The sequence below is a fragment of the Cupressus sempervirens genome, chromosome 3 (assembly GCF_028749045.1).
Source record: "Cupressus sempervirens isolate cs-2001-9-10 chromosome 3, ASM2874904v1, whole genome shotgun sequence".
NCBI classification, from domain to species: Eukaryota; Viridiplantae; Streptophyta; class Pinopsida; order Cupressales; family Cupressaceae; genus Cupressus; species Cupressus sempervirens.
Window position 1 is genome coordinate 503,984,739 of NC_143120.1, and position 273,839 is coordinate 504,258,577.

At 36.0% G+C, this 273,839-nt stretch overlaps 1 protein-coding gene across 3 annotated transcripts; it reads left to right on the forward strand.

Moving 5' to 3' along the window:
* The first annotated feature begins 53,982 nt into the window (after nucleotides 1-53,982).
* Nucleotides 53,983-199,695, forward strand: LOC149567388 (ankyrin repeat domain-containing protein, chloroplastic-like). 3 transcript variants are annotated; one of them, XM_089820570.1, is made up of 8 exons: nucleotides 54,007-55,106; nucleotides 74,204-74,280; nucleotides 126,877-126,975; nucleotides 127,255-127,353; nucleotides 145,725-145,823; nucleotides 145,905-146,003; nucleotides 198,814-198,948; nucleotides 199,477-199,695. In XM_089820570.1, exons 1-7 carry the CDS (start codon nucleotides 54,086-54,088, stop codon nucleotides 198,943-198,945), a joined length of 1,626 nt encoding a protein of 541 aa, XP_089676696.1. In that variant the 5' UTR covers nucleotides 54,007-54,085; the 3' UTR covers nucleotides 198,946-198,948; nucleotides 199,477-199,695. The 3 variants fall into 3 exon arrangements, with proteins under 3 accessions (XP_089676695.1, XP_089676698.1, XP_089676696.1); XM_089820569.1 differs by lacking the exon at nucleotides 199,477-199,695 and having other exon boundaries at nucleotides 53,983-55,106; nucleotides 198,814-199,289; XM_089820572.1 differs by lacking the exons at nucleotides 145,725-145,823; nucleotides 145,905-146,003; nucleotides 199,477-199,695 and having other exon boundaries at nucleotides 54,005-55,106; nucleotides 198,814-199,289.
* Nucleotides 199,696-273,839: the final 74,144 nt, after the last annotated feature.

The window sequence follows — 273,839 nt, forward strand, 5'->3', positions numbered from 1 at the left end:
TTAAATCATTTCTTACCTCCATCCTCTTCTTTCAACTTGTAAACCCATTAATTTTGTAAAGCTCTTTTACCTACAGGCAACTTGCATAAATCTCGTGTCATATTTTTCCACAAAGAGTCAATTTCTTCTTTCATTGCAGACTCCCACTAAATCTTTGTATCCACCTATACAACTTCATTATAACATTTAGGTTCACCAATATCAATAAGTAAAATAGAATACAAAGAAAGAAAAAATATTTTTGGAGGTCTACATAGCCTTGTTGACCATCTACCATTCATTCGGGTGTATGGTATTTGTTGTTGCGGTTGTTGTAAATCATGAAGAACTACTAGAACATCATCTTTTGGAGTATCATCCAACACTACATAGTCATTTTCTTTCTTCTCATGTTGCTGCAACAAATCTTTGCACAACACTTTCTCATTGAATATGACATCCCTACTTCTTAGAATTTTATAATTTTCAAAATCCCAAAGCCTTCTTACTAGTCCATGCTTCCTCTGCAATACCATAACCCAAAGGAGTTGAGGGACCTCTATTAATCAGATATACAATAGTATTGATAGCCTCTACCCACATGTTTAAGGGCAACCCAACATGTAACCTCATGCTCCTTGCATGCTCCATTATAGTCCTGTTCATGCATTCAACCACTCCATTTTCCTGTGGAATCCTTGGAACAATTTTCAATTTATGAATACCATTAGTGGAGCAATAATCTTCAAATTCATGATTGCAATACACATGACCATTATTAAATCTAAGACATTTTAATTTCTTACCAGTCTTATTTTCAACCAAGCATTTCTATTTCTTAAAAGTTTGAAATACGTCAGATTTCTATCTAAGGAAACAAACCCATACTTTTTTAGTCGCATCATCAATAAATGTAACATAATAATGAGAGCCACCGAGGGAAGATACCTAAGCTAGTCCCCCTACATTTGTATGCACAAGCTCTAATTTCTCACATTTTTTTTCCTTCCCAATCTTCACAAAACTTGCTCTCTTTTGTTTTTCGTGTACACAACTTTAACAGAAATCCATATTAACACATTTGAGACCTAGTAAAACTTTCTTTGAATGAAGTACTTTCATACCTTTCTCACTCATGTGCCCAAGTCTATTGTGCCATAGCAGTGTATTAGAACCTACAACCATTGTTTGTTCTCCCTGCTCAACTACAACAGCTATTCTTGAACATTCATTTTTTGATGAAACAATCAAAGTAGAAGGAATAGTATGACCTATACAAAGATATAAGGTTCATACTTTCACACCTTTTTCTGCTCAAGGGAACCTTTTGAAACCTTCCAATTTTTGTCTCTAAAAGTAACTACACAACCCTCATCACCAAGTTGCCCTGCTGAAATTAAATTCCTACTCAGCCTTGGAACATCTCTTACCTCATGTAGTAGCCAATGATTCCCATTCTATAACTTAATCTTAACTTTTCCCTTTCCAACTATTTGTCAGGTTTCATTATCCCCCAAATAAACAAGCCTAAAATCCCCTTGGACATAATCAATAAAATAACCTCTATAAAGTGTAGCATGAAATAAAGTACTAGAATCTAAAACCCATGAATAATCAACACTTTCTAAAGAAAGAAGCAAAGCATCCTCTTCGTATTTGTTACTCACAACATTTACCTCCTTGTTTCCTTCCTGTTTATATCCTTCATTGTTGTTTCGAGTCCAACAATCTTTCTTCTTATGCCTTGGTTTCCCACAATGCCAGCAATCTCTTAGTCCTCTAGATTGAGACCTCTTCCCCTTTGATTTTCCTCTTGATTTCCCACAATTTCTAGAATTATTTCCTCTTTCGGTTGTTTTGCCTCTGCTTTGTGCGTTCAAAGCACTTCCTAATGTAGATCCACTTGAGGTTTTCCTATGAGTTTCCTCACTTAGAATAACACCAATCACATCATCAAATTTAAGTTTATTAGATCCAAAAGCATAATCACAACCATTACCAAGCCATTCCAGCTTTCAGGCAAAGAACAAAAAATCAAAAGAGCCCTAATTTCTTCATCAAATTTAATACCCACAGAAAATAATTGACTAGTAACAATATTAAACTCATTTAAATAATTTGTAATAGAACCACCTTCTGTCATCTTCATATTAAATAAACACTTCATGAGAAATACTTTGTTTGAATCAGAGGGCTTTTTATACAATTTCACTAGGGTTTACATCAACTCTTCTGTCATCTTCACTTTTGTAATGTTAAATGTCATCAATGGTGTCAGGCATAATAAAATGCTTCCAAGTGTCTTCTATCTAAAATCTCCCAGTCCTCATCTATCATAGTTCCTTGTTTCTTCACTTTTCCTTCCAATGACTTCCATAAATCCTTCTGATAAAGATAGCCTTCCATTTGCATCTTTCATAACTAAAATTTTTTACCATTAAACTTCTCAACCTTCAGCTTACCCTTGTTTGCCATCGCTCCCACTCAACCATGAGACTCCCACTCAATCGTGAGACCTTATAGCAGAGGATCGGTAAAAAAAAATGATGATGGTCTGGTTACAGAAAAATGATGACCATTTGGCTCTAATACAACTTGTTAGGATTAACCTCAAACAGAAATATTAGTTACATGCAAAGATAACCAATATCAGAAAATGACAGACCGCACAAAAGAAAATACAAGACACAAAGATTTAACATGGTTCGACCATTGACAACAAGTCCAATATTATTATTATCCAATGATTACAATCTACAATCCCTTAGAACTCAATACCATTGCAAGAAGCTACAATATCACCATTACATTATGAAATCCCTAAGCCTAAACCTTTTTATACAAGCTTTTTCCACTTACACAATTAGGGTTAGAATAAGTTGTCAAATAGGAAAATAGAAATTGACACCTTTTACAATATAAGGTCATTTTTGGCTTTGGGGGCACTACCCCAGGACCCTACAGGGACGCTACCCCTTGACCCCATCTTGGGGGCGTTGCCCCCAAACCTCTGTAGAAATAATATGGGGAGAAAATCACGTTGAATAAACCTCTGAGTTTGATTAGGCTCCACATCACAACATGATATAGAACGTTAGTTGGGAATAAAATAATCATGACAAAACAACATCACATAAAAGCATCACAAAAATAACCACTTCCCAAGCCTTTGGTAAACATGCCTATTTGGTCAAACTACTAGGTTTCCCTCAAACCCACCACAAAATAAAACATGACATCTCAACATGCATTTAAACAAGTGTAGTTATTTAGTTTTTTTTAAAAATGTAATTCATAAAATTTGATTTGTGTCAAATTCAAGTTTACATTTGATAACCGTTTCAGAGTTGGATAAGGCTATCAATCATGTATTATTAGCATGTTATTAATTTAAATAATCTTAAATCATGAATGATTTTATTAATAACATAAATATATATTATTATTAGATTAGATCTTAATATCAATTTCATTTCTAAAATATTAATTTGACTTCTATTTAAGTCTACTATTAATATTTACTTCTTTTTTTAATTCATAATGCAACTCAAGATAACTCAAACTTGAAATTGTAATTATAATTAAGTTACTCTACAATTTCTCTCAGAATATTAAATATTCATAACTAGATGATTATATAGTGAACTCAACTATAACTTCTCTTTAAATATAACTAAATTATAATTATTTATTTATTAAGTTCCCACTTGCATTAATACATATAAAATCATATAGATGCAACTAATAGTTTAACTAAACTTAATAGGATATTGAATCTTGTAGACGCCATGTCTAGGGTTGTCATCAATAGGGTGCTTGGTGAAGGGGTCTTTAATTATGATTACACTTGGAGAACCAATAGTAATGTCTTAGGTTCCTTTATTGGTTGTTTAGCGAGGGCCAAGGTTGGGAAATGAGAGATCATTCAGCTTTTCTAGAATATTTTCAACCTAGTATGGTTGGAGGGTTTAGAACATGCAGTCCTTAGTAGTGATGAAACATTGAGGGTTCCCTTGCCTGAAATCTACATGTCCCATCCACCCAGGAGTTTGGAATTAGCTATCATGCCTAGACACCCCTCTCTAGTCATTCAAGAAAATATCCACTTCTTCTAAGAGTGGCCCAAGATGGAAACCAACATTAATTTCCTGCTTCGTCGGAGAGGAATTATGAAAGACCCCAACAAGAATTGGCTTCTCTACTATCTCCAGACATTTGACGCCTACATCTAGCTAGGAGCGGTTTTTGATGATTTCAATAAATTGGACTTCAACTTCCCAAATTTGTTCAAATCCAACAAGGAGAAGAAAACCTTCATCTTTCCACTTGGCTCTAGGGAAAACATTCTGGACAAAGCTGCCAAAATCATCATGGTATCTTGGAAATCCGAGGGGTAATCTTACTAGGGTTCTTACCTAGGGTGGGTTTCTAGTGGTTTTTTGTCTCGATCTATGTTGTTTGTTTCCTTACCTTTTGATCTTTTCGCCTAGCCCTGTTTTTAGCAAGCGAGCTCTGCTCTCTTCGGTCACTACGTCTATGTAGTTTTTTGGTTTGCTTTATTGGCTCCCTATCATGGTTGAGCCCTAGTCAAATACTGTAAATATAATGAATATTAATAGAAGATATTTTCATAGATTAGATTCTTGCATCTATCTATGGTATCTCATCTTTAGATCTCTGCAACATTGCAATGCTATATTGTTTTCATTTTAGTTTTAACCTTTGCTCTTTGTATTTTAGATTATTTCGGTTGCAGTATGGTTCTTTAATCTTTTAACTATTTATACAAACAATTTATTCAATATCACTAATTTAGCCTTATCTCTAATCATTCTGAATAGTTTGTCACCTTCTTTCATTCAAATCTATCTCATCTCGACATGGATTTAGGTCGACTTAGTTTTCCCTTTCAGTGTTAGCACTGATCGTCCCTTTAAGATTTGATTTTAAAATTGCTAATATAACCTTGTAATTTCAAAAATATATGCAAACAATATTAACATTTAGCATCATCCTATTAACAAATGGAAATATAAATCTCTGGCTTAAAGAGATTAATTTCTAATAAATTTAAAGTTATATATCTATTTATTAACTACAAATATCAACAAATGGAGCAAAAGGAATATACGAGATAAGCCTATTAATGTTAATAATAATCAAATAAAACTAATTGGAAAAATATGTAAACTAGTAAGATAACATATTTTGGATTTCTAACATTTCTAACATGCTTAAATGAGTTTGGAGTTATTAACAATAGGAAGGAAGAGGATAGCTAATATCATTTCGCTCGATATGAAGGCCTTGATATCTTTTGATCCCATCCATCATCACTACTCACAAATTATGATCTATCCTTTATTGCTCCACTATTATTGAAAACTAGCAAGCAGATTCTCACAAACTTAATATTTGATCAAATTTTATTAAAGATTAAAGACTTCCATGTAAACTGGTGTATGCCCCTTTTAAATTTGTAAAAGTGTATAAGACGAAACTCCTAGGTAAGCATGGAGGTTTTCTTCTCTATTCTTTCCTACCAGTGCCCGTTTGAATGGAGTTGACACTATGCAACTTTTCCTCTTTTTAATATATATATATATATATATATATATATATATATATATATATATATATATATATATATATATATATATATATATATATATATATATATGGCTTCAGCCTTTTACCAATAAAAAAAAAGTTTAACTAAACTTAAAGATTCATAAATACCAACATCCACTTTATAACTAAATGAGTAAAATTAATTTAATTTTTGAAATTAACAAATAATAACATTTATAAAAAAAAATTGTAATTTTTTTTAAATTAGGAATTAATATATAATTTTTATTTTTTTTGTAAATAATAAATCTAAAAATTGAATTTTCAAAATTAATAAATAATCATTAAAAGAAAGTTTTTTTTTTTTAATAATTTTTTTTATAATAAATAAATATTAAAACTATATTATAATTTTATAAAATAAAAATAAATATACAATTAGTATTTTTATATGCATTTGATCTCTTAAATCATGCAACCATATTATACTTAGTTTTCTATCTTTAGTATATTTGTTTTCACATGCATGCATAGGTTTAGTTACAACATGTTTTCCTCTCAATTAATCTTTTGTTTTTCCTATAAATTTTGTAATTAAATCATTTTAGATATAAGAAGAATATTTATCTTTATTTAGAAAGCTCATGATAATCACAAGACAGATTTAAAGTTCAAACCCTAGTTGTTCAATTTGTTGTTTTCTTCCATTTTTCTATAATCAAATTAGAAAGGGTTTAAAAAGAACACAATCATATTAATTTTCTATATTTTTATATAACTTTCCTTAGTGGCATTTTCTTGATTAACAAGTTTTTCCTTTTCAAAATCTACAACATAATGGGTTTTGAAACCCTACCTAAAAACCACAGCTAAAATCTGAGACAATTTGTGAACACATGCAAATCAAAACCCTCCAAAACTTTCAACAAATTTTTTTTGATCCAATTCTAAAGTTTGCTCCCCAAAATCTATGTGTGGAGAAATGAGCTCTAATCTCCTAATAAAGAATTTCTCAACCTAGGGTTTCAGTTTAATGAACAAAAGCCTTTCTTTGTATTATTTTCATTAATATAATTCTATGTGCATACTATATGCATTTTAATTATAAGAAAGTTTATTTAAAATTTTCTCACTTTATTTTTATTAAATAATAAGACATATTTAGATAGTATATTTAATAATTTAACTAATAATAATATTTAGAGTTCATTATTAAAATGAAATTTCTAAGTTAATTATTATTAAATTAAATAAATATAATTATGCTAAATTTGGACTTTTAATTAAATCTTTAAATTTATTTCCTTTATTGAATTAATTATTTAATTAATTAAATATAATTAAAAATTAATTTTTCTTTATAAAATTTATTAGATTAAATCATTTAATAATATCTTTATTTGATTTAATTATAACTAGAAATCACAACAGACTCACAAACCAAATAAGAAAACCCATCTAACAAACAAATTATAAATTCAAGCTTAAGGGTCAAAATCTTGTATTCATGTCACTTGACGAATTTGGAAGGGTACAAGACTCAAATAGTTGTCCTATATTTTAGGACAATTGGCTCAGGTTTAGGATTTGGACTTGAGAACTATCTCCCCTCTTTTACCATTGAGATACTCCGATAGGGCACACTCATCTTGGCAATTCAAGGAAGTCAATGCCCAGCACCTACAATCTGCATAAAAGTTGAACATGTACATATGCATACAAATCTAAACTAAACAAGCAATGTTGGAGAGTGGCACATCATATAGATCACAACTAACAGGTGACTATGACTCCCTCCCTCAACCGCATCAGAAATGCTAAACATAAAGTAAAATATACATGTACACCATACACATGCAAGTATGGGATAAGTAACCATAAAAACCATGTATAAATCATCCATCTAACTATAATCATGAAACAATTGAAATCACTATATGAACATACAAAGCATCATCATCGAAAGAATAAACATGAACACATGAAATAACCTAGTATCAAGTAGCTCATCAACTAAATAACTTAGTATGGAATAACATCAATCAAATCAAGTAACCAAGTACCATTACATCATAACACACAACCATAAAGTTGGCCTATAATAATTTGACAATAAAACATGAAAAACAAACTAGGGGTAGGCACTACATAGCTACCACAACTTGTGTGGAATGAACACTATGTACTTTCCTTTAATGAAATAAAATATCTTTTGTACATGTATTCCTTCTTATTTTGCTGCAAACTTTGAGCCTTCTAAAATACTTTGAAAGCATGTTCAAATCCATTCAATAATTCAAATTAGCATGAATCAATGCAATTTCATAACCTGTTATGCTTAACCAACAATGATGTATGAATTCAATCTGAAGCCATTTTTACATAGGCAATAAAATTAAGCAAACTTTAGAATATTTCTCATATGTAGTGAAAATATTTAACGAAATTACCATTTCTCTAAATTCAAATATCTTTCTTAGATCTAACCATCATAAGATGTTAATTTATTTCATAAGTCACCTTTTATGATAACACCTCTAATTCCTACTGTTTTCTGCCAAAAGTCAAACATGTTTTGACCTATCGTGAGCTTCCTCTAAAATCTTATCCACAATACTTGATCTTGATCATTGTGATATATGAAATCACCTCCATATGTATATCTACATCATATGATTACAATTGATTTATTAAAAGTCATTGCAATCATGACACCTTTCACTGGTATGAGTCTAATTGATTGTTACTAAAGAATACATTCTTTGGGAACCTGTCTGCCACAACTTCACCGATCATCGCCCTTAACCTGAAATTCTCTCCCCTATCATCTTTCCATTTTACTTGTAATAATAATGAGTTATAATCGTAACTAAATCAACTTAAATAACTAGTGTTTACCCTCTTGTGATCGATCCACTCAATTCGTCATGGATTTGATAAACCAATCAAATTACTTATCAATTGTCACTAACTACTCATAGTAGTTGCACTTGATACTTCACTAATCCTTTCATTCTTCTCTACACTAGTTGCATCCACTCAATTATACTTTGTACCATACTAAGAACACTAATTTAGTAATTGGCATCAAAGACAATGCAATAACTAATCATCATGTAATCAAATAATCACTTATTCTTTACTCTATCACATTGGCACCTATTCTATCAACTCCATTAGTTATGCCAACAATCTCCCCCTTTTCATTTATTACAACACATAGAATATGTACATGATTTATACTTCTATGTTAGCCTTGACTTACCTACTTATCTTCTTTTTTATTCCTCCCTTTTTATTTTTCTTTCTTGTACAACACCATTTGGATAGGTTTGCTTCTATAATTCTCATTCTATGCAATGAGTGACTTTTACACAATCTCTCCAATATTCTATACTCACTCTCTCCAAATTTTTTTATATCATAATCTCCCACTTTGATAAAAAATATCAAAGGTGTAAGTGTAAACAACTTAGCTATCATGTTTCTACGAGTTTCTTTGATCTACTTGTCCCTGTTCTTCAACTATGCTCGTACTTTTTATACCTGTACTTTTATTTGCCTCTTCTTATTCTTCTATTTCTACCTATTGATCAACTCTCTCTTTTTCCATCAGTGCACTCCTTTTCATTCCATAACTACTCCCCCTAAGGAGTAGTATCCACACATCAATTCAAATCTTCAAGATGTTCAATGATTGCACTTGAATCGATGCAACCTTCATCTTCTTTTAGTTCAACTCAGGTGAGGGAATAACCCCTAGCCTTCCTCTCAAGTAATCGAACATATCCTTGGATAATGTCTTTGTAAATATATTAGCTACTTGTTCTCTAGTTGGCACATATTCCAACCTCACTTCCTTTTCATGAACCTTCTCTCTAAGATAGTGATACTTGATGCTATAGTGTTGGTCTTAGAATGCATCTCTAGATTATTTGAATTATTTATTTCACTAGTGTTAACACAATAGATAACCACTAGTTCATCAACCTTTTCTTGTATTCATTCCAATATTTTCTATATCCAAATTACCTGTGTACAATTTATTACAACAATAATATACTCTACTTTAGTTGTAGATTGAGATACAAACTTGTGTTTCTTACTTTTCCATGAAATAAGTATTTCTCCTAAAAATAATGCACCACCACTTATGTTATTCCTATCATCCACATTACATGCCCAATCAACATTGATAAATGTACTCCATGTGGAATCTCCATTATGTCCATACCATAATTTAAATTCATCAGTTCACTTAAGATATATGAAGATTTTCTTGACTTCAATCAAATATGATTCCTTTGGACTTGAGGAAAACCTTACTACTAATCCAATTGTCTATTCTATACTGGTCTTTTATGCACTATATATTGTAGCTTACTGATCATAGATTTATACAAAGGCTCATCTACTCCCTTTGTATCATCTTCCTTAGATAGCTTACAACCATTAAGCATAGGAGTACCAACTAGTTTTGTCTCTTCCAAACCAAATATTTTTAATATTTGTTTAATGTACTTGGTTTGAGTGATGTATATACCATCCTTAACTTGGTAGATCTACAATCCTATGAAGAATATTATTTTTTTGATCATAGACATTTCAAATTCTTTCTTCATTTCTTCTGAGAATGTAATGCTCATCACACCATTGCCTCCAAAGGTAATATCATCATCAAATATTTTTGTAATCAACAACTTGTCTTCAATTTCTACCTTTAGGTATACATTAATGTTAATACTTGTCCTTGTGAATCCAAACTTTATTAAGTAGGAATGTAATCTCTCATATCATGCTTTGGGAGATTGTTTGAATCCATACATGACCTTCTGTAGTTTGCACACCATGTTCTTCCCCTTTGAGTTTTCAAATCTTTCATATTGTTCTATGTAGACTTCTTCTTCTAATATACCATTCAAGAATGTTGACTTGACATCCATCTGATAGACCTTGAATCCTTTGTGAGTGATAAATATAAGTAATATTTTGACTCCTAGTTTTTTTAGATGTACAAAGGTTTCTCCATAATCTAGTCCTTCCTATTGCTCATAACTTTTGTAAACTAGCCTTGTTTTATTTCATTGATCTTATTTTTGAAAACCCATTTTATTCCTATCACATTCTTGTCCACTAGTTTGGGCACTAGAGTCCATGTTTGGTTCTTTTCTATCTATTCCAATTCCTCTTTCATGTTCTTTACCCAGTCTTCTTCCTTTGAATCATGGTTGTTATACAATGAAGTTTGATTGCAATGTGTAAAGTCTCACCCTAGAGACAATTTTTGGTGATCAACAATTATTCTTCTTCATGATGGATGGAGATTAGGGTAAAAAAAAATTGACACTTGGACAACTGGAAAGAAAACTCTATCAGTTTGGTTCACCACCATCTTTAGTGTGAGGATGGTATTTGAGCACTAGGGCAAAATTTGAAGCATGATTCCTTCAACAATTTTGAGGTCATTTACTAAGTGCCCTACTTCAGGGATGCCTCAACCACCTATTCTATCTTAATAGGATGGTAGGGCTTATTTGAATAAGATGTTCAATTGACTTATAGGAAGAGATTGAGAGTGTGGTGACGGTTATGGGGTTTGGTTTGTAAAATAAAATTTGTGAATTATCAGAAGTTACTGATGAAAAACTTGAGCAATTTTGTTGTTTGATATGCTAAAGGAAGTGGTTTCAAATCCTTCGAGGTTTGTAGAAGAAATTTCAAAGGTGTAACGTTGGTAGTTGTTCTGTGAAAAACTCTTTATCCACCTTGAATGAGGACCTCTATCACCACATAACATGATGATGAGTCATGCTTAAGTATTTTAGTTTATGAAGGTGAAAGAGCCTTAGTTGAACACAACAATCTTCTAGGAAAGTTTGTATTGAGGGAGATTCAAGTTGCCATAGCTAGTGTCTAAGATTAAAGTTTTCTTTGAAGTGAATACATGAAGAATTTAGAATGTCTCATCCCACTTTAAAGGAAGCATAACACACAATAAGATTGTCATTGCCAATGAAAGTGAGAGGCTGAGTTATGAAGTGATTGAAAAAATGCTAGCTACATAAAAAATTACGAGGGAGGAGGAAGAAGTGAGGCAAAAGATTGTTGTTAGAAACACCCTTAAGTATTACATGACCAACATGAAAAAAAATGGGTGGCAAAAGAAAAATTTGGAGAGACATAGAAGTAGTACTTAAGAAGGAAGTGATGAGGAAAGAGGCCACCAATGTGTACTTCACCACTCTACAAATCGTAATTTTGGAGGGCAACAAGTAGGGCACCACCTAGAGGAATATACCATTCACAATACATCCTGCAATAACTTGAAACTCATGCAAGGACTAAAGCATGTCAAATATGTTAGACAAGAAAATATAGATAATTTGTGACAGAAAAATTAGCCTCCTTGACTGTGGGAACATAACTTCATCACCAATGAGGCATTTGATGCTTTGTCTATATAGGAAGAATGGTGTATTGACCATTTGGCTCAACCGATCCTATGAAATATGCCCAATGAAGGGGCAACTTCCACTTCAGAACTGGTAGTGGAAGACAATAGTTTCATGGGAGATATTATCTCTTTAATTAAATATAGTATTATTGTTTCATTGAACTTTGAAAAACTGTTGTTGTTTTAATATAAAATGGTATTAATTTATAATTATTTAATCTAAATAAATATTTTTAAATATAACTAATTATATTAAGTTGATCTAAAATATAAAAACTTATTCAAAAATATATAATGTCAAAATTGAGCTTCTTGTACATTTCTCTTTTCGTTTGTAAATGGTTAGAAGTATAGGTTCATTTAGTGTGTTTGTTTTGTTAGTGTTCTTACTTGAACTTTCATACGATAATTTTTAAAAACTTATGTCCTAAAATAATATCCCGTTTGTCTTGTTTCTTAAATATTTCTTTCCTATACATGTAAAAAGTTGTAACTTTTTTAATTAATATGAATTATATTGTTAAAGTGTAATTTTTTCTTAAAAAATTGCATGGTCAATTGTTTTCATCAAGTTTGATTTGAAGGATAGGAAAAAATGGGAATCCTCTCATTCAAATCTTATATAATTGTTACTAAAATTTATTTAATGAGAAATTTGTAGGTGATCATAAATTATTCTTCACAAGAGTAAATAAAGATAGTTTATTTATGTTTATTTAATATATACAAGTTTATATTAGTCACAAGGAGAGTAAATGAGTGAAATATTCATAAATCAATTAATCATCAATCTAAAAAATGAGGAACAAAATTATTAGATTGTGGAAATCTATTCACTATCCTTAATTTTGCAAGAATTTTTTTTAAAGAATAATAACCTAAACTATTATTTAACATTTTTATTTTAATAATATATAAAATTTAAAAAGTATAATATATTTGAACCATTTTTATTATTATGTATAGTTGGACTAATAATGAATTTAATATTGTTAAAATTTACAAATTAAATATCATTATAATTAATTTATAAATTTTAAAATATTAAAATAAAGAAAGATTTTAAAATTTTGATTTCTTTTTATGATATTAAATATATTATGTCACAAAAAATTATTAAATATTATTTTCAGTATTACACAAAATAATATTAAATATATTAAAGATTTTTAAAAATTGATTTCTTTTTATGATATTAAATATATTATGTCACAGCCAATAGTGGCATGTTGTGATGGTTAAGTTGTTGTGTTGTTATCCTTACCATCAAGGTTCAAATCTCATGGGGATGAGGTCCCCCGTTTGTGGCCTCACTGGTTCATAGCTCCAGGTCAAAGCGTTTACCCCTCTTAAAAAAAAAAAATTAAAAAATTTTTTTTTAAAAAAAAATATATATATATATATATATATATTTATATATATATATATATATTATGTCACAAAAAAATTATTAAATATTATTTTCGGTATTACACATAAATAATATTTTTAAGTTTGACAAGAATATATTTAAAACTTTCTTCATTCAAATATTTTTAAAATTAGCAATATGTATTAAATAGGATATTGAATGCCATTGACTTTGAAAATGATATTTTAATTTGTAAATATTAGTAATATAATATGTTAAAATTTACGATTATACATATTCCAAAATAATATAAAATCTAAGTAAAGAATATTAAATTTACAATTCCTATATGAGACAATGATAAATAATCTTCTCAAAAATGTTGTAGAAAATTTTGCATTTTCATATTAAATATTTAAAATAAATATTATAAAAGTGATACTTTATTAAAAAGTTAAGAATGTCCACAAGATAGTTGATACTAAAAAATGATTAGTCATATATCATAAAGTTAGGGTTAATAATATGATTATATATAATTTGATTTGTTTGTAGATCTTATAACAACTTTAATCTTAATTTTAGAAATTTTTATTACTAATCTAATTTGTACCTCTTATTACTATTATATGTTACTATCGGCCTAACTATTGCAATCTTCTTTTAATGCAAATGCTAGTTTACTATTTTTGGTTCAAATTGAGATAACATACATGTACTTTCGCTTGCTTTCCTTCTAGTCAACACACCAACATATTTATCACCAATTATATGATCTAGAGAATGATTAAGCTTGACATATCATAGAGCTTCCTTAACCAATTGAAATAGTTACTATATGTTTTGATATTCTTCCACCGATTGTGCTTTGTCATTTTGTTCAATAGGTTGCATGTAGACAAATCCCGTGTAGTCTTTTCATTTTTTATCACTAGACTCATCATTTTGTTTAGAGTAATCATCAATTCTTACATTAGCACTTCCTACCATCTTTTCCATCAGACTCATCATCGATAACACCTTCTTCTGCAATATAGGATGTCTTCTTATTTTCCTTGTACCTTTTTCTTTCTCCATCTTCCCTTTCTTAGGACAATTGATAGAGAGATGTCCAATCTTTTTTCAATTAAAGTACTTCAAAGGCAAGATACTTTTATACTTTCCTTTTTCCTCTAAGCAATCTTTTAGCAAGCAAAACCTCTAGTTCTTCCTATTCTCCTTACCCATTTAAAATTGACTTAGTGTAAGAACCAACCCTACAGAAAGATTGTCCAATCACACAAGAATGCTAAAATTTTGGAAAAACAGCACCACATCATACAATGCTGAAATAAGAAAAATCAAGCCTCTTGTATATAAAAAGTAATCAAGGTTAACAAGTTGTTAACTCATAGTACAAAATCATAATACAATGTTGTTTGTAATCATGAGAATACAATTAATTAATGAGAAATTCAACACTAAATGAACTCGCTAGTTTTTTATATATGAAAGAATCATTACATCACGAGAACTATGGTACTGAAATTGAATGTATATGCATCACATACCCATCAAGAGTGTGAATATAAATATATAACCAACTTAAAGTTTAATAACATCTGATAATCAACATTACATCAATAGAACAATATAGTACATCATCGCTAAGATGAAGTTACAAGACCATAAGAAAGGTACTGAAAGGTTGATAGATGTTTTGAAAGTACATCTGATCTCCAACACCTTCAAATGTCGACCATCTGCTAACTAAGATGGAAGTGTGGCCCAGGTGCTTTTACCTCGCCAACCACGGAGTGTTAACTTTCCCAGGATTCTTCCTGACAATGAAGAATGCCCCAACCCTAGCATGACAAGCCTAGCTTCCTAGAACAAGATGGATCAAATGGATCTGGTGTAGCCGTGAAACATACTACATGCATCCATTTGCTTAGCAGCCTAATCACAGAAAGTGACAGAGAAAAGAAAAGAATACTACATTTCCAATCATATGCAGAATGATCGATCATTCACAACCCATAGTCAGAGGTTTAATCCCCTACTATCAACAAATTCACAACTATTTCCAGAATATGTGGTTGTATGGCTCAAATGGGAATGACCTATTTTTTTTTTTTAAGTCTAAACTTTCAGGATTTCTAAGCATGGAATAATGAAAAGAGATTATTGTGTTAAAGAATTCAAAGTCTTCCAAAATAGGTGAAGCATTTTTTGATGTCCCATTAAAAAAAGGTTTTCTGACATTAAATATACAAGAGCAAAATAAATAAGACCCTACAACTTGGTTCTGTTCTAACACCTTCCACAATGAAAATTTGTAATGGCAACCTTCAACACATGATTGAATTGTCCAAGGTTATCATTAAATTTACTAACATCCGACTATCTTAAACCAAGTATAAAAAATTTAAGGAAACTAGTCAGCTAGAAACATTTGTTTTTAAGTTATACTAGTAGATATAAAACATTTTAAAATAATAACAACAATTTAAAAAAATGTTTTTGACCAGTCCTAATAAATGTAAAACGATTTAAAACAATTATCAGCAATGTAAAAACATTTTTGACCAGTCTTAGCATATGTAAAATGATTTTAAAAGAATATCAGCAATGTAAAAACATTTTTGACCAGTCTTAGCAAATGTAAAACATTTTTAAACAAAATATCAGCAATGTAAAAACATTTTATGAGAAATACCTACAACTTTAAAACATTTTTAACTAATCAATTAGTATGCTATAGGAAAGAACCTAGAGAGCTCGTGGTAGCTAAGTCCCAAATAGCCCTAAACAACTTCCTAGCAAGAAAGTGAAATTTATGAGCTCCCACACTCCCAATTTACCAGCAATACTTCCACTTCTGTATCTGCAGAGACTTAAGAGATACAATCCCCTTCAATGTTTTTTTTTCCTTTAGCAAAACACAAAAACTAAAGTCCCTTTCCCCAAACTCTAGCTGTCGATACTCTCTTCCTTCCCGTTCCCTCTCTTTTTAACCTCTCCCACACGTAACTAACCTCATTTATTCTTTTTCCCAATTTCTGGCTAAACAAAGTGATGGCCCGCAATTTGTTCCATAAAAATCATATTTTTAAAACAATCAATTCCCAATGTTATTTGAATATGTTATTTACAAAACAAGTGAAACACTTAACCATATATTTGTTACCTTTTTCATGTAATTTCATTTTTTTCTAAGACTAAAATAGAGTCAAGATACAACTATTTTAATTCACATCTCTTCCATTTGAAAATAACATTATTAATTTAAATAAATACATTAATATTTCCTAAAACATTTAAACTTCTACATGGTGTGTGGGCTGCTAAGGATGATATGTCTATCCCCTTTTGGAAGGCTAACCTTCCCTACCTCAACCACACCCTCATCTTGTCAACCTACAATCACTCAAACACTCGCAACCAAAATAGAAGTCAATATCCATCAATTTGATAACCAATTTGACATCATAACATAAATGTGATAACATAAGCATCAATATCCATAATACAACATCATCATGTAACATAAGTCATTACATTATCATCTTAAATGAGATTCATCATAACATAAAACATTATGAATGATATAACCAAGGTTTTCCAATACCTTTATCTATCCATCAATTTATACTAATTAATGCATCTTTATGCAGTAGTTAACCTTAGCCATTAATTACTTCATGTTTAAAAGTCATGGTTTGACTAGGTCAAAATCAACAAGGTTGATGCATTGCACTCCATTTTCAGGGCACCTAGGGGTAAACAAGATGATGGCTGATTTGAGACCTTTATACTTTTGGTCGGGACTCAAACAAGATGTGACAGAGTATGTTGCCCAATGTTTGGAATGTCAGTATGTCAAGGCTAAGCATGTCCATCCAGCAAGTCTTCTATAGCCACATGAGATTCTGTAGTATAAATGGCAGGTTATTAGCATGGATTTTGTTCAGGTTTTACCCATCACTCAATGCAAGCATGATGTCATTTTGATCATAGTTGACAAATTAACTAAAGTTGCCCACTTCATTCTTGGCGGTCTAAAGGACAGATCTCTAGTTTTGGCAAGGAAGTTTGTCCAAGAGATTGCTCGACTGCATGGTATTCTAGAAACCATCATTTCTGATAGGGATACCTAAATGACTTCAAGGTTTTGGACAACCTTGAATTTTGCTTTGGGTACACGCTTAAACTTCCACACAACTTACCACCCTAAGACTAATGGGCAAACTGAGAGGGTGAATTATGTGCTTGAAGATTTGTTATGCATGTACTGCATGGATCAACAGGACAAATGGGAGGAGTATCTTCCATTGGTGGAGTTTGCCTATAACAATTCTTATCATTCTTCTTTGGGTATGGCTCTATTTGAGGCTCTTTACGAATAGAAGTGTCAAACTCCTATCAATTGGGATATGATAGAGGATAGGGTTATTGTGGGCCCTGAGATGCTAAAAGAGATGGAAGATCAAGCGATCTTAATTCCTAGTCAACTGAAAGAGGTAGCAGATTGATAGAAGAGTTACCTTGACAAGAAATGTACTTTTTGACAATTCTAGATTGGGGATAAGGTATTTTTGAGGGTTAGACTGCATAAGAGTTTGATCTTGTTTGGCAAGAGTTCAAAGCTTACCCCAAGATTCATTGGCCCTTTCTAGGTTTTGGAAGCTATCAAACCAGTTGCTTATCGGCTTGCTCTGCTACCTACTTTCACATCTCTTCCATTTGAACATAACATTATTAATTTAAATAAATACATTAATATTTCCTAAAATATTTAAACTTCTACTTGGGCTACTAAGGATGATCCGTCCATCCCCTTTCAGAAGGCTAACCTTCCCTACCTCAACTAGACCCTTGTCTTGACAACCTACAATCACTCAAACACTCGTAAACAAAATAGAAGTTAGTATCCATCAATTTGATAACCAATTTGACAACTTCCAAAACCTCAAAAGGGCCAATGAATATCAGGGAAAGCTTTGAACTCTTGTCAAACGAGATTGAACTCTTATGCAGTGTAACCCTCAGAAACACTTTATCCCCAATTTGGAACTATTAGAAAGTACATTTCTTGTTAGCGTAACTCTTCTGTTGATCTACTACCTCTTTTAGTCGACTACAGATTAAGATCACCTGATCTTTCATCTCTTTTAGCATCTTAGGGCCCATAATAACCCTGTCCTCTACCCTATCCCAACTGATAGGAGTCTGACACTTCTGTCTATAAATAGCCTTAAATGGAGCCATACCCAAAGAAGAATGATAAGAATTGTTATAGGAAAACTCCACCAATGGAAGATACTCCTCCCATTTGTATTGCTGATCCATGCAGTACATGCATAACAAATCTTCAAGCGCCTGATTCACCCTCTCAATCTACCGATCAGTCTTAGGGTGGTAAGTTGTGCTGAAGTTTAGGCATGTACCCAAAGTGAAATTCAAGGTTGTCCAAAACCTTGAAGTCATTCAGGTATCCCTGTTAGAAATGATGGTTTTTGGAATACCATGTAGTCAAAAAATCTCTTGGACAAACTTCCTTGCCAAAACTAGAGATCCATCCTTCAAACTACCAGGAATGAAGTGGGAAACTTTAGTTAATTTGTCAACTATGACCAAAATGACATCATGCTTACATCAAGTCATGGGTAAAGTCTAAACAAAATCCATGCTAATAACCTACCATTTATACTGCAAAATATCATGTGGGTACCTACCAGATGGACATGCTCAACCTTGACACGCTGACATTCCAAACACTGGGCAACATACTTTGTCACATCCCATTTGAGTCCCGGCCAAAAGTATAAAGGTCTCAAATCAGCGATCATCTTGTTTACCCCTAGCTGCCCTAAAAATGGAGTGCAATGCATCTCCTCAAGAAGAACTTTCAGCAACCCTTCATGGTTGGGAACATAAATCCTATTCTGGTACTTAAGCACACCATCATCATCAAAAGAATAATCATCAAATTGTAAATCAGACATCAGTCTTCAAAACTTACTTCACCCATTCATAATGGGTATCTCTAGGAAGGTATTGAAGAATATACTCTCTCATACAAGTTTGAGATATAGTTATATCAGTGATATGCCTCTTGTGACTAAGTGCATCTACTACCCTGTTCTCCTTACCTTTAATATACTCTATGTCAAAATCATACTCACTAAGAAATTCAAGCCATCACCTCTGTCTCACATTCAGATTAGGTTGAGAGAAAATATATCTCAACCCCATATGAACAATCTTAAGCTCAAATGGATTTCCCAATAAGTAATGCCACCACATCTGCAAAGCATGTACTATCACAACCAATTCTAAATCATCACAAGCATAATTTACTTCATGCAATTTGAACTTCTTGGACTCATAAGCAACAACCTTACTATCTTGCATCAGTACACCCCCAAGGCCATCTCCTGAAGCATCTATTGTGACAAAAAAGTGTCCATTAGGATATGATATAATCAAGATAGGAGCGGTAGTAAACCTTTTCTTAAGCAACTAAAAGTCTTTGTCACATGTTTCTATCCACTCAAATCTTTTACCCTTGTGCTGAAGAGATGTAATCAGTGCTGTTATAATGGAAAGTCCCTAAAAAATTTTCCTATAATACCCAACAAAACCCATAAAACTCCTTACTTCACTTACATTATGTGGAGTTGGCCATTCAAGGATGGCTTCAATCTTTGCATGGTCCACGACTATGCCATCAGCTGATAAAATATGCCCCAAGTAGTGGATCTCCTTCTGATAAAATGAAAACTTAGAGAGTTTCCCAAATAACTTCCTCTCTCTCAAACATTGTAGAACTATGCGCAAATGCTCTTCATGCTCTTCTAAATTCTTGGAGTATATTAAAATATCATCAATAAATATCTCGACAAATTTGTCAAGACAATCTTTCAAAATGTTGTTCATCAGGTTCATGAAAGCGGCAGGTGCCTTTGTTAATCCAAAAGGTAAAACTACAAACTCATAATGCCCATACCTTGATCTAAAAGTTATCTTAGGTATGTCTTCCTCTCGAATTCAAAGTTGGTGATATCCGGATCTTAAATCAATTTTAGAGAATACGGTCAGTCCCTTCATCTGATCAAATAGTTCATCAATTCTTGGAAGAGGGGATCGATTCTTTATGGTCACCTTGTTTAGCATGAGACAATCAATGCACAACCTTAAGGTGCCATCTTTTTTCTTGACAAAGATTATTGGAGCTCCCCACAGTGATACACTAGGTCAAATGAAACCTTTATCCAAGAGTTCTTGCAGCTGAGTGTCCAACTCATACATCTCTATGGAAGTCATGCGGTATGGAACCTTTGATTGCAATTATGCTCCTGGCACAAGATTTATGGAAAAATCAAACTCCCTCTTATAGGGTAGTTCAAGCACTTCATCTAGAAACACATCTCTGAATTCCTGTACGATAGGATGATCCTCTAAATAAGGTGGAACCTCTTCCAAATTCTTGACACGTGCAATATATAACTGACAACCCTTCCTCTTTGCTTTCTTCAATTGCATTACTGAAATTTGTCTCAATTCAATTGATCATTTGACACCATTTACAATCACAAAGTGACCTATGTCATTGAGGCATTCAATCACCTTATCCTAACAGTTTACTAAGGCTTTATGCTCACTTAACCAATTGATTCCAAGGATGACGTCGTATGAGCCCAAAGGCACTACATATAGGTTGACCTTAGTTCAAAGACTAGGTAGTTCCAACTCACTACAAAATAAGCATTGCTCTACCTTGCGTTCAACCCTATTACCATACTCTATAGTCTAAGGTTCAGCCATAAAACCAGCCCTAAAAAGTATCTTAGCAACTACCTTAGGATCTACAAAGCATTCAATAGCACCAATATCTATAAGAATGGAATCATGGTATCTAAAAAGTGTACCAGTCATCTGTATAGGAGTGGCTTGATAATCTACCTGTCTATGATCAACTGTAGCATGAATGTGGTGTTGTGGTGGAAAATCCTTCCTGTCAGATCACTGTGGACACTTGGTGGCAAAATGGTTACTGCCACATACAAAGCATCATGTCCTAGGGCCTCTCCTATCATCATTCCTATTCTGATCACCCCTATTGTTTCCATTTCTTCCATTTCCATTTATGATATTTTGATTCTTGTTGTTGTTCCAATTTCCCATGTTCTTGTTTCTATCGAAATTTGCCTAATCCTTATCCTTCATGTTCTCGATTTGTTTCTTTCCATTTCCCTTTTGCTTGTCATCCTAATATCCCCTATTATCCTGATAAGACCTATTATCCTGGAACTTTCTTTTATAGTTTTGGTTGGAGGATTTAGATGAGGAAACATCCTTCAACCTCTATTCCTGCTTAAGGGCCTTACGTAATGCAAATTCCATGGTCTCAAGCTCCTGCATTTCAACCTCACTATAAATCTCAAGTTTCAAAACCATCACAAATTTTTGGGTTTTGAATAGCTCATCATGTTAGTACTATGGAAAATACTTCACCAAGTGACAAAAATGCTCATGATATTGTGTAACATTCATGTTCCCCTGAACTAGCTTGTAGGAATATGATGATTTCTTGTCATAGAATAGTTGTGGTAACCATAATTTGTGAAAAATTTGCAAAAATTCTTCCAATGTTACCTCCCCATGCTGAAATTTCTTTTCAGCCATCACATTTTCCCACCAAGTAGCTGCCTCACCCATCAGCTGAAATGTCGCCCAAACTGCTCTAGATTTCCCTATATAGTTCCAAACAAGGAAATACTTCTCCATGCTAGTAATCCATGCCTAAACATCTTTCCCATAAGATCTACCATGAAACATGGGTGGTGTAACTTTCTTGAGATCTTTGCTCAAGTCAATTGTTATCTGTACTCTGTCGATATTAATGAGAGCAACCTGATGGTTAGATTCTACCTTCTTCTCTACCTCAAATCTCCTAAGAGAATTAGCCAACTGCTTATCCTCATGTTTCTTCCTTAGTTCTTCTTCTTGATTACACAAGGCCTTAGTGTGTTGATCTTTATCATGCTTTGTTGCCTCTTCTTCAGCTTGTCTACCTCAAGTCTCATGCTCTAGGTTATCCATCCTTTGAACTTGTTGCTACAACAAAGCCCCCTGCTGGGTTAATAGTGCCATAATCTGATCTAACCTCTCATTAGGTTCCTCAGCTTGTGCACCATTGTTGGACCACCTCTATGGTTAGCGTTTGTGACCATGGTGATAATTCAAACATATGACATACATAGGGCACAAATTAGCACAGTAGCCCAAAGGCATAGGCTTTAAACTAGGCTTTGATACCATATGTAAGAACCAACCCTACAACAAGATTGCCCAATCACATAAAAATGCTAAAATTTTGTAAAAATAACACCACATCATACAATGCTGAAATAAGACTAGTCAAGCATCTTATATATAAAAAAGTAATAGAGGTTAACAAGTTGTTAACTTATAGTACAAATTTATAATACAATATTGTTCATAATCATGAGAATACAATTAATTAATGAGCAATTCAACATAAAATGAACTCATTGATTTTTTTAATGAAAGAATCATTACATCATGAGAACTATGGTGCTGAAATTGAATGTATATACATCACATGCCCATCAAGAGTGAACATAAATACATAATCAACTTAAAGTTTAATAATATTTGATAATCAACATTACATCAATATAATGATACAGTACATCATCACTTAGATGAAGTTACAAGACCATAAGAAAGGTACTAAAAGCTTGACAGGTGTTCTAAAAGTACATCTGGTCTCCAAAGCCTTCAAATGTCAACCATCTGCTAATTGAGATGGAAGTGTGGCTAAGGCGCTTTTACCTCGCCAACCACAAAGTGTTAACTCCCCTGGGATTCTTCCTGACAATGAAGAATGCCCCGACCCTAGCATAAGAAACCTAGCTTCTTGGAACAAGATGGATTAGATGGATCTAGTGCAACCATGGAACATACTACATGCATCCATGTGCCTAGTAGCCTAATCACAAAAAGTGTTAGGGAAAAGAAAAGAACACTGCATTTCTACCCATATTCAGTGAAAGAAAATCGTAACATTTCTACCCACATGTACATTTATTTTAATAAAACATATCTACACATATGCATGATAAATTGAGCAAAGTCACACACTTATGCTACATGTCAGAAAACAACATACTTAAACGCAATAAAAATTTACTTGGCCAAGAATTAGATTCGTCAGATTCTGAAAGAAGAAACAAAATGCAATGAATCCTTATTATCAGAATCAGACATGTTGAGGGAAGCAAAGCAGAATGCATCCATATCCACCCTCCCCATTTGTCACAATGCACCAACCTTAAAGGAGATAACTAGAACAACATCAAGGTTTTAACAGTCACACAGAGTACTTCATTACATTTAATAAAAGATGGAATACAATTTTGCATTCAGTTATAACTTATAATATAGTGCTCCTAAATAGCCTAATTCAGTAACATAAATTAAGCATAAGTGGCCTCTATATATAGCTTATCTAGCATACAAAACTAGTGTAACATCTACATGAATAAACTTAATTAGTAGTAACCTATATTAGAAATTACAGCGCATTTTTCAATCTAGACTAGCCACTACAACCAACAATACAGAAAGGATCTAATGGATACCAAAATCAGAAGATTTGAGTTATAACTCAGCCATTACATGTATTTACTTTGGGTAGAACAAGTCTAAGAGAAATAAAATGATGAATTTATTTAGGGCACACATTAATTTGTACTATATTTCATTTAATTCAATGCTCTGTCCATGCATCACTAGTCTTTGCTACAATAGGTATAAATGTTATAACTTTTGAGGTTTAATTAAATTAAGTTTATGTGAAAGTTCCTCTTGTTGAATCCAGTCACTCCATATCTGTTATATACTATTTACAGCTTATAAGTTCTTCCTAAGTCGTAAAGGTTAAAAAGGTTACATATGATTCATCAGTTGATTTAGTCCAAAGCAAAAATAATGCAAAATTTCCAATCATATGCAAAATGACTGATCATTCACAACCCATAGTTAGAGGTTTAATCCCCTATTGTCAACAAATTCACAACCATTTCCAGAATACGTGGTTGTATGGCTCAAATGAGAATGTCCTATTTTTTTTTAAGTCTAAACTTTCAGGATTTTCAAGCATGGAATAATGACAAGAGATTCTTGTGTTAAAGAATTCAAAGTCTTCAAAAACAGGTGAAGCATTTTTTGATGTCCCATTAAAAAAAAGGTTTTCTGACATTAAACATACAAGACCAAAATAAATAAGACCCTATAGCTTGGTTTCACTCTAACACCTTCCACAATGAAAATCTATAATGGCAGCCTTCAACACATGACTGAATTTTCCAAGGTTATCATTAAATTTACTAACATTTGGCTCTCTTAGACCAAGTATAAAAAAATTTAAGAAAACTAGTTAGCTAGAAATGTTTTTTTTTTTTTTAAAGCTATGCTAACAGATGTAAAACATTTTAAAACAATAACAACAATTTTAAAAAAACATTTTTGACTAGTTCTAGTAGATGTAAAATGATTTAAAACAATTATCAGCAATGTAAAAATGTTTTTGACCAGTCTTAGCAGATATAAAATGATTTTAAAACAATATCAGCAATGTAAAATCCTTTTTGACCAGTCTTAGTAGATGTGAAACATTTTTAAAACAATATTAGCAATGTAAAAACATTTTATGAGAAATACCTACATATTTAAAACGTTTTTAACCAATCAATTAGTATGCTACAGGAAAGAACCTAGAGAGCTCGTGGCAGTTAAGTCCCAAACAACCCTAAGCGACTTCCCAACAAGAGAGTGAAATTTCTAAGCTCCCACACTCCCAATATACTAGCAATACTTTCACTCCTATATTTGTAGAGACTTTAGAGATACAATCTCCTCCAATGTTTTTGTTTCCTTTAGCAAAACCCAAAAACTAAAGTCCCTTTCCCCAAACTCCAGCTGTCGATGCTCTCTTCCTTCCCGTTTCCTCTCTTTTTAACCTCTCCCACACATAACTAACCTCATTCATTCTTTTTCCCAATTTCTAGCTAAACAAAGTGATGGCACCCAATTTGTTCCATAAAAATTGTATTTTTAAAACAACCAATTCCCAATGTTATTTGAATAAGTTATTTACAAAAGAAATGAAACACTTAAGCATGGATTTGGTACCTTTTCCATTTAATTTTATTTTTTTCTAAGACTAAAATAGAGTCAAGATACAACTATTTTAATTCACATATCTTCCATTTGAACATAACATTATTAATTTAAATAAATACATTAATATTTCCTAAAAAATTTAAACTTCTATGTGGTGTGTGGGCTGTTAAGGATGATCCACTCATCCCCTTCCAAAAGGCTAACCTTCCCTACCTCAACCACACCCTTGTCTCAACAACCTGCAATCACTCAAACACTCACAACCAAAAGAAAAGTCGGTATCCATCAATTTGATAACCAATTTGACATCATAACATAAACGTGATAACATAAGCATCAATATCCATAATACAACATCATCATGTAACATAAGTCATTACATTGTCATCTTAAATGAGATTCATCATAACATAAAACATTATGAATGACGTAACCAAGGTTTTCCAATACCTTTATCCATCCATTAATTTATACTAATTAACACATCTTTATGTGGTAGTTAACCTTAGCCACTAATTACTTCATGTTTAAAAATCATGGTTTGACCAGGTTAAAATCAACAAGGTTGCCACATAAGCAAAATAAGGAAAATTGCAAAATGGGACATGACAGTTAGATCATAAGTAGATGATTCATAACTAGAAATTTATTTTACCTTTCTTATAGAAGCAAGAGTCATCGATACATTGAAAGCAATTTCTATCTTAGGCATATTATTTTCAAAGTTACTGAGCTCAAAAGTTATCAATTTTCCTATCAATGAATCCAATGTAACTACACCAATACCTAAAAATCTAACCTCTTGAATAGAAGAGAATCTAATAGCATATTTGGCTATCAGAGTTAGTAGAATTTTTCTTACCACATCATTTTCAAGAAGAATTCCACTAGCACCTTTTATAAAAATAATTACATCCTTGATCCTTCAATTATACTGCTCAATATTTTCATTCTCCATCATCTTCATCTCATCATATTTTCCTTTTAGATTGTTCATCTTTTCCTTTATAACACATGAATCTCCTCCATGGATTGTCTTCAATTTCTTCCACATGTCATAAGCCATATCCAAGTCTTTGATACCAACATATTCTTCATCTAAAAGTGTACTTGCAATGACAACCATTACAACTACATGTTCTTGTTGTATCCCCAATTGATCTACATTTTGAGCTCCTACAAGAGCGATATATCGTGAAAAAACATGATACCAATATTGCTCTCCCATACCCCTAAGTTATAATTTCATCTTCCACACCATAGTGGATAGTATTCCCTTAAGAACATAGGAGCCTTATTCTTCATCATTTTTTTTAATCTTTACCTCAAGATATTAACCTTTCACCACACTTGAGGACCAAAGCTATAATACCAATGTTGGTCCTAAGTAATGAAATTCTTGAGAGGGGGGTGGGGGTGAATCAATACTATGTATTCGAGTAACTTTTTCTCTTTTCAAACAACTAAATAGTTATCAAACTTAACACATCAAATGAGACATCAAAGAAATGAAATCATCCACACATTGGACACAAATATTTTGGTTTCGCAAAAACCCAACTTAGATCAAAATCGCGATGGGGATTAGCACCAACAAATGATTTATACTTGTTTAAAGTATGTCTTGTTAGGAGCTTAAGCTTGTTAGGAGTTTATAAAGACAGAGTGAAGTGTCACCATATTAGGGGATTTACCTCTAGCCTGATTAAGAGCTTTACCTTGTTATGGGTAGCCTTGTTAGAGGACTCAAACATTAATTAAAGTGCCACCTTGTTAGAGGATTTACTATGAAGACCTATCAGGATCCACCCTGTTATTGGATTTCACCTGTTGCAGATGTTAGAGAACAACAAAAATAATGATATGTGAAATAACACATCCTTCAGGTATTCATATTTATTTTAGCTCTTTTTTTCTTCTCTTTTCACTTCTCTTATCTGGTTGGACCATTCTTTCCACTTCTTCACACACTACTAGATCATGATCAACAACAACAAAACATGTCATTTTACCTATTATACTAGTTTTTTTTGCTTCCACCAACTTAACAAAAAAATAAACATATTATCATTGGAGATATCAAATATCCCACTTAGATCCAACCACCATAAGATGTGAACTTAGTTCATAAGTCACCATTCATGATCACACCACTAATTCATACTATTCTATGTGAGAAGTCAAACACATTTGAACTGTCATGAGCTTTCTCTATAATCTTATCCATAGTACTTGATCTCGATCACTGTGATATATGACATCACCTCCACATGTATATATACATCATACAATTACAACTAACTCATTATAAGTCATTGCAATTGTGACACCTTTCACTAATTTTAGTTTAACCAATCATTACTTAAGAACTCATTCTTTGTTAACCTATCTGTCACAACTTCACTTCTCACCATCCTTAACTATATCACATGTCATATTTCCACTTAACTTGTAATAACAATGTGTTATAATTGTAACTAAATCAACTTCATTGACCAATGTTTATCCCTTTTGTTTAATCCACTCAATTCATCATGGATTTGATAAACCAATCAAATTACTTATCGATTGTCACTAACTACTCATAGTAGTTGCACTTGTTACTTCATTCCTCCTTACATACTTCTCTACACTAGTTGTATCCACTCAATTATGCTTGGTAACATACTAAGAACACTAGGTCAATAGTTCATATCAATGACAACATAATAATTGATTATCATGTGTAATCAAATTATCATTTGTTCTTTAATTTATCACTTCAACTCTTGTTCTATCAACTCCATCACTTATGCCAACAACACATGCTAATACAACACTCACATTTTAGAATTATAAAATTAGCATCACCTCCTAGGAAACCCTGATGCTTCACCTCTATAAGCATCACCTAAATGTTTCGAATGCTAAGTGTTCCATTCATTTCACATTAGAGATGGGTTCTATTGAACCACTACTCATGAAACACGTGAGTCAATAACTTTGTGTAATGCCCCGCCCGGAGATCCTTGGAAACAAGGATTCAAATCAAGCCAAGATATTTTTTTTTACAAGTATGAATGCACATGACAACATCATACATGGATCACAAAGATCGCAACGAAAGAGTTCAACACAATTCTGGCAACCAACGAATCTCCAAACGCCACTACCAAACTGACACACCCAAACAGAAGCCAACAACCACCACAACAAGATGAGGGCACAAGAAACAACCACTCATTAGCAAAACACCAAGCTGGGGTAAAATGTAGAATCCCAAAATTTGGCTAAGTCTGAAATCCTAAAGCCCTGAAAATTGGCTAAGTCTGGATTTCTGAAGCCCTAAAATTTCCTAGAATCTTTATCTTATCTCCGAGAGGTCTGAAACCTATCTCAAAAGATTTGTTGCATATATTAAAATATATCTTAAGTATAAGGAATTAAATATACGTTCAACTTATACTTAAACGATATATTAAAATGATATATTTTAAACCCCAAGAGACTAAAACAGAAACACAAACTGGATATCAAGAGAAATTGACAGAATACAAAATGCAATAACATAGGGTCGAAGAATGCCCAAAAGGGTATCCAAAACCACTCTCAAAAAGATTGGATCACAAAGAAAAGTGCCCGCTAATGGCACACGCAGGTTTTTCACAAAAACCGTGCGACACTTTTTACTAAGAGAGGGCGACACTTCTCCTTAAGGCGTGCAACACTCTTCCAATGTCGTACGACATTTCTCAAGAAGGTGTGTGACACTTTTCAACATCGTACGACATTTCTCAAAAAGGCATGCGACACTCTTCCAGTGTCATACAACATTTCTCAAGAAGGCATGCGATACTTTATAGTGTCGTATGACATAGTTTGCATGGGCGTGCAATACTTTTTAAAGTGTCGCACCATGCTGAACAAATGTCACCCATAGAAAACAAAGACACTTCCAGAACTCAAAAAAGAGAAGAACAGACCAAAGAACCTCCACACCAGGGAGTACCGGATCCACATAGATCAAGGAGTGAACACTCGAGTGCAAGAACAACACAGAATGAAGAACATCTATCCATCTAAACTATAGCAGCAAAGAACACACTAAATTAAACATCGCAGTGAACATAAGCAACATTGCAATGAAGTGAACAACCAAACTAATTATGCGGTTCCTCCCAACCGTCAATAGCATCATAAGACCATCGTGGGTCCTAGCCATCCCCCGCATGTAACATCCCAAGCCACCGACCAGATCGTCGGTACTATCATAATAGGGACGTCACTACTAAACATGCTACCAACAAAAGCATAAGGAAATCTAACATGCTAGTAGTAAAGCATAAGATAATCCTACAGTAGATAACATTACCTATCACATGCTAAACAACAATAAGCAACAAATATGCTAATACAACAATTCACAGCATCTAATCATATGCTAAACATCATAATAAGGAAATTCGTCAAATAAAATAACATCATCTAAACATGATAAACAAGCATCCCAAAGAAAGCGTAAATCGTAAGAAAGCCTACTCCGAAACTCGAAGTACCAAGTGAAAACATCCAGCAACGGTCGCACTAGGACAAGACCGTCTCTGTACATCAGTCCCTAGCAGTGGTGAAGGTAGTTATGCCTCCCAACCACGTGGCACCCATAGGTCCACACTCACCGTGCTGATGGAGATAATGATCCAACCACAAACACACATAAAGCACAACATCCATGGCTAACACTCACGCCAGACAGTATGATGGTTGAAACCAATAACCTAAGACAATGCAAGGAGTACAGGTCCTGGTCAGACACTCAAAAGGCTACTAAGTAGGGACTGACATCATGGAGAGTTGCTTGGCATTGAAAATCCCAAGCTCGAATATGTGTAGCTCAACTCCCTCAACGGAAGGCCAATACACAAAAGTACCATTTTATTATCTTAAGTTTTATTAACAGTCACACATTTTATTTAGTTATCACTTATTTAAAACTTCCTATCCTCCGCCAACCCTATGGGACTAAGGTCACCAGGATGCGAGATAGAAGCCCCCTCCATATCCTACCCTACCCTACCCTACCCATGCTCATCCTACGACAAGTGCCTGTGGGCATGCATACTCCCATCCCAACCCCAATGATCATAACTTTCGAAAAAACCACAGAAGATCGGGCCTCGCAAGTCACCCGACAAACGTACACACATGTACTCGTGTGTGGCGCACCACCATCACGAAGATCACAACACAAGGACATGATGAGAAGACAATGCAAAGAAAACACCCAATTGAAAGCAACACAGGAAGGACACATTATACACGAATTCCAAAGCCAAAAAAATCATACATCATGAAATCACTCAACTGACCTCAATCCGAGAGTATGGATTCTACACGAATCCCAATGATGTAACGAGACCAAAAGTCATGAACTTACGCAATTGGCCTCAATTCGAGAGTATGGATTCTACACGAATCCTAGCATCCATGAAACAAGGCAAACATCTAAAAGAAACAATAATAACAGGAATAAAATCACTCAACCGAACACAACGTTGGGAGTATGGATGCAACACGCATCCCAATGCAAGATAAAAGTGCAAGAGTGGTCTGGCTGATATCCAAACGGATCATCCAAGTCCATGACCCACATTGTGCCAAGAAATCTCGAGAAAATAGGGCGGCATGCAAAACAAGGTAAAAACTCTAAATTTTAGAAAAATTTCAAAATTAAAACCCATTTGGCCTTTGAGTTCAAAAACTCCAAAAATTCAAAAATAAATGGAATCGGACACCATATGCAAAAACGGCCAGCATAAAAGTGCAAAACTCCAAACCCTCACTCCAAAAATAGGGAAAATGTCCATACCCGACCAACCGGGCAGAACTAGCAAACATAAACGGAGGGGAACACTAGTTCTCAGCCTCCTAACATAATGCTACAAGAAACGAAAGCGAAAACGGAGCAGAAACAATAAAACAGGAAAGCCCTACCTCACAGCCAAAAGGGCAAAACAGGAATCTAAACCATAAAATAAATATCCCGCAGAAGTAGCTGAAAATCGCGGCAATCCAAGGTTTCCCCAAGTTGGATCCAACGAGCTCAACCTCGCGACGATCCCACGCCCGTAGCTCCCACAACGAACAAAACAATAAATCCTCATGAAGAGGATTTTTGAGTTTTACTCTCCAACTTTCCAATTTGAAAGTGAGAAGTGAGGAATTAAATTCCTTTTTGGATACTTATTCACTTTTCGGGTGAATAATCGATTAGGGCATTTAACTAGCCAATCTAGTTAAACCCCGAATCGACCCAAACGAAAATAGGCTATTCCTATAAATAGGAATTCATCTATGGAAAAGCTGCCAGAAATTAAAATAAATCAATTAAAAAGCCCGAAAACCCAAGAACACATAAATCTCCTTAACAACTTTCGCGACAATGCGAACCTCTAAAATGCACAGACACGCTTACTGGTCTAATCACATAATGCAAATGAGTTTGGATTTAATAATCACTGAAAGTTTTAAATTAAGCATTTAATAAAGGATACGTCGACCATATAAGGACGACATTGGTAAAATATGAATGGCTCAATCACTAACTCCATGTGCCACTGCCAGGGATATAAATCCTGCACACTAAACAACACGATCAAGTGCAATTGTATATAATAACATAGCCGAAGCAATAAATGTATTAAATCACCTAATTTAACCATTTAATTAATTATATTAAAATAATCTATTTACATCACTCACGTTCACATAAAGCATAACAGCGCAAGAATGAAGTAAATAACCATAGCATTAAATCCATCATATAACGAAATCAGAGGTATGTCCAAATACTAGATAACCAAATAACCAGATATCATCATAAAACACACTGTCATCTCAAAATGGCATCATCATGCAATATGATTAACTGAATAGCATAGTAGTCTAATATCTATGATATTGGAATCAAAGAGTAACATCTGACCCTCAGGTCATCTCAAATGTAAACATAACATGAGTAACAATTATCTCTCTAATCAGAAATATAACAAGGTAATGTCCGCAATACCTAACCAAAGAATCCAACATGAACAATCCATTTAATTATTTACGCATTTAATAATGATTGATTACTTTACATTAAAAAGGCACTTAAAATAGATAAGCAAACACAGTCATAAACATGACTAACCACTGCTATAGGAACCTAGTCCAGTGTAGCATAGTAAAAAGTACACAGTGCAATCTCTGCACACATCTCAAGGTAATCATGGAACAACCTCATGATACCGCATCAATCCTGGTAACCACTGGCACAAACCTCAGTGAACCAAAATCACATCATAATCTCATAGGTCAGTCAAAAGCATAATCAAAGAAACTGATACAAAAACATAAATCCAAACACCTCAACGGTGTAGACCACTCAGGGTCACAATCATGATCCATCACAACAAAAGATCAGCAAGGTTGCATCCATCAGGATGACTAACAAAAGTCAAATGGGAGAGGCACTACACTTTGACTAAAAAAATAACACAATTGAATCTAGATAGCAATATCACAATTTGATCTGCTATGGAAAATATCATATAGCAATATCACAATAAAACTCACTGTGAAATATATATCCTCCTGATCAACATTCAAAATGCTTAGATATAAATGAAAATAATAAAAACTAAACATATGATTCAAATGGCTTGGAAATTTTTTGACTCTATAATAGTCCTAGGGCCCCCAAGGACATATGTTGTCATGAAATGTGTCGAGAGGGGTCATAGGTTAACAAATTGGAACCAACCAAATGCATCCCTAGGGGCCCTAGGGCCCTTAGGGACATATGTTGTCATGAAATGTGTCGATAGGGTTCATAGGTTAACCTATGACCCCCTCTCGATGCATTAGAACCAACCAAATGGGTCTCTAGGGGTCTGAGGACCCATAGGGACGTATGTTGTCACGAAATGCATCGTGACACATTAGAATGACCAAATGAGTCCCTAGGGGTCTTAGGGCCCCTAGGGACATATGTTGTCATGAAATGCATCTCGAGGGGTCATAGGTTAATCTATGACCCCTCTCGACACATTAGAACCAACCAAATGCATCCCTAGGGGTCCTAGGGCCCCTAGGGACATATGTTGTCATGAAATGCATCGATAGGGGTTATAGGTTAACCTGTGACCCCTCTTGACACATTATAACCAACCAAATGCATCCCTAGGGACATATGTTGTCATGAAATGTGTCAACCCTCTTGATGCATTAGAACGAAGCAAATGCGTCCCTAGGAGCCCTGGGCCCCCTAGGGACATTCGTTGTCATGAAATGTGTCGATAGGGGTCATAGGTTAACCTATGACCCCTCTTGACACATTGGAACCAACCAAATGCGTGCCTAGGGGCCCTAAGGCCCCTATGGAGATATGCTATCATGAAATGCGTTGATAACCTATGACCCCTCGGGACATATGTTGTCATGAAATACGTCAATAGGGGTCATAGGTTAACCTATGACCCCTCTTGACACATTAGAACCAACCAAATATGTCCCTAGGGGTCTTAGGCCCCCCAAGGACATATGTTATCATGAAATGCGTCGAGAGGGGTCATAGGTTAACCTATGACCCCTCTCTATGCATTAGAACCAACCAAATGCATCCCAAGGGGTCTTAGGGCCCCTAAGGACATATGTTGTCATGAAATGTGTTGAGAGTGGTCTCGATGCATTGGAACCAACCAAATGCGTCCCTAAGGGTCCTAGGGCCCCTAGGGACATATAATGTCATGAAATGCATCGATCCCTATGACCCCTCTCAACACATCAGAACCAACCACATATGTCCCTAGGGGCCCTAAGACCCCTAATGACCCATTTGGTTGGTTCTAATGCATCGAGAGAGGTCATAAGTTAATCTATAACCCCTATCGACGCATTGGAACCAACCAAATGTGTTCCTAGGGGCCCTAAGGCCCCTAGGGACATATATTGTCATGAAATGTATCTTTCGATGCATTGGAACCAACCATATGCTTCCCTAGGGGCCCTAAGGCCCCTAGGGACATGACACATTCGAACCAACCAAATGCTTCCCTAGGGGTCCTAGGGCCCCTAGAAACATATGTTGTCATAAAATGCATCGAGAGGGGTCATAGGTTCACCTATGACCCCTCTCGATGCATTAGAACCAACCAAATGCATCCCTAGGGATCTTAAGGCCCGTAGGGACATATGTTGTCATGAAATGCATTGAGAGAGGTCATAGGTTAACCTATGACCCCTCTCAACACATTTCATGACAACATGTCTCCTTAGGGGCCATTTGGTTGGTTCTAATGCATCGAGAGAGGTCATAGGTTAACCTATGACCCCTTTTTACGCATTAGAACCAACCAAATGTGTCCCTAGCCCCTAGGGACATACGTTGTCATGAAATGCTTCGAGAGGGTTCATAGGTTAACCTATTACCCTTGTTGACGGATTAGAACCAACCAAATGGATCATAGGTCATAATAATAATAATAATAACAGTAATAATATGTGTTGTCTATACTATATTTAATAATTATAATAAAAATCATAATAATATAATATAATAATCATATATATATATATATATATTAATATATATATTATATTTATAGTTTATAATAAAAATAATAACATATATTATTATATTTAATAGTAATATAATATAATAATATAATATAATAATCATAAATAAATCATATATAATAATAATCATATATATATTAACCATATATAAGTTAATGAAATTTGTTTACATTGCTCATGATTCCCTCCAAAATTTTGGAATCAATATCGGATATCTGATATGATATCAAATATCTGATTTAATATCGGGTATCCAATCTGAGATCAGATATCTGATTAAATTGGCATGATTTTTTCAACATATTCTCTACCACTGTAGACCCAACAACATTGCTTTTTGTGGGTCATTTTCACAGGTTTTGGGAAAACTAACTTTTTGGAGCCCAAACAATCGAAAAAGGTTCGATAATATATCATTAGGTGTTCGATATTATCATCTGAATGGGGAGCAGTACTCGTCGAAAGGCTAAACACAAAAGGAAGCTATCGAATGAAGACATTGTGGCATATAGGGAAAGGGACAAGGTAAATTACCAAAGGAAAAGACAAGGTATGTTAAATGTGAGTCAAGTTGACAATGTATTGATCGAAGGTGAAATCATAGAGTTAGATAATGAATATGTGCAATTGGGGAATGAAAATGTACGAATTAATAACGATAATGTCGGGATTGAAAATTTAGAGAATGAAATTTTGGAGAATAAAATGCTACCAGGTCATAATGTAAATTGCATGATTGACCATGCCGAACATGAAAATGCACAGGAACCTTACATATCTCCTAATTATAATTGACATGAAGGTTCTAGAACACCAAAATGGATAATTAAAATTGATGAAATGATTATTACTGATTTGGAAGGGAAAAAATCAGAAAGAACCATTTAGTTATGGGCTTCAAGACTATATAAGATGTTTTTCGGCAACAAGACAGTAGTGGAGCAATGTCAGCTTTTTATGCACTTATTAAAGATGCAAAAGATGAGACCTATGCTTTCCAAATTGAAGATTTGTGTCAATAAAAAATTGGAAAGAAATGTCATTATTGTGAAGAATCTTTTCAGTGCTCTTAATAGCATTGGGAAAAATAGCAAGGAGAAGGATAAGAGAGTTGCTCGAAAGGTTATTACAACGTCTTTGGTAAGTCATCATTTGAGAAAGGGTAGATATATGAGAGTAACTTGTATTGACTTGAACCTAAATCATATTACTTTGAGAAGAGCACTTAGTAGATGAGACAGAATTGATGATCCTCTTCAAAATGAAACATTGGCTTTTAGTGGGAGACTTCCATGTTTTGATAAGAAGCTATCTAATGGTGTGAAGGAAGAAATTACAGAATTTTGGCACTCTAACTCAAGAGTAACACCCAATGCTAAAGACATGTTAAAGTTGAGAATTGGAATCAGAGACCGCATGCCACATCCTAAACATTATTTGGAGGTAAGTCAAACAATGTTGTTCAAACAATTTAGAGAGAGCCATCCAAGTCTTCATATATCACAAAGGGCTTTTGAATCTTTGAAGCCATTTTATTGTGTGCCACTTAAAATTTGAAATACATGTTGTTGCAAATATCATGTTGAGTTTTCTATGCACCACAAACTATTACATTCTATCCATTCTACTTTGCATAGTAAAGAAATGTTGGAGAATTGTGGTGCTAGTGGTCTTCCAAAATCATCAAGAGACTTGCTAGATCAATTTTTATGTCATAGAGTTGATGTTTGTTTCTTTTATAGAAATGCTTGCTTAAATGTGAAGTGTTTAAATGTGGTGGCTTGTCCAAGTTTGACACATTTTTCCATGAGGGGTGTGAACAAGATCTTGGGAAGACAATAGTAAAAAAAAGGTATATGAAACAGTGAAATGCACATTGAAGAGGGGGGGGAGGGCTCTAGATGTGAATTAGTTGCAAAAGAAATTAGTGTGGCTAGTTTTATTTCAGATTTCAAGACAAATCTTTTCTATATGTATGCAAGACATAGTCATAGGTCTTGGTGGTTGGATCAACAATTTAGAATGTGTAAGGAGATTTTTCCCATTGGCAATATTATATCAGTTGTTGACTTTGCTGAGAACTACACATTGTAGCCTCAAAATGAGACACAATCTCAATATTACAACTCCATTCAAATTGCTATTTTCATCCACATAACATGTAGACATGCCCCTGATAGTGCGGAAGATAATCAAAAGATTATTAGAGTCTCATTTTTATATGAGTGATGATAGATCTCACTCTCACGAGTTTGTGCAACATTGTTTCAAGAATTATTTTGATTTCTTACAGAAGCATGCAATTGCTATGGATAGACATATTATTTGGTCAAATAACTGTACAGGTCAATTCAAGAATGCTCACATGTTTTACTGGTTGTGTAGGATGCACATTAAGAGGGGGGTGCCTCATATTTGGAGTTATTTTGAGTCTGACCATGGGAAAGGGGAACATGATGGAGTAGGGGCATGTGTGAAGAGATCTCTAGTTAAGGAGTAATTGAAGATTTCAGGAGTAGAGCTTCTTAATGGTCGTAATATTGTTGATTGGTGTAGTTCAACATTATCATAGGGGGGGGACTCTTGATTCAATAGTACGCAGGTTCTTTTGGTTGGTTGAGGAAGGGTCCATAGGTGATAGATCAGATTGTACTATAGTGAGAGACTCATCAAAAATGCATTCATTCCAGAGCTTTGATTCTAGTACATGGACCATTTGGACACGACAGCTAGCTTGCTTTTGTCCTAGTTGTTTTCAGTGTGATTGAGATCATTGTGAGTTGAGTGAGTGGGTGGACACATGGGCTCCACATTATCTTACTCCATTATCTATCATACCCTCTATCAAAAATGATGACATGAAAATTTTACTTAAGCATAACCATCTATCAGATCTTCTTCAGCCAGGACATGTCTTTGCATTGGTTGCACCACAGGGGAATGATGAGAAATCATATTATTGCTTAGCATGTTGTGTAAGAGGTAAACAAAAGCTTGCACAACTGATCATAGATGATGATGAATTCACATATCCTATTGGTTCAGTGGTTGTCGTTGGAACATGGTTGCAGACATACATGCTTAGAAGGAATGGAATTCCTATATTCAAAGACTATTAAAAGCACACAAAAATTCTCATATATTCACATCTTATTATAGCAACAAATCTAAAGTTGTTGAAGCATCAAGGAAGACCAAAAGTAAAAGAAATTTTTACTATTACTAATGCTGATCATGAAGCCCTGTTGGAGATCCTAAAATAGAGAGAGAACCCTATTGGAACACTTGACTAGGTATATTTACTTCTTATGCTATTTTGTTCATAATGATTCAGTGAACCAATGATTATCTTGTTTAATACAACAAGTTACTAATATTTTTTATGATATTGGAATGTAGGTACATTATGAAGAGTATCCATGCATAAAGATAAAAAACTAAATAAGGAGCGGAATGAAGAAAAATCTATTCTATTTTTGACAAGTACGATTTTTGACAATACTTTTACTGACACTACGATTTTTGACACCACTATTTTTGACACTAAAATTTTTGGTAGTTGTGTATTGATGTAATAATGATGAAACACTTGATATATTGTAAATGTAAACTTGTTGATTCAATGCAAGAAAAAAAGATGATTTTACTTAATGCAATTTATGTGGAGGGACCCAAAAATGATGATTTTACTACATACTAACACCAAACTTGCATTGTGCCCGATGCCAAAAACTTAGAGAGGTAAAAAATAATATTTTTGCTTTTAATACTAGCCCTAGTGACACCCTTGTTCCAACCGCAGAGAACCTCCATCATCCGTGGCCACCTTATACCGAGGAGTCTCCAAGGTGCTCTAAGTGTGTGTCAAGGTTGATCTTCCGAGAGTCGTAACTTAGAGCTCATGGGGGCTATTGATGAAACATTGAATGCTACAGGATGGTCATGCCAAGGCCTCAAATAATCTCTCATTTTTGAGAGATCACATTCCATGTGAATTCGACACAACGATCTCGCTCGATGCAAAAACTTGCAATGTGCCTCAGTTCATAGGTGAACCACAACATAAATTTGAAACTGTTGATCTTGGAATCAAATCATCAGTGCCATTAGCTTCAGATGGGCGGGTGAACCCTGGTGACACCCTTGTTCTAGCCACAGAGAGCCTCCATCATTCGTGGCCACCCCATACCGAAGAGTCTCCAAGGTGCTCTAAGTCCGTATCGAGGTCGATCTTTTGAGGGTCGTAACTCAAATCTCGTGAGGGTTGTCAATGAAATGTTGAATGTTACAGGACAGTCATGCTGAGGCCTAAATAACCTATCTTATTTTTGAGAGATCACATTCCTTTTGGATTCGGCACAACAATCTTGCTTGATGCCAAAACTTGCAATGTGCCTCCGTTCATAGGTGCACCACATCTTAACTTTGAAATCACTAATATTGGCATCGAATCATCAATTCCATTAGCTCTAGATGGGCGAGTGAACCCTAGTGACACCCTTGTTCCAACTATGGAGAGCCTCCATCGTACGCGGCCACCTCGTATCGAGGAGTCTCCAAAGTGCTCTAAATGCGTGTTAAGGTCGATCTTTCAAGGGTCATAACTCAAAGCTTGTGGGGGCTATTGATGAAATGCCAAATGCTATAGGATAGTCATCTCGAGGCCTAAAATAACCTATCTCATTTTTGAGAGATCGCATTTCGTTTGGATTTGGCACATCAATCTCGCTCAATGCCAAAATTTGCAGTGTGCCTCAGTTTATAGGTGCACCATAGCTTAACTTTGAAACCACTGATCTTGGCATCAAATCATCAGTACCATTAGCTCCTGATGGGCAAGTGAACCCTAGTGACACCTTTGTTTCGATCGCAAAGAGCCTCCATCATCCGCGACCACCTCATATTGAAGAGTCTCCAAGGTACTTTAAGTGCATATTGAGGTCGATATTTCGAGGGTTGTAACTCAAAGCTCGTGAGGGCTATTGATGAAACATTGAATGATATAGGATGGTCATGTTGAGACCTAAAATAAACTATCTCATTTTTGAGAGATCACATTTTGTTTGGATTCAACACAACGATCTTGCTCGATGCCAAAACTCGCAGTGTGCCTCAGTTCATAGGTGCACCACAACGTAACTTTTGAAACCACTGATCTTGGCATCAAATCATTAGCATCATTAGCTCCCAATGGCCAGGTGAACCCTAGTGACACCCTTGTTTCGATCGTGGAGAGCCTCCATTGTCTGCGACCACCCCGTACCGAAGAGTCTCTAAGGTGCTCTAAGTGGGTATCAAGGTTGATCTTTCGAGGGTCATAACTCAGAGCTCGTGAGGGCTATTGATGAAATGTTGAATTATATAAGATGGTCATGCCGAGGCCTAAAATAACCTATCTCATTTTCAAGAGATCACATTTTGTTTGGATTCGGAACAACAATCTCGCTCGATGCCAAAACTCGTAGTGTGCCTTAGTTCATAGGTGCACCATAGCTTAAATTTGAAACCACTAATCTTGGCATCAAATCATTAGCTCCATTAGCTCCACATGGGTAGGTGAACCCTATTGACACCCTTGTTTTGATCACGGAGAGCCTTCATCCTTCATGGCCACCCCGTACCAAAGAGTCTCCAAGGTGCTCTAAGTGCGTATTGAGGTCAATCTTCCAAGGTTCGTAACTCAGAGCTCATGAGGGCTATCAATGAAACATTGAATGTTATAGGACAGTCATACTGAGGCCTAAAATAACCTATCTCATTTTTAAGAGATCACATTCTATTTGGATTCGGCATAGTGATCTCGCTCGATGTCAAAACTTGTAGTGTGCCTCAGTTCATAGGTGCACCACAACATAACTTTGAAACTGTTGATCTTGGCATCAAATTGTCAAAGCCATTAGCTTTGGATGGGTGGGTGAACCCTAGTGACACCCTTGTTCCAGCTGTGGAGAGCTTCCATCATTCGCGGCCACCCCATACCAAAGAGTCTCAAGATGCTCTAAGTGCTTCTTGAGGTTGATCTTCCGAGGGTCGTAACTTAGAGCTCACGAGGGCTATCAATGAAACATCAAATGCTATGGGACAATCATGTTGAGACCTAAAATAATCTATCTCATTTTCATGAGATCAAATTTTGTTTGCATTCGGCAAAGCAATCTGGCTCGATGCCAAAACTCACAATGTGCCTCAATTCATAGGTACACCCTAGTGACACCCTTTTTCCAGCTGCGGAGAGCCTCCATCGTCCATGGCCACCCCGTACCGAAGAGTTTCCGTGCTCTAAGTGCGTATCGAGGTCAATCTTTAGAGGGTTGTAACTCAGAGCTTGTGAGGGCTATCAATGAAATGTCAAATGCTATAGGACATTCATGTTGAGGCCTAAAATAACCTATCTCATTTTTGAGAGATCACATTTCGTTTGGATTCAGCATAGCAATCTCACTCGATGCCAAAATTTGCAGTATGCCTCAATTCATAGGTACACCACAACGTAACTTTGAAACCATGATATTGACATCAAATCGTCAGCGCGATTAGCTCCAGATGGGTGGGTGAACCCTAGTGACACCCTTTTTTTGGCCACGAAGTGCCTCCATCATCCGTGACCACCCCATACTGAAGAGTCTCCAAAGTGTTTTAAGTGCGTATTGAGGTCAATCTTCTGAGGGTCGTAACTCAGAGCTCGTGAGCACTATCGATAACCCCTTACCAAGTTCGGTGAAAATCATCTAATTAATAATTTAAAGTTATAGCAAAAATTGCTCAAAATTGCTTTTGCAACTTTTTCTTGCAAAGTGAAAATGAGTGCAAAGAGTTAGTTAGGGGTTTGAGCATGACCATACAAGGTTGGAAACACATATATAAGGTGTGAAATGATAGAATGCATTAATGAAGCTAGTTTACATAAAAGTTGCATTATATGCAAAATATGGTCCAGAAGGCTAATCATGGGAATGTAAGGGATTATAGGGTTTGTAGTACTATATAGGGTGGAAAATGTCTTATTAGGGCCTTTAGATGTTGATTAGATCAATAATGGGAAAACAATGTATGGTGTATGATTAATAAGAAGTAATAAAACAAAGTTTCTTTTTGCAATTTGTATCATTTTCCATTGTTACACTTTGTTGGTAACATATTTTTAATGAGATTGTCAAAGGAAGATTGTTTTGTCACAAAAAAATTAGTGCTTTTGTGGGGGCCATATCTCAATTTTGCCACCATTGGATTGGCCTAATTTTTGCATGTATTATGAAGGGTCAAGTGATCTAATTACTCGATGGTGTAAGGAAACTTGGCAACAAAGAATATAACCATTTCCACATAACCCATAATAGATCTGAAATAAACACGGAATTAAAATCCACATGCAAGAGAATAGAGAACATACCCACAAAATGTGATACAAGATATACCCTCATTGAGGGAAAAAACTCAACCTCCAAAAACATCCATCACCACGTATTATTTAGCAAAAATACCATTGCAATACAACCATGGAAGCCTTCATGGCCATAGCCACAACCGAGCAAACTATGTGAATAAGTATGAATCCAGACATCCCATGCCATGCTTTCAACCTTCACAAATGCTCCCTTGGCTAACTTGTCAAGCCTTGTCCGCTCGACTCTTGCCTTTCTCACTCTTTCTCTACAACAACTACCGTTGTGGCTGCTTATATAGTAGCAAGTCCCACAAAACCACTAAGTGGTATTACATAAACCATGTGCTACCTAACCCAGTGACCCCACATTTAATATTGGGCATTTAATTCTTTTCCCCAATATTAAATAATTACATGAAATATTATCACAATGTTACAATACAACTCGTCAAGAATATTCCATGGGAATCTTTACATGTTGCATGTCCATCTAGGCACAACATTACATAATAAAATAAAATAATAAAATATAACAATATTATGCAATGTGTGCAACACCCATTATCTCAATAGATGGTTGGAATGAGGAAATGAAGTATGGTCCAAAAGTTATGAATGATTGTGTTTGGGTCTACACAGAGGACAACAAAAAGGTATGTTTTGGATGATTTGGTTCCTAAGTTTTGTTAAGTGAATCAATATGGGTAATCTGATCAATGTGAGAAATGTATAGATGTTATCCATATGGATATGGTATTGGGGAACCAAGTTAAAAATGTTTGATCCAATCAAATCTCTTAAGTTGGGATATTTTGAGGTTATGTTGAAATTGAAAAGTTGTAGTACGAGGATAGTAACAAAGTGAAGAGCTAGTTATCAAAGATTATGAATCTAGGAATGAGTTCATGGTTGGGAATAGAATCCATGGTTGAGGAGTGGAGTCCTTAAGTGTGTTGAGATTAGATTTGAAGCCAAGATTTAGTTTCAAGGTTGAAGGTGGAGTTTAAAATCAGATTTGGGGTTATGTGAACCTTGTGTAGGAGGTTTAAAAGTGTGTTGATGTTATTGTCTAAAATGCCATGGATCTTTGTTGAAGCCTTTGAGTTCATCCCAATTTCTTGATAGACTACCATCCTTTTGTGAATCCCCTTACTTAAATTACTATTTATTAAAGGTGTACCAAAGGGCTCCGCATCATTCTGCCAAGATAAGGAATAAATCCAATCTAAAACTAAAAACACAAGGAAAATAATGGTTTTTTGTATGTCATTCGTTTCTATGGTTTCTCTCTATAAATAAGGTTTCCCTATTTTGCTTACTCTGAATCACATGATAGAAAGTGAACTCTCATATATTAACTATAGAATTTTTGATAGAAAAAAGATATAACTCATGATAGCATTTCAAATTAAATGTTGCATCCAAATTGGATAATAAAGGTTGTTAAAATGTTATTCACAAACTATTGCATTTGAATCAAATATAACAAATATGATCAAAATTAATGATATTCCATAAACATGGAAAATACACACGATCCACGATAAATTGAACAATACTAGATACAAAATTAATATGTATATCATTGTGCACATAAATGACAAAAATATATATCAAAATACATGTATCCATAGACAAATTACGCAAATATATATCAAAATTCATGTATCCATATAATAATTACACAAATATATATCAAAATACATAGATCCATATACAAAATGTGGCTGATCATGCCATCAGAATGTGTATAATATCAATGTTTCTATAAACAATGTGGCATATGCCATCTCAAAATGTTTCATGATGCATCCTATGAGAACTATACTATCCTAGGTTGCTGGTGGATGATCGAAATGCAGCCTCTTCACTGCACTAGGTGGATTGGATGCCTCCTACATAAACAAAAAAGGAAAACCTAAAGTTAGACTACTAAATTTATATGATTCTTTGTATCTAACATTGAATTACTTAAATGCATAATGATCTTTTTTTTAATGAAGATTTAAGCTATTAAACTTTGATCATAAATGCCTCTCTTGTCGACCTCCTATGCCGGTTAGGAGTCCTCTCATATGTCATCGACAATGCTTGTACCTCACTGATTGTGGCCTATGTATGTTCAAATATGTTTGTCAGATGAATCTACAACTCAAACTATAACATTATAATTCATAGCATGCTAAATTTATAACATATAATCAAGAATTAAAACTACAACTTACCTGTGTCAGCTCCTCCTCAGGATATAGTGGCTGCATCATCAAAGATACAAAACTCTGTTGTCCAACCTCGTGTGCACTAGGAGTTTCCTATGAGATACAAAATACTAGTTGTTAATATCACGGCAATCGGTTTTGAATTTATTTATGAAAATAAGGAAAATAAAAAATAAATGATACTTATACATACAATGGGGCTCTCAGTGCGAATGGAAATGCTAGAGTGTCTACGACACATAATTTGCATGGGCTCATCGCCAGTAGCCACGCCCTATACAATAAAGAATGTAATTAAATTTAATTACCACAAACATTTTAAAAGAATACATTGATATTTAATCAAATAGAAAGCACCTAATTACCTTTCCCTTATCAATGGGTCCTGGCTCATCCCCCGCACTTTGTCCCCCAGGGACAAGTGATACTTGCAAGAAAAAAGAAAGATTAGAAACCATATATGCTACAATATCAAATAGAAAAAATAATGAGAACATAACATAATGTATCGTAGATGTCTCAAGGCCAAATGAAATAGCTGAGAGCATGGCATCATCAACCTATCTCAGCTCCTTCTCAATCATCAACTAAACATGAATGAAGATCACATACATGTATAAGTTAGAATGGCTTAAAAATGAAAATTACTCTATTATAAAGATTAACTTTAAATCACATATGTCCTAACAAAAAAATGTATACATGTACCGACACAGAAGGAGTCCATGCCTCTGCATGCCCCTCCTCTCTCGCATCAAGGTCCGTAGCCTCTACACGCGCATTTGGTGTATCCTTGTTAAATACAAATTGATACTTAGAAAGATCACCTATGGGACCCAGACAAATATTCTTGCACGTTATGCAAGTATGGGACACAAAAACATGTGATGAGCTCACCGATGATGAACTCATGCCAACATCATCAACACGGGGAGGCAACACTGACCTAGCCTGGGATATCAATACGCTATTCAATCTATGGATGACTCTAATAGTTCGAGAGCTAGCCTCTGCAATGATATCAAGATGTTGCACTCAAGGAGGGGGGAGACATTAGTAGGTTGGATAAAAGTGTCAGCTTTCTTCTACTGGGAAGAGGGTCTATCCTGAGGAGCTCCTCCTCCCACACCCATGTTGGGCTTCATGCTCCAATAGTTCACCTTGAGGCCCAACACAAATTCTGCATACAATTTTTTAAGGAAATAAAATGGCACCTCTAAATTGCTATGTGGAGGGATGTCAAAAACCATCTACCAACGATCCCAAAAGTTTGCATGTATGGCTTCATTTGTGCACCATTGAATCGATAGTTTGGGCTTTTTGTGGTTGACTTGTAAATCGATTTTTGGGTTCGCAAAAAGGGCAACCAAATCATCTTTACTTATATTAAGAGCCGCAACCTCATCTTATTCCAACCCATCATCAAACATCTCATGCATTTCATCATGCTAACGAAGAGCGGTATTTTGTTTATTGGTAAGTGTTTCAATGTTATCCATTATGGCGTTTAACGTGGATAACCTAGGAGCTAATGCACATACAATATTATATGTTGTTCGCAAAGCCCTCAATTCGGTGAGATTTTCAAATATCAAATCCTTGATTCGAGGAGGGTTTTGAGGGGGTAGGGGATCATTTGGTGGACAATTTTGAGGGGGGGACTGGATTATTTGGTGGGGAGTTATGAGGAACAATATTTCTTGCCTCAGTATCAGCATTTCAGTTAGCCATACCTATTAATTCGCAAAACATAATTTCTATTAAAAAGAACTTAAATTTTAACAATTTCTATCAAAAAAATCTAAAATTTAACAAATTCAATTAAAATTAACAAATTTATAATAAAATTTAACAAATTTATATAAAAATTGATTGAAAACATTAAAAAAAAAAAAAAATCACTAACCTATATCAAGTATCTATTCTTGGATCAAATATCGGAGCTCAAAACACAAAACACAATGTGAACAAATAGCCCTTGGGTTTTGCTTCTTTTAAAAAAAAATCACAGTATAGGTATCAGTATCCAATAATATTAGGTATCTGATATGAAATTGGATAGCCAATAAGGATTGGGCCTACTTTTTAGCTTTGGTATCAAGATGGGTGGAAAAAAGTCAGAGCAGATTTTGAAACGCTTTTAGATGTTTTCAAACTCTATTTTTTTCACATCGCCACTTTTTGGCACATCGTGATCCTACACATACCCCTTTGTTGAATCTCTTTTGCTAAAAATGAATTCAACTTCATTAAATTTGGGTGAAAATATCTCTCATTCAATTTCACCAATTTTAAAGTTGGAATTGCATTTGTGATGCCCTTCCAAAAATCCATTTAAAGTAATAGCTATTTTTTAGTCCTTGCTTATATATAGGCAGGGAACTAATGTTTTCATTAGACACTTCCAATTAATTAGCATGACAAATGAAAAATACAACTCTAAAGTTCTGATAATTATATTTTTTAAATCAAGTTTTGAAACAAAATTTCATTTTTCTTATTGGTTAAAGACATTTTTGCTAGGAGTTATTTTGATTTTTCAACCAAAAAAAAAAAAAAACAATATAAGATAAGAAGGAATTTATTGCTATGTCATAATTCCAAAATCTAGATACTTCCAGACTCTTAGGATAGAGTTGGCTTTTCATGTCCTTTTGACATGTAGCAGTAAACTATCAACATTTGCTACTCCTAGGACAAGTTGTGGTAGTGTTAATTTTGGATTGGTCATATTACTCCGTAGAGAACGGTATAAAAATTATTCAAAAAATATAAGGAGGAAACTGTGGAGGAAACTCTGTAGTTAAGCGCGCTCAGGCTGGAGTAGTACTGGGATGGGTGACCTCCCGAGAAGTCCCGGTGCTTCACCCCTGTGAGCATCACCTAGATCCAATGAGTGCTAAGTGTTCCATTTATTCTCATGAGAGATGGATTCATGTTGAATCACTACTCATGAAACATGGGTCATCGAGTTTGACTCAAAATCACACAGTTAAATCCTGATATTCACATCATAATTTGACTAGCTGTGGAAATCATCTCCTACTTATCAATTGATGAGCTTAAGGGGATTTCTAATGAATGGTTCATAAGGCACAACACTTGGTGAAGGTTTTGCAAATGGGGTTGCAAGCTTTGGGTTTAACTGTGGAGGAAACTCCGTAGTTAAGCGCGCTCAGGCTGGAGTAGTACTGGGATGGGTGACCTCCCGAGAAGTCTCGGTGCTTCACCCCTGTGAGCATCACCTAGATCCAATGAGTGCTAAGTGTTCCATTTATTCTCATGAGAGATGGATTCATGTTGAATCACTACTCATGAAACATGGGTCATCGAGTTTGACTCAAAATCACACAATTAAATCCTGATATTCACATCACAATTTGACTAGCTATGGAAATCATCTCCTGCTTATCAATTGATGAGCTTAAGGGGCTTTCTAATGAATGGTTCATAAGGCACAACACTTGGTGAAGGTTTTGCAAATGGGGTTGCAAGCTTTGGGTTTAACTGTGGAGGAAACTCTGTAGTTAAGCGCGCTCAGGCTGGAGTAGTACTGGGATGGGTGACCTTCCGGGAAGTCCCGGTGCTTCATCCCTGTGAGCATCACCTAGATCCAATGAGTGCTAAGTGTTCCATTTATTCTCATGAGAGATGGATTCATGTTGAATCACTACTCATGAAACATGGGTCATCGAGTTTGACTCAAAATCACATAGTTAAATCCTGATATTCACATCACAATTTGACTAGCTGTGGAAATCATCTCCTACTTATCAATTGATGAGCTTAAGGGGCTTTCTAATGAATGGTTCATAAGGCACAACACTTGGTGAAGGTTTTGCAAATGGGGTTGCAAGCTTTGGGTTTAACTGTGGAGGAAACTCCGTAGTTAAGCGGGCTCAGGCTAGAGTAGTACTGGGATGGGTGACCTCTCGGGAAGTCCCGGTGCTTCACCCCTGTGAGCATCACCTAGATCCAATGAGTGCTAAGTGTTCCATTTATTCTCATGAGAGATGGATTCATGTTGAATCACTATTCATGAAACATGGGTCATCGAGTTTGACTCAAAATCACACAGTTAAATCCTGATATTCACATCACAAATATAGGGATGTGATTCGAAAAAGTGAACTGCAATAGGTATGGTCCAGCTACTGAGAGAGCCCATCTGCCTAAAGGCCAAAAAATCAAGTTTATCATTAATAACAGAGGAGCAAGATGTGGGAATTTTTTTTATCATGACAATGGATGAGACAAACTACAAAATGACAGTCTTCCTTGACATCGACCACACAATTTGATTTTTTTCCAACCCAAAAAAATTTCACGGCCTAAATCCTCAAGAAAATAGAGGAAGTTCCCATGCCCATGTATATCTTAGTACTTGATTCCAAGGCTATTTCACGACTTTAAGGATTTTGAAATATGATTAGATAACCTTCAGATTCCCTTAATCTCCTGTCATCTTCAAAATTTATGGCACAGAATAAGAGATTTTGAATTTCGTTTGGCTTCTTCAAGCAAATATGAAAGAGGTAAAGGCAAGGAGTAGGCTAGAAAATTAGATTGCTCATCCCATTACTGGCTAAAGATGATCCCCAATTTAAGAAAAAAAATCAAATCCAAAACCCAACCTCATTGAATGAAAAATTAATCTCTTTGAAACAAAAAGATTTTTCCTCTGACATACATGGTTTTGGCATATGATTTGACAGAGATTCAAATCGCGCATGGTAGTTTAATAACCATTTTTCCCCATTTCTTCTAAATAATGAATTCGAGAATAAATTTATTACCACACAATAGTTGTTCATTGAAAGGAAATTTAAAGTTTTCATATTAACTTTATGAATAATTGAAATTACTTCACACCAAAAATTGAAATTACTCTTTAATTTTTTCAATAAAATTACTTCACACCAAAAATTATTTTGAAGTGTTGTAATGAAAATAAATTATATGTAATATATTTTATTTCTTTATTTTTTATATGAGAATATTTAATTGTATGAAAATTGATCAATTTTTTTTTAAAAAATGTTAAAAATAAGAATAAATTATAAAAAATAAAAAATAATAATATTTCACCATTGTTTTAATTTTAATTTTATATTAATTTTAATTGATATCTTATAAATTAAATTTTATTAAATCTATTTTGGTACATATGAATGTTTATTAATATTTATTTCATTTTAAAAATTAGTCTTGTATTTAAGTATACAATAATTTTTTATTCACTATGGATCATATATTTTAATATTACTTTAATTTTATACATTTAATTACGAAAATTTTTGTAGACAATAAATAAGATCTACATAAACTTAATATAAAAAATTGAAAGATTTGAACTTGAATGCATGCAAAGGAAGGATAACGTGTCTGAATGTTATTTTAATATTTTTAGCTTATTTTTAAAACAAATTGTTAATTGTCTAACTTTCCCCACTACCTTTCCATGTTCGCACAAAATGTCTTAACCAAAGAGAAAATCTTCCTCCCCCTTTGACAAGAAGTAGGGACTCTAGCTCCATTAGAGCTCTTGTTATAATAGAAAATTTTACTCTACAGTTGAAGGTTACAACAATTCTTTCATATTTTTCTTACCTCTTTCCAATTTTGTCCATGATAAGCAACAAAATTTGACAATAATTTACCACCGTATTTTGTGATAAACAATTGCCACACTTAGTTATGGCTTTTTAATTATGGTTGTATCAGTATAGGGTTATGATGTGGAGTTAAGTAGCTGCAGGTTTTGTGTTTTAATTCCCAATGATTTTTACAAAGTCTCGCACGGATTTTGGGTCTATTTTTCCTTTATGATTGTGGCTATTCCTGAACTTTCCTTCACTTGGGAGTTGCAGAATAAGAAATTTGAGAGTTTAGGTGCTTGGATAATGGGAGGAAAGAGGAAGTGTGTTGAACCCGTGAGTTGCAGAGAATGGATGAAAAAGGACGAGGTGTGGGAAATTTTGAGAAGGGGTATCTTCACTGGGTTTATGGAGAGGTTGAATGGTAGCAATCCTACCATCACACAACAGTTTATAAAAACTTGGAAAGAGGGCTCAGTCATGGTGGGCAATCAACGTATGGAGGTATCTACGGAGGTGATCGCTGAGGCTACGAGTTTGGATATGGAGGGCCTCAATTTCTACAGGAAGCAGAAATTGTTTGACCAAGCCGTTGCAAAGTTTGTGGATTCTGAGACCGAGAAGAGCCGTCTATTTAAAATTGGTAAGTCTTACATTAATCTGGCCTTTTCTCTCGTCCCTGGCGGTTTGTTATGTATGTTATAATGGAGTATTTAACTTTGGATGGGAGATTTACAAAATGTTATGGTTATCACTTCATGTTGGCCAACCATTTTAGGCATAGCGTCAAAATCAATTTCCCTTACTATCTAAATCAGTCCCTTAGCATTTTTGTTCAAGCTTTACAAAAAGACCCTAATGGCAATCATGTCTATCATGAGGGTCTAATGGTGCTTATAATGAATGTTTTAAAGTCCAAAAGAATTGTGAGGAACAGAGGTCGAATTAAGGATGTGGATTATGATATAGAAGGGAGTATGTAGGAGAAGGGTTATGATTTTGAAACCCAGGATGAAGCTGAAGGGGGTGATGTTAATACAAACAAGGGAATTGGGAATAGTTCTAAGAAGAAAAGAAGAGTGGTGGGTCATTCTGACTTTGACAAGGAGAGCGATTTTGTGGAGGATTTGGTGAGGGACTATAAGAAGAAATCTGAGCTTAAAGGTAAGAGGGTTAAGGTGAGTTCGGGGGTGAGGGCTTCTTCCCCTTTCGATGATGAGACCCTGGCCCATTGATTGGAGAAGAAAAAATATCCTTCAAGGCACCTCGAGAAAGATTTAGGTGATAAAGGGGAGTCGGGTGATGAGGACACTCAGGAGCAGGGGACATGGGAAGATTTTGATGACAAGTTTGATGTTTCTTCTAGACCTCTGAAAGGGATGTATGGTAATCCGAGGGCTATTCTGAAAGAAATTGGGGTAATGAAAGGACAAATGTAGATACTTGGTAGGGAGATGCAAGAATTAAGGATGAAAGTTGTGCATGCCAGTAAAATTGCTCGTGGTGAGCGCACTCTCGACCAACATTTTGACAGGCTCATGGAGGTGGTTGGAAATGCTGAAGATGTTAAAAACTTAATGATGAAGATCCCGCAGTTGGAGGCCAAGAACATGGCTATGGAGAGAGACTTCAATGCGAACCAAGGCAAGGTCACCATGATGGAAGCCAAGATAAGTAACCTTGAGAAACTGATAAAACAATTAGCTAACAATGTGGGTACTTTGATTAAAAAAATGGAAATGGATAAAGGCCAAAACCCCCATAGATGGCTGATTGCCAAGGTCCTAGTAAGCACACCAGGGCTCAATCCAAGAAGACTGATGACACGAGAACGAAGGATGAGGTGAAGGCAGTGGTGGACAACATGCAGATCCAGGCTGATCAGGCGCTGGATCTGATCAAGGCTGCCTAGCTAGGTCTTTACTATCTTTTCTGTTGTCTTTTTGCTATTTCTTTCAGCAGTTCTTTCTTTGACCTCTTTTGTGTTATTTTTGGAGTTCTGTTTCATGTATGCTTCTACTTTCTCTATCTTTTTCTAGCTTAACTTGTTGTACTACAGTTTCGGGTCCTTAAAACCTGCTTTTACATAATCAAAACAATTGCCACACTTACAAACATAAACTACACAACTCAGGGTCAATGTCAAAATTGTGACAAAATGGAAAATTAATCAATGACATAATTTTGTTAATAATGCTTACCTGATAATTTCAGTATTTGAAGGTGTGGTGAAAAAGAAAAGAAAACAAATGCCAACAACAAAGAAAGACAAATAATATAACCCTAGCCTCATGTAGATACACAAAAGTTATATTATTTTTTAACAAACCCTTAACACATATACAAGTCTATTGTTTAACCCTAAACAAAACCTTAGGCCACTGGTATCAATGTGTGTTTATAGCTAGAATGATATGATTACATTTCAAGGCATGTTCAATGAATTGATTGCAAGAAATGAGTAAAACAAATTTTGAAAAGGTTTTAGAGAATTTTGAGCCAAAACAAATTTCGTAGGTATAAAGAAAATTCTACAACCCTTTTCAACATTCTCCCTATGTGTATCAAGCTAAAAACTTCAAAACCAAACATGAATATGAGCATGCTTCAAAGCATAGCAGTAGGGGATATTACTCAACATCAAAGCATAAAAGTTAAGTGATTCAATTAGATATTGCAGTTTCAGGTGCTCATGCAGAAATGGATGCAAGGCATTCACAAATCAAGCATACGCTTTGGGCATAATAGGTACATAGTTTATTTGACTTTGGCATAGCCAAATTGGTGGGCGCAGGTCAGATATGGACTTTTACAACAACTTGATGAACCATAATGTATATGACTTCTAAGTGGCATGACGATTACTATGAAAGTATATGTGTATAGTTTTGGAGATATGTTGTTAGAAATCATCTGCTACAAGAAAATGTACAATGAAAACCTTTGAGAAAATGAGAATATCTAGTCTGACTCGATGTATGATTGTTTGAAAGAAGGAGGGCGTTTCAAATTGGTGGAGCAACAACAAATGAGTGGTATAAATTCAAGACAGTTGGAACAAATAATATTGGTGGGTCTATGGTTTGTTCAGGATGATCCATCTCTGAGGTTGTCCATCAAAAGGGTCGTTCAACTTTTGGAAGGAATGCTCGAGATTCCTGTGCCATCGCATCTGGGGCTTTCTTCATAGGTTTCCCTCTCATCCGCTTCGATTGCAAAGCATATTGAATTAGCGATCTTTGTCGGAAGTTTCTAGAATGAAGATGTTTTTATTTTTGTTTTTTTTGAGTAAATAAATAATTAAAAGCCTTTTTTGCATTGTGATGAGATCACGAAGTGTGATCCGAAACATTGATGTTAAAAAATTGCCACACAATCAAATCTAGAAGCTTATAATGAAAATTCTTATGCACTCTGAAAATTTGATTGCATCAATTAAAACCCTAGCAAAATTCAGATCAACTAATGAAAAAATAAAATAAATGTTTATAAGTATATTTTAAAAATAAAGAATTTAAAACTTTAATATATTAGATTCTTTTAATTGTAAAAATTAATTGACATTCCCTCCTAATAATTTAAATTTTGAAGTAGAAATTACTATTCCAACAACACAATTCACTAAACAGAATTACAGATCGTAGCCTGAAACTGTTTCACTTTCCTTCTCAACGACCCTTATCTCTTGAAAAGGAAAACAGTGGTATAAAAAATTCCTGGAGTGAACTGCAGCAGTAAGCCATGATAAGTCACAAAACTGCCTCTTCTCTCTTGCACCTGCGCAACATCTCGCCAAACTCTCTTCGTCGTTCTCTTCGCTACAAACTCCACAAATTGCAGCTCAGCAAATCATGTCGCCTCAGAAAATCTCTTCAACTCCGCAACTGCTTTTCTCATCAAAATTGGACGGACTATGGCCAAGATGACAACATTCTTGGCGACTGCATTGTTTTCGAAGATGGCATATTTGAACAACCAGAAATTATAAATACTCATACAATAAATATTTCAGAGGACGAAGAAGAGGAAGAAGAAAGCTTAATACCGGAAGAATGGCGGGAGCTGCAAAAGGAGCTCAACATCCCGAAAAAGGAAAGAAAGAAAAGAAAGCAGAGTGCTGAATTGGCCAACAGTTTTCGGAGAAACAGAGAAAATGAGCTCTCCAGGGACGGTTTATTGGAAAATAATACCATTACATTGCCACAGTTGAAATTTACACAATTGAGAAGAATTTCTGATGATCAAGCGACGGAGATTTCATCTGCAGAGGCCGGGGGTTCGGATGGTATTTCTGTTACGGATGAATTGACGGTAATTTCTTCTGTCAAGGACGACAGTGGTGAAAATCGCTGCATTGAAGAGGAAAAGGTAAAAGTCTTGGAGAGTTTTTCTGGTGGTGAAACGGGTATAAGTTCTTCTCAAACGCCAGAAATTTATTCTTCTTCTGTGAGCGAACGCAATGGACAAATTAGTTGTGCTGAAGAGGAAAGTGGAAAGCCCTACGAGAGCCTATATGTTGGTGATGAGATTTTGAGTCCACCTCAATTGACAGAAGCTTCTTCTCCTGTTAGAGAGGGGAATGATGAAATTCATTCAAGAAACGGTGTTCATAAAGTTGAAATGTCGTCAGAGAGTTCTGTTAATGCAAGGGTGGTTCCAAGGAACCCTCGGCTTCAGATTGTCGGAGCGGGATTTGAAGAGATCTCCAAGAGGCTGGATGAAGAGTACAAAGTTGAAGTAGATGTAGAAAATCGGCCACAAGGTGCATTTTGTTTTGAAAGTTCTTGTTTATTGGGAGTTGTAACCTAGTACATGAATCTCAAACCAGAGGTAGTACACGTTTTGTTTTTGTAATTGTCCGTGTGTTTTACAGTCATAAACTAATAAATGAAATTTCAGATCAAGACAATAAAGTGAAGCTCGGGAGAATTTTAATTAAAGTCAAACAGGTAGTGTCTAAAGGAGAGAGTGCGGAGGCTTTTATGGTATTTGTTGCTATCAATTCTGACACACAAGGCAGAAAAATTGGAGAAGGCGACAAAGAAAGAGGTTTTACAAACCACCATTCTAGCTGCTGTCGGGAGGGATTAACCTGTCCATTTATCAACTAGATATGTGCAGGCAAACTCTGTCCCCGTGTGTGTTAAACGTTTTAATTTGCCATTTGTGATGCAGCAGAAAACATAACCCTTCTTCAAATTGTTAGGAGAAGTCTTGCGAGACAACTCAAATTTTCAAGTTTCCTCAGTTCTGACTAAATCTAAAACTGATCCTATAGTGGAAATATAGGTAATATTTACAGGTGGGGGTTTGCATAAATGAAGATAATTAAATACCTTTGTTTTTGGCCTTGAGTGTATTTGCAGGACTACTAATAATCGAGTCTCAGCAACAATATTTTTTGTTTTTGGCCTTGAGTGTATTTGCTCTTCCCTGGAGATAGAGACAAACACTAAGAACAACTAGCACAATTCTGAGGGAAAATCGTCAAACCCTCCGAACGTTGCAGGTGATCATGATGCCCCAAAATAGACTGCAAAAAATTACAATTTTTTTGGAGAAAAATCAATGAAAACCCAACACAAATTTTAAGGTGAAAAATTGATCAAAACCCAACATGATTGTTGAGGCGAAAGATCAATCAAAACCTAATAGAGTTCGAGACATGAATAATAGAATACAAAATTTCATTTTTGAGGTAAAACCCAACAAATACTTTTTAAGGTAAATTAACAAACCCACCAGATAATTTTTGAGGAAAACATTATAAACCCACCAAGGAATCCCACACAACTTTGCGAATTACAGAGTCAGAAAATTTTAAGAGAAAAATTATGAAAACCCCTCAGAATTTTTTTAAGGGAAAAAATTATGAAAACCCACCAAACTTTTTAAGGGTGACAAAACACGAGACTTCACACGGGAAACCAGCACATGCAACTAACATGCAAGTAAATGGAAGTAAATGCAATAAATATGCAAGTACATGCAAATCTATAAAATTAGAGATTTTTGTTGCAACCAAGAAATCATGGGATCAAAACCCTTAACTAGGCCGGTGTTTTGTAGCAAAATTCCTTGAAGACGAATCACAAAAGTTTCATAAAATACCTCTAATGAATTTTATTTCTAAAAATTGAAAAATGAATTTCGGAAAAAATTTCTAGATAAAAAAAGGCTCGAATTTTCTTTAAACAATCCACCAAATTTAATGAAATCCCATCAACCTGTTTTGATACTATGTTATGATAAATCAATGTTGTTGTAGTTGTATTAAACAAAGGAGATGAAATCTCCTTAAACAAATTTACAAAGACGATGTTTTTAAAAGAAACAATTGTGAACTAAAAACGAAAATAGAAACTACTTAAAAAACTAAAGACTAACTAAGATGACCATTAAAGAAATATTCTAATATTCTAATAGGGAGATCGAGAATTTTCGGGTATGAATCCAAATTAGATTAGCAAGGCCCAAATGAAGGGTTGCCAATATTGAATTTGAATTGTGGAAAGGAATACAACACAAGGAAATACTCTTCGTCCCATGTGTGGGAATGTGTATGCAAAGTTGAACTAATTGACTAAGTAATGTAAATTTGGATGCCGGATGTATACAATCAACCCAATTAAGATATATGCTAAAATTATGAATTGAAATAAAAGATAGACGATTCATCTTGAAATATGTAGAGGAAAGTGTGTTTTTTCTTTGAAAAGTATGGATCTGGACCTGTGCCTTAAAATCTAAATGTATAAAAACGCTCTTTTTAGTCGAGGCTCAGAGAATAGGTCGACTTGGTGGAAATCCTTCAGGATGCTTTTCCACGAAGTCTTTGTCTTCTTGAGGCACTATAACTAGGTTGACCTGGATTTTTTGGAGAGCTTTTGGGGAGTTATTTTCAGATCTGCAACCACAAATTCACTATCCTTGCTCTTGCACATATTAAATTCGGTTTTTTGTTTTTGGTTTGATGAGGGCTTGCCTTGGTTAAGCCCTAGATTGAGGAATCAACCTTGAAGTGAAATGTAATTGATAAAGGGAAATGCTAACATATGGTAGGACTGAATATATCAAATGAAAGATACAACTACCTTGGTAGATGCAATTAAATTTAAGACATGATCAAGTATGTGAATGTAATAGCTTTGACTCAAAGAAACCAAAAGGAAATCAAAGAAACCAAAATTCTCATGAATAGGAATGTATGTGACATGTCATGATGAAGGATAAAAGAACTTGATGGACTTGGAATGATGAATATCCTCCTTAGAAGCCAAACTCCACTACCTCCTTGAAGGAAGAAGCTTGATCTAAGAGGGAAATGCTTGAACTTGATGAATGCTTCAAGATGCTTGCTTGAATGCCTTGAGCTTGCTTTCTAATGGATTGAATGTCTTGTTCCATTTCGACACCAAGACCAAGAGAAGTTACTTTGTGCAACTTTCTAGCTCAACTTGGCAGCTTGCGACTACCTTTGCCATTCTCACTTACCTCCTTGTCCTTGGAAAGAGACTATAATTGGGTTACTTTGCTCTTAATGGTAGGGGCCTCCTGGGGTTCTAGCTACCTTTGTGGTCATCCTAGAATGGACCTTAAATGCCATTATGTTGACCACCTCATAATGCCTCATCTATTCCTAAGCCTTATGGATACACTATACCTTAGGTCTATTCATCCTATCAATATATGCACATTTCATTTATATTTTAACAAATGAATGTTGACCTTGAGAGATATGTTTTTATAGACTTAATCTTTGCAAGGAATGCAACTAACAAAACTTCATGGAGAATGTTAATAGATTGATCTGATTATAATATGAGAATCATAGAAATAATAATTTTTTGTGGAAATGTTCTAGATGTTTGCTCGAGTTGATACGAAGCCATTATTTGCTGATTCTGATAAAATTTCCTTAGTTACTGGATTCGTCTCTTGGAGGGTGGATCCGGACGGATCTACTGTCAGATATGAGTGGGTGCACAGCATGAGTGAGTAGGCATGGTGGAAGTCATGTGTGTGACTCCATGACTTAAATCTTATGCTTTTATGGTTCACCCTCTAGGAGTAGCTATAGTGAATATTGTTATGATAAGATGACAATATTATGCTGATAAAAATTGTGATAAGATTTTTTATTAACACTTTTTGGCTGCAGCCCCTTTGTGCTTGTTAGGTTGAGACACACTACACCATATGAATAATCTCTCTCTTGCTAAGAGGGAGTGCTGAAATTATGGTACATGCAGGACAGATTATTCTTACCTATGCTGAAAATCTTTGCATTTTCTCTCCAATTTCTTCATATTGGTGCTTTTAATTGTCTTGGTGGAGCTAGTTTTGTTTGTGCTATATCCTAAAGCTTCTCCTAATTTCTTCAAAGACCTTCATAGTTATTTATTTTATTATCTTATTTATATGACAACTTATATGCAGGTGAAATCCTTGTGGGAAGTTCATTTCTTCTTTGTTGACTCTATATATCCGTGTGTCTTTATTCTTGCATTCTCGGTGCCATGTAACAGTTGACTTGGATCTAGGGTTTCATCACCATCCTTGCTGGTAGTTTGTATCAAATGGTCTTTTCTCATGTCATCATGTAGAAGTTGGTATTGTGTGTATGATGTATGAAGTTGACAATTTCTTCTCATATGCGCTGATGCATATTTCTCCGTCTTCCATTCTCCATTATGTGGTGTCATTGCATATCCTACCACTATCAAGTGTCCTTTATATTCGTTGATGCTTGGTGCCTTATGGCATCTGTTCATTTTTTTTTATCATTCAATATTATTGTTCATATGTGATGATATTAGTGTGGCCAACGTGACAAACTTCTACAATAGTGTATGTTTTCTTAGCAAAATTTATTCCTTGTTTATTATAGAGGATGTTTCATAGATATATATTCAATTGATACCATGTGTGTTTTCAAGGCGATGTTTCTTTAGAACATACGTATTCATCTTGCCAAGTTTGAGATAATGCTCAATGCATGAGAAAAACTTTGTGTATTGAGACAAAATTGTGACTGGAGAGTTGTCTAGTATGTCTTTGATCAGAATTAAGCTGGCATATTATATTAAGTAATGACTTTTCAATTTTCAATTGTCCATTCAATATCTAATGAGGATTTAAATGGCGTGACCTTTCAACTTCCATGAAGATGTATAAAGAGGCTCAAGATGAATTGAACAACAGAATGATATGGACATACATCTCATTTGTTGAGATTGCCAATTTATATTAGACCTTAAATATGGAATTCATGGGCAGACAATCTCAACCACGGGATTGCCAACTCCTATAGAGTTGATGGGCATACATCTCATTTATGGTATAGCCCAACTTTTATGAGCTCGGACACACAACTCCTCCACGAGTTTGTCCAAATTTGATTGTATGATCTGCTATTGACATGTATATACTAAAGTTTCTATTTATTTATTTTTTCATTTTTCTTCAGGTTGCTAGGAACTTGGCTTTGATAGCAAATATAAACTCCAGATTATCCCAAGTGAAATTTAGTTGATAAATTCTAATATTTATAGATAATAGTTATTCAAATAATATATTATTTCAAATACATTAATTTACTTATTCATCTTTTATAAAGTTGTAAGACATAACAATAATTGCATAACAAATATTTAAGCTTTAAACCTTAATAAAATGAATCTATAATAATAAATGGCTGCAATATTAATACTTATCTGTATATATCATGAAGAGATTTCCATTGGCACAAAAAGGTTTTCACAGGGAAAGAATTAGTTATAGGTCCTAGCTTTTTCGTGGGCAAGAAGCATTCACAAGAGGACACGGTTCTTACTCAGAATCCCACATACCTTCACGATATGAAACACATGCCTCACGCATCAAAATAACACAGCCCTAGCCAAGACTCTCCTAGGTCTGTACTATACCCTAAGTCGGACACACATTGTATGCCCCTTCTCCAATGCTCAAAAGCCCAACCAAGACCCTCATTATTCAATCTGTGTTTCCATTGTATAAATTCTTTTCTTCTTATTTTATTTTCCTCTTCTCTTGTCCTTTCAAGAGTAATTTGATTCCTTCTTCAAAATGACTTATACATCTTTTTAAGGGCTAACTTCCAAACCATCACACCCTTTTGAAAAGATAACAATTAATTATCTTTCAAAAAATATAATCACTCTTCTCTTTTAAGAGCATTTGTGGTAAATATTTATCTGTATTTTTTAAAATCAAAGGATTTTAATATTTACTTTCTAAATTTATTTTCTCTTGGAGAAAAAGTCACATAACACATGACCGCTATACTAAACATTGCAATATTACTTTAATAACCTCCCTTAATGGTCATTCTACTAACTACCCTACAAAGACTTGACATAATGTGCATGTCATTTTCCCACAAATGCATAGAAGGTCAACTCCTCTTGAGAACGATTTGCAAAATGAGCCCCCTTGTTGGACTTCTGATCAGCCAACCACTTTGTAGCGAACTTCCTTATTTGATTAAGAACAAAATCAAGTTGAGTGCCTTCCAACCAAATGTTGGGTAACCAAGCCATCTGTCCTATTGCCCATAGACATGAAAGCCAAGATCAACTTCAAAAAACTTAGATTCTCGTTGATAGAAATTTGGTGCAAAAATCATCAAAACCTTGATGCAATGCTGAAGTCACACACAATTTTGTGGGAAAAATCGTTAAAAACCCTTGTTTTGTAGAACAAACAACAAAAATAACCATGAATTTCGGGGAAAAATCAAGAAAAGGCTCCTCACTATTTTGGGAAAAAAATCACAAAAACCCTCCATTAGTTTTGGGGGAAAAACTGTGTTCCTCCGAGTTTCCGCGACGAGGACGGGGACGGGAGGACGGGTTTTCGGTACGACATTTTTTTTGGGAGACGGGGGGTGGGGATGGCAAACGGGGACAGCGATATATATAGGGAAATTTTAAAATATACACTAAAATTTGCAAATATGCATGTCATTCATATGAAACTAAGCACAAAGCATGTCATTTAAACATTATAGAACCTTAACATACAACATTTGAATGCCATCTAGGAAAAAAAACTGATTTCAAGACTCAATTGTCAATATGCATATCAATATGTAAACAAAAATATTTAAATATAAGATTTAGCAATGAACAATATCATAAAAATCTGAAAATCAAAATATGCCCAAAGGCTAGAGGGCTGCCATAACGTATCAATGTATCATCATGTTCAAGTTGAACATAGAAAAATGAAGCAGATTACTACTCCTATTCTACCTCTCCTGCCATGGCGTCAAAATCAGAGTCCTCTTCACTAGCATCCTCCACAGGATGTGTAGTCTCATCTAATGTAATCCCAACCAATTTTGGTGCTGTGTCATCCTCATCTATTTGGGCCACATCCTCAAGCTCAACATCCCACCGCAAAGCTGGTGTCTACCTATACTCTGCAATTTGACAATCCGCAAGTCGAAGAGCATGATGCATTGCCACTAGCTTGTTTCTCTTGATGGAGTGGATAAATGAATATGTGTACCAATTCCTCTGCAACTGAGAAACTAGCAACCTGTGCAATGAGGCGAGTGGCAAGTATTTTTAACTCGGGTGTATCTCTCTCATGCCAAGTCCACCATCCAATAGGATCTTTCTGTGCCAAAACAACTCTATCCAACCTTGCTTGTGGCTTACCCAAGTTTGGGCCATGAAGGTCAGTAAGGTCAAGGAACTGTGCACGAAGAGTAGAGGCTTCTTGAGCTGAATACATCTTATCAATGGCTCTTGTGAAGCCATCCAATACTTTGGGATCATCACATTGGAGGCCCCTTTCACCCAACTGTGCATACCATTTGGGATTTAGAGCAAAGACTGCCATATGAAGCGGGATATTCATCATGTTCCACCTCCGCATCACAATAGGCCCAATACGCTCCTCATATGATGCAATAGTTCTTTTCATCTTTCTTAACATGTTGTCAATAGTCTCATATATCTCTCCCAAGCTAGGAATGTCAGTATCAATATATCTAATGATATCTACAATGGGTGATATGACAGAGCAAATATATCTGCAAGATGAAAGCAAAAAAAATAAAAAAATTAGAAATTTAAATTTTTGAACACTGTTAGTGTTAGCATGCAAATCAGCAAGCAAAAGATTAACATTAAATTTAAAAATCAGCAACTTACCTCATTGTGGACCACCAACTCTCATCAAGGTTCCTTTGCTTCACTTCTTTTCCTTAAGAAGACTTAGAATTGGGCCATCGTCCCCACTCTGGATTTATCACCATCAATTGAAGGGCCTCATACACTTCAATCATCCTCTCCATCAAGATGAAATATGTGCAATACCTATAACGATTATTATAAATTAAAATATTAAAAAAGTTAAACATTAATGATTAAAAACATCACATGTAAGTTTGTAATATTTATAAATAAAAATAACTTAAAACAAACTAAAAGTAAACTATAATTAAATTGACATACCTTGTCTCGGCTGGTTTGAGGAACTCCTTAGAGAAGGACATGAATAGAGCAAGTGAAGTGTGATGGTTGCAAATAAACATTTGCACTTCTCTAGCTTCTAGCACCACCTATTTCACCCATTTAATCTTCCTTATGTCCTTCAATGCATTGTTCAAGGAATGAACACAAGGGTCCAAAAGATGTGCCTATAAGCATCCTCTATCATCATACTAGCTAATTTGCACATAGGTGTAGAATCTGTGATAACCTGTACAACACTAGATGACCCAACCTCCTCTATGACATCTCTCAAAATGGTGAACTGGAATTTTGCATCCTTCTTTCTTGAGTAATCTATGGCTTTCAAAAAATAAGAGCCACTGGGGGATGTGACAATGATGCTGATGAGTGGTCGATGTCTAACATTGGTCCACCCATCCATCACAATAGAGCAAACCGTCCTAACCCAAGTGCGTTTTATATCCTCAAACAATAAAGCAACCTTTGAGTACTCTTCATCTAGGATTGTGGTTCGTAGCTTATGGTCACTAGGGGGTACAAATTAGGGATTCATAGTCAATATATCTTTTACCATTTGTTTAAAATAAGTGGAACAAGCTACATGATATGGGATACCATTAGCAACAAAGAATCTACCAATACATGCCTCACACTTTTCCTTTGCTTGTGCATTAAACATACTTTCCACCAAGCCCTTCTCAGATCTACTCATTTTGCTCTTCCCTCTAGATCAGTAGGGCTGCCACTAGTACCAATGACAGATGACATATGCCTAGATGATTGTGATGGAATAAATGGTGATGTCACTGTCAAATTTTGCCCCTCCATTTTAGCCTCTAAGTGCAATCTTTGACATTCCAATCTTTGTTCATCAGTCAAGTTAGGACAAGCTTTGACTTCATGACATGCAACACCTAAAAAGTGTGACTTCACCCTTGTATAGCTGCCCCTAAAATCATCAAGACAAACATGGCAATCCCACACCCTAGTCCTTCATGAATTCTTTTTATCTTGGCTTAGGTGTAACATATTGGAGAAGAGGTTTTTTCCTATTGAAAGGTTTCTTTGCAAAATCCTTCATAATGGTGGAAGGACATATAAACAAATTAGATTTAGGATCAACTCTTTTCCTAGTCCTACAACTAGCAACATCACCCCCAACCACATTTTCTTCTTCATCACCACTATTACTAGTACTCCCACTGTTTCTCATTGTGCTTTGTTTTGAGATTTAAATGTGCAATGGAAATATGAGCTAAAACAATGAAAAAAAATAAAAATCAGACTGTTCAAGCGGCAAATCTATTTAAAAAATGGAAAATGGAAGCATAAAGAGTTCTATACTTGGTGCACAAAATGGAAGCTTAAACCCTTGGTCAAGCTCTTGGAAACAAAAAAATCACCTCATCTTTTTGCAAAATGAAAACCCCAGCCAGTTGCAACACACTCCAACTTCACTAGCAAAACCAAACAAATGACAAAACAACAAAAATGTGGTCTCTTTTAACCTTTTAGGGCATTTGGAGGGGTGGGGCCCACTTGGGCGACTAAGTTGGGAGCCTTAAATTTTTGTTTTAATGTTGACTTTTTTAATTTTATGCATGCAAAAAATTGGAGACGATCGGTCGTCCCTGGTATGGTCGGGGGATGTCCAGGCGTCCCCTTTCTGTACTGGGGACAACAAGCTGTCCCCATTTTCTTTCCTAGGCGTCCCCAAGTTTCGAAGACGTCCCCTGCCTACATGGACATTTTGGGGACGGCTGGGGGATGTCCCATACTTGTCTCCGTCTCAGAAACATGGTTTTTTTGCTGTAGAGAAAAAACAATGCAAAAATCGACTATGCAAAACCCTCTTAGATCAGAAAAATCAATTATTTTGGGAAAGCAAAGTGCAAAACCTTATGAGATTAGAAAAACCAGCAACCCTTGGTCACAAGAACAAAGAACCCTTGCAGATCTAAAAAACTTCCATTTTCTCATGAAAAACCAGTAAAGAAATCTCTAAAAACCATGATTTTTATTTAAGAAGATGCCAAAAACTGAAAACTCTCAATTTTATTGAAAAACATTGAGCAAAAGATCTTATAATTTGCTCATGAAGTGTTCAAATAAACTCTAAGTTGTCGGATTTGCGTATCGGATCCCGGATTTGGATTTGGGTCCGATTCAAATCTGGATCCGCGTGTGGATTTGGGCAAGATTCGTAATCCTGCCTGTGGATCCGTCAGGATTACGGATCATGCTCGGATCCGCGCAAATTTGCCTAGAAAACAAATAAAAAGTGGGCCCATTCGATGTTTTTAATGTTTTTCTTTGCCTAAACCCTAAAAATGACCCTCCGTCAAGATTTGCGGGCCGTGGATCTTGACGGATCCATAGGTAGGATTACGGATCCTGCCTAGATTTTCGAGGATCCACCGTGGATCCGCGGCAAAGGAGCCAAGAGAACAAATAAAAAGTGGGCCCATTCAATTTTTTTGATTTTTTTTTTTTGCCTAAACCCTAAAAACAACCCTCTAAGTCATAATCTAGAATCTGTAATGTTCCCGTTATAAAATAAATAATAAATTAAACTTTTGTAATGGGCTGATTGATTTAATGTATCTCGGACCCATTTTAATTTTTGTTTCCGTAGTTTGTGTCGCCGTCGGCTATCTTTGTACACCCTCGGAACGGTTTCCCGACGGCTATTTAAGCATGGCTTGTAGGAAGTCTGTAGGTATGCTTTGGAATGTATTTCTTTGTACTGCGAATTCCTGTTGGAGTTCTTTGTAATTCGCCATTTCGGAAGTGAAAGATCTTTCCTATTTGGTTCGTGTGGTTTCGGTGGGATTCAACTTTCACCCTATTCTGTGGTTGCATGTATTACTTCGCTTGGATTTGGCAAAATCGGAGCATTATCTTTTGGCAATTATTATTTGCATTCAAGTCTCTATTATTGTGTGGATTTCATCAACTGTTTCTGTGTTTGTGCATGAACAAGATTGTGTTTCGTATCGGTCTCAGATACATACCTGTGGGTTCTCCCGTGCTGCTCATTCCTCAACCGTACAACCCTCATCAATCCATTTGTACGACATCCTTAAGTTTCCTTTGTTGCACATTTTAGCTGACCGTACGACCAACTTGTGGCATGGTCTCTTGACTGTATGGCCTTCCAGGCGTAGACCCACACCCACCGTACACTCCTCACACCCTTCCCAGTTGGTGTCACATACCCGTACGACCCTCCAATGGTTGGCTTGCCACACCGTACGGCCTAATCTCACAGTACGACTTAGTACACCCTCATGGGCCATCTTCCCTCACATGTACGAACTGTTTCAGCCACCGTACGACCATAACAAGTACGGCCCCCTCTCTTGCTCACCGTACTATCACTTTTTCAGCACTATACGACCTTAGGTTAGGGTTATACATTGGTTTAAGGGAGCATCACAGGTATGGAATATTATAGTGGTATCAGAGCGCTTCGATCCTGCCAGCTTGTGGACAGTGAATGAGAGTTTATAGCCAGAAGAGAAGGAAGACACATTCCATTGATCAAATGGCTGTCGAACTGGAACTGACAGTTGCCGAACTTGTGGCACTTCTGAGGGAACTTGCTAGAAATCAGGCACAGATCACTGATACGCAATGACTCATAGAAAAAACTTTCAAGAAGTTGGCGGACAACAAAATATCCGGAGAACAAAATGGTCATAGTGCGGACTCGGTGTCAGGTAAATCAAACCCTTAGCTAGCATGCTCTCAACCTTCCATGCCGGCTTTTCCACCACGGACGGAGGCACAACATGGAGGGAGACAACCAACCTTCGAAGAGATGCAAGAACAACTAAGAGAAGACTAGAAGAATGCAAACCTTGAAGAAGAGATATCCTACAAAGATTATCGCGGATTTGAGAATGAGATATTCGGGAGGCGGAAACAGAGGATACTTTAACGATGATTTTAGAAGAAAGTTGAGTGAGGTAAATCTGTCTCCATTTGATGGATTTGGTTCCATATCTGCATAAGCATGGGTAATGAAAGCTGATACATACTTCCAGCTGAATCCTATGCCAGAAGAAGAAGCAATGAAATTTGCTGCGTTGCACTTGGAGGGAGTTGCGCATGATTGGTGGCACCACGACACCATCACATTAAGGCATGATCAAATAAATACTTATGCAGAATTCACAGAGAGATTGATAGAACGATTTGTTGGTAAAGATCCGGAGCTCAATTTCAAAGATTTGACACAACTGAGACAAACTGGATCGGTCGATCAATTCATTGCAGAATTTCAGAAACTCTCTATTTTGGTCACGAACATTTTCGAAAGAAGACGAGTAGTGCTCTTCATGGAAGGACTGACCAAACCTCTGAAAGGTTGGGTAAAGGGGTTCAATCTTGCCACCTTGTCGGAAGCAATCAATAAAGCACGGAGTATGGCATCATCATCGTTATCATCCTCTTGAAGTTACTCTTATTCTAAACCGTCGACATTTTCAAGGGACAAACCTTCGCTCAAGAAGCTGACGTTGGATGAAGCTACCAAACAAGAACTTCGAAGGAAGAAATTGTGTTTCAATTGCAAGGGACCTTGGGAGCCTGGCCACCAATGCCTCAAAAAGGAGAAGATCCATTACATTGAGGAGGTGTCCGATGATGAGGACGAACAGGAAAAATGCCGGCTGAAGATAACCAACCCCACAATGACACTAACATCAGTTGAACTGTACGGAGAGAATTGCCGCTTTGGTACAACACGGAGGAACCATTGCCTTGGTCGACAGCTCGAGGTGCACAGTTTTTCGTGTACGGGGTACCTTTCAAGGACAAAGGGTTACGATGATGTTGGATAGAGGAACTACTCTAAATTTCATAAACTCATCCTTGGTAAAACAAAGAAGTCTACCTATGGAGGCGCACGCAGGCTTTCAGGTCAAGGTTGTTGGAGAGACTCCTACCTTGCATGCACCTTGTTCCTCAACTGAGTATCACAATGGCGAATCACACGGTGACTGAGGACTTCTTTATAGTGGACCTGGCTGACATGGAAGTTATTGTTGGCATACAATGGATGGAGACCCTTGATGAATACACTCAGAGTTTCAAATGGATGGACTTCACTTTTGTTGTTGATGGAAAGAAGGTTATCTTCCGAGGAATGGCAAATGAAGCTTCGAAGGAAGTGTCTGCACATCGGATGGAGGTAATTTTTTGGCACAATGACGTTGCATGGGTTGCGCATTGTTTTATCTTAGTGGAACCTATAAAGGGGTGTCGAACACCTCCACAGGATGATGAACTTCAGGATATTTTAAGTAGACATGGTAAAGTTTTCATGGATATTCCTCCTGGAATACCACCTCATCAGGGGTTTGAACACACTATCGAGTTGGAATCAGGAGCAAAGCTAATCATAACCACATCGTACCGCCACCCCAAGAAATTCAAAGATGAGATCGAAAGGACGATTCAAGAATTGCTAGAGAAATGATGGATCCGTCCCAATTCTAGCCCATTCGCATCATCTGTGGTATTGGTCAAAAAGGACGGGACGATGCACACGTGTGTGGATAACTGTGTGTTGAACAAAAAAAAGTAAAGAATAGATATGCCATTCCAAGGATAGATGAGCTGCTGGATGAATTGCATGGCGCGATCTATTTTTCAAAAATAGATCTCCATTTTGGATACCATTAGATTCGCACGAGGGAAGAAGATGTGGAGAAGATGACTTTTCGTTGTCACTACAGACATTATGAGTTTCTGGTCATGCTGTTCGAATTGACCAATGCACCTGCTACATTTCAATCATGCATGAACCGCATCTTCAACAAACAATTGCGTATGTATTTATTGGTATTCTTTGATGATCTTATTTATAGCAGGACATGGGAGGAGCACCTGAAACATCTGAATGAAGTTCTAAGTATCATGGAGGAACAATCCTTGTTCGCTAAGTAGTTCAAATGTGAATTTGGTATGACAGAAATATTGTACTTGGGGCATGTTGTTAGTAAATACGGAGTTTAAGTGCATCAAGAGAAGATTCAGGCTATCCTTGACTGGCCTCCCCCAAAATCACTCACGGATTTGCGAGGATTGTTTGGACTGTGCAGTTACTATAGGAGGTTTGTTAAAGGATTCTCTCAGCTCAGCGCACCCTTAATGGATCTAACAAAGAAGGGGTCTTTCTTGTGGAATGAAAAAGCACAACTCACCTTTGATAAGTTGAAGGAGGTCATGAGCACTTGTCCGGTACTTGCGCTACCTGATTTCACTCGACCATTCATTTTGGAGTGCAACGAGTCTAGGGAAGGCATTGGAGCGGTATTGATGCAAGATAGACACCCCATCGCTTATGAGAGCAGGAAGCTTATGCCAACATAATGCCTATATTCCATTTACAACAAAGAAATGTTGGCCATCGTTCATGCATTAACCAAGTTCCAGCAATATCTGGTGGGTGCCAAGTTTGTTGTCCGTACGGATCACAAGAGTCTGAGATATTTTCTGGAGCAACGGAACTTGAACGAACGACAACAAAAATGGGTAAGCAAGGTTCAAGCTTTTGATTTTAACATTGAATATGTGAAAGGGAAAACAATGTGGTTGCAGATGCCTTATCCCGGAAACCCACTATCTGCTCACTAGACTAGATTTTAGTTGACTAGAAGACACATCTGTTAGTGGAATATTCCAAAAATACATTTTTCTGTGAAATAATGGATGGCCACACCCACGATGATTGGTACAGAGTGGTGGATGACATCATCTACTATAAAAACCGGATATATTTGGTGCCAGAATCCAAACTAAAGCAGAAAATCTTGAAGGAAGTACACAACTCACCCCTAGTTGGACACCCGAGTTTCCTCAAAACTTACAGAAGTCTTCAGGAGAGGTTTCATGGAAAGGACTTAAAGGGGACGTGTTGCAGTATGTAAGAGAGTGTGCGGTCTGCTAGCAGAACAAGTCCGAACATACTTTACTTGCCGAGCTGCTACAACCTTTGCCAATTCCCGAACGTAAGTGGGAAAGTATATTGATGGATTTCATAACAGGGCTTCCTAAGGTGAACGAAAAGGATTGTATTTTTGTAGTGGTTGACAGTTTGACAAAGTATGAACATTTCTTCACCATCCCCTCCGATCTTCAGGCAACACAAGTTGCCGATCTGTTCTTTAGAGAAGTCTTTCGTCTGCACGAGTTACCCCAAAACATCGTCAATGATCAAGATGGACGATTCATTAGTATCTTCTAGACAGAACTGTTTTGGATGGCAGGGACAAAACTATCACCAAGCACAAGTTACCACCCGTAGACAGACGAACAAACAGAGATTGTGAACAAATGGCTCGAAGGCTACCTTCGGAACTACGTTTCGGCACAACAGCCAACGTGGGTAAAATGGATCCATCTGGGGGAATATTGCTACAATACTACGTATCACATGTTCATCGGAATGGCACCATTCAAAGCTCTGGATGGGTATGAACCCCTCTCCTTCATCGATACAGTTTTGGTTGACAGTTGCGCACCAAGGGCGAGGGATTGGTTTCAGGAGGGACAGGACATACTGAGGTGCTTGAAAGAAAACCTATAGCGAGTACAAAATCAACAAAAGATGTATGCTGACAGACATAGAATAGAGAGGCGTTTCGAAGTGGGGGATTTGGTCTATCTTGGACTCCAGCCATACCGACAATCCTCATTAAAGGGAACAGGAAAGAAAAAATTGAAGCCATGATTTTATGGCCCCTATCATGTGGTTCTTCGCATTGGTGAAGTAGCGTACAAACTAGAACTTCCGGAGGGAAGCTGTATTCATAATGCCTTCTATGTTTCTTGTCTGAAGAAAGCCATAGGGAAAAACGTCACGGTTGCTACCGACCTTCTGCCACTCAATGAAGAAGGAAAGCTCATTTTGCAACCAACCAAGATCCTCGAAGTACGTGAAAAGACTCTACGAAACCGCATTGTGAAGGAATACTTGGTACGTTGGCGACACCTACCGTTGGACGATACAACATGGGAAGGCGAACACATTCTCCAGCACTCGGCATTGCATTTGCTTGAGGACAAGCAAACTTTGGGACGGGAGGACTGTAATGTTCCTGTTATAAAATAAATAATAAATTAAACTTTGTACTGGGCCGATTGATTTAATGTATCTCGGACCCATTTTTATTTTTGTTTCCGTAGTTTTTGTCGCCATCGATTATCTTTGTACACCCTCAGAAAGGTTTTTCGACGGGCATTTAAACATAGCTTGTAGGAAGTCTGTAGGTATGCTTTGGATTATATTTCTTTGTACTGCGAATTCCTGTTGGAGTTATTTGTAGTTTGCCATTTCGGAAGTGAAAGATCTTCCCTATTTGGCTCGTGTGGCTTCGATGGGATTCAACCCTCACACTATTCCATGGTTGCATGTATTACTTCGCTCGGATTTGGCAAATCAAAACATTATCTTCTGGCAATTATTATTCACATTCGAGTCTCCATTATTGTGTGGATTTCATCAACTGTTTTTGTGTTTGTGCATGAACAAGATTGTGTTTCGTATTGGTCTCAGATACCTAATTTTGTGTTCTCTCGTGTTGCTCATTCCTCAACCGTACAACCTCCATCAATTCATTTGTACGACATCCTTAACTTTCCTTTGTTGCACATTTTAGCTGACCGTACAGCCAACCTGTGGCATGGTCTCTTGACCCTACAACCTTTAAGGCATAGACCCACACCCACTATACACTCCTCACACCCTTCCTAGTTGGCGTCACATACTCGTACGACCACATTGCACGGCCCTTCAATGGTTAGCCTGCCACACCGTACGGCCTAATCTCACCGTACGACTTATTACACCCCCCCACGGGCCATCTTCCCTCACCTGAACGAATTGTTTCAGCCATCGTACGACCATAACAAGTACGGCCCCCTCTCTTGCTCACCGTACTATCACTCTTTCAGCACCATACAACCTCAGCTTAGGGTTGTACATTGGTTTAAGGGAGCATCACAGGTACGGAATATTACAGAATCATAGATTCATACTATGAAATGATTTAGTTTAGAATTATATTTCTCTTATTTTTTAGTATATATATATATATATATATATATATGCATGAATCCTCCATGAATCATATATATGCATGAATCCTCCATGAATCATACTTGGGGAAAAAAATCCCGAATCCACGGATCCGATTCACATGCCCGAATTGGATTCGTGTCACAAATCGGCAACTAAAAATAAACTGTGAAATTTTTTCTTTTAAAAGACATGCCAAAAAACCCATGATTTTTCTTTTAAAAGAATGAGGCAAATAAGTTATATAGATTTACTCAAAATTTCTAGCTACTTTAACCACAAATTCTATTGGAAAAATTCACCAATAACCAACCTTTTCTCTGATACCATAAATGATAATCAATTGATATTCAATATTAAATATAGGAGAGGAATATTCCTTAAATAAGAAATTAGAAGGCCTTTCCATAATGAAAACGATCAAGAACTAAAACATAATAGATTGCTAAACTAACTAAGCAACTTAAAAAATAAAAAGTTACTATAACCTTACCGACTTAAAAGAAAGTAGTTGCATGACCATTTTATTAAATATTACAATATTACTTTAGTAGATATTAGGGATAAAAGGAACATCAATAAAGAGTGATTCATTGTAGTCAGAATAAAGTAACTATTATGTTTAGTACTTGTAAGGCTAGTCGGGCTGGGTAGTTAGGAGGTGAGAGAATGCGTCGGTTGGTTTCCAACCAACCGACTTTTCTATAAATATTTGGAATATTGTCAATGTACTCATGTTGATTTTTGGTATTAATAAATAAATCATTTCCTCTTGTCTTCTATTGTCATAGAGGTTTTTTCCACTTCCTGCCCTCTATTGGGAATTCCAAAAACCCTACTTATTTCTTCTGCTGAATAAGAAACTATCACCTATTGCTAGAAGTGCTGTACTATAGATTTATGACATGATTTCTTATAACCTGTAATTAAATTTCGCAGTATAGGCTCAAATTCTTTTAATTCAAAAATTGGCATAAAAATTATTTTGTCTACTTTTGTTGTGCACAATGCTTTTTTTGGGGATGATCCGCTTTTGCTTTTACCCAGCAAGCCCTGCCCTGCACTCACTTCCCATCATACTTTCAAATGTAATATTCTTAGCCGTGATTGTGATTTTTTGTGCCATTTTCCCTTTACTTTTTGTCATCTTCCTTATTTCCTTTTTGGCTTTTAGTGCCACAGGTTTCTTCTTTTTGGAGTCAATAATGTTTCCTTTGCTTGGATTTCCTATGCTTAATTTCACCATGGTGTGTTGAGGCGTCAATTCCAAGATTTCTTTAACTATTTGTATATGCCACTTGTACGACCCTTTTTGCTGATGTGTTTGCTTGTAACCAACTTCCACTGAACGTGTATATAGATTGCCACAGTACGACCCAAAGTTTCTTCCTATCTCGGAGATGAGAGGCGCCTCTGCTGTTAATGTCCCCTGTCTTACATGTACGAACAACCTCCCTAGAATGAAATTCCGTACAACTGCTTCTATGAATTCTCTATGTACGGACTCCCCACGTACGGCTGCCTTCTGTTCTCCCTTCTTTGCCTTCCGTATAGACTCCTTTCGTACTTGTACGAATGTTGTTTGCCGTATGGCAGTGGATGGTTGCTGCCATACAGATACCTGCCGTACGACTTTTCCTTCCTTCTGTACGGATGCTTGCCGTACGTGCACCTTTTCCTCCTGTACAGATGTCTATCGTATGGCCTTTTCAACCTCCCATACTGATTCCTTGGATGCTTGTAACTGTCATACGACATCACCACTTGCAGAGGTTTGCTGCTGTACGGGCGCTTGCCACGTCTGCCCTACGGACACCTTCCGTACACCCATTCAAGTCATTATCGTAAAATGTGTAAAAATGTTGATTATGAATTCATCATAGTCAAAATGTTTAACTATCTTCATGATGAGTCATGTTAACTGAATCAATCATTTGCAATTATTATAGTATATTAGAAATAATAATTACTATTTTTCAGGATATAACAGTTCACCTGTAGTGTAATGGCCAATATTTTTAATTTGGGGTTGTGAGATCAACTTTTATTGCATTTTTTTTTCATAGATGTGTGTAAAGTCACCTTAAATTTATAGCAAACACACCTTTGTCTCTTTGTACTGGATCGAGATGGTATCTCCTCTGGTTCTGAGGCATCTCTCTTTGTGATATTCAACAAAGATTTAGCTCATTGTTTTTTGACTAGATGATAACTTTAAAAGTCGATTTATTTCTCTTATTTTTAAAAGAGAACATTAATATTTATTGCCTATGTAAATTTCAGAGCATCGCCAGTTATTTACACCAGATGAGAAGATTCTCTTAAATAAGCGCACACCTGATCTTCAACGAGCTACATCTGTTAGTTGTCTGAACCTTTTATTCTTCTGGAATTTAAAAATAATTCTATGATTCATAGTTTAAACTTGAGCCAAACAATTGTTCTACTTTTTGTCAATGCACACACTGTATTTGAAGAAAGGTCTGAATGTTGTATTCCTACCTGTGCCTGATTTTCAAAATTAAGAGCTGTATTGACTGTGTAAAAATAAGGGAACTTATGCTTGAAAATTACTTGAAGTTTCACCTACAAACTAATTCTCTTGTTCATGAGACACGGATTTAACATTGAAGGCTTTCAATTTCTGTATATAATGTTTGAATCTCATAACAAGTTGTTTGTGAACAACTTGCTTTAATTATCAAATACTTAAAACAGTGCTGTTTGAGAGTCAGATTGTTTTTTGTCCTCACTGATCTGCAAGTGTATTGCGGATGTAATTGCAAAAAATTATGGGAAAAATAGCTTTCAAAAGGCTTAAATTACTGGCGTAAAATACTTGATCATTCAGTGACAGTAATGCGGAGAGGAGAGCACATGAGGTCAATGAGCATGCCAGTCAAAATGATTAAGATAAATTGAATATCCCAGGAGTGAGGATACTCGGGATGGCCAATTATTGCATTAGTTGAGAGAAAAATCTGGCATTTCAACTGAGCATTTTCGATTTAGAAGTAGTGGAAGAAACAGAGTGGACACAAATTGTAAATGGAAGATAAAAACAAAATTGCACATTTTGGATGAGAAGTGTCAAAACTGGTAGTAATGAAAAAGGATGACAATAACGTATGTCTAGACCTGATCTGCCATCCTACTCAACCAACTCATCATTGGTAAAGGGTCAGTTAATCTCCCATAAACAGGATGGACAAAAAGCATGTAAATCTCTTTGACCCTAGGGCCAACAAGACTTGATATAGAGGGGGTTGTTGGGTACAACCAATTATCCGAATCATTTGCATGATGCAAAAGTCTTAAGCATAATGCTAAACTATTAAATACATGAAACATACAGCCTAAGGTAAATTGGATAGTCCAAGGATAACATGATTGTCTAATGTCACACTGACTTGATATTTTACTCCTTGTTTGACATTGTCTACATATTAGGTATGAGTTATGATACATCTCATAGATGTACATGTGACAGGTCATAGGGATGCTATCACAAGGGGGAAATTTAACACCTTAAAAATTATAACTTGACATTTTTTCTGTAACTAGAAAAATAAATAAAACATTGATGCCAATCCAAAATAAATCAAATTGTGATAATCAAAATTGCAACCTTAACGTGGATATCATGCTATGGAACTTGCAGTCAAATTGAAGAACTGCCAAAATTCCACCATCCTCATTTTTGTGCTGCAATAATGGAATTGATGCGCTGATCTGCAGCGTATGTGATGTTTGCAACCCTACTTGGTCGATTGAGCATGTTAAAACTATTTGTTTTCTAGTGATTAAACCTAGATGTTGTGTAGATTCCTCCCAAATTCTCTATTCCTCGTTCATATATACATGTGGTGATTTGCAAGGTCATGACTCAAAAAGCATGTGAATTTTGGCATATGAGAGACTATTCCTGTAAATCTGTCCATTCTTCACTTTACTATTTTTTTTAAAATTTCAACTGTGCAGGCTTCTAACTCATACCAAACTTGAGAGTAAATCAAGCTCTACCAATCCACCTATATAAGAGCCCTCGATATATGGCTGTCACTTGGAGATGTGGGGGTATAAATATTAGCACGAGGATGGGGATGCCATTTGAATAAGGGTACATGAGTAAGTGAAAAAGAGTATGACAATCTTCTATTTAATTAGGCATCATAAAATTTGCGAATGGGTATAGAGACGTGGATGGGGATGGAGTCCTCGTCCTAGTAATAAGTACCTAGCAACTATGACCCATGCACACACATTCATCATTCGGAGGCGTGAGTGAATACATGCATGTACCATAAAGTTTTCAAAGAATTGATAGGGCATGTACTTGGAAAGTGTAGACAATCAAGATTCAGTGAGAAGAGTGCACGAGACATGTAAATATAATATAGGTTATGAAGGGAAAGTATAAGAATTTCAACATAAGCTTGGCTACATTGATGCACTCCATTTGAACCATGCAAGTTTTAGTGACTATGTATGTCATATGTCTAATGTCATAATATGTATCATACAATATATATTTTTTTTGGGCAAAACTTTATATTTATATTATATAAAAAACCTTAGTTACCCAGTTCTCCCCTTGGCCCTGCGAACTAGGGGAATTTTGAACCAGTTCTTCGCCCTGGTCCCAGTTCCCTTTTGGGTTCCACGTGGATTTGAACCCAAGTAGGTTTGTTCCTTAGGGTCAAACCGAGGTCGAATTAGGACAGACCTAGGTAGATTGAGTGCGAACCAGGTACAGTTCCATTGGGAACATTCTATAATTTAGTGCAGAAAACAATTATTACAGAATTTGAATAAAGATTTTTAGCATTACAAACAAAATTTTTTAAAGTTCAAATATTTATCACATCAAATTAAACTAGCACTCAAGATTTCTTCCAGTGAAATTTTTATATCCAGCTGTTGATACCGGCCCCTGTGCGAATAATTGGAAGCTTTGTATAGTGATAAATCATATTTGAAACATTAAACATCTTCAATAGGTGAAGAGAGTTGCAAGCTACTTATATAACATTTTTCAAGTAGGATGTTAATTACAAACAAACAAGCTCTTTGTACAATGAAAAAGTAGTAAGCATTGGAGGACAACTTGGAAACCAGGAATGTTATTAGTGCAGTTGATCCCAATAACATTGACAATGTTAATGAACCAACTAATGCCTTCGATGAAGAAGAAGAAGAAGATGAAGGTTTAGATAATCCATTAGATGTTTGAAACTTAGCATAAGGTTCTAATTGTTGAAAGTCTAAACGATGATACTTGAACTCGTTATTATTTTAATATTTTGGTGTTGCTAATAGATATGATGCTAAGATTACAAGTTTATAGTGTTTATGTTGTCTTTATGATACTATGTGGCATTTTAATCTTAATTCATTTTTCTAGGCTGCATACATACATACATACATACATATATATATTCTTTTACATGTTTTTGTACTAACGAACCAAAACGAACCCAAACCCCATTTCAAGATTTTGACATACCAGCAAATTGATTCTTTGAACCCGAACTTGACTGGGTAACTTAGTAAAAAAATGGTTCAAATAGGGCTCTCGAGGAAAAAAACCAGTAAAGAAAAACCCCAGTCATTGCCAATATAAAATACAAAATATTCAGCAGGAGTTTAGCATCTGCTGTTTGGCCATCCAAAAGTAACAGTATAGAAGAAAAGCCCCCCAACCTACATCATAAAATCCTTTACAAAAAGATTGAATAATGATCCGAATAAAACCCCCAACCTAAAAACCTAAACCTAAGAACTAGCCCATACATCCAAGAAGCCAAAAAGCATGAGACAATGGATCATTCTACTTGACAATGAAAGCCACCACGCTTTCCAAGCAGCCACTCTAGATTTTATCTGATCAATAACTGTGTTCCTATACCCCAGCTTATTAGACCCGGTAAAAAAGGGAACTCCAAGGTAAGTGGAAGGCAAATCATCTAGAGTAAAACCCATATGTTAACAATCATAGAACAAATATGGGTGAAGTACTAAACACATAAATTTTGGACTTGTGAGTGTTAATTTTTTGTCCCGACACGGATGTATATAAATCCAAAACATTTTTTATCTGATTAGCCTCTTGAATAAAAGCCTTAACAAATAGAAATGTATCATCGACAAATAATGGGTGTGCAATTGAAATAGAAGTTTCAATAATTGGTACACCCAACCATTGACCAACATCATGTCTAATAGTGATTAGACAACTAAGTGCCTCAGCCGTAATAATGAAAAGAAAAGGAGACAGGGGGTCACCCTGCCTAACCCCTTGGGTTGAAGTGAAACAACCTGCAAGAGAGCCATTAATCAAAACGGAAAAATTTGCACCAGAAATACAATCTCTTACCCATTTACACCATTTTTAGGAGAAATAAAATTTGTAAAGCATTTGAATGAGAAAAGACCAATTAAGCCTATCGTACACTTTCATCATTTCCAATTTTATAACAAAAAATGGGATTTTATGAGAGTTTATGGAGTGCAAGGTTTTATGTGCAATTAAAGCACCGCCATTGGTTTCCCTACCTAGAACAAAGCCACCTTGCTCTAAGGACACGATTCTTGGGATGACATATTGTAAACACAAATATATAGCCTTATTGATGATTTTATAAATTGTATTACATAATGAAATAGGTCTAAAATCTGCAAATGATTGAGGATCATTATTTTTTGGAATCAAAACAACATTTGTTGCATTAAAATTCTTTAGAACCACTGAATTTTACCTTGATTCTTCCAAAACAGCTAAGAGATCAAAACAAATCACATCCAAACACTTCTGAAAAAACAAAGCTGTAAAACCATTTGGACCCGGGGCTTTATCAGGAGGTGCAGAAAATAGAACAGTATGAATTTCAGCCAATGTGAAAGGAGCCATCAAACATAATTATCTTGTGGAGTGACAAGAGTAGTAATAGCATCTAAAAGTTCATTAACAGAGACATCTGCAACCTGAACATTATTAAGAGGAGCAAGAAGATTAAAGAAGAAACTAATACCCTCTTGTTGAATACTATGGGCATCTGAAGTCAAATTACCGGAGGCATCCTTGGACCTTAATTGAGAAAATAGTTTTAGCTGCCTTTTTTTGTTTAGCTGACATATGAAAAAACTTAGTATTATGATCACCTTGTTGAAGCCATAATTCATGTGATTTTTGTCCCTAGTACTCTTCTTCCCTAGCACATAACTCAGCCCACTCAGATTGCAATTTCTTTTGTTTGTCATATGTTTGTGAGTCCAACCACTGCTGAAAAATATGGCCATTAACTTCTGATAGCTGAGCCTCCACTAAAGTTTTTTGTTCAAAGATATTCTTGAATACATTGACGTTCCAGGCCTTAATAAGGTTCTTAAAATATTACATCTTCTTAAAGAATTGGAACATCTGAGTCCCATCTTCAAATGGGGCAGGCATCCACCAATGTTTGAGGAGAGAATCAAACTGTCGATGATGATATCACATGGACTTAAATTTAAAGGATGATAAAACGAAGAGGCCACCCCACTATCAACTACATCAATTATAAGTTGAATAGGAAAATTATCTGAATCTGATACAGCTAAGATTTCCAAAGATAAATTAAAATTTTCCAATTTCCAAGCTTGGGAGGATAAAAACCTATCCAACTTAACAACAATTTGTAAAAATCCTGATCTTCGGTTCATCCAAGTAAAAAACCCATTCCGTGGTAATACATCAAACAAATCATTACCCATAATAAAATTATTAAAATCCTGAATTGTACGAGTGGGGGGAGATATACCACCTTTTTTATAACTAGGACCTAGGATAGCATTAAAATCACTTGCTACCACAAACTTACATCCCAGAAACTGCTGAATTACATTAGTCAAGGTGATCCATAAATGATGTTTATCAATAGTAGGAGTGGGCTCATAGACATTGATAAGAAAGAAGGAAAGGCTAAATGTTGAACGTTTACCAATTGCCAATTAGATCCATGTTGCAAAGGATGAACAATTACTTTTTTAGAATCCCGTAAGATAGAGAGGCCACCCAATGCACCAGTGGCTGAGACGAAGGAAGATTGCCACTTAACCCATTTACCCAAATTCTTATTAAAATATTCAGAGGACAATTTAGTTTATTGTAAAATAATAATATCACACTGAGATTAATCAAGCCTCTGCTTGATCCTGTGTCTTTTGTCACAGGCATTAATGCCTCTGACATTCCATGAGAGGATCTTCATTGCTGACAAGTAGAACTCTTTGTTCTCCTTGTCAAACATTTGGTTATGGGGGAATTACGTTTGGTAATGGGGGCATTACATTTGGTGGTGGGGAAATTCCCATCCAGAGTTGACTGAACACCAGCTTCAATTTCCCTTAAGGCTTTGGTTACTTTGGATTTTCTACCTTTAGGCTTAGAACCTTTCTTCTTAATCTTGGGAGAGCAGGGAGTTTGCAAAATAGACAACTGTGAGAAGTCAAAATTCATAGAAGGATTAGGAGGTTCTAAAAGATTATTATTAACAGCTACTCCAGTAACATCAACATTTTCAGCAATAACCACACCATTAACATGTGATGCATCCTGATTCACATCAATATCTTCAATGGTATGTTCAGTCTCATGAGGAGAAGAAACAAGATTATGGGATACAAAAAAAATGACTAGGACATCGGGATTATGCTGCGGAGCAATAAAGAAAACATTCAAACCATCAACCTTATTCATCCCCTCTTCCTGTTCAATCCTATCATAAACCTGGGAGGCAACTAAATACATGATTTTGGTTGCCATAATATCAGCATGTTCTTCAGTTAATGCTTTGAACTTAAGAAGATTCTTAGAGAACATTAATTCTTTAATAATTGCATCAAACTTGGGAAGGGGGAGGGGGGGTGTTTAGATACAAAATTTAATACCTTATCTGATCGCAATGTAACTGAAGCAGAAGTCAGTGACATCAAACAATTAGATGCATCGGGAGAGATAAATATGCTATTAAGGAACCCAATGATAACCGTGAAGATCCTTAGCATTTTAACGAAAAACTTAATTGAGAGGAAGAAAATTGGAATTTTAATGGCGTCTTAGTACAAACTAGTTGCATAAAAGTCACTGGAGGAGAAATGGACACATTCATAGGATTAATAGGAATCTTGCCATCTAATAAAGGATCAGAGCTTACATGCTTATGCTTACTGACAACTATATTCACAGAAGAAAAATCAATGCTATCTTTTACTTTGATGAACATTATTGTGTAAACTAAAGGCACATTTGGAAGGGAGGGATGATCGATCCTTACATACTAATGTTATGGGACTCGGATTCGCCTTTGACTCGGAAAGTCAAAATTGGGCTCGGACTCTGACTCTGACTCGGCAAGGACTCGAAAAATAAAAAATCCATGAAATTCAAAGATTTTTAAGGATTTAAATATTTTTTCATGTATCATTTAGTCAATTAACATCAAATACATAATAATTGAGATAAATAGAAGCTACTTAAGACTCATACACAATTTTGCATAGATCACATAAGTATAAAAGTGAATTTTTGAAGGAAAAAAACTAAATAACATAACATAAAGTTAAACATAGTGTCACTGTCAAATGTCTAAATATATGAAATCCATGGAATCAAAGGTTCAAAACATATATCAAAATATCAGCTAGAGTATAGAAGACTAAGGCTCATAGTAGCCTATGCCCTCCTACAAATATGCCTAAGATAAGTGATGAAAGACTCTAGAGCCATCCTCTCTCCTTGTGTTCAAGGTTGAACCTCAAGGGCATCCTCATCCTCATCCACACCCACATAATCTTCATCATTAGACTCGGATCCATCACTCCTAGCCTCAAGCTCTTGCACTCGGTGTCCTTGCGCTGTAGCCTCCTCGACTGCCATCGCTACTGCTTCTGCCTCCCAATCCACCTAATCAGCCCACTCCACATCTTCATCATTGAAGACAAGATCAACAATCTTTGTGTTCCACTCTGCACGTGGATCAACAATCTCTAATACAATCGGTGATATATCGGTGCCTTAGATCTGTCTATGGAGAAAGCGAAGGTTGTAGTGAACAAACTACAAAGACAAGATCATTCAATTTTTGCACAAATAATGGAAATGCAAGTAAGTTTGTAGAAGCCTTCTCCAATGCTTCCTTTAGCTCCTCTCAATACTTAAGTGCAAGCTACAAAGTTGCACAAACAATTAGCAATCGAAATGGGAGAGCCAACCGGTTTGCTAATTTCTCTCTCAAAACCCCAAGACTCTTCTCTAACTCTTTTCTCTCTATCACAAGCATTAGCAAATGATGGAATGACCTTTTTAGGTAAAATAGATGTTATACAAAGCACAAACAATTCGCTTAATCCTTTATTTTATTATTTTTTGCACTTTATGGGTCATGCTGCCAAAGAGAGTCCAGAGCTTGGGACTTTGCAAGTCCATGCTGACTCTGCCAGGACTCGATCGAGTCTGAGTCCAGAGGCCATGTGCCCCGAAAATTTGGATCTTTGCATTGATTTGTGTAATGTCCTAATGAATCCACATGCTTAAGAAAAGTGTGTGAATCTTGCATAATGATCTCCTAAGTCCGGGATCCCCAATGAGAGTTAAAAGTGATAATAGTTAGAAAAGGTTTAAGAAGACTCAACAAAAGATATACTCTAACAGGAAGATGGGGCTCTTCAAAGGGAATCAGATCATGCCTAATAAAAATACCTAGCTTATTAGCAATGGATTCAACAATATCAAGCTCACGATATTCCAAAGGTAAGGATGGAAGTTCCACCCAAAAGGGCATGAGTGCACATGCAAACTTATCAGCCTTCAAATTCGGCACCCAAACATTATGTATAAACCAATCCCTTTACAAAACTAATTTTTAATTCTATGAACATCATTATGAGCAACATATGAATAAAATATTGCAATGAAGAAGGAAGATCCATTATCTAAATAAAATAAATCAGTCAAACCTTTCCGGTTATCTTTAGTCCATGATTGTAAATCAGCAACTGGAACAAAGGACCAAATCTTACTGATTGATGCCAAGTCTTGCATATACGATACCCGTGGAGCCAAAAACCCTTTATCCAAATCCAATTAGTACCTAGAGTCCAAATTACCTTGAGGGTGAGATGCCGATGACACATTTACTGGTGCAAAGGAATCATTTGGATGAGAACCCTGCACATCCTTCGTTTTCAAACTTTGATTTCAGATTTGTTTTGCTGAAACCCTTGACCATTTTGGCGAAAAGCAGGAACATCAATATGATTGGGACCATAAAGGAAGGTAGGGTTTGAAATAGATAAGGTATTCGGCTATTTGATATATGAAGGAAGAAATGGATTGTAGGATCCAATATTTCTGCCATCAGTGGACAAAATCAACATGGGATGCAAAGGGCCGTGACAAATATCGAATACAGGTCAGACTGTGGTTTGTTAAATGAAGCCCTAACACGATTCTTGGGAAATGAAACTCTAACATGATTTTTGAGAAAATGCTTTCCCACATTATCTAATCAGATCTTCTTAGAATCATGAATGGTGGAAAACCCCAGATCAGATCGTATTCGATCACCATCACTTTGTGCATTATTGGAATTATTGCAACTTCTGTTGCATTGAGATCTGAATAGGTAAATTTTGCAGATCTCCTTCGCAAATATTCATACAACCTCTCTTCTTTGCTATGAACATCAAATTTACATCTATTTGCATCTATACCAATCTCATAAAGTGTGCATATAAACATTATCTCAATACAATACGATGCCATAGTTCACTTAATAAAATACTGTCTTTATATCATATTTCTTCATAAGTTGGCCTTCTGTTGCTTGATACTTTGCTAAATCTTCAAATAATCTTTTGCCACGTGTGGGTTAGCATCTAGGATGTCATCCCAACCTTGTCAAGTAATTATTTTGGTAAACTAAAACAATTCCTTCACCAGATGTCATTATACTGCCTTTTATTCTGTTTTGTCCAGTCAACCTTTACTTGGTAAATCCGTATTAACTCACACTGTAATTGACACAATCTTTAGTGCAATTACCCACATGCTATATACAATCTATTTTACCTTCCAACAAGACCGCATAACCTCAAGTGTCTTTGGTGAAGTGTGCCGAACCAAAATGTCTGACTGTTCATTGTTTCCCTTTACCAAATGTGGACCTTTTTCTAGGTTTCTTTACTTCAAACTTATTCTTATCTTCTACCATCTCAAAATAGACTATATGGTGCCATAAATGACAACCCTAATACATAACCTTAGCCAAATTGCCAACAATCTCCCTCTTTGGCATTGATGGCAACATATGGGAAAAAATTGGTTAAGTAACAAAATTTCAAAATTGTAGAATCTCTGTAGTGTTTCACATGGCCATCAAAATTTCAAAATTTGTGGATCATTAATCATTCCTATTAATATACCATCTTCTACATATATACTATACTCCCCCTTAGACTATGCTCTAACTTATATCTCCCTTTACAACATACATAATACTTACAATTTTTCACACTATCACTCCCCTTTTGACATCAATGACCAAGGTGAGTCAAAATTGTATATACAGGTCAAAATTGTAGTTCTACCTTGGAGTCATCATGCTGTATGGGTGCTGAGAAGTGTCATGCAGTCACCAAAGTGCTTCTTTAAGCTGCCAAACTCTTTATCCCAAGAGTCCTTCACTGCATCTGCTAAGCTGGTTAATGCACACAACCCGTAAGTTGCAACTTCTGCTGCATTGAGATCTGAATAGGCAAATTTTGCACATGATTCCTTTGCCTCTAAGCATGTGTCCAACTGGCTTTGAAGAATATCAATCTTTAGAGTTAAGTGTTCTCTTAGTAATCAGAATCTCTTCAAGATTCCTTCCCTGTTCAACTCAAGTAACCTTAACTCTTCATAGATTTCACTGATTCTTTGTTCAATCTCTATAATCTTGTCCTTTGGATTTTTCAACTTATCTACTATTTTCTCCAATTCATCTTGTTTATCCTTGATAGCCGTGGAGATGTTTGGGTAAGTTTATGTGGCAAAACACATTTTCCGTATAGGTCTTTACCCTCAAAGGTACAACTCAGTTTTTTGATGCAAAAGTCCAGTGCTGTCACATCATTCCTAATATTTCCGCAGACTGTTGAATAAATGTGCATCATGTTCTGCTTGAACTTTCAAAAGGCTACATCCTCAAGTGTAGAAAAGTGTCTATCAAAAGCTTCCATTACTCTTTCTGCTCTCTTTCTCCAAATCTTGCTCAGTTATCTGTACATGTATAGTGCTTTGTAGTTTATCAGTCACCTTCACTAGAGTGCTTTGTGCACTTTTACTCATCTTGGTAGACTTTTCTGCAATCTTAGATATGGATTTGCTTGAGCATAGATTCTGAAATCAAGACCCATAGGCTTTTAGAAATATAACTTTATAATAATTTATTGCTGCTTTTCATAGATAAAATGGGGAATCTTTTGATAGATAAATTGAGGGATTCTTTTGGGCCTCTGACTTGTTTTGGGAGAACTAAAGAAAATATTACAAAAGAAAAGGACCAGCTACCATTATGTAGTATGGTTGACAACTCCATGATAGATTCTATTGGGTTCCCAAACTGCTGCTCCACTTCCTAGAATGAAATCTCATTCACATGGCCCTAGTTGCCATCATGCAAGTGAAATCAGTTCATCAACAAACGAGAGAGGATTGTAAGCTAATTCTATGCGGGTGGGTTATCTCTCCTATGCATTGAGCTCAACTTAGATAAGCGGGTGCTTGTTTAATGCCGTACCTTGTAAATTACACAAAAAGTAATAATACAGATGGCATTGTGTGCCAGATATAGAAGTAATAATATATATATATATATATATATATATATTTGCTCTTAAATTCATTACAGAGAAGAAAACCAGAGATGGTCAGCCAACGATTATGATTCTATACACCACCCCCTTCCTTGGTGGTACACAACATATTTAAAGGACCCAACAGTTGCCAAGATGAACACAACCGACACAACTACTCGAGAGAAACAACTAATGAACAATTGATACATTGACGACACAGTAAAACGGGGACGTGCCCCCCCATTTTGCCCCACGTCCCAGATATAGAGATGTATCGGGGACTTGGGGACTTTGTTCCCTTGTCCCTAGCGGCGCCTCCAGATTCTGCCACCTGTGCTGAGGATGGGGGGATGTCTTGGTGTTGATTATTTGTTGATTTGGCTATTTATGTTCAATGTTCGATGTTCCAATTCAATGCAATGTTCAAGTTTTTTCTCTTTTACATCTTTATAACCTATATTGCAACACATCGTTTCATAACTAACATTTTAACTACCATATGTATAGTATATACAACCCCTTCCATCCCTCGCCATTGTTTACCGCGTAGATTAAGTAATGCACACAGACAATGAATAAGAACCACAACCATAGTACTTCTTTATTTGCATATACCAACAGGTTACATACAGAGCATCAGATAAGATAGGATGCGATAAGATGATTTACAATGAACCCAGACGAGTTATAAATACTTTCCGCCGAACCTTCCTGAAGGGGTTCGTCGGCTACAAAACAATCCTAATCTACCTATCGGCTACAAAATCTTTATCGACGACAACACCCTGTCGGCTACAGTTTTTATCGACGACATCATCCCCCCCAAAAGAAAAAGTCGTCTTCGGACGACAATTACAAAATACAATTACAACATATCCAGGACAAATTAACAAAACAGAATACACTAACTGGTCTTCAAAATGTGTTGCATCTGCAGCCTCTGTGAACACAATACTGTGTCCTTAATCAAGCTGACCTTGATAGCCACACGTGCCGCTTTCTCTACTTCCAACTGCTGGGTACCCTGAGTCAAGCGTCGCTAAATTGCCTTCAATTGGATGATCAACTCCTCCCGAGCTCTCTGTGCATCCACCAAGACAGCCTCTCGTCCAACACCCACTCCAAGTGCCTCTGGTACACAAAGACTCCATGCCTGCAGCAGCTCCAAGTCTCATCAACTGGTCACATTTCCTATGACTGATATCTGCAATGACTGGGGGTCTAGGGGGCAGCGGCCCCGGCGGGGTCGAGGGGTAGTGCCCTGTGCGCTCCCTATTGCAATATAGGGCAGGGTCAAGGGGCAACGCCCCTCGCCGCCAAGACCAAATTAGCACTCCGAAATCCACACAAAATTGCACGGAATACACCATTCTGTCATTTTCTTCCAATTCTACACTCTTTCTGGCAACTGCTTATGTCTACCCTTCCCTTTGGCATCATGCGTTACTCATTCCGAACTGTTTCAATCTATCGTCGCTTTTTTTTTTTTCTGCAAAATTTTTGTGCCTTACATGAACCCAACGAATGAAAACAACTATCATTGCCTGCGATGAAGCTGTCTCTTCCTTCCTCTTGTGCATGGATGCTGAGGACTATGATTTATTCTGTCCACAAAGGATTTAAAAGATAACCATCAGCCCTGCCAGTGATTGCTCTTTAACTCACCAAACAATTTGCTTTGTTCGTGGGGTAGAACAATAGCTCCGCGGAGGAACAAAATACACCTGTGGGAGAGAAGAACAATACTGTGGAAAGAAAGTCAGGGAATAAAGGTCAGGAACTCGTAGCAAAGAAGACCATTTCGCGGGAAAGCTAAGGCATCCGCGGCAACGAGAACATCCGTGGGAAACAAAAGAAAGAGTCTTCGCGGAAACACTAGAGCCCGTGGGGAAGCTGTTTGCATGAACTGAAAGTCGTCCACGGGGGCTGTCCGTGGGACACCCTGTCCGCGGGCCTTCTTTTTAAAAAAAAAAAAAAAAAAAATACAACTCAACTTTGAACAAAAAAGTACAACTCAACTTTTCCTCTAGACTTCGATCTTACGATGACGAGGGAAACTATCGGGCTTGGTCATTTCGCAACGATGACGAGCTCTTCCTTGTATGGTACATCTTCAACTTCGACCTGTTGACTGCCTGAGGCACTTCTTGCCCATCCAAGGTCCACAATTTTATTGCTCCATTATCACCTACCTCCCGGATTTGGTATGGCCCGACCCACTTGACCTTAAACTTGCCTGGTTTATTTCGTCCATCATACTTCAACACCAACTGCCCTAGCTGAAACCTGTTCAGTTCCAGGTGCTTATCACGCCACGCTCTGCGTCTGTTCTGTGTCACCTCCGTGGCCCATTGTGCCTGCAGTCGTTGCTCATCTAGATTATTTCCTTGCTGTCGGCACCCTTCAACTAAATTTTTGGTGCGGTGTATTCTTTTTTTTCTGTGTGCTCCATTCACCATGTACCGAACGGTGGGATCTTTCCTTTTTCTGGGTTCATACTGTATGTTCTTCTCCTCAGCTTCAGCCGTAACCTCCTTTTCTTCTTCCACTTTTCTGTATTCCTTCGGACATTCATTTTCCTCTGTTTTATCACCTTCATCGACCCTTAACATATAACAACTCGGAAACAATTCGTAGTCTTCTATCTGCCAGTGGAAAAGGCCATTCACCGAGTCTAGGTCGTTGTCATTCGATCTTCCTAGTCTCAATACTCCTCCTTTGTCCGGTTCCATTCTCCTCTTTCCTTCGTCGTCACTTTTGCCTTCACCTTCTGAATCTGACGATGCTGCCTCCTCACCTATCATTTGTGTGTGCAGGTCAATTATGAATCTTTTGCCTCCGCGCTCCATTGATAGGGTATTTCGTTTCCAATCATGTTTTACTTTTGCTTGCACCAACCAATTCTGTCCTAGAATAGCATCATATCCTTTCCTTTTCAATGGAATGACCACGATGTCCAATAAAAATGGCTGCGTTCCAATAGTTACTGGTTGCGCCCTCAAGGTTCCCAACGGTTTGATCCCGTGCTGGTCTGCCATGAGCAACTAGAATGTAGGTGGCCACAATGTCGGCTGCCCCAGCTTCTTCTAGGTCTCCTCGGGTAAGACATTTATGCCGGACCCACCATCGACTATTGTGTCTGTCAGAAAATGTTCGAGGATCCCCATCTCGACAATCGTCAGATACCGATCGGATGTGAGGGCTAGCAACATTTGGTCTTCTCGACCTGCATTAGTTTCCTTCCCTCTACCTTGTTCTCCTGGTATCCTCGGAGCTGGTGCAATATTTGTGAGAGCGGATCGGAGCTGGGACATTGTAAGAAGCAAATCATTTATCTTGACTGGTACCTCCGTCTACAAAATTTTCCGTACTATGTTTTGTTCTGCGGAATTCCTTGCCGAAGTGTCGGTGGTGTCCTTCAACTGAGATGTTTCTGCCTACGATGCTTTTCCAATCTCCACCTGTGCTTCCTCAAATTTTCTCTTTTCTTCGGCGGGGTCCGGGTATTCCTTTGCTTACTTCCGTGTGATTGCCAGAACCTCTTCCTCAACCGTCTTGACAGTGATCAAGTTTACTCCGGATTTTGGACACTTGGAATCTTCATGATCATCGGGTTCGCACCATCTGCATAATAGTTTGGTTGTATTCGCCGTTGGACACTTTCGGGCAAAGTGCCCCCACAAATTACATGCGCGGCATTGTACGATCGGCTGTCCGTTCACATCATACTGGATTTAGCTTCTACTGGTATTGTTATTGTTATTGTTGTTTTGCCCACGTCTATTATTCCTGTATCCTCTGAATGTGGCACCTGCACTATTGGTGTTCCCGCTACTGCCCGACGGGGAAGCCTCTTGTGCAAGAAGCACCTGCGGAGATCCTCTCGTTTTCATGTTAAAGGGGCATTCCTTTGTCGAATGGCCCATGATTTGACAAATGTCGCAGAATTGGTTCTTTGGATAGGATCCTTTAGTATGATTGTTGGTCTTACACTCTGTGCACCACAGTGCACTGCCTTTTGTCTCCTGCATATTTTTAAACTCCATCATGCGAATCATGTCCTGTAGGGCGCGGACCTTCTTGCTACTATTTTCATCATCACTGGTATCCTCTCCTGAGGACTCATTGTCCTCTGAGTTGGAGGAACTATTCTTCTTCTGCTCGCTTTCCAAGTTCAGTGCTTTGTTGTACGCTTCCATGTATGATGACGGCGGCACAATTTTCATTTTCGTCCACAACTTCGGGCGTAAGCCTTCCATGAACCATTTTTTTTGAAGTCCGTCCGCAGGCTTATTTTCCATTTTATTTATCAATTTTTTTAATTTCCTGGCGTAGACGCGGACAGTTTCATTCTTCCCCTGCTTGGTATTGAAGATCTTGCCAACAATTTCATTATCATCGCGCAACAGTTGAAATTCTGCGAGAAACTCCTTTTTAATGTTATTCCAACTATCTAGCTTCTGCGGATCTGTACTAGTAAACCAGTCAATTGCCACTCTCCGTAGGGTGGCTGGAAATTGCCTTATCTAGTCGTCTTCATCAGTTATGCCATTTGCCCTCCAGATCGTTTCAGATGTTTTATAGTGTCGAATGGGATTGGCCGTACCATTGCCATCGAACTTTGGTAGCTTTTCTTTTGGTCTCGCCATCACTCTTGGGTTCTGTACACGAGCGTTGTTTGTTCCTGCAACACCAACGCTGTTCACTGCAACACCGTGGCTTTGCACTCCCACACTGGCGGTCTGCACTCTTGCACCGGTGATCTGTACTCCCGCACCAGCGATCTGCACTCCCACACCGGTGATTTGCACTCCTACACCGTCAGTCTGCACTCCCACACCAGTGATCTGCTCTCCCACACCGATGGTCTGCACTCCCACACCGACGATCTGCTCTCCCATACTGGCAGTCTGCACTTTCACACCGGCGGTCTCAACAGTTGTGAACTTTGGTGAAGAAGGATCTTCTGAAGTTGTCTCCCGCGGAAGTGTATCCAGGACGAAGAGTTCACTCCACGCTCGTGCTCTCTCGGCACTCCGAGCCGTGCGAGTCGATGCTCTTCCGTTTGAATTCTCTTCCCTCGGCGAACACAAATTCAAAAACTCCTCCTGTGCTTCTTCCACTAATGCCACCCGCTGTCGAGTCTCCTCCAATAATTCCTCCGCACTCCTATTTTCGTCGGCAATCTTCTGGAATCTCTTTTGGCGCTCTGCCTACTGTGCCAGAATTAAATTACCCTGAGCTGTGCGAATTTCATCCTTGTCCTTCAGCTTGTTCTTGTTTTTATTTAGCTGATTCGGCATCAGATTTCATTCTAGCCTTTGTTCCAGGTCCATCAAGCAACGGCGCCAAATGTTTACCACATAGATTAAGTAATGCACACAGACAATGAATAAGAACCACAACCGTAGTACTCTTTTATTCGCATATGCCAATAGGTTACATACAGAGCATCATATAAGATAGGATGTGATAAGATGATTTACAATGAACCCAGACGGGGTATAAATACTTTCCGCCGAACCTTCTTGAAGGGGTCCGTCGGCTACAAAACAATCCTAATCTACTTGTCGGCTACAAAAAATTTTACCGACGACAACACCCTGTCGGCTATAGTTTTTACCGAAGACAACCATTGTCCCTCTGCCGTCCCCCCATTGTCCTCCCACCACCCCAAATAAAGGCCCCTCTGTCCCCCTATCTTGGGAACTTGTCCCCTTGTAGGGGACGGTGTAACTATGATTGATGACAATTAATACATTGACAAATAACCAATATTATTTAACATAACAATTGGCTTTGTATTGCAACCACATTGCTCTTAAGGATATACATTAATGGGTATTTAAATAAAAAATGGATAAGCACAAATGATTACAATCAAATATAATTGCATTCATGACCCTAAATATTGTTCAAGGAAATCCTCCCCGAGGGAATGTAGGTTTTCTTCACTTCTCTTCACTCATGGAATATCCCCCCACTTATGCTCTTCCATCACCAATTCCTTAATGTTTTCATGCATATGTTTTGTCAGAACGAATCATTGTCATGGTCTCTTGGATGTAACTGCTTTGTTAAACACCACTGTTGAATGGGATATCATAGAGGATGCCATTATAAATTGCAAATAAAAAACTAGAAGAGGTGAGGGCCATAAAGGGACAACCCCTAGAAAAACTTGCACACCCATTAACATGAACACATAGATTAAAATCCTTTACCAATTTCAAAGTGCCCCAAAAATCATTTGCCAAAATATCAATCTCCTAATGTCATTGCACTGGGCAAAATTTCTTTTGACAATATTCTCCATTTCGTGAGTGGAAAATATATGTTTTAGGGTAATGCTTTCTTTTATGGTGGGAATCCTTATGTATCCCTATAGAGTGGCCTAATAAGGCCAATCCAAATGAAATGATGTTTCTATTTTCAAGAAGAATCCTAGAGTGGCTACCTCATTGGTCAACATGACATTATTGCATAAGCCTCTTTGGAGCAGTGGGTGAATGAGAGATGCTAAAAGTTATCTCACATGCTTTCCCGTTTACATTTCTTGTGATCATGTTGATTATAATTTCAGAGTTTCGTTGCACAACGAACTTATCCACCCTTGAAGACTCAACAAGTTAGTGCCCATCCATACCCATGCTTCAAACTCATTATTTGTTCCCTATTGAAGGAAGCAAAGGTGAACACAAAATCTCGACAATGAGATTGAATAGGGGAGTCCTTTCCATTCAAACTAGGATTGCTTTGTGAGGTCCTATCAAAATTGATTTTTGTTTCCCATGGTTCAAGGAGACTAACTCAATATTGATTGATACTTGTATTGAATTCTTCTCTTGTTTTCATAGCATAGTATAATTTAAAATTTTATTCTCTCTCTCTCACACACACACACAAAAGTGTGGGAGAATGCCTTCATTCTTGTACATGAGTTTCCTAGTCTCTAAAATCTATGTTAGAAAGTCACAGAGGAAAAAAATATTAATGCCCAAAGATGACCAATATAGGTTAATGCAAATACTTGACAATTGAGCTGTTAGTATTAACATGAGCAAATAGAAGCTACTAGTTAAACTAAAATAAAAGGAGGATTAACACAATCACATGGATGAACATAAATCAAGTAATCTCTAAATGTTAATAAAGCCATGCATTACAAACATTAGAAATGTACATAAAAAGGACGATTTGTCACCAAAGAAAATTGTAAATAATAGCATTTTTTGCCATTCTTAACTATGCATCTCAAATCCTTCACCATCAATAATTATGTAAGAGCCCATGTCAGATTCATTATAGCAATCTATTGACACGATGAGACAAAAATGTAAATCAAATTGAATTACCTAAGTTTAAAATGGGAAAATTTCTCAAAAAACCGTGAAGTATAAAATGAAAATTGTATTTTTAGAAATGGAATTATTCTTGTTTTTGTTATGATAAGTGAAATATAGTGCAAATTAATTAAACAAAAACATATTGCTTTAAAAGATTCCAATTATCCAACTACAATTAGTTTTTTTTTTTAAACAATTATTTTTACTTTTATTCAAGAGGGTTCATGTGAAAAATATATGTTTGGTCCTACAATAGTAGTCAAGTGCTATCATCATCAATTGCAACGTCATTGTAGGGTTGATCCTAGCATTCTATATTGAACCTTCATTAGGATATAATTAAAACCCTGATTAGTGTTTAACATTTTGAAGAGGAAACTAAATTAGGTAGAGCCAAACTAAAAAAGTTAGAATTCCATAGCTTTGTTTAATTTATTGGTTTGCTGGATCATCCATGAGCAATACCTCTTATAGCTCTCCCAACCATAAACAATATATTTGTCTCCCTCGAGCACACACACACACACACTATCACTATATATATATATATATATATATATATATATAGATTGATTTTTATATTATCATTCAATATTATGTGTATATTTTGAATGAGATCCCACATCTCATTAGATATATGTGAGAGATGTCTTTACACCAAGGGTCATCACTCTTCATATGTTGCCCCATTAATTAAAGGTTAATTATATATTTATTAAATATGTAATGAATATGTATATTGAATAAAAAAGAATGGCTTTGCTTTCTCTCGTAAAGGCAATTGTAAAAAACAAGAAGCAAGCAGATTTTTTCAGCAAAACAAATACTATGATCATCATTTTGATCAAGGAATTCTACAAATACGCAACAAATTCGAGATACTATCTTAGAGTAACCACGAGTCAAGATCTGATAATAAAAGAGGAAATAAGGCTATGATTCCTCCAAATAAACAAGGGGCCTTTTCTCCCCAAGTTCAACCTAGGGTTTCAAGGATCTCATCGTTGAGGAAAAGAGATTTTCAGCCTAAGGCAAGGCATAAGACTCCTGCATATGCTAGCAAGGCTATTGGACGGAATGGAGGACAAAGAAACCCTAGCTCGGTAAACTTCTTAGAAAATTCCCTTGGGGAAGATGAAGAAGGTTGGCAAGTGGTGAAGGGGTTGTGACAGAAAAGAGATCTAAAGAATAAGGTAGAGCAAAATAATGTTGGTATTGATTAATAAAGGGTTATGGATAATCCGTATTACAAGAAAGACTCTCAATTGCACATTTGGGGCTAATTCAATTCCATTAGGAAGAAATTGAGTGCAGGGATAGCAATGCCCTATACTCAAAAAAAGTTAACCCCTTTAACACTCAACAGGTTTGTACCTTATAGGGTACAAATCCTCTGACATAAAGATAATTTCGTAAATGGAGAATCTTATTTGGTTCCCAGAAAAGCGGAGCACCATGAAAACCGTAATTCTTTTCAAAACCCATCCGACAATTCAAATCATGGAGGGAACCAACAATCAGCCATGGAGTTTAGAAATATGATAACCATTAGCAACGCCTATAGAAATGGACTTTGGAAACATTGCAAAAAGAACAACGTGCTTGCTAAATGGTGTGGATATGGCTCCTCTGTAGAAAGCATTGTGGGATAGGTCAAGGAAATGTTCGGGGTCAATGTAATGTCCCTAGTTTTTTTGTGTATGCAATCTCCTATTCAATCTGCAACATGTATTAGTACTCCAACAAAATTTATATATAAAGATAACTTATTGAAAATTAAAATCATAGTTGGCATAAATGTCGACTATTCGCCGACTTTCAACAAATCGCCGTGTTTTGGAAGATGACGAGTTTTTGGCAAGAAAAATCACTACTCGCATAGACTAAAAATTGCTGAGTTTTTTGGGTTTAACAACAGAGTTTTTACCGACTCAACCGCATGAACAGACCACCGATAAAGGCCACAAAAATCATTTTTTCTTTACCAGTTTGTGTTTCAGTTTTTGGAGTCTTGAGGAGTGGAGAGATAAAGGGTTCCATGGCATTCTTAGGTGATTGCAAGCTATTGAAGGCAGATTTGAGTGGATTTCAATTGGTTTTAGAAGAAAAATATCTTTCACACGTAAGTTTGTTGAGATTGTTTTTATACTTAAAAAGAATGTTCTATTGTTTTTTTGTTGCATGTAAATGAATTCAAATCATTTGAAAGCATTTCGACTCTATGTTTGAATCATTTGGAAGCATCAACTCTATGTTTGAACATTTTTTTGAAGAATATGTAGTTTAAAAAAACAAAAAAATTCTAGTAGTTTGTGTTGTTAATGTTTAATTTGAATGACGTCTAAAAATAATCAAACTAATTTACCTAATGTCTATTTCTAAGTTCTAACTTTGTTTAATTATTTTTTTATATAAATTTTAATTTGTGTTTTAAATTTATGTGTAGGGCAGCGGTTAAGCATTAAATAAGCATGACAAGTTCACAGCAAGAGTGGCCTCAAACACCATGCCCATCTGGATATATAGGCACTCGGCCTAGAAGTGCAAGAGATAAGGCATGGTGGTATGCTTATGAAGCTCCAAATAATGTTGGGAAGGTTATATGCATTCAATGGGAAAAAATATTTCTGGAGGCATAAATTGCTTCAACTACCACCTTGTAGTTATAAAGAAACATGATTCAACTCCTTGTCACAAGGTAATTGAAGAAGAAAAAAGACTCATTAATGCCCTACTTGCAGCTACTGAAAAGACAAAAGAATAGGGAGAGGGGAAAATTAGCTATGAGGCCAGCCATAGCTAAATCTTAAGGAACTGCTATTGATGTTGAAGAAGAAGAAGCAACACTCGAGAAATAGTGAGATCTCTTTGTGACCCGTGGATCCGCAAACAAAGTGCCTCTTTTCCCAGTTCCACTCCCTCTTCTACATTACCTAGTTCTTCATCACCATTGACATCAAGGTTAGGGAGCTATTTTGTGTTCAGGAACATAGCCAGATCACAACCATCATCACAGGGCACTAGATGGAACAAGGAGGTGCATGAACAAATTGATATTGCATGTGATGATATTTGGTTTTCCAACAATCTCTCAATGTATGTGGCTGATAGTTCCTATTAACTGAATTTGGTGAACGCAATTACAATATTAGGCAAAGGGTACAAGCCCCCTTCTCACTAGGATTTGAGTGGAAGGTTAGTATTTAGTAACTGTAAATAATTGAAATCCACCTTGAGTTCATTTTTGCATTTTAAATTTTAATTGTTATTTCCCATTTATTACCAATACTTGATTTCACTTTAATTTTGTAAGTTGTTTGACAATGCGGTTGACAGGGCAAGAGTAGTGGTGGAAGAGCAAAAGAAAGAGTGGAAGAAATATGACTGCACCATTTTATTTGATGGGTGGACAAATGGGAGAAGTAGAATCATTACTAATTTCTTGGTTGTTTGCAAAGATGATGTGTTTTAGAAATATGTTGATGCCTCCAATGAATTGAAAAATGCACACACATTGGCTTCAATGTTAGAGAATGTTGTCATGGAGACGGGAATAGAGAATGTGGTGCAAATCATCATAGATAATGCGACAACAGGTAAATTTAATTTTTTATGTTCAATATAAATCATGATTCTAATTCCATGGTATTGTTCAATTTAGATTTGATGTAAATTTGGAAAGTTTGCAATTCATTATTGATTTTTTTTCTAATATTTTAGGTAGAATCCTCGAAGAGAGGAACCCCACACTTTTTTGGTCACTTTGTGCAACACATGTCTTTGACCTTCTTTTGGAGGACATAGGAAAACTTGATTGGGTGAGTCCAGTTGTGAAAGATGCAAGGTGAGTCACTAAGTTTATCTATAATCATCCATGAGTTCTCAGTTTCATGAGAAGGATCACTAAAGGCAAAGATTTGGTGGGACCCACTATCACAAGGTTTGCATCGATGTTCTTGACATTGCAAAGTATTATCAACACAATATTGCCTTTGAAACAAATGTTTGTGTCTTGATTAGGTTGCTTTACCTTACGCAAAGAAGCTTTTAGGAGAGGCTTTCACACAATTAGTCTTTGATGATAGTTTTTTTGAAACGGCTGCCGAGATTGTGAAGGTAACTTCAAGAATCAAAACATTAATTTTTTTAGTTGATTCAAGTTTCATTATTAATTTGTAACTTACTATGTTAGTAACTAATTTGTATTTTTCAAAATTCAAATGTAGATGTCTATGCCCCTGGTTGCATATGTGATGGGTAACAATCCCTTATGGGATGCCTTTATAGGCCATGGATAAGGCCAAAGAGGTTGTTAGAAATTACTACGATGCAGACAGACCCATATTTGACCCCATTGGGAAATGTCATATCCCCATTTTAAGATAGAATTTTAATAATAATTAGATAATAAAATGTTATTAAATAAATAATGATAATAAAGTTATATTTATAAAACTAGGAAATAATAATTATTTAATCTATATTAGTAATGAAATAATATTTAGTATGATATTTTAAATAATTAAAAAATAATAAATTTTCAAAAAGTAAATAAAATAATAAAATAAAATACAAGAGACTATTTTTTTTTGATTGGTAAACAGCCGAAGCCTAGATTAATTATTCTTATTTGTTGTAATTACCACATGAGAGGCTCACAAGTTACCTTTGTGTTGTAGGCTCTTGCCTATACAAGAGACAATATTGTAGAAAGTATGTTAACTTTCTAAATATAATTTCATAATAAATAATAATAAACACAAATAAGTAAGTAAATAAATAATATAACATAGAATAATATAAATTAACTAAATCTAGTGAAAATTCAAGAGAGATTTAACAAATAGACATGACTCCTTAAAATTAAGATATAAAAGGGAGGAGAGTTTATTTTAGAGAGGGGAAAAAGAGGAAGAGGAGAAGAGAGTAGTTCAAAAAGGAAACATGGAAGAGGAAAGTAATATCATGAAGAAAATAAAGAAATGACTTTTTGAAAATGTATGAATGATATTGAAAGGATGTGAACCTTTGAAAGGGTCATAATTATGAATAGTTGTGTCTCTTCAAAAATATTGTGATTATGAAGTATTGAGATTTTTTCAAAGAATTTTAGTTATGAAGTGTTGTGATTTTTCGAAAAGATTATAACTATGAAGTGTTGCGACTTTCCAAAGGATTTGTATTATGAAAGGCTGCGACTCTTGGAAAAGAAGGTGGTAAGAAAGGTATGTTTATGAATTATATATTTTTAATTATGTTTATGAATTTATTTATATTAAGGAACCATACCTGTGGATATTATTGTGTTAGCTCATGGGTTTAACACTATGGATATTAATGTGAACTTGAAGCATGGAGCACGTGAGATATTAAGATCTCTATTGTCTGCCATGGCCAAGAATCGATATTGAAGCATGCAACATGGAGATATTAAGAATTCCATTGTCTGCCATGGCCGATAATCGATGTGCTAGAATATTCCGATGTTGTCAAACATATGCATATGTCATTGGCCTTGGATAGAGGATGCCTGTCCAAGAAGAACCTTAAGGGGTGCCCTCCCGGGATGATGGCGAGGTAGCTATGAGCTAAGAAGCTTGATTTGGGGACGTCCTTAAGATTGGGGTTAACTTAGAGGTTAGAATAATATAGTTAGTTTTATTATTATTGTGATTTTAACATTTATTTTGCAGGTATTACTTGTCCCTAACTAACCCTATTAGTGGGGACAATGCAGTGGTATCAGAGCATGATCTTGCCATCCTATAGGGTTAAAGGGGATTTAGAAAAATAATTTATATGTTTAATGACTATTAGAAATGCTTCAAACATATCCATGATAGCAACCTAAGAATTTGGACTAAAAGAAATATAAATTTCAACTCAACAGAAGAAGTTATATAATTGCTTGTGGACAAGCAATTTGAGGAAGGATCCCCATTTTAAGATAGAATTTTAATAATAATTAGATAATAAAATGTTATTAAATATATAATGATAATAAAGTTATATTTATAAAACTAGGAAATAATAATTATTTAATCTATATTATAAATGAAATAATATTTAGTATGATATTTTAAATAATAAAAAAATAAATAAATTTTCAAAAAGTAAATAAAAAAAAAAAATAAAATACAAGATACAATATTGTAAAAAGTATGTTAATAAATAATAATAAACATAAATAAGTAAATAAATAATATAACATAGAAAAATATAAATTAACTAAATCTAATGAAAAGTCGAGAGAGATTTAACAAATAGACATGACTCCTTAAAATTAAAATATAAAAGGGGGGAGAGTTTATTTTAGAAGGGAAAAAAAGGAAGAGGAGAGGAGTTCAAAAAGGAAAGATGAAAGAGCAAAGTAATATCATGAAGAAAATAAGGAAGTGACTTTTTGAAAAGGTATGAATGATATTGAAAGGATGTGAACCTTTGAAATGGTCATAATTATGAATAGTTGTGACTTTTCAAAAATATTGTGATTATAAAGTATTGAGATTTTTTCAAAAGATTTTAGTTATGAAGTGTTGTGACTTTTTGAAAGGATTATAACTATGAAGTGTTGTGACTTTCTAAAGGATTTTTATTATGAAAGGTTGTGACTCTTGGAAAAGAAGAAGGTAAGAAAGGTATGTTCATGAATTATATTTTTTTAATTATGTTTATAAATTTATTTATATTAGTGAACCATATTTGTGGATAATATTGTGTTAGCTCATGGGGTTAACACCATGGATATTAATGTGAACTCGAAGAATGAAGCATGTGAGATATTAAGATCTTCATTGTCCACTATGGCCGAGAATTGATATTGAAGCATGGAGCATGGAGATATTAAGGTCTCTATTGTCCGCCATGTCTGATAATCGATGTGCTAGAATATTCTAATATTGTCAAACATATGCATATGTCGTTGGCCTTAGATACAGGATGCCCGTCCAAGAAGAATCTTAAGGGGTATGCTCTTGGGATGACGGCGAGGTAGCTATGAGCTAAGAAGCCCGATCTGGAGGCGTCCTTAAGATTGGGGTTAACTTAGAGGGTAGAATAATATAGTTAGTTTTATTATTATTGTGATTCTAACATTTATTTTGCAGGTATTACTTGTCCCTAACTAACCCTATTAGTAGGGACAATACAGGAAATAATTGATAGGAAGTGGAACAATATGCTCCACCAATCCATTCATGTAGCAGGCTACTTAATCAACCCCCATTTCAGATACTACGATTCTCCTTGAGATTATACTAAGACTTCATTTTACTTTATTTTTTAAGGTTGTGTACTAAGACTTGATTTCATTTTTAGTTTGTTTTAGGGTTGATGTTTCCTATTCAGATCCTAATGGAGAGGTCATGGAGGGTCTCTCTAGATGCATTGAGAGGATGACATCCGATGAAGCAAAGAGAAACCTTGTTGTGACCGAACAATAAGTCTATGTAGAATCAAGTGGTAATTTGTTCTCTTCTATGCTAGCAAAGAGAGCAAGTGACACTCAAGCCCTAGGTAAATCGTAAAAGTTTAAACTTTAAAACATTTGCATATTGATAAGTTATGTTTTCTGATTATCTTTTTTCATTTCTTTATAACTTATTATATTTTTTTTGCACATGGTTGGTGGGTGACTTCGGTTGGCGATACCCCCAATTTAAAGAATTTTGCTCTCAGAGTCTTGTGCCAACCTTGCAGTGCATTCCACTGTGAGCGCAATTGGAGCTTATTTGAGTCCATCCACACAAAGAAAATAAATATATTGACTTAAAAATGGCTCAATGACCTTGTTTATGTGCAATATAATCTTAAGTTGTGCATTAAAAGGGCACAATGTTCAGTTTTTGGTCCACTTGGTCTAGATGAGATAGATCCTTATTTTGATTGGACGATAGAGGAGCCAGGTGCATTGTTTTCAGCGGATGAGATCGCTGATTTGGAGAGGCAGGCCATGGAGGGGGAGTGCTCGAATGGATTTTCATTTCACAATGGATGACATAGAGGACAAGGACGATGAGGATTTAGACTTAGAGGAGGATTTAGATTTAGACTTAGTTTCCCCTTTGAAGAATTTGATTCGACTTTCTTAGCCTTTTGTATTGATTTTCCATGGTTTGTGGTTCTAAGGGATTTACTACAGCTTTGATTAATTCTTTAAATCCTTCAACAAATAGATAAGTGAGTCTTCTTTGGGAGAGGTTAGGAATTATGGCTACTAATCTTTGGAATTCATTGGAAAAATCTCTATAGTTTCATGTTGTGTTAGTTTTGTTAGTTCCTTTAAGTACCTTTTAGGATGCTTTTGGTCAAATCTACTAATGAGCTTTGAGTAAATTCACTATAGATGGCTATATCTTTATGGCCTTGAGTGATGATGCCACCAATTGTGGGCTATCCCAAATAGGTGGAGGATGAAAAATTTGATAGTATTTTCCTCGACTATAGGGATAAGGGATAGATAGGTGTCAAGTTTTTGGACCCATGATTGTGCGATAATTTTTCAGGAACCATCAAAATACAGTAGGTTTATCTTATTTGTTTTTGAGTTGAAATCTTTGTTAGAATGAGCCTTCCACCTAATTGGGTTGGCTTGGGTATTGACTTCATAATATTCCATAAAGGGTATACAATTTTGTATTACTGGCTCTTATCTAGCATGAAGACCCTCTACACTACTTATGATTTGATCCTCGTCTTCCATGATAGGTTCTTCTCTTGTTAGGAACGGAGGAATGGTTGGCCTAAGGATGAAAATTTAAGTTAAATGTTCGTTCTTAGAATGATTTGAATGAGTGTTTCTTTTTGAATTTGGAACAGGTCTTTTAATAAGACCATTGTTCATGCTTTGAATAGGTAATTGATTGGTCCTTTTAAATCTTTCATTAGTCTTTTCCATGAAAGTTTTGAGTTTGTTGGCTAAGTGCCCTGCAATGGCAGCTGTGCCCTTCTTCTGTTGATAGCTTTGCATGAACTATCTTCACAGGATGGCAATATTATGCTCTGATACAATGACAGTTTCCCTTTTTCCCATCGTGCCAAGAGATAGGTACAATTTCCTTATAATCCAAATCACAAGATGCTTATTTCCTTAACTTTTACTAAAAAATGAATTTGGAGAGTGGCAATTGCAAGTCAATTATCTGCAAGGATTAAATTATCCAATAATACTTGAAAGGAGATGATGATTTTAATGGTCAACCGTTGACAATTATATATTCCTTAACTAGTGGAAAATGGTGGGATGCAATTTCAATAGTGAATATGCTGATATGTATCAAATATAATATAATTGCAGTGGAATGTTGTGTGCACAATATGAATACTATGGGGATAGGAGAGCTTTATTCTTGTATTATGTAAGAGCATGAATCATGTAAAAACAAACATGTAATTATTAACTCTGTTATCTTTTTGGACATCTATGCAGTTGACCCCCAACTGATCTACCTGAATGAATACAGATATTAATTCTATTTGATGATTGTAAATCTTACGTTGATCTGAATATGTTAAGAGAAAAGATATGATTTGATTTCTGAATTCTATTTCAACAAGTTCTTGTTGTGATTCAACTGCTTGTCTATACTTCTCGTCAATCCTTATATCTGCTATTTTTGTATTTCTTTTATTTCTCTCCCTTTGTTGTTGTTATGTTGCTATATCTTATATTGGAATGACTTCATATCTCCTTATTCATAGCATATTTCTACTTTTTTGCTGGCTTGCAACATGACACTTGGTCATAGTCATCCTCATACCATTGCTGTGCTTCATGGTTGATCAAGTTATCATTGCTGACAAACTTTGTTTGACTAATACTCTTTCTTGTTCCCATGCCAAGAGGTAGTTAATAATCCAAAGCACTTTCTCCTTCTGTTCACAGACTTATCCGTTGTTCTCTTCATATCTGTCTACGTATTTGTGATTGCTTGTGTTGTCTCAACGTTGTTCACACTGGCTTGCAAATTGCTGCAGTCACTGTCGACTGATACGAATCACAATGGTTTAGCATATTTGATTATTAACATTCATATATGTTTTATTATTATTATTATTAAAATGTTATTTTTTATTTATTAATTTCTATTTCATTATTATTATTTATTTAATAAAATTCTATTATTTAATTATTAAATCCAATTTCATACAGGGACATCACATGCTTCCCAATAAATTTAGAAGATTCCTGTCCTCAAACCCTGTTTTTACCATCCTATAGCCTTGATCAATCTGGTTGATCATTTCCCTTTTCCAAGATAATCTTCATACCATTCTTCCATACAAGAATCGGTTAAAGAATTTTTTCTTGAATGATGGCATATATAGAATGTAATTAAATAATTGATTTCTTTACAGTAGAATAAAGTCAGACTCGAACAATGCTTCGACTGAATGGAAAGTACAATGTCCCAAGTGAACTGAACAGCCCTAACTAGTATGATGTTGACTTGGATGGTAAGCTATGATCAGGGATGCTATAGTTATGGATTGATATGATAGTCTAAACCTAGGAAATAGATGTCGAACTAGGTCGTAGACTGTTAAGATATTTGTCTTTACTGTCCAGTGCAGATACTAAAAACTAAAAAGAGAGAAATGCAGCAATATGGTTTACACAGACTTATATATTAAGTAAATCATACATGATGCTAACAAATGCAGGCTCGGCAGAAATTTAACTTGTTTATAAATTCTCGACAGAGAGTTAACTTATACTCATGCACACCTCATGTTGGATTGAAGGGTTTTTTTCATGCTCGAATGTTCTCCTAGATTTTTATACATCGACACTATGACCTATTGGGGCCCTCTACATATTGCAACACTCATTAGTTCACAGAAGTGAAAAGTTAAGCAATGGAATGATTTTATTTGCAGACTATGGATTTCCTTCATAATAGTGGAATGGAATTGTTTATTAACCAGATGACAGATAATACTCCACGGGCCCATCACCAAGTATCTGATGGATCATTCTATGTGCTCTTCCTCTGTTGTGGTGTACGAAGCATTGACTTCTATCAGGCAAGTATTCAAATTGTGATGTTTGGTTCTAGCATCTACTCTGTGTGGCTCTACCATAGACTTTATTGGATGCAAAATTCATGTGGAGATATTGCACTTGTGAAAGACCCTAGAGTCATATCCTTCACGGGAGCACACATGAATAAGGATTCTTGATATTGTGGTATTAGTACTTCTGAATATTGCAAATCAAAATAACTTTCTGTTGTGGCCAAATGATGTATATGGGATTCTCATGCATTTAAATTGATTTGTCTTTTAGCTTTAAGCTGCTTCATCATTGATCGTTTGTATATATGTTGTTTGTTTATGCACACACAAACTGCTTTAGTTGGTTTGATATTTTGGTTGGTGGAATTACAAACCAATTTAAATTGTTCAGCAGTTTTCTAACTACATCTACACCAATAGAGACAAAGCATAAATTATTGAAAATTTCTGATAGAGGTGTGTGAGGTAGGTGTAAGGGAAATGTGTAAGAATCAGTAATTGTTGATTTATCATTTCATGAAAATCTGAATGAATGAGGAGTGCACGTTTTGAGTGGCAGTAGTGTGAAGTATTGCTGATGAAGAATTTGGTAAGAAGATCTTGATGAGACTATGAGGACGTGTGCAGTGTAATGCCCCGCCAAGGGATCCAAAGAATTTTACTAAGTTTGCCAGACAATTTTTTTTTAAACATGAAAGATAAAACCATTCATAACATTTGTGGAAGCAATAGCAACTATTCAAATGAAAATAAACATAACATATATACATAACAGGCTACATTCTTTAAAGATCCCTTAACGTTGTATCACATCTAAATTAACTATTCATCTAACATCCCATCCTTATGAAATAACAATGATACATCCAATGTACTTAAACAATATACAAGTGTCCTTTTGTAATTATATTTTAGTTTAGCTCAATCATCCACTGTACATATCACAGGGTATGAAAAGCTTAAAAGAATAAACATTCAAGTAAATAAAGTACATCATCATCATCTAATATTAATCCATGATGCAATAACATAAATGAAACCACATATCATACATGATACATCATCACAAAAGATATAAACATCCATCACAAAAGATAACTATATATCACAAACATAAATAACTAAGTGCACGGTTCCTCCCAACCGTAAATAGCATCATTAGATCGTTGTGGATTCTAGCCATCCCTCCGTGCGCAACATTCCAAAGCACCAGAGAGATCATCGGTATTAACATAGTAGGAATGTCACTCCTAAAACATCCTACTAACATGCAAAGTAAAGCATAATAAATCATCAACTAACATATGCAAAGTAAAGCAAATCATCAATATAAGAAACATACCAGTAAATACATCCATCATAAGGTATATTATCTATCATAATGCTCCAAAAACATAATGAAGAATAAATACCAACCAAGGATACTCCAGCCACAGTGTCTCGGACGGATCTCAAATGATAAGAGTGAAAATACACTACCACCCGACCGCGTGGAACCTAAGTGGTCCACTCCCACCGTGCTGAGGAGATAATCTCAAGTCCCAAACAAGATATCAATTCACGAAGCACAAATCTCTATAAGTCCAGGAATCCTAAAAGTATACTAACTCAAAGGTTCCATCACACAAAACCGACATCTAATTCCTAGAGGCACACAAAGACATGTAGGAAACTTACTCTGCAAGCGGGAAAATGTCATCGCAATTATCACGTACAAGTTACCCTGGCAGTTAGCTAAACTCCACAGGTCCATACTGATCTCATGCAGCCACTAGTATCCTCTCATACTGACGAGGCATACTACGGAATGCAAGGTCGCAACTCTGCGTTCTCACTACTCCCATCCTAGCCTGTACAAGCACTCAAGGCATGGGCGAGAACCAAAACAATTATCTTTTTAGGTTCATTTAATCCCCATTTAGTGTGTAAATGTTATCACTTATTAACCAAACTTACAATGAGTTACTCTGGCAGCCACTTCGGGCTCCGGCCCCCATTGCAAGCCATTTCCCAACACTACAAGTAGATTACCTACCCTAAGCTCATGGAATCATACATCTCAAAATCATAAAAGATAATCCATAATAAAATCATCAAATATGCATAAAAACATCAAATATCCAAGATAAGAATCATCAAATCTCCAAGATAAGAATCATCAAATCTCCATGAGCATCTGAAAAAGCATCCATAGAAAATCATGACTACAACAGTTCTCTATTGGCAACTGAAGGCATCACTGATAATCATAAGTATCAATTGGTTCTCAATAACCAAAATATATCTCAAGATAAATGGTTCTCAACAAGCAACCAAGAATATCTCAAAATCATACTGATCGAAGACTCTAAAATGGTTGAGTCAAAACATGTCACAACTTGACATCATCAAGAAATATATCCACATTTTAGTCCCATCATGGCGATTAGAAAATAATCCAAGGATAACTGATCGATGACTCAAAAATGATTAGCTCAAGTGTCTCATACACATACCTCTCAGCTTCACACATGAAGACTGATGAACAATAACAATCAGTAAATACAAACATTTCATAGAGCATACGATCACATAACCATGGTTGGGCTTATAAAGATCGAGACCAAATAAGATCAACATGCCATCATATCTCATAACCCCCGAGCCTCTGGTAACATCCTAGGACTGGTCAACACTAGTCAACCCAAAACCCGAAACAAGAAGCATATAGAATACACGATGCAAACACATGTTTTGGTTTACTAAATTCACATAGTTGAATAATGTGTAGGGGTTTTCAGTTTTCAGTTTGCAAGTATACTTCAAGTGTTTAAAGTTATCATTTGATCTACCAGTCAACCCATTTGTTCCCCGATAGCATTATTCTAAGAATAACTTAAGGATAATTATTTACTCATTAAACTGATCATCACTGACCTTTAATTAAATTGCTTTCTTTATTTAACTAAGATCCATATTCTAATTAACCTTTCAACTTTATTAGGATCATTATTCGTTATATTATAAGAGGACCAATTATCATTCTTCGAATAAGAGATTATAACTTAATTAAAATGATCAATTTAATTTACCAATTAACATAAGTACATGATTCCATGACTTTTGTCATTTAATAGTTTTCAATTCAATATTACTACGTCTCACTATTAAATATCTAAGATCATCATTCAAGTCATAAGAATAAGACCTATCAACTCGATATCAATATTTCTACAATCTTATTAAAAGAATTATATCAATTAAATCTTCATTACTTAACTTAATTGTTAATTAAATCTAATTAACTCTCATTGATTGATTTAATTAATAATTACATAATCATAGCAACGTTCCAATTAATATCAGTTGACTAATAACTAACTATAATTCTGTATGATAAAAGTCAACTATAATTCAATACTCAAAAGATCATATTAATAATTCAATAATAATTATTGAAAATCTTAAATGACCATATTCGTCATCTTTCAAAGAATACCAACATTCCCTTAACAAATTCGTATTATCATTAATCTTTTCAAATAAGACTCTATCGCACAACTTAATTATTAATATCATAGTTATAATATCAACTCAATGAATATCAATTGATTAAAAATCAATTATAATCCTACTCCAAAAATTTATTATCTTTTACCAAACTTCAATCAATAAATAATCTCCACTAGATTAACTCTAATCAAATTTGTTGATATTTATTTAAACCATTATTTATTAATAGTTTGCTAGTCCTTACAAACATTAATAAATAATAAACTCCTCAAACTATACATACTCAATCTATAGAATCTTTCCATAAACTCATTAGTTAATATTTAACTAACTCTTAACTCCATTAAGGTATTCAAACGTATTAACCAATAACATAATAATTTAGTCTTAATTCAATATCATTCAGAGTTTCTAAATTTAAATCAACATAATATAAATTATCTTACAATTATTTAATCAATATTAAAATCAACCATTAGACTCCATTTTCTAATTGTTCTAATAATATTTTGTCTATATAAACATTGTTTGAAAGAGATCCCTATCACAAACCAATAAGACTCATTGTAGATTTTAACATGAATAATCTTCAAATTCTTAACATTATCATCTTCATTAAACAACTCTAAAATTGTTTAATATATATTAAATAGTATTCAATATACATTATAAAAAGTCCACTATATAAACTATATTTAAATCTCTTTTCTTTTAATTTTCTCTCATCCATTTACTTAGATTGACTAATAATTAATTACACTTTTTCTACTATTAATTAATCTTAATTAAATTTGATTTAATTAGATTAGATAATAAACCATATAAAACTAATGCATATTAATAAGATTGTAATAAGAGAAGATTTCAATAATATTTTAATTCATTCCATGCTTTGATATATATAATTTTTGTGAAGTTTAAGCATAAAGAACTCTTGGTTATGGGAAATGAAAAATATCTGTCTTTGAATAAAACAGTTCCAGTACGACGGCCATATCTCCCTAATGAACCGTTGGATCGGGCTGAAATTTAAATATGTTGGAGAGGGCCAAGTTGCGCCAATTCTGACCGGAGCGATCGAATAAATTCGATCTCAATAAAAAGTTATGAATGACTGAGTTCGGGTCTATCCAAGGGGCAGCGACAGGTCAATTTGTGATGAATTAAGAATTTCCTGTTAAAATAATTGTTCTCTAAATTTAACCATAAAAGGGTTTGTTCATATGCATCTAAAAATATAATTTGATAGAAAGATTACATCTAATCATATGAATTTTCGCCATAAAATTTCTATTTTAATTCCAAATCTTGTCTATCTAATTTCACAATATAAATTCGAACCCAAACCCGATTAAGATCTAATTATTTCTCTTTAATTGGATCTAGGATTTTTCTATTGTTTTCTTCTCATCCAAATAAAATATCTAGATTCCAATTTCAAATACAGAGAGTATTCAGACACATAAAACAGATATGATGAAGACAGGAAGAGAAAGAGTGCAAAGGGAATATGAGAATATCACGAGTGCACCTGGACACTGATGCTAATTTGCCATGCCTCAGAAGTCCATAGAAAATCCCTTCCTTCTCCATCATTCACAATTCTTCCAATAATCCAAGCCGATTGAATCCTCCAAGTGATTAGAAGAGCTAGCAGGAGCATAGAAGCAAGTAGAAAATATATGAGCATATGAATCTTCTCCCATGCATGTAAGCTTTGAAGTTTCTATTTTTTTTTAGCTTGTAGCTCGAGGCTTCCATTAAGCTTGTAGCTTCCATTAAGCTTTTCATTTAAGCTTCTATGAATGCCTGAATATCAAGAGCTCTCAAGAAACCTTTAGAATGCTTCTTGAAACCGCTGAAAGGTGTCACCAACTAAGCATGCGTCTTTTCCAATTCTTTTTGATGAGTCATAGAATTGTAGACACCTTGTACTTAATTGATGCACTAACCCCCGTGTTGTTGACACATGTTAATTCTCATGCAAACTTATAACTCCAATTTACTTTTTAAATAATCTCTATTTAAATTTTATAACTTTAATTTTAATTTTTATAACTTTAATTATTATTATTTTATTTATTACTTTATTATTATTTTATAATTATTATAAATTTTAGTTTCTAGTTTTCTTTTATTTAATTCCTTTTCCCCAATAATTCACATTTAATTAATTACAATCAAAATATCAAAGATCATGATATTTTATTAATTTTCTCAAATAAATAATTTATTAATTAAATCTATTTATTAAAACTTAATTAATGGAAAATTCACCATAGACCTCCAAGATAAAATATGAAAACCCATCATAGAACAAATCATACAAAATAAATCTAAAGGGTTGAAAATCACGAAATATGTCATCCGACACATTCGGTGGGTATTCAACTTAGATACTTGTCCTAATTTTCCAATTAGGACAAATGACTCAAAAGGTTGGGATTTGGACTTGAGAATTTATCTCCCCTCTCTTATCATTGAGATAATGTGATAGAGTACGCTCATCTTGGCAATTCAGGGAAGTCGATACTCGGTACCTGCAACCTGCATAAAAACCATGCATGTACAAACACAATATATACTAACTAAATAGACAATGGTAGGAAGTGGTGCATCGTGTAGATCCCGACTAGCAGGTGACTACGACTCCCTTCCTTAACCACATCAGACACGCCATACAAAAGAAAACACGCAAGGCAAACACGCACACCATACACATGCAAGTATGGGGTAAGTATCCATAAGAAAACACATATGATAATAAATCATCTTACTAATCATCATTAATAATTGAAAGCAATGTAATAATCATCATCAATAATTGTGAACACTAAAAATAATCATCATACATACATGAAATGTAGAGTCTAAATAATCACATCACATAATAAACTGAATCCATAGCACAATATCTGATAATCTCAAAAGAATGCTGCTAACCAACAACATAAAACTAGCTCTAAAAGAGTTCAGCAACGATAACAAAATGCGAACTAGGGGTAGGCACTACATGCAGAGGTTTGCAAATATCTTTCCTTAAGATTATTCTGAGTTTGTAGAAAAAAAGATCTTGATGATTGTTGATAACAGACATAGGCTTGATGTTCATCTCCAAGTGTTTGATGGTCTGACAATTATAAGAAATTAGTTCTTCTGTAAATTCTTGGTTCTATTGGCAGCATGCAGTTCCCAGAAGTGTTATTGCAAATCCTTCTTATAGTAATAAGCAATTCTACACAGAATAGTTGAAGGTTGACAATATTCAGATTGCAGTAACTTGCTTATATATAATTCTGATATTGTACAGTATAAAATTTTTGAGGCAAAAAATCAGTTGTAAGTTGTAAATGTGTTTAGTGCTGGGTTGGTGCTCAGACTGTTGAGTGGGTGCTTTTAGAATAGGGGTTTGCTGACTCCTTAGGATTGGTGCACTTAAACAATGTAATTGAATTATTTGTGAGGCTGGATTAGGACAGTAGATCCTACTTGTGTTTTTCATTGTGGTTTTCCCATCGTGGGTTTCCACCTAAAAATCTTGTGCATTGTGTCTTCATGTAGTTACATCACTTTCAGATTCTAGCAAAGTTGCTTGGATACGGGTACGGATTCAAATATAGATATATTATTGGGAATAGATATGGGCATGTTTTAAGACCCTCAATATGGATACGGATGGATATGACATTAATAAATAACACATACAGTTATATTTAACATAGTTTTCTAAGTTATGAGTGTTAGCCCCAATTGATAATGTAATACGTAATGCTATGAATGTATGTAAGAGAGTCATATCAATTGTTATATTGTCATTGATGTCAAACTCTTAGTTGGCTAGACATTATGCTAACTCATTAGAGTGCCATATCATTTGATTGATGAAAAAGATTTGAAGAAAATATGATGAAGATATAATTGATAAGTATGATATTCAATGGGTACTTGGACAATTTGGAATTGATAATGTGATATTGGTTTTGATTGTTTTACAATCATATATTGTTGCAATGTATTGAAGAATACAAGATTAGCCGAGTGAGAAGGTTAATGAAGGGATACTCTATTCGCTGAGTGTCGATAGTATTGTCTAAGTGATTGGCAAAGCAAAAGGAGAAACACAGTATTGCTCGAGTGAGACAATAATAACTGAGTTCAATATTACTCGAGTAAATGTTATGTTTACTGAGTAACAATTGGACGAACAAGATTGGACAATTGGAATCTAAGGCCAACTTTTGATGGAAATTTGGAAAGTTTGAGATAGTCTAAGACACAAGTCAAAGTTTGTTACAAGATCAATGACTGGGAAAAATAAAGATCTAATGATGGAGATTGAAGAAGGCTAAGGATGTGCATAAAGTTCTATGAAAGTTAATAATTTTCGAGTGTCTAGATTCATTGTATGAAGTTTTGAATCTGGAAATTTGGTATGAATCTAAGATCGACGATTGTGATTAAGCGACAAAAGATGGAAGAATTTGGAGGTTTGGAGATGACTATTTAAGGAGGAGATTAAGACAATTTTAAATTGGTGGTTTGGAGTCGATTATGCTAAAGTTGTTGATCGAGTGCAAGAGAAGAGATCAAACGGTGAAGTTGTTGAAGGTAAAAGAAGATAGTTGAGCTAGGTGAACCAAGCAGAGGAAGGAGAAAGATGTGTTAATCAGCTAGTCAAAAGTATAGATTGAAAGGAGATCTAAGAGAGAGATTAGATAGAGAAAGAGCAAGGAACAAAGATCTGAACAAGCAATGGTAGTTGTTATTCTTAACAGATCATTTCTACTATTACTTTTTAACCATTGTAGCAAAAAATCTCAGAAGAACCAACCTAACAAATCTATGAAATCCTATATGGTAACATCGATTAGTGGTGTTTGTAAGTCCTTTAAATAAGGCCACTCTTTAGTTAGGAGCAAGGAGTGATAAGGTCTAGATGATCTTTTGGCAAAATCCTGTAACAAGGTCACATTAACAATGTGTATGAAACCTTTAACAAGGTTGGTTCCTAGCAGAGCTCACTTCAAAAGAGTGAATATTTTTGGGTTGCTTGTCCCAGGTGTTTTTTCCCTTCACAGGTTTTCCACGTTAAAACCATGGTGTCAAATGTGTGAATATTATTTGCATAGTAACACGGGGATGCACCCCCACTGTTTTTGGGTATTGCACCCAAGACAGGGACGCACCCAAGACAGGGACGCACCCAAGACAAGGGGACAATGTTCCCACATCCCCAACGACGCTACCAACTCGCTGCCAGGAGGGGGACATCTCTGCGTTGCCATTTTGGGACTTGGGGATAGGTACACATCCCTCGACCTAGCTGGGGATGACCGACAGTCCCCCTTTTTGGCACATAAAAAAATGCAAAACAAAAAGACTTTTAAAAGGATTTGTTATGTTGTTTTTTATTGTTTGCTAGCCCTAGGGTATGTGGGGCCCATTTCAAGGTTGAAAGCCCATAAAATCTCTATGTTTTCTCATTTCTATTCATTTCATGGTTTTCTAATTTTCGCAACAAGAAGAAGAAGAAGAGTGAAGAGCTCATAGAAGGGTGGTTATTTGAGTGAAGAGAGTGTGTGGAAGGCGAAAAAGAGTAAGAAGGAGCAAGAAGAAGAGAAGCAAGATTTTTCATCTTGTTCAAGAGATTTGTGAAGCAAAAAGTAGGGATTTTCATAGTTTTTTAATTTTATTTATTTATTGTGCAAGTCAAGATCATTGTTTATTGTTTCTAGTTTGTAGCTTTTAGTTCTTAGTTGAATTTCATTTCTAGATTTTAGTAGATGTTTCTTGTTTCATTTCCAAATTTTTGTTGCTTTAATTTTACTTCAAAAAATTATGATTTTGAAGAAGGGCATAGGCTGAAAGCATGTATTTATTTTATATTTTTTTCATTTTGTGAAATGTAGTGTGAAAATGAGCTCCCAAGGTCATGACTCAAGTGGGTCAAATCACAGTGATGATGAGATGGTTTTAGAGGCCCATTCTAATAGTGATATCAACCAAGAAGATTATAACCCTGAGGCTAAGCATGATGAAGAGAATGAAGAAACAAATTCAAAATCAACAGAGAATTGGCCACCCGATCCACCAACTACAGATTGCCCCTCCACTCTTTTGGCAAACTGGGCAAGGGGTAGTTATGATCCTAAATCTCCTCTTGAACAATTTTCAACAAGGATAACTACATGAACAACTACAAGTGGTGGTAGAAGGAAGTGGAAATGTAACATTTGTAAGACATAATGGTTTGGGAGCATCACTAGAGTAAATGCACATTTCCTCTTTTGGACAGGAAAAGGCATGGGTCCATGCAAGTTCTTGATGGAAACAAAAATTTGCATTACAGGATTGAATTCACCAAGCTTTGGGGTGTTCCAGATGACTTGAGAGTTGACATACCTACATCCTTGACTGGTAGGCAACAGGTTCGAAGTCTTCAACATGCTTATGAGCAAGAGCAGCCACAACAAAGACCTACATCATTTGGAGGTACAACCTCGGGTCCTTCTACATCTAGAGCTATGCCTGACGCACAAACTAGCAAGGGAAAAAGAAAGGTGTCATTTGAAAGTAACCCCATTGCTGATTTATTTAATGCCCGCTTTTGAGAGGAGATAGAAGAAACTGTTGGTAGATTTATTTTTTTCAATGTCATACCTCTTCATGTGACATAGTCTCCCTATTATAAGGAGATGATGCAGCTGGTGGCAAGGGGAGGGGGACCATCATTTGTGCCATAGGTGAGCACAAATTGCGGACTAGAGTCTTGGATAAAGAGTATGCCAAGATTGCTTTAGAGAAGGAGAACTTGAGGCTTGTTTGGGTGGAGTATGGTTGCAGCGTCATCATGGATGGGTGGACGAACATTAGGAACTGCCCACTTATCAATATCATTGTTACATGCACAGAGGGGCCATTTTTTCATAGGCCTATTGATTGTTTAGAGCATCGAGAGGATGCTGATTTTCAGTTTAATATACTTTGGGATGCAACACCTGTGTGTAGAGCTACAGGGAGGCTTGTTGAGACACCTTACAGAAATATTTGGTGGACTCCATGTTGTGTGCATGCCATGAACAATGCACTAAAAGACATGGGGGAGATTCCTTGGATTAAGGGAGTAGTGAGCGATGCTAGAGATGTGCATATGTTTATTTGCAATCACCACATCACATGCCCTTTTCAGGAGCTTCACAAGGAAGGAGTTCGTGAAACTAGTTGAGACCTAATATGCGTCCTACTTCATTCTTTTGGAGAAAATGATTGAGTTGCAGGAGCCATTGCAACTCATGGTTATGATAAATGAGTGGAATAGGTGGGATGGGTCTAGGACAGAGTAGGGGATGAGGGTGAAGGGGATAGTGAAGAGCAATGTATTTTGAAGTGACGCAAAATACATTGTCTCTTTCATCACTCGAGTTTTCCAAGTCACCAAATATGGGGATGGGGATGCAACTACTCTTGGAGAGGTGTACGAGTGCATTGATGCTATACTTGGCTAGATGAGGGCAGTTGTGCGAGAGAGGGACCTCAGTTTAGCATTTTACACTAAGCAGATTCAACCTATTATTTAGTGTAGATGGGACAACCTCAACACTCCTTTACACATGACTACTTATGCATTGAATCCGAAGTGGTACATGCCTAAGCTTGGGAGAGTTAAACCACTGAATGATGATGAGGTAATCTAATATTAATTTAGTACACTTGCACTTATGAATATTTAGTTTTTTAATTTACTGATTTTAAAATTTGAATTTCAAGTTAAGGAAGGATTCTTCAAGTGCATTGATAGGATGTATGACATTGAGATAACAAGGAAGGATCACACTGAGTGGACCAAATCTGCTACTCTTAGGGGCTATCTAGCTAGAGTAAAGGCCGACATAAAAACAATGGCACAAGAGGATCCTATTTTGTGGTGGAATTGTCATGGACCCAAATCAACAACTACCATACTAGCCATCCGTCTCTTGTCTCAGGTTTCTTGTTCTTCAACTTTAGAACCTTTACTTTTCACTTTCAATTTCACTTTTAGTTTTAGTCATGAATTTCAATTTCAATTTTTTGATTCTCATACTAGTCATTTGATTGCTACTTAGATATCTAGTTCTTCCGCTTCTGAGAGGAATTGGTCTACTTATAGCTTCATCCACTCTCTTAATAGGAACAAACTTACCTCTAAGAGAGCAAAGAAGCTAGTGGATGTAAATTGTGCCTTGCATATCAAAGATTACAAGGCACATTTGTACAAGGAGAGCCTTGCAGGATGAGGGGATGTAGAGCCAGAGGAGCCCTCGTAGGTTGATGAGGATGCAAATACTTCTGATGCAGGGTTGGTTGGTATTCCTCTCGCGGCTCTTATCCTTGAAGAGGCCGAGAGTTCGGAGGATGAGTTTGTTGAGCTCGAGCCTTAGGTTGACATGGATGATTAGAGGCCTCTAGGCAGCCTCTATTGCATTTTGGCAACCCTTGGGCCATTAGTACTTGACATTTTGTCTTTTGATTTTGTAGTTTGTACTTGAGACTTGGATAATTGAAGTTTGAAAGTTGAAACATTGAACATTGTGATCATATCATGGTACTTGATGTAATTAAGTTTATGATGCCATTGAATGATTGATGAGATAATGATACTCATACTTTTGCTAAATTGGTAATAGATATCGACGACTTTTGAATTTGTTTAATTATTTAATTTATTTGATAGAAGTTAGGAGTTAGATCTCTTTTATTGTTCATGAATCATTGTTCAATATTCAATGCAATGTGAAGCTAAACTAGCAATAGTGGTCCTGTTGAACTTATACTTCATATTTATGTCTTATACTGGTATACATATTTTTATAATTAGCATTTTAAGTATCATATGTATAGTATATATTATATATCCCCTGTCCCCCCTCTCGTCCCCCCCCCCGCCATCCCCAAATTGAGGCCCCTTTGTCCCCTCGTCCCGGAAACTTGTCCCCACGTTCCCTTGTCCCCCCGCTCCCCAGGCCGGTATAACTATGGTTTTTTGTTTTGCAAGTTGTTTTACATGTTTTACAGTTTACTGTAACTTGATAACAACTAAGTTTATGGTCGGTTATAACTAAATAATTTTACTGACACTTAGTATTGCAAATAATAGTAAGTTAATAGTTTGGAATAAAGTGATTGAAATAGTTAAATGATAAGTTGAATTGTTACACCAAGTGATTACTGTTTAAGTTTATGAAGTTTTATTGGTATTGAATATATTCAAAGGGACTGTATGATAACTAGACATAACTGATTCACCCCCCCTCTCAGTTATCTGAAATTAGAGGAGATTTTTATTACTTCAAAAGCAATATTGACACATCAATGCTACTTAAATATTTATTATTTTATTTAATAGTTTATAACATTCAAAAAATAGTAGAGTTGCATTAGAATTTTTTTCCTCAATTGTTGCAAGTTTTGTTTATACCATTCTTAAAAAATTGCATCAATGAAGTTTATAAAATTAGGTTTGGGAAGAATTATGTCAAATCTTTAAAAAAAAATCACATAGTATTTGTCACAATTGGAAAACCAGTTTTTTTAGGTAGACATGGGTACAATATTTGACGTGTATCTGTGTAATATTAGATACGTTCCCTATTGGATATGAGGATACACGCACCCAAGGAGGGATAGATGAGTTTTTGGCAACTCTAGATTCCAGTTTCAATTTTTTTTAGTTTTTGAGATTGGAGTTTGACAAGTTTCATTAAAGATTTAAATTGGCTAAGAACTAAAGTTCATATCTGCTACTAATTCACCCTCTCTCAATAGTAGAAGTGTGTCTTACATAGACAAGCTGATGATATGGAAATGGTGGACACCTAAACCTTAGCAAGAGGACAATCCTAATATTAACTAATAAAAGACAAAAAGACTTTGTTTTTTGGAATATTTTGACTTTTTTGCATTTTAGGTTTTTTGAAAGCTAAGCTAAGGATAGAAGAAAATCTAAGGCTCGATAAGCATAAAGTCTTCATTTGGCTTCAATTGGGGATCTTCTAATTTAACAATAACATATACAACAACCACAACAACCATAACCTATGAATGATTTTTCTTGGCATTTGAGTGATTCCAAAATAAATTTGTAATACCCTACGATGTATTGCAAATGGGGACCCCCTCTTTTATTTCTTTGCTTAGGCTGTTGTGGTAGTAGCTGGGTTATAAAGTTTTGGCATTGTACTTGAGTGTAATGGGATGAATTTGTGTTTGGAATGAAATAGAGATTTGGCTAAGTTTGAGAGCTAAACAAAATTGGGAGTGATGCTAAAGAAGAGCTAAATCCAACTAATTATAAAATGCATCTTGGGCCGAGACTTATTTTGCTACCCATGCAGAGGTTGTTTCAAGTTGAGACATGTTTCACTACCCATGTAAATGTTGTCCCATCTTGAGCTGAGACATATTTCGCTACGCATGTAAATGTTGTCCCAACTTGAGCTGAGACATATTTTGCGACCCATATAAATGTTGCCTCATCTTGGGCTGAGACATACTTTGCTACCCATGTAAATGTTGTCCCATCTTGAGTTGAATCATATTTTGCTACCCATGTAAATGTTGTCTCATCTTGGGTTGAGTCATGTTTTGCTACCTCTGTAAATGTTTTTTCATCTTGAGTTGATACTTATTTCGCTCCCCATGTGAACTTTGTTTCATCTTGAGATAAGACTTGATTTTATACCTATGTTAATTTTGTTTAATCTTATAGCCAGGCCTTTTACCTTGTCTCTAATTTTGTGTCTCATTTCAAGGCAAGTGTAGGAAGTATCATTGGTGTAGGAGCACCTAGTCATAAAGATATTGGAAATGATCCCAAGAAATATTTTAATTATTTTATGTAATTCCATATGTTTTTATGTGATATTTCATGTAATGGAATCAGTGGTAATGCCTAAAGGCAATAAATGTGAAGTTGTCAAAAAAGTGCAAAACTATAAGTTGTAATAGTGCAAAAAGTGCAAAAAGGTTTAAAAGCACGTAATAGGGTGGTTGGAAAATTATAAACCACCAAGAACCACTATAAAATCATTGTAATGGTCGTTACAAATAAATGAATGAGAAGGGGAAGAAGAAAACAGTTTGGATCTATTTTGGAGGCTTTTCTATATTGCTGTTTTGATTGGTTTTTCAGTTTTTGTGTTGGTTATAGGTCTTGTATGGCCATGTATGGCTTGGAAACCATGTAAACTCTGTATATTTGGATAGTAGGATAAATAACCTTCCTTTTGGTTTTGGTTTGGAATTATTATGTGGAGAAATGAATAAGTTATGAGCATTTCCATAAAAAGTGGTTGTTTGCAGATTTCAGATTCCCTGACAGCAGTCATGTTGCAGCACTTGGTACTGACACATATGGAAGAGTTACGATCTCTAAATGGATTCATTGGAAAGATACGTAAATACAATTTCATTTCCTTTTTGTTTGAGTTGTTTTCAGTCAGATTTATGGAAGTTGTGGATGTATTAGTGGAAACTGGATTATTTATATCTTCAATGGAGTTGCAGGCATAAATTTGCATGCATGTAATGATTTGTGGATTGGAATAATGAATGACTTACAAATTTGGAAACTAGACTCAAGAATACGTAATATGAAATTGGTTTGGGATCGTTTGGTTTTGTATTGTGAAAGATATTGGATTCCCTAGGAAGGGTTACCAGTTTTGCTTCTGGTTTATGACAATGAAAATGTATCGGTATAGAGACCATAATTTTTAATTGGTGGACTAGATTGTACTGAGATTTGGATATGTTTTGATATGCCTAGTTTTTAAAAATTACTCCAAAGGGTTTTTCAAGAAAATATCAGAAACAAAAGTTATGTATGATGTTCTACGGAATAGAAAGAAGGCAATGTAAATGGTGAATTACTGGTAAAATTTTGTTGAAGAGTATTATGTTTTGCCTCATGAGATGTCTAAGAATGGAATTTATTTCATGGATTTGAAATGGATCAAAATGGATTTTGATTCTTGTTATGCAAGTTTGTGGTTGCAGATTGGTGCCTGTTCATTCAGTTGCAGTAGGTGGACAGGAAGATCTATCGAAGACCATAGGAGATGGTTTTGTGTGTTGCCAACAGTCTTTGGGAGAGAGGCATGAAGGGACTCCCAAGTGAGGGACAAAAGTTGTGTCGCAGCATGGACGAGTGGACTGTGCAATGGCAGAAGCACCATTTAAGGCAACTAGCATAAACTCCATTGATAGGAATCATTTGAAAGCAATAGAGGAAGCATCAGAGGCATCAATCAAGTGATGAAGACAAAGAGGCAAAAGATTTGTTTATAGATTCTCAACAAAGCATTTCCATGGGATATGAAAATTTTTCAAGCTCGGGAGTATGGTGCAGGAGCACCTAGTCATAAAGATATTGGAGATGATCCCAAGAAATATTTTAATTATTTAATGTAATTCCATATGTTTTAATGTGATATTCCATGTAATGGAATCAGTGGTAATGCCCAAAGGCAATAAATGTAAAGTTGTCAAGAAAGTGCAAAACTACAAGTTGTAATATTGCAAAAAGTGCAAAAAGGGTTAAAAGCATGTAATAGGGTGGTTGGGAAGTTACAAGCCACCATAAAATCATTGTAATGGTCATTCCAGATAAATGAATGAGAAGAAGGAGAAGAAGAAAACACTTTGGATCTATTTTGGAGGCTTTTTTATATTGCTATTTTGATTGGTTTTTCAGTTTTGTGTTGGTTACAGGTCTTGTACGGTCATGTACGACCTGGAAACAATGTAAACTCTGTATATTTGGATAGTAGGATGAATAACCTTCCTTTTGGTTTTGGTTTGGAATTATTATGTGGAGAAATGGATAAGTTATGAGCATTTCTGTAAAAGGGAATGTTTGCAGATTTCAGATTCCTTGATAGCAGTCATGTTGCAGCAGTTGGTACTGACACATATGGAAGAGTATGATCTCTAAATGGATTCATTGGAAAGATATGTAAATCTCTAATTTCATTTCCTTTTTGTTTGAGTCGTTTTCAATCAGATTTATGGAAGTTGTGGATGTTTTGGTGGAAATTGGTTTATTTATATCTTCAATGGAGTTGCAGGCATAGATTTGCATGCATGTAATGATTTATGGATTGGAATAATGAATGGATTACAAATTTGGAAACTAGACTCAATAATACATAATATGAAATTGGTTTGGGATCATTTGGTTTTGTATTGTGAAAGATATTGGCTTCCCTAGGAAGGTTACTAGTTTTGTTTCTAGTTTATGATAGTGAAAACGTGTTTCGGTATAGAGACCATAATTTTTAATTGGTGTGTTGGATTGTACTGAGATTTGGATATGTTTTGATAGGCCTAGTTTTTAAAAATTACTCCAAAGGGTTTTTCAAGAAAACATCAGAAACAAAAGTTATGTATGATATTCTACGGAATAGAAAGAAAACAATGTAAATGGTGAATTATTGGTAAACATGTTTTGAAAAGTATTATGTTTTGCCTCATGAGATGTCTAAGAATGGAATTTATTTCATGGATTTTGAAGGGATCAGAATGTATCCCATTTATTGGTTGTTTCTATAATGCTTTGCATCAATCATCCCAGCTCAATCCTTGGAGTTGCAACCCTATCTTAGAGCAAGGATCTTTGAGCCTTGAAATGGGAAGTTGAGCCTCGAAGTTTGTTGCAAATGTGTGTGGCCTCTTTTATATATGGCATTGGGCCCAAAATTCAACCTTAGAAAATAATGCATGAACATGGGGGATTAAAACGCCTTGATTATATATTTATAAAGAATTTAATTCAAATTGACGTAAGACTCATTTTCTAAAACGAAAAAAATCAAGATCAAATTTTTTTGAGAGAGTGACAAAAATTAGAAAAAAAAGAAGGGTTTTAAATTGAAATGAGATTTAATTTTACCTCGATTTTGCAAAATATCGAGTGATTTTAAAAATTAATTAATTAATTCATCCATTGTTGCAATGAAATTATCCAAATGACATCGATTTTAATAATAAAAAATTGAATGGATGGAAAATAAATAATAAATGGTAATAATTAAATATTTTCCAATCAAATTGCGTTACCCTGTTATATTATTTTTTGTTGAAAATTGAAATGGCAAGTTTGGCATGATTTTCTTAGTCTTATTGCAATTATCATTTAAAATTTGATAATTATTTTTAAAGAGGTTGTTTGCCCTACAGGATACATAACACATTTCCCAAAGTGATGAGGCACCTTTGTGTACAATGGGCTCTCTTCTCATTGATCCACATGTCATTCATCCTTATCAAATTGTTATGGATTTGAATTTTCTCATTGGCCCATGAAGGCAGTGCAATTTTTTCATTGGCCCACAAGGATGTGCTTAATTGTAATTAGGTGAGCATTTAATGATTGTAGTAGGTTGATATGAAACCTTAAATAGGGATGATGTAGTTAATCTTGGCCATTGATTTCAAATCAATCTTGGTTGTTCGTTGTACTTGAGCTCCCTATCTAAGGATTCCTCCTCTTATTTGTAAACGAGGGACTTGTTGGGGAATTGTTACTAATATAATGCCAAATTTGCTCTACTTTTCATTGTTGTGTCTTGCATGGTGAATTGTTGTGATCAAGTTTGCATTATTGCATGGTGATCTATATTTCCTCACTTAGGATTTCATTTCATATTGTTCAGAAGTAGTTTAGTTGGATGGAAGTCATTGTGGATGTTCACTTGAATGACTTGACAAATCTAGGCCACTAGCCTCTTGCTGATGGTAAGCGTGCCTTATGTAGTAAGTAGATGATTAAATCCACTTAACTTCAATTGATATCCAATCTTCAGTTTGCATCCATTGATGGGATTGAAGAGGGTAGATATTGATTTTAAAACCATGTGAGGATATCCTTAGAAGCTTGCACTAGGTGGGTGGAGTTGTTGGAGAGATTACATCTAGTAGAGTCCAAGTCCATCCATGATTCCTTGCATTCATAGTAGAAGTAGGAGTAGAAATAGAGGTTAGAAGTTTAAGTTGGAGTTCAAGAGGAAAAGTTGAACTATATTTTCATTGCATATTGTAGAGCCAAATCTTTAGAAGTGCAAGAGTTGATATCCATTGAATGAACAGCGTAAGTCCCTTTGTGATAACCAACATATCATATTATTTCACCGAGTGAGTATTTACAATAGAATGAACCTTGAAGTCATCTCATGATCTTACTTTGCAAGCTTAGAGATGACCTTATTTCAAGAGAGGATTGAATGTTTGTTGTTTCATCCTGGAACATTGAGTATTTGATTTTGCACGTTGTAGTGGAACAGAACTCACATCAACAATATCAAACAACTAAACATCACTAATATGAAATTTAGAATCATCTGCCATGAAGAGAAAGTCTTCTAGAGCACCTTCCCTTCTTAGGCCCCTTTTTGCCCTTGCATCTGTGCTTTCTTCTTCTCAAACAATCTTGAATTTAATTGTTTCATCAATATCTACTACATGATATTTTCTTTTTCCCTTTCTTTTGTTTGAAGAAAGTGCCTCTAAATTTTCTCTACATTTGCAAAACTAAGTTCTTTAAACTCTTACCTTCATTACATTTGTCATGTTGTTGCTTGTTGAGTTTTTCCCATGTCTACTTTTTAAGCTTGTTCTTTGTATGACATTTACAAGAGCTTGTTTGTTAGGTGCAACAAAAGGCTCCTTTTAGGTAGTTTATAAGATTACTTAAGAACATTTGATCGAGACTTTCTTTCATATGCAATATCTCCTAACAATTTTACTAAGGATGAAATCCTTTAATCATGGCTCTCCCTAAATGTTTTTCTTTCAACTATTTTCTTCCTATGTCCTCTTTTCAGATTGAACCTTGAGAAATACTCAATAACCTCGTTTCCATTCTTCTATTTTGCATGTAACAATGCCAAACAGAGATAGACATTGTAACTTTTTTCACCCTTGTGTACTTATGATTTATCGTCTCTTAAGCTTCAAAATAACTAATGGAATCAATCTCGTGAGGAGTTCAGATGCTAAAGAATTATACTTTATATTAGAACTTTTGCATTTCAAAGGTTCTAGTCTTCTAAGGTAATGCGATCTAAATATTGTGTTTATGATTTGTTCATAATTCAGTATGCATTGTGGTATCTTTATGGTTATGTGGTTTTGGGGTCCTCACTTCTAGAGTTGGATTGGGCTTCAGTCGAGAGTCTCGATCTTGCTTCTTCGACACATCATCTGGTGCCATTGGTCCACCCCTCACAGTTTTATTTTCGCTAAGTTTGTGGCTCATTCTTTTAGACTCGAGGCCATCTTTGATTTGGTTTGGTTCCTTCATCAGCTTTGGAGCTTCGCTGACTCTTCTAAGGGACTTCACAGATACTCATATCTAGCCTATTGCTCTTTTGAGGCGATTGCGAGCACAAATTCTGCTAGTAAGACCCATTGCTGCTTGCCGAGTTCAGAGGGGATTGAATGGATCGTCTTCCCCCCTTTCAGTTCTCTTGGGATGTCCTTGCTCATCTCCTTCCTCCTCAAAAAGAGCTGAAGGAGCGTGTCAGGCTCAACATTTATAGATAGTATATTTGCACGACATGGAGTCCCTCTCCCAGGGGGGGCTTTGACCGAGGATAGCCTTTTATGCTGAGCACTATATGGATATTCAGGATGGGATTATCGTATGCCCCTGTACATTGTTTGTATTTGGACTCACGCCCTCTGCATCTCCTTGGGTTCTTTCAGAGTGGGCTCCCATAGGCTATGTATTCATACAGATTGTCAGAGTGGATTGGACCTACCGTCTTTGTCCTTTGGGGGAGGCAGAAATTGAGACACTCTTTATTTTATGCTGTCTTTTTTACTATGAGACTAGGGGGAGATTTTCCTATCTGTTCTGTGAGTGTAGACCCCTTTCGTCATTTTTCAGTTACACCAATCATTGGTGCCTTGTTCTTTACCTCTGGTAGGCCATGCAACTCCATGATCACACCTTCCAGCTTCAGTTCCCATTAAGACAGGCTTCGGATCAGCTTATCACCTCCTTCAAGTCTATGTCTATGGCTCGGGGCACGAAGTGGTTGCTCAACCCTCGTCTCTTGGGATACACCAGGTCTATGAGGCCTCGTAGGGCGTTACACTTAGCTACAACAACCCACCTCCAGTGCTTCTCTAAGATGGCATGGGGCCCACCTAAACTCCTAGACTACTTCTCCTCGACTAGGAGGGCTTAGTTGCTTCTTGTTTTTTTCTCTCAGACTATTGGTTGGTTCTTTTTTGTTTGCTCTTTCCCTGAACACTATTTGGGTTTCCTGTTGTTGGGTGTGGCCTTGTTGTATGTTTTCCAGTCCCCTAGACCCTCTTTGTGGTCTCTTGTTGGAGATTAATAAATTTATCTTATCGTATCTTATCCTATCCTTGTCCTCTTTCCCTACCCATATATCCTGTTTATAGATGACTGCAATTGCAATGAAATACAAAAAGAACATTTAACAGTACGAATAGCAACACAAGGATCTTTGAAGGCTCCTTACCTCCACACAAAGAAGCCTTTTGTTAATTCTTCAGCCTGGCACATTGAATTACAAGAGGCATTTCCCATAATGAAGTTGTCAAATTGGGCTAATTACATAATTAAGTCTCAAAGTAATGCAACTATTGGTGATGTCATCAATTTACCCCAAAAATACAAGATATTCATCCAAAATTTCACTGTCACATGATTTTGTAGTTTTTGTATTTCTTAAAAATATTAAGCCTCAATAGTATTTGAAAATCCGTTAAATTTATGTTGCATCAACATATCAGATCACAATTAGTGATCCATCCTAAGGATGAGAACAAAACAAATGAAAAAAAATGCATGTAGCTACCAAGCTACATGATGTACGGTGGTAGTTCTCACCTGTTGGTTTGAAATGGGAAACAGAGCAAGGTGCAGGTTAGAGTGCAGTAAGACATCCCAACTGCCTCAAGCTAATCATAAATTCCAGATAGACCTTACATCTATATCATAGCCCCACCTTGGGACTAGGAAGACCCATATCAGGTCCTTGAATGTGCCCTGCTGCCTTCCTGGTTCTTCTGAGTATCACTGATGGTGAGAGTTTGAAGCATCCTATTCTTCTATTCATGTTGTGAATCTTGATAGAAACTTTATTACTTTCAGGTACATAGATTATAAGTAGCATCAGTTGTTGTTTCTGACCAAGATGCCTACCCTGAACAACTATTTTGCACCAAAAATAGCTCCTAACTATAATCTAAGCCAAGACCACTTTTCTTTCTGGAAAGGGCACAAACATTCAAAACAATCAGAAGAAGGCTTTGCTTCCTTTCTTTCTTCTGTACCTAATAAAAGTAATCTAGGAATCATTTTCTGGCATTTGTAGTCAGGTACTAAGGGAACAGGTACACCTAGCCTTGACATTTCTTGGTTTGATGTCCATATAATTTTATATATGATTTTCTTTTCAAAAATTAAAGGCATAAGCCCTAAGTTTTTTTTTTTATAGGTCCTGCAAGATTTTAGAAATTAAAATATTCAAAGATTACAGAGATACGCAATTTCTAATTTGTTGGTAAAAATGTTTGTGAAAATTTGTCCCTGCTCTTGAGATGGCTGCTATGGAGAAAATTGCCTTACTGTTTATTAAATTATTATTAATCAGTGATTTCTTTGTTGTCACTGCTAAACTCTCTTGTATGCAACTAAATTTTCAGCCCATGCTTACTTACCTATCTTGGGTTTTGTTCAAGCTGAAAAAACCATCCAGTTTTGGCTGCTTTCAATGTATGAAGTAATTATAGTATATTGATCCTTAATTATGGGTCACCAAAATTTGTAATGGCATGTGCCCTCATAGTAGAAGTAATTATAATATATTGATCCTCAATTATGGGTCACCAAATTTTGTAATGGCATGTGCCCTCAGAGTAGATCCTGTAAATTGAAAATTCTAAATAAATATAAGACTTGACATTTCACACTTGCACGAATCATTTTTGTAAGTTTTTTCTCATCTCACATTGTAACTATGGAAGTGTCTACAAAACTGTAAATCTCATCATTCAATCATGATGGGCAACTAGCTGTTGCCCAAAATGCTGATTTGAGTCCCCCACTTATGTAATGTCCATCTATAAAAGCTCTTGAAATTCACGGATCAAGTAGTGCATTGACATAATTTGTAATTTTATGTTAACACACGGGCAAATGCATTTCAGGCAAAATGGATACCTCTGCATACATTTGCAACAGCAGGTCAATCTAATCTTTTGGACTTCCTTCTAAGGCATGGTGTTGATATCAATGCTATTGACAAGGTAATTTCCATTATTCTACATTGATGATACATAACTAATGGTGTGCATATATTTTTTGAACTTCTAAAATGATGAATTGTGCAAATGATTTTTAAATATTTCCTATCATCTATCTTTTATCTCTGGATACATGCCTCGTACAACTGAAGACAAAATGCAACTTTAGTCTCATTTCTGTTCTGAATCTACAATTTTATTGAGAGCAATTGCAGCTAATGTTATAAGAAATCTTGTAAGATTGTCATATTTTGCTCACGCTGAATTGTGAGTATTTTGCAGGATGGTTTGACTGCCCTTCACAAAGCTATAACCTGCAAGAAAGAAGGCACAGTTAGCCATCTTCTTAAAGCAGGAGCGAATGCTTTAGTTCGTGATAGGGTATGTATGAAGATATTGGACTGTTCAATTAAGTGGTTCATAAATTTTGGAATATGCTAAAAGCCTTTTATTGGTTTGGTGCATTATTGTATTGTCTTGTGTTTGTTAAATGAAAATGTGAAATCATGTTTGGAGAATTTTCTCTTAATTATTAGTTAATTAATAATTAAGCAATTACTAAGTGAGCAAGCTTCAAGTTCAGATTAAGAGGATGTTGTACAGAAAGAAGGGACAGAATTGCCAAACCATTTAGTTTAAAATTTCTGCCTGTATTGAACACATCTCCTGATATACATGATTACTTAATGGACAAATTTTGTTTACATGACAATTAACATTATTTTTAAAAGCTAGGAGTGCCTTAAAGAACATTTGTTGGCTCTAGAAGATTTAAGCATCTTAACAAACTGTTAGAAGTTGTAATCTTTCCTTGGTGTATTTATAAACCAAGGTTAGAACTCCGTTCTTTATTGTTGTAATATATTAGGATATAAGCCAAGGTATCCTAATATATTTCTTTTTTGTCCTTTTTTCCACTACATCTTATTTTGTCATCTAGTGGAATATGTGAGGATAAATATGTATTGTAATTTCTAATTTTAGATTATTCCTCCTTAAGAGGAATCTCACACTTGGCCTCACACACATTTGAATGGTGGCATTCATAGACATGGGAGTTACATTCTAACTCCTCTCTCTCATCTCTATTTAAGAGATGACCCTCTTCTCTCATTCAACAATGAGGTTTCTTCCTCTTCTTAATTATTGTATAAGCATTGCTCTCTATCTCTCTCTCTCCTCCTTCTTAGGCTTTTGATGCCTCATTCATAATATCACAAGGGGTTTTCTTTGCTTTCCCCTTTCCAAATATCTTGTCTCATGGTGTTGGAGCTTGAAGCTTTCTCTCTCCTATTTTATGGTAATATCTTTTCATGTATTTACTCACTTAGATTCTTTCCTGGTATTGCTTATTTACAGATTTCTTTTTCCATTTCTAACATGGTATCAGAGTAGTTTAATCTTTGTTTTGAGTGTTTGCATGAAGGTATGATTCGAAGGAGACTCTTGAGAGAGATTTCACTAATTTCTTCTTTAATCTTCTTAAGATGGAAGAAATTGAATTTTTTTTGTATTTGGCTGGTTTACCGCCAAACCCGATTAACTTTTGTGTGCTCTAATTTGTGCAGGTTACTTCTTATTTTATATTAGTTTATCATCTAACCCCCTTTGGCAGGCTTGCCGCCAAAAGGTTTTCCTATCTAGATATCATTTTTTTTTCTTGTTTTGATATATTGTTAATAAAGAATTTTTTTTTTTTTTTCAATTTTTTCCTATGCCTAAAATGTTGGCTGTGCTTGCAAAGCTCGCAGGCTGTAGAACTATTGTTCTTCAATTTTTTTTTACGCGGGCCAAATGACCGGTTCATCCAGATTGTATTTTTTTTGGTTTTCCGTTCAAAATTTTCGTGTTCTGATTTTTTGTTTTGTTTCTAGCATGGCTATGCTCATTTCTTCTCTGGTTGAGTTTTATGTTTTTTCCTTCTCCTTCTCTGTTGGTGCTGATGACTTCACACTGTAATTACTTTTGTGTTTTGGACTGTGTGTTTCTCCGTCTGCAATTGTATCTTCTAATTTCCTCATGTGATTATAGTCATGATAAGTCTTGTTTAAATTAGTTGGGACTCAGATAATTCCCTTGATTGTATCCTACTTTGAATGCCCATCTAGTTTGGTATTTACTTTTTCACCATGAGATTTTGGATTGAGATGACCCATCCTGCAGCTGATAAAAAAGTACAGTCTTGCCACCTCCACTTAATCCTACAAGCAAAATAGTGTCTGCCTTCTTGCGTCTTACTGTCCTTATAACAATGAAAACTAGAATAGAGGTAACAAGTAGGATTCCAATGGTGACATAAAAATCCAACCCTAATTCTAGAAACTGCTGCATCAATGCAACCATTTTCATTTCCCCGTCACTTTCCTGCTCTCCTCTATGTGATTATCCAACAGTAGACCGTTGTTCTGATGTAGAAGTCACACTATAACACGCGGTATTTAGCCCACAGCAATCATATGCTGTTCCCAGGCTTACTAAAACCCTTGCCAATGGATATGCTATCTGATCATTGCCACGATTCCTCAAGCCTGAATATGGACCGATCCTGCCAGAAGAATGTTTTCGCAGTATGTGCGCGCCAGATGCTTTCTACAGCCACAGAAATCGATGGCTTCCAAGGATACTGCCCCAGAGCCCACTGATTTGCCGTTCCTTCCAGCGATTTGCGAAAGGGAATTATGTCTTCTATATTCCGCCAGAACTCGGGGAACTCGAAGCCCAGATAATTTTCACGGTTATCTCTGAAACAAGGTTTCCCTTTGAGATGGAGAGGAGGAACTCTCTGATGACCCTCTTCTCCCTGTTGCTCCATCTGCCATACCAGATCTCATGGACATTGATGGCCGATGTGAGAACAGGACCCATGTGGTACCTCATCTTCACGTAAGGCGATGACCCTTCATTCCTCTTCGAGCTTCCAAACAGAAGCCCGAAGGACTGCTCTGTCGCAGTATGGTTTACAAGACCAGAGAGACAATAACAACAATGCTGTTGCCCAGACACCCATTTCTTTTCTCAAGTTAAGTGGGTTCAAAATACAGTGTTTAGCAAGCCACATTGGCCCCTAGTTATATAACTAATGCCCTCCTCAAGCCTTCTTCTACTTATGGAATCGGTCATATGGATGAACGTAGGGCTTCCCTGCCCACTTGGGATGGAGTGCAGCGAGGCTCTCCCTGCTCCTACCCATAAGCGGCTTCTAAAGGATCTATTTATTACAAGGTTTTGTGAATACTTCCGTTGATGAAGTCTTAGTAGGAGAAAGAGGATGGTCGATGCTGTGTATGGCTCACAATCTAAAGAAATATGGCCTCAGAAAATTTCTGTTCGTTAAGGTTCATCATCCTGTTGTGCGCTTTCGTTACGATGTCAAGACTCAAATCCGGGAAAGCTTTAGTCTTCTTAAATGGGTCATCTTTCCTTGCTTTGTGGTGAAGGTGATTCGAGAAGTTCTGCGGATCATACATCTTCATGAAGAATCCTCGTAGCACACTGCAGCAATTCTTATAGCCATCCTTATATCATGGCTTTATTTGACAACTGTTTTCCTCTCTGGGTGTGTTCTATTCAACTTGGTGTGCAAACTTCAAATTGTTCATATGGAAGATTTTGGAAAGCTTTTAGAAGGAACATCTGATGTGCCTATCTTCTTAAAGGAGCACATGTACCTAGGCTTCCAGCTTTATAAAATAAGTCACAGATTTCGTTTGTATCTTCTTCTTGCCTTATTGCTGGTGACTGCTAGCCAGTTGATGATTTTTTTCAAGACAGCATATTACAGTGGAACCATTACTTTTATCAATGCAGGCGATTTTCTGGTATTGTCGGCCATGCAACTTGTTGGTGCTTTGCTTTGTTTATGTATGCTTTCAGGAGAAGTTAGTTATATTCTTTTCTACAACTATTTCTAACAGACCAGAGAATCGCCCTCGCATGTATGGCTTCCGCACATGGTATAGCTTCATATATTTTTTTTCTCCCTCAATTTGCAGTTGCTGGTCTTTTATTTTCAGGTTCTTTTTTTTAGATGATTGCTTGTTATGTTGAGAATTTTAAAAGCAGAATCAGACTGATTGCTGCTCTCTCACCTTTTGTCAGTATGCTATGACATATCTCTACTATTCCTAGTAACTTTTTTCTTGTCTTTTCTTGCAAGATTCTTTTTCTTTTTTTAGCTCTTGACAGAGGCATCATTTATTTTTATTATTGCCTCTTGTCAACCTATTTTTGGCATGAAATCATTCATTGTCAGACAAGTGCAATATTCTATTTTAAATCTCTCTTACTCATTACAAGCTTTTATTCAAACTTTTTTTAGAAATTTTTTTTAACTCTTTTTAGTATATTCTTATTTGCCAGATCTGACCTCTATCATTAATTACTAAGTTGTTTTTAGTTATATCTTTCTTAATGTTTTATTTCAAAAAATTCTTTTTGAATTACTTCCAATCTTAAAGACATAGTATGAGAAAAATGGGGAGATCTTTTCTTGCCCCATGACTTTATGTTCTTATTACTTTGAGGTTATATTTTTGAACCAAGGTAAATATTGTAACTTTCCAAAATATTAAGTATGGAAAGGTGATTATTTTCTTTAACCAATCTATTTTCATATATTTATTTGAGTATATATGGGGGCTCACATATATGCCCAGATAAATATATAATTTATGACTATAATGATTCAGAAATTAATATATATACCTTTGCAAAATGAATTAAATACTCATGTTTACCCTTAATGGAGTTTTATACCTGATATCTATATTTAGTTGATCTTCGTTATATATTTACTTAATTGGATTATGAGTAATCTTACACATTTGCCTTCATTTTAATATTTTGATGTGCCCATAGTTGCACTTTTATGCTTTTATAGCATTATTCTATGCCCATGTTGGCACTTTATGGTTTTATACCATTGATATACATGATTTATATAATAATTTTTTTGAGTTGCATAGGGAGCTTAATATTTTTTCAAGGATAACTATGTAGGTCCCCTCAGTATAAATGATACATAGTTTCCTTATCTGGCCGATGGAGTATCCCTCCATCCTATATTGGTATGCACTCATTTTATATGGAGTTTCCCTCCATTTGATCCTATCTATTCCATTTTGATAGGATAATATTTTTATGGAGTTTTCCTCCATGTTGTTTCATTTTTGTTCCTCCATGAAGCGGATGTTATTATTGGAGTTTTCCCTCCAAATTCAAATGATTTGATCCAATTTGAAGGCAATATGTTGTTATATCCTCATACTCCATTCTTTTGATTATCCTAACAAAAATCATGATAATTCTACTTTGATCAGCATGTCTCTCCTTTATGTTCTTTTCATATATTAATGTGATAATGATCTGCATACATTATTGCTTAGATCATGAGTCATGCATGTTATGGAGGGACGCCCCCAATTAGCTTGCAGTGGGATGATTCATTAAGTGGACTGTCTATATCCACGTGATTGATGCAAGATTGATGCACGTATCATTAGTTGGCCTTGTCTGTGGTCATTTGTGCATTAGTATAATATACTTTTCATGAGAGCATTGATCAAGCTTTTTACTCAATTTGTCCTTGTTGACAATTTTTTGAGCATATACTTTATCTTGATATCAGGTTATCTCCATTGTTTTGTGGTAACATGTTTTACTCATTGTTTCTCTATGAGAGTTTTATTATCCTTATTCAAAAGGATTTCGAATTTGCATATATGATGACATTCTACTTGTGGATATTTGTCTTGTTGTTCTCTTTTTTTCAGGTGATCGATCAAGAAACCTTCTTGGTTTTACACATATAAAGAGGTGTCTATGCTTCCACTTGATCACATTCAAAGGACTCATGTACTTCTCTTGGATATGCAAATGTACCATATGGCTTGAAGACAATCAAATTACTTCATATTGAAGATTAAGTTACAGATTTTTGTAAAAATTATGGGTTTAATACCCTTTGATGTAATTACCCCAAGTAAAGATTAAAGGGGGGTGTTAGAAGTTGTAATCTTTCCTTGGTGTATTTATAAACCAAGGTTAGAACTCCGTTCTTTATTGTTGTAATATATTAGGATATAAGCCAAGGTATCCTAATATATTTCTTTTTTGTCCTTTTTTCCACTACATCTTATTTTGTCATCTAGTGGAATATGTGAGGATAAATATGTATTGTAATTTCTAATTTTAGATTATTCCTCCTTAAGAGGAATCTCACACTTGGCCTCACACACATATGAATGGTGGCATTCATAGACATGGGAGTTACATTCTAACTCCTCTCTCATCTCTATTTAAGAGATGACCCTCTTCTCTCATTCAACAATGAGGTTTCTTCCTCTTCTTAATTATTGTATGAGCATTGCTCTCTATCTCTCTCTCTCTCCTCCTTCTTAGGCTTTTGATGCCTCATTCATAATATCACAAGGGGTTTTCTTTGCTTTCCCCTTTCCAAATATCTTGTCTCATGGTGTTGGAGCTTGAAGCTTTCTCTCTCCTATTTTATGGTAATATCTTTTCATGTATTTACTCACTTAGATTCTTTCCTGGTATTGCTTATTTACAGATTTCTTTTTCCATTTCTAACACAAACGTTTACAGATTTAGCAGGTACATATAGAGAGTTCTGTTGTAATTCATCTCCGACATTTCATTATTGAGCATATTGATGAAGTATTTTGAAATGATCAAGAACAATTGCAAATAAGTATTGTCTAATATCAGAACAGATTTTTGTCCATATAGTCTGAAACATACGCTCAATGTTCGAGGAGGGTTAACTATTTCTATCACAAACTTTTTTTGATGAATTAATGGGAGATTTATAGCAGGAAAATATCATTTATGAAAACATGATCACATTTGTCAGATATAAAAAAGTTGGTATTATATCTACATGAGTGAAAAATCAAAATATGGAATGGTCATTTACTAATATGGGGGCAAGCAATTGGAACAAAAATGCTAGAGAAACTGACTACCAAACCCAGCCACAAGGGAGCACCACAAACTACCACTACTGCCATCAAAAGGGAATAACAGGAATGGAGTCTTAACAGACTCTTCATCTGTCCATGCTACTATCTCCATCCAAATTCTAGTCTGCAAGGTTCTGCATTTCACAAACATTCCTTTCTTCTCTACCAAACCACAAGAGGGACCTGGGCCAAGCTGTCGAACCATATCTTGAATGACCTAACCAGCTTGCCATCTTTTTGTGCAAAATTACATTCCCAGAGAAGATGGTTTACATTTTCCCCACTTTGCTTACAGAGTGGACATCTTGATGGTCCTTCAAATCCTAATTTTTGAAACCAGCATGCTGTCAAAATTCTCTCTTACAGAGTTGCCCAAAGAAACAAAACTTCTTTCGAAAGGCAATTCTTGTTCCAACTAAGGTGAAAGGGAAGATCTTTGGTTTGAACTTACTGGCTCTTGTAATTACATCTATATCCTTCTTTAACTGTGTATTCCCATGCTCTCTTGCTTGTCTTTTAGATTTATGTTTTTGGTTTTTAATATATCTATCAATTCTTGTTTTTCCACATTCATTAGGGGGGTGTTATCCAAATTTTTCCATTGTCTAACCGAGCCTTGATTGTCATGCGGGGTGTACACGTAGTCACAAACCTTTGATCCCCAAAGTCCTTTCAGAATTTCAACGGTTCTTTTGTTAGTAATGGTTTTCTCAATGTTGGTATAGCCACCCCATGAATCTTCCCAAAAAAGTGCAGCATCTCCTCTGCCTAAATCCTATGTTAAATGTTCTTAAATGAATTCTCCGCATTTCAAGGTAAAGTTCCACACCCAGGAATCCTTTTGTGGATTTTTAGTATTATCATTTGGTTCCAAATATTCATGAAAAAGGATACTCGCCCATTTAATTTTACTATCCTTTTACAGTTTCTAGAGTAGTTTAGACCCTAATGCTAGATTTTGACTTTGCATATTTTTAATGCCTATACCTTCATGCCTCAATGGTTGACAAATGTTACTCCATTTAACGAGTGCTAATTTCCTCTTATTTTCCGTTCCTCGCCAAAAGAAATCTTTGAATCTCTTTTCTATCGAAAGTTTGGCCCTCCTAGATAAGGGAAGACATGACATCTGGTATGAGGGAAGAGCAGAAAGGATTGATTTTATCATAGTAGCTCTATCAAACTTTGTGAGCCACTTGTCTTTCGAATTATCCATTTTTTGATCTATTTTATCTAGAATATGATTCCATGCATTAGTCATTTTTATAACTTTCTCTGTTGGGATACCTAAATATCGACAAGGAAAGCTCCCAATCTTGAAGCCTAGAATTTGGCTAATTCTAATGCCCACTTGTTCTTGTGCATTAAGAAAGAAAATCTCTGATTTATTTGCATTCATTTTTTGGCTTGAGACTTTGGTATTCCATTAAAATTTGGTGATATCTTTTAGCTTCACTAATACTGCTCTTGCTAGGAAGAATAGTATCATCAACAAATTACTGATGTGTTATATTTTCAACTCTTTCAGGTTCCTGATTCCCAAAATCTGACTATCTCTACTTGCTGACATAATACTTCTTCCAAGGCTTCGGTCATAATCACAAATAGGAAGGGAGAGAGGGGGTCTCCTTGTCTCAATCCTCGAGATATTTCAAAGAATCCTATAGGAGTTCCATTTATTAGAACATAAATCTTTGGAGTTGAAATGCATTTCAAGATGGGTTTCATTGGAGAAACCAAATACCTCCAGGCATTTACAAAGAAACCTATACTTTGTCAAATGCTTTTTGAATATCTAGCTTGATTAACATGTTGGGATCCTTAGTTTTTTGTACAATATGGACTAATTCCTATATTATGATGATCTCGTCAAATATTGATCTACCTAGAATGAAGCAGTTTGCTCTTCTGAAATAATTCTTCGTTGAAGGATTTTGAGTCTATTGGCAAGGGCCTTTGATAACACTTTATAAATTGTATTGCATAAGGCTATTGGTTTGAAATCGCTTGGATCCTCCACTTTGATCCTTTTTGGAATTAAAGCTAAATATGTATTATTAACCTCTGTTAGAATGTGCCCTGGTTTTCTTGCGTTTTCAATTGCTTCCTAGAGTTCAGTGCCAACATTTTTGGAAAAATATTGTTTGGAAACCATCAGGGCCTGGTGCTTTATCTAGATGAAGGTCAATGGCTTTTGTCACTTCCTCTGTTGTTAACCCCTAATTGAGAAATTTGTTGTCTACATCATTTATAATTTTAGGTATGCTTCTGAGCATTTTCTTTTGTGTTGTTAGACTCGATCTATCTAATTGGTTATATGCGTTTTTGAAGATATCACCAATAATTCTCCTCACTTCCTTAGGGTCTTTTGTGATAGTCTTCTTCTTCTTTGATATGAGCTATTTTGTTTATCCCTCTTCTCACTTTGGTGCGGTAATGCAAGAATTTAGAGTTCTTGTCACCTTCTATCAACCATAGTTCTCTTGATTTTTGCCTCCAATACACCTCTTTTGATAATAGATTTTCATGTTTATGAATCAGATGTTTTTCTCTGGAATAACTTTCATAATTAATTTCTCCCTTCGTAATCTTTTCTTCTATTTCCTCTAGTTCTTTTTCAACTTTCACTTTTCCCTTAAATATGTTTCTAAAAGTAGTTCTATGTAATGTCCCCTTTTTGGAGCATTAGGAATTCCCAAATTAAATTCATATAATATTAAATTTGACTTATGATAGTTTAAAGCACATTTATAAAATAGGTCAATTTAATATTATAGAGGGAGTTAAAAGAGGAGAAGGAAGGAACAAGACAGAGAACAAAATGAGAAGTTGAAGGGTCATTGTTTGAGCAATAAAAGGGGAAGTTCCATTCATTTTCGGGGGCTTGGAGTTGAGATTGATTTTGTGATTTCTCTTTGGAGAACGCAAGGAAGCTTCGCCTTCTATTCAGGATCTAAGGACACAAACCCTTAGGTTCTTCTTGGGCGGATTGGACGTAGCCCCGATTCATCTTCTGTGGTGGATTCACATCAGAATTCATAGTTGAGATTACAGATGCATTTTTATAGTTTCTTTCTAATTTGATTGATTGCATTGTGTTTAAGATTGGACTAGATGTTATTCATGTTATTGTATTACTAATGTATAATGCAATAACTTATTTCGAGGTATTTTAATGAACATTTACTGGTTCATTGCTGGTTTATTTTGTTGGTTTTATTTGCAAAAGATGTTTTCTAAAAATTATTTGAGTAAATTTGGTGGAAATATCCTTCTAGGATATTATAGTGGTATTAGATCATCGAACCTGTTAGCTGCGAGATATATCCATGGGTTTATTCCTTGCTAGAAATTATGTAACCTCCCAGCATGTGAGGTTATTTGAAAAATAGAAATTAAAGCATTTACAAATCTGTAATATTTTATTTGGTTTGAAAAGACTGTATCATGGCGAAATTTCTGGAGTGGAGCATTATTCTGAGTAGCTACTGCGTTGCCGAGAAGAGTTCAAATATTTCATAGCAGAACAACTTTAATTAATACATGGTATTGTTGACACGATTCACTGAAAGGAGGAAATGTTTCAAGAGCCTTTATTTGATTAATTGGTGTTGCAATTGGGAAAGCAATATTAAAATTATTGACACTTTGAGGTTGTCATGGATTAATATAAATAGGAGTATACAGATTAATATTATTTGAGGCCAAAATGGCTGAAGTTTAAAGTTAGGGGATATATTTTTTTGAATATTAAAACCCTGCGGAGTATTTGGCAAATTATTAATTTGTTGCCGTGAGAATTTTATTTATCAAAATCATTGAGCCTCACTATTCAAGGAGACTTCTATTTGCTGGGGAAGTAATGTTTATTGAGGGAAATTAATAAAGTTCTTCTGTATTAGCGACACTCAAAAAGAGTGAAGGCAAATATTTTAATAATGTGCCTTATTTGATAAGCAACAATAATTTGCCATCATAATTATCATACAAACGAAGATGACATTTTGAGGCGGATTATATTTGTCTCTAAGGCTATAGTGGTTTTTTATCTGAAAGATGACACTTATAGATTGGTACATTGTTGGGTAGAGAATCTTGTAGAGATATTAAATTGGAATGGGGTGTCACAAATATGTGCGGTGTGGCTTCCCTCAAACATTTTGCAGTGCCGTCAATGATTGTAGAAGGAATACCGTCAACTAAGCAATCGTGATTGCTCAGGGAGGAGGAAGGATTGTCATAACTAAGATTGGAGTTCAATTACTATTAATTGTAGTTTATCTGGACTGTTTAAAGTCGATAGAAAGCTGATTTAAATCACTAGAGGAGTTAGATAAACCAAAGTTTTTCCTTTTTTTTGTGTGTGTTGTATTTGAATTGTGAGGTTATTCCTTTGGATGAGATAGATAGAAGCAACATGATCATTAATTGTATTTGTAAAAGTCATACCTGTGAACAAAAATGCTATATCCTGAGGGATTGTGGGGGAGTGTCAAAGAGATTTTCGAATGAACGAATTGCTCCTCAGAAGGGGTCATGTCTCAACTTTGCAAATTGGAAAGCAAGCTCCGAGGGTCATCATCACATCAAGGGGCCAAGAATGCATAAGTGGTAGAAAAGTAAAATGTATGAGGATTGTTAGGGTGTCATGCATGCATTGAGACATGGATTTGATTGTCATAACTGGGATTGGAGTTCAATTACTATTAACTGTAGTTGTAGATTGGAATATCACACAGTCACAGGTATACAGAATAATCCAATTGATACATAGGAAGTGAAACTTAGAACATTCTATTCATACCACAATACCAGTAGGCAAGGAAATGATTTCTTTATTAATACCAAAAACCAACATGAGTACAATACCAATGTTCCCGACACTTACAGAAGGATCGGTTAGTTGGAAACCAACCAATGCATTTCCTTACCACCTAACTACTCAACCCGACTAGCTTTAACAAGTACTAACATAATAGTTACTTTATTCCGACTACATCTATCCCCCCCAAAAAAAGAAGTCGTCTTCTGGACGACTGTAGAACATGAAACTAACAAAATCAACTTTGACTTCAAGAGGAAGGATGGGAGGACATCCCTGTGCTCGGACTTCCCCTTAGCCGTTGCAGGTTTGGCTCAGTTGTCTTCTGCTTTGTTTGAACGCCCTACAATACCTAAAGCACGTCCATCTTTTTAGCTTCTGCCACGGTGACCTTGCTCTCCAATTCAACTTTTTCTTTATTCTAGGCTTCCTGCATAGCAACTTTCTCTGCTGCCCACTGCTGTTGAAGACTCTTTCTTTCTAGCCCACAAACTTTAGCTAGGTTTTTCTCCTTTTGAAGTTTCAAAAGGGTTCCCCAAAATGCAACCTCCATTGCTGTTAGCGCCTCTAGGAGAGGCGATTGTTCCTGTCCCATGGAAATGATAGAGCCGTTCGTCCATGTGGTAGCCATGTTCTCCTTTGAATAGCCACCCTGTTCTAGTAGTCCCCAATCTGTGTGGTAGTCAGTCTGCATAAAGGCAACCAACACCTCTGCTACGGTGATGATGGTCTCCAGATTTTAAGCCCTAGCTTGCTCCACAATCTTCCAAGTAGACTGTTCCATGGCATGAAGCTCAGCCATCCCCTCCCTAATAGAGCATTGTATCCCTTCTTCTCTAGAGTGATAATCACAAAATCAATAAGGAATTGTTGTGTACTAACTATGACTTTTTGTCCCATCAGCATCCCTATACTCTTGATTCCATGTTGGTCCACTCCCACTAGTTGAAATGTTGGAGGCCAGAGTGTAGGTTTCCCTATTTCCTTCCATGTTTCTTCTAATAATACATTTACACTAGAACCTCCATTCACAATAGTTTGAAAGTTTACACTCTATTACCTCCATCTCTACTACGACAGGTGTTCTCCCCATCCCTATGGTGAATAATGTATTGTTGTTTGTGCATACTTCTCCCTCCTTTTCTTTATTTGGGGTTACCCCTTTCAGGTTTACCCCCTGTGTTAGCGCTACCTGCAATCGGGGTATTGTTTCCAATAGATAACCTATTTTCACTGGGATAGCAATTTCCAGGACCTGCCGCACAATATTCATTACACCTCTATTTGAAGTAGGCTTCTTCGATTTTACCTTTCCTTCGTCTCTCATGCTATCTTGAATGTGTTTCTTTGTTTCTGAAATGTTTCGATTTCTGTAGTAGCATCTGGATAGGTTAATTTACTGGCCTGCATCCTGGTGGCTGCAAGAATCTCGCGTTCTGGATCATCAATGTCTAGCATATTTACTCCCTTTTGTCTTGGGCAATTTGCATCCTCATGGTTGCCTGGCCCACACCATTTGCAGAGCATCCCTCCATTTTTTCCTCCTTCGCTTTGACAAGCTTGTGCAAAGTGTCCCCTTTCATGACATCTCCTACATTGAATCATCGACCTCCCCTTGGAATCATATTGGAGTGGCCGCCACGGTGTGTTGTTATTGCTATTATTATTACTATTATTGTTGCTTCCTCTCCTGTTGTTTCTATATCCCCCTGGGGAGGCTTCTGTATTTGTGTTCTTCGACAAAGTGGAAGGTGTGGATTGCCCCCATTGGGTGAGGAATACTTGGGCGCTCCTTGTTTTCAAATTATAGGGGCAATCTTTAATTTCGTGCCCCAATACCTGACAAATCTTGCAAGATGCTTTCTTCGGGCATGCTCCCTTAGTGTGGCCTTCTTTTTCACACTCCGTACACCAAAGTTCTCTCCCTTCTTTCTTTTCTTCCTTGCTCCCTGCCACCTCCTTGATTAAATGCCTCAGGTCTTTTCTCAGGGCTTGAATGGTTTTAGATTCTTCTTCGCTCTCCTCCGAGCTTTCACTTGAAATTCCATGCCTTCTTGCCTTGGAAGTTTTACTCTCGCTTTTTATGTCCATGACACGGGTACATGCATTTGCAAAGGTCGACGGTGAGACTATCTTCATCTTTCTCGCGAGAGATGGTGTTAATCCTTTGATGAACCATCGTTTCTTTAGTCCATCTGCCAGCTTATTATCTAGTTTTCCTATCAGCTCTTTCATTCTTCTACTATAGGGCTTGATAGATTCACTCTTCCCTTGTGATAGATTCACTCTTCCCTTGTCTTGTGTTATAGATCTCCGTTACTATTTCATCGTCATCTCTCAGGAGTCGAAATTCTTCCTCGAAGGTTGTGCGGATGTTATTCCATGTGTTTTTCTTTCTTGCCTCCAAGTCCGTATACCAATTAATGGCAATACCCCTTAATGTGGCCGGAAAGGCTTTTAGCCATTCCACCGTGTCATTTTGTCCATTCGCCAACCATATTGTTATACATGTTTTATAGTGGCTAGCAGGGTCCTCCGAGCCATCCCTTGTGAACCTTGGTAATTTTTGTTTGTCTATTGTCATTATGTGAACACCTCCCGATGTAATGCCTCTCGATGGAACACCTTTGGATGGAACGCCTCCGGATGGAACACTTCCTCTCGATGGAACACTCCCTCCTGGTTGGAAGTTCGTTCTCAAGGAGGAACTACTGAAAGTATCCCCTTCTTTTTGACTTTGCTCCTATTGGAAGTCTCTTCCTGCCTGTGTCTCTGGGTTTTTGTATCCCAACTTCCTTGTTTGTGTCTCAGAGATGACCAAATTTGCTATACTTTCAATTGTATTCTCGACCAACCCTTCTTGGATTCTCGTGGAATCCCCTTGTCCTCCTTCCTAGTTACGACATCTCTCATGCTGCTGTTGGAGACGTAGTATCCTCAAGGCAACTTCTTCCTCAGTTTCTTTTCCTTGTGCCTGTCTGGGATATATATTAGGAATTAGGGGCATGAGTCATTTTAATGTTGGTTTCCCTTTTTGGAATCTTCATGTTCTTCGTGCTTCCGTCTTCCTTTTCGCAAATTGTTGTAGTACTTGTTGTCTCCTCCTTTCCCTTTGTGTCTCCGCTCGTTCCTCATCCACTCGTAACAAATTTCGTGCTAATAGGCGAGGAATCTCTCGCAGGAGATTGTACACTGTTGGTGGTATCGAAAGTTCGTTGCGTACAATACCTTCAGGGACCATTCTCTCATGGGCTTCCCATTGTACGTACTGATCAACCGCAACTTCCTAGGTAGTTACCATATCATCTGTCAATTGATCTTCCCTGGTTATTTCCTCCTCTTCTTTGTCACTATTTGTTACTTGGATGAGCGATACAAAGGGCCTTCCCATTACTCCATCCTGCCAACCTCCAGGTTCAGACTCAAGCAATGACGCCAAAAATGTAGATTGGAATATCACACACTTACTCATAGGTATACAGAATAATCCAATTGATACGTAGGAAGTGAAACTTAGAACATACCATTCATACCACAATACCAGTAGGCAAGGAAATGATTTCTTTATTAATACCAAAAACCAACATGAGTACAATACCAATGTTCCCGACCCTTATAGAAGGGTCGATTAGTTGGAAACCAACCGACACATTTCCTTACCATCTGACTACCCAACTCGACTAGCTTTAACAAGTACTAACATAATAGTTACTTTATTTCGACTACAGTAGTTTATCTGGAATGTTTAAAGTTGATGTAAAACCAATTTAAATCACCAGAGGAGTTAGATAAACCAAAGTTTTTCCTTCTGTTTGTGTGTGCTGTATATGAATTGTGAGGTTATTCCTTTGGATGAGACAGATAGAAGCAACATGATCATTAACTGTATTTGTAAAAGTCGTACTTGTGAGCAGAAATGCTATATCCTGAAGGATTGCTGGGGGAGTGTCAGAGAGATTCTCTAATGAAACGAATTGCTCCTCAGAAAGGGTTGTGTCTCAACTTTGCAAATTGGGAAGCAAGCTCTGAGGGTCAACAACACATCAAGGGGCCAAGAGTGCATAAGTGGTTGAAAAGTTATGAGGATTGTTAGGGTGTTGTGCATGCATTGAGATGTGGATTTGATTGTCATAACTAGATTGGAGTTCAATTACTATTAATTGTAGTTTATTTGGAATGTTTAAAGTTGATGTAAAGCCGATTTAAATCACTAGAGGAGTTAGATAAACCAAAGTTTTTCCTTCTGTTTGTGTGTGCTATATTTGAATTGTGAGGTTATTCCTTTGGATGAGACAGATAGAAGCAACATGATCAGTAACTGTATTTGTAAAAGTCATACCTGTGAACATAAATGCTATATCCTAAAGGATTGTTGGAGGAGTGTTAGAGAGATTTTTGAATGAACGAATTGCTCCTCAGAAGGGGTCGTGTCTCAACTTTGCAAATTAGTAAGCAAGCTTTGAGGGTCAACATCACATCAGGGGGCTAAGAATGCATAAGTGGTAGAAAAGTAAAATGTATGAGGATTGTTAGGGTGTCGTGCATGCATTGAGACGTGGATTTGATTATTTGTTTCGAGACCATAGTTGAAGGTATTCTGGGCGTAGACATTATTTGGAGGTGCCAGAATATTTACTGTTGGAATGTTACATGACTCATCGGGCTTAATTATGGTAGTGACAGTAATATTTGACTCGATTTGGAGTAGGAAGGAATATTTTGGGCGTAATGACATCCCCTCAAAATCTCATATGTATTCAAAGGAGTTGGAGGTAACTGAGTGATTCAATCTGAAACCTTTAGAGTTGTTGTGGTGACTCATCAGTAAAGATTATTATAGCATCATGCGGTGAGGAACAACGACAAGATTGGAGTCATTAACATTCATGGAAGAATTTAGAATCATGGGAATCTGAAGCAGAGTATTGAATATTCAAAAAATTTAAGTGTTTTAATGCACCATTTTAAGTTCCTGAGCGAAACGAAGGAAGACTATGATGAGCGTTGGGAAAAATTGGTAGTTTAAATATTCTTATCGAGCTACATTATTTTTTTGAAAGCGCTTCTCAGGAGAACACATTCTAAAATTAATGTGTAAAGAATTCATGCCAGTGGTTGCATTACTTTCTATAAGCACATACAAGGTGACGAGACGAAGAAAGATGATAGTGAAGATCATCGCTTAGGACAAGGAGACACTGGATTGCTGTGTATTGTCTTGCTGGTTGCACACATCTGATAACATACAGAAAATCCTAGAAACAAGGAACCTGTAGAGAGAATCATACCATGAGAACTGGCGGATGATCAGGAGTTGACGACAGCAGGCACTAAAATCCAGCCCTTTGTGTTTGTTATCAGAATATGTTAAGAACATTGGCTGTTAATTAATGTTTTAGAAGATCAGAATATCTTAAGAATCAAGGATATATGAATAAGAATTGGTGGAATATTTTGAGTGGTTTACTACCTGAATTTTTAAAGCTTAAATGTGAATTTAGATATTGTAAGATTGGATGGCTATGCTGCCATGGCATAAGAAAACATTTTCATTTCTAACATTGCATTCATATTTTTTAATGTTTTTTCCTGCCAGAAGGTTAGTGTCCGAAATCACTGTGCTCTCACCTTGTCCACATCAGGATCTTAATTATCAATGTTTGTTAAGGTTTCATAATTGTTCTTTGTGAAAGTGAAAATTTAGAGAAAACTCAGTTTGGGACAATTTCTGTGAGCTGCCCTCAGACTGACATTAGAGGTGTTACCCTGGCCCTTGGAAATGTTGTCCTTGGACCCCCGTCAAACTTGTATGATGCATTTTGCAGTTGCATTTATAATTTGGCATAAAATTTATTGGTTTTTTCTAAATAATTGTTTTTAAGTTTTGAGTTTTGGCCAAGCCAATTTTTTTGTGGCTTGTTGGGTACTCTCTGAGGTTGCCAACTACAGAATGCCTTTATTGATAGGCAAATCATGTTGTACATGGTCTCAATGCACACAGCCTAACTAGTACAGGATTTGACAATGGACACAAGATTGCAATCACGAAAAATCTCAAGACAACTTGTACATCTAGAAAGAGTAAAGGTAGGTGTGAAGGGTCTAGGTGGGCTGAGTTTTGGCCAAGCCAAATTTTTCTGGCCTGTTGAGTACTCTCTAAGTCCAAGTCTGCAAACTACGGAATAAACTTATTAATAGAGCAAATAATGTTGTACATGGTCTCAATGCACAAGGCCCAACAAGTATAGCACTTGACAATGGACATGAGATTGCAATTACAGAATATCCCAAGACAACTTGTACATTTACAAGAATTGAAAAGGTAGGTGTGAAGGGTCTAGGTGCCCACTACCTTCATATAACTCAGCATTTAGTGAACTTAATTAAGTACATCATGCAATAGGAATATTATGCATAGCAGAAAATTAGCAATGACCATGATAATCTGTGGTTAACAGTGAATACTTGGCATGTCAGTATTCCCATGCTAGTTCTCATCAGCATGCCCAGTTCATCCAAAGCTGGTCAAGGCCTTGTCAAATCTGGGTCAAATTTTACCAGTTTTAGTTTGTGTAATTGAATTCCATTTATCCTTAAGAGTGTGCCCTGCTGTTGCTGTGGAAATATAATGCTACTATGGCAATATGACATTCCATTATCAACTTATTTTTCTTTTCTATTGCATATACTATGATCACAGAGTATTTCATCTACCATGGGTTTGTCATCCAATAGAATTGATCCCCTATTACCAAATTCCATTCTCGCTTTGTTTGTACCTTTATTGCTTCCTGCTTCAGTTACAGAAAGTGTTGTCAATGGTTGTTGATTTTGATTGTGCCCTTGGTTCAGGGTTTTCATCCTAGAAATGCACCTTTTTCTGAGTGCCATGTCTGTGTAATGATGTGAATCTCCTACATATTTTTAACCTTTATTTTGGTAAATGGCAGGATGGTGCTACATTGATGCATTATGCAGTTGAAGTTGCAGCAATTCAAACAATCAGGCATTTGATCCTTTACAAAGTGGATATTAATGCCCCTGACAATGTGAGCATTTTACCTTAAGAACCGCAAACTATTGAAATCCATTACTTATCTCATATTTAAATGCTCTATTGTACTGTGCAGTATGGATGGACTCCTCTACATCTTGCAGTTCAGTGTAGAAGAACAGATGTAGTGAGGCTTTTACTGATCAAAGGTGCTGACAAAACCATACAAAACAAGGTATTTTCCAGGCTTTTCCCCAATTAATCTAGTTTCTTGAGTTCCATCATATTTTTAGTTTCAGAGGAGTGCACAGAAGCTGTCACTGCTATTTCAAATCTAACTTGCCCTTCATGTGAAGGTTTACCTTTTGTAAATAAAACAGTACCAATAACTAGCTTCTAATAGACTCTAGCGTGTCTATAGAGCTGATTAGCAAGTTTGATGGATGTGTTTGTCTGAGCCTCCAAATCTTAGGCTTCAATTGGTTTATTTCTATGTTCCACAATGATAGAGGAGGGGCCAGGGGGATGGTAGGGGAAGTGTTTCCTGGGATGTTTTGTAGACGGCAAAAAATAGGGAACGGTAGCGGATGGCGGAATGTGTGTGTGTGTGTGTGTGTGTGTGTGAGAGAGAGAGAGAGAGAGAGAGAGAGAGAGATGTCAATAACTGATGACAACAATATCGATATGTAAATAAATCATAAGAGGAGCAGTATAACAGCATAATAAATTAATAAAGCATTATAAAAGCACTCTAAAATCTCAAAAAACCATGGTCTATCAATATCCTAAAGTCTCAAACATGTATCCAGAAGTCTCAAACATCAAAATATAATACTCTATGAAACTAAGAATCCTTTGGGCTATCAATATCCAAAGACATAGAATCATCCTAGTCACTATCCCGCTCTAGCAGAAGTGGATACATTTGAATTGGGTAGCTGTTTTGATTCCCATATGTTATAGAAGCACTATATATATTGTTACTGGATAGCATTGGGTAGATCTCATGAGAATGTAAATTGTATATGTATGTGAGTGTATGTTTTACATACACTCACATAAACATACACTCACACACATATACATATAATAATCAAACTAATAATATGTTTTAATACTGACCAAGCACTTTCATATCAAACTGAAATGATATACTGTACATATACACACACACACACACACACATTCAATGTCAAACCTAACTGTCTTGTAGATTGATCAAATATGCCTCCGAATGTGAATATATAACAGTCACAATTAGTTAGTATTAACTAACTAATCAGATCCTGTAGGACATCAGATTGATTAGTTAATACTAACTAAACACATAAGCAAATTGTGACTCTTGGCATTGAAAGATCGTGACCTATCTTGAGAGGTGTCTATTGAATACAATATATATGTGCATCAATGATTGTAGTATTGACATTGAAATCAATAAATGATCAGTACTTACAGCAGATCAATATCCTTCCATATTGCTCTACATTGCTCTACATTTCATCCTTGCATTCTAATTTGTATTGGACTTACAGATCAACCTACCTGTGTAGTCTGACAGACCGACAGTCATACTTGGAGATTGATATTACTTGCAGATCATATTCACTACACAGTGCGATTCATATATTACAGAATATTAATAAGGGTGAATCTACGCATACAAGAGTAAAACTGTCATCAATAACCAGTGGTAAATTTAAAGGACCTACAGTTTGATATAAGTTTACTCACTTACATGGTATCAGAGTCACGGTTATAGGAGACCCAAAGTTAAACTTGAGAATTCAGATTGCATACCTTTAACTTATCAAAATTTATCTTTCAAAAGGACAAGTACAATCAGACTTGAGGGAGCCAATAACTTAACAGCATGGAAACTACGAATCATGATGGTATTAGATGAAAACAAAGTAGATTCATTTGTTAAAAATGAAAGTACAGAGCCTGAAAAATCGCAATGGATTGAAAACAATAAGAAAGCTATGAAATTAATAGTGGATTCTATAAGGAATCACATTGTGCCTATTCTAGCAAAGAAAACAATTGCATACCTCATTCTCAAGTCCTTAGAAACACATTTGAGGTAAATAATACTTGAAGAACTCTTGCACTAAAAACACAACTGAACCACATAAGCATGAACAAAGGTGAATCCGTAAATGCCTACTTTATGAGAATTATAGAATTAAGGGATCAATTGTCTAACATGGGGTATGAAATAGACAGCAAGGAATTATCCCTAACGGCCTTAAGTGGCCTCCCAAGTTCATGAGAACCATTCAAACAAGGCATTAGTGGAAGATCAAAACTCCCAAAGCTAGACTAACTAAGATCTGACTGTCTACAAGAAGAAGCTAGATTGTTACCAAAAGGAATCAAACAAAAATCCTTAGATGAAGACATACAAGTTTTTAATACAAATACTAAGAAGAAAGGAAAGAAGAAGAACTTCAATAGAAAGAAGAATTTTCATGGGAAAGGAAAATATAGAAAAGATGCTTCACAAGTCCAATGCTTTAGATGTGACCAATATGGGCACTATGTTGTAAATTGTCTTGACAGAACAAAAACAAGCATCTTATGCCAAACCTGGAAAAGTAAACTCACAAGAAGAATCTAAGAAGTTTGTATTTTATTCAACACAATCGAATCAAGTATCAAACAAATCAAGCACCTGGGTAATTAATAGTGGATCATCAAGACATATTACTGGATTCCGAGAAAATATGGAAACTATGGTAGAAGAAACTAATGAAGAAGTGACAATCGGAGATGATTCTGCACATCTTGTAAAAGGTGTAGGGACTTGTAACATCAAGCTAGAATTAGGCATGATAATTCAACTGAAGGATGTACTATACGTACCTGAAATCAGAAGAAACTTAATATCTATATTGGCTCTTGAAGATAATGGATACAAGATGACATTCATGGATGGGAGAGTTTTGGCATGGCACCAATCCGCCACATTTAAGAAAGCCAAACCTATAGGAATAAGGCAAGGTTATCTATATAAACTATGTACAGATCCTAAACAAGCTCTCATTCACAAATCTCCCGATATAAATGAAATCTAGCACAAAAGATTAGGGCACATACACTTTCAAGCCTTAAATTCAATGGATAAATTGGCGATCGGACTATCCAAACTAAACTCCTCACATTGTGGAACATGCAAAGGATGTGCTTTAGGGAAAAACACCAAAGGATCATTCCAAAATAGTTTAAGCAAAACCAAAATTATATTGGAACTAGTCTATTCTTACCTATGTGGACCTATGTCAACACCATGCAAGGGAGGAGCCCTATACTATGTAATCTTCATAGATGATTTCTCAAGAAAAACATGGATATATTTCCTAAAATGTAAAGAATTTGAGGAAATCCCAAATAGATTCAAAGAGTTCAAAGCTCTAACTGAAAATTTCTTCGAGAAGAAAATTAAGACCTTGAGAATTGACAATGGGACAGATTACACTTCAGAATTGTTCAAAGAAGATTGTGTTAGTTCAATGATTAGGAGGGAGTTCACTGTACCCTATAATCCTCAGCAAAACGGGGTAGTTGAAAGGAAAAATGGAACTATAGCGGAGGTAGCAAAATCTATGACGTTTGATCAAAATCTAGATTCCTTTTTCTAGGCAGAAGCATCTAGAGAAGCTTTTTGTATTGAAAATGGATGTCCACATCCTCATCTTGATAATAAAACACTAGAGGAGACATTTACTGGGTAGAAACGTGATATAAGTCATCTAAGGATCTTTGGCTGCCCAGTGTACATTCATGTACCCAAAGAAAAGAGAACAAAACTCGAACCCTCCAGAAGAAAAGGAATCTTCGTGGGATATAGTGAAACTTCAAATGCATATAGAATATTCATTCTTGGACAAAAGCAAATAGAACTTAGTCAAGATGTAATATTTGAGGAAGATATTGCCTTTAGAAGGGCAAAGAATTATGATGAGTTAGAAAATCAAAATCCGACCTTAAAAAAGGATATATGTTCTACTCTTGTGATTCAGTCAGAATGTCCCGAAGAATCCTCATATGAAAATCCACCTGAATTTGAGACTTATAGGGAGTATCATGATGAAAATCAAAATACCAACAAAAGAAAACAACCATTGTGGGCTAGGAAAATTATGAAGGAAGCTGAAAAATTTGTAGCGCCTGATGGTACATTCAGAGAAAGCAAAAGGCCCCACAAACTAACATATAATGCATTGATGAGTGAAATTCTTGACTTTCAACTAGCCAATTTTAATGAAGCCCTCAAACAACAAGCCGTGAAAGATGCTATGACAGAAGAATATCCCTCCATTTTAAAGAATGATGTTTGTGACATGGTTTCTAGACCAAATGGAAAATCAGTTGTTTCCTCCAAGTGATTGTTCAAACTTAAACATGCTGTAGATGGTAGCATAGAAAAACACAAGGCATGTTTTATTGTCAGAGGATTCTCTCAGAAGCAAGACATTGACTATGAGGAAACATTTGCACCTGTAGCTCGATATACCTCTAGTCAAGCTATGTTAGCCATTACAGTAGCCAAAGATTGGAAGGTTCACCAATGGATGTTAAGACTGCATTCCTAAATGGAACTATAGAAGAATGTAATGTCCCCATTTTTAGTAGCTTCCTGCAGTTGGCTAGGCCAGTTCACCATTGCGACCCTCGTGAGTTGACAGTGGGATTTGATGTAATGACCTGTACCTGCAACTCCTCGTAAATTGATTTGCAAACACCAAGCTGATGCCGTATGGTAACCTGAGTGCAGTAAAACACTTGTGCGGATGCCAAACAAAGATGTACGTTCCAGGATGAAGGACATATGATATGCTGTTGGTCACCAAATGTGTCATACAGTGGTCAAGAGAGGGGGACTGTATGGTGGTACAAGAAGATCGTAAGGTAGTTCAAGGGAATTGTACAGATGACAAAATGGTAGAGGGAAGTACAGTGTGATGGCCTAGAAGGTCGTACGGTGAGCAATCCGTACGATAGGACACTAATGCAGATTAACAAGGCCGTACGATAGGAGGATGGAGGCCGTACGTGATGAAGTACGGAGCTTGCAAACAATAGAATGTACAAAATATGCAAGAGAAACACAGAATGTTCTATAAAATATCTCATTCATTCAACACAAGAGAACTTGATCAAATTAAACATAATGACTTCTCCAATTCGCAATATTATAGTGCTCCAATTTGCCAGATCCGAGCGAAATGTTATAGGCGACGGAATCGGGTGAAGGTTAAATCCCACCGAAATCGGGTAAACCAAATAGGGAAGGTCTTTTACTTTCGAAATGGTGAACAATAGAGAACTCCAACAGGATTTCGCAGTATAGAGAAAATAATCCAAATTGTATACCTAAAGACTACCTACAAGCCGTGCTTAAATACCTGTCGGGGAAAACTTTCTGAGGGTGTACAAAGATAGTTGATGGCAACACAAACTACGGAAACAAAACAAAAATGGCTCCGAGACATATTAAATCAGTCGGCCCATTAACAATAGTTTGATTAATAATCTATTTTATGATGGGGATATTACAATCCTCTTGTCCCATAATTTTTTTCCCTCAAGTAAACGCAATGCCAGATGCTGTAGAATGTGATCGCCTTCCCAAGTTGCGTTGTCCAACGGCAATTGTTTCTAGCATACCAAATATTCCTTCACCGTTTGGTTTTGCAGGGTCTTCTCACATACCTCAATAATCTTTGTTGGTTCCAATATGAGCTTTCCTTCTTCATTGAGCGGTAGAAGGTTTGTAGCTACCATGACATTCTGTCCCGTAGCTGTCTTCAAGTAGGAAATGTGAAAAACATTATGAATACAGCTCCCCTCTGGAAGTTCCATCTTGTAGGCAACTTCACCAATGCGATGCGCTACACGATAAGGGCCATAAAATCGTGGCTTCAGTTTTTCTTTTCCCTTTTCTTTCAATGAGGATTGTCAGTATGGTTGGAACCTGAGGTAGACCAAGTCTCATACTTCGAAACTCCTCTCTATTTGGTGTCTGTTGGCGTACATCTTTTCTTGATTTTGTGCCCGTTGCAAGTTTTCCTTCAAGTATCTTAGGATGTCTTGTCCCTCCTAAAGCTAGTCTCTCGCCCTTGGTGCGCAATTGTCTCCTAGAATTGTGTCGATGAAGAAAAGGGGTTCGTACCCATATAGAGTTTTGAATGGTGTCATCCCGATGGATATGTGGTATGTGGTATTGTGACAATATTCCCCTAGGTGTATCCATTTGACCCATGCCCGTTGTGCGGAAACGTAGTTCTGAAGGTACCCTTAAAGCCATTTGTTCACAATCTCCGTTTCTTCGTCTGTTTGAGGGTGGTAACTAGTATTTGGTGACAATTCTGTCCTTGCCAACTGAAAAAATTATGTCTAGAAGATATTGATGAATCGCCCATCTCGATCATTGACAATGTTTTGGGGTAACCCATGCAAACGAAAGACTTCTCTAAAAAACAGATCGACAACTTGTGCGGCCTAAAAATCTGAGGGGATGGCAAAGAAATGTGCATCTTTGTCAGTTTGTCAACCACCACGAAGTTACAATCTTTTCCGTTCACCTTGGGAAGTCTAGTTATGAAATCCATCGAGATACTTTCCCACTTATGTTTCGGAATTGGTAGAGGTTCCAGTAACCCGACAGGTAGAGTATGTTTAGATTTGTTTTGCTGGTAGACCACACATTCTCTTACATACTACAATATGTCTCCTTTAAGACCTTTCCACAAAAATCTCTCCCTAAGACGTTTGTAAGTTTTGAGGAAGCCTGGGTGTCTTGCCAAGGGTGATTCATGTACCTCTTCAAGATTTTCTGCTTCAATTTGGATTCCGACACTAAAACTATCCAATTCTTATAGTAGATGATGTCATCCACCACTTTGTACCAATCATCCTGGGTGTTTCCATCCATTAGCTCACAGGAAAATGTGTTTTTGGAATATTCTACCAACAAATGTGCTTTCTAGTCAGTTGAAATTTGGGTTAGTAAGCATATGGCAGGTTTCCTGGACAAAGCATTTGCAACCACATTGTTTATTCCTTTCACATATTCAATGTCAAAATCAAAAGCCTGAACCTTGTTTGCCCATTTTTGTTGCCTCTCGTTCAAGTCCCGTTGCTCTAGAAAATATCTCAAACTATTGTGATCCATACGAATGACAAACTTGGCACCCACCAGATACTGTCGGAACTTGGTTAGTGCATGTATGATGGCCAACATCTCTTTGTCGTAGATGGAATATAAGCGTTCTATTTGCATAAGCTTCCCGCTCTCATAGGCTATGGGGTGTCTATCTTGCATCAGTACTATGCCAATGCCTTCTTCGGAAGTGTCGCACTCCATAATGAACAGTCGAGTGAAATCAGGTAAAGCAAGCACGGGACAAGTGCTCATTGCTTCCTTCAGCTTATCAAAAATGACTTGTGCCTTTTCATTCCATTGGAAGGACCCTTTTCTTCTCATATCTGTTAATGGTGCACTAAGCTGAGAGAACCTTTTTACAAACCTCCGGTAATAATTGCACAGTCCAAAAAATCCTTACAGTTTCGTGAGTGATTTTGGGGGAGGCTAATCAAGGATGGCCTGAATCTTCTCCTGATGAACTTGAACTCCATATTTATTGACAACATGTCCCAAGTACAATATTTCTGTCATACCGAATTCACACTTGGAATGCTTGGCAAACAAAGAATGATGCTTCATGATCCTTAAGACTTCATCTAGATCCATCAGGTGCTCTTCCCATGCCCTGCTATAAATAAGAATGTCATCAAAAAATACTAGTAAGTACTTACGCAATTGTTTGTTGAAGATGCGATTCATGCATGATTGGAATGTAGCAAGTGTATTCATTAATCCAAACAGCATGACCAAGAACTCATAATGCCCGTAGTGATAATGAAAGACTGTCTTTTCCACGTCTTCCTCCCTCATGCAGATCTGATGGTATCTGGAACAAAGATCTATTTTTGAAAAATAGATTACACCATGCAATTCATCCAGCAACTCATCTATCCTTGGAATGGGATATCTTTTCTTTATTGTTTTTTTTGTTCAACACACGGTAGTCCACACACATGCACATCATCCTGTCCTTTTTGACCAATACCACTAATGACGCGAAAGGGCTAGAACTGGGACGGATCCATCCTTTCTCTAACAGTTCCTGAATCGTCTTTTCGATTTCATCTTTGAATTTCTTAGGATGGTGGTAGGGTGTGGTTATGACTAGCTTGGCTCCTACTTCCAACTCGATAGTATGTTCAAACTCTTGATGAGGTAGTATGTCGGGAGGAATATCTATAAAAACTTTATCATGGTCGCTCAAAATATTCTGGAGATCATCATCTCGGGGAGGTGTCCGTTGACCTTTTATAGGTTCTGCCGAAACAAAACAATGTGCAACCCAAGCAATGTCATTACGTCGAAAAATTGCCTCCATCCGATGTGCAGAAACTTCCTTTGGACCCTCATTTGCCATTCTGCGAAGAACAACCTTCTTTCCATCTACAACAAAAGTGAAGTCCATCTGTTTGAAACTTTGAGTGTATTCATCAAGTGTCTCCATCCATTGTATGCCTAGAATAACCTCCATGTCATCAAGGTTCACTATGAAGAAATCCTTGATCATCATGTGATTCGCCATTGTGATACTTAGCTGAAGAACAAGGTATGTGCAAGGCAGAGGAGTCCCTCCGACAACCTTGACCTGGAATCCTGCGTGCGTCTCCGTAGGTAGAACTCTTCGTTTCACCAGGGATGAGTTTATGAAGTTTAGAGTGGCCTTGCTATTGAGCATCACCATAACCCTTTGTCCTTGAAGTGTTCCCCGTACATGAAAAACTGTGCACCTTGGCTACCAGCTAGGGCAATAGTTCCTCCGCATCGTACCAATGCTGCATTTCTTTCCATACAGTTCAAACTAGCCATGTTGGTGTCGTCATGGTGTTGGTTGTCTTTTGGAGGGTATTTCTTCTTGTTTGTCCTCATCATTAGATACGACCTCAATGTAGTGGATCTTTCCTCTTTCGAGGCATTTGTGCCCAGGTTCCCATGGTCCTTTGCAGTTGAAACGTAGTTTCTTCCTTCAGAGCTCTTGTTTGATAGCTTCGTCCATGTATGACTTTCTTGGTGGAGGTTTGTTATCTTTGTCCTTCGGAAACACTGGTGGTAGTTTGGAATGCGAGTAACTTCATGAGGATGACGTTGTTGATGATGTCATACTCCTTGCCTTCTTAATAGCCTTCGACAGGGTGGCAAGATTGAACCCTTTTACCCAACCTTTCAATGGTTCTGTGAGTTCGTCCATGAAGAGCACCATCTGTCTTCTTTCAGAAATGTTCGTGATTAAAACAGAGAGTTTCTGAAATTTTGCAATGTACTGGTCAACCGATCCAGTTTGCCTCAATTTTGTCAAATCTTTGAAATTGAGTTTCAGATCTTTACCGTCAAATCGATCTATCAATCTCTCAGTGAATTTCGTATAGGTATTTATTTGATTATGCCTCAGTGTGATGGTGCCGTGATGCCAACATTCATGCGCAACTCCCTTCAAGTGTAAGGCTGCAAATTTAATTGCTTCTTCTTCTGGCATGGGTTTAAGCTAGAAGTATCTGCCTTCATTGCCCATGCTTGCATAGATATGGATCCAAATTCGTCAAATGGTGACAGATTTACTTTACTGAACTTCCTCCTGAGATCATCATTAAAATATCCTTTGTTTCCACCTCCTGAATATCTCATTCTCAGATCTGCATAGTCTTTGTAGGATATATCTTCCTCAAAATTCACATTCTTCTAGTTTTCTCTCAGCTATTCTTGCATCTCTTCAAAGGTTGGTTGCTTCCCTCCTGGTGGTGTCTCTGTCCGTGGGGGAAAAGACGACATGGAAGGTCGAGAGCATGTTGGATGAGGGTTTGCTTTACCCAACACCGAGTTCGCGCTGTGATCATTTTCTTCTTTGGATATTTTATTGTTTTCCAACTTTTTGAGTCTCTTCCATGAGTCGTTGAGTATCATTGATTTGTGCTTGATTCCTCACAAGTTCTCTCAATAGTGCCACGAGTTCGACAGTTGTGGGTTCCGGTTCGGCAACCATTATATCAACGAAATGGGTTCTTCTCTTTTGGCTATAAACTCTCATTCACTGTCCACAGGCTAGCAAGATTGAAGCTTTGATACCATTGTAATGACTCGTACCTGCAAATCCTCTTAAATCGATTTGCAAACACTGAGCTGAGGCCATACGGTAACTTGAGTGCAGTAAAACACTTGTACCGATGCCAAACAAGGATGTACGGTCTAGGATGAAGGCCGTACGATACAGGCCATATGGTATGTTGTTGGTCACCAAATGTGCCGTATGGTGGACAAGAGAGGGGAGCGTACGGTAGTACAAGGAGACCGTACAGTAGTTCAAGGGAGTCGTATGGATGACATAATGGCAGAGGGAAGTATGGTGTGATGACCTAGAAGGTCGTATAGTGAGCAATCCGTATAGTAGGACACCAATGTAGATTAACAAGGTCATACGATAGGAGGATGGAGGCCGCATGGGATGAAGTATAGAGCTTGCAGACAACAAAATGTACAAAATATGCAAGAGAAACACAAAACGTTCTATAAAATATCTTATTCATTCAACACAAGAGAACTTGATCAAATTAAACATAATGACTTCTCCAATTCGCAATATGATAGTGCTCCGATTTGCTAGATCCGAGTGAAGTGCTATAGGGGACGAAATAGTGTAAGGGTTAAATCCTAAGTCACAAGGTTCGGCGAATATCAAGCTTGATATTCGGATATTGCTGAATGTGAAATTTGCCTAAAAAAATCGCCAAAATCCGTTGTTGATTCGGCCGTTAAAAATGGACTTCATATTTAGAGTCAAATGCATTTAGAAATTGCCGTTTGCACAAATTTTAGGGTTTTGTCGTGCAAAAAACTCTATAAAACGTTGTTTGAACTCTCAAAGAATCCACCCTGCGAGTGTGAATGAGCAAAGTTTCAACATTTTCCTGAGCAGTTTCGTCCTGAGCAAAGTTTCAGCGTTTTCCTGAGCAAAGTTGCCATCCTAACAAATCCCTCTCTCGGCCCTTTGTCCTGCTCGAAGCGGCAACGTCAGCAATGTCTGTGTGAAGCGGCGCCACAGATTCATTTTTCCGATTTGTATAGTTTCACTTTAAACGCATGCCACAGATTCATTTTTCCCATTTGTATAGTTTCACTTTATATTACATATACAAGGAACTTTAGGGGATTACATATTACATAGCTTGTTATTTGTAATATGTATAAAGTTTAAACCTTTCGTATAGTTTGTATTACAAATTACATAGTTTGTATTTTCTAATATGTATAGAGTTTTAATTTTTCATATAGTTATTAATTTTATATGTTGTTTTGATTTTTTATATAATTTTTACATATAATTAGTATATAGTTTTTTACATAATGTAATTTGTATGAAATTTTTATTTCAATTTATATAGTTTTTGTAATCAATTTAATTTTTAAAATTCTTTGTAATCTATTTTGTAATAGTCTTAGTTAATTTAATATTTACCGATAAAAAAAATAGTTAATTTAATATTTGATTTATTTTTTAAAATTGATTTAAAATAGTGATATATTGATTTTTAACTAACATAATTCGGAAATCTTTTAAAATATTAGAGTTTAGAGTCCATCAAATATATATTAATATGTTTACTTTATTTTGCTTTGTAAGTTTATAATTTTTATTATAATTTAATAAATAAATAGATATATTTGTTATGTTTAATAAATTATAAATTTATATTTCAATTTTTAAATAATATAATTATTAGTGTAAAAAGTTGACCTTTAACATGTTTAATTTTAAATTAACATTTTAAAATTATTTATTGAATTATTTTGTTTTAAAGTTTGAAATAATAATATATTATTTTATTTTTAATTCTACAGATTGTAATATGGCTCCCAACAAATCAACTTCAGAGGCATGGAAACATGTGACTAAAAATGGTCCTAATAAAGCTCAGTGTAACCTGTGTCCAAAAGTTATTACTGGAAGTTTAGCAAGGGTCATGGATCACTTGCTTGGTATTATGGCAGGTAAAGGTGGAGGTGTTACTGCATGTCCAGGTGTGACCCAAGAGCTTAGAGTGATTTTGGAGAAAGAGCATTCATCTTCTATTTCTCAAAAGATGAAGAAGGCACAAAAGAAACAAAGAATTGAAGACGTCCCTAGATTCACATCCACTATACCTTCATATTTATGTCTACCTCAGGTTGTAAAGCCAACAAAAGAGAGCAGAACTTTGAATAGCTTTTGGAAACCATGTGAGAAACAAGTAGTTGATGATTTACTAGCTGATTTATTCTATACTAGTGCAATTCCATTCAATGTAGCTAGAAATCCATTTTATCGTGTTGTATTTCAAAAGGCTGGAGAGTTTGGCAAAGGGTACATACCTCCTTCTGAGGCTTTGAGAACAATTCTCTTAGAGAGGTCAAAAGAAAGAGTGACTGATAAATTAGCTGCGGTCAAAGCCTCTTGGAAGGCAACGGGGTGCACTATATTGAGTGATGGATGGTCAGATATCTGTCAAAGACCATTGATTAATGTTTTAGTGGCTTGTCCTGAAGGTGTTGTGTTCTTGAAGGTTATTGACACTATGAATCATAAAAAAACTTCTGAATATATATTTCAGATATTAGAGGAAGCAATTCTTGAAGTAGGGGTTGCAAATGTGGTTCAAGTGGTTATTGATAGTGCAACAAATTGTGTGGGAGCTGGCAAGCTGATTTTAGAGAAGTACCCAGAAATTTATTGGAGTCCATTTGCAGCTCATTGTTTGGATTTATTGCTTCATGATTTGGCAAAACTCCCTTGGATACATGAAGTAATTCATAGAGGAAGAGAAGTTGTGAATTTCATATGAAATCATCGTCTCACATTGAGCCTTTACAGGCAACATGCATCTAGAGAGTTGTTGAGGCCTTCTGATACAAGATTTGCTTCATTTTATATCACTTTGAGAAGAGTGGTTGAAGAGAAAGCAGCGTTAAGATCTGTAATTTGTTCCAATGAGTGGGAAAATTCAACTCTCTCAAAAAGTGGTAAGGGGAAGATCATAGAGAAAATTGTTTTAAATAGTAGCTTTTGGGAAAGTGGGGCAAAGGTTTTAAATATATGCGGTCCAATTGTTGACGTGCTTGGCATGGTTGATGGTGACACTCCTTGCCTTGGAATGCTTTATGAAAGCATGGACCGTTGCAAGGAAGCAATTCAAAGAGCACTAAATAATGTGGAAGCAGAGTACATAGAAATATGGGAGACTGTTGATTCAAGATGGAAAATGATGCAAACTCCTTTACATGTAGCAGCTTGCTATTTGGAGCCTAAACTATTTCACATTGATAGACAAGGTGATGCTGAAATTATGGTAGGGTTTTATGAAGCCATTAGTAGATTTGAACCAGATCCAGCAATTGCATCTCTAATTAGAGAACAATGTTGGAAATACAAAAAAGTGGAAGGGATGTTTGGAATAGGAGCAGCCAAATATGATATGACACGAGATGAGGTACCTGGTTATAGATGGTGGATGAGCTATGGGGTAGAAACTCCTGAACTTCAGCGATTTGCCATTCAAATTTTGAGTCAAGGAGCAAGTTCATTAGCTTGTGAGAGAAATTGGAGTTGCTTTGACCACATCCATTCCAAAAAGAGGAACAAGTTGCCTGGAAAGTTGGGAGATCTTGTCTATGTTCGCAGCAATTTAAAATTGCTTATGAACAAATCAACAAATGAGTCATCTTCACAACAACAAACTTTAGAAGACACAGTAGTACCAGACGCAGATGAGCCTGACTTTTTTTAGGAAGAATTGGGTAGTGATACTGATGATGATGCTACACCATCTGAGCCAAGTGCTCTTGATGACTTCGAGCCTTTTTGAAGCTATGAAGTCTTGACTTTTGATTGTACCTTCGCAACAAAATAATATCTTTGCTATTGTGATTTCACATGTTTCTTATGTTTTGTACTTAATAAATGTCTCATCAAGCTTATGAAGTTGTGAGATCTATTTAGCAATTTTTACTATTTTGATAATTGATAAGATATATTACATACATCTAGAAAATAATTAAAATTGTATAAGGCGAATTTAATTCGAATTTTTCCTTGAGTTTTTACTCTTTTCCGAACTTCATTCAAATTTTATAGTTCCCGAACTCGAATTCGAATTTGAACCTTGTGACTTAGGTTAAATCCCATTGAAATCGGATAAGTCAAATAGGGAAGGTCTTTCACTTCCAAAATGGCGAACAACAAATAACTCCAACAAGAATTTGTAGTACAGAGAAAATAATCCAAATTGCATACCTAAAGACTACCTACAAGCCGTGCTTAAATACTCGTCGGGGAAAACTTTCTGAGGGTGTACAAAGATAACCGACGTCAACACAAAATATGGAAACAAAACAAAAATGGGTTTGAGATATATTAAATCAATCGACCCATTAACAATAGTTTGATTAATAATCTATTTTATGACAGGGATATTACATCTAAGGGTCTTAGTTGTGTGGTTACAAGCTTTCCAGTAGCCTATGGTGTGTTTTGGCTCCGTTTGAGGGACTTAGTATTTATAGTAAGTCAATCTGTTGGTTCCAATGAACTCAATTGAGTTAGAGGAGTTGGGTGATGCTCTCAATTTTTATTATAGACTTACAGTTTGAGCTCCAAGAATCTTGGAGGGAGCATCTATTTTTAGTAAGTCACCCCATTAGGTTCATTCATCATCTTTCATCATCAGGATCACTTTGGTGTTGTTAGATTTCGATTTTGATGCTTCTTCATCTATTTTTGCGAGACAGGTGAATTATTATTATTATTCATCTAAATACATTGAGGTTGCTATTTTTGTTGGTCACCTCAGTATCATAGCTCGTTGAAACTAGGACAAAAAGTTTTAAATCATGGGAACAAGAAATAGTCACCTTACATGTCAAAATATTAAATTATGGTGGAAAAGGTCATTTTCGGAGCCAAAAGCTATTAGTAGACTAGATTATAATGACACTTTATTATATTTTAATGTTGTGTGTGGGAAGCTTCTTAAGTGAACTTCATTTGGAAAACTTTGTGCCATTTGGAGATTATAAATATGAGCCCATTTGATGAGTAAAGCATCCAATTATTTGATTATCTTATCTTTCTTTGTTGTCTTTGTGACACTTTTAAAGTTCTGATTTTTGTGCCCTTGTTAAAGTATAAGGGTTTGGGATCTACAGCTGAAGTATTGTAGATTTAATTTTGAGAATTTATCCGAGATTGGTTGGCAAATTGTGCTGAGGTATACGATTTGTCATTCCTCCTGACTGTTTCTAAGGAGAGGGTTTTAGCTGGCTGAATTTGTGAAGGAAATTGGAGGTATTATTGATAATTGCGGCTATATGGAGGCACGTTTTGGGCATTTCACATCTCTATTTTCTAGCGCCAATTTTTGCTGCATATTGGCATTGGGTTTTTTAATTGCTCATGATATATATTGGGCAACATTGGATAGCATTTGTGTCATGTTTGTTCCCACGCGGCTGTAGCTTTCAAATGCCATTATTGGCACTTTCCTAAGCTGCTGCAATCACAAATCTAGGCATCTAGAAACTGATCGGGGGTCTGGTTTTAATGCCATTATCTGGCCATTTAAAGGGCTACAATATTGGAGCCATTGTTGGCATTGTTGGTGACTGCTGAAAGATGTGGGCCTTTCCTATATAGGCTGTGATTGGTGTCATTTAAAGCTCAAGGTGGAATGTTTTCAGTCTGCTGCAAATTGGAATTAAATAAAACGTTTCAGGTTCCCCTTATATTCAATTGTACTTTGCAATTTGTGAAGCAATAAATTTGCAACTCATTAATTGCAAGATTGTTTAGAATTTGATATTTGGCATTATTAGTTGCGAGTTATTTACTTGCATATTCCAGCATTTAATATACACCAAAACATTCATATATTCTGAAAAAAGCAAAAGATTGCAAGACATTTCAAAACAAAAACAATCTTATCCAACATTATAGTAGTGTGAGCCAGTGGGGTATCAGAGCTTGATTGCAAAATGTTTGATGAAATGTCAAACAACTGAATTATAAAAGAATTTGGTATTTGTCGAAGTTATAACCGGTTGGGGTTATTACAAAGAAGTCTATCTGGAACAATCTGAAGGATTAATAGTTCATAATGCAGAATCTCATGTATGCAAATTAAAGAAGGCTCTATATGGACTAAAACAGGCTCCCTAAGCCTGGTATGAAAGAATTGACAAATACTATTTACCGCATAGATCAATGAATTAATGCACACAGACAAGAACAACAAAAGCAGTACTTCGTTTATTATTCGCATATGCCAAGAGATTACATATAGAGCATAAGATCATTTACAATGATCCCAGACGGGGTATAAATACTTTCTGTCGAACCTTCTCGAAGGGGTCTGTCGGCTACATAACAATTCTAATCTATTTGTTGGCTATAAAATCTTTCCTGACCACATGAGCCTGTCGGCTACACAGTTTCTATCGACGACATCATCCCCCCCCAAAAAAAAGTCGTCTCCTAGCAACTTCAAAACTAACAAAAATAGGAGACCACAAAATACAATAGAGAAAGAATATACACTAGAGAGGAGGCTGTGATCTTGACGAATGTTGTTGTCGGCATAATTCATAGACTTGCTCCGTACGGATGCTCAAATCCTTCTGAATCCGTGTGTTAACCTCTACGGCTTCCTTCAGGAGAAGCGCTGCATCCATAGCCTGGGTCTTTGCTAATTGCAATTTCTGCTCAGTCGCTTCCTTATCCCGCAACAATGTTGCACGCTCAGCTGCCCACGTTGCTTGCTGGCTGGCCAATTTCGCATTTACCTTTTCTCTAGCCTCCTTCTCTGCTGCCAGAGACCTCTTCGTTGCAACCTTGTTTGCTGCCTTGTCCGCCTCCGCACGCCTGCGAGCACAGTAGACTTCTTTGTACAATCGTACTATCTCGTGTGCTAGCTTCTCCATGGAAGTGTTGCATAGTCCCAACACCGGGTTGGTGGCCCAATTCGTCAACATCTCTAGTGTCTCGACTGTTGGCTATCCTTTGTCCTCAAAACATGAACGGAACCTCTGCAGACAAATCCCCTTGATATAAGCCCAAACCAAATGCCACTCTCTCCGTCGAGTCATAGCTTGCAATGCCACATTGTGTCCCTTCTGTAGTGCAACACAGATAGCCCTGAGGTAATCTCTGCATCTGTCCTCATTTGACCCATAATCCTCCTTCGGCACATTGTCCATGGTCCACTCCCCATCACTATTCATCTTTGCTACCGCTGCGGTAACCATGTTCACATCTGGTGCCACCTCCTCCTTTCTGGGCGCACCCCCCGACTGTGGAACTACCACCTCTTGTGGCTCTAATACAACTGTTGGTCCTAGAGGGACTCCTCCATGACTCAGGGACTGAATGGATGGTTCGATCTCTGCAAGAATGAGATGGAACTGCTGCCTTAGAAATTTGCTCGCTCTATCTATCACCTCCATTCTCTCGAGTTGCTCTAACCATGCCTCCGTCAACAAGGAAGATGAAATAGTGACCACAGCATTTGAACCAATCACATCCAAATAAACCTGGGGTTCAGGCTCTGGTGCTGGCAACTCTATCAACTCTGGCTCTGTTGGTGCAACAGGGTCTGATGTACGATCCTAGGAAGGTACGTCCTTGGGTGAAACATCTGCCGTGGTCGTCGGAAAAGCAATCTCTGTCGTGGCCATCGGTGCAACATCTGTCAGCTGTGGGACACTATCTACCATTGCCGATGGGACATTTGCTATTGTCCGTGGGACCACATCTGCTACTGCCAGTGGGGTCATCACGACCGGTGCATGACGTTGACCAAAAGGAGGAATGTGTGAAGTGGAGGTGGACAAGTGCGCTGAAGTTGGCAACTGCGGTGGGGTGAAAAATGTGGACTGGCTAATTGCGGGTTCATTGCTAACTTCCGCAGAAGTACTCTCTTCCTCGTACTCAGTCCCATTGCCCTCAGAAGTGTCCTCTCATCTGTTGTCGGTGTCCCCGTGAGCCTCCAATCCTCGAAATACCTTCTTCTGCCCCACTACTGTTCCACCCATGTCCAAATGTTTCCAATAGAATATTGGAGGCTCTCCTTGTGCCAACTTTCCTCACGGTGGAGCCTCAAAATCATCCATTGGCATCTGATTAACTGCTACCTCTAGAATCAAGCCAATGGCATGGTGCAGCATAAAGAATGTGCAGTGCTGGAGTGTCATGAACTCCTCCATTCAGTCGGCAAGGATTGTGGCCCAATCATACACTGTGCCATTCATGAATACAATCTGTGGCAATGCTATATCTGAAGCCCGAGTTGCCCCTGTCAACTTGCTTTTGATGACATCCATGATGCATATCCAGTGGCCCTCCTAAATAAGATCTCGCGGAAGCCCTCTGCATTTAGACCCCTTTACCACTGACTCCATCTCCTCGGGCATAAGATCGTGGCCTACCAGTCTTATCCAATATTCTTTTTGTTCCTGAGATAGCTTGTGGTTCTTGATTTCCACCTTCTGATCTCCTGGGCCAGCGATGCCAAAAACTCTAGTGAAATCCTTAGGTTTAAAAGAAACCGTCATCCAACTCTTTTTGTACAAAAATGTGTTGGTTTTGCTGTGCCGATTATATGCTTCTATCATAGTTCGCAAAACTGATTCAAACAAGCGGATGGAAAAAATTGGAAGCTGGATGACCCAATGCACCTGTGCTCGTATCAAAATCTGTTTAATTACCTTTGTGTCCGAAGTCTCTTGCCACCATTTTCAGCATTCGCTGCCATGGAGTCCCTCGAACTGAATGGTAAGATGTGTGAGTTCTGCCCTTACTGCTGGACGTGGATGGCCTTGTAACTCGGATTCCAGAAGCTAAAACCCTGGCATTCTTCTCCATACTTGCCTTCAGCTTTTTTTTCCATTGCTTCCGTTTCCTTGCCAATTACATATAATAACGGCTTCTTTCGTGCTTTTATAGGGTTCCTCCTTCCGTTACTTTTGTTGCCTACGGAAAACTCCCCAAGAATACCCCTTTTGCAATACTTATTCTTTTCCACGGAGATTTATTAAAAAATGAAACTGTGAACAAATGTTGCTTGAAATGCAGTCCATGGTCATATAACCATGCCACAACAATAAGAATCTCACGCCGCGGGGAAGGCAAAAAGTAACCAATCGCCAAGCCATGCCTGCGGGAGGAAGAAAGTTGACAGGATACAAGAATGAAACCGCCGGCGCACATGAAACTTGTGGGAGCAAAGGATTAGTCGTGCGGGAGAAAAGAATTGCACTGTGGAGAACAAGAAGACAATAAGACACCCTGCGGGGGAAAAGGTAACCCATAAGCACTCCTTCCACGTGGGAGAATAAGACACTGGATGACCGCAAGAGAAATCTTCAAAAGCTGGAGCTACTAGCCACGGAAGAACAAAGACAAGTCACGGAGAAAGTCAACCCAATCACGTCCGCAGGAGAGGAGGAAATACCTAGCCGCGGGAAGACTAAATGCATCCTCAGGAAGGTGGAAAGTATCCACGGGAAGACGAAAAAACATTCGTGGGAACACAATAGTCATCCGCGGGAGAACGAGGTAATACGCATAGATCAATGGATTAATACACACAGACAAGAACAGCAACAGCAGTACTACATTTATTATTCGCATATGCCGAGAGATTACATACAGAGCATAAGATGATTTACAATGATCTCAGATGAGGTATAAATACTTTTTGCCGAACCTTCCCGAAGGGGTCCGTTGGCTACAAAATCTTTACCAACCACATGAGCCCATCGGCTACACAGTTTCTACCGACGACAAATACCTCATAAATTAAAATTTTCAAAGAATGTTGCTGATCCAAATCTCTATTTTAAAATTATTAATGGTGATATGCTAATTCTAATTCTTTATGTTGATGACTTATTACTCACGGGAGAAGATCATCTTATTGCTGAATGCAAAAGAGATTTAACTTCAGAATTTGAAATGAAAGATTTGGGTATTCTACACTATTTTCTAGGATTGGAAGTATGGTAGAAACATGATGGTATCTTTCTAAACTAGGGAAAATACACCATTGATATACTTACAAGATTTGGAATGTTAAACTGTAGACCAATGTCCACTGCCATGGAGACAAACTTGCACAAGCTAAAAGAAGCTACAATAAAATTCAAATTTGCAGATCCTACACTTTATAGACAGATTATTGGGTCACCTATGTATTTGGTTAACACTAGACCTGACATATGCTACACACTAAATTGTTTAAGTCAGTTCATGTGTGAGTCTCATGAAATTCATCTTGTAGCTACTAAACATATTTTGAGATACCTACAGGGTACTATTGGATATGGCCTAAAATACAAGAAGATTGATCTTGATCTACATGGATTCATAGATTCAGATTGGGCTAGCAGTGTGACAGGTTGGAAGAGCACATTGAGATATTGTCTCAGTCTAGAACCCGCTATGACCTCTTGGACAAGCACAAAACAATCCTTCGTAGCACAAAGCTCTATAGAAGCAGAATATATTGCAGCTGCTATGGGAGCTAGAGAAGCTATATGGCTTAGGAAGTTGATTGTGGGACTATTTGGAAAACCTCTAAAGCCTACTATTATTCTATGCGATAATCAAAGTTGTTTCAAGCTGTCAAAAAATCCAGTTGTCCATGATCGATCCAAGCATATTGAAATTCCTTTTCACTATGTTAGAGATATGGTAGAGAGGGAAGCCATCCAGTTAGAGTATATTAATGGTAGTGATCAAACTGCAAACATTCTCACCAAACCTCTTTCTAGAGTTTAAGTGGAACACTTCAGAAAGAAACTTGGTATGATTGAAATGTAATCGAGACTCAGTATCTAATTTAATTTATTTGTAGAATTATATATTAAAGATGTTTAATGTGTAAGCTCTTTTGTCATATGTGTGACTCTATGACTTATGGGCCCTCTTCTTGTGTACATTACATTAAGGTGACGGTCTTTTTGATAATGTGCACTTATATCAAACATTGTGAGGTGATGACTTTACAATGTTTCTTATCATGATGGATATCATGTGACATGATATCTTTATGTAGGTCATGATAGTAGCATCTCTAGAACATCTTGATGGATATTATGAGACATGATATTTTTTTAGATCATCATGTTCTTTATGAGATAATCACGGTGAGATGCCATGATGTGTTATGCTAGACATCATGCGATGTGATGTCAATGCACATACCATAACAAGGATATATGAATATTGTCAGACTTGATGTTCAATATACTCCTTGATATCACGAGTAAGGTGATATCTAAAATTCATACTTAGTTATCTTCCCTAACTAAGAGGGAGTGTTACTGAATAGCATCAGTCAGATCTCCTGAGACTGTAAATTGTATATGTATGTGAGTGTATGTAAAACATACACTCACATACATATACATATTATAATCAAACTGATAATACATCTTAATACTGACCAAGCACATTCATATCAAACCGAGATGAAACACTGTGCATCTATATATATATATATATATAATACATTCACTATCAAACTTGATGGTCTTGTAGATCAATCAAATATATCTCCTAATGTGAATATATAACAGTCACAATTAGTTAGTATTAAGTTTTAACTAACTATTCAGATCCTGTAGGAGATCATATTAATTAATTAATACTAACTAAACACATAAGCAAATTGTGACTCTTGGTATTGAAAGATCATGACCTATCCTGAGAGGCATCTATTGAATACAATATATATGTGCATCAATGATTGTAGCATTGACATTGAAATCAATAAATGATCAGTACTTACAGCAGATCGATATCCTTCCATATTGTTCTACATTTCATCCTTGCATTCTAATTTGTATTGCACTTGCAGATCAATGTACCTGTGTAGTCTGACAGACCGACTGTCAAACTTGGAGATTGATATTACTTTCAGATCGTATTCACTAACACAGTGCAATTCATATATTACAGAATATTCATACAAGAGTAAATATGTCATCAATAACCAGTGGTAAAATTATAGAACCTACAGTCTGATATAAGTTTACTCATATATATATATATATATATATATATATATATAATACCTGGGTTCTTGGCTATAGGGGATGACTAGCCATCTTTGAAACATCCCCTAGCCATCCCAAAATGGCAGTGGATGTTTTTTGCCATTTTGGCCAATTTCTACTCATCGGGGACAGGAGGGGGACACTCCTTTTGCATCCTGTCATCCTGGAAACATTGAGGGTATGGTAATGGGGGGTTTGGTTTGGGAATGTGACCCTGTGTATCCTCTCCCTGTTTGCAAATGGATAAATATCATTTTGTGGAGTAAAGAATAAGTTTATGTTAGTGATCTGTATATGTAAGTTGGATGGGCATATTAGTTAGCAATTAGTTAATTAGATATCAAGTACTAATATTCCAGTAGATGTGGATTTAGGACATGAAAATCAGTGTTACCCAGGGATTTGTCCCGGGCATAGTTTGAACTGTCCTAGAAATAGGGGCATCCTAGAAACTTGAAAACACGTCCTGTGGCTGTCCCATAGTATTAATGTTTAATTTGATAATTTGTTCGACTTCGACCCTCACATAATCTCTCAATTTAAGTTATTTAGCACAACCGTTATATGTTAAGCTTCTATAATGCATATAAGCATGCTCTATGCATGTTTTCATATGAATATTAAATTTTTTACCAATTTTTAATATGGTTGTCCACTCTGTTCGCTAAAATGGCAAAAAAACAAAAAATTCTGTTCTAGAAACCCATTCCCTTGTGCTCCCATTCCCCATACTGCAAACTTGGGGTAGCGTAGATAAAAATCCTTAGGTAGAATGGGGGTATAAGGTGTTCATATAGTTTATGCACTAATGTTTTATCCAATCAGTTCAGTGTCCTGGCTAGTGTAGACCAATTTTGGATGCCTTTAGGATATGTGGCTAAAACTACATGTAATAAATTGGAATTAGTTACCTCTAGGGAATGGGTCTAAACTACATGCTACTTAGAGCTAATATAACAGTAGATGGTGTTTACGTGAGATATAAAAAGTTGTAAGATAGAACAAGGGACATGGCATTGATTTAGTTTATGCAATATTGTTTTTTCATTCAATTTTAGGTCTTGGCCGAGTTAGACTGATTGTGGATGCTTCTACATAATAAGGTTAAACTACACATTGTAAACATTGCAATTTTAAATTATTTGAATTCAAATAGGTTTGCCCTGAGCCTCCTCCAGTTGCTATCTACCTGTCAGGAGCTCTCAGTAGTTAGTTAATGCTGCCCAGATTTGTCTACAGATATTGGGATTTCTATCCGTAGAGGCTAGATGGATTCTAAGGTAACTAGAGAAAGTGCAGCCCCAGTAGTCAAATGAATTTAATGCTGATAGGTAAGTTTGAATTTAGAATTTGTGGGGGAAATTTGCTTGGACAACAACTGACAAGAAGGAAGAATGTTTCATTCTTTAGTCAGTCCATTTTTTTGAAATGTATGCAGCACCAAAAAGAATGCTCTAGTGCTTTGTGCAATTCAAACTTTGTAGTGGCAGCTGTGTGTTTGTCTTCTTGTGTAGTAATTGCCTCGGGCATTCTTGAGAGATCTTCACAGCTCCAAGTAGTTTGTGTGGAGCCCCAAATGTTACAAGTTTATTTGGTAGTCAGTAGTCGCAGAAATTAGCTTTATTTCTGAAGTTGTAGATTCCATTTCAGTTTGTAATAGTTTGTTTTTCCAATTAATAGAAAGCAAGAATTGAAAGAATCTTGCATGCCTCTAGTCATTGGTATTGTCTTCATTTGATTTGGTATTCTGCTATGTATTCCCAGTGATTGGGAAACAGAGTTGCAATCTCTGATTGTATGCTCTATATTTGAGTGTTTTATATTTGTAAGTGTAAATTGGATTTAGTTGCCTCTATGTAATGCATAATTTAGATGTTGACTGAAGATTGAAACTAGTTTTCTACTTTAAAGGATGTAGACTGATTGACCTATAAGCATATTGGGATATCCAACAAATTAGAATGAATTTGCATGAAATTTATGTTATAGGAGTGGGACATGTGAGGATGATACACAACACAAAGTTGGAAGAAATGGTAGAGCCAGCCAGTTATTAGCCTCTATAAATTGCATTATTCATTACTCCTTTGGGGCTTGGACATTGTCGATGTTGATAACATCAATAATTGGAGAAATTCTGATATAAATGTCTATCATTGCATTGCTTTCAGAAACTCTAATTTTTGGGGTGGTCAACTCGATTGTGCTCAAGTGGTATTTGACGATTTCATGCTAAAGCCTCAGGTTCAAATCCTTTGCACACGTCTATTAAGTATATGTAATACTGATTCTGAGATGGTGTGCTTAATCAGTCAACTACAATTCATAGATGATTTTGCTAGTAACTGTCCCTTTATTGTTGCATGGTTAAAGAGGCTGATATTGCAGCCTCATTTACTGTAGTGGGTTTGCACCATTGAATACAAACCCACAATTTATTTTGGAGAAGTTGCATTTCTATTTGCCAGATCCTCATGAATTTGTTTTCTTTGGATTTGACCTCCAACTTTTTTCCATATGCTTCCATATTAGGGAAGTAATTTCTGTATAATCCACTTGTGTTGGGGGTTCTAGCTCAACAATTCTCTAAGCACACCTCTCTCACTAGCCTAGCTTTTCCATCCAACTCAAGAAAAATAAAAGGCATGGGTTAGAGAATGTGTAAATCTTGAAATCTAAAAAAATACTTCATTTTACTGTGCCCAAAATATACAAAAGATATTTTTATTGAGCTTCCAAAGGATTACCAAGTGTCAATACAAGCTTCAAGCTTTGAAATCTATTAAATACAAGGTCACCATGAGATTGAGATACTCGGAGATTTCAGAGATTGGTGGTGGTACTAGTATGAATAATTTTCAAAAATAAGAAACAGTGTGTTGCTTAATTTTTTTGTCACTGTGACAATAACTTACAAAATATGAGTTTAGACAACGTTACGAGAGATTACTCTCTACTCTCAACCATAGGGGAGGCTCCCTTCTTACCACAAGTGGCTTCAACAAGGACTTGATTGATACTTACAAGAAAGGGTGGTTCTTACAGTCGATTCCTCTTTTCCCAGGAACAATTCACAAATATCTTTTGAACAACACTAATTGGTTTTACCAAAGAAGACTTGTTGCTATGATAATAGCAATAACTGCTTGGTTGACGTAAGAGCAATGAGGAAGATACCAATTTACTTCCTAGTGGAACAGTTATAGAAAGAAATCTGAAGTCTTCTACACTTATTCCAAGAGATAGAGCAATTTTGGGTACTCATTAAAGCTCAATGTCTTTAACTGAACACCTAAATTCTATAATAATTGCTTAAAACCAAGGCACAAAGCCACTCAGTTCTTAGTATCTAAAATCTAATCTAAATTATATTAACCTACCTCTCTTGTAGCACAAAGTCTACAAAAGACACAAATCCATTGCTGAAAAGATTATGATAGCATAAATGATGCAACTCAATGAATTAAAGATTGATGTAGGTGGAAATTATTCCATTATTCCATGAATAGTTAATAAGACTTTTGTTAGTTGATAAAACATTGTTCTGAAGGGCTGTCAGTTCTGTTGTTAGTTGGTGACAGTTTTAGACTTAACCATGTCGAGTCTAGTTGTATAGAATTGGGAACAAGTGAGGAGGTGGTGAATGTCGGTATGGATGTTAATGTAAGACTTTGGTTCAATCAATAGCATAACATTCTGCCATTTGAATGTGTCGTGTGTTTGCTATTGTATTATTCTTCATATTGTTCCTCTTGTTATTAATACAACTTGCTGCATGACATAAGTACATAGTTACAGTGATAATATTACTTTCATATTTGGCATGCAACAATACCACTTCCATATCTGACATATAAATACTTCAATATTTGGCATATGAACACTTCCATATCTGGCACATAACAATTGTATTATCTATTCAATATAAAAATACATAAATGATTCACAAGCCTTACAACACAAAGTTTGAGCAAACTTGTCCTTTTTATTCACTGAGAAACTTTTGCACAATGAAAAAAGTTTTCACTTCACAAGAATTTTCAGCATGGTCTACTTGATAAAGCAAAAGATGATAACTACAATGAGGCTCCCTGCTATATATAGGCAGGGCTCTGAGAGAGAAAGTTGGGAGGAACCCAGCACACTTTGAACTATTTTAAAACTAACTTCGACTTATTCAAACTGCAAGTCCTAATGTACTTGACTTGCAATTTGATTACATGTGAAAACTTTATATGTGAAAAGGTCACCTTCAATTACAAGTTGTTTTTCAATTACATGCAATTTGCCAAAAAGAAATTACAAAATGCATGATGAAAAATAAACTAAGTTTCTGATAAAACACGACTCCTATTACATCAAACCTCTATCAAAGAGGTCTTCTTGTCACTAGATTGATAGGATCTGGAAATCTTCAAATTTATACATAGGTGGGAACATTTGCAGAAAATAACACTTTAACCCATGTATTTGATGGCATCAACAAGTCACTGGTTTTCATTTGAACCCATGACTGAAAAAATATTCACAATCCCTCTATTTGGTCTGCTACAACCAGCTTGAAATCAGTCTTAAAAGCATTCTATGCTTTTAATCATTTATGTCAGTTATTAATCCCCTTCTATGGCCTTGTCATGACATTCTTCCCTGTGCCAAACTCCAACCTTGAAATCTACTTGTGAAATGAGAACCATGAGGAATTTTGGGTAATTTGATTGGCATTGTAGGTAGATAAAACATATGCCCTTGGTCTCATAAATGGGAAGTGGAATGCACAAATGCATATATATATATATATATATATATATATATATATATATATATATATATATATATATATATATATATATATATAATGGAAGACAACTTGTAATTGGATATTTGATTTGTGATTACAAGTGGCATTTAGGAAGGTATTTTGCTTGCATTCAGATTCTAAAACTCCAAATGCGAGTAGTTAAATGTTTTCTTTTTGCGTGAAAGGCACTTATGACTAGGTTTTAGAAACCTGATTGCAATTAGGGAATGAAAGAGTCTCTTCTTGGCAAAATGGACGTACAATCAGGGTTTTGAAATCTGTTTACAAGTGGGGAAAACATGTATTTTGAAATTTATTTAGGGGAAAAAAAATTGCATCTTTTTTGCAAAGAACTTTGCATCATTTTTTTGTGGGAAGAACTTGCATTGCTGGAATAATACATTTGATTTTTCAAAACCCAAAATCCTATACACAAATCTTGCAAAAACATTCATGTAGTTTCATGGAGACAGCAAGAAGATCACAACCAAAATAAAATATATACACAAACCCTAGGTGTTTGGAATGAAGAAGGAAAACTTCAGGAAACAACCTACAAAAATGAAATGCAAATGCAAAGAAAAATGGCATACCTCTTTTGAGTCACCAAAAATGTAGAGAAAAATTGCTCAAAAACACAACTAGGTCTTGCTGGGAATAAAAATGCTTAGAGATCTTGAAGACAAATGCCAAAACAAAACTCTTATAGACCAATGTTTCCTGGGGATGGGGGTACTTGGTTACTTAGGGTACCAGTACTGATATGGGTATGACTATTTTTCAAAATAGGAGATGGGGGTACTTGGGTAAATCTTTTCTTTTTTAATATAAAGTAACATTTATAGAAATTTGAAAATACAAGTCATGACAATGGTTTTTCAAAACAAGAACAGTGTTAAAGTTTGTACATGTAATGTATTGTTTTCTGTTTCAGATTTGCAATATGTTTGTAATAATAATATATGATAAATGTTTAGATGCATAACAGAGAAGGTAGACTGTAAACATAACAAGATCATAAATCATTTAACAATGACGTATTGCAAATGATTAACTTCTGATTTGAGCAGTGATAGAGTTTACTGTTAATTAGTATTATATCAAAGTTTCAAACTGATTACATATTGAATTAAGCTTGATAAACAACAAGCTGATAGACAGACAAAAATCAGAAATATTATTCAAGGTCCTTAGTTATGATGCTCTCCACTGAGTACCCAATACTTGGGTACGCATCCCAGGGGTGTAAGTACATGTACCCATGCAACCTAGTTATAGACATTTCAAAGCATCACAAGCCAAGACAAGGTAAAACACCTCCACCATTAATATGTTTCCAAATATGGAGAAACTTCTGTCACAAATGACAAACTTTTCAAGCACAAAATTGCTGGTTGGAACCAAAATGATTACAACTGCAGAATATGGATCGAAATACTTATTTTGGGCTTCTATCACTGTTTTGCAAGTGTTCTTTGCATTCCCAGCCAAAAATGACAGCCTATGGATAAAGGTAAAGTTTTATGTTGGGATTGCAAGTTGAAATGGGCTGGCTTAAGTACGAAAAGGGTGACATTAAAAAGGAAATTGCGTTTCTGAAAACATGTTGCGAGTCCATTTAGTTTTTTAAACAAACAAATTAAGTTGTAGTCAGGCTTTAGAAGCCTGACTCCGAGTAATAGTGTTTATAAAAAACAAACTTTCTTTCCGAAGTTGGGTTTCGTGCTCACATTCATAGGTAACGAACTTTTAAATGTTAAGGAAAATATGTACTTGGGCTTTAGAAACCCGGCTACATATATTAACATGTTTATAAAAGATGTTTTTTTTTCAAACTGCAACAATACCTTCAAATTGGGCTTCAAAATTCAAAATAGAAGACATTTCAACTTATTTTTTTGTTTTAAAAGTGCCGACCATAAGGAAGTCAGGCTTCTACAATGTTATGACAAGTACTTTGCAAAGATCTAAGTAATGGAAGCTTGTAATTCAGGTTTAATATAGCCCAATTGCAAGTTTTAATTTAAACTTAAACTTACATCCTTATATCCTTTTAAAAGCTTAGTCGGGTTTTTAGGCCTTAACTGCAAGCATTTTTAGAACTACAATAAATGACCTTTGAATCATAGCATTAATGTCAGACTCTTTAGTCACAACTTGCAAGTCAAAGACAAAACTCTTTTACTTGTAAATCTCGATTGCAAGTACTTCCATTCTTCATTTTCTCTTGAAAGAAAGCATGTGTGTAAGCGTGCAATGGCTCAAAATGATCGGATTTGAAAAGATGAAAGATGCATGACTTCAAAAACAAAAGCAATCAATTTAAACAAGATAAATTAACCAAATACTTAAGATTTTAAAAAATTGATCACTTGTAGTCAGGAAAATAAAATCCAAATTACAAGAAAGGCTAGGAAAGACAAAACAAAAATATCGAAAAATGACAACTACAGGATGAGAAACTAATACAGTATTAATGTATGACGAATTGCCTTCGAAAATGCCTTCAACATGCCTACCTTAGAGAATTAAACTACAAATTCATGAAAAAACTCAAAGTGTTGGCCCAATTTTGGAAATACAAAATTGTGGACAACAAATGACTCTTACTAGCTCGCTTGTTCTTAGAAACAATGAGGAGTGTAGAATCTAGTTCTCATAGTACCTTAGTATCCATTTGGCTACAGAGTCAAAAATTGAAGATATAAAATGACAAAGGGGATGATACAACTGGCGCAAAGCTAAACTACTTAAAACAAAATGCAAACTTGCATAACCACACTTATTAAAAAAAAAAAAAACTACATAATTCAAACTAGCCAAAAATTGAAACCTTTTGAATGAAGCCGTTAATAGGCTTGGCAAAATAGATGCCTTTTCTGAACAACTTAGAGTACCTTGCATGTTCACAAGGAACTTTCTATAGATGGAGCATGAGTAATGAGACCAAAGTTTGATGCAACTCTCCTTGCCTATAATGTCTCTAGTTGGGATTCTACCTAGTATATCCCAAATTTATCAATTGGGTTTTGTATTATAATGCCCCCTATAGGATTAGTCATTCGTTTTACTAGATTTAGGTTATTTGTACAAATTATCATCCATCCTTACAGTTACAGTTACCTTATTACTATTCCAGCTCAATGACATAAGTAGATGTTATCCAAATTGCTTAAATACCAACATAGGTCTAAGTTCATATTCCACCTTGAGTCTTTCCCTCCAGGCTTTCGAAAGGACCAGAACACTGATCTCTACCCTATCTTGGGACAAGTATCCATTGCTTGAATTTATACAAGCCCTTATTTGGTAACATCCATACTCCCCTCTTAAGCGAAATAGTATATGATAATTAAATATTCTCTCAATATATTAATTATAAATAATTATTTATATATTTAAATATAATTATTTATATATTTACATGTAGTCATCACTTATTAATAGGGTTGCATGGGTACTCGTACGCACACCCCTTGTACTTGTACCCATGTACCCAAGTACTAGGTACACCTATCCCAAGTACCAGGTACTCGGTGGAGAGCATCATAGCTAAGGACCTTGATTAAGATTTCTGATTTTTTTGTTTTGTTTTTAGTTTGCATATCAGCTTGTTGTTTATCAAGCTTAATTCAATACCTAATCAGTTTGAAACTTTGATACAATATTTATTAACAATTAACTTCATCACTGTTCAAGTCAGAAGTTTATCATTTGCGATATGTCATTGTCATATGATTTATGATCTTCTTGTTCATGTTTAAAGTCTGCCTTCTCTGTTATGCATCTAAACATTTATCATATATTATTATTACAACATATAGCAAATCCGAAACTGAAAACAATACATTACATTTGCAAACTTTATTACTGTTCTTGTTTTGAAAAACCATTGTCATGACTCATAATTTCAGTTTTTCTATAAATATAAAAGTATTATTAAAAATAAAGTTTGACATACCCAAGCATCCCTGTTATGAAAAATAGTTGTACCCATACCCGTACCGATAGCCAAAGTACCCCAAGTAATCCCGTCCCTGTGCAACCTTGCTTATCAATCATGATTTTAGTCTGCAGCATGTGCCTGATATAGTATTGAATGAATTCCATAATTTAATCTCTATTACTATGAGTACTGCTGATATGTATTCTTTTCTGAATAGTAAATAATAATTTTTCCTATTCGATGATTCCTTGAGATGATTAGTGATGCCTTACATATATTTTTTAATATTTATATTATATGAGAAGGATGAAGGGTGGAAACTCTACTATCACATCCTTAGTATATAACTCTTCATATTATTTAATATCTGATTCTAACTATTAATTGTACATTTTGGCAGGACAAATACATACCTACGAAATTGTAACAAAAGTTTTGTTTATTCTCTTAACACATGTCCTTAAATCAGATTGTGCCCCCTTGTCTTTAGTAATGATTTTAACGTTGGGCAGTTATAATATGATTGCCTGCAAAGAATGGTGAGTAGGGACGTCCAATCAGAGGTGACTCTTTAACATTACAGATCTTCCACTTGTGAAGCTTCCATGCTTCCATGGAACTAAGGGACGGTAGTTTGAATAGGCCTGATGCATATAGGTTACACAATACAATATGAGCAACAGTCAAACACTCCGATTAATTGCTTTCTCAGAATTAGCAAATATTTGTGTGTTTAACAGTGCCCCAATTCGGCTTCAACAAATACTTCACCGTACAAATAAAGTAGTTTATATTATTTTGTGTTTCACACATAAGGAGCTCTCGATACTCTTCTATTTTCAATCTTATTGTAACATCCCCTATCAAATACACGTGAATCTTATTATGTTGTTTTCAATAATGTTATTGATTAATATTTATTTCTTTTACATAGCAGTAGTAATTGTTCAATATATATTTTAATATTTGCTTTTTAATTTATTCATTACTTATTTATTTTATATTTCAATTTTGTTGTGGTGTGATTTAGTTTTAGATTTTATTACTAGGAGAGGGATATTACAATCCTACCTAGGAGAATTATTCTATTCTCCAAGTGTCTAAGTCTCAATTGAGAGTCGAGCGTTGGGCCCTGATACTAATTCTAGAACAAGAGTCAGGGTCTGACATCAAAAGTGGATCTTCAATTGAAGAGAAGGGCAAAGCTAAGTGAAAGGGAAACAAGTTCAAAATGCTTGATTGAAGCCTGATAAGAATTCTTGAATGTTCCATTTGAGTGTTTCAGACCCGACAAGTAGTTTTGAAACCTTTGTCGAAACCCGATGCTCGAAATAGAATTGTGTTAAAGGTGAAGATATAAGTTCGAGGCAATGAAAGGGGCATGTTCCAAAGGTAGTGATGGAATTCGACAAGAGGTTTGAAACTTATTATAAAGCATTCCGGGCGTGAAAGTGGTTTAGGAACTATGTGCACTCCTTGCTATGTTTTAAAAAGGATTTTTCTAAGGCGTGAAAGAAAGGATAGAGGCATCATTTTAACAGTACCAAAGTGAGAAGTGGAGTCGAACAGGTCAAATAGAATTTGACTCTTTTTGAAAAAAAATGAGGTGGGGTGTAATCAATTGTACAACCATTAGCAGGCTCCTCAGTAGTTGCCACCAACTCCAACAAAAGAGTGTGGAAAGTGTTTACCATATAGGGTAAACAGATACTTATTGCATTAATAGATTGGAGTGTAGTACAGAACAAATACTTTATTCATATAAGCACATATGCAATTCCAATTACAATGATGATCCAATAGTCCATTCAGACGATGTACATATACTTTCCCGAAGGGGTGACTCAACCGTCACGTGCCCTTTCAGATACCAATTCTATTCGTACTTTTTACCGACAACATCACCCCCCAAAAAGTAAAGTCGTCTCTGGACGACAAAAATAGAGAACTTATACATCACAACTCAAAACAAAAAAAGACTCAAAACAACTAATCCACTAATTACATCAAAGTTCACAACTAAGAAGGACGCGTCCCTGGTGTGGTAGATGTCTGTGCTCTAAGCTCGTTCAATTTTGCTTGTAGGTCACGCACTTGCTTGGTCTGAGTCTCCAAATCTGTTTTGGCCTCTATCTAAATTTCCAAGGCTGATTGCATCATCTTGGCAATCTCTCCAAGCTCTGCCTTCTTTGCTGCTGATTCCTGCTATAGCTGACTCTTCTCCTGCCTAGCCTCATCTAGCTGAGCAATAAATGCTAGCCTCTTAGACTCCTAGGATGCTCTTTCTGACTCTCGAGTTTCTCTCTCTATAGTTAGGTCTGCCTTTACTATTGCTAATCTAGTAGCTGACTCCTCCTGAGCTGTCTCTGCCGCTACTTGGTTTGCCTGGCTCCTTCGAAGATTGGACTACCTCACGAGTGAGAGTCTTTATGCAGCTCTCCACAACTGTTTGTTTGGTAGTGGCCCAATCCTGGCGCATCTCTGAAGTCTCTACTCTAGGCCACCCACGCTCCTCGAAACAGACTAAAAAGGTAGCTGCGCACCTTACTCTCATGAAGGATATGATGTGCTCTAGCTCCTGTACCACTAAATCCAAAGCTTGTTTCTACGTAGAGACCACCACTTGGTGACCCTAAGTCACTACATCAGCAAGAAATGTCTCCACATCCTCTCCCATCGATGTCTTTGGCTCCATTGTAGGCTGTTGGGTACCCATAGCCGCCTTCACTGCTTCTACCATCCGCTTCGCAGTGCTATTTGTTGAGGAGTGTGGTATCTCATCGATCTGCTTCAGGTGACTCTTCTCCACCTGTGTCTACGTGCCTACAGGATCTCCTTCTAGGGCTACTTCCTGCTCAGGTGAAAGAATGCTTGACGCCCGTGATGCTGGTGTGCATTTAAACCTCGTACTCAAGTATGTGCTCAACTTCTGAGATTTGCTTGCTCTGCTCGGCTCCTCTTCTACTGGCGTTGCTAACAATGTTGCATCTACTGTAACCACCGTGTCTTAGCCTACTACATCTAAGTGAACAATGGGTGTCCTCAAACCCTCACCTGTATCTGCTTGTACCGATATCTCTATTACTCCCTCTTGAGTCTCTACCTCCTCATCGGGTATAAGTATCTCAGACCATACCTCTGGTATGATTGGCAAAGCCTCTCAGACAACCCCTTCTGGTAACTCCATCGTTGCCTCCAGTACAGTTGTCGTCAGTGATGGATGTGACTTTGTCCCTACTATGGCTACGGCCTCCAAAATGGTCGTATCTGACTGAGCCGCTACGTTGACCGGGGTCATCATCACTGGTTGCTTGAACTGAACAAACCTTGGGATATGTGCTGTACCCGTCAAAACCAAATGCGTTGTTGCTGAAAGTGTGGGTCACAGAAATAGTAGTGGTGTTGTCGTGATCACTTCCACCTCCTCGTCATCTTCTTCCTCTTCGTTGTTCCCACTCTCGTTGGAAGAAGTCTCTTGTTGATCACCATCAGTATCTCCTACATCCTGTCTTGGTCGCTTCTACCCGACCGTAGTCTTGTTGCCAAGTGTGTCTAGGTGTCTCCATTGCATGATAGGGGGCTTGCTTGGCGCGAGTGGCCTAGGCTTGGCCTCCATCCTGTCGTGGGTTATCATCCGTGTTATTGCCAGCAAGAATAACCCAACTGCATAGTGTGGCATGTAGAATGTCTTATGCTGCAGTGTCATGAATTCGTACATTCTTTCTGCCAATAGTGCAACCCAATCATACACTCTCCCTTGTAGGATCCTATTCATCATTGCGACTTGCTGAAATGAGATGTCGAATGCGCGGCTCAATCTTGTGAGTGGACTTCTTACTAAGTCCATGAGATAGCGCCAGTGCCCTTCCTGAAATTTGGACTTCTTCACTCCTCTCCCCTTCGAAGTGTTCATGAGGGCTTCTTTCTCTATTTGCAACAAATTCCTGCATACCAACTGTATCAACTGCACCTTCACCTCTCGACTTATTTTTTCGGCTGCTTGTCAATTTTCTTTCCACCTTGTGCGTGACTAGGTACTCTAAATACCCGTGTGAAATCTGGTGCTTTGAATGAAATTACAAGGTCTTGTCCAAGGTAGGCAAACGAACTAGTTCGAGAGAACCTAACATAAGTCTACCATCGTGTGCAGTAAACCTTCGTAATCTCAAATGCAAAATACGGGCATTCGTATTGCCCACTCCACCTGTGCCTTTCAAATGCTGTTTCTCACAAGGTGATTTTCAGGTCTCCTGCCACCATTTCCTGCATTCTGCTCTATTCAAGCCCTCAAAAGAGATATTTTGTGTTGTGAGGTGATCGGTTGCTAGTTGTGCTGCCTACTTGCCCTTCTTTTTACTTGTGCCTGTGCTTGTGCCTCCTGTAACACGCACTCCTGACGACAAGGTCTTCACATTTCTGTTCATGGTTGTGCTCGCTACTGAATCTTCCTCTTAACTTCTTTTTCCAAGCTTTCTTTCCTGTTGACTGCTTAATTGTCACCTCCTTTGTCTTTTTGCTTGTTAGAAATGGTTGTAGATGGTGAAATGGTTCCACAACTATCGTCTGCCAATCCCTTGCGTGAGTCCAACCATTCGGTATGCTTTCTCTCCTTCTACTTGTGCTATGTACGAGTGGTACGACCTTTGTCGGCTGACTTTATGCACTCTACGTTGTTTTCCTTGCTGCCGTACAGGACCTCTGATGCTATTCCTCCAATTTGTAGGATTTTCATTCTGTTGATGTTTGTCGTACTATGTTCTTAATACCTTTCCACTCAATGGTATGGTATTTTATAAATGGTGTGGAACTCCATTTAGTATTTAGACATACCATATAGTATTAAAAATCGTGCTTTAACAATGTACTTTCCTCCTTGTTGTACGCCTGTACGATCACTCCAATTACTGTTCCCACAAGACTTGTCCTATAGCCATATGGCAGTATGGTGCAAACTTGTTCTACTGTGTTTACCGTGTGGTTATACTACTTACCTCTTCTCCCTCTTTATCTCCTGCTGGGTTGTACGGTGTTTTGTTCTTGTTTGACAAGGTCGTATGATGGGCAATTTCCAATTTCTCCTCCGTTTGTTTCTTGTTCGACAAGAAGGTTGTATGGTGGGCAATTTCCAACTTCTCCGTCCGTACGATTTTCCTGCGTATGTCTTGTGGTTGTGACCATACGATGCTTTTCCCTCTAGGTTCTGTGTCCGTTTAGTATGCAAAGTACTTCCGTGTGTTATAATCATGTATGTCTATGCTGTACGGTAGTCTATTTTCTTCACTAAGTATCGTTCTGTTACTTCCGTACGCCGTACGATAGTCTTTTTCTTCCCAATATACCGCTATTATTGCTGTACGGTAGTATATTTTGCTCTATTGTGTCCGTACACCGTATGGTGCATGTGATGGTCTTTCTCTTTTCTCCCTTCTGTATGGTGATCACTTAAAAGTATTGCTTTCTAGCCCTTAAGGGTCGTATGGTTGTGCTATGCTTTTCAAGGCTCGTTCTCTTTCTGAGCTATACGGTATATAACTTTTCTTTTTCCTCTCTTTCTGAGCTGCACCTTTTCCTTTATTATTATTACATATATACAATTGTTGCTATTATCTACTATTTATAATTATTATATTTTTATATTGCCTCTGAGTCGTTCATCGGGGTCTCATTCTCTCCCGGGACCTTATTCGGTTCATGATATATTTTTAATTTCGACCTGTTTACTGCATTTGTCACCTCCTTTTTGTCAAGCGTCCATAGCTTTATTGCTCTGTTATCACCTACTTCACAAATTTTATATGGCCTAACCTACTTCATCTTAAATTTGCTTGGTTTGATCTCGTTATGCCCATTATACTTTAATACCAATTGACCTGGCTGAAACCTGTTCAGTTTTAAGTTCTTGTCATGCCACACCTTGCACCTGTAGTGTGAAACTTTAGTAGCCCATTGTGCTTGTAATCGTGGTTCGTCAAGTTTATTCAGGTTGTGCAATCTTTCCCTTAGACTTTCCATATCTCCCAACTTGTTTTCGATTTGTGATATTGCTATCAGGATTTAACCATGTGATTTTTGAGTCAAACTCATTGACCCATGTTTCATGAGTAGTGATTCAATATGAATCCATCTCTCATGAGAATAAATGTAACACTTAGCACTCATTGGATCTAGGTGATGCTCACAGGGATGAAGCACAAGGACTTCTTGGGAGGTCACCCATCGCAATACTACTCTAGCCTAAGCGCGCTTAACTACGGAGTTTCCTCCATGGTTAAACCCAAAGCTTGCAACCCCATTTGCAAAACCTTCACCAAGTGTTGTGCCTTATGAATCATTCATTAGAAAGCCCCTTAAGCTCATCAATTGATAAGTAGGAGATAATTTCCACAGCAAGTCAAATTGTAATATTGCTATCAAGATTTAATTGTGTGGATTTTTGAGTCAAACTCATTGACCCATGTTTCATGAGTAGTGATTCAACATGAATCCATCTCTCATGAGAATAAATGGAACACTTAGCTCTCATTGGATCTAGGTGATGCTCATAGGGGTGAAGCACTGGGACTTGTCGGGAGGTCACCCATCCCAGTACTACTCTAGCCTGAGTGCGCTTAACTATGGAGTTTCCTCCATGGTTAAACCCAAAGCTTGCAACCCCATTTGCAAAACCTTCACCAAGTTTTTGATCACTATTCGTAGACTTGGTACCATGAACTCTGGTACTGCAGCTTCCTGACCATACATCAACTGGAACGGAGTGTGTCCTGTGGTGACTTTATACAAGGTATAGTATGCCCATAGTGCTGATGACAACTTTTCCTCCCAATCCTCACCTTCAACTACGTAGGACTTGTAGATTACTGCAACCAAGATTTTGTTCGTGGCTTCCACTTGTCTGTTTTCTCTAGGATAGTATGGGCTCAATAGAGTGGTATATTTTGAATTCTGTGGTCAGTCGCTGTATGACGTGATCGACAAAATGTCCCCCATGGTCGCTTGTCAATTGTAGTAGGATTCCATACCTTGTGATGATATGCTCGTAGATGAATCTTGCCGTGCTTATTGTAGAGTTGTCCAGTAGGGCCCACGCCACTACCGACTTGGTAAGGTACTTTGTCACTACCACAATGTACTTGCATCTTCGGGTTTTACTTACCTTGAGGGGTTTGACAAAGTCGAACACCCATCGTTCAAATCATTCCTGTGCGTGTGAAGGGTTCAGAGGCATGAAATCCCTCTTCAGTGGTTTCCTAGCCCTCTGATATGTATTGCACGCAACGACCCACTCCCTGGCATTGTTCTGCACGGTTGGCCACCATAACCTTGCTAGAAGTATCTTTCGCGCAATTGTATCTGGCCTCATATGTCCTCCTATGGGTCCTTCATGTGCTTCCTCCAACACCTTCGATAGTTCTTCTAGAACACATCGTTGTACAATTTGGTCGGGTCCCATCTTATACAACAACCCATTGATCAACTGAAACATTCGACTCCTTAGCACTAGTTTCCTCCTCTCATTTGGCAGCATTTCCCTAGGAAATTGCCCTGTCAAAAGATATTCCGCAATACTCGCATACCAAGATGGTAGTACGACAATCTGGAATAGTTGTGTTGGGAAATTGTCGTTGACTCCCTCTGGAGGTTCTCTCGATTTGATCCTTGATAAATGATCCGCGCTTACATGGCTTTTCCCAAGCCGTACCACAATTTTGAATGTAAATTCTAGTAACAGTAATAGCCATTTGCTTATTAGTCCTTGGATGATCAGCTTGTTCACAAGATATAACAGTGCTTGATGATCTACATAAAATATGAATGGAGTTGCGATTAGATAATGTCTAAAATTTTGTACGGCGTATGCCATTCCGAGAGCCTCCCGCTCTGTTGTACTATAATTCTTCTCTGCTTTAGATAGTAGTCTATTCGTAAAGTACACTGGATGATCTAATTCGTGATCACTTGTCTGTGCTAACGTTGCTCCAATTGTGTAGTTCGATGCGTTGACATGGATATGGAACTCCTTGTCCCAGTTCGGATAAGCCAAGATAGGTGCTGTGGCTAACCGTGTTTTTAGTCCTTCAAAGGCTTCATTCTGCTCTGCTTCCAATGTGTAGGGTTCGCTCTTGCAAGTTAGTTTGTCGAGCGAGTAAGGTATTTTGGCAAAATTCTTAATGAACCTTTGGTAGTATCCTATGTGTTCGAGGAATGATTTCACCTCCGTCAGATCAATCGACGGTGGCATTTCCAAAATTACCTGGATTTTGTCAGGATCCATCTTTAATCCTGCTTTGGATGCAATGTGTCCCAATAGCTTTCCCTATGGTACCATGAATTTGCACTTCTTTAGGTTAGTGCCTGTCTCGCTCGTTCGCATCTTTCCATGCATTCTTTGAGTGCAGTCAGATGCTTGTCCTCCGCACAAAAAATTGACCAATTGTCCAAAAATGCCTTGAAGTTTTCGACTAACATCTTTTCGAAGATGTGCAAGATACTTCTCTGAAATGTTGCCAGGGCATTGCATAGTCAGAATGACATTCTATTCTAGGCATATACTCCATCTTCTACTATGAAGGTTGTTTTGAGCCTATCTTCTTCCGCAATGAATATCTGGTTGTAGCCAGAAAATCCATCCATAAATGAATAGATTTCATGCCCTACAACTTCCAAAATACTATCAATGAATGGTATCGGGAATAGATCCTTAATCATTACTGCATTCAGGCATCAAAAGTCCACAGATATCCTTATTTGAGTGGTGTCCTTAAGAGATCACAATCGATGATATCCACTCACTCGTCTGTACCCTAAGAATAATGATTGCTTCAAGCATTCGGTTGATCTCATCAGTGACTCGTGTGACATAGCTTTTGTTCATCCAGTACGATCGCTTCTGTACGGGTATTGGTCCTTCTCTCAGTGGTATACGGTGGATGAATAGTTCTGGTAGTAACCCTTTCAGATCCTTATACGTCCATGCAAAAACATAAAAAATATTCCATGAATATTTTAAATGCTACCGCTTTCAGAATTGGATTCCAATCATCTCCCACAAAAATATTTTTCGGGTTAGCCTCATCCCCTAAGTTCATCGTTTTTATTGTAGGTTCTTCGTATTTAATAGGTTTGTCTTCACTAAATGTATGCGCAGGTGTTTCATCTATCTGCGCTTCTCCTTCCTTCACTTCTCTATACTCCTTTGGGAATTCATTTTTCTCTCCTTTATTTCCATCCTCGACCCCTAACAAGTTACAGCTCAGAAAGAGCTCATAGTCCTCCATCTGCCGAGAGTAGGCCATTCACCAAGTCCAAGTTGTCATCGCTAGACCCTCCTTCCAATCTCAGTATTCCTTTTTCGTTAGGCTCCATTCGTTTCTTCCCTTCATCATCTCCTTCACCTTTGCCTTTGGAATCCGACGATGCTGCCTCCTCTCCTACCATCTGTGTATGTAGGTCAATTATAAATCTCTGACCTCCGCTTTCCATGGACAGAGTATTCCGTTTCCAATCATGTTTTACTTTTGCTTGTACTAGCTAGCTCCGTCCGAGGATGACATTGTACCCTTTTCTTTTTAATGGTATAATCATGAAATCTAGTAAGAATGGTTATCCCGATGGTTATAGGTTATGCCATCAGAGTCTCTAAAGGCTTGATCCCGTGCTGATCGACAGTGAGCAGTTGAAATGTAGGTGGCTATAATGTAGGTTGCCCCAACTTCTTCCATATATCTTCCGATAGTACATTCACTCCTAATCCTTCATCTACGATTGTGTCCGTAAGAATGGTTCCTAGAATACCCATCTCTACTACTGCAGGGTGTCTTCCTATGGTGAGCGCAAGTAGCATTGGGTCTGCCATGGTCGTTTCGCTTCCATGTTGTGTGTATTTTCTTGGCTCTTTTTTCGTCTTCGGAAGTGGTGTCATGTTCAGGATTATAATCCGTAGCTGAGGCATTGTAAGAAGAAGGTCATTCAGCTTCATGGGAACTTCGACTTGCATTACCTACCGTATGATATTTTGCTCTACTAGGTTCCTCCTTGAAGTGCCGACAGTGTCCTTTGTTTGCAATTTTTCAATCTCCATTTCTTTTTCTAATTCTGCTCGCGCCTGCTGCAACCTTTTCTTTTCCTCTGTAGATCTAGATAAATTTTTGCTTGCGTGCGAGTGATGGTTAATGTCTCCTCATCATCACATGTTTCTATACTTAACAAGTTCACCCTGGGTTTAGGGCATTTTAAATCCTCATGGTCGCCAGGGCCACACCATATGCACAATAGGTGTGGTGTTCCCTTCATAGTATAGTCTCTGGTGAAGTGTCCCTAGAGGTTGTATGCACGGGCATTGTATCATCGGCTGTCCACTCGGATTGTTTTGTATCCGGCTTTGGCCCCCATTATTGTTATTGTCCTGTCCGCATCGGTTATTGTTACGGTACCCTCTTGAGGTTGCATCATTGTTCGTATTCATTCTTGCTTCTGAGGTGGACACTTCCTTTGTTAGCAATCCTTGTTGGTGTCCCTTCATTTTCATATTGAACCGACATTCCTTGGTGGAATGTCTTGCAATTTGGCAGATATCGCAAAATTCTATTTCAGACAGGAGCCCTCTGTGTCGCCCTCCTCACAATCGATACACCACAGTTCTCCTTCTCTTGCTTGGCCAAGATTCTTTTTAATGTTTTTGAATTCCATCATACGTAACATATTCTTTGGAGTGCTCAGACCTTTTTACTTGATTCCTCGTCGCTACTGCTTCCAGAGGATGAATTTTCTGAGTCTGATGATATATCCTTCTTCTTTTTGCTTCTTTTTTGCTCACTCTCCAAGTCTAGATTGTTTCACATGTTTTACAGTGTCTGACTGGATTGACCATCCCATCGCCATTAAACTTCGGCAATTTTTCTTAGGTCCTACCATTGTTAATTTCTTTTGAATCTGTGGTACTTGCTATGCACTTCGTTGTTCTGAGTACTTGTGCTGTTCTGCAGAAACACGCCACTTTGGACAACCACGCTACTTTGGACAACCGTATTGTTTGGTGTAAAGAGATCTTCTTCAAGCAAAGTTGTTCGATTCTCTACCTGTATCCATTCGTCAGGTGTATTAGGAATGAAGAGTTCACCCCATGCCCGTGCTTCTTTGGTACTTCGAGCCATGCAGGTTCCTTCCCTTCCGTTCGGATTCTCTACCCTTGGTGTATGCAAGTTTAAGAACTCCTCCCTTGTCTCTTCTACCAAATTCAATCTTTGGCGCGTTTCTTCAAGCAAGTCCTTGACACTCCTCGGTCTGCTGGGTGAATGCACTCTCTCTGTTTGTTCTCCTTCACCACTTTGGTACCCATCGGTGAGCTGTTGGAATTTTTGTTTGTGCTTCGCCTGCTGTGTGAGTATTAATGCTTCCCATGCTGTGCGTATCTCATCATTGTCTTTTATTTTATTCGTATCCTTATTATGCAAATTCGGCATTAATCTTCATAACACCTCTTGTATACCAGGTTCGACTGGCAACTACGCCAAATGTTTACTGTACAGAGTAAACGGATACTCATCACATTAATAGATTAGAATGTAGCACAAAACATATACTTTATTCATATAAGCACATAAATAATTCCAATTACAATGATGGTCCAATAGTCCATTCAAATGATGTACATAGGGGTGACTCAACCGTCATGCGTCCTTTCAGATACCAATCTCTTTTGTGTTGTCCCTGTAGATGACAAGTTTATTACTAAATTTGTATACTGAATCAAAATAGACGAACTGAAAGTTTGTATGCTGAATCAAAATAGTCGAACTGAAAGTGAAACAAAGCATCACAAAATAGGAGACACTGAACACAACTATGACATGGAAATACAAACCGTGGTGAGTAATGCTGCCAGGATATACTGTCCTATTCCAGCCTCACAAATCTGAAACCAATTACAGTCCTTAAGGGCTCCAATGCTAAAGAGTCTCCGCACCCTCCTTCAAGAGAACCAACTCCTACAAATGAGCACATACTCAAGTATCAACTTTCTCATAACATAAGCAGCCACTTGAGTAATCTGAGCATCAACTCAAACAATTCTTAGAGATCTAACCTTAAGATCATTACAGCCAATAGAATAAAAGCTGATTACAGCCTGTGAGATAAATTCTTTACAAGATAAGTAGACAAGTTGAATAGATTTCAGATATGTCACCTGTAACGTCAAGAATCATTCTGTAAACTGAATCCAAGCTGAATGTATCAATCAACAAATATAATCTGAGACTAAGCTTGTCTAGAATGAATTTGATAGAACATTATTAGATCAGTGTTCGATGTTATAATTTGATAGAGAGGATCTTCAAAAGAAATAGAGAAACTTTTGACAAACAACAAAGCCACTGTCACTGTTATACCCTTAATAAATCTTTACCAGTTTCAGCACCTTTGCATATTTTTCTCATCAACCATCTTTAACTGAAAATATCCTTTAATTCTTCATCTTTGACAACACTGTAATATTTATTCATGTATTCCTCACAACATCATTTTCCACAGCTGCACCCACCTTTTGAATTAAGTGAATATTTATAATGAGCGCTGTAGTAAGGAAGTTTGAAGAGGTTACAAGCTGTTATTTAACTGCTACGCCAAACGTAAACCTCTATCCATTGTGGACACTATTTTACTCATCGATGATAAATTGTCTAGAGAATTTAGCGATGACAACAAACAATATAATCGGTTGTCAACAGCCCACGTGGCTTAGAAAGGACAAACTGATGATAAAATTATATTTCAATACCATTCAAATGTTTTAAGAGGTGACTTCAGAGAGATGTGATACGTCCCTGTTAGTCCATTCAACTCTGACATATTTTTTTGAATTTTAAGCCGCCTTTGGTTTGAGATCATTGTGTTGAACATTGACCCAATAAATGTCCACCGCACTTCATAAACACGTGCATTTCTTCAGTTATTTGAACAATGTTTTTGTTGTGATATTGCAATCAGGATTTAACTGTGTGATTTTGAGTCAAACTCATTGACCCATGTTTCATGAGTAGTGATTCAACATGTTTCACCCCTGTGAGCATCACCTAGATCCAATAAGTGCTAATTGTTCCATTTATTCTCATGAGAGATGGATTCATGTTGAATCACTACTCATGAAACATGGGTCAATGAGTTTGACTCAAAATCACACAGTTAAATCCTGATAACAATATCACAATTTGACTTGCTGTGGAAATTATCTCCTACTTATCAATGTTTTTGTTATTAGCCGATAGGCTATTATAGGTGGACATTTCAGCCCAAACCTGTCCGATACTTAAAACCACTAATAGTTTCAAAAGTGATTTGAGGAGATTGTATTCTATATTTTTAATAAATATCTAGTTTGCGTATCGATCAAACAAAATCAATGATTTGATCTGATTGCAATCTTTCATAATAAAATGATCTAATCCGATTGCAATCTTTCGTAATAAAGTGAGTATCTTTGGTTTCATCTTTGCCACGGCACTGCACCAACTAAGATTGTTATTAAATAGATATGAAAAATGCTTCAAGAATAATGGTTCATGAGAAACATTTTAATTGATGGCTCCTTTTGCCCTGATTTCGTAAAACAAAACAACAAAAACTTGTATTGATCAGGGATTCGTTTCCTGACTGTGAAGAAAGTTGTGTGTGGTTGTACGATTTCGCATGAATATTTTGGGATCATTGAAAGATGTGTGCGCAAATGAGTGACAAAATGCTCTTTTATAGCATTACTTCTGATGAGTCACAAAGTAGGAGTGTTCTGATAAGGTTTCTTCATTTTGCTTTTTTGGAAAGACAAATGCAAGGAGAAAGAAACTAAAAGTAAATCTGAATGGGAATGCACATCCTCACACTGCACTTTTCGATAGAGGCTATCATAGTCCTTATTTTCCTAGTAACAATTCTGGAAAAGGCGAGAACTATTTGCTCCTTTTATGAATTGTACAGCATTTCGAAATTTCTTGAAATATTTCTCCCAATTCAATAATAGTGATGTTGAGATATTGTCATGAAAGGGAGCTGTCTATGTAACTATAGGGAATTTATATATAAAAATAAAAATAAATTGGGCCAGCAAAAGTTGAGTGTCTCATGGCTGCATGGACACTCATTCATGAGAGGTGTTGCAAAATATATGTAGATTTTTAAGTTTGCAAAAATCTATAAAAAGATCATTAGATTTAGAGACTTGCAAAATATAGTCTCAAAACTAACATCAATTACAGCTGTTCTAAAACAATTACAGAGATACCCCTTAATAATTTGAACAAGTTAATTTTAAATCTATGTTTATTCATATTTAGTTTTCCCTTACAATTGTATTTATTTATGCTACTGTTTGTGACTTTCATTTATCAATAGATTGGAAGGATACATTGTCAAACACCCAATGTAAAAAGCCTTTTAAAATAGACATAAAAAGAATTATCTTCTAGATTCAATAGTTTTTCCCAACTGTATGTAATGAAGAAAATAGATGTATTTGAATTTGAATTATTAATTGTATATAGACTATTAGTGCCATTAGGTTTGATTTTGAAATTTGTGTATGCATTTGAGTAAAAACTGGAAACATAATTATTTTCCTACCTTGAAAATTATACAAGATGATAATATACTTGTAAGTACCCTAGTAGTATAGCATATTTTTATCAAAGATTGAGGCAAACAATTAGATGAACATACCCTAAAATGGTGGGTTTTCTTTTAAAAGACAGTATGGCCAGTTCATTACAAAGGAATTGTAGAACTCAAACCCTTGAGATATTTATGTCAATTAGAGGAGAATAAGTTTTTCACTTGGTAAATGAGGGCCCATTTTTGTTTTTGAATTAGATTTTTAAGATGAACATACCCTAAAATGGTGGGTTTTCTTTTAAAAGACAGTATGGCCAGTTCATTACAAAGGAATTGTAGAACTCAAACCCTTGAGATATTTATGTCAATTAGAGGAGAATAAGTTTTTCACTTGGTAAATGAGGGCCCATTTTTGTTTTTGAATTAGATTTTTAAGAGCTGGATAGAGGCGTCACATTCACCTTCAATTTGAACTCTCTGTTCGAAGAAGATGCCACCATGGGAATACACAGACATATGAAGGCCACAATGCCCTACAGCTCGGAACACGCCATTTTTTCTTTTGCACTGATATATTGCATGTTGTAGATAAAGAGCAAAATGAGTTGATATAGGCAGTTCCCTACATTAAAGATAAATTTGCCCAATGGAAAATTGACAAATCCACGTAGTTTTGTTACAACTACTAGACTTGTAGAACACAGGAGGCGGTTAAGCACGAATCCCGAAGGGGAATGTTCGTAGTTAGTCCAACAATGCCCCCCTCAACATTACCCGAGGAGATTCGAACTTATGACCAAGCTCTGATACCACTTGTTACAAGCTAGAGTTGCTGTTGCACCAAAAGATCAACTTGTCAATGCCCAATACAACCACTAGACTTATAGAACATAGGAGGCAGTTAAGCCATGCCACAAATCCTGAAGGGGAATGTTGGTAGTTAGTCCAACAACTTCAACCTAGCATGATTTGCGTGTGATTTGTTACTTCAACAATTTAGATATATGAGGCCACACATAGTCTCCAATACAAATATCCACCTTTCTTCTTTACTTTCACTTTTTGTATTCACTGATGCACAATAGCTTGAAACTGCTTCGACCATTTCTCCTCACATGTTAATGTCAAATCTTTTTAACCCACACATATAGCCCTTCATTTTTCTATCTTCTCTCATTCCTTACTTTACCTCACACCTTTCTTTCTATATCTTATTTCTACAATTTCTCTTTGATCTTCTCTATCTATCCATCTATTCATTTATCTATTTACTTAATTTACTTACTATCCATCTATCACCCTATAGAACTTTATCATTTTTTCTCTTTACCTCCACTTAGCCACCGTTAAGCATCACACACTAAAAATGAATTTAAGCTTGGAAAAAAAAGTCAACTTTGACTATTTAACACTTTTAGCCTAAAGAATCAGGGCTTAGTGTGTGATGTTTAAGCCATCTGCCTCTACTCCATACCTCCTAGTTTGACATATCTCTCTACCTCTCTCTATTTATTTCTCATTAAGTCAATGCTCTTTTTTTCCAAATCTGTATTGCTTATCTTATAGAAGATTTCGTGAATAGACAAAGGGTGAAGAAGATTAACAAACCAAATGTAATCATGTACACTACATGACTAGAACCATGTTGTATTATGCTTCTATTTAATCCTCTCATATTGTTTTTAAATCCAACCTGAGCTTTGAGCATTGTCATTTCCTGAGCCAAACATATTACTACTTATTTAAACAACTAAGGGAAACTCAAATAAACTTTATGTAATCACCATTAAATTCTTAGAAAGATCTATAACACATATGAGAAGGAATACTAGTAGTGCTCACTGAAGATAAAAGCTTGAGGTAGATTGCCTAATATTTCCTTGTGAATGGGAGGTGTGCAATAAATAGCTTCTTTGGTAAAGGATAAGTGTATTATTGGATAACATGGGTAAAATATACATAAAATATTGTAGTATAAGGAAGCCATATGTAATCAACAGAAGCAAAAACTATATGAACATAGAACCAAAAATTAGTCTTCTAGAGACGTGTGGAATGGAACATCACATCTTCAGGTTTGTACTTGAGGGTGAATATACTACCTCTTGGTTCATTGTTTGTCAGTATTTGGAGTGTCATATACTTAGCGGATCCAAACTAAAAACAAACATCTCACTATAGAGTACTCAACATTATGAAATCACTTAAAAAGTTAATTTGCATTCTAGCATTCAACTGATTACTAACATGGCTTCCAGTTTAAGAACAACTAAACTTTTATATCAAATGTCTCAAAAACTCAAAATTTCATGCTCAAATAGTAGTTCAAATATTTCTTGAAATGTATTAGGAACTAGACATTTTAGGAAATGTCATAGGATGAGCACATCAGTATCATTTCCGTAGTCACATTTGACCTTTACTTAAACAAAGTTCTAGGGAACACTCAAATATCAAAATTTTCTGTCAAAATAATAACTAGGACATACAACTGCTATGGTTAGCAAGAGGTCTTTCCAATTTGCTAAAGTTAAATTTCAATGCAGAGAAAACCATATGATAGGATCCACAATTTATGATGTAAACAAAACCATCATTATGATCTTAGAGTGAATTTCAAATAAGAAATAAATGATTATCATATATTTAGGGACCAAAAACAACTTAAAATGGAGCACAGGGAGAATTGTGGATCACATCACAATTGAGACAGAATAATAAATAATAATAATAATAATATTTCTACGAGATTGATATACAAATGGTTAACAATGCCTTTCATAAAGCCTTTCAACTTTTTCATGAATCAATTAGCACACCTGACATTTCTTATCTTCTAACTTGACATTATTACTAACAACGTGACATTATTCTAAATAGGAACAAACTGTCGATGTGGTGACACTTAGTCCAATATTACACTTGTTGTTGCATTCTACCTAACAAAGGCAGGAACACAAGGGAACAAATAACTCATTTGAGAGAACTAAACCACCCTCAAGTGCACATGGGAATAAATAGCTCTGAAAATATTCCTAAACCCCCCTTGCTCCAATCTTTGAGCAAGAAGCTTACTGAAGAAGGGAATGATTCTCTATCCTCCTATGGGTCCTCCATCCTCCTCTTTGACCCCTTTGGATTAACCACCAATATTTAGGATGCGTGGCGTGGCTTTAATGAAATGTATTGTACCCCTCCCTCTCCTCTAAATTCTCACACTGGATCCCAAAAAAATGATGATTCAAATAATGCAATGTTGTAAAAGGTATAATTCTTGCCATACCTTCATCGCATGCAACACAAACAAAATAAAGAAATCTAGTACTCAAATAGTATACAAAATACTACTTGATAGAATTATTCATACAAACCACCTCATACCACAAACCAATAGTGCTATTGTAGTAGCTTCCAAGAATTTCCACGATAGAATAGATGCATTATCAGACTTGCAAACATATAAGATATGCAGTTAAAGATACCCTCTAAGGTGATAGTATTCTCATTATTGTTGTATGCTAGAGTGATATTTGTTGTCGACATACAAGCACAATGATCTCTATTTGCTAATAGATACTCTTGATTTTTGTTCACCATTGCAGTGAATCTCTAAATTTGGCCACTCTTTTCCCCCATCTTACTTAGTAGTGTTGATATTTTTGGATAGTCATTAACCAAGCTCTAATATAGACATTGTTTCTTGCTTTTGTTTGTCAATGCCCTTAAATATAATTATTGTTGTTCAAAATAGTTGACTCGTTTATTTCCTAGTACATGGTTTCCTTTTCTTTCATGTTTATTAGTTGACACTTCATCTTTACTTTTAATTAAAAAATGATCTACCTTTTAATGTTTCCACTAACATATTTTTGGTATTTTTGATTCAACTTATTTATGTTAGGAGTCTCTACAATCTTATGATCACTAACACTTTCATAATATCGTCTAAGGGATTCACCCTTTGACCATTTATAAAATAATCATAATCAAGTCTATAATGATTGACAATCTCTATAAATAATCCTTGAATGTTGTACATGTGTAAATGGATGCATCATGACCCTTGCCGATAAGTTGATATATATTCAATGACCAAGAAAAGTCTACCCCAATGTTCTCATATTTGTCAATGCACCATTTTAGAGTAGGTTGTACAAAGAAGTACACAAATATTATAAGATTTTCAATTTGAGATCTACAAGATGTATATCTATAGCCCCTTACAAATGTAAAATATTCAAATATAAGGGTACATTTTTCCTTGCAAATATTCCATACCACTTATTTCAAATCTTCTAAAAATAAATAAATATTGATTATATGTATAACTCATATTATTACTTAACATTTTAAATATTAAAAGAACATATATCCTTCCAATTACATCTTTTCACTTCTTTTGACATTATATCTCAAATAATTGTTGGTATTTTCTATCATGCTAATTATAATTTTATTTAGCAATTGATTTTATTCATTTGCATGATTCTTGTTGAATTTGTTTACATATGTTCTTTTATAAACACCATTTTTACCTTTAATAATTATAATTTTTATAACTATTTCTATTTAAGGACATTTGTTAATCCTAACCCCAACCGTAAAGACATCTCCAAATCAAGTTTCCTAACCCTTAGTTATTCTATCATCTTCTCTAGAGTGGACCTCTTAAGGGTTCTTCTTGGAAAGGACATTCCCTATCCAAGGCCTTATCACATACACATATGTTGACATCATCAAAATATTATGGCCATTATCTACCCATTTAGACAAGGGTACCATTGACCTCTAGTCTAGTAGTATAAGGCATTTGTATGAGGGTTGTATTAACTTCTTGCACTGCCAATACCAAATTTAATATCTTCTTGCTAATAGGCCATTTATTTTTCAGTTTTAATTATTTGGCACACTTGTGTACCATTTCTCTATTGTATAATATATGTCTCTTTCTGCATTTACTTATCACTTTTTTATTGGCTACATAAATGCAATTTAATACCATTTTTTCTAAATGAATATAATTATTGTGCTATAAGTATGGTGAGAAGTTGAATCTTATAGAAAGTCATCCAAACTTCTATTGCTTGAAATTGATCCTTGGCCACACTTCGATTTATTAATTTTAAAAAAAATACGCCTTTTTTGTAGCTACATGCCATTAAAATCCATTTCTTGATCTTCCAAAAAACAAACTACTCATTACCTTTAATTCATTCTATTAAACTTACAAACAAAAATGTGTGTAAATGCCTTTCTTATTTTGCTTCAAGAATAGTTTACTTTGTGTGAAAAATGCATACCAATTTAACTATCTTTGTTTTTTTATTTTCCTTTTCTACATTTCTTTTTGTTTTATAATAAATGTATATGAATTTAAGAACAAATTATGTAAGTGACCTGACCGTTTATTATTTAACTATTTCAATTTCACTATGTTTATTTTGTTTTCCTCTTTTACATTTCCTTCATATTCTATTAAACATTTTGAAAAAATAAATACATGTGAGCTATTGTTTTATATAGACTTGCATCTTTTGTCACTATCGGTGTACCCCTTGCTCCTTCCGGTGCAAGTGCTAGTTATTGTATTTGTGATAGGCAACAATCACTTGTGTACAACCAATGATTAAATTTTCTTACTTGAACGAATGAAATTTCAGTATTTTTTATTTTTCTAGTCAAGGTTAATTATTATTATTTGTTGCGATTAATTATTTTGATTATAAATTAATATTGAATAGATTCAAACTCAAGACCTCTCAATTAAGAAACTCATAATTCAGCGTCATGTTGTAGGCTCTTGCTTAAATTTCTTAAATTTCAGTATTTTTATTATTAATTTAATGCTTTGATTTTTTCCTAATGTTTATATGTCAAATCTTAAACAAAATAAAGTGAATAGTAACATTGCATTTATATATAAATTAATTTTTTTAATCATATATTTTTAATATTAAAAATTATTTTTCTTCAAATATGCATGATAATTTTTTAACCTTGATCAATCATGGATTATATTATATCAAATAGTGTCATTACAATTCATTATTCTCTATTAAATTGTTAATTTTAAAATGGTATAACTTATGACAACTCATTATTTTCTAACCATTAATTTTTTGAACTTAAATTATTACAATTTACCTAAATACAAACCACTACATAACACTTATTAGGACTTGTGAATACGAATGACTTCTCTGAGGATGTATTTTTAATTAAATTTAAATTTCAAATACAGTTTATAGTTGATTTTATTTTATTTATTAAAATTGAAAAAAATGCCGCTTCGATGCCGGTATAGACACTGGCGACTTCCCTTCCCTCGCACACTTGGTTCCATGAGCTGTTCGAAATGTGGAACTGATCAAACCCGATAGATAAAGCATTGTTTGCGATGAATCCCGATAATACTTTCTTTTAATATATGGTAACCTGATAAAAGACCAACACATTTTGGATCACGGCAGCCGTAGATTATTTGTACCATTCGAAAAAGTATGTTATCGCCGAGGTTGTAAAATATCATCCCGTTAAAAAGGCCACTCTAGACACGGCAGACTTTGAACGCTGACCTTGATGATTATGTCGAAAGTATATATTTTCTTTCCCGCCAATCAACATAACACTGTTGTCTGGTGTTTCTGCTGTCATCATGTTTCATTTCCAGATTTTTATTACGGCATTTCTGAATAGTTCACATATTACAAAGCCATAACAAGTTCTTTGAAGTTAATTATCATTCTTTGAAGTATTACAATACAGTTAATTATGTCTGATTTAAAATCTTGACATCAATGACACCTACCAGTCCCTGGATCTAATTCTTGTGTTAGATAATAACAAAGTTGTAATAATTGGATCTATCTACACAACTTTTTAGTTTCGTTTACTTTGATTAGATTGGCTTAATGTTTCTTTCCAATCACCATTGACATGATGCCTAGCACATTAGATTCTTCAAAGTTTTCCGCACGAATATTTTCTTGGCCTTCACTGATTGCTTCTCTTCTAATCTCCATCTAAATATTTTTAAAGCTCTCCACTTAGCTAAGGTTTTTATCTAATCACAATTGTACAAGTTTGCAATCCAACTTAAGTGGTATTTTCTGTCACAGTTATTTGTCTTGGTTCGTTGATTTTCTTTCGTCCATTCCCTTTAAAAACCTTTAGAAGTTATATACCAAATGTTTTATCACTTTACAACACGATACATTCTAATTCATGCTCGTACTCTTACATTGGGAATGTGAAGTATGCATAGTTTCTCTATATTCATTCGGTCCGTTTGAAGTATCTCCTTTTTGGAAGAGCTTAATTAGTGTTGTTCCAATTATTACTAGTACTTTTGTGACTTTCTACATTTACTTGAATCTATGCATTCTATTTGGCCAATAATCTATTATGTCTATGATGAGGGAAATGTTATGAAAGCCATGTATCCATAATGTAGATGGCTGATTTCTGAACTTTTTCAGGATGGAAATACGCCTTTGGATCTATGTTTGCACTTGGGGCAAGGTATCAGGACATACGAACTCATAAGGTTACTGAAAATATTACCAAAGAATACATCAGCAAACAGTATCCTGTCTCATATTCTCAGGTGACAAGTATGTGAAAGCAAACTCTGTTGCTTGTCATTGTTATTCCGTAGTAGTTTCCTTTTAAACATTGGAAATATGTGTGATTATATTGGACTTTGATAGTTTGTTGTTTACGCTTCCTCCCAAACTTAAATTCCCATTTATGTTGAAATCTAAGCAGATAACTTGCTTTTACTTTTTTGGGTTTCATCCTGTTTTGGGTTTTCACAATGTTCTCCATGGGCATGTTGCTTTCTGACATATTATGTCATGTTATGATATCAAGTCATGGCAGATAATGAATGATGTTAACATGTTTAGCTCTCTTGAGATGATCTAACAAAATGGGTATTTGTCTATACTCTAAATAGAGATCGTGCCACAAAAAAATGTTCATTTTCTTATGCCTGTTCCTCTTATTAGCACTTGTCTAGAATTATTTAGCTGGTTATTACTGTTATATATATATATATTTACGTTTTATAAAGTTTAAAACTAATTTGTTCAAAATAATGTCTTTCAAAACTGAATTATTAACTTTGTGATTCGCTGTAGAGTTCACTTTTTCCGAGAAGTATCGATTGCTGTACAATTCTATCCTAATCACTGTCGGAACACATTGCATATAAGTAACATACATATTTTAAGCACAAAGAAAGGTTGAGATTGTAACAGGGAGCAAATATATGACATATATGCTTATTTGCATATAATTTATAAACCGTTAATAAAAAATCTTCCGTCACAGATTGTGTTCCTATCTCAAAACTAAAACTATTGATGGCATTTATATGGTTGTGAATCGTGATAGCTTACAACAAAGGAGCCTAAAAATCAGGAATACAAACTCGTACACGTAAAAGATGTTTGATTGTATTCCACATTTTAAAATAGAAAATGTGACCATCAAATTTTGCTACAAATGTCTGCATTTTGAGTAGTTAGAGGCTCAAAAGTGATGGCCATTCCTTTTGTGAGAGTTTACGGATGGGAAATATATTATTGTGTCAAAAATGATATAGGGGAGAGATTTCGGTAAGAGAATTTGGTAGTTGAGCATGCTTAATTTTATGATTTTCAGAATTATGGGTAGAAATTTTAAATTATTATTTTTTGTTGGCAATAAAGTATTTGGCAAGCTCTTGATTTATAACTAAGTTTTCAATACTACATCATCAAGTATGCTGTTTTCAGAATTATGGGTAGAAGTTTTAAATCATTATTATTTTTTTGGCAATAAAGTACTTGGCAAGCTCTTGACTTATAACTAAGTTTTCAATACTACATCATCAAATATGCTACAGCAGAAAACTCTTTGTCAAGGTCTTTCAAAAGATCCAAAAAGAAGTGAGACTGATACTTGTGCACTAAGTTGTGTTTTATTGGTATTATGATGCGGCATCACATTATTTATTGCTTTTGAGATCTAAGGAACACATTTCATTTAATTATGGGTAGTCACCATCAACAATAACAACTCTAAACTAAACTTTAAAGTCAAAACTATTGGTGGAATGTTATAAAAAATATTGGGCATTAAATTGACATTTATTATCACAACTATTAAAACACACTTAACTACCAAATCCTCTCTTCTATAATACACAACCCATTTACTGTCATCACTACCTAATTAATATTTGCATTGACATCTTTGCAAAGGACTCTGGAAAACATTTTTCTAATAGGATAAATGAGGAATGCAAAACTTTACACACCATCACACATACAAACATAAATCATTATCTTTGTTATTTTTTGTTTTTAAAAATTTGTACTTTGAGACATCTTGAATCATTATATATAAAGTTTTAATGTCTTAATTTATATTTCATATTTTTAAAAAGTTGATATGATTTATTCCTATTTTCAATTTGGTCACATCCCTCATAGCCTAATCATAGGTAAATGAAACAATATAAACAACAAAAGAAATAAACGAGCAAGAAAAGGTGTCAAGGGTGATGTAAATGTTAAACATGTCTTTGAATAGAAGGGGGATAAGAGTGAAGGTACTAGCATGGGTACCATGTGAAGGTATGGACATCCTTCTCAACTATTAATATGCTAAGACCAAACACTATAACTTTCTTGGTATCCTTGTGGCAAAAGGTAAGCTTTCAAATAGGTAAGGGATGCCCATTGAAACTTGAAGAATATCTTTAGGCACAAGGGATAAAAGTAGAAGGTACTAGTGGTGGATGAAATACCTTCAAGGGTTTGGTCTTGTGGACTGCAATGCTATACGATATCCATTAAATGGATTTGTTGAATAGGCCTTTGGAACTTTCAATTGAGCTCCATTGGAAGCTATAAAGTCATATTTCACAAACATTTTCAATGTCCTACTTGCCTAAGTAGCAATGAGATTTTTTGAACATGCTATAAATGCCAAGAAGGTGTAAGAAAATAGCACATTGTTAGTTGATGATAATTATTAAATGAAACCTTTGTAGGATACTCCATAGTATTTAATGACATAATTTTCTAGAACCATGAATTGCAATATACCTTACTTGGACCCATGCCAAGATTTTTCATATTTGATGCATGGTAACATGATACTTTACCACTGTTTTGGTAGATGTACACACTATAGATTTCCTATATTTTGAAAGGATTGAGATTTCCTAACAAACTTGTATATAGGTATGTTTGAATCTTCAAACTTGAAGAGATATATCACAAATAGCATCATTCTTGACAAAACCTAGCTGGCCTTGTTTGCATGTGTAGGATAACCTTAAGGTGTACAAATACTTAGTATATCAGGGAGACACAATAAGTGGTTATTTTGGTAAGTGATTTCCCTTTGGTAGAAAAATGTGTATTTACCTTTATTTATTAGTGAGATGAGGGTTTGTTTGTGTAAGAATTCCAAGTATTAGTTGCTTGTTAAAGATCTTGTGAGGAGAAAACATGCAACTTTGATCTTGGTTGGAAGAAAATATGCATGTAGTCCTTGGACAAAGGATGCCCCTATGACCAAATTTCATAGGAAAAAAATTTAAAAATAACTCCAAGTTTGGATATGTTCCTAAACTTGATCATCTCTTCCCCCTTAGTATGATTCATCTTGAAGTCAAGAACTACATTATTGATTGTGAAATCACCTCTATATAATTATGTTACCTCTATTTAGGTTTGAGCAAATGAAAGACATCCTATTATCATGAAGCCTATCTACTCTAAGGCTTGGAGTGTTTAGTTTTCCAAAATGTACTCCAACATCAAATTAACTTGTAGAGTTGTGGTGTGGTTCTCTTGAGGTGAATGTTATAGAATGCCTCTAAAGCAAAACAATCAATTTTTTAGTATTGAGTGCCATAGGTTCATGTCTCCATCCATCGAGATAAAATTTAAATGGTAATGCCATTTCATTTATATTGTATCATATTCACTAGTGTTGCTAATTTTTGAAAACTCTCCACTTGGCTAATTTTTGAGATGTGGCTTGGGCTATTATAGATCAACTATTAAGAGTTTAAAATTACAGCCCTTGTTCTGAACAAACATCATTGAAATGCCAACTAATACTATGAACAAAAAAGGAAAATTAAAATCCAATTGTTTGGTCTATTAGATCATCATAACTAACCATGGATTAGGAGCATATTGGTTGGCCATGCCACATGGTCAAGGGCTTGGAGAAAAATGGTAATTGTGCACCTCAAGAACTTCCATGCCTAATTTGTAGTAACTCCAAAAGTAAGGAAAATTTTAAAAAAATTTAAAAGAAGAAAAAATGATCCTCTAGTAAGAATCCCTGAATATCACCTTGGGAAAGTTATGCAATGAAAATACATTACCAAGAACCATGTGTAAAGGCATACAATTATCTGCAAGGTTGTCTCCATATCATCTCAAAATTTTCCCTTGTGGTGTCATTCCATCACTGCTATCCACTTCCATGTGACTTACGCTTGGGAGATGCCTTATAGCATGCTTTAGAAAGTTTATTTTGACATCCTTCATTTGCACACATATATGGAATGTCAATGTCTCTCCTTTTAAGTCATAGATTTGCCACACATTGTGATGTGCAAACATTACCATCAAGGAAAACAAAAATTCAATAATATTCCTACATTAAATGCAAAAATAAACAACTATATGCATCATCATAAATGCATATAGTTCAATCTCTAGCCTTAATGGAATTTTGATTTCATTATATGATTTTCCTTTGTGGCATACATCATTCCCCACATTAGGTATCATTATCATCTTGACTAATTTCAATACTTTGGTAAGAGGCATAGCCCCCATGAGTCATTTGTATTTTAAATTTGATTATTTGTTTATTTATTGACCTAACACATACTTTCTCAAGGTAACTGCATTCTTTGCAACATAACATGTCTTTAAGGTATGCGAGAGTATTCTTTTGTTTGTTTGAGTTTACTTGTTAGTTGTACCTTGTATATCCCACCAAGGTTTTTTCACACCTTAGATTATCGATTATGACATCCTCATATATGTGGTGTGTTTTTGAGTTAGTCCTTCGTGCATTCATCATTACCATGGTCCTTATACCTTGTGCATATGCCACATTATAGAAAATGTAGGATGGTTACCAAATTTTAACATGTACTTGCATCTATTTTCAAACGCAATCATCAATAATCCATCACAAATTTCATTTTTCTATCATTATTATGTTATTTCCATTATTTATTAAAGTTATTTTTTACTAACATTTTTATCTTCTAGCATTCACTTTCATTCGCGCATGCCATGTTCAAAAACATATAAATGTAAAGACATACATTCTCAACCATCTATTTCTCTTTCTTGTTGCATAAAACTATCATCCATAAATCACAATCGATGTGTTCCGCATAAATATAATCTACATGTATAGACCATACCACACCCATACTTGAATCCATCATTGAATGCGATCTATGAATTGCCCAAAAACCATATATCATGTATAATGTATCAAATGCATGTATATCTTCCTTAAAAAAATTGGCATATGGCCTCATAAAAATGTATAGTTTGTTATGAATAGTCATGCATTAATACCAGTATCCCCCTCTTGCTCTTGTGAATTAACTAATGGTCCTAGTGATGGTTATTAAATCAAGTACTCCATAATGAGCAAGCCCTTTGCTATATTAGCATGACACATGCGGTGATATCTAATATTGTATTGTTCACATTGACTAATGTACCTCTCACAATCTCCAGTTTAAGACCCTCACAACATCTACCAACACTTGGGACATGTAGTTTGACACCATTAATTCCTTGGCCTAGCCTCCAGCTTGCCTCAATTATTGATTTTCTACTTGTGCAACATGAAGTTATAATTGTAACTTATTTTTTTCTACCTTAAGCTTTTGATTAATTTAAAAATATCTGTTTAAGGGACCTAAAATCCTTTACAACTTTGAATGCATAAAGACATTCAACGAGAGGTCAACGGAAAAAATGTTGCTAGCAAACAATAAGTAGCAACCCAAGACAAACCAAAGGAGTAATGCAAAATCCAACTCTATTAAAGAGCAAAGGAAACTAGCAAAATTGAAGAAATAAATAGAAAGCCCAATTCGCCCAATGGGATTGAAACTGATGGGGACACAACCCAAGAACAAAATGGAACCAACAGAAAAGGGAAAATTATATTAATTGAGAAAATAAGCTAGTACAAACAATGCAGAGAAAATAAGCTTCAAAACATGCCCTAAGGGCTTACAATAGCATACATCTAGAGATAATTTCTCCTTTTAGGACCTCCTCTCAAACTCCACTCTGAACTGCCTTTTACAATGTCAGAAATCTCCTTAAATAGACCTCGGAGGGTTAAGGACTAGGAGTACATTCTAGAAAGTGCTAGTAGGCGTCCACCGACCAAATAGAAGGTTCCGGAAGTTGTGTTAGAAGTGGGTGCAAATCTAGAAGAATCCAGAAACGGTAACCGAACTTCCGGGAGGCATAACTTTTGAACCGTAGCTCCGATTGACGAACCGTTTACATTTTCAGAAAGCTCTTGAAGCGCTCTATAGCCCTATGGACCAGCTTCGCTCGTCCGCCATTTTTTGACCCTTTTCGAGGTCATTTAATGCCCCAAACCTGACTTTGAAGCATTCTTAGGAGGTCTCCAAAACATGAAAAACTGCAATAACTTTCAAACCGTCTGGCCTATTGACCTGATTCTTTTTCTGGAATGCTCTAAAGCATGATTAAATTCATCTGGCCAATTCACACCTTCTAGTTTACCAAAATGATGGCCCAAATACATGCTCCTATTTTTTCAGAATTTTCAAATGCACTGATAGTGGAACTGTGAGAGTTGGAACCTTTATTTGACCCAAATGGGTATCCAAAAATGAAAACACATCAAACAAAAACTAAGTCTAAGTACATGTTTTTGGGTGACACAGGATTGCCCTTATACCTTTGGATGCTCTTGCATCAGACACCCAGGGTAGATTGAAAAGTGACCCTGTCACTTTATGAATGGTAGAGGAAATCCCAAATGGGAAACCTCAGCTGCTGAAATCCAAGTTGAGTCCTCGATTGGTCGTCCTTTCCATTTGACCAAATACTCTTCATACTGCCTGTTTTTGGTACTCCTACCCACACGATGATCTAGAATGTCTTCTATCTCCTCCTTCTTAGAAGCAGGAATTGGACATGGCTCTAACACTGGCTCGTCATCTGCACCATCATCATGATACTCTATTAAATCTGCAATGTTGAAAATAGGTGAAATGTGAATATCATCTGGCAGCTCCACCTCATATGCATTTCCTGAGTCATGTTTCTTCAGAATTTTGCAGGGGCCAAATTTCTTCATTTTCAGCTTGTTGTAAGTACTGACTGTAAATCTTTCTTTTCATAAGTGCACCATGACTAGATCCCCTACTTGAAATTCCTTATGTCTTCTCCTTTGATCAGCCCTAGCTTTATACTCTTGATTCATCTTGGTAATGTGTGCTTGAACCTCCTCATGTAGAAGCTTGATATGTTCAGCAAATTCCTCAGCTTCAACACTTGTCCTTTCCCCTTGTTCTATCTTCCTTAATTCTGGTGCAGTCCTTGGGCTACTCCCATATACAATTTGGAATGGTGATTTTCCAGTACTCCTATTTATAGAGTTATTATAAGCAAACTCTGCCTGTGGTAGAATCAAATCCCATCCTTTGGGCTTATCCCCAACTAAACATCTCAGCAAATTGCCCAGACTTCTGTTTACCACTTCTGTTTGGCCGTCAGTTTGTGGGTGATGCGTGGAACTGAATTTCAAGTCTGTTCTCAACTTTTTCCACAATGTCCTCCAGAAATATCCCACAAATTTAGCATCTCTGTCAGAAACTATGCTCCTTGGAAGACCATGTAGTCTTACCACCTCTTTGAAAAACAAGTCTGCAATATGGACAACATCATGAGTTTTGTGGCATGGAATGAAATGTGCCATTTTGGAGAACCTATCAACCACCATGAATACTGAGTCATTACCCCTTTGTGTCCTTGGTAATCCAAGAACAAAATCCATACTTATGTCCTCCCATGGCCTTGATGGAACAGGCAATGGCTGATATAGGCCAGTATTGTGACTAAACCCCTTGGCAACTTGACAAACTTGGCAACTCTGTACGAACTTCTTCACATCCTGTGAAATTTGAGGCCAAAAATAATGTTCTCTAAGAATGGCAATGGTCTTATCTCGACCAAAATGTCCTGCCATCCCTCCACTATGTTTCTCCTTAATCGGATTTTCCCTCATGGAACTCCTTGGAATGCACAATTGACTACCTTTGAACAACATGCCATCTTGAATCAAATAGTCTAACCACTTGGTTCTATCCACAGCAATAGGTTCTTTACAAGCTTTCCATGCTTCAGCAAAATCAGGATCCTCGGGGTACAAATTCTTGAGTTCATCAAACCCAACTACTTCAACCTGCATTGTTGTAAGCAACAACTGTCTCCTACTTAGTGCATCTGCAACCCTATTAGATTTTCCACTTCTATGCTTCAACACAAATGTATAGCTCTGCAAGAACTCTACCCACTTCATATGCCTCTGATTCAATTTACCTTGACTATTTTGGTACTGTAATGCCTGATGATCAGTATACAAAACAAATTCCTTTGGCAATAAATAATGCCTCCATTTCTTTAAGGCCTGAACTATTGCATAGAACTCTTGATCATAAACAAAATACTTCTTCTTTGCATCATTCAATTTCTCACTAAAATATGTAATAGGCTTATCTTCTTGGCTTAATACAGCCCCAATAGCACTGCCACTGGCATCACAATCCACCTGGAAAACCTTTCTAAAATTTGGAAGTGCCAACACAGGTTGTTCTGTTACCTTCTTCTTCAGCAATTCAAAACTTCTCGCAGCTGCTGCAGTCCATTTGAACTCTTTTCTATCCCCTCTTATTGTATCAGTTAGGGGTGCACATATGCCACTGAAATTCCTAATAAACTTCCTGTAAAAACTAACCAGACCATGAAATGATCTTACCTCAGTAGCAGACCTTGGAGTAGGCCATTCCAAGATGGCTTTTACCTTCTCCGGATCCATTTTGAGACCTTTCGGTGATATAACAAACCCCAAATAGACTAACTCCCTTTTTTTAAAGTTACACTTCTTCAGATTAATTAACAGTTTCTCTTCGCTTAGCCTTTCAAGGGCACTACAAATATGCAATAAATGTTCTTCCAAAGTCTTGCTGAAAATTAAAATATCATCCAAATAAACAATAACAAATTTTTCCAAGAACTTCTTAAGTACCTCATTCATGAGCCGCATGAAGGTGCTTGGGGCGTTCGTCAATCCAAAGGGCATGACTAACCATTCATAAAGACCCTCTTTTGTCTTGAAGGCTGTTTTCCACTCATCTCCTTCTCGAATCCGTATCTGGTGATAACCACTCTTCAGATCTATCTTTGTGAAGTACTGAGCTCCACTCAAGCAGTCCATAATATCATCCATCCTTGGCAAAGGAAATCGGTACTTGATGGTGATCCTATTTATAGCTCGAGAATCTGTACACATCCTCCACTCTCCATCCTTCTTTGGTGCAAGTACTGTAGGTACTGCACATGGACTCAGGCTCTCTCGAATCAAGCCCTTCCTCAATAACTCCTGAACCTGTCTATTTAGCTCCTCTGTTTCAGTAGGAGTCATCCTATGAGCAGCCTTGTTAGGCAAACTAGCTCTTGGAATCAGATCTATTTGATGACTGATTTGCCTTACTGGTGGCAATCCATCTGGAACATTATCAGAGATAATATCTCCAAACTCCCCTAGTAAATCTGAAACTTAAACTGGTATTTCACTACTACCTTCTTTATCTTTCCTAGGAATCAAAGCATAGCACATATGCTGATGTTTCATGCCATCTAAAAACTTCCTTTCATCAACAAGACAAATCCTAGCACTGCTACATACCTTTTCACCTTCCTTTTTCATGGGCTTCAATTTGTGGCAAACTCCACCCTTTGTCAGAGAGTATGTGTTTGCATGTCCATCATGTACTGCATGTCTATCAAACTGCCATGGTCTACCCAACAATAAATGGCAAACATCCATCGAAATAACATCACAGAGAACTTCATCATGGTAACTCCCAATTTTGAATTTTACTAAACATTGTTCACTTACCAGGACCTTATGATCATCTTTTACCCAAGAAATCCGATAGGGCTGGGGATGTTTCTCCCGCTTGAGCTTCAGCTTAGAGACCATCTCTTCTGATACCAGGTTATCAATGCTACCACCATCAATGATCACGTCACAACATTTATCCTCACACTTGCATCTGGTGCGGAACAAACTCCTCCATTGTCCTGGTTCAATCTCACCACTTAGTAGGACTCTTTCATTTACCAAGGTCTCTCCTCTTTCTGCATCCTCTGAATGTGATGATTGTGCATCCTCATCCACATGAGCAACCCTAGCTTGGCCCTCAGCTCTCATATCTGTCCTTCCTTGTCATTGAGGACATTCAAAGGCACGATGACCTTCTTCATTGCAATGGAAATAGGTACCACGAAAGCCTCCTCTTCCTTGTCCATGTCCTCTACCTCTTCCTCTTTGATTTCCAAAGTCTTGATCATGGGAGCGGTTGAAACCCTCGTTCCTCTGGTTCCTGCTAGTACCCACATCTTCATTTTTCTTTTGGGTTTCATTGCGGCCTCTAGATGACCTACCGCTTCCCCTTCCTCCTTGACCGCGCCCTCTTTGTCTTCCTTCAAACCTTTTATTCAGCTTCTCTTCAACTCGTAGGGCAAATTGGTATGCCTCTTCAACGCTGGCCATTCTTACTAGACTTAATTCCTCCTGGATGCTAGGTCGCAACCCACTGATATAACGAGCAACCTTCTCCTTATTTGCTTCTGCATGTCCCGCTCTAATCAAGAGTCGGTAAAACTCCTCTGTATATTCTTGGACTGATCTTCCTGCTTGCTTTAACACATGCATCTTCTTAAACAAATCAAGCTCATAGTCCACAAGAATGAACTGCTTCTTCAATTTGTCCACCATGCGATCCCATCTTGTAATCTTCTGCTTTCCTCTTCTGTTTCTTTCCAATTGGACCTCTTGCCACCAGATTTTGGCATGGCCTTTCAGTTTGGCCTTTGCAAACTTAACCCTATCTGGGTCCTTGATATCCTCATACTCAAAGTATTCTTTCAGTTCATTGATCCAATCGATCAACTCATCTGGTTTCAGATTTCCTGAAAATATACCCACTTCTATTGTGGGTCTTTTCCCAAACTTAGTAATGGCCCTAAAAAGCCTTTCCTCTGCATGATTCAGAACTTCTCCATCAAATTCCTCTTCTGGTCCCATTACTTCTTCATTGTCATCCTCACTGTTGTCACCAGTGGCAACATTTTCTCCTCTACGGAGCTCCTCTTGCAATGCCTGCACCTGCCTTTGGAGGGCTCTAACCTCCTCAGGATTAATAGCTCTGGCCCTTCCACCACGCTCTCTTCGTGGAGGCATCTTCTAACTCGAACCCACAACCACACAGTCCTGGTGCAAACTACCTAACAATCGGCGCTCTGTCTACACATTCAGGAAAACCTTCTCTGATACCACTTGATGGGGACACAACCCAAGAACAGAATGGAACCAATAGAAAAGGGAAAATTATATTAACTGAGAAAATATGCTAGTACAAACAGTGCAGAGAAAATAAGCTTCAAAACATGCCCTAAGGGCTTACAATAGCATAAATCTGGAGATAATTTCTCCTTTTAGGACCTCCTCTCAAACTCCACTCCGAACTGCCTTTTTCAATGCCAGAAATCTCCTTAAATAGACTCCGAAGGGTTAAGGACTAGGAGTACATTCTAGAAAGTGCTAGTAGGCGTCCACCGACCAAATAGAAGGTTCCGGAAGCTGCGTTAGAAGTCGGTGAAAATCTAGAAGAATCCAGAAACAGTAACTGAACTTCCGGGAGGCATAACTTTTGAACCGTAGCTCCGATTGACAAACCGTTTACATTTTCAGAAAGCTCTCGAAGCGCTCTATAGCCCTATGGACAAGCTTGGCTCGTCTCCCATTTTCGACCCTTTTCGAGGTCATTTAATGCCCCAAACCTGACTTTGAAGCATTCTTAGGAGGTCTCCAAAACCTGAAAAACTGCAATAACTTTCAAACCATGGGGCCTATTGACCTGATTCTTTTTCTGGAATGCTCTAAAGCATGATTACATTCATCTGGCCAATTCACACCTTCTAGTTTACCAAAATGATGGCCCAAATACATGCTCCTATTTTTTCGAGATTTTCAAACGCACTAATAGTGGAACTGTGAGAGTTGGAACCTTTATTTGACCCAAATGGGTATCCAAAAATGAAAACACATCAAACAGAAACTAAGTCTAAGTACATTTTTTTGGGTGACACAAGATTGCCCTTATACCTCTGGATGCTCCTGCATTAGAAACCAAGAATCCACAACTGATACAAAAAAGGAAAAACTTAGGATTTTCCATGTGCTCCCTTCTTCAAGGAGCACAAAGTCATGTCAAAATGAGGAGGGGACTTCTTATGGTGTTTTCCAACAATTGGGATCTACCCCTCCACCATAGAAGGCTTCTCCTGCCAATCTTGAGAAATCAAAGCTCGAGACCCCAAGATAGAAGCATGAGAAGGACCAATCAGAACATAACTATCTAGAGAGTTATGGACATAACAAGCAACGAGACCCTTCACCGAAGGAATAGCATGAGAACCATCAACAATAGCTTCAACGTCATGCTTAAAATTGCTAGCATAGTATATTTCTTAGCACAAACAAATTATGCCTCCTCTAGCAAAGGCAAAGACCAAATCTAGAGTTACCATCTACAACAAATAGACCAACATGATCAGAACCACTAGCCCACAAAGAAGAATTTGAAAACACTTTGACCAGTGCATAGCAATAATTTAAACTAGCAGTAGCATTAGAACAACCAAAACTTTTGTTTGTAGACCCAACGAGAATAGTTCCAACAGGAGAGACATTACAAACTTTCTAGGATCAAAGCTACCAAAAAAATTCCAGTAGACTCAACGGGAACATAACCAACAAAAGAGAGAGATCTACAAAACCAACATGCATGATACCAACAAAAGGACACTCCTACACAATAATATGGGAAAAACTCTTCTTAAAAAAAATGTAATACTCAAAAGAGACCCTTCTAGAAATATATATTTTTGATTTAACCCTTTCTAATCTGCATTGGGCCGCCAAATGAGCCCTTGATAGTCCAAAGTTTGAATCCAAAATCCTTTAGAATGTTGTAACTTAATCATTCTTGGCAACTCCTTAGAGATGTCCATCTCCACCAGGATTTGTGCATAAGTATAATACATGATATTAGAGGACTCATCATCCACCATCAAGAATTAACCAAGAGCATTTCCCACAACTTCCAAGAAGAAGTTAACCCAAAGATGAAAAGGAAGATAAGGAAGTTTGACCCAAATCAAAAAGTTGGAAAAGGATTCAAAAGTAGGGGAAAAATTAGGGTGCCACAGTTTCACCATCAATGGAAAATGATATTTCCAAGTGAACATATGATAAGATAGAATCAACTTTCTATCCTCAACATTTTCAAGCTTAGCAATAAAAACCCCCTTGGCTATAGGGAAGTTGTGAACAATATGAGATAAAATAGGTTTCCACATAGAGGACATCCATTTTTGCAAATTTGGAAGACTCATCTAGAAACCCTTGAAATGACATATCACAACATGATCAGAAAAAATAGAGGAGGCAACCCCAATGTTGTTCATCACATCCTCTTGCAAAGTGATTCAAAGAGGGTTTGAAATAGGGAAAGGTCCCTTCACTTTCAAACCCAAGCCATCACCATTCTCAGTCCCATTAGAAAGAGGAGATAAAGACCTAGTTGAGACATTTCCAACAGATGTCAAAGACCCATTAGACAGAGTTGACCCAATAGTTGACAATAACCCAACAAACAATAATGCACTAGCATGCAAAGCTCTAACTAAAGCCTGACCAATAGACTAAAATGTCAACAAACAACAAAACCCTAACCAAAGTTCCTTAAAAAATAATCCTCCATTTGCGACGACAAATCCTAGTCAGAATACCAATAAATGAAAAAACCTTGTCTATAGGCGACAACGTACCAACCAAAGGTAACAGAGCCCTAACATATAACAAAGCTCCAATGGACAACAAAACCTTAGTCAGAGATCCAATGAAATGCAAAATCCCATCAACAGATGATAAAACCCTAGTCAAAGCTAACAACGTCCCAAAATACAATTAAGCTCCAACTAATAGCAAAACCCTAGCCGAAGCTTCCGTAGATGATGAAGCAACAACCTTAAGTTAATCTATACATTTTTCTCCCTATAACACCACCTGTCGTTCTACATAGGTGACATCTAAGTTGGTTGGAAGATTACCTCACTCTATATCTAGAGCATCTCTTTATTTCTATATTTACAAGCTCCACCTGGAGGTATGAGGTGCTTTATAATGTTCCTCACATATAGTGACCTTTGTTTCTCAACCTCTAGTTCCTTGGCTTGTGTAAGAACATCCTATATAAGACATCCTTGTGATCCCCTTTATCAACAACCCCCTTCATCTGCACCACTATATTGCTAGCATTGTCTACTAAAATTGCTTGTGTTCCCACTCTCCTACCTTGTCGTCACTATCAACAATGGTGTGCTCTAAAAACACTTGAGAACTAACTCTCAAATCTATGTCTACTAGCTAACATGGTTGCATTAATTACTTGGATGCTATGCCCATCCATTGAGCCTCATATCTTGTAGATGCACTTACATATATCATAGATCCCCTCACATCCCTCACAATGGTGCTAGTATAAACCAATAATGTGCCACCTCCTACTTATCCACCTGAGATTGCCAACATCTAATCTCTCTCAATATTGTGCATAGAGATGTGAAGGGGTAGGGATAATCCTAATGTAGTTTTAGTTTCCTCATCTTCCCATTAAGCATGTATCACTTATTAATAAAGTCATGCCACTTAATGATAAAACACGAGATCTATAGAAAGCTTGAATAAAATTTATCCCGTAAATTTCTAATGCATCCTTGGTCATATACAATTATCACACGATATTTTTTACTTAAAAGCTCATCAATAGCTAACGACTTATAACTAATTTATCCAAAGTGTTTTTGTTGACCACCCTATACAATCCTGCACCTATACATGACATTATCATCTGTTACCCACATTGCTTACACCCCTTCAAGCTAGTTAATTATAATGTGGCCCAAACTTATATCTATAGTAGTGTTGAAGTACTAATACTATAACCCTCCTAACATACTATCAATTAGAGGTTGCTGTACGTGATGAAGGAGCATCCTTGGTGTAAGGGAAATCTTGCATCAGTAAAAAATATTTCTATTTCTATATCTATTTCAATCATTTCAATAAGAGCTATTTTAGTGCAAAGTTGTTATTTGCGGAAGATTGCTATTTTTAGTAAGTTAGTTATGTGAGCTTAGAATGTTCTAATCTCATTGGTGGAGGTTCATCTTAGGTATATCAGCTTGCCGTATGAGTTTCATTGCCATATCAAATGTATTAGTAAAGTTATTGTAGATTTTCAATATGGATTTTTTGGCATCAAAACTTCAGGCCCAATGATGAAGACCTAAATGGCCCTAAAGTGAGTTTAAACCTTAGCTAATAGAAGCTTGCACAATCAATTTTGTGGAACAAGAGATTACATTTCCAAAAAGGGGTTGTAATAGCCAATCATATCAACAGTTTGTAAGTTATGGTCTCCAAAAGTTGGGTCATCCAAAAATATAGTTTGTGAATTGTATTGTTGAGTTGATTCTATCTAATAACGAGTAATAAACTAATATAATTAGAGGTTGGTCAACTTCAAGAGTTAGGGCTAAGTGTCTGTAACCTTCTTGGGTGGTTGAAAAATGCCTATATAAGAAAGGCTCATAGGTTGTTTAGGGCAGTTATGGGCGGTGGTTTGCAACTTTGTCTTGTTAAATATTGTAAGGAAGGCACCCATGAGGGTTTGCATATTGTATTTATGAATTCTTTAATTCCACACTTGTGGAGATAATAAGAAGCCCATATTTTGTTCTCGCAAAATGCTGATGTTTCTCTATGTTTTGTTGTGTATTTTTGGTATTAAAGGGAGCACCCTTGATCAAGTGGTATCAAAGCGAGAGTTCCTAAGTATGTAGATAGATCACTGACTATGAGATAGTTTACACAAGGACCGTGGTTTGAGCTGAGTGTGTAGACAGATTGCTGATTCTGATGTAGTTTACACTAGGGTTTCAACAATAAGTGTGAAAATGCTCCCACAAAGAGAATATAGTGGAAGAGCTAGAGGTGTGACACCTGCGGGTTTTAGAGACCTCTAGAGACAAAGGCAATAATTGCAAGAGCATATGTGTAGAGGGATGAGCTTGTCAAAAGAGATGAAATTGAGGATGAAAGAGAATGAGAAGTTGATGTGGAAGAACAAGAGGAAGTTTTGAAACTAGAGGAAGAAAGACATTTTAGGGTTATTTCCAAGATTGGAAAAAGACCTAAGTTTGAGGTTCCCACATTTTTGAGAAATCTTACCTTAGAGGAATTGATCGATTGGATTAATGAATTAGAAGAATATTTTGAGTATGAACATATTGAGGATCGTAAAAGGGTCAAGTTTGTAAAGGTCAAAACTTAAGGCTCATGTGAGGTTTTGGTGGTAGGAGATTCAATTGGAGCAAAACAGAAGAGGGAAGGATATAATCACATGATGAGATTAGATGATAGCTAAATTGAAGTGACAATTCATTCCCATTGATTAGGTGCTTGATTTGTTGAAGAAAATGCAACGATTGAAGCAAGCGGGAATATTTGTTTAAGAATATATAGAGGGGTTCTACCGAGTCCTCATTAGAACAAGCCATGTGGAAGTTGACAAGAAGAAATTTTCTCGTTACCTTAATAGGCTAAGGCTAAGCATTTGGTAAGAATTGAGTTTGGTCTGAATGAACAGTATTGAAGAAGCATACCAATTTTCCCCAAGAGTAGAGAAAATGATCAATAAGAAATTTGAGAACAAGCAAAGCGAAAGAGGTCCTAGTGGAAGATTTGGTGGACAGTCTTATGCAGGCCAAAATGAAGATCAATAGGAGAAAGGTGAGGCCAACAATAGGACTCAGAACCAAAGGAGAAACAATTTCAATCCTTTCCTTTATCATACTAATAGAGATTAGAGAGGGAGAGGGAGAGGGATAGGTCAAGGATCTAGAAGAGGAGGTTTTTCGTGTAACATGTTTTACTGTGAAGAAGGGCATATGGCATTTGAATGTCTCGTACACCAAGTAAGAACATATAAGAGAATTCAAGGCTAGGCCAGAGTTGCACATATGGACGAAGATGCCAAATCATCACATTCTAAAGATGCTAGAAGACAAGAAGTCTTTCTTAATAAAAGAGTTCTGCTGAGTGGTGAGAATGAACATGATCAAAGGAGGAGCTTATTTCGCACCAAGTGCAAGTGTGTAGATAAGTGTTGTGATGTGATTATCGATGTTAGAAGATCTGATAATTTGGTGTCAGAAGAGATGGTCATGAAGTCAAAGCTCAAGAGGAAGAAATGTATCCATACCAAATTTCTTAGGTGCATGATGACCACAAGGTCATGGTTAATGAACAATACTTAGTGAAGTTCAAGATTGAGGGTTACCATGATGAGGTACTATGTGATATCATACACATGGATGCATGTCATAGGCCATGGCTATTTGACACGTGTACTGTACATGATGGTTGTGTGAATACCTATTCCTTTGACAAAGGATGTAATGAAACATAAGCTGAAGCCATTGAAGACATAGAAGAAAAGGTATGCAAAAATGCTAGAATATGTTTTGTTGATGGAAGATAGTTCACAAAAGGTATGAGGCATGAAAATCTGTGTTTTTCTAAATTTCCAAAAGATGGTAAAGAAGAAGTAGAAGATGCACCTGTAGAAGTTGTAGATTTGTTGGATAAATTTTCATATATTGTGTCTGATAATGTGCCTAATGGATTACCACCAATGAGGAAGATTTGTCACTGGATAGACTTGATTCCAGGAGCTAGTTTTCTAAATAAGGAAAGACACACAATGACACAAATAGAAAGTGAATAGTTGAAAAGACAAGTACATTGTTGTAGAATGGGTTGATTTGAGAGAGTCTTGAATTCATGTGTTGTACCATCAGTATTAGCACCAAAGAAGAATGAAAAATGGAGGATGTGTACAGATTCTTGGACTATCAACAAGATCACAATCAAGTACAAGTTTCCATTGCCATGGATGGATGATATTATGGATTGTTTGAGTAGAGTTTTGTATTTTAGAAAGATAGATTTGAAGAGTAGATATCATAAGATTTAGATCAGAGAAGGAGATGAATGGAAATTTTTCTTCACGATAAAGGAAGGATTGTATGAGTGGTTAGTCATGCCTTTTGGGCTAACCAATGCACCAAGTACTTTCATGTGGCTCATGAATGACGTATGGAAGGAATATCTATGTAAGCTTGTCATTTTTTACCTAGATGATATTTTAATCTTTCATAAGACATTGTAGGAGTACATCATGCATATTCATAGGGTGTTTGAGAAGATGAAGGAAGAAAAATTGCTGATGAGTTTGAAGAAGTGTAGTTTTCTGAAGGAGTTAGTATATTGTATTTTTAGTTTTAGCAAAAGGTCTAAAAATGGACATTGAGAAAGTGAAGGCTATCCTTGAATGGCCTACTCCAAGGAGTGCTATTGTGGTAAGATATTTTCATGGGTTGGCTAGTTTTTATAGAAAGTTTATTAAGAGTTTTAGATGTATATGTGGACCCTTCATTAAAACAATGAGAAGGGATAAGAAAGAGTTTAAGTGGATTGTAGGAGTAGATAAGAGTTATAATTTGTTGAAATAAAAACCTACAGAACAACCTATTTTAACACGTCTAGATTTTAACAAGGTGTTTCAAGTAGTCTGTCATGCTAGTGGTACTGCAATAAGAGTTGTTTTGATTCAAGAAGGTAGACTTGTTCCCTATTTTAGTGAGAAGTTGAATGATTCCAGAAAAAAATATTTTGTTTATGATCATAATTTTATGCTATAGTTTAGGCATTGATAAAGTGAAGACTCTATCTTCCTCCTAAAGAGTTTTTTTCAATATATTGATCATCAATCTTTGCAATATTTGAATACTCAAGGAAAGTTGAATGGAGATATTTGAAGTGGGTTGAGCTTTTGCAGAGCTACTCATTTGTTTTAAAATACGAGAGCAGGAACTCTAATAGGGTTGCAGATGGTCTTTAGCCAAAGATTGCTTTTTTTTTGACAGAGATGCAGATTGAAGTGGTTGTGTTCAAGGAACTCACATGTTTGTATCCAGAGGATCTTGATTTTGGTGAAGCTTGAAAAAATTGTACACTTGACATGACAACGTGGTTGGATTTCATAATCCAGGATGGTATGCTATTTAGAGGAAGCCAATTGTGCATTTTGAGAAGCTCTATAATGGAGAATCTCATTATGGAGAAGCATAGTGGAGGATTGGTTGGACATTTTGGTAGAGATAAAACCATTTTTTGATTAATGAAAATTATTAGTAACCATAATTACAACAAGATGTCAAGAAATTTGTACAAAGCCATAGATTATGTCAAATGACAAAAGGAGCGAAGCAAAATATAGGGTTGTATCAACCATTACTTGTACCAGAGAAGCTATGGGAGGATGTTAGTGTGGATTTTGTTTTTGGTTTTTGAAGGACTCAGTGAGGGCATGATTCATTTTTTGTTGTGGTTGATAGGTTTACAAAGATGACACATTTCATTACTTGCAAGAAGAATAGTGATGTTGTTATGTGAAAGAGTATTTTTTCAGAGAAGTGGTGAGACTACATGGTCTACCAAAGAGAAAAGTTTTAGATTGAGATACCAATTTTGTTGGGTATTTTTGACACACTTTGTGGAAGAAGTTGAAGACAAATTTCAAGTTCAACTCATCACATCATCCATAGACTAATGAACAAACTAAGGTTGTGAATAGGAGTTTGAGAAACCTATTGAGATGTTTGGTTGGAGATAAGTCGGAAGGATGAGATTTGATTTTACTATAGATAGAATTTGCATACAATATTTTTGTCAATAGAGGCATTGGTAAATCACCATTCTAGATTGTATATGGGAAAAATCCTAAAAATACCTTGGAATTGAGGAAGTTGGATAAAGGAGAGATATGTAGTGCTACAACAGAGGATTTTGTAGAACACTTTAAGAACATCCATGAGGAGGTGAGGAAGCACGCCACAAAGATGAATATGCAATATAAGGCTAAGGTAGACGAGAGAAGGAGGCATAAGGAATTTCAGGTTGGAGATGACGTCATGGTTCATTTGAGGAAGGAACATTTTCTAGTGGGAACATACAATAAGATGAAACTGAAGAAGTTTGGACCATGCAAGATATTGAAAAAGCATGATCCAGGAAGCTCTTATGAAGTAGAGTTTCCTATTGAACTAGATATTTTACGAATATTTAGCATTTCATATTTGATAGATTATCATGATGGAGACATTACAAATGAGGTCACAAAAGTGCACTGGAGTATTCAGGCAACTACTTCAGCTACAAAGGGGATTGAGGAGATAGAGGAGATACTAGACAATCATATTGGTAGAAGCACAAGGAAAATGGTATATGAAGAATACCTAGTCAAATGAAGAGAGTGTCTAGTAGGAGATTCATCTATGCTAACAAGGGACGAGGTTAACCATATTATTTTCCTCTACACACGTGAGATGTGATAGAATCACTTTTCAAATTACCCCAAGTGTTTGATGTAGGAGAATCCTGGTTGTAAGGGCAACCTTGCATCACCCAAGAATATTTCTATTTCTATTTTTGTCTTTTCAATAAGGGCTATTTTAGGTAAGATTTGTTTGTGGAAGCTTCTATTTTTAGCAAGTTTCTCATGCAAACTCAAAATTTTCTAACCTCATAGGTGGAGGTTCATCTTAGGTATACCAGTCTGTCAGTTGAGTTTTATTGCCATATCATATGTATTAGTGGAGTTATTGCAATTTTTTGGTATGATTTTCTGGTATAAAAACTTAAATCTCAATGATTAAGGCGTAAATGGCTCCAAAATGAGGTCAACCCTCGACTAATGGATGCTTGTGCCATTAGTTTTCATAGAGGATAAGATCATGGATAAGGAGGCCATAGGATCATGTTATATTTCAGTCTATGATGTAAATGATTACCATAAGAAGTATGACTACTCTCCTAAAGATAGAGAGTAAGATGACTATAATCCAAAAGATATGAACAAGGATACATAGATGACAAGGAGGGCATATAAGCACATCAAATTTCCATTGTTCAAACGATAATGGAGTCCATATGAGGTCCTTCAATTCCACGTTGTTGCTAGGAGACCCCATTAGTAATTGTCTTCTCAACACTTTTATTAACATAGCTTGCAACTAGATTGTTCTCTAAATAATAATTTATGCTCTTTTTTCTTCTTTTCATCTGAATGCATAAGAAATACTACAAGATGTAGAGTTTTTCTTTGTTCTCTAGAAGTTATAGTCCCTTCTATCAGATAAGTTAGATAGGAATTCTTAGTATATTTAGGGGCTTGCATCAGCTAGTTGACAAAAATGTTCTTGTTTTTACTTACCATGATAGAGAGGAGGAATGTTGTACTAGAGTAATTTTTTAAAAATGAGAAATGAATGGTTTTTGGATTGGTTGTATTGGTTCTCAATACAATAGATTACAAAACCCTAAGAATGTACCTTCTTTTATGATTAGGTTTAGCAATTATTCTAGTCAACGAACAAGAGTCATTATGAAGGAATCCTTTAGGCCCTATGAAGCCTAGGCAAGTGTACCTTGAAACTTTAAAAGATTTAATATTTGTCATATAACCTAATCTTAAATTCACTTGGTGTGGAAATTGTATTTCTAATGAAACTCCTATCTCTGCTGCTTTCTTCTCTACAATCACTTACCCTTGCTTTTAATCCTTCTCCTATCATTATGCTTTATCTCTTGCTTCCTACTTGTACAAATGTAGTGTTTTTTTATTCTGATAAATGTGTTTTTGTTTTATTTTAAGGACCAATGTCTTCTCCTTTGGGTACAAATTCACCTCGTCCAAAGATCTTTACATATATAACTTTATATGACAATTTTTAAAGCTCTCTCTTGTAAAGGTTTGGCAATTGTTTAAACCTTAATACAAGATGATATCACTTATGTCACCAAACAATTGTTCACTTGAATTCAACCCCAATTGAAGGAGACCAATTAGAAAGCCTTGATAAAAAAAGGAAACCTCTAAACAATTTTAAAGTATCACTAATATTAAATCATTCTGACATGGACAATTTCTCATAAGAGATTGAAAAGCAACATTCAATTCCTTGAATTGAAACTTTATAGAACTAAACTTCATAGAAAAATATTTAATGCCACCAATTGTAGAAAGAAGGCACTGCACATTATTTATTATGACTTCATAGTGGTGAATTACAATGTGATCTCTTACTTTCCATTCTTTGGTCTTGATTTCCCTTTTATAATTTCAAGGGAGTAGTTTAGACTATTACAACCTTTGAAAAATTGTTTATTTATTACACATGACCAATTGATAAAATAATTTTATCACTTTGTTTACAAACTCTTCATTTTCAACACCTCGTTCACCTTTTCACTAAATAATTCTTACCTACACCTTTAATCACACTTTTACCCTTATTGGAATTTTTGTGAAAATATTTTATTTTTAGGTAAATTAAATTATGTGTAATTTCATGATCATGCTTTTATGGTAAAGAATAATTCCCCCTTAATTCACGATCAATGACCTTTTATCCTTCTCATTATTAGAATAATACATTTGGTTGTACATTCGTCCCATAGGTGAAACAATATTTATATTTTCACCCCATATGTAAAAACAATTACCACTTGTAAACTCCCCATGTAAATGCAATTTCTCCATTTACTTTTAATATTTTAGAAACGTTTATTTATGTCTCTTTACACATTTCAACATAAACAATTCATTTTTCCCATATGCAAACAATTTTTATCTTCATGTTGCATTATTTCACCTAAAAGTGAAATGGATCCCCATTTGATGAAATTACACACACACACACACACACACACACACACACACACACACACACACATACGTGTACATGTATATACATATACATATGTATGTATATGTATACACATATGTATGTACATACATATATATGTATATGTATATACATGTACACGTATATATATATATATATATATATATATATATATATATATATATATCTGTGTGTGTGTGTGTGTGTGTGTGTGTGTGTGTGTGTGTGTGGGTGCGCGCGCGCACGCATACATACATACATACATACCAACACACAAACATATATAATGTTGCGGAACAAATAACATTCAATGCCATGTTCTCTAACTTTCACACTCTACAACTTTCTATGAATTAGGTAAATGTTGGGTTTGTAAAGGAGGGACCCCCCAGTAACCTCACTCTAGTTTTGGTGGTCGACAACCTCAATGTTGTGCCTATCGATGATCTTGTGGCAACTACGTTGGACTCCCGATTGAAATCCTTTTGTAAAGATGACTAGAAAGGAGCACTTGGTGGGGGGGGCGGGCGCGCTAATGGAAGCTTGAATTCTTTCTTTGTGAACTTTTGTATTACTAAGGTACACAAAATTCCCTTCTAGACTCTATTGTGGATAGAATGATGGCTGATTTTAACCTACCCCTGTTGGGTAAAGTTTTTAACTTCCTTCAACTACTGACATGGTTATGAAGTGGGTGGGGATTTAGTGGAAGCTCAAAGGAATTATGGCTATCTCAACATTGCTTGGAGGTTGTTCGTCTTCAAGTTCATTTCTTTGGAAGATCTCTCTTTTATCCTCTTGAGATCTTGGCTCTACAAAAAACAAATTCTCATGGAAACCTAGTTTCGACCCCTCTACCAAGCTTGTGTGCATGACTGTTGTCTGGATTCGACTTCGTGGCCTTGCCCTCGAGTTTTGGGATGAGAGAGTCTTTGAATGGGTAGGTGACTCCTTCAACCACTATAACTCCACGGATACGTTCACCTTGACGAAATCCACCTGGTTTTTGCTAGGCTTTTTGTAAATGTAACCATTAATAAAACTCTCTATAACTTTTTTACGCTCAAATCCAAGATGGGTTGCTGGACTCAAGCCATTGCTTAGGAGGACACTACTTGTTTTTGCCAAGCTTACAACTCCGAAGGCCACTTGTTTGCTAACTATAAGGAACACAAGGTGTAGGACCTAAAATGGAAAAAAACAAGGTTACCCTAGGCTTGGATGATTTAGAGCAAGTTAGTCAAGATACTTTACTGAAGATTTTGACTTCTTTTGAGGTGGTGGTGTTGCCAACTAGAAAAGAATCCTCCTCAACCCAATCAATTGTTGCGTTTGTAATACGTGTATTAGAAGATGGAGAAATCCCCATTTCTATGGATGTTATTGTTTACCAAACGTTGCTAGTGTCTTCCTTTTTGGATGCTTATGTTGTCTTAGGTAGTCACCCCTTGGCCGCTATAGTTACCTTTGTGGAAGCCACAAATGGTGAATCCAATGTGATACTGGATCTAGGCTCCCTTTCCCTTGAAATGATTGCGTAGGGTGTTGTGCTAGGTGCACCTAAAGTGCTAGAGATGCCTAATGAGGACCCTGACTAGTAGAAATAAAAGATAAATGCTAAGAGCAAAAAGATGGATGTTGGGACCAATACAAAGGCAGGTAGACAGTTTGAAAGGGCTACTCGTTAGAAGTAAATTGCAAGGGAGATTGTTGCAGGGAGACAACTAATCATCAACCTAAATTAAAAAAGTGAGACATGTTTTTTCTCTTAGAATATAAGGTACCGTAATAGCTCTAAAAAGATTTTTTTTGTTAAAAAATATATTATTGATCATAGGGTGGATATTATTATGTGTTAAGAGGTTAAAATGACATGTGGTAACTTCAATACTCTTGTGGGGAAACTCTAGTCGGGAGCTCTCTTCTTCTATTGAAAGGCTTCTAGGTGTTGGGTGGCATTACTATTATTTGGAATCCCTTGGGCTACATCAGGGGTGATGTTTACGCCTTCTCCCAATGCTACCTAGTTGTTACATTCACAACTCAAACTGACCAATGACACAACTTCAATGTATACGCTCCTAGTACCCACCAAAGTAGATTGGGGTTGTGGAGTGACCTTATCTTGAGCTTCAAAGGTCTAGCTAGTGATGGAATCATGGTTGTTGGCAACTTTAACTTTCTCTTCTTCCCTTCAAAGAAAATTTGGGGATTAATGGACTATTGTAACAACATGGGAGACCTCTCAAGTTTTATTACAATGTTGGTCTCTTCAATGTGGAGTTGATAGACAACCCCTTTACCTAGTCTAACAAATCAATGACAATCACCACAACAAAAATAGTTGTGACCACTACATCAAAACCAATGGAAGCCTCCAAATCAGTGGCAACCTCCACAAGGGAATTGGAAATAGTCTAACAAGTGGAGGAGACATCTAGAATGGTGCAACCAATTTGTTGGCTTCTAGCAACAACCCCAACAATAATTGATTATGTCAGATCCCATAGAAAATCAAGGTGACAATCCTAAGCCAACCCAACTACCCACTCAACCAAAACCTAATCCAAATAACCAACCTCATCGGCAACATCAAGTCTACTCCACTTATCATGGTTGACAATCTACCTATGCTGTCAACTTGAGTAATATTAATCTAAGATCAAAAACTGTATTACCTACCCCTACTCCTATAATCACAAAAATGGCATATAAGGAAAATAAACCAGAAGATAATAGTACCCAAGCTCCAGCCAAAGAGTCTATTCAAAGTCCAATTTTTCCTAAAGTGCCAAGTAAGACCAAACCTCCTTACCTACAAAGATTGGAAAGTGAAGTTGTTTAAAAATCTAAAGAACCAATCTTTGATATCCTAGGCTGACTGAAGCACATCTATGTGAAAATACCCTTGTTCAAAGCAATTAAGGAGATCCCTTTCTACATAAGGCTATCAAAGAGGCATGTCTAAAAAATCCGAGTAGGAAAAAAAAAGACCCTTAGATTGTGCATGTCTTAGGTTAACTCTTTGACATAATGCTAGGGAAGCTTACCATCTCAAAATACTTAAATCTTGGTAGCTCTGTGGTGGAAATTATCATTTAAGGAGTTAGAGTTAAGAATGCTTTAGTAGACCTTGGGGAAGCTATCATTGCCATGACTAAAGACCTTATCATTGAGTTAAGTATCTCTAGCCAAGAACTACACTCACAATCATGTAGCTTGTTGATAGCTCAACTATAAAACCGAATTGAGTGGTAGAAGGCCTTGTAGTCTTGATAAATGAGAGCACCCTATTGATTTTATGATTTTATGTCCAAAATCTACATTGGGGGGATATCATGTGATACTAGGTAGATTGTGGTTAGCCATTGCATATGCTTATATAGGTTGTAGGTTTGGTAATATGATAATTGCTAATGGGTATAATATTAAGAAACTCAATTTATACACCCTGACACAACCTCAACTTGAGACTAAAGTAGTTTGGCCAAATTTAGGAGAGAAAGTGGAAGAAGGAAATTTTGTTGTAAACTTGATGATGATTAAAAGAGAACCCTTCATTGAAAAACAAGAATAAGAAGTGCTTTCTAGTGTGATCTAGAACAATTATGGCTTAGAGTACCCCCTTTGTGAAAAAAGATCCATGTTCATCGCAAACAATCCTTCCTCCATCTTCTTCAACACATAATCTTGTAACAATTGATTTCTTACATACCTTGTTGCCCCATGAAGTATAGATGCCATTTCTGTTCAAAGTGTCTATCCAGTTTGAATTGACTTCCCAAGTAGAAGCAGTTGAAGGAAAAACCATTAATATAAATAACAAACTTTCTACAAAAAAATGGGGGTTACTTGTCCAGATGCATGCTTCCCATAGGAAAGATTTTTCATTGGACTATAATTATATGAAAGGTCTAGATCCAAAATTTTGTACTCGCTGACTATATATATATATATATATATATATATATATATATATAGAGTGAATTCAAACCTGATAGACAACCTCAAAGGAGAACTAACTCAACCTTAAGGGAGATAGTTAAAGAAGAATTACAGGTATCACTAAATGTTGACTTTATCTACCCCACCTCAAATAGCTAGTGGGTTTGTCCACTAGTTGTTGTGCCAAAGAAAGGGGAAAGTGGACAGTGTGTAGATCACAGGGAGGTTAGCTTAGCTAGTAAGAAGTATCATTTTCCTCTATCGTTTATTGATCAAATCCTTCATAACTCAACAGTCAAAAAGTATATCTCTTTGCTTGATGGTTTCAGTTTCTATAATCAGATAATGTTTTCTCCAGAGGACTGGGAGAAGACCACTTTTACATGCCCTTGGGGTAGATTTTGATAATTAGTTTTACCTTTTGGTCTTTGTAATGCTCCTGCAACCTTTTGAAGTGTTGTGATTAGTATTTTCTATGATATTTCTTATGATAGTAGGGAGATTTACATGGATGACATCATTTTTTATAGTGCAACTTTTGAAGAGGCTAATGATAATATTGAAAAAATACTATGTCAAAGGTGGGAGGACCATAATTTGTCCCTAGATAGTGTGATGTCCCCATATTAGTATATAATATAAATAAATGTTATTAAAATAACATTACATTCTAATTATATAAAAATATCATACCGTGTTATAAAAATTTAATATAATATAACGACATACTATATTAGTAAAGTATTATAGTCTAATAATATAGTTGATATATCATTAAATTAATATATATAATAATATAAATATTTTGTGATATTATTATAAATAAATAATTTATATTTTTGTGATATTAATATAAATATTAAATTTAATTAAATTATTATTATTATCTATTCTAAATACAAATATGATTTATAATACGATAAATAATATTTAAAAAATATGTGTTATATATATTGGATATATCTCAAATATGTATAATAATTTATCGTTATTTAATATAATATGTTTAATAATGATATAGTTACAATTCATCATAATACAAGATTACATACTATTATTTAAAATTAATAATATAATATTATAATAGTCTTGTTAATACCAAAAATAATTTATATAATTTATATAGTTAATATAATAATACAATATATAATCATTAAAAATAATATATAATTATTAATAAAAAATAACAATAATAAAATACATGACTTCCTTATTAATATAATTAATATTATAAGAATAATATAACATAATAATGATATATCATTAACCAATTATATATTATTATCAATATAATGAAATTATTACAAAATAATCTATAATTTGAAATAAACAATGATATTATATTCAAGACCTAATTAATCTTACTTGATTATATAAGAGACAAAAGGTGTGTCTATTAGAAGTATAAAACATTCATATAAATAAAGGGGAGATTCAAACAGGAAAGAAGGCAATAGATCTTTGCAGGAAAACTTACGCAAATATATTCTTTGCATTATCAAAATAGATGCGGCACTCTCAGATTAAGGTGCATGCTGAAGAATGGTTGGTAGACGGAGGAAGGATCAGCAGTGGGGTCAATCATATGTTACATGCATCAGATAATGGTTCATTAGTGGGACTATATCCAAACAACAACAAATACCATAGCACCTACATGGCAGTGTTGAAGTCGAAGGGATCCTTGATAGGCAGCAAAAGAGAGAATCAAGGAAAATATGGCAAGAAGGATACAAAGTCATAAAAAAATCAATGACCCCCAAAAAGGGTTCATTACAGATAGTTAGAAATGTTTTATGGCGATTCAAGGAGTAGTGTTGGGACATTACATTTCATCTGCAAAAATTCAGGCAGACCGCTCTAAAATTGAAGTTATTTCTGGTCTACCTTCTACCAAACAAAAAGAAATCAGGGGCTTTTTGGGATGTGTTGGTTAATACAAAAGATTCATTAAGGACTTTAGTCAAACAATAGGACCCTTGTATAGTTTACTAAAAAAAGATACAAAAATTGTTTGTACAATAGAATGTGAAGAAGGGTTTCTTGATCCTTAGGTTGCTCTCACCCAAGCACTTGTGTTAAAAGGACCATATTGGTGTCTTTCTTTCTATTCCACACAGATGCATCAAAGTATGCCCATTGGTGTTGTCTTGGGATAGAAAAGTGGATCAAACAGAGCATGTTATCTACCATGTCAGTAAGAACTTACAAGGAGTGAAATTCAACTATACTGTCATAAAGAAGGAGATGTTAGCCATAATATATGCACTCAATAAATTTACGAACTACATCATAGACCTTAATATTTATCCATATTGATCATACAACAATCTAGTACCTCATGAACAAAAGCTCAATTACAGGGAGATTGGCTAGGTGTTTGTGGCTAATACAAGAGTTTGACATTACAATTGTTGACAAACTAGGTAAAGCTAATGTAGTAGCAAATTTTCTTTTTGGAACCAAAGGCAAGGTGATCCTAGAGTCGTAGAGGATTCATTCCATGATGAGCACTTGTTTTCCATCAAATTTATGCAACCATTGTGTGTGGATATAGCTAACTATTTAGCTATAGGAAGAACCCCTCCTCACTTCTCACCCTAAAGAAAGAGATTGCTAGTAGAGACAAGTTTTAACTTTTCTTGGATTACAGATTGCATGTTTTATACATGATCAGATCAAATAATGAGGTCTATAAGAGAAGAGAAATGTGTGACATCCTACATGCATGCCATTATGAACCTTGTGGTAGATACTTTGCTGCTAAAAGAACAACCATGAAGATCCTAAATTTTGGTTATTATTGGCCAACTCTACATAAGGATGCAACCAAGTACACCAAGACATGTGAGAGATTCCAAAGGATGGGAGTCCAACTAGATTTCATGAGATGCCCTTGTTCCCACAAGTCATTGTTATATCGTTTGGCAAATGAGGATCAAACTTTGTAGGAACTATTTATCCACCTTTAAATGGTAAGTCTTATATCCTTGTATGTAGTGATTTTGTAACAAAATGTGTAGAAGTTAGGCCCATGAATCATGCTAGGGATACCACTGTAGTATAATTGCTCTATGATATTTTTATTTACTAGATTTGGAGTCCCCAGGGAAATCGTAATAGATCAAGGGTAAATTCACTTCCACATTCATTATAGCTCTAGTAAATTAATATAACATAAGGTAGAGGAAGTATACCCTCTATTATCCTTAGGCTAATCGCCAAGCATAAATTACCAGTAGAGACATTAAAGCTAATCTAACAAAGATAGTGAGCCTAGATAGGAAGGATTGTGATGAAAACCTACCTGAGGCTATATGGGTATATATGACATCATGGAAGATCCCAACATGATTCACACCTTTTGAGATGGTGTATGGGAAGAATTATGTCATGATTATTGATTTTGAGCATAAAACTCATAGCCCTGGGATTAGATTTGAATTTAACTATTGCACAAAGAGAGAGGATCATACAACTTAATTCTTTGGACGAGCTGAGAAAGAATGCCTTGCAACATACAAAGATGATTCAAAATTAAAGAAATAAATTGTTAGAGCAATAAAGTATTTTATTATTAATTAAAGCATATTGATTTAATTATTAAGTCACTTATTATCTCTAGTTTATTTAAGCTAAACTTTGGGCATATAATAATTAATACTTTTATTAATTATTATCATGCAACCTAAGTTAGTTATCTATGAGGGTGTTCATGTCCTTTTATAAGGATTGATCTCTTTGTAATTTACTGATTCACTTTTGATAATAGAAATATCTCTTTTTGCTCATCAAGAATGTCTCATCTATCTATGATAGGTGTTTTCGTGCAGGTGATTCTTGGGAACTGAGGGATTGAGATTTCATCAACTTCAACATGGTATCAAAGCTCTAGATCTTCATGCTCCTGTTCTGGTTATGAGAAGTTTGGCTTAACTTTCAGATCTGTGCTTTTTCTTTTAGAGGGTTTCATTTTTTAGAGTTATTTTGTATTGAATCTGGGGGTTCACTGATTTTCAGGTTACTTTGAGTCCAAACAAACATCACTATTGAGTTCAGAGCGCCCAAAAAACCCTATTTTCATATCAAATTTGTCCAATTTGAACATAGTTAGAATTTGAGGCTAAAAATTTTTGCTCCTAGATTGGGCACGTTTCCTGAGGTGACAATTTTTATATTTTTGCATACAAATCAAGATTTTTTAGTTCGAAAATCAAGATTTTTGCACATTTCCCAAGGTGGCAATTTTTTGAATCTTGGCATGCAAACTAAGATTTTTTCAAAAATTGAGATTTTGACACATTTCCCAAGGTGGTGATTTTTTGATTTTTGACACAAAAAATTGAGACTTTTTTGTACCCAAATCAAGATTTTTGGGCACACAAATCGAGATAGTTTTCGTACATAACTAACGTGCTTCTTGAGACAATTTATAGTACTGGTGGGCCTACTTTTTGGGGTATTTTGGCACAGATCCCGATGCAATAAAAATATTTTTTTGCCCTTACACCACTTTTTTCACCTACATGTATTTTTTTGTCATAACTTGCTCATCCAGACTCCGTTTTTTGATCCAAAAGAAGTGTCAGAAAGCTGATTTCAAGCCTGTCGTGGTGGTGCAATTTATTTGGGCTTTTGATACTATTTGGTCGATGATTTATGTAGTCAAAACTAGAAATTCTAATGTGCACTCTGAGAGACATATCTTGAGACATTTAATTTTCCAAAGTCTACTCCAGGCACATCCCATTCAATTTGTTTTTTGTTTGTTTGCATTTTGATGGATATCTTGGTTATTTTAGGTTTGGAGATCAATTTTGTTGCTTCAGATAACTTTTTATGGTTTGTACTATCTCTTGTATCATCCTTATGTCTCTTTTTATTTTTGTTGACATCCTTTTTAAATATATTTGTAAATGCACTAAGCTAAAGTGCCACTCTATTGCATTTCAAGATCTTTCACATCTTTGTGTTTTGTTATACTCACACTAAATTATAAAGTGCCTTGGGGGGTTTCATGTCGGCTATATTTGCCATATTCCTTTGTCAAGTGAGTGTTCCTTCCATGACATTAACCCCATGATGTGTCAATGACATATGCCATTATAGGTGTTTGCACTTCTTTTGCGCTCTCGATGTTCCTGGTTCTTCTTTCTACAGAAGATATTGCATTTAGTTTCAGTGTTCATGTCTTACCTCTTAGTATTATGGGGGGTTATGTTGGTTCTATTTCTTTTTTAGTTCGATGGAGTGAGCTATGTATTCAACATTTGATTCTATGTACTAGGTGATTGTAGTGGCTATATACCTATGCATTTTGGTGAGATAGATCATTTACCATATAGACATTCTTTGGTTTCTATTTTTGGAGGCCATGAAGATACCTTCCATCTTTGATTAATCAACTCTTCAAATTTAGTCTTCTTCACCTGGTCATGTTCTATACAGTGGAGGTTCTTCAGATTAAGAGTTTGACAATGTTTGTAGTTTCATGCTTCAGTGATGCTCTTAATGATATCCTTTTGTTCCTATCTTCTGGAACATTCTTTCCATCTCTTTTTGGAGTAGGGTTTTTCCCATGCAATTTCTCTATTTCTCCTCTTTTCAGAGATTTGGTTGTGCTTGAGTACCTCATCGGGCCTTTTTGCTATGACTCAATTCTTCTTTCAGTAGTAGTTTCTAGGTTTTTAGCTACTTCCTAAGTTTATCTTAAGGAGGCGGGGGGGTGTTAGAGTAATAAAGTATTTTCTTATTAATTAAATCATATTGATTTAATTATTAAGGCACTTAACTTTCGGCATATAATAATAATTTTTTTTATTAATTATTATCATGCAACCTAGGTTAGTTACCTGTTAGGGTTTTCATCTCCTTTTATAAGGATTGATCTCGTTGTAATTTATTAATTCACTTTTGATAATAGCAATCTCTCTTTTTGCTCATTAAGAATGTCTCATCTATGGATCTGAGTATTCTAGTCTCCATAGCTTTTGTTTCTCTCTTTTTGTGACAAGTGGTTGCATGCAGGTGATTCTTGGGAGCTACGGGGTTGATTATTTCATCAACTTCAACATAAATGAAATGACAAGTACATCAAGGAAAAGAAGTTCAAAACTGGAGATTGATCTTAGTTGTATGATTCCATGTATAAAGACAACCAAGGAAAGTTGCAAACTAGATGTTTAGGACCTTATGAGATTAGAGAAGTTTCGGTAACAGTGTAGTACAACTCACCAATATTTAAGTTGTTCGTCAATGAGCACTAACTAAAACCCTATAAGAAGCTAGTCAACAAGGAAGAGTTCTTGAACTAGTTTCAACGAGATGACATTGAGGTTCTTGCAACTGAAGGGATTGAGTCTGAGCTCAATTCCCCAAGTGAATCATAGGTAAGCATGTAAATTCATAATAAAAGGGTCACATTACTAACCCTCACTAGATCTTCCATTTTGCTTCACCATTCCTTCATCAACCATTCCATCTATCCTTCTACCATGTCACCATTATGCATCCATCATCACTCCATCTTTTCTAAAAGCACTCTTTGCAATAAATGAACTAGGATTACAACTATCATGTCATCTCAGATACACTCCACCTCAACTCATATTTGATTTATTCTTTCATTCAATACAATTAGTTAGACATTTAGTATAAGGAACACCTTTATTGTTGTAGTATTTTCTTAGTCATTTCATATGTACATACCTTTTCAGAATTCCTTAGTTTGTGCTCTTTGTTCTATTTTATGCCATCACAAGGCCAAGTGATCATGAAACGACCAACCTTATACCACACCCGAGGATGTGAGAAGATTTAAATGTAAAATAAGTCATATCCATCATTCCTATGTTAAATTTGTGTGTATTTTAACTCCTTTTTACCTAAATATTTTTGTCTAAAAATCCTATTGCATGTTTGAAAGCTTCTTGTCTAGCTACCTTTATTTAAACTAATTCATATGTTGAAAGGAGTTCAATAGTTTTGTTTGAGGGGAGGGACTTACATAGTCTCAAGATTCTGTAGGAAGTTTTCATTGAAGGTAAAGAAGCATGTTTTTTGTAGAAATTGATTTGAATTCTATAGAATTGGGTGATCAAGTACAAGGACATAATGGGTGGCTAGCCTATTGTTCATGAACCAATGGATTGGCATATGTTGTTGCAAGATGCATATAATTTAGCTCCATTCTAGTGGTCTGGTTGGCTTGATTACTTTCTAAAGTTGGTAACATATGATGATGATATAGTTGAAGAGATCATAAGAACACCTAACAATGGTTGAGCAAACGTAGAAGGGGTCATGATAGATGCTTCAGTGGATTGAATTTTAGAAGTGATTGGATTACCCTAGGTTGGAGAGTAGTTTCCTCAAAACAAGGATGCCAGAATTGCTTAAGATGAATTTTCAAGACCACAAGACCTTGCACTTGATATAGATAAACAAGGGACAAAGAGATTGAGCCTACCATAGTAGTGGATTCCCAAATCCACCTATATTATGAAATACATTACATACGAAGGTTGGTTCTCTGTCTTGTATTCTTATCATTTCACACTGTTATTTCATCTACGTCATGGTATGTTGATTAATATTCTTGACTTTGTATACAATTCACTTTCCAATACTTGTAGTAAGTACAAAAGGAGTAGAATTAATTTTTTTTCTCATCACTGTCTAATTAAGCTTTTGGTAGAACAATTAGTTAGGGAATATTTCCCCAATACCTTGGGAGGAATTTCTTACTTGTTGGAGGTTTGAGCTAGAAATTCAAAATGTCCCTCAAGGATAGCCTCTCACTTAGAAATGTAGTAGTTTTTAGTCCAAAGTTGAGTCCTTTATCACCTAACCTTCTAAATATAGGTCTTCCACCTCTAATATGTAAGAATTTGAGGACAACATTCCTCTTTTTGAAAGAGTCCCAAGTGCCCAAATAAAAACCCTAGCTTCCTCGACCTTCTGTTAAAAAGGGAAAAGGGAAAAGGTATGAACAATCTCCACCTAAAGAAAGCTCTAGGTCTACTTCAAAAGCTATGAGAAGAAAACAATCACTCCTACAACCAAAGAAACAAAAAAAACATTAAGTAAACCCTACTCCTCAACAAAGAAGTGCAAGGTTTTTGAGATAAAAAACACCTACATTACCCATTATGAAAGTTGAGTCTAGTCCCTCATTTCCTAATTTCACTTCCACACAACTTTCATCTCCTTGTATCCTCAACTATGCCTTTACATTCTGATAGTACATTACATAGGGAAGGAGAATAGTCAATGAGTGAGGAAGGGTATCCAAGGTCTGTACTTGGGTGGTTTAGTTGATTTTGTAGAACAACTACAAGATGAGTCAATGGATCAACCATAGGAGGGTATGGGGGAAGAAATCTAGGAAGAATTGGTTGAGCATCCACAAGAAGAAATGCAATACATGCTAGAAGAGAAATTTTCCTAGAACAATTTTATGCTTAGAGATAAGTAGGGGTGCAAAATGAGTCTACAGAGTAACTATAGGAAGAAATAGAAGAAAAAATATCAGAAGAATATGTAGGTTAGACATAGGATGAATCACTGCAAGAGGAAGCAGTTGGGATTGTAGAGGAGGGCAAGAAAATAGAAGAGAAGATAACAATAGGAGTTAGTCAAGGGAACATTAGAGAAATGATTGAGGCCCAAGCTATGATGGAAGAATAGGATCCTCATTTGTCAATATAAATGCAGCCCCAAAATGGTGAACCGAGACATGTAATTCCTAAACCTCTATAGGAAGAGGAAATAACCACCACAAGTTCAACCCATTAAGAAAATATTGATAAGTCTGAAGGAATTCAGACGACATCTCCAATAGGACTTGAGATACCATTAGCAACAACACATGATCAACTAGAAGGCTAGGAGGAAATATAAGAGGAAGAAACCAAAGATATTGTTAGGCCTCCTCTTCATGTGACCAAGTTTTTTGCAATAATGGAGTGTCATGAAGAAATTATTGTGAATATGGCTAATTTGGACAAGTTAAAGTTGTCATTTATGGCAACATATATCTTATGATAAAAAGGCACTATGTATAGTTGAAGACTCCATAACTAGACATGAAAAATTGTCTAAGTGTTAGATAGTTATCCAATAGAGCAGAAACACTTTCAATGAGTATGGATGACATAGTCATATTTAGCACGTGCACAGTTAATGACATGTAGTACAGTATGTCAGGATGACGTGACTAAGTGTGCAAGTTTGTAAGTACAATATGGAAAGAGTTATGCAATAAACACTAGCAAAGACAATGAAAAGAGCACATAGAATAACAATAAATGGAAAATGATAGGTTAAGGAACTATTTTGGTTAGAAAATAATTACTTAGCTAATTAGTGATGACATCCTAGATGTTAACCCTAAGAGGGAAAGAGTTACTTTTGTGTTTTGTCAAGCATGTGAAAGCTTGAAGGATGACTGGGTAAGTTTTGTAAAATGTACATGTATAAAGGAAAGATTGTATTATGCGAAGTAGTGTATAAATTGTGCATGATATGCAAACTATATGATGTATGATCATAGGTATGCAAAGAGCAACAAAAGTAAGATCAGATATTGAAGATATCTACAATAAGAGATTTTTGTATACATCTCTTTTGTATAAAGGAACTGTATTGTATAATTGCATGTTTGGGCAGTGGACTCATCTTGGATACATTTTGTAATTGCAGATACTAACTCTTAACAGGGTTGAAGCAACTCCTAATAGGGTTGAGGCTTTTAAATGGGCGTAGTCCTCTAACAAGGACCGAGACACTATATGTACTTAATACTCTCCTAAAAGAGTCAACATCCTTAATAAGATACTTTATTTAGCTGATCGTTTTGTGGGTACCATCCCCATTGGGGTTTTCCCTTGGCCAGGGTTTCCCTAGTTAACAAAGTATGGTGTTATGAGTTTTCTTTGTGTATGGTTATCATTATTGTTCAACATTGTTAGTTTACTTTCATATGCATGTTATAAAGTAATTAAAATTATTCAATTGTGTGAGAAAGTTTGTAGAACACTGATTCACCCTCCTCAATATTACCCATTTCTAACAATTGGTATCAGAGCTTAGTTATTTTGAAGAGGCTTAAATGCTTGAGTAAGATCCCTATGAATATGGAATAGTTACAAAGAAATCTTGAAGAAGCCCTTGAGAAAATTCATTTTCTTAATGAAGAAAGAGATAATCTGAAAGAAAGGTATGAAGATGCAAAATACTAGATTTGGAAATTGAAAGACGAGATTGATCATCTCAAATCCAGAAAAAAATCTAGAGAGAAAACAAAAGATAGCGATGAGGTAACAACCTTAAAGAAAGAAAATGAGATTCTGAAGCATGAATTGAAGATAGTTGAACTAAAGCTAAGTCTGAAGAAAGATGACAACAAGGTTGAAGCATATTTGAAATCTAAAAATGGAGATGTAAGACCCCATCTTGCAAAAGTGACATTTGAACTTGTTTCCATCAAAATAGAGCATGTATAACTTGAGAAATACAATACTATTGTGAAAGGATAATTAACCTAGGCTAAGCAATAGTTAGAAAAGTTGTATTCCAGTAGTGAGAAAATTGATGAGTAGCTATATTATCAGAGGTCTTTCTATGATAAGACTGGTCTTGGATATTTCATTGGAGAAAAATTGACAAAGAAACTCTGAAGCAAGAAAGGAACTAAATCCAATTGTTGAAAGCCCTCAAACTAAGAAGAATGATCAAAATGAGATTGAACCAAGTAAATCTAAAGAGGTATCTATCGAGCTATCATTTTGCACAATGCTTAATGATAGGAATCCTTTCAAACTCCTCCCTTGAAAAGTTAATTTGGGATCAACTCCAAGGTTTCGAGCGATCTTGCAACCTATTGGAATTCACTCAGTTGAAGGTAAATGTATTTGTTCACAAGGAGGTCTTTACTGGTTAAAAACAATTTAGATAAGATGACTGATATGCTATTTTCAAAAATAACCACAAAATAAATATGTTTTTGGTATTTTCTAGTTTATGATGAAATGCAATTTAACAATGCAACTATATGAATTCCTAATTTAACCAAATTGTTAGCAAAGAAAATAACAAAGATAAGATAACAAGAGCTGAAACAAATAACATGAAAGGGAAATTCCTAATGGACATAAACCATGGTAACAACACATTTGTGAGTTAAATCGTCGAAAAGATCAGGTAGGAAACCAATGAAAATAGTAGCAACGCTTCTTCAATTCTACTGATGTAATCGTTGATGAGAACTTAGTAAAAATCGAAGAGATGTTTCACTTCTCATTGAATCCTTATATTTATAAGAAATCATATCCTCAAATTATGTTGAGAGTGAGAGATCTCTTAATGCAAACATATGCTTCTACACTAATATAACAAATCTAATTATGTACAAATTGACTCTCTAAATGGTGCTAAGTAGGACTCCACCCTTGTTTATATCAATTAATGGGTGCATGAGCCTTTACATGACTTAGAACAATGAAAAAAGAAGTAGATAAGAAGAAGGAAGTTGCAAGAGGATTTGAGAGTCACTGGAAGCTCTAAAAATATAAGCTTGGCCTTCTCTAAGTGTTTCTAGGAGTTGAACTGCTGTCAAAATGCATTTTCGGTGCATGAAATGCTCTTAAAATAGCAACTGATAGTTAACTATCGATGAACTATTACTTCTTCAAAATTTGTTGGCACACCTTTGTGAAAAGTGCACCTTGTGCGCCTTGGTGGCAAGTTCAAAAAATCAAAAATTTTCCCAAGCATCAAAATTGCATTTCTAGCTTCTGGGTTTTCTTCCATTTTATGCTGGAGTGATGTTTGGATATTTGCTCTTGAATTTCTCTATAATCTCTGTCACTTGGGTAGCATCCGAAAAATCCAAAGCTTCATACATCTCTTTTACTACAAGCTGGTAAATAATAACTTTTGTACGTGTTGCCAAAAATCCTCAAGTTTAGTGTCCAGCTCCAATAGTACCTCTTTAGTTTTGAATGCTTGTATGATATCTTCTTCTGATAGGCATCTTCAAAGGTTTTTTGGAATTGTTGGACAATCGATTGCACTAAAATGAGTTTGGATTTTGACTCATCCTCAAAAATGTCAAGGCAACCATTGCTATAATACTTTTCAACTTCCAAAGTCTACTCTTTTGCTTGATCCTTCAGCTTCTGTATCCCCTCATGTAATGTTTCCATTACTTTATTACTGGCCGCAATTTTCTCTATCCAATCCTCAAATTTATCAATCTCTTGCACTAAGTACACCTCCATGAATGTACGATATCTTTGACCTTTTATTCATTGAAGCGCTTGAAGGTCTTTTCCCTGGGTATGTACGTCATCCATAAGCCCAAAATCTTGGTTCAATATAGATATTAGTTTATCCACACTAGATTGAATATGGTGTAACAGGTTCAAATTAGCTTGTATAATGTGTACACCTTTGTCCTCAAAATTGTCACGTCATTTCTGACATGAGTCCAAAAATGAATCTATTTGTACACGCCCCTTGTCTCTCCTCTCTAATGCCGCAACAAGAGAAATCTTCCCCTTGTCTCTCCTCTCTAATGCTACAACAAGAGAAATTTTTGGATTATCCAGGTCTATAGGTTCCACTACTTCATGTAAATAGCGTCTCATAAGCTTGTTTTGTTTCCTTTACACCCGTTGTGATCAAGACTTTGGCAATGTCTATCATGGGCTTTCCTAATAGGACCTCCTTGATTTGGTAATCACTAGGAGTCAAATCTTCTACATCAACTTGTGGAGGAGGGATGACAATATGTGCAAGCAAGTCCTGGTCTTGGTTCTTCATTATGAAGGCCAATGGTTGTGCATCACCCATAGGTGGGTCAGGCTTCTTGATAGCTTTGACTAACTCCTCAATTCCCTCATCTACAGTTACATTTAACTATCTCTTTGTCAAACCATAACCTTCGTCTTCAACGAGGCTAGTGTAGTACCCATTAGAGACATGTATTTGTTTGAAGAGGGGGTTTGTATTGTAGGACGCTTTCCCTTATCACTCCTTTCTAGCGCCTTCTCCTTTTGAGAAAGATCTAAGCTTGGAGTATCTATGTCAATTGTATCCAAGGTCCTAGCCTCTATATCATGAGGAGTTTGTTGAGGTTCTTTTGGTATTTGACCCTCCTCTGATAATTAATCAACTCGCACTTGTTCAGGCTCTTCCTCCTCTACTATCTTCAATTGTATTTGTATGATAAAAGGAAGTGGGGTAATTGAGCCTTTGTCAAAAAATGATAGATCTTGAGATAGTAGGGCTGATTGGCCCAGGTGTCCTTGAGGTAGAGGTGGCAATTGATTCCAATGCTCACCAAAGGGTTGGCTCATGGGAGTGTCCCATATTTTGTTACCTACCATCTAAATTCCTATCGGCATAAAGTCAAAATCAGACATGTTAAAGAAATATGTTTCTTGCCCCTCCTTATCTTCAATCCATTGTTGATGTTCATCTTCTGAAGTCGTAACTGAATAGGTTGCTTGGAAATAGATGGTGGCATCACAGTGGAGCTTTTTCTTCGCTCTTCTTCCATAGGCCTTGCTAGGTGAGTCCTTTGAATCAAGAGGAGATTATCGTCTTCTTCTTCTTCATCGTCTGTCTCAAGGATGGTTTTAGGCACCTGAGGGATGGGAATAACTTTATTTTGCAACTTCCCCCTTCTTGTCTTTTTCACTGTAGGCTCAACCCTAGCTCTCTTGGCAACTGAAGGGGAGACTTATTCCTCTAGACTAGCTAGTGGCGCTTCCTATGCTTCTTCTAACAACTCCTATTCTTGTACTTGTCTAGGTGGGGAGACTTGTTTAGTGGCTTGAAAGGCAACAACCTATGGACCTGTGTCAAGGTTAAAAGGCTTCTTGATCCATTCCCTCATCAAATAAATCATGTGTCTTTCTCTGTAATTTATATCCGCATTCTCATCTCTATCTATCTCCGCATTTATGATTGGCCTATCATAGATTTTGTCATGGTTGTATGATGGGTCCAAGACATCTTGAGTTTCATTCTGAACAACCTTAAATGAGATCTTCATTTTTTAGGCCTTTTTTGCTAGATATAGAGTCATCCTACAATAATCCATTATTCAGATATCTTAGTCATCTATTGCTTTCATCTAATGGTCTTCTATAACATCTTTGGTGACAAATTGCTTCACTGCCAAATGTTGAACTCTGCTAACATTATCAAAATAAGGGTGAGGGGGATTTTCATTTTCTAAGGGATATCAATCACACTCTAAATCAAAGGTCATAATATGTTGTTTCTAATTGACCTCAAATGCACCTATAGTAATAGGCCATACCCATGTCTTCTTATGACGATTTCTCACTCTGTCATATGCAGATGTGAGTTGCCTAGAAATCTCCAATAAGATGAGCCTATCCGATGGATATCTCAAGGGTTTCAATGGATACACCATAGTAGCAACTACCCTTAGGTAAGTGAATGTTATGAACTGGATGTAGTAGGTGCCAACCTCTATGATCCTTGCTGCTACCTCTACTGACATCCTTTTAACATAATCACACTCAATAAATCAGATGATTGCAAAAATAAAAGCATCATTTACTATTTGGTACTCCTTGCATTGATTTGAGAGTGTCTTCTTTACCAACTGAGGATATACTACATAGGGTCAGGCATTGGCATCTTGCATGGTCCCCTTCTTGTAAAGTCTTGGGTAGTCAGTTGTCCTTGCCACCAATAAGTACCAAATATGATGTTATATAAAACTTTTGGTTGGCTTTAACTCCTACTAGTTGTTCATCTAGGTTTTCACTTAGCATTATGGCCCAATCAATTGGCATTTTGGTCGTTTTGATGGTCTCTATGAAATGGACCATCCAGATATGAAGATGCCCAGTTGCTAGTAGACCCATGACTCTGCTCAAAAGTACAATGACATATCTGATGTCATCCTTCATATACCCCCTAGTCATGTCTACGTTTCTGGATCTGCGTCCCTTCAATGTTTTATCAATAAAAAATGATTGTATGATCTTTGTGGCCTACTTTTCATTCTCCCTATACCATCTTTCTACTCAATCATAAGTTATCTTTACATATTGATCAACTTTAGGGAGATTGAATACTTTCTCAATATTCCTAGGTCTAAGGTCCAAGACTATCTCACCTATGACACTTTTAACAACTCTTTCTTCAGACACAGTTTTTGGCTAGAGCAATGATGAGCTTAGAAGACTGAATAGATGTGGGATGTGATGCGACATTCACCAACCCTGATTTGATAAGTGCCGACACCATCGTAAACCTCTTATTAGGCTTATTGCAGATTACAAGGATTGCATTCCAATCTATGTGACCCAACTCAGTAACTCTGATGTTTGAATGTCCATCCTGAAAACGTGATTTCTTTGGTGCACATTAAAAATTGAAGACAATGGGTTTTGGAGCAATCTTTTCTACAAGTGAGGCTAATGAAGAGAACATTTTATCTGCACAAAATAGTCAGACATTAATTTGGAGAGCTAAATTAAACCCTAAACAAACCCTAATTGCCAAAAAATCAAAGCCAAAACACCAAAACGTTGAAAAGCCAACTAAAATTCCCCTTTAGAGCTCTGAAACGGAAATTAGTGCATCTTACTCGCCTTGATAGGTGCGCTAGGTGCACTTAGAAGCCATTCTAAGACTCTTTTGGCATACTTGCTTATATGTGCACCCAAGTGAGGTGCAGACATGCGCATGTGTGCAACTGCGCACATGCACTTAGTGCAAGTGCATATGTGGGAGGGGGGAACTTAGTGTTCAAAATGGTGCACAAATGCACACCTTGACAAGGTGTGCATTTGTGCATCATTATCTTAGGTGTCTTTTTTAGAGTAAAAAGTTGCGCATGTGCACACCTTTTCCTTGGTGATTTTGTTAAGCTCTTTAGTTTTTTAGGAGTTTCATGTTTTAACAAGGGTGCACACATGCAAAACTTGGACAAGTGCACATGTGCACACCTTTGGTGCCTTGGGTTTTGTATATTTCTAATTTGGAGGCACATCTCTAGATGTGCAGAGGTGCAAGTTTGATCGAGCACATGAGAATAATGAAGAGAAGGGGAGATGGTACCCGAGCTTATATAGGCCTTGGTAAGTGCGCACCATTTGGAGGTGTGCACCTACACATGTGCACCTCTCCAAAGGGACATAAGTGCACATTTGTACATTTAGCATAGCTACACACCCTAGAAGGGCGTGCATGTGCACTAGGTGTGCCAGTGCACCCTTTAGCAGTAAAAACCCTTAATTTCTCAAAATTTCTTAGTTTTGGCACTTTATTCTTTTCAGTTAGAGGACTAGGGCTGGACATTGACTCCAGGAGGAGTCCCAAAATGACCCAGACCCTAGATTACGGGTTTGGGAGAGAAAAATTTAACTAGGGAGTCCCCATTTTTAGGAATAAATGGGGCATGCATTGTGAAACCGCAACAAATAGCCTCAATAAAAAGGAAGAAATGTAAAAAGCATTTCTTCATCAACAAGCATTCATCTAACATGTGTCAAATGACAACTAAATGTCAAACACCTCAAACAACTTTCAAGTTCCTCAATAGTTGAAACTTTAGAATCTCGAATCTTTAAGTTCAATGTGTGCACAATGTATTCATTTCCTTTGATGCTTCAAAATGAAATCTATCATGGGTCTGTAACAACTTAGAAAACAATCTTCCACTCTACAAATGCATTCTTCAGAAATCCTCATAGATCATGTGTATCAGTCATTGTCTAACTAGACGAGAGAATCTGTTCTGGGGGCTCTTGATGGGTTGTCCTATTTTGCACGTCAAGTCCTAAGTAATCTTTTGAATCTTGGTTCACAAAGCTCACATGTTTTCATTTGATTCTTCCATGAAGCGATTGGTATAAGTACTGGATAGTCATTTTGGAGGGCATATCACTATTGTCAGATTATCTTTCCCAAACCTTTTGAAATCTTTCATTCTTAACACCAGCATTTTTTGTTTTCTTTTTGTACTCTAACCATGCTTAGACTGTGTGGCCAAGGCATTGGTGTCATTTCTTAGATTCCTTCTTTAGTTTGATAACCATTGTGTTTCTCTTTTATGAACTTTTGGGAGTTCTCACACAAAGCAATGACCTTTGCAATTCCTTGAAAAAACCTTTTGTCTGAACCGACAAGTTTCATACTATCTCTTTGCTGCAGTCAATCTTAGATTTGAAAACACCAAGATAGTCATTCTTTAAATTTTCCAAGTGTTGAGAACGATTGATTTGTAACTTTGATTTCAAGACTATAAGTTCTCTATGACAAAAAGTAATATTCATTCTCTAGTTCATATAAGAAACAAAATCATCTGAATGCTTTGACAAAGAAATACCTCTTCCTAAAAGTCAAAACCATAAGAAGTGATTTATGAAATGCATCAAGAATGAGTCTTGATTTCACCTAACCAGACTGATACAACTTGAAAAGCAAAAACACAACTAAAAATAAACAAAAAACTAAAAGAAAACACACAGCTGAAAGCAAACACACTTGCAGAAAGGAATTAAAGAAAAAATGTTTTATGCTTTTAGGCCTCAAAGTAATGTCTTAGGAACTGGCCATTGACATGCAATGGGACCAATTCCCCATGTAAGGAACTCTGGCTAAAAATATTTTGCTCCCCAAATCTCCACATCTAATAAGGGCCAATCCACAAGCATTGAAACTTAGTGTGACTACCCAACTTTACTTTCGCCTTATCCCATAGGAGAATAGGGTCAAATATTCTGGAAGATTCTAATGTGGCCCGCTTGTCAAACCACTATTTGATGACAACTTGATGTTTCACCATATGCTCCAAAGATGTCGTTCTTTTCTCATCCAATTCCAAGAGATTCATTAATTTGATCTAAGCTCTATCTGTGTCCTCACCATATCCCTTCATGAATTTCAATACTGGAATCCTATGATTAAGTGGGAACATTGGTTCTTGTCTGTAGACGAGTAAATAAGGGGATTTCCCCAAAGAATTTTTTATCCTCACTCTATCCGTCCATAATGCATATTTCAGCTGAGTGTGCCAATGTTTGGGATTTTCCTGTAGCAATTTATTTATCATTGTGACCAAGTTCTTATTGGTGGATTCAACCACACCATTCTCTTGGGGATAGTAATTTGAAGAGAACTTGATTATAACTTGATTATCTAGAGCCAATTGAGTAAGGAAGATCGATGCAAATGATCATCCATTATCACATACTAGGAAGAAGGACATACAAAACCTTGTGACAATGTGTTCTTCCAAGAAATCTATAACTACCTTTGTTGTGCAATTTCTAAAAGTTTTAACTTTTGTCCAATGCGTGCAATAGTTTGTAGATGATGGTGGGTTTATTGGACCAATAAAGTCTAGTCCCCACTTAGCAAAAGGGCGTACCTCAAAAATTGGTTGTAATAGTATAGTTGGATGTCTCTCTCTATTTGCACTTGTATAACAAATATGGAAAGAACGTGCATCTTCAAATGTATCGTTGAAGATGGTAGGCCAAAAATAACTTAACCTCAAAATCATATGTGCTATAGCTTCTGCTGATCCATGTCCTATGAAGTTTCTATCATGAAATCGTTCCAAAAATTCTTTGACTTCTTCACATCCCAAACATTTCAAATAAATTCCCTCTTAGTTACTTTTGCAAAATTTTCTATCTTCATGGTGGAGCTTCTTCTTCGCTCTTCTTCCATAGCCCTAGTTAGGTGAGTCCTTTGAATCAAGGGGAGATTATCTTCTTCTTCTTCTTCAAGGATGGTTTCATGCACCTGAGGGATGGGAATAACTTTCTTTTGTAACTTCCCTCTTCTTGTCTTTTTCACTATAGGCTCAACCCTAACTTTCTTGGTAACTAAAGGGGAAGCTTCTTCCTCTGAACTAGTTGGTGGCACTTCCTGTGCTTCTTCTTCCAACTTCTATTCTTGTTCTTGTCCAAGTTGGGGCACTTGTTCAGTATCTTGGGCTTGAACCACCTCTTCATGTTAAGGCTCTTCAGTCTCAGGCTCAACTTCCTTTGGGGACTCTCTTTTCCTTTTATTCTTCCCTTTATCTTCCCTAAAGTACTCAATAGCTCTCTTATGTTGATATACCATTTCTGACCTGACTGGGGATTGAGAAGGGAAAGTTGGTTTTGTAACTTTTGCACCTATACCCTTAATTGGGTGTGTTGTAGCTTGAAAGGTAACAACATGTGGAACTAGGTCAAGCTTAAAAGGTGTCTTGATCCATTTCCTTGTTAATTGAATTATGTTCCTTGCCTGTAATTTATATTCACATTCTCATCTCTATCTATCTCTGCATTCATGATTGGCCTATTATAGATTTTGTCATGGTTGTACAATGGGTCCAAGACATCTTGAGTGTCTCTTTGAACAACCTTGAGTGGGATCTTCACCTTTAAGGCCTTTTCTGCGAAATATAGAGTCATCCTACAACCCTTATTCAGATATCATATTCATCTGTTGCATTCATTTGATGGTCTTCTATAGCATCATTGTACACAAACCACTTCCTTTCCAAATGCTGAACTCTACCAATATTATCAAAATAAGGGTGAGGGGAGTTGTAATCTTCCAAGGGATATTGATCCCACTTAGAATCAAAGGTCATAATATCTTGTTTCTGCTTGACCTCAAATGCACCTATAGTGATAGGCCATACCCATGTCTTCTTATGCTTCTTTCTCACTCAATCATATGTAGATGTGAGTTGCCTAGCATTCTTCAATAAGATGAGCCTATTTGATGGATATCTCAGGAGTTACTTCAAATTCACCATAGTACAAACTATCCTTAGGTAAGTAAATGTTTTGAACTGAATGTAATATATGCCGATCACTGTGATCATTGTTGTTGCCTCTACTGACGCCCATTTAACATAATCACCCTCAATAAATTAGGTGATTGCAAAAATAAAAACATCATTTACTATTCGGTACTCCTTGCTGTAATTTGAAAACTTCTTCTCTACCAACTGAGGATATACCGCATAGGGCCAGGCATTGACATCTTGCATGGTCCCCTTCTTGTAAAGTCTTAGGTAGTCAGTTGTCCTTGCCACCAATAAGTAACAAATACGATGTCATATAAAACTTTGGGTCAACTTTAACTCCTACTAGTTGTTCATTTAGGTTTTTGCTCAACATTGTGGCCTAATCAATTGGCATTTTGGCCGTTTTGATGGTCTCTATGAAATGAACCATCTAGATATGAAGATGCCCAGCTGTCGGTAGACCCATGACTCTACTAAAGAGTACAATGGCATATACAATGTCATCCTTTATATATCCCTAGTCATGTCTACCTTTCCAGTTCTGTGTCCCTCCAGTGTTTTATCAATAAAAAATAATTTTATGATCTTTGTGGCCTACTTTTTATTCTCCCTATACCATCTTTTTGTTCGATCATAAGTTATCTTTACATACTGATCAGCTTTAGGGAGATGGAATACTTTCTCAATATTCCTAGGTCTAAGGTCTAAGACTTTCTCCCCTAAAACACTTTTAACAAATATTTCTTTAGACACATAATTTTTGGCCAGAGCCATGATGAGCTTAGAAGACTGCACGGATGTGGGATGTGATGCAAAATTCACCAACCCTAATCTGATAAGTGCCAAAACCATTGTGAACCTTTCTTTAGGTTTATCGCAGATTACAATGAATGCATTCCAATCTATGTGTCCTAACTTAGCATCTTCGATCTCTAAATGTCCATCCTAAAAACACGATTTCTTTGGTGCAACTTGAAACTTGAAGACAATGGGTTGTTGAGAAATCTTTTTTGCAAGTGAGGCTAATGAAGACACCATTTTATCTACACAAAATAGAAAGACATTAGTCTGGAGAGCTGAAAATTAAATTGTAAACAAACTCTAATTATCAAAAAATTAAACGTAAAACACCAAAACCTTGAAAAACTAGCTAAAATTTCCCCTTAGAACTTTGAAATGCAAATTAGTGCACCTTGTGCGCCTTGATAGGTGTGCTAGGTATGTTTAGAAGGAATTCTAAGACTCTTTTGGAGTAGTTGTGCACGTGTGCACCCAAGTGAGGTACACACATGCGCACATGTGCTTAGTGGAAGTGCAAGTGCATATTTGGGAGGGGGAAACATAGTGTTCAAAATGGTGTGTAGATGCGCACCTTGACAAGGTGTGCATTTGCACACTATTATCTTAGGTGTCATTCTTAGTGTAAAAAGGTGCACATGTGCGCACCTTGGGGAGGTGCACACATGCACAACTTTTCCTTGGTGATTTTGTTAAGTTCTTTAATCTTTTTAGGAGTTTTGTGTTTTATCAAGGGTGCACACATGCACACCTTAGATAGGTGTACATGTGCGCACCTTTGGTGCCTTAGGTTGGTTCCTTAGGTTTTGTGTATTGCTAATTTGGAGGCGAACCTCTAGATTTGTGGAGGTGCAGGTCTAATCGAGCACCTGAGAATAATGAAGAGAAGGGGAGAGGGTACCCAGGCTTATATAGGTCCAGGTAAGTGCACACCCTTTGTTAGATTGTGGTGACTGATAAGGAAAGTACTGTACATACTCCATAATTTTGTGGGGGTAAAAATTTTCTTTTTGGTACTATTCGTAGATTCGCCACTAAAGTTATGGCTAATTTATGGCCGACATGTTATAACCCTAAAGCGGTTTAATACTTGTATAAAAGGGCTTAGGGTTAGGGATTGTTTCATAGTGTGATGCGAAATTGGTTCTTGTGGCGGTATTTAGCTATAAGGGATTACAGATTGTAATCAGGTTGTAATCACTAGATTGTAATAAGATTGGACTTGCTGTTTAGTGGACGTAACCCAGGGATTGGGTGAACCACGTTAAATCTTGGTGTCTTGTGTTCATTTCTGTGTGATCTATTATTTTTTGATATTGGTTATATTTACATGTAGTTTTTTATTTCTGTCTGTGGTTTTATCCTAACACCCTTTGCATGTGTGCCTCTCCAAAGGGAGATAAGTGCCCATTTGCACATTTAGTGCACCTGCGCACCCTGGAAGGGTGTGCATGTGCGCTAGGTGGACAAGTGCGCCCTTTAGCATTGAAAACCCTCAATTTCTCAAAATTTGTTAGTTCTAGCACTTGATTTTTTTTCAATTAGAGGCTAGACCCTGACTCTAGGAGGAGTCACAAAATGACCCAGACCTCAAAATAGGGGTTTGGGAGACAACAATTTAACTAGTGGGTGCATTGTGAAACCACAACAATACCTAAAGAAGTTGAGCAAGTAAGTCAACCTAATAAAAGTGATGAACCTAAGAAAACAAAGCAAATTGAATCACCTAAAGAGGTAAGGTATGAATTCAAATGTAGATGCTTTATATGTAGTAAAGTTGGTCATATGAAGAGAGATTGTATAGGTAAGTCTTTCAAACCTGTTACTAATTTCTATTGTTATAACTGTCATGGTTTTGGTCATAAAGAAATTGATTGTAGGAAACCTAAGTTTGATAGTACTGATAGCAACATTAGAATGTTTAGGGATACTAACCCTACAGGTAATGAGAGAAGGAGATCTTCAAGCATATCTAATGAAGGAGAAAGATCGAATGGAACAAGGAGCAACATTGTGTGTTACAAGTGTAACAACTTTGGTTACATTGCTAGGAATTGCAGAGCACTAGTTAATTAGAATGGACCTAATTAGAGGAGTACACCAATATGTCATCTATACAACATTTTTTGTCATATAGCAAGATTTTGCAGAATGGACATGAGGAACATCAACATGCATCCAAATTTTAGAAGGAACAATACCATAAATGTCAAAAGGAATGATAGCAGCAATAATAGTCAAAAAGATGAAATAAAATAACATGTGGAAGAATTCAAAGAGGTATTTGTGAAGGGAAAAGATCCATCAAGTTCATAAACAATATTGGATGAACACTATTTTGATGTACCTAATGAAAGATTGAAGTAAGCAATTGTATGTGATTCATCTTACTTGAATTAAGCCCCTATCTATTGAAGATAGAGTAGTAGAGAAATGGAACAAGAGCTAGAGACTAGGTTAAGAGTTGTGTTATTAATCTAAGGTAGAAGATGATATGAGAAATCTCTAATGAAAGGTGCATGTCATTTGGAGATCACATGAAGATGTACAAATGAAACCATGTTTATTGATTAATAGAGACATCTTTTTATGGATTGAGTAGTTCCATAATTAATGTGGAGATTGTTTTGAAAAGATATAAGCCGTGCTAGCAAGATTATGAGTACTATTCAACCATGTGAAGAGTTAAGGAGCAACCAAGAGTGATTTGATAATAGAATTGAAGGAGATTTAAAGAATTTTCAAGTGTGAAGAACAGACAACCCTAGTTACTCGTTAAAACAAGGTATTTTACTCTGAAGCAAGGATTTAATCTGTGAATTGTGTCAAGAATTCAATGTTGACAATATTATTTGATAGATGTTCTGAGAGTTGTTATTTATGGCAACATGTATTCAACATTTCATTTATGCATTTAGAGAGAGAAAATTGTCTAAGTGCTAGATAGTGTGCAAGAACATAGAGAAAATATGTGATATGTACGGATGACTCATTGAGAGTTAGCTCTTGTGTAGTTGAGGAAAGATTTGTGATAGTATCATGATGATGTTTACCAGTGTGCAGGTATGCACAGAAAATACAACACAAATTATGATTGAAATACTAGTATGGGTATTACATAGTGCAGAACATAGCATAGCATGAATTATATTGTATGACTTGAGGAATTATTTTGGTAACAAAATAATTGCAAAGTCATGATGAACCAAGTATGTGGATATTATTCCATAAGTTTTTTTATATTATGCCAAGCATGAAGGCCGATTAAGTAGTGAAATATGAAGATGCGAGGTATAAGTAAAGATCCTATCTTGCGAAGATAAGAGTGTAAAATACAAGTGAGTGATATGTGTAACATATGTGATATGTGCAACATATTTGATTGTTGTGAAGTCAATGAGATGCGAACTGGTGTATGATTAAAGAAAGTGTGAAATACAACAGACAAAAAGTATTGTATGTATATCTACTCTTGTGAAGAACTAAATTGTATAATTGCATGTTAGAGCAGTGGGCTCTTCTTTCATACTTGTATTTGTTCTACCAACTCCTAATAGGGTTTAGGCTTCTAACAAGGCCTAGTCTTCTAACAAGGACTCGAGACACTATATGTACTTCATAGACTTCTAACAGGTCAATATCCTTAACAGGATCCTATTATTTAGTGAATCATCTAGTGGGTATCATCCCCACTGGGGTTATCCCTTGGCCAAGTTTTCCCTAGCTAACAAATAATGGTGTAGTGAGTTCTCTATGTAAATGGTTATATTTACTGTTCAACATTGTTGGTTTACTTTCATATGCAATTTATAAAGTAATTAACAATATTTAGTTGTGGGCAAAAGTTTGTAGAATACTGATTCCCTCCCTCTCAGTATTATCTATTTCTAACATTGAAGCATAGAGATGGATAAGTCCTTAGTTTAAAATGTGGAATACGAAGCCATACCAAAAATGAAGATAGATCATGTTAAGTATGTGATTGATGACCCTAGCATTGCGTTGTAAAAAATGCCTGAGATTGTCATTCATCTAGAAGATGTGGGTACTTATCTAAGAAATAAATTTTAGAATGTAGGTGAAGAACACACCTTTAAGGAATTTGATCATATTTATAATCAAAACATGAGTTATCAACAAGGATATGAGTAGTTGAAGGATAATGACCTATTTAAGTTTTTGTTCTATTATGAGTTTGATAATGAAGAGTGGACCAAGATAATATTAAGTAGAATTCATGATGACAGGTTTTGGTTAGGAGATAGTGTGGTTGAAATATTTGCTAACCTTATTCATGAGGTCACTGGATTATGTAGTGAGGGCAGTATACTAGTGAATGAGAAGAATGTCAAGAAGTTAGTACTTGGCAATACTAAGTCAGTTTACAATGGCAGAGGCATTGTGATAAGCAAGATCAAGCAACATGATGTCAAATTCTTGAGCAGAATCATAACAACAAGGATGTCCTATAGCTCTAGAGAAGATGATATGGCAGTTGAATTTATACAATCAACTTTTAGGATCTATGATGACAGAGAAAAAGTCAACTTGTGTGAGATCTTAAGAGGATAGTTGATAGGGAAGCTGGAGAAGGTAAAGAAGGTTAAAAATAACGAGTTTAGATTCCAATCCTTGATCATTCATGTTTTTCCATTTGATTAAGAGATTCCCTTTCATGCAAGCATCAACCATAGTAAGCAGTGATAGGAGCACAATGGAATTTTTTTTTGAAGTTTATAATAGTCACCTTATTGAGAAGGTTAATGGTAGTGCTAATCTGACTGTGAAGACATATCAGACATATATGAGGGAAACATTCAGAATTCCACCCTCCATGATAGACAAATACAAGACCATTTTTTTTATGGTGGACATTGATTTTACATATATTGAGGTTGTAGAGCCTAGAATGTTATATGTTGAACCCTTGGGATATGAGATCACTGAAGAGGAAATAAAAGGATATGCCCAGGCTATCCTAGAAGCATATAAAGATGAGGAATTTGACAGATTGGGAAGATATGATGAGTTGATGCAATTAGCCAGTCAAGCCCAATTGGAGAAGTCATCAAAGAAGAAGGTAGAGTATGCCTTGAAGAAGACCATGGAGCAAGTTGGAATGTTAGTTCAAGAAGCAAGTGCAGTGAGGAAAAAAATCACTAGCATGAGGAAAATTGGTCAATAAGGGATGATGTACATACCACGCTTGGCATCTGCAGGACCATCAAATGGAGTGACAATAGCCGTACCTGCTACAACAACACCTATTTCCCCCTATGCAATAGTTTCACCAAAAATAGACACCCCTCACAACTGTTATTCCATTGACCGAGGAATCAGAAGAAAAGGAAGTTGAAGTCATAGAGGTGAAAAGAAAATCAATCAAACTTGCAAAGGTGAAGCAAGAATCACTTGATTCCCTTGGGAAGAAAAGAATGAAGGCAATGGCAAGAAGACCTTTAAAGAGATAGGAAGAAAATAATGCCTAGTCTACCTAGTAAGAGGATGTGAGGTTAGATTGAGCCTCAAAAGGAATTAGAGAAGAAACCAAAAGTTGCACAATCAAGGAGGAAGACCTGGAAGCCTAAGATTTATAAGGTAAACAACACCATCATTAATGAAGGCAACATTGTTTAATTAACTAAGTTTGATCGTTTATATAGAATAATTGTCATATTAGAACTAAAAATGTTGTTATTAGACACATTATTCTATCTATTAAGAAATTTGAGGATGTTAAGGATGATATTCCAAAAGACCTCTGTGAGAGGCTGACAAATAAGAGAAAGAGAGTGGGTGATGAGGACAAAAACATCAGGCAAAATGAAATAAGGAAATTATGCCAAGTTGATAATGAGGAGCATATGGCAAGTTTGATGAAGAGTCTAGAACCTTCTCTTAGAAATAAGAAAAGGGTTATATTGATGATGGGAGGAAACTATCAGAAGGTTAATGAAGAAATTGGAAAAGCAATTCTACAGATGATGGGAGACCTAAATAAAGCAGTAACAACAATGCCCAAGATCTCAATTGGAACAAATACTGCGTAGATTGGTGAAACCAAGGTTATAGTTGATATAGTGGAAGATCCTTTTAAGTATCATGACACAAACATTGTTGGCAATATCACTAGTGATTCTAGTTCTGAGGAAGAAGTAGATGAAGGAGAAGAGAAGAGGAAGAAGTATGTGAAGAAGAAGAGAACAGGAAGAAGGAAGAACAAAGGAAGAAGAAATTCGATAATGAAGAGAAGAAGAAAAAGGACGTGGAATATAAAACGAAGGACGAAAAGGAGAAAAAGAAAGAGGTGGAAGAGAAGAAAAAGAAAGAGCAAGATGAGAAGAAGAAAGAAGTTGAGAAGAAAAAGAAGGAAGAAGAGAAAAAGAAGAAAGAGGAAGATGAGAAAAAGATGAAAGAGGTAGAGGAGTAAAAAAAGATAGAGGATGAAGAGAAGAAAAGAAAAGAAGAGGAAGAAAAGAAGAAGAAAAAGGAAGAGGATAAGAAGACAAGTGCACCAAGCACATCTCTTACCCTTGCAACTCTAATAGGCTTAGATGATGATGATTAGAAATAGTTGATATCATCTTTAAATAAGATAATCAACAAGAATAAAAAGGTGAAGAGTTTATAGAAAACTCTTATGGATGTAACTGAAAAATTACAGGGTACACCTCGAGTGAGACAATCAGATCCTGATCCAGAGGACAAAGCTGAGGCAATGATTCAAGCATTTGACACTGAATTCACCGACTTGTTAGATGTAGTAGTAGTCCAAGTCCAAGAAAAGCTTGATGCTCAAATGTTTGGCACCGTGTGTTAGAACATTAGGAATGATCTAGGAGCTCTTGATGCTTGTATCAAGGAACTAAGAAAATGTGAGCTTGAAGGAAAGGCATTGTATGCCAAATGTGCTATGTGTTTTAATTTCACTAAGGGAAATGATGATGAGTTGAGAAGAAAGCATGATGAAGTCAAGGTAGTAGTAGATCAACTTACTCAACCAAGCACCAGAATTGAGATATTGAAGGACATATAAGGAAGACTTATGATGAGATAAGTCTAATAGAACTAAATAGAGAAAGGATTGCAAAGAGATTCTCACTTTTGAGAGAACACCTATCATTGAAGATCGCCACACTTGAACAAGAAGTGGAGGAGTGTCTAAAAGCAAAGACATCCTATCAATGTTGCTCTTCTGAAGGAAAGCTATCAAATTTGAAACATGTTTGGCATAGCCATCTAACTTATTCTCATATCAATGTGACTCATCATGATTAGGCTTATTACAATAAGCACACTTTGGTCTTTTTGGCTTTGGTTTACCCCCTTTAGGAGGAGGTGGCCCAGATGAAGTATGAGTGCTAAAATCAATCTGAGTCTCTATAGAATGAGATTTATGTGTCTTCTCCTCCATCCCTAAAGATGGTTGAGCTACCAATGCAAAGGTCTATGAGCCTATGAGAGAATCCAACTGAGAGAGCTTAGCTTGCTCTTGAGTCAAATGATCACAAAAAACCTCAAAGGGTGGTATGGTAAGTATATTACCCAAATAATTTTTGGTGGAATAGGAGGTAGAAGGAAAAATCTAAAAATTTCCATGAAGCTTAGAAAGAATTAGGTAGATGCACTCAGTAGCAGTATTGGTCTTCCCACAACTCTACAATAAAGATCTTTGTTGATTGAACTTCATCAAGAAGTCCTCAATGAAAGGAAAATAATTTGGTACAAAAAAGGTAAGCTCTACCTCAATCTGAAGTTCCCTAAACTCATTCACTATACCGAACAAGCCTTGAAACTTGGTCCACATAGCTAGATGGGTATTGCACCCATCAAGATGAAACTGTAGACTGTCAAATACCTGTAAAGCAATCAACCCTATTGCCTCATCCATTCTTTTCCTGTATTGCATGACCTCAAAAGGCCTCCATGAAATTGGTTGCACAACATCTAAACAAGACCACAACCCTTATGACCAGAGAAGCTATGTCATCAAGGTTTTCAATGTGTGACAATTATGAGGGGTCAGAAGTTTTAGACAAGAAGAGGTCATGAACATTGTTTTAGAAGGTGTTGGATTGTTTTTTGTAGGCTAAAAAAAACCAAATGCTTAAAGTACTATGTCCACTCAATATTACTTCAAAATGATACTAGATATGGAAAGTAGACAAAAATTTATGCACTTTAAAAAAAAATAGCACCTAAATATGTGTCCATATGAGCTTGAACGAAGCCTTTAAAGTTGTAAAAATTAGGATTTCCTATTTTTAAAGAAAATTAGGAAAATAGATTACAAACAACATGCATCATTGTGTAGATCAAAAAAAACTTTCTCAGAAAAAGGAGTCCATATGAGTGAGATATTGTTGTTTGAAAATCACCTCTGTAATTATTTTTTCTTAATTGACACTGTTGCACTTCCAAAAATCAAAGAAAATACCCAAAAAAGTTAGATATGTTTTGTCAAACCCTCATTCTCCTTTTTCTCCAAATGCTAAACAAGCTACAACAAATCTGGCTCTAATACCAATTTGGAGTAATATTGAGTGGACATAGTACTTTAAGCATTTGGTTAGTTTTTTCCTACAAAAAACAATCCAACACCTTCTAAAACAATGACCAAGACCTCTTCTTGTCTGAAACTTATGACACCTCATAATTATCACACATGGAAGACCTTGATGACACTTCTCTAGTCAAAAGGGTTTTGGTCTTGTTTAGATGTCATGCACTAGTTTCATAGAGGCCTTTTGAGGTCATGCAACATAGGAACAAAATGGATGAGGCAATGGGGTTGATTTCTTTACGGGTATTTGATAGTCTACAATTTCATCTTGATGGGTGCAATACCCCTCTAACTGTGTGGACCAAGTTTGAAGGCTTGTCTAGTACAGTGAATGAGTTCAGGGCACTTCAGGTTGAAGTAGAGCTTACCTCTCTTGTACCAGATTCTTTTCTTTCCATTAAGGACTTCTTGATGAAATTCAATTAATAGATATCTTTATTATAGGGTTGTGGGAAGACCAAGACTAATACTCAGTGCATCTATCTAATTCTTTCTAAGCTTCATGGAAACTCTCAGATTTTTGCTTCTACCTTCTATTCCACCAAAGATGCTTTCATTCTACATTATTTGTAGCTACATTGTTGCTCATCTTAAGGGGGGTGTTAGAGAAAAAAGGTTAATCTAAAAGGGAAAAGTGTTGGTGTAAATAAGTAGTTACGATTTACACTTTCTTAAGTTTATTTATGTTAATGCATTATTTTAATATTTATTTATTAGTCAACTAGGAGTATGTGCACTCTTGTGAGTTGTCATGTTGACAACACAGGAGTTCGTACCTCTTTTATGCACATGGTGTCTACAACACAGGAGTTAGCACACTAATTAAGCACATGGTGTCTACAAAATCTCCACTTGAGATACACCTTGTCATTCTTATCCTCTCATCTATAATGATGGATAAGACGTGTGCTTAGTTGTAATGCTTATCTTATCTCTTGGCTCTTTCTAGAGACATTCTAGGTGCTTCCGGAGAGGCCTTTATATATAGGCACTCCTAGTGTGTACAATCATCACATACAATACAGAGAAATGTATGAGAACATACTTTGATATATTGATCATACTCCTTTTTGGTCTACAGTTGTGCTTGTGTTCGAGTTTTACGATCTTGGGTGAATCTTGCCCTAAGACAAATTCTTACATGGTATTAGAGTTATACCAAATTCTTACATGGTATCGGTGCTCTTGGAGAATCTCTCTTCACATAGTTATTTGAGACCATCTTCTTGCTTTAGAACCTCAGCCCGAATCCAAAGTATCGCAGCCATTGAAAGCTTTGAGAGCCAGATCTGACCTCGCCATTGCATCCAGAACATCGATTCGGTGCAAATTGGCTATAAAGTTGCCTACCCTAGGCCAAAGTCGATCATGAGGAAAACTGTTTTTGCAAATCAGCCTTCAGAGGCACTGATTTGCAAGTTCGAGTATGATCTTTTAGATCTGTAATTTATTTAATTTAGATCTCAGTATTTTCCTACAGATTTTTAGGAATTTTTTCTAGCTAGGCGGCCTTGTAGAGAATTTTTTTCTTTTTTGCACAAGTATCGAGTTGTCAAACCCTGGCCCTACACAGAGGAATATTCCTCAAACGGCAATCATCTATTTATTTGGTGGCACATTAATCTGGCATCTATACCGGTGAGAAAACCATACTGCATTTTCTCAGGCGGCACACACCAAAATTGACGACTGAATTTCCAAATACCAACCATATAACCCCCCAGACTAGACTCCTAACATTTCGAGTAGTCCGCAACACTTCGTTTACAAGTGGAGGTGCTGCCCTTTTTAAACAAGCGTCAAGCTTGTCATCCCATGAATGTTGGATAATTCCCACTAACTCTAGCATACTTTTTTGAGTTTTCCAGCACAAAGAAAAAACTCAGCAACAACATAGTATCCAACCTCCATCAATGCCTATAGTGAATGTCCAAGACCTGACATGCGTCAAAATTGTTAATAGCCACATGTCAATCAACAACCCTGCCAACTCCCACGCCACATGGAGCTCAATAACTTAGCCTTACGTGGCTCCACATCATCTAACACACAGACGTCGTACCTGCACACTCAGACCTACCATGACAACATTTCATACCAATTGTACACCTGACACATGGACTGTACATTTTTTTCCATGTGTATAGACTGTACCGTACAGACACGCCCAGTTAGCTAGTCGTACATTAACATCATCTACCATGTCACTCAGGTGGCTTTTTTTCTCTGATGTTAGTCATACACAAGAAAATTTTTGACAGTCGTTAGACCGTCATTTCCAAGGATTTTATAATTGTTGCAATGGCTGTTTGACCATTAAATTTAAGCTCGTAGTTTTTTTTCTAGACCCCTCTCTAGATTTGGTTTTGATTTGGCAAGCGAAATTTGAGAAACCATAACTCGGACATCCAAACTCCAAATCATGTGCAATTTTTTTGATTTTGGGTAAAATTTTCTAAACTCTTCATAGGTGTTGTTCTTCTCTAGTTTTGGTGCATGGATTTGTCAAAAATTGCATTTTTTGATGACTGTACTTGTCCAATCTTGCATTTTCAACTTGAAACGCTCCGTACGGACTCTTCAAGACTCCTTTTCAAGTTCTATTTGTTTGAAAGTGCATTATTTTTCGTCTACTTTCTAGATCTGCATTTAGATAATAAGGTTGTGTAGACATAAATATCACTTTCAGTATTAGGGCCTTTTCTGCATTGTATTGATTTTTATTATTGTTGTATATCTGAGCTATAGTGCATAATTCCAGATTTAGGCCTCAAAAGGCAATTGTGATAGGCAAAATTAGAAGCCTATCCTATACATTTTGACAAGTGGCCCATTGTACCGCACCACTTCTAAAGCATTGAATCTTACGTTAGGGGGTTTCTTTGATTTGTTTTGCATCTTTGGGGGTTACATTGATTAGTCCATCATGGAAGAGGAAGATTTAATTATCTTGACACTAAACAACTATCAAGAATGGAGTCAATTGGCCATCAAATAACTCATTCAACACAATGCACTACCATATGTGAGAGGACTTACATATGATGTTGAGACTTCTTCCCTCATTGGTACTGTTCTCTTTCTACATGCGGATATGGAGGTTTTGGATTCACGTATTGACCTTAAGGAAACTGATCATTATGATCACTAGATTCATCTTTGGAGGACATATGGAGATCCACACATTCTTGCATTCCGAAAGGATCTAATACCTCTAGTTATAGCTGCATCCTCTTCAGATGAGATCACACGTCCAGATGCTCCTGTTGCTCCTACTGATCCTGTTCTAGCCATAGATGCTTTGGATTTAGTGTAGCAGGAACCTTTATGTCTTCCTACTTTACCTTTATGCAATGACTTCCTACTAGACATTGCATAGCTCTTTGTGCAGTCTCACACTGAAGATGTGGGAGACATCCTAGATGATATTTGTCTTCTCTTTGAGGCGAATTCTTCATCTATTTCCATAGTGAACGATTCATGTACTTCAATACAACAGGGTACACTTTGTCTTCTAGTTCAAGCCTCCGGTGATGACTTCTTGACTGACATTTTAGGTTTATTTGTGGAGTCACACATAGAAGACTTGGGAGACTTCTTTGATGATATACCGCTTCTCTTTGATGTGGACGATCCTTCTACGGTTGTTGTGAGGGCTCACTCTAACCTTCATGTCCATTCTTTACATGATTCGTCTTTACAAGCTGATATGATTGTGGATACTTATGTACAACAATTGTCAGAGGTCTCTTTGTCATTTGAGGAGACTATTGGTTCTTTGAAATAGGTTCTACAACAATCCTTGCTAGATCTGTACCTCTTCTCAGCAATTTTGGAAGGAACCACCATCAATATTGACATAGGGATAGTTGAGCAGGTTTTAGAGACATTGTTCATCATCGAGATTCTTTCCACACAAAGGGGAAGCGTCTCACCAGTACCTCTGCTATTGTTTCTTCCAAAGGGGAGGAACATCATTCAGCAGTCATGGATCAGCTTCTACATTGGAGCATTTCTCATTGGTCGACACCTTACATTTGGGGGGGGGGGGGACTACCTCGTCTCTTTCTACTTTTTGGGGGTGACTTTTTGCTCTTAGGGGGTTTTTTTCATCTCCCATTTCTATCTTGTATATCCTTCATGTATGTCATAATGGGGGGATCTTGATTACTCCATCCATGCATGCATCTTGTTTTTCATCTCTTTTTTTCGGGGACGGTTTTTCCCATGAGGTTTTCCCTCCTTCTCTGCTTTATGAGAGATTGCATTGCATTATGTACATGGGTACCTAACATGGCCTAGTAGCCAAGACCCATCTTGCATTTCATCCTAGTTTTCGTAGGCTTATGTGCATTCCCCTAAGTTGCACTTAAGGGGGGGTGTTGGTGTAAATAAGTATTTACTATTTACACTTACTTAAGTTTACTTAGGTTAATGTATTATTTTAATATTTATTTATTAGTCACCTAGGAGTATGTGCACTCTTGTGAGTTGTCATTTTGACAACATAGGAGTTAGCACACTAATTAAGCACATGGTGTCTACAACATATCCACTTAAGATACACCTTGTCATTCTTACCTTCTCATCTAGAATGATGGATAAGACATGTGCTTAGTTGTAATGCTTATCTTGTCTCTTTCTAGAAACATTGTACGTGCTTCCTAAGAGGCCTTTGTATACAGGCACTCCTAGTGTGTACAATAATCACATACAATATAGAGAAATGTATGAAGACATACTCTGATATATTGATCATACTCCTTTTTGGTCTATAGTTGTGCTTGTGTTCGATTTCTATGATCTTGGGTGAATCTTGCCCTAAGGAAAATTCTTACATGGTATCAGAGCTATACCAAATTCTTACAAAAAGCCATTTAATAATTATTAATTAACTATTAAACGTGAATGCATAAGTGCATAAAGTGAAATCTTAAGAAGGGAGAAAAGGTAATTTAATAAATGAAATGAAATGAAATTTTTTTCTCTAGCAGTAACAACTTTGATGTCAGGGACAAAAAAGTAGTCTCCATTATAACAAGTATCATGATCTCTGACACATTTCATGAATCAATGCTTGATACATAAGAGGAACTATCACATCATATATATTAATATAAATTCCTTCAGTAGAGCATGATCGTAAAGTATAAAATAACATGGGATATAAATATGTGAAGTAGATGAAACATATACATATATGTATGTATATATTCCTACATATGCATGTTATATTCCATATACTAATATCAAATCCAACTAAAGCTATAACCTTAGCACTCCCTCTCAGCGAGGGAGGATATGATCAATTTCTTAATCTCAATAATCTCATATTCAAATTTACATTAAAAATGCTTATACACAATTATATTTCTTTAAGAATATATACTATCTGATTTCTAAAACAGTCTAGGACACAAACACAGTCTATCAGATAGTTAGTCTCGATCTCATGATTTCTGGCTCAATCCAGGACTATCATGATTTACTTATTGTCATGACTTCCATGACAATCTAGGACAACAAGTTAATGTAGTCTATCATGACAATGGATCAAGAATAAAACACAATCACCATAGTATCATGATTTTTTGCTCATTCTGGGACAACATTTAATGTAGTTGATCATGATACATTTTGTTAACATAATTACTGACACATTCTAGGCTAACAAATTAATGAAGTCTATCATGATAACATTGTCAAGCTATTGCTAAGATTGTCACCTTATAATAGTGACATCACACATATATCAAATGCAAGATTGTCACCTTTCATGACATAAATCACAACAACATCATGTAGTGACTCACATGATATCCACCATAAACCAAGTCAGAGGGTAGACCCACCATAGTTTCTCCTAGAGGGTGGAACAAGGTTTTTACCTTTGATTTCTCTCTCATGGAGGAGAGCACATTACAAAGAATTTCACTTTGAACTTCTCCATTATAGAGAAAAGATCATTAACAAGGGATCACTTTATAAAATTTTCCCTCTATACAATAGTCTTGGAGAGTCAGGTCCTCTAGTTACTCCTTTAGAAGATCTTTGTGCCCAAGGATGCAAATCAAACTCCCTCTAAATCTGATGTCAGTCTTCCAGCTTTCTCGTGATAAATCATTAGTTTCTCATGATGTACACAATTGTAGGCCCATCAAAGTCACAATGTATTATTTAGACTCCCTTTAAGTATCAATATTTTGAGCTCATACTTTTCCTTTGAAAAGGTGTCAAAATCCCTCTTAATATAGCATGATACTCATAATCTCAATCATCAAGGATAATTTCTTAAAGAGGCTTAGTTTATCCAACCTGATCATTAGATGACTAGTGAGTTCTAGATCAAAAATTCATTGGAGATATTGTCATAAAATTGAGTCTACACAATATTTGATAGCATGTATAAAGTACCAACCTTCTTTTCTTGCAAGAACATCAGCTTTTTTATAGTATGTATAGAATTACAAATACAAGAGAGACTTAAATGAGTAGATAAATGTCATACTCAAGGATGAGAAATACTTATCTACACATGAAGGTCCATAGACATTAAATCATAAGTTGCATTCTTAAATTATTGGAGAGTGGAACATCTCCCCTATAAAGATGGTTTAAGTGAGGATGGAACATTGATTATCATTTCCCCTGCACAATAGTTCCCACTCTTATATTTTTGAACAATTTTGCATCATATTCAAGTATGAATTTTTATTTTATTTTATTTTAATAGATCTTATAACTTTAGTCAACACAACCATATCAAAAAATGGCCATTTGATTCTAGACAATCTTATAAATCTCACATTCTTGTGATATAAGCAGTAGCATCAACACCAAGATGCATATCAACAAGAATATCATATCCTAGAAAGATATGCGTTGTCTAAATTCTAGAACACTTCAAGACAATACTAAATGTAGTCTATCAGGTAACGACCTTGATCTTAGGGACAACAAAGTGGTCTCCATTATAACAAGCATCATGATTTGCGACATATTTCATTAATCAATTCTTGATACATGTGAGGAACTATCATAGCATATATATTAATATAAATAGTCCAATTAGGGCATTATCATAAAGTATATAATAGCATGAGATATCAGTATGTGAAGTAGATCAAATTATATATACATGTATGTATGTATATATTCTTGGTAGTGTAAATAATTATTATTGATACTTTAGTTAAGTTTACTTAGGATAAATGCATTATTTTATTATTTATTAGGTTAGACACCTAAGAGTTTGCGTACTCATATGAGTTGTCTTGTTGACAACACAAGAGTAAGAAACTCCAATTTAGCACATGGTGTCTACAAAACTAGAGTATGCATAATCAACTAAATTGTCATGTAGACAACATAGTTATTCGCACTATTAATTTTGCACATGGTGTCTACAACACTGGAGTATTCATAATCAACTAAGTTGTCATGTAGACAACACAGTTGTTCGCACTATTAATTTTGCACATGATGTCTACAACATAATTGTATGTGCTACACCTTTGTAGGCTTATCCTCTCATCATCACACTAACTCCTATGCTTAATGGAGGATAATCCACTCCTAGTGGACATGTGCTTGGTTGTAAGACTTATCATATTGCTAACTCCTAGGCATTCTAGATGCATCATAGAGGCCTTTATATACAAGCACCTCTAGTGTAACATCAATCAATTCCAATAAATTGAATATCATATTGTTATTTTGATCATACTTTGTTGGTTTATTGTGCTAGTTATTGTGCTTCTTGGTCTTGGGTGAAGTTTTTCCTAAGGAAAATTCTTACATGGTATAAGAGCCATAGAGGTGTCATTTCATAGCCATTGGAGACCAATCTTGCTTCACCTCTCTGAGGGCACCTCAATTTAGATCTGAAGTATCTGCAACTATTGGGAGTGTCTAGAGTTAAAGTGGACTTGACCATTGGGTTTGGAGCATCGATTTAGTCAAAATTGACTATAAATTTGCCTATATTGGGCTATAATCAAATTTGAGGCAAATTTTTTTGGAAACCGACACCTGAAGGACTGATTTACAGAATTGGTATGATCATTTCAGATCTTTGAATTTAATTTTAAGATTTGCCTATTTTATTATTTTAGTTTGCAATTTCTTTGCATTATTTTTCAGATCTGCATTATTTTTTGGAAAATTTTTGGCCATCGAGCCAGTAGGAGAGATTTTTTGCAGGTGAAGATTGGAGCTTGTTGGTGCTAATCATATATTGGCATCATATTTAGAAGGTCAAACAAACCCCAAATTTACTTTTGTTTCATCAAAATTCAACATCTGAGGTGAAATCTAGCTGAGTCAATTGATTTTTGGAGGTGCGAAGACAAATTCAGGAAAAATAATTACAAAGGTGATCTTCAAATAGAGATATCTCCCTCATACAGACTCCTTTTTCTGAGAAATTCTTTTTGTTTTGGGGTAGAATTTTGTGATTTACACATTGGTGCAGGATGTTTGAGACCTATGTTCTTGAATTTGTCTACAAATCACAAATCTTGATTTTTGCAACTTCAAAGTCTTAGTACGGGCTCATCTGGACACATAATCAGGTTCCATTTTTTTGAAAATGCATTTTTCTAAATATACTTTCTTTATCTGCAATCAGATTATAGGCTTGTGTGGATAGAAATACCACTTTTAGAAATAGGTCCTTTCTTTGCATTGTATTGCTTCAAAATTGTTGTATCTCTGAGCTACATTGTAAAGTTCCAAATTTGAACTATAAGCAGAGGTTGTAAACACAAAATCAGAAGTCCACTAAGGCAAGTGGCCTATTGTAAATGCACTACCTATAAAAGTTCCAAATCATACATTAGGCGAGGTTGATTGATTATTTTTGCATTTTGGGGGGTTCATCAATTGATCTCATGGAGTCTTGTCACATATGTCAGTTTGGTATAAGACCGAAGTTGACACCAAGGAACTATCAGAAATGGAGTGCCTTAATCATTGATCATCTAAGAAGAGAACATATGGAAGTGTTCCCTTATCTATCTTTGAAGATATTTCCACCTAATACTACTTTCAGATATCTTTCTCATCTTCTTTGCTTTATGTATAAAAGTATGACTGAGGAATCTTTTACTCCTCTTAGTATGGCAAGCTTTTCTTATGATGTTTGGATGGCTCTTTATGAAGCATATGAAGATCCATTAGTTCCTCCATTTCTTGAGGACATTATATCTTTAGTCACTTCAGTTATGGTACCTCCAACTCCAGATGAGATCCCACCTCCTGATGCTCTTGTTTCTTCTACTAATCTAGTTACAGCCATAGATGCTTTTGATTCAGTGTAGTAGGATATTCCATGTCTTCCTACTTCAGCTTCATGGGATGACTTCCTTCTAGACATTGTAGAGCTATTCGTGGAGTCTCACATTGAAGATGTGGGAGACATCATCGATGACATCAATCTTCTCTTTGTTGAGGAGACTTCTTCACTCATTGTGAGGGTACACTCTAACCCTCAACCACTTGATTGTTCTGACATGATTTTGGACATTTCTTTATAGTAGATAGAGAAGGACTCTTTCACTTATGAGGAGTCATATCAGTCTATGGAGATTGTATTCTAGTTTCCTCAGACATCATATTTTCTAAGGATTCTTCTTACCAATTGGGGAGCATTCTCCACTACACCTATGGCACCATTTCTTCTTACAAGGAGGACCATCATTCAACTTTCATGGTGTAGCTTCTTTAGTCATCAAGGAGCTTCTTTCACAGGTATGCCTACATCATTGAGGGGAAGTGACATTACTTCTCTACCTACATTTTCCTATTTGGATGCTTCATCATCTATGGAGTTTGATTCAGTTTCATCCATGGACATGTTACCTTGTTTGCCACCTTATTTTGGGCATCCACCAGATTGGTTCATGGCATCTTCATTCATCAAGGACTTGTTAACATTTGAGCAAACTTCAGAGGTAGCATCCACACCATACTACATATGGATCCCTCTTCTATCTTCCTATCCATAGTGGGAAGCTTACTTACACCTATACTTGGTGTATCTTCTTCCTAAAGGAAGAATGTCATTTGTCGACATTGGATTTTCTTTTGTCTTCAAGCACTCATCATTAGGATATCCTTCACTAAGGGGGGGATTTCATGGAGGGATTCTCTATTATATATGCATGATGTATGTCATAATGGGGGGGGTGGTTGTGCGATTACTCCATTCATTCATGCATTGTACATATCTCTCTTTTTGGAGGATGGTTTTTCCCATGAGTTTTTCCCTCTTTCTCTGTTTGCAAAGAGATTTCATTGCATTTCATTTTATTGCATTGTATTTGTACATGGGTACCTAAAATTTCCTAGTAGCTAGGACCCATTGTGCATTTCATCATAGCTTTTGTGAGCTTAAGTGCATTCCCTTAAGTTTCATTTGGGGGGGGGGGGGTGTCAGTGAAATAATTATTATTGACACTTTACTTAAGTTTACTTAGGATAAATGCATTATTTTATTATTCATTAGGTTAGACACCCAGGAGTTTTTGTACTCATATGAGTTGTCTTGTTGACAACAAAGGAGTAAGCAACTCCAATTTAGCACATGGTCTCTACAACACTGGGGTATGCATAATCAACTGAGTTGTCATGTAGTTGTTTGCACTATTATTTTAGCACATGGTGTCTACAACATAATTGTGCATGCTACACCTTTGTAGGCTTATCCTCTCATCGTCGCACTAACTCTTGTGCTTAATGGAGGATAATCCACTCCTAGTGGACATGTTCCTGGTTGTAAGACTTATCATGTTGCTAACTCCTAGGCATTCTAGATGCTTCATAGAGGCTTTTATATAGAGGCACCTATAGTGTAACATCAATCAATTACAATGAATTGGATATCATATTGTTATTCTGATCATACTTTGTTGGTCTATTGTGTTGGTTATTGTGCTTCTTGGTCTTGGGTGAATTTTTCCCTAAGGCAAATTCTTACGATTCCTACATATGCATATATATACATATAAATCTGTATATGTATTTTCCATATAATGATATTGAATCCAACCAAATCTTTATTTTAACAATGCTTTCCTCTATAAACTATGTTTTGAACTAGCTAGCAGGCAATGGGGAAGAAAGGGTCTCTCTAGAAGCCTTGCAATTCATACAAGTATATAGTAATCTGTTCATCCAGTTTCCCAGGTTCAAATACCTTAGGGTGGGTGGATTAGACAAAGAACCTTTAAGATTTCATTGATTTTCTTTGGATTATTTTATTCTAGTTGAAGTTTTTTGTTTGCTGGTAGTGGTAACAATAAATTTTCTACCGAAAGATAAAAAGGACAACTTGTTTCCTGTGAGAATTGGCAATCTTTCATGTAAAAATCTTGAGGATGCTATGAATGTTGGAAATGATTTATGCGCTTTTGATTTCAAATTCTATCAAGCTAGAGCTAAAAGAGTCTTAGAAGTGGGAAATCTTTTCTCACCTATACCCCACCTAGGGGATTATTGGGAGGATTTCTTGAACGAAAGAGAATCAAAGCAAGATAATCTCAAAGGAGGAGTCATTCTAGGATGGTGTTATTGCAGGTTTTTTCCTTTATGTCAAAAATGAACCGCAAGGGAGTTCAAGAGGATGGTCTATTAATCATTGAGCTTGAATACCTCAAACAATAGGATCATCCATGTCCTCCTATTGATTGGTCTGAACCAGAAATGGATAACATAATGCAAAGAACCAATGGTAGCAATGAGTGCACCAAAGGATGGATTCAACACAAGAGGAAAGAAGGAACATATCAGTCTCAAACTAAAGATACAATCTATTGGGACTCAAAATTGAAGCCCTGATTTCAAGTACCATTCAAAAAAAAATCAAGCCCTATAAGCACTTTTTAATACATTTGTACGTGACTATCCTTTTGAGGCCCAAGAGGTGTTTAATGTTTCTAACACCTTGCATTTAGCATATCCACTCGTCCCATGCAGATAAATTGTCATTCTGAGTCATTTCATGAAGTTCCATTTTGAGCAATGTCCACATCTGCACTTTTGCCTAAGTTTGAAAATGCGACAAGAGGCCATGTTTGCAATTGAATATCTCACACCCAGTAATGTTTCATGACTCACTGCTTTGGGAGTGTTTAGTATCCATACCTGAGAACTTATGTTTCAGATTTCAAGTCATTTCAATATGTTTTGACTAGGTTTTGAATCCCTTAAATTTGGTCATTTATTATTGTCATGTTGATGTGAATTTCTCATAATTTTGGGAGGCCTTGTTTGACTTTTTATAACTTTGACCTAATTCACCAAAATTAGAAAATTACTTTTTTGTTGTATTCTAGAGGTCAGAGACTTACTATTTTTCAATTTTTAGCTTATAATGAATCCATTTGATTAGTTTTCAAATGTAATTCTAAATGCAATTTGTAAAGTTTTACTGGTGTCATAAAGTGCTGATTGGTCGGTATCCCTATTCGTGATGTCATATCTTTGGATCCATGATAGGTGAGATCAAATGGATTGTACTATTGTTTTCTACTATAAAAATACTTTAATTATGTCAATTTTCAAATCTTGATGAACCTGTCTGCACACTTCACCAAGTCCATTCCATTTGCAAAAAATGCTTTTCTGCCATTGTTCCTAGCTCTGCAATTCTGAGTAGTCCGCTTTGATTGCTTGCCAAAATTTCCCAATTATTCATCATGAGACCAAATTACATATTTATATTATTCTCATGATAATGAACCAATTCCCTAGTTTTCATCCCCCGAGTGTCAATTTGCCCAATTTTCAAAGCCAAAACAAAAATGTTTTGCAAAGATTTCAAAGTGGAACAGAGCATGCTAGAAGTCGCAAATAAAGTTTCTTGAAATGACAGAGACTCTTCAATTGTTTGAATTCAAGGTTCTATTAAGGGCTGCCAATTTTAATTGACTTCCCCAATTTCATTCACTTGAGCATAAAGAAAAAAAGGTTCAACAAATGTAAATAAATCTCTAGCTTATTCCATGCCATCATCTGGTCAAAGTATATGCAGCCCAATACACTAAGGAGAATTTGAAATCCCATGATGCAATAGATGTAATGGATGACCTAGAATGCTATGGTAATGATGTTTTTGTTTTTTAACTAATAAGTTGGTGAGCATTGGGCTTGCAGCAAAGGGAAAAATAGTTTTTTGTGACTCTTCTGAAACTATTTAAAGCCATCCTGAAGATGAGTAACACATAAAAGATGCGAGTGGGATAGAGTAAAAAATGTAGAGAGCTGGTCTAGACTGTGAAAAAGTAGACTTTTCTTAAGGTCTTTAGTCCCACATTTCTAGGGTGGAAGAACTTTCCTCACTTTTTATATGGGAACACACTATATCTAAGTGTCTTCAAGACATAAGCCTTTTAAAGCCACTAACTCCTACGGTGGGGCCCTTGGGCAACTTCAATTCTAAGAACATGCTAAAATTTTGAATGACAACAGTGACAAGATAGTTGATGGCATGGATCTAACGACAAATTAGAATGCGACAAGTGAAAAATTGTAGAGAATGATGTAGCAGAAAGATTTTTCAATCAAGTGTAGATTCCAATGCGCTAATGTGGCACGAGGGACACATGTCATAAAGGTGCATCCCCACATGCACAGTTAGCAACCTAGCTAACATGTGGTAGTGGGCCCTAGTCAATGATGATGTGGCAGTCCAATTAGCATGATGTGCTAGTTGATATGGTGGTACAAAAAGAAAATGAGGAGTTGACACGTGGTGATGATGTGTGAACTAGTCAGAGGGTGACACGTGGTGCTGGTGGATGGTGATGTGGTAGGTGCCGACCAATGGCAGCAGAAAAAGTCAAACATAGGTCGACCCAAAATGCATGGGTAAGGCAGGAAATCAAAATGATTAAAAAAGTGATTTTAAATTAATTTTTCTCAAAGAATCACATACATACTTTTTAATTAAAATGGATATATCCTAAAGTATGAACTTTAGGAAAATTAAATATTTGTATAAAATTTAAAAGGTGAAGTGCAGACTACAGAGAGCCATAATAGGGGCATATTTGTCAAAATGAGTTTTTAGGTGTTTTTGATGGGCTAATATAGTGATATTATATATTACCGAAACTGGGAGAGAATGAACTTTTCATTTTTCGAATATCTTTTTTTGTACAAGAAGCCATCTATTCAGGTTATGCAAGGTTTTGTCATAGATTCTCAGCTTGCAACTGCATTCAAGTATTGAAATTGGAATGTGATTTCTAGCATGGTTGTGAGTTGAATGTGTGTAAAAGGAAATAAAAATGTAGTTAGGGTCGAGTTTGGTCACCTTCAAGTTAGTTAAATCCAGATTTTATTAGCATTTCATGATGCATCTTAGATATGACACAAGGGCTTTTCATCATTCATAATAGATATTTCCAAGTTTGCTACAAAATAATGATGAAAACCAAATCAGATTTTAGGGGTAGAAAGGAGAGAGATGTTTTACAATTGAAAATAATGGAGATTCAAGTGGACACATGTCACTTCCAGATCAGATCCAACATTCCATTCTTTTTCTATATCTTTCTCTTTCTCATCCATTGTAAGGGTTGGTTCCAGTTTTGGAAGAAGTTTCTCATTGCCGTGATACCATCTATGTTTCAGTCTTGAGTTTTCTCAGATTTGTGAGACTAGGGTTCCAATTTTGATGTGTTTTCATCACTGAGATACCACATTCTTTAACACATTTTCTCTTGTGAGTTGTTTTACATGCATCTAAATGTATAGTTTCAAAGAAATGAATATAAACAAGTGGGAATCTCTTAGTTTCATTCTAATTCTCATCTCCTATCTCTATAATCTACAATCTTATGTGGTTTAGGGACAAAGAACTGAGACCTATTTGCATTCCCTTAAGGTTATATGTCTGATATATTACTTTATTTGAATAAAGGACCAAGTAAATGCTTGATGTGTTTGATATGGTTGTTGGTTATTTGAGAAGGATATTTCATGACAATGAGGTCTCTATGAACACCGATTATTGATTCACAAGGTGATAAGATAGATCTGATAATTTGGTATATGGAATATGTCATTGGTATCATAGTTGTATGTATTTAATTTGTGGAATTGCCCAATAGATAAGGCATTGATTAGTTATAGGATCAATTTGTTCATACTATTGTATATTTGGGGTTCTATTGGACTCAACATCATTAATCAAATATCTTTCCCTTTAAATGTTGAAGAATTGAAAAGGATGCCCTCACTTAGCTTATCAAGTCCTTAGGTCATGTCATTAGCTATTTCATGTCTGAGATCTTTGCATAAGTGTTAGAAGATTAAGGTTTTTTATCTACTTTGTTAGATTCAAGAATATGTTTTACCACTAGTACCATATAAGTGAATTTAAGGTATAGCTACCTAGGTTTTGTAGAGCCTAAAGTAGAAAAAGGGTCTAGCCTTATAGTTGGTCCAGTGTTTGAAAGGGTATGTTGAAGATGGGAAGTAGCTACCCCTAGATTTATCTTGTTCTCATCGAGGTAATTTGAAACTGAGATGTTTCAAAACACCAACACAATTCAAGAATATTCTTCTTCCTCCAGTGCCAATACAATATTTTCCACTGATTTTGCACATACCAAAAAGGGTTTAGAGGTAGTGATCATTGAACTAGTTCAAAATCAACCTATGCTACAAAGGACAAGGTCCAAGTCAAGGTTCAAGATACCAGGCAACATGACGACACAGGAACAAACCAAAATAGATCTTGATGTAGATCAAGAACACGGTAAAGGTTCAATGGATAGTGAACAACAAGTTCAAGCCACTTTAGATAGTGTTTTACAAGTTCTAGATTCATAGAGCACACCCATAAAAGACTAGGAACAAACTAAACCTTCCTCAATGGTATCAAATTGACTAACTAACTTTGTAAGGAAGAAAAGAATCTCAGTTTCATTCTTTGTACATACAAGGAATATGGAAAAGAAATATATTGCTAAAGCACCAAAGCCCAAAAGAATGACAAACTCTGCTCACTTAATAAGGGATGCCAAAACACATGAAGTAACAACATAAGTTGCCTTGTATAAGCCCAAGGATATTTCTGCAAATTTGAATGTCAGAGATTTTGAGATCACAAGGGTAGGAGTAGGAATATTAAATGGGGAAACCAAAAGAGCATTGTTTGAATGAATATAGTCATCATATATTAATCCAATCCTAGAAGCTCGCAAGGGAAAAGAAAGAGTTGAATCAAGTAATCAATATGATGGTGAAGTATATGTTAGGATTAAACCACAAACAAAAATAACAATTACATGCAAATATAACCAATAACAGAAAATAATAGATCACATAGAAAAGAACACAAGACACCAAGATTTAACGTGGTTCACCCAATCCCTAGGTTACGTCCACCAAAAAACAAGTTTGATATTATTACGATCTAGTGATTACAACCTAATTACAATTTATAATCCCTTATAGCTCAATACCACCACAAGAACCAATTTCACATCACCACAATGAAACAATCCCTAACCCTAACCCCTTTTATACAAGTATTTTATGTCACTTTAGGGTTACAACATGTCGGCCATATGTCAGCCATATGTTGGCCACAATGTTAGCCATGGCCCAAAAACAAAGAAATTATGATGTACAGTACTTTTCTGATTAGTCACCACAAACTAACAATCTCCCACTTGAGGACTAATCAGACTCCACACTAGACAATAATCTCCCACTTAGAGATTGATCTTATAGCAATACCGCTACCACATGGGGCTCCCACTGGATCAAACCACCCTAGACTCTGCTATTCTTTTATTCATATTCAATCTAGAAGACCAACTGAAATTGAAGAGGAATTCAACTTCTCCCTTGTTACTACCTTTGTAAACATATTTGTTGGATTGTCATCTGTGTGTATCTTGTCCAAATTTAACTATCCATCCTCCAAAACTGATCGAATGAAATAGTACCAAAATTGTATGTGTTTGGTTTTTGAATACAGAACTAAATTCTTTGCAAGATGAATGACACTCTGACTATCTGTAAACAAATAATTATCCTTCTAAGGGTGTCTTAGTTCTTCTAGGAAGAACTGAAGCCATATCATCTCCTTGGCTGCCTCTGTAGCAGCAACATACTTTGCCTTTGTAGTGGATAAAGTATTAACCTTTTGTAACCTAGAAACCCAGCTCACAGTTGTCCCACCAATAGTAAAGACATAACCTATAGTACTCCGTCTGGTATCAATATCCCCTGCCAAATTTGAGTCAACATAGCCATGTAATTCAGTAGTAGAGCCCCCAAAGTGTAAAAACTTATTTGACGTTCCTCTCAAATATCTAAGAATCCATTTAATTGCATTCCAATGCTCATTTTATAGATGACTCATATACTTGCTAACAACTCCCACTGCATGTGCAATATTTGGCCTTGTACATACATAGCATACATCAAGCTTCCTACAGGTGAAGCATAGGGTACCTTAGACATCTTATCCTCCTATTCTTGTGTCTTGGGACACATCTCCTTAGTCAATTTCAAATGACCAGGTAAAGGTGTGCTGACAGCTTTAGCGTTCTCCATAGAGAAATGTTTCTAAACCTTCTCAACATAATTAGCCTGAGATAACATCAATTTCCTATTCTTCCTATTTCTACAAATCTTCATACCAAAGATTTGTTTTGTTGCCCCCAAATCCTTCATAGAAAATGCATGTGCTAATTGGCATTTCAATCCCTTAATGTGATCCATTGCAGACCCAACTACAAGCATATCATCAACATATAAACATAAAGTAATGTAGCTATCATCATCCAACCCCTTAAAGTAGACACAATGATCCGAATGACACCTATTGTAACCGTGCTCATGCATAAATTGTCAAATTTCAAATGCCATTGCTGAGGTGCTTGCTTCAAGCCATATAAACTTTTCTCAATTTGCACACTAATTTTTTCTTACCTTTGACCTCAAATCCCTTTGGCTGAGCCATATATATCTCTTCATCCAAATCACCATGAAGAAAGGTTGTTTTAACATCAAACTGCTCTAAATGCAAATCTTTAGTAGCCACAATACTTAAAATAGTATGAATAGAAGTCATTTTAACAACAAGAGAAAATATCTCATCAAAATTGATACCTTTTTTCTGTGCAAATCCTTTTACAACTAACCTGGCTTTAAATCTTTTCTTACCTCCATCCTCTTGTTTTAACTTATAAACCCACTTATTCTATAAAGCTCCTTTACCTGTAGGCAACTTGCATAAATCTTATGTCTTATTCTTCAGCGAAGAGTCCATTTCATCTTTCATTGCAGACTCCACTGAATCTTAGTATCCACCTACACAGCTTCATCATAACATTTAGGTTCACCAACATTTGCTAATAAAATAGAATACAAAGAGGGAAAAAATCTTTTTGGAGTTCTAATTTGCCTTGTTGACTGTCTAACATCCACTGGTGTGTGTAGTATTTTTTGTTGCGGTTGTTGTACATCATGAGGAATGGCTGGAACATCATCTTTTGGAGTATCATCCAACACTACATAATCATCTTCTTTCTTCTCATGTTGCTGCAACAAATCTTTGTACAACACTTTCTCATTGAATATGGCATCCCTGCTTCTTACAGTTTTATGATTTTCAAAATCCCAAATTCTATAACCAAATTCATTAATCCCATATCCAAAAAATACACATTTCTTTGACTTATCTACCAGCTTGGTTCTATTTTTAGAATCTATGTGAGAAAATGCCTCACAAACGAAGGTTTTGAGAAAAGAATAACTCACCTTCTTACCAGTCCATGCCTCCAAGAGAAGATACCTGAGCCGATCCCCATACATTGGTGTACACAAGCTCTAATTTCTCCTTTTTGTTTTCCTTCCTAGTCTTTACAAAACTCACTCTCTTTTGTTGTTTATACACACAACTTTCACAAAAATCCATATTAACACATTTCAGACCTGGTTGAACTTTCTTTGAACGAAGTATTTTCATACCTTTCTCACTCATGTGCCCAAGTATGTTGTGCCACAACACTGTATTGGAGTTTACAACAACTATTTGTTCTCCGTGCTCAACTGCAGCAACTATTCCTAAACGTTCATTTTTTTTAGAAACAATTAAAGTAGAAA

Excerpts from the sequence above, each read along its gene's own strand:
- LOC149567388 (XM_089820569.1), top strand. The coding sequence starts at position 54,086 with ATGATAAGTCACAAAACTGCCTCTTCTCTCTTGCACCTGCGCAACATC. Across the intron at positions 126,976-127,254 it reads ATATCAATGCTATTGACAAG|GATGGTTTGACTGCCCTTCA; the intron begins GTAATTTCCATT and ends AGTATTTTGCAG. Across the intron at positions 146,004-198,813 it reads ACAAAACCATACAAAACAAG|GATGGAAATACGCCTTTGGA; the intron begins GTATTTTCCAGG and ends GAACTTTTTCAG.